We start from the raw sequence: 223,380 nt of genomic DNA, 5'->3' as shown, positions 1-223,380 counted from the left end.
TTTTTCTGATTCAAACTTACTAAAGGGATTAAGTCGACCCAGCAGTGTTTTTAGAATGGATTGTCCTTTGGAAAATGTCTACAGTGATTGGTAGATGTAAGGACTTAGGGGAGGTGACATAGGAGAAAAACCCCTATATAAGAAAAAGCAGAATCTCTTGAGAGGACAATCCTTTTGGAGAAAGGTCTTATGAGGATCGCTTGGGAAGAATCTCTTGAGAGAGGCTCTGGAGAAGGGAAGCTCTTGGAGGACAATCTCTAAGGAGGTCTCGCTGGAGCTCCTCTGAGGGGACTCTGTCCCTCTGGAGGCTCTGGAGAGAGGCCCTTTGAAACAGTCTCTGGCTGGATCTCTCTTTGAGGAGGACTCTGGCTGGAACTCTCTCTGGTAAAGTCAGCTGAGATGGAGCTGGCCTGGTGTCACTAGAATCCTTGCTTAGACAGACCTTGTGGTGAGTGATAAAAGACTGACTGACTGATCTCTCTCTCTTAAGACTCAGGTCTAGGCCATGTTGGCTTAAGGCCCTTCATACTTATTTCCTTTTTCTCTCTTTTCTTTAATTCCACATTTGTATTATTAATTAAATTCTCTATAAAACCCAGTTGACTTGGGTATATTCATAATTGGGAATATTTCCCTGGTGACCATCTTATATTTGATTTAAAACAAGACACTGTAGTGAAACATATTTTCTGCGGTCACAAATTTACTCACCCACTCTTATATCTATCACAATTTATATCTTCCACTATTTTACTCACTACAGTTTACAACCTCAACCATTTTAAATATAACAGTTTATGGCTACAACTATTTTAACTCTTACACTCAGCATGAGTTCACATTTGGCAATTTAGCATAACACTGACTCATATAAAGCTTGCAATCCACTAAAACCTAGAGGTCTTTGTCAAAAAGTGTTATTTATATCATCCCATCCTATACTTATATAATTGACATGATATTCTAAACCCAAGTGTAGGACTTTGCATTTATCTCCTTTATATATTAATCTTCTTTGAACCATATATATTTTATCTTTTCGTTAAATCTCATTAATCTAACACAAATGCACACACACACACACAGATCTTTGGGGAATCTGACTCTGTCATCCATTGTGTTATCTGTTATTCCCAGTTTTGTATATTCTGAAAGTGTAATAGATAAGTTAACAATGCCTTCATCAGGGTAACTAGGGGGGTTCAGGGGATAGAGAGTCAGGCTTAGAGACAGGAGATACTGGCTTCAAATCTGGTCTCAGACACTTCCTAGATGTGTGATCTTGGGGAAGTCACTTAACCCCACTTGCCTAGTCCTTACTACTCTTCTGCTTTGGAACCAATACTTAATCTGTAAGACAGAAGGTAAGAGTTGTTTTAAAAAGGAAATTGCCTTCATTCAAGTCACTGATAAAAAAATTCTACCTTAGCACAAGGCAGAGATTCCTGTAGCATTCCACTAGAGAGCATCCTCAAAATTGACACATGTATTAATAATTACATTTTGAGTCTAGTTATTCAACCAATTTCAGATTCTCCTAACTGTACTCTCATCTAGGCCATATCTCTTCATCTTTTCCATTAGAATAACATGAAAGATATTGTCCTTTTCTTCATTTTCATCTTCTTCATTGAAAAGGGTTGTCATTGCTATCTCAATTCTCTCTTTCAGATACTAATTTCCTCCCTTGACTTTAATGACATTGTTCTCTTTTAGTTTTCCTTCTACTTCTCTGACTACCCTTTATCAATCCTGTTTGCTGGCCTATTACCCATATTTTAATCAATACCCTATATTTTCATCTATTTTGAGTCAGAAGATCCTTCTCCTTGGTAAAGAAAACAGAATAAAAACAAGAGTTCAATAATTTTACCTTGGTGGCTTCATATCCCTCCAAGACTGACTTGCCCTATAGAATTTTTATCATGAGATTCTATCAACCTTTTCTCTGTTCACTTAAAAATCTGCTCTCTAAAAATGAAAAGTTTATGTGTTTTACTCTGCTACACTTTCTTTTTCTTCTGTATTATGAACTGAAGAGTAACTTCCTCACAAGGTTCCCGTCATATCAACTTCATCAACATGTTTGGGACCTATTTCTCAAATTCTTCATCTATTTCTTCCTTATTTCTCTGTGGTTTCTAGTATACTTCCATAAATATATTATTTCTGTTTCTTCCATCACTGACCTTCACCCAAATGTATTCATCATGCCGATACCCTCTGCACCCAAGAGCTCTTTATTTAAGTATGCCTTTAAAAAAAAAAATCACAACCTGAATTCAGTAGTTGATTATTGTTGTTGTTGTTTTAAATTTATTTTAATAACTAGATTTCAATAGAATTTATTTCCTTCATATTCTTATATTTTTTATTTTGTGAATTTAAAAACATAATTCCAACAAGGGGTCCATAAGGCTTCACCGGCATATCAAAAGAGTCCATGACATTAATAAGATTAAGATCTCTTGCTCAATGGGAAAGGTCACATGTTGATTACAGTTACAAATAGTCCATGGTGCTCCCTTTTCTTTCTCTTCTCTGTTTGGCCATTCTTCCATCCTGCCACCTTCCAGACCCAGATTTGGATTCCTCTCCACCTATCCAGATTGTTTTTCATTTTTTGTTTTCCCATTGAAGCACTTCTTCCATCATTTCAAGGAACTATTCATTCTCTCTGATAATCCAGAAAGACGCATTCCCCCAGGCCATTCACTTAGTAGAGAGAACCACCTGAACTTTAAACATATCTAGCTGTTATTTGCCCCTAGCCAAAACACAAAAATAGTACATTCTCTTTTAGGTCATTGCAAAATACAGTTTGCCCTCCATACTTGCCTGATGCAAGATTCTCTGTCCTCTTTCATTCATATTGGTGCTCTGGTGAGTAATCAACATGGCAAACTGTTGTGGCAAACTGCCTGTTAGCTTCATTTGTTCAGCCCACTGGGAGCCCAGTAGCTAATGGCTCTTGAGTAAAATCTCATTTATAGAAGACTTCCTGTCTTTTTAAAAAATATGATGCTGGCTTGCCCAACTACCTTTGATCATTAATAATCAGACTCCAATTAAGACCCTGATATAAACAGAAGCTGCCTTTAGGGGATGTCTGTAAAAAATGATACCCTTTTGAACCCAGTTGGGACATTAAAAATACACGGTTTTGCCCTTTAGGTTAGCTAACACACCTGCACCCTTTATTTTCTCTTAGCAACTGAACCTAACATGATCTAAGACTTCTGTGAACTTGTAAGATTCAGTCAGTCTTTCTCATTCCATCAACAAGTCAACAAGTATGGATTTAAGCATCTCCTGACTTGTACCGTGCCGGGTACCAGAGATACAAAGTCAAAAAATGAACCAATATCTGCCCTTCAGAAGCTTACATTCTATTGGGGGAGACAATAAGTACACAAGCAAGGGTGACCTGGAGGAATTGCTTGTCTGAGCTAGTAATGCCTGGAGCACTTACCTTTCTGTCTGTCCTTTCCCAGCCATGAAATTTAAACCAGGCTCAGTCTTGGGGAGTCCAGGCTCTCATGAGAGGAGTGGGGGGGGGAGTTCCCTTTTCCCAAACTCATTGGCTTGTAAAGTGCTCTACTCCAGAATCCTGGGGATTTTTTCAACTCTAGTAAATAAGATTATGGTTCACATAAGGGCTTCCCTCACAAGGAAGCAGTAAAAAGATACACTCAGGTTGAAAAAAGGTTAAGTATGAAACAGGGAATTTATTCTTACACACAAGGCTAACCATTAATAAAAAAAATACCTAATAAGAACATAGTAACAAAATAAAATTCAGGAATTTAACTTAGAACTACTAACTTATAACTAACTATATATATTTTTAAACCTTTATCTTCTGTCTTAGAATCAATACTGTTTGTTCATTCTAAGGTAGAAGAGCAATAAGGGCAGGCAATGGCGGTTAAGGAACTTGCCCAGAGTCACACAGCTAGGAAGAGTCTGAATGCAGATTTGAACCCAGGACTTCCTGTCTCAAGACCTGACTCTCAATCCACTGAGCCACCTACACATATACAGAGGTGTTAATATTTAAACCTAATGAATTTTTGTAAATGAAATTAAAATTTTGAAAAACTTCTAAGCATGCATTTTGCATTTTAATCAATCAGTTAATAAACTAGCATTTATTAAGTGAATAAGCATGTTCATTAAGCATTTTTATGTGCCACGTACTGTGTTCAGCAGTGGAACACTAATTTGAACCCTTTTATTTCTGCTCCTACAAACTGAGCCTTCTCCAACTTTTATGATTGGTGACTGTTCTAAAAAGTAATTTCAGACATTGTTGTCCCTGTATAAGATTTTGCTGTCACAATCACACAGCTCTGGAACTTTCAAACTCATCATGTCATCTTCTGGACACGCCCATCTCAAAGTTGCTGCTCAGTCATTTACTCTGTAAATGCAACATAAAAGAGATGGCCTGCAACTCAGGATGACCTAGGCAAGAGGTGTGTGCACGGCTGCATGTTGGCATGGTGAAACATATGAACAATCAATCATTCCTCCCCCCACCTAACTCTCAGGGAAACAGCCCTTACCCACTTGCAGACAGAAAAGTAGAAAATGATGATGTTCTAAACAGATCTTTTTTGTTTATCTATTGAGCTCAGTGGGGAAAGTGTTGGACTGGGAATGGGCAAGATGTGATTTCAAATTCTGAATGAGAAAATGATACCTGTGTGACCCAAGTTAAGTCATTTAACATCTCTCCGCCTTAGTTTTCTAATCCATAAAATGAGAATGATAATAATAACATATATCTCATTGGCTTATAGATAGATAGATAGATCGATAGATAGATAGACAGACAGACAGACAGACAGACAGACAGACAGACAGACAGACAGATAGATAGATAGATAGATAGATAGATAGATAGATAGATAGACAGATAGATGGATGGTTAGAGAGAGAGAGAGATAGATGGATAGATGAATGGATAGATAGATAGATAGATAGATAGATAGACAGACAGACAGACAGACAGACAGACAGACAGACAGATAGATAGATAGATAGATAGATAGATAGATAGATAGATAGATAGATAAAAAGAGAGCACATTGCAAAACAAAACAATCTATAAATACTATTATAATTATTAGCTCCTCGGTTTCAATAGTTGGAGATTTCTTCATCATTTCAGAGTGTGAACTTTGGAGCACTGAGTTATACCTGGCTAGAAGCCATCCCCAAAGGTCCCAGTTGACTAAGAACAGGAAGAATGACACTAAGCGTGTTTTAAGCAAGGTGGAAAGGGAGAACATGTCCTACTACATAAGGAAAAATAAAATATATTCAGCTATAATCACAACTATCCATTTGTGCTTTCAAGTTTACTCTGATTTTTTTTTTTACTGAATTTTTTTCCTCACTAAATTGGGGAATAGGGACCTACCAGTAATTTGGGGAAAAGAGATTTAGCATCTGGGATAATCAGGAAAGGTCAAATGGAGGAGGAATACTTAAGCTGATTTTCCAGGAAACTAAGGCTTTAAATTCCAAAGGAAGGAGTTTGTATTTGATCTTAGAGATAATAGGGAGCCACTAGAATTTAATAGGCAAAAAAGATAGCACTCCCAGGCTTTTCACCTTCTCTGGTTGGCTGCAGGTCAGTCTTTCTGTACAGGTATCTCTATAAGGTTCAGACCATAATGAAACAACCAAGGCTGGGTTTCTGATGAGAGTATCTTTTAAAATTCTACTCTATCACCCTTGGGCATATTTAAAAGCTCCATATATGCAGAAGTAGACTTTTATTTGGGAGCAATCATTTGTAGAGAGGGAATGATTGAAATGATTGAAACTGGTTTCAAGCTGCCAAGGGGAGAGTAGTGTCAAAAATAGAAAAAAGCCAAGGACTCAGCCTTAGAGGAGGCCCACATTTGGAATGGGGCAGAGAATGGAAAGATAAGGTCACAGTCATGAAGTCTAGGAAGGCATAAAAGGAGTGACTGAAGATTTAGGGGCATAAAAATAATTCACTGTTATGGAATCCCAAGAAGGAATGAGTCCCTAAAACAGAAGTGGTGGTAGACAATGTTGTTGTTCATATGTTGTGGGTGCATCAATGACTCTTCATGACCTCACTTGGAGTTTTCTTGGCAAAGATACTCAAATGGTTTGCCATTTCCTTTTCCAGATGATTTCATATGGAGGCAAAGAGGAATAAGCAATTTGCCCAAGGTCATACAGCTAGAAAGTGTCTGAGGCTGGATTCAAATAAAGGTCTTCCTGACTCTGGGCCTCATGTTCTATCCACTGTGCCACCAAGGGGCTCAGGTTGACCACATCAAACACTACAAAAAACATCAAGGAGAATTAAGTACTGAAAAAATTGCCATAGGGGGTTCAGTGTATTGAGTGCCAGGCTCAGAAACAGAAGGTCCTGGGTTCAAATATGGCCTCAGACTTCCTAGTTGTGTGACCCTGGGCAAGTCACCTAACCCCCATTGCCTAGCCCTTACTGCTCTTCTGCCTTAGAACCAGTACCCAGTATTGATTCTAAGATGGAAGGTAAGGGTTTAGAAAATAAAAAAATAAAAAAGGGCCAAAGATTTGGTCACAAGGAGACAGCAGCCCTTAAGGGTAGGACCACATCTAACCCACCACCAAGTCCTTGCTGAACCTACTTCCATGTTTCTTGTATTGGACCCATTTCCCTATTCACAGTGCCACTATTCTGTTTCAAACCTTCATTTCTCCTGTTTAGTTCGCATTGATATAGCCCCTTGAAGGTTTGCAAAACATTTTGTATATGTTAACTCATTGGATCCTCACAACACAGATAATAGTTTACTTAGTCACACAGGTAGGAAGTGTCCTGGGTAGGACTCCAAGATCCATGCTCTATCTTAGGTACCTACATGCCTTCTTTTTTCACCTTTTTTTCTTTTTAAACTCCTTTCTTCTGTCTTAGAATCAATACTAAGTATTAATTTCATGCCTCAAGAGTGGTAATGGGGTAGTCAATTGGAGTTAAGTGACTTCCCCAAGGTAACACAGCTAGAAAGTATGAGGCCAAATTTGATCCCAGGACCTCCCATCTCCAGGCCTTGATCTCTGTCCAATGAACCACCTAATTGACTTCCAAACTGATCTTTCTGCTTTTTAGACCCTTTACTCTCCAGTTCATCATTCACACAAGTGTAAAATGCATCTTCCCGATAACCAGGTCTGACCATGTCCCTCCAGTTGAATGAATGAATGAATGAATGAATGAATGAATGAATGAATGAAATGAACAAATGAAAGAATGATTTTAAAGTATTTATTAAGTGAAAAGTACATTATTATGTGCAAAGTATTGTGCTAGTCCCTTAGTGAAGTAGTTCTGGCTCTCAAGAAACTCACCTTCTAATAGGGAAGACAGCACACATTTATGGAGTTTCTCTGGTGCCCACTATCTAAAGGACATATCTATTATATCTGGTCACTTTGCCCATGGTTCTCTGGGATCCTGAGAAGGATTAGGGATGGAGTCCTCTCCTTTCTTCCATTGGCTAGAACCCCCACTGATGTGTTTTCCTCTCTTCTGATTTTTAAGAGGCACTATGATTAACAAACAAGTTCTACTTAATCATTTAACATCAGATTTACTTTTACAAAGTAATGTTTACTACAGTGTTATAACAGAAGGAAACATGCAAGCATTTACCCAAACACCTGAGGGGCATAATCCATACCCCACCCACTGGAGTGGGAAGAAGGAAAGGGGATTCGATTTGCAGCTTAATTCATTTCTTAAATAACATTTATCTCATAAAGTTCAAGTCCAAAGTCTCATTGAGCTGGTAGCCTGAGTCATTGATCTTCAAGACATTTCTGCTGGAGTCAGTACAACATTGGACCTATAATCCTAGCCTCCATGCTACTTATGGCATGAGATTCCAGGCTGAGAACTTCTTTCCTTCCTCCTAGAACTGGAAAGAGCAAATAAAAGAAACCAAGAGTCCAAGTCCATTTCCTAGGGATGGAAGGGTGTGTCAGATGGCCTATAGGGTGAAGCAAATGACTCTCAGACCCTTTTCTCTTATCATTTATATCACCTGCTATAAATGAATGAGTCCTTCACTCATAAATTCAAATAGCAAAAAAAAAAATGTGTAGTCAGTTTAAAGATACCTACAATTTTAAATTTGTAGAACGATGGAAAAGGTGTGCTCCCAATCACAAGGTAGGCCAACACAGTATAGGCACACATGTACCATTTCTGAAGTATCCTAGGAGCAAATTCCAAGCATTTTCTATGTGGGTAACACCATTTGACATGGCCTGGGCATGATCTCCCCACTGCATAGGTTTCAACTGCAAGAAGGAAGGGTTCCATGGTCCTTAAGCTATCTCCACAAAGCATACATCTTCTTTAATATAATTTCCATTGATAATCAAATCTGTTTCTGATGTAGAAACATTTGACAGTGCCAAGCACTTTGATAGTAAGAACTTTTCAGCTCTTAGTAGCTGTGGCTACTGAGGAGACAGGGGTTGCAGTACCACCTACAGAAGTAGATTCTAGGTCACATCTTCCCAAGGATTATTTCCTGAGATGATGATTGAGGGAGCTAGGCTAGAAGCAAGACTAGAGGTGTAAAAAATGCTATTTCCACTAGGTCCCTATTGTCATTAGGATAAAATAATAATTCCTTAGGTCAGCATTTTAGGTTCTTTACAATCTGATTCCAACTTACCCAGTTTCATACTAGCCTCTTACATTGGACAACAAGATAGTTAATAGCAGTAACAAGCATTTATTAAGTATCTACTATGTACCAGGTACTGTGCTAAGTCCTGGGTATGCAGAGAAAGGCTAAAACAATCCCTGTGCCCTCAAGGAGCTTACAATCTAATTCATTCTATATTTTAGCCAATCCCAAGTATTATTTGTAGGCTGTACTCTCTGGTACAATCTCCCAGAACCAGACCTATTCATCAGTGCCTTGGGGCTCTAAAACACTATGAGGGGTTGAAGGATTTTCTTTTCTCTATTGCTATCAGCTTTAGTTCCCACCGTTACTGTTAGGTGCTAGTAACTAATTTCTTGGTTCTATTTAATCACTTAACATCAATAAACTTTTACAAAGAGAAATACTGTTGATTTTTGATGATCTATTTTGTAGTCTGCAACTTTGCTGAAGCTATTGTCTCAATTAGTATCTTTAGTGATTACCTTGGATTTTCCAAGTATGAGATCATATAGTATCTGCACCTAGGAATAGTTTTATCTACTTTTTATCTATCTTTATGCCTTTACTTTCTTTCTCTTATTTTATTACTATTGCTAGTAATTACAGAACTATATCAAATAACAGAAAGTGGACAGCCCAAGAAGCAACAGTTGAAAGGGAAATTCCATCGAACATAATGACAAAATGCACAAAATATCTGAAACCAATCCCCAAAAGCTCACAGAAGATATTTAGATAGATGCAGTTACAAAGTATTCCTTAAAGAAATAAAGAATAATTTAAATACATGAGGAGGAATGTGTTGCTTATAAGTAGACTGTTAGGCTGTGCCAATATGATAAAAATGACAATATTATCAAAATCAATTTACACTTTTAATGCTAAACCAATCAAATTACTAAGAGGTTACTTTCTAGAACATGGTAAAGTAATAAATTCATTAATAAAAACAAAAGATTTAGAATGTCAATGGAAAAGAAATAGGGATGAATGGATACTAATATTTCTAAACTTTAAATTATATTATAAAGCAGAAGTCATTAAAACTACTTAACAATGGCTAAAAAATAGAGAGGTAGATCAATGAAAAAAACTATACAAGGGAGGACGGAAACACTAGACCTCAATAACCAAGTATTTGATGAATTGAAAAACATAAATTACCTTGTAAAATGTTCTTTATTTGGGGAAAACTACTTGGAAAATTGGAAAAATAGTCAAAGAAATTAGGCTTAAGACCCAACACCCTATACCATAATCCATAATTTATCCTCAATGAGTTTACAACTTTAATATCAATGACCACACTAAAAAAATGAGAAGAGAAACAGATCAAATACTTCTCACAAGTATGTGAAAAATATTTATTCTCAACTAGACAAGAGATAGAGGTAGTGACAAAAGACAAAATAGATAACTTTGATGCGTTGAAACTGAAAATTTGTTCACAGAAAATATTAATACATTTAGAATAATAAGAAAATGACCAAACAGGGGAAAAATCTCAATATCAAATTATTCTGATGAGGGTTTGGTATCCATAGCCATTTTCCAATAGATAAGTGATCAAAGAATATAAAGAAATAGTTCTTAAATAAAGAATTGTAAAATATTCACAGATACATGAAAAATAACCCAAATCAATAATAACAGAGAAATGCAAATCAAAACAGTCCTAAGCTTTTAACTCATACTCTTATAATTGACCAAAAAAAAAATAAGACTCCAAAAATGCCAATAGTCAATGCTGGAGAGGGAAAAATAGGCATGTTAATACATCGTTGGTGGAGCTGTGAAGTAGTATCAACATTTTGGAAAGTAACGAGATGAGGCAAAGGAAATAACTAAAAAGTCTGTATCCTTTGAAGCAGAGATATCATAACAGGGTTTATACCCCAAGGAAACCATAGCTAAGAAGAAAGTCCCCATATATATCAAAGTATTTCTAGCAGCACCTTTTGGGATTGTAAAGAATCAGAAACAAAGTATATCATCATTGACTGGGCAATGGCCAAACAAATTGTGATACATGGATGCAATGGAATATCACTGTGCTGTAAGAAATGATGGATGTGATAGATATCAAACAGCATGAAAAAATCTATATCAATTGATGCAGGGTGAAGTAAGCAGAGACAGAAAATAATATGTACAGTAACCACAACAATGTAAAGAATGAGTACACACCAAAAAAAGGGAAAAAGCGAACATAAATTTTTAAAGATCAAGCATTACTTGAATAAATTCCAATCCATTCCTTTGTAGAGGAGGAAAGTGCACAGCTATTACATATTGTATGTGTTTTTGTACTTTTTCAATGCTTTAATCATTCCTACTGATTTTTTTCCTCTTTAAAAACACTATTATATGGGATAGCTCTCTGGGAGGGGGAGAGGCAAAAATATTAGAAATCATTTTGATAGTGTTAAAAACAGAAAACATCAATCAAAAACATTTTTTAAGTTTACAACATTGATAGCCCTACATCATTCACTTTGGGTCTCTACTATGTGATCCAGATTAGAAACATCTGATTTTTGTTTGTTGGTTGCTTTCCTTCCTACTCAAAGAGGACTAAAATGCCATCACTGGCAATATCTTTTGACTTCTGTATAAATTGGATTTAAGTAAAGCAGAAATGCACAAAGTTATTGGCCTCATTCTCTCTTCCAGAGTCATCAAAGTCCAATGGCAAAACAATTCAAAATGACTGGTGATGGCTCAGGATACAATGGATGACCTTGGCATCTTTGCTCTAAAAAGCTCCACAGTACCCTCATGGCCATTGGTACGAATCATTTTCATCTGCCAATTCCATGAGGGGAAGTCTTCACATGACTGAGGTAGACACCCCACCCCAACTGAACAGCAGATTTAAGGCCTGTTAGTTATCCTCAACCTAGCTTAGTCCAAGGTCTGCCAAGATGGTTTACCAGAGTGTGGCCATTGCACATGCTACAGCTTCTCAAAGCCAAAAGTGAGATATGGGAGGCAGGTAGACACTAGAGGAGGGTGAGCAGACTTCAAAAGGGCTCAACAAGCTCTCACCCCAGAGGTATTAGTCTTTTCCGATCATCTCAGGAATAGCTATAGATATAGACATAATACTCAGCTCCTTATAGTGTTATATTAAAACTGAGAGTCTGGCATAGACAATAATTTTATTTAATCAGAAAGGAATAGAGGAGAAGGATTAAAGAGAGCCAGTGGAGGCAGATTACTTTGAGAAGTACCCTAATCTAGCCTCTCCATTACATTTGCTATTTTGTAGTAGTCACGTGGGGCTCCCAGTTAGCACCAACATGGAAGTCAAGAGACTAAAATCTGGTCTTTCCTCAGTTTATCAAACTTTTTCTCCACCCACTGACTCTCACATGTCATGCCTTGTGAGCCAGCTGTCACTCTTTCTCCCTTTGATTGGGCCACCCAGGGGACATCCAGCCTGCCTCCATTTCCTGCTGACAATGGAAGGCACCAGTTTTGATTCTATCCTTGGGATCAAAGTAAATAATTTCCTTCACACATATAGTCTACTGTAAGCCACTATCTATCTTCCTCACAGGAAAGAGAGGATTCTTATAAAGGGAATCTGCTACAATGAAGTATGCTATCTCTATAACTAGAGAAGAAATATCTTTTATCCCCTAGGGGACCCAGTATCATATGATCTTATTTACAGGGGGTGGTTCAAGTAACCCTAAAGATTTCCATTTGTCCCTACCCACAGGGATATGCCTAAAGTCTATTTAAATATGGAACCTATGTCACCCTTTCCCTACATGGTCTGCTCTCTGTAGCCTTTCCTGAGAGATCCAAATGGGGTAGGCTTGGGTAAAGCTAAAGGACAACTAGTACTCCAGTGTTTAATTTCTCTGCCCTGTTTAACTAAAATCCCTATGGGCTAGTCATTAATTGCTTTCTTTTCATCCCTAGGTGTCAGAAGCCATACCCAAATCTCCTTTTTAGGGATGGTGTCATCCTCCTCTGCCCCTCCTAGCAGAGCAGAGGCAGATACTGCTGAGCCCCACTTATCAGAAATCTTATGTGCATTGACAACAGTTTTGACCCATCACCACTCTTCTTACCTTCTGCTCAAATTTCATCAATTGATCAATCGTACCTGAATAGTGATATGGTTCTGCAGACCCAAAGCTAAGATCTAAAGCTATTCTGGTGGGGGTTGCACCTAGGAAGGGGCTCCATCCTGAAGTTGTAACCTAACTGTTCCCCAGACTGGCTAGACAGCCTGAGGTAAGCCTTGGAAGTGGAGGAGGAAAGGAATGCATAAATCCAATCTATCAAACCCATTTCCTTTCAAACTTTATTCTCTTTCTTTCATATCCTCTCTGTAAGCTGACTTCTAGAAGAATTCATCTTTACAAAGCAAAGAAGGAATAACTAACCTCCTATCTCAAAGGGACCTGCCTAAAAAGGGACAAGGAATATACCCCTTCTGGAGGATCTAACAAATTTAGATGGATCTGAAAAAGCTGGCCTTCAGAGAGTTCCTACAGACGAGGGAAATCCAAAGCAGAGAGCCTCTCAGCATAGGCTCTCTTGAACCAAACATTGGAAAACCTGCTCCAGAGAATCCTCTAGCTTCTGTTTGAAACTTCTACAATCACCTTAGCTCCTTGGTAGAGAGTGTCCACTCATAGACTACTCCCTCTAGGTAGGGAGTCAGAGTCCTCCTTCCACCAGTAAGCAGTGGTAGGATAAGGGCTTAACCCACAGCAGTAGGAGTACTCCAGTCTCTGTCCCTAGTCTATTTTCTTTCTCCAGTTCCATGACTCCATTCTCAGTAGGAATCAGAACCTCTGGGTCAAAGACCAGAGGGTGATCTTCTAGTTATGGTTCCTATCTTCATCTGCAACAGGAAAAATCACATGACTTACAAAGTCATCAGCTCCATCAGTTGTCCCTCTGCTTTCATTGTATGGTCCCTGAAAGCTGAAAGCTCTCTATCTAGCTGCTAACTGTGCTGGCCCAGATTACTTTCAGTCTGACTAGGATGGCAATCCAATTTATGTAGAACAACAGCTGAGGAATGTTGGCCTTTGTTCTCTATTTATCCTTTTGGGCAGCCTCCTCTAGCACCCACAGAGCTAATCCATCTGCCAGAGAGGGAGGCCAGTCCCTAAGAAAGGGCTCCCCATACAACATCAGGAAGGCACTGGCAACAGGGATGCAGGCAATGTCTCACCATGAGAGTGGGTTAACCTCCTCTTCTGTATTTGTAAGCCTTTTCCCCTAACTTAACCATGATGTGAGTCACAAGGTCATCTTGTCCCCAACTGCCCATTCTGCCAAATGTCGTAGGCATGGTTCGAACTGGCTGCCTTCAAGTTAGCTATTGGGACAAAATGAGGTGCTGGCAGGTCACTGAATATTTAATATTAAAAATGGAGGTTTATATTGCCCTTACAGAGCAAGAATATATACTTAGTTTCTCTGAGTGCCTCCATCTGGAAATACATCTGGTTAGTTAGCATTCAGAGTTTGGCAATTCTCCTGGTCAAGAGCATCCATAAGTCTGAGGGACACTGACAACATGGGACTGGGCTCTGTGTCAGAAAATCCCGAGTTCTATCACAAAAGGAATCTAAGAACCAGAGTAAAGCAGAACTGATAATATCTAAAAGGTCCGGACCAAGGTTGACAGGAATTTTGAATCTCTCTACAACCAATCAGAGAGTTTCCTCTTCATTACACAATTATCTGGCTGGAACCAGTTTATAGAACATATGCTTTCATAGATTCTCTAAAGCACTTACCTTATATATCATTATGACTCTTCGGGAAGTGGGCACCCACCCTCTTCATGGGGACAGCCTCTTCTGAAGCACTCTAAGCATGTGCTAAACCCCATTATATGTATAGTACCTTATCATGATTCTCCCACCTACACCTAGAGGGGTCATCCTCTTCTTGAAATATGGTACTTCTGCATCTCTACCTACTGAAAACTTCCTCTTCCTTCAGGGTCCTTTTCAAGTGGGATCTCTTCCATAAGGCCTTCCTTAATTGGGAAAGTGATTTCCCCCTCATCAAATTGGATTGCATCATCGTTTTTATCACATTCATACTTATTTATGTATACTCTGCTCTCCCCCCATCTGTTTGTTAGCTTCTTGAGGGAAGGGACTCTTATTTTTCATCCTTGCTGGAGACTTGAATAGTCCCTGAAAAATGGAATATTCTTAATGTTTGCTGAACGTTCGTTTTTTGGTGTCTCAGAGCAAGTATCGCTTGCCTCACATATAGAATACAGTTATAGTATTCTGGTGACATCTTCTTCTTGTTGAAATATAATGTGTGGAGCTTGATCCCAGTAGCTGACCACCTCCTTAGAAAAACAAAAATTATCTACATAAAACATTAGCAAATAATACAAGATAGTACATAATTTGAATCATGTAGTATAGATTCTAAGCTTCAGAGGCAGCCAGGTGGCACAGTGAAGAGAGTGCTGGGTCTAGAGTCAAGAAGACCTGAATTCAAATCTGGTCTGAGATACTTGCCAGCTATGTAACTCCAAGCAAGTCACTTAATTTCTGTCTGCCATCTGTAAAATGAGGGAATTATACTAAATGATGTTGAGGTTCCCCCAGATCTAAGATCATTTAACTATCAGTCAGACAACAACTCTGAGCCTCAGTTCCATTATTTGTAAAATTAGAACATTGCACCAGATGTTCATTAAGATTCCTTCCTGCTCTAAATCTATATTCCAATGGTAAATCTTAAAAAAAAAAACTGAGAAGGAATACAGAAGCCTAGGAGACAATTCTCCCTTATTTACATATAATACAATCATACTAATTCACAATAATTAAAATATAAATTAGTGAAAAGTTTGAATTAGAGAAAATCTTTCTTTTTATTTTTTTTTAAACCCTTACCTTCCATCTTGGAATCTATACTGTGTATTGGTTCCAAGGCAGAAGAGTGGTAAGGGCTAAGCAATGGGGGTTAAGTGACTTGCCCAGAGTTACACAGCTGGGAAGTGCCTGAGGTCAGATTTGAACCCAGGACCTCTTGTCTCTAGGCCTGGCTCTCAATCCACTGAGCTACCCAGCTACCCCCAAACTCTCTTTTTAAATGAAGATTTACTCTTCTAAATTAATAGAAAATAAAATGAATGTATTGCCAAGCAGAATTTCCTATTGGGCTTAACTTTTTAAAATAATTCAACAATCTGTGATTTCATGATAGGGGCATGCCTTCCACCAAGACAAATCATATCTTCTCTCTGTTTTGGTAGTTATTTCATGAATTACAAATAACCAAAAAATTTCACCACCAGGTGGCCACCATCCCTGCCGTCTAAACTTAGAGTAGCAACATGGTATAGAGTTTTGAAAAAGCATTTAGTGCTTTTTAGAGCATTTAGAGCATTGAAAAAGCATAGGTGGCTCTGTGGATAGAAAGCCAGGCATGGAGATGGATGGTCCTAGGTTCAAATCTAGCCTCAAATACTTTAGTTTTCTGATCCTAGAGAAGTTATTTAAGCTAAATTTCTTAGCCCTTACTGCTCTTCTGCCTTGGAACTGGTATTCAGTATCCTAAAATGAAAGGTAAGGATTTAAAAGAAGAAAAGAAAAGAAGCAGCATTGACCTTTGTTAGAAGAACTGAACGGCTCCTTTTTTTGAAGTCTCTGGCAATTCATTCACCTTCTCCAAGTCTTGGTTTCCTTATTGGGAAAACTGGGGCAATAGTACTTGTACTACTTACCTCTGAGTAGTTTTGTGAAGACTGTGCTTGATAAATCTTTAAAATCTATATGAAAGCTTTGCACAGTGGCAGTGTTGTAGCCAATGAGGTTTAACCAAGGTGTGATTATTGCTAATTAAAATGTATATGAATATGAGCTGTTATTATTATTAACCAGATTACAAGACCCATACTTAAAAACTTCCCAGTTTCCTTACCTGCCAGACCTAGTATTCTGTTGCCACCCCTTCAAGTACTCAGGTGAGCAAGACTTCAGTATAAAATGTAAGTACTATATGAATGGATGAAAAGGCATTTATTAAGTACTACTATTGCGGGGTTACTATTACTACTACTTACTAGAACTGGGCTATATGGATGTTCAGGGATGACTAGTATCTCTGTTGCAAGGGCTTGCTGAGCCCTTTTCAGAGATGCTTATCCTCCTTTGGTATCCATCTGCCACCCAATTTTCCCTAGTGGCTCCAAGAAACTATAGTATACATAGCAGCCACAAACTGATAAATCTTCCCAGTAGTCAGCCTAACCCAGGTTAGAGGTAACCAACTCAAACCTATTAGTGAGTAAGGGTGATGTCTACTCTGAGCATGTGAAGACTTCCACTGTCAGAATAGGCTGATGAGAATAGTTTGTTCTAAGGGCTAAGAAGGAGGTGGAAGCAGGCCTTATAGAGCACTTAGATCTTGGCTAGACATGGAAGGTGCCAAGGTCATCCACTGCATCCCGGGCCATCATCAGTTATCTTGATTTTTGTCTTGTGACAGGACTTTGATGACTCTGGAAGAGACAGTGAGGCTTTGTGTAAGTCGGCTTCACTTAAATACAATTTATGCACGAGTCAAAAGATATCATTTAGTGATGTCAATTGGGTCCCTTTCAAAAACAAATAACAATAATCAATTAGCCAAGGCATTTAATAAATGTTTATTATTATTAGAGATACTTTTTATTGATAGAGATAGAAGCAGGCAAGAAATTGTGGCTATGGGAGGAAAGGGGTTATTTTATAAGGGAAATGACATTATTTTCTATTTTATTAATTTTCTCAATAGAAAAGTGCTTGAGTCTAGAGCCATATTGGTGATCCTATGGTACTCCTGCTGGAAGGGGCTGCTCTCTTCTCCCCTCTATGCATACCTGAGGACATTTCTCACATCACTCACCCCTCTGCCCAGCAGCCCAATAGGAGCACTTCCTTCCTTCCTTCTGTCTGGGTTAAGGCGAGGGGATCACATAGGGCATGAGGGTGATAGTTTTGGTACTTGGTCTCTTAAAGGTTTGCCATCACTGGACTAGAGAATAGGTGAAGTTTGCTACATCCTAGGGATGGCCTGAGCAACTAGGTGGCACAGTTGATAGAGTATGGGGCCAGTATTCATTTAGACTCATTTTCCCATGTTTAAATCTGGTCTCAGACACTTAATAGCTATTTGATCCTGGACAAGTCACTTAACCCTGTTTGCCTCAGTTTCCTTAACTGTAAATGAACTGGAGAAGGAAATGGCAAATCATTCCAGACCACTTAATGTTATCTTTGCCAAGAAAACCCAAATGGGATCCCAAAGAGTCTGAAAGGATTGAGCGATAACAAAGGGTTGGCCTAACTGATTTTATCTCTTGATTTCTTCCATAAACATCCTCTTCAAATGTCTCATTGTGGCATAGAGGTCATCCCAAGGTATCAAAGGCTTGTTAGCTTTAAACTGGTCCTATGAAGCTGTAAAGATTTTTGGATATGAGCCTAATGGCTGACTGGCAGACATTTGAGGATGAGGCTAGGTAAGTTCATAGACATTAATGACCATATTGACCATAGTAGCTCCTATTAACAGGTTATGAGAGCTTACATTGGTGAAATGAGTCCCTCCATACTAGTGACATCAGAGATCCTTCATTTATTGAAGAAATGCTCTGTGTTTTGGCTTAGAGATCTGACTCTGCCTTCTCTTGTATGACTGGTTTTGTTCCCTGTTTGATATATCTACCTTATCTTGGTTTCATTGTTCCTATTTCAAGGCTAGAGACTAGTCCAGGATCATGGATTTCCTTTGCTTGATGATTGTGTTTAGTATTCTGAACCCTTGACTGCACCCAGATTCTGACTAATTCTATTTTCAGCCCAGCTGGAAAAACTTGAGTCTCTTCTCCTGACAGTCAGCATGCAAATGATGCCATTAATGTAAGGTATTATTACTGCCTTAATAATAATTTTTGATGATAATATTATAATGACCAAACTTTGACCTCTTATTAGACTAAGCATTTGAAAATAATTTGACCTTTCATTAAGTTAACTTTCCCTTTTGAAATCTTGTTTATAGTATTAATTTATTTAAATTTTTTTTCAAAATATATTAGCAAAATTCAGCCCACACTTTATCATCATCGATTCAATTGGTGGGAAACATCGCAAAAGTGGATAAGAAAATAGAAAACATTCAAAGTAAAGACAGAATAATTTCCAGGAAGATGATATCTATCAGCAACCAAGAATTCTAAAGTAGAAATGTCCTAGTTGTTCCACAGTCATGGTGTCCAGATTTCATCAAAACTTCCTCATGCTTAAGAAAAAAAATGCCCTGAGAACTATATTTTCAGTGATCTATATGTTTATTACTGTGGATTACATAGGCAAATGTTAATCAGAGGTGGTTTCCATTTTGCCCCCTAGGCAACTCCTGGTTACCTTCCAAGGGGGTTGGGGAAAATATGTCTGCACAGGATTTAGCAGCTCATTCCAACAATATTAATCTGCTGTCAAAAATTGTTATGTATGTCAAAGACAAAAAAAGGTGTTTGTATTATTTGCCTGTCTGGTGCCCTTCATTTTTTCCAAGTAATTAAGAATGCAATTCCAAGCTAAACCCTATTAATATTTTTTCTGCAACTTTTCATATTAGCAAGGAAAAAAATAAAAGCCTCCAGTCATTACTGATTATAATATAAGTAATTGCTCTGTTAATCATCTTTCCTGACTCCTAAAAGCTTTCCCAATAATCAAGGGAAAAAATAAACTTACACAATCTAAACTTTTCAAGGTCTTTCGTCAATAAATCAATCAAAAGAAATTTATTAAGCATCTGACATATGCACAAGCACTGGGCTGAACACTATATAGAAAAGAAAAAAGGCAAGAGGACAGTCCCTGTCCTCAAAGAACTCATATTGTTTACACTTCTTAATAACTTCTATAAAGAACCATAACTCTTTTTTTATTCACCAATATAAAAACTTGAAATGAACTTGGTGATGGATTCATCAAAGTCCATGTGACTAATCTAGGTGAACATGACATGGGTTTTCTTAGAAGGTTCTAAAAGTGTGACAGCCTGATAAGCATGACTCCTGTCTTTCCTCTGCTAATCATGTTTTTCCTCCTAAACAGAGATGACTAGTTAGGTGGTGGCTTTCACCTTAACCAACTGGATTGTATGTACAAAATATTCCCTATTTGCTGTTATTACATAAGCCTTTATTTTACTTGGGTTGTTAATATGACTTTTGCACAGTACTTCCTTAATCAGCACAATTACTTATTTATTCATGACTATGTTTATAATTCACAAATTCTGAAAAGTTCTATTTTAGTGTTTACATAATTTATGTTCATATATGATATATAAAACAAATGGTATTACAAAGATTGGTATGATGTTGTGCTAGAAAAGACCCTAGAGATAATTAAGCTGAGCCTTTTTATTTTATAAAAGAAATAACTGAAGCATGAAAGACCAAATAACCTCTCCAAGACACCACAGAAATTAGTAGCAAAGGTCAGTTGTCCTGTAAATTCTAATCCAACAGCCTTTGTACTATGTTGTATTAGTATTTGATGGGTAAAGTTCTGTTCTGTGTTAGGAAAAGATATTTGGAGGGACTTTTGTGTTTGAAATGCTAATTAATATGAATTGTTTTATAAATTACATATGAGGCAGTGTGACTTAGTGGCGAAAAGTGAACAGGGAGCATATCTTGGCACCACTACTAATTAGCTGTTACTTTGGCCTATGCATAACCCCTCTGGCATCATTTTCCTCTTCTGTAAAATGAGGGGGTTGGGCTGGATGATTTCTAAATTTCCTTCTAATGGTGAAATTTTTGGCTGTCTCCTGACCCTGGAACTCTCTCATTTCTGTCTCCTGGCTTCCTTCAAGTCTCAACTAAAATCCTGGCCTCTGCAAAAAGCCTTTCCCAATCTTCCTTAATGGTAGTACCTTCTCTTTATGTATAATTTCTCATGTCATATATATATATGTATATATATATAAAATAAAATAAAATATATATATATATAAATATATATATATATAAATTTTCAGAAAAGGGAAGGTACTTTATGTGTGTGTGCATATATATTATATATATATATATATATATACACATATAAATCTTGATTATACATGGTTGTTTGCAAGTTTTCTCCCCATCTCAACACCACCCCCCACTAAACTGTGAACTCCTTGAGGGCAAGGATTGTCTTTTGTCTCTTTTTGTATCCCAGGGCATGGTGCCTGGTACTTAGTAGACACAATGTTTATTCATTGACTGGTACATAGGAGGCTCTTAGTAAATGCTAATTGACTGACTAGGATTCTAGACTCTCTATTTCAAATTTTAAAATCTATTTTTAAAAGACACATTCTCACTCAGTGAATATCATCCTTTTGGTGGACCTAGGGCAATGATGGTGACATATGGCACAGGTGCCAAATATGGTAACACTCTCCTCCCCCTCACTACCATGCCTGCTGACATTTTTTTCACATCACCTACCCCTCTACCCAGCAGCCCAATGGGAGTGCTTTCTCCCTCCCCTATGTGGGGTAAAGGAGGGCAGGCAGGGCATGCCCAGCACTCATTTGAGGAGGCAGGGGCACAGTATGTTGCCTGGGGGGTGGGCACGGTACTTGGTCTAGGGGATGGGAGGGGCCTGGCACTGTTTCTAAAAAGCTCACCATCACTGGCCTAGGATTTGGAGAATATTTGGATTTGCCCTTCTTGGTGAGTTCTACAGAGTATGCCTAGATATTTTCTGATTTCAATCCATGCGGAACTTTGGGAGCCTGCCATAAATGCCTGAGGGATTAGAATGTGTGATGATGAAGTCTTCAAAGGAGGTACCTGGACAATTCCTTCTCCAGATAATCTTCTCTTTCATAGTAGTAAGTGAGGTAAAAACTTCTGTGTGCTGCTAAGATGGGTTTTGGACAACTGGTCTTGTTAACTTTGGAAGGTCCTAAGATCCATCAGAGGTCCTATGGGTAAGTTGAGTCTATAGCAGAGACCAGAGTACTGGTAGGAGCAATGGCTAACATCAGAAGCATCTGTTAGCCTCCAATTGCCATTGTGACTTCTGGTTTCTCAGATAGAACTTCAGGATCTTCTAACTTTACAAGTTTGCTGTTTCATCTGGGGATAATTATTCTAAGATCAAGAAAAACCAAACAAAAGAAAGAGGGGTTTTGTGCACTCACAGGCACATAGTGTATGGATGGGAGACAAGAGTAGCCAGCCTTTCCATCATCATGTAGCATACAGGCCAAAAAGAAGAGAAAAAGAGATGAGCAGGCCATCCCTTCTGTATAAAAATTCAATTCTAGCTAAGTACCTCATGAATCAATTAGAAGACTTCCTTATCATACTATACCAACTCCTCAGTCACTCATGACTAGAAACCAGCTCCAAAAGTTCACTTGTCAGATTGGATCCAGGGAGGGAATATTTATACATATGCTCTACAGATTGAGCCCTCATTAATGAGTCCCCCTTTAACAATAACATATTTGTACTTCAATTGAATGTAATGGACTTCTCTATGAGTAGCAATGCAATGCTGAAGGACTTATGAGAAAGAACACTCTCCACATTCAGAGAAGATCTGTGGGAGTAGAAACACAAAAGAAAAACAACTGCTTGATCACATGGGTCAATGGGGATCTGATTGGGGTTATAAACCCTAAATGATCACCCTAGTGCAAATATCAATAATATGGAAATAGGCCTTGATCAATGACACATGTAAAACCCAGTGGAATTGTGCATCGGCTATAGAAGGGGGTTGGGAGGAGGGTAGGAAAAGAACATGATTTTTGTAATTGTGGAAAAATACTCTAAATTAATCAATTATATACAATTAAAAATAAATAAATAAATAAATAAATAAAAATAATATATTTGTACTTGTACAACATTAAAGTGTCTCCACAAATTATTTCATTTGATCACCACAAAAAACTTATTTCTTGTCTATCTTTGTCAGTCATATAAGTCAGTTTATTCCTCTATGGCCTCAATTTCCTCTTCTATAAAATAGATTTGGTTTTCCAGGGGGGCTAAATGGTCTCACACTGTAAAACCTTTGATCCTATGAAAGCAAACCACCACCTTTATTTATTTATTTTTATTAAAACCCTTACCTTCCATCTTGGAATCAAGGCAGAAGAGTGGTAAGGGCTACACCATGGGGGGGTCAAGTGACTTGCCCAGGGTCACACAGCTGGGAAGTGCCTGAGGTCAAATTTGAACCCAGGACCTCCTGTCTCTAGGCCCCACTCTCAATCCACTGAGCCACTCAGCTGCCCCTAACTATCACTTTTAAATGTAAAAACATTAGGGCTTTTTTTTTTTTCCAAAAAGCTCTCAAATAGAAAACTGTTTACAATACAAAACTGTTTCTTTGCTATTTGACATTTCTGACATCTTTTTCCCCATAATTCAAAAATTAAAGGCAATCAATCAACAAGCATTTAAGTACTGTGTGCCAACAAAGACAAAAATGAAATGATTCCTGCTTTCAAAGACCTTCTATTCTATGATGGGAAGGCATGATGGAAATACTAGTATTTCTAGAGAGCTTTAAGTTTTGTGAAGCCTTTACGGATTAATTTATTTGGTACTCTCAAGAACCCTGTGAGGTAGGTGATGTTATTCTCTTTATTTTAGAAATGAGGTTGAGAGTAGTTAAAGGACTTGTTCAGAGATACACAACTAGTGTTTGAGTCAGAACTGGCACTCAGGCCAAGCACTCTACCCACAAGTCCACTCTACCCTCCAAGTCCAGCACTCTACCCACAGTGCCAAACACACACACACACAGATCCATTAGAGGTTTCTAAAAAGTCTTAATGTTTTAAACTGGACTAAGACTTTTGGAACACTATGCATAACACACATGTCATGTTTCATATATAAACAAGATTATATAGGCATATATGTATATCTATATAAAAAACACAAAATTAATAAAAAGTAATACTATGAAGATATACCATATATACAGACTGAACAAATATCCTATATATACATAAATTTAAACATATGTCCATAGAATACGAATAACGTGTTACATATGCCATGATTTATATAAACAAAATATTATATAGGTACATGTGTCTGCATAAAAACACAAAATGAATACAAATATCATATATATGATATGCACACATGCATTATATAGACAGTCAACAAACATCCTATATATACCATATATAATAAATACAAATACCCTGTCCCAAATGCCATGTTCCATATGTAAAAACAAGACATTGTAGTCAATAGTATATTCATATATAAAAACTATGTATGAAAACATAATAAACAAATACCACAAATACACTATACGGCGAAAAAACCACATATGTGTACATATGCACAACGAAGAGAGGAGATTCTCTGCTATATATGTCGGGTTTCATTGTCTTCCTTATTTAGTAGTTTTAGTTGTATACTAACTGATTCTTTGTGATCCCTATTTGGGGTTTTCTTGGCAGAGATGGTTTGCAGATGAGGAAACTGAGGCAAATGGGGTTAAGTAACTTGCTCAGGGTCACAGAGCTAGGAAGCGCCTGCTGTCAGATTTGAACTCGACAGGCTGGACCCAGAGCCCCACCCCGCTGCCCTAAACATAAAGTTACCAAGCATCCGTGTACGTGCTCGTATAGCTCAGAATACAAACACAAAGTGAATACAAAGTAACTTCCAGGAGGAGGCGGCAACAGCAGCAGGGCAGAGGAGAGGTGGCCGCCCATTGCTAGACGGTCCGGGCATCCAGACACGGAAGGAGTTCCGAAGTTTGCCTCCGGGCTGGTGGCCGGATCCTCCCGGAAAAATGGGCTCAAAACGCGGGCAGCCCTAGAGAGAGCACTTGAGAGAAGAGCTTCGAAGGCTTTATTAAAGCGCCACATAAACGCGGGGCCTCTCGGGAGAACCTGCGGTCAGGCATCCACTACCGTAGCTTTAGCTACCGAGCCGTTAAACACGGAGAAAAGGGGGCGTGTGCCGCTTCCTCCTCCTCCCGCCCGCTCCGGAAGCCCCGCCTGCTCCGTCCCACCCTAGTCGGCAGGGAGGCGTCGGACCCTCGGCCCCATCACGTGCCTTGGCAGCCGCCAAGCGAGGGCCCTTTTGCGACGCGCTGACAGCCAAATGGTGCGACTGGAGGAGCGGCAGCCGCGGCCGCAGAGCCCCGCACCTAAAGTCTTAACTCACCTCCTGCCTTCTCTCTGAGGAGGAGGAGGAGGAGGAGGAGGAGCAGCAGCAGCAGCAGCAGTCGCAGCCGCAGCCGCAACAGCAGCTGCAAGAGCGGCGGCGGCGGCGGCGGCGGGGCCGAGCCGAGCCCAGCTTCGGGCCGCGGCTGCCACCCCCGACCGACCCCTCCCCCTCGCCCCCCGGCACGCGCAGCCGCAGCTGCAGCCGCCGCCGGGGCCCGCCGCGGCCGGCCGGGGCTGCCCCTCCGATGAGGCGGGCGGAATAAGCGCCTCCAGTCGGGGCCGCCCTCCATGAAGCCTTCCTTGCCCTAGCTTGCCGGCCGCCTCTCCTCCCCTCCACCCTCCGCGAGCGGCGGCGGCGCCGCCCCGGCCCCGAGTCGAGCGCCATGGCGTCCAACACGGAGCGGGGGGAGATCCTGCTCACCGAGCTGCAGGTAAGCGAGGCCATACCCGCCCGCCCGGCAGTCCCGGCCTCGGGCGGCCTCCGCTCTGCCCGCTGCCGGGCACAAAGGGCGCCCCCGCCCGCGCAGTACCGCAGGGGGTCCGGGTCCGTTTGTTTCTGGCGCCGACCTCTGATCCCCCGGGCTCGGGCGATCACTGTCCGCCGCCCGCTCAGACGGACGAGCGGGAGACGTCCCCGAATAGCAGAAGCAGCAGCGGCAGGAGAAAGATTGTTTTCCCGGAGCAGTCCTTTCCCCACCCTCTTTTCCACTTTCCCCAGGTCCGATCCGGAAGCTCAGATGCTGAGGCCGCTCGGACTTTCATTTTCCCTCCCGTTTGTCCGCGCCCCAGGGAGACCGGGGGCCGCGCAGGACTTGTTTTATGAACGGGAATGGAGATCCAGATCACTGCAAAGGGGGCGAGTCAAAACAGGGGCTCGGCTCGGGAAGCCTTTCCCAGGTCCCCCAACTCTTCGTCCACTTCGCTTGTTCGTCGGTGGCCTTCCCCTGGAAAGCTCCTCGAGGGCAAGGACTGGCTTCAGCCTCTCTTTTCTTTGTATGCACCTGGGAGACGCTGTGTAAATGCTTATTGATTGAAAAAAGAAGTCAACTGGCATTTGCCCAGACCTTACCCAGGCGATCGGTCTGCCCAGCCTGGATTAAGCACTTACTGCGTCAATCAGCTGGCATTTGCGCCCCGGCCACTGTACTGCAAGAGCTTACTTGATTAAGCCCAGTGTTGTGTTCTTCCTTATTCCCAGCTAACTAGTTGATGAAAGTGTGACTTTTGTCTTTCAAACTTCATCCACAGGGATCTAAGCCTTTTTGGTGTTCTGGACCCCTTTGGCAGTCTGGTGAAGCCCGTGGGGACCCTTTCTCAGGATAATGCTTTTAAAAAATTCATTCGTATTTAACATTCATCTTATCATTTTGAATTACAAATTCTCTCTCCCTGTGGCTTTTCCCTCACCCACTAAGATGAGCAGTATGAAAAAATATATTTAAATGCATAAAATAAAACCTAAAGAATTTTTAAAAAGAAAGGAAATCCTTTGGCCCTCAAGTGAAGCCAATGAGACCCCTTCTCAGAATACTTAAAAAAATTTTTTAATTATTTAATTTCATAAAATCATTTTTTAAGTTGAGTTCCAAATTCCCTCCTTCTGGTTCCTCTCTCCCAGTGAGAACACAAGCAATATGATAGGATAATACTTTTAAATGCATTAGACAAAATATGGAGGATTATAATTATATTGGCAGTCTGGTAGAGTCAATGGAATTTTCTCGGGATAATTTCCTTAAATTTTCTTTATTTTTTTTTAACATTCATTAAAAAACTTTTTTGAATTCAACACTGTTCCTTCAGACTTTCCTCCTCCAAGAAAGCAAGCACTATGATAGGATATTTTTAAATACCTGAAATAAATAAAGATAATTATAAAGGAAAGTAGATCGTTTGGCAGTCAGGTGACACCAATAGGACTCCTTAGGATAACTTCTTTTAAAATTATTTACTTATTTTTAGTATTAATTAACAATTTTTTTTAATTCCAAATTCTCTTCCTCTATCCTCTTCCCCCTTCCCATTGAGATGAGCAATATGATAGGATGCACGAAATACAGATTGTTGTAAAGGAACAAAGGTTAGTGAAAATAAAGTTCCTATTTTCCCCCATCCAAGCTTATGACCCTCTGATATCTCTCAGTGGTAGACAAACCAAACTGCTAGGTTCACTTCTATAACTTTTCATTGCCTTTAACTTACTTGCATCTAGATTGAAAGTATGTTGCAGTTTTGTTATAAAGTGACTATATTCATTCCAGCCTCTTTTAGGTTAATCAGAGGATGGGGACAGGAAGGTAAAGGGGAGAAATTATGTATCACTAGTGCATACTGTTAAATTTTTATGTAGACTCAAGAACTGACTTGGGAAGCAAATATAAAATACTATTTTGAAGGCTTTAGGAATTCCATGTTTTTTAAATCAAGAACTACAAAAGTGGAGATAAAATCTTACTAAGCTTAAAGAAATGTACTCTTTGCCACATTTCCTAATGAAAACTTAAAAGACATTGACTTATTATTTGGATTCCCTTATTTTTCCTCTAAAAGAGGGAATACAACAAGGAAAAATTAAGGCAATATTATTCTTACTTTAGACTTTGTAACATTGATAATGTTTCTACATAGCAAATATCTTGTCTTTAAAAGCTCTAGCTAGAGGGCAGATAGGTGGTTGAGTGGATTGAGAGCCAGACCCAGAGACAGGAAGTCCTGAGTTCAAATTTGGCTTCAAACCCTTCATAGCTGTGTGACTCAGGGAAGTTACTTAACTCCCATTGCCTGCTTCTTTCTATTCTTCTGCCTTGGAAAACCAATACATAGTATTGATTCTAAGACAGAAGGAAAGAGGTGTTTTTTTGTTTTTTTTTTAAAGCAGCATATCTAATATACTTTGAGTATATTTGGCTACACTAACAGATAGACATTCTTTCATATGAAATACTCAAGAAATGGCAATATGCAATGAAATTTCAAAGGTAGAAGTGGAATGAAGAAAAATCAGTGAGGAAGATATGGAAGAAATGAGCTAATTTAGGTATGGAAGTTTAAAATTTTGAAACTTGAAAAATTTTATACTATTCAGTCTTGAAGGAAAAAAATGAAAATGTCAATTTGCAAATAAGAAAACTGTGAAGTGTTCTTATTTTATAATTAGGAAATGTCATGAATTTACATTCAGATAATACTACTAATTAGAAAGTTACTTTAAATATACATATGTAAAAGTAACAACTTGACATACTTTACCACGATCAACTTTGGCCAGTAAGAAGAAAATAAAATTATAAATAAAAAAACTTGAAAAATTAAATCTGCGAGAAAATCAGTACTTTGTTTTGAAGTAAGTTATGTTTGTTTCTTAAGTAGCATTGCATTTAATGTAATGTTTTTCTTTCAAATTAAATGATGTCTCCGAAAGACACAGGATTGATGAATGGTATTGTTATTTTCTTGGTTGTTTCTATGTGTATCTTGAATATTTTGCTTTAATATTGAATTACACTGGGGCAACTAGGAGGCTCAGTGGATAGAGTCAAACCTGGACTTGAGAAGACCTGGGTTCATATTCAACCCCAGACACTTCCTAGCTGTGGGGCCCTGGGCAAGTCACTCCAACTATCTAGCCTTTACCTCTCTTCTGCCTTGGAACTGATACTTAGTATTGATTCTTAGAAGGTAAAGGTTATTTTATATATAAATATAATTACATTGTACTAATCTTTATTAGCATGTGGGAACACTGATTCAGTGATTTGTCTAAATTTGGTAATTTAGTAAGTAAAGAAGTAATAGGATATCTTAATTTTTACCATGTTCCTCCATTTATATTTTTTCATCCACTCACAAATGATATTATGACCAGACATTGCTAAATTTTATTCTGCCAAGTTATTTTAATTGACTGGATTAAAAAAAAATTTTTTTGAGAACTCCAGATATAAAATACTAAAGGAGAGCTATGTGTTAGGTACCAGTGTGATAATGTGAAGTAACACTAAACAGGAGATGGGACTGGACCTGTAGTTTTATTGGTACAATATAGGGAGCTCCCAGATGAAGAAACTCACTCTACCAAGGCAGGTTAGCATCTTTTCTATATCTTAGAGAGCTGCCTGGAACACCAAGAGTTTCACTGACTTGTCCAGGGTCACATAGCCAGAAGGGATCCAAGACAGGACTTAAACCCAGTTCTTCCTGGCTCTAAGGTCAATCCTATTGTCCATTGTGCCAAGATGCTTCTCATCATAATAGTAGGTAATGTTTATAATCACACGTTTAAGAAATGCTTTGTGTACTGCTTGGATCAGAACAGCCTTGATTTAGGACCACTTGTGGTATTAGTTCTGTTTTACTGATATGGAAATTGAGGCACATAGAGGTTGCAGCTTTTCCATAGTCAGCTAGTAAATGTTGAAGACAGGATTGAATTCAGGTCCAACATTACAATTTCTTGATATTGCTATTATTTTGTTTCCATTTGGGATGTAGGTGGCAAGTTTAAAAAACACTTTTTAAAAGACAAGTTTTTTGTTATATAAGGAAGTGTGATTTACTGTTTGACATCTCAAGCATACTTAGGTTCATTTGTATGAAATATGAGATAGCAAATATTGCAAAGTGTTACCTCATTTCAAAGTTGACATATTTTGTATTTAGAAACATTGCAAGTTTTTGTTGTTAATTCCCTTCAAAATAAAAATTTTAAGTTTTTATTTTAACTATAGACAGCCTGCGCATGAATTGATTTTGTTAGAAAACATAAGGACATCTTGGCATTGGCTATGGAAAAACTTTAAGAGAATTTGTGATGCTAGTATTTCTTGAATTACTAGTTGCAGTCAAAGATATTATAATTGAATGCATTTAATATAGGAAATATACTCAACTAACCAGAAGCAGGAATAAAGAAACAGATCCATTGGTTAATTGTTCAGACTTTTAGTCGGAACCTTTACTTTATTTAAAAAGGTCATAATTAACCATGTTACTCTGTAAGATTAATTTCTAATTACTACGTTGCTCTCGTTTCTTTAAAGTATAGTCATGACACCTGTTTGTGAGATCAGTGACATCGAGTCGTTTCTAGAAATATTGGATTAGTAAAAGTTGATGAATCATTAAATTAAAGTGTTTGCTATTTGCAGTTTTGTAGGTAAGAGAACGAAATATTGAGGAGCAACATGCTAACAAAGTTACCAGTTTGGGTCATTGCATCCATGTGCCTAATGAACAGCCTTTGCCTTGTTGCTCAGTCATTCAGTTATGTCTGATTCTTTGTGATCCCATGGACTTGTTCATGGAGTTTTCTTGGCAAACATACAGCATGTCCCCATTTAATAAACGATGAACTGAGGCGAGTACGGGTTAGGCGATTTATATGGTGTCACACAGCTGTTTATTATTATTATTATTATTATTTGAAGCTGGATTTGAACTCATTTTTCAGACTCCAGGCCAGGTACTCTATCCACTGCACCACGTAGTTGTCCAAAACTTTTGCCTGTCCTTCATTCAATTTCCAGTCCAGTTTACCTTGGTCAAGGCTTCCTGCAAAATCACAGACTGAGGCTGAGGTAATTGCCTTGACAATTCAGTAATTTTGTTTTTCCTGAACAGAGATTATTCTTTAAGCTTCCCAAAATTCGTGGGCTGATAAATGATTTTTCAATTTAGGGTCTGTGTTTTACAGAATTTGTGAATATCTGTGTAAATAGCCTCAAATCAGATATTAATGCATGTTAAAATATATGTGATTCCTTTACAGAAAAGTTTACAAAAGTATTTTCATAAGAAATGTTTGTAATTCTAGATTGGTATCTATATTAACAGTGATTGTTGTTCTTTTTTAATGAACTTTTCTCAAGAGACTAATCTAATGCTTCTGATACCATCTAATTTTTCTTTAGACTCTGTCTATGTTGGAATTGTTCCCCCAAAATGAAAAATAAAGAACCACAATTCAGAAAGCACTCTTTACCAGCATATTCATTTAGAACTCCCATGTTTCTTTAAAAATCGTTTTGTAGATTAGTCTTCATGCAAAATAGAAAAACCCTTGTTAACACTATTAGAAACATCTTGGGTTTACTTAGTTTTGAAGAGCTGCAGTATTCTGTAGTTCCTTTTCAGGAAATAGGCTTCTTATAGCCTGTGTTGAAAATTAGGTTGGTTTCTGGGATATAATGATCATTTTACTTTATTTTAAACTTGTTTTAAAATTATATAAAGTACAAAAAAATCTCATGTATTTTTCTTATTCAACACTATCCTTAGTAATTTACTGGCTTACATTTCCAAATCTCCAGTGTCCCCTTTTTTCATACATTTCTAGAATTTGTGGTTGCTACAAAATAATCACTTTGTTGTTTTGATCATTTGACTGGAAATTGTTGGGGTGGCAAATAGATAGAATGTAATGGCAAGAAAGGAGTTTTGGCAGTTTAGAATTATGTGAAGCTAGTCTGCCTCTCTTTTTCTCTTTTTTTTCCCCTTCCAAAACAGTGAAATTCCTGGATCTTCAGGTAGTATTTGATACAGGGTCTATTTTAGAACTGTGGTGCCTAACTTAGATAGAAAGGAATCCTTCTGTCCAATGCATATTTATAATGACTTGGAAAAACCTTACATTATCAATGCTGTATTGCATTTTTATTTATTTTGTTAAACATTTCCCCAATTACAGTTTGTTTTTGGTTGCACTTGGGAATTTGGCTGTGAGCTTGCTTAGCTGTAGTGGGTAGGTAGTTTTGAGATTGCTTTTCTAGAATATTTGGCTATTCTATGTAGGGTTTGGATTATTTTTGTTTTCTTCTCATTTCTTTGGTTTGGGGATGGTAGTTTAAGGTCAGAAACCAAATGAGACTACAATACCTATAATTTTTAGTTAAACACATATATTGCTAGTAGTCAAGGCTTTCCACAGTCTCACTTCTCTATCCAACCTTTCTCATTTTACTGCTCTTTGTGATTTTATACCACAGCCAGACTGGACAACTTCTGGGCCCTCTCACCTCCATGTCCTTGATTGGCCTGTTCTTTATATCTTAAACATCCTTCTTCCCCATCTATCTTCCATTAAATTCAATTCAAGCTTAAAATGTCTCTTTTTAGGGCAAGGTGCACTGTCTTAGGCATTGTCCCTTTTGGAGCTTAAAACTCAATACCTGTTGCTCCAGGAGTCTTTCCCTGATTTTCCTGTTTGGGAAGATTTCCTTTTCCCCACAACTTTGTCTTATAATTTTTTCTAAGGCATAATATTACATACTGTTTGTATTGTTACCTTATCCTTCTCATAATGTAAATGCTTTTAATGTCAGAAGATCATGCCTTTATACCCTTTCCATTACCTAACAGTCTTCTGTATGCAGTAAGAATTTACTCTATGTTTGTGGATTGACTGACAGTAATGATTGCCAGCAGTGAGTCTGGTATATTCCTTCAGCTTTGAGTACTTGCTAGTAATGTTATTTCAGTTCAGTATTAAGATGGTTTATCAAATGTATTTTAGAAAACAAAAGTATATCAATAAGCACCAAATATTTGAGTGCCCGTGAATATATATTTTTAAAATTCTTACCTTCTGTCTTAGAATCAACAATAAGTAGCAATTCCAAGGCAGAAGAATGGTGAGAGCTAGGCAGTGGGGGTTAAGTGATTTGCCCAGGTTCACCCAGTTAGGAAGTATTTGAGGTCATGTTTGAACCCAGGTCCTCTGGTCTCTATAAATATGGCTCTTTTATCTAATGAACCACCTAGCTGCCCCTAATATATATGGTTGTTTTTTTTAAACCCTTACCTTCCATCTTAGAATCAATACTGTGTATTGGTTCCAAGGCAGAAGAGCAGTAAGGGCTAGGCAATGGGGGTTAAGTGACTTGCCCAGGGTCACACAGCTGGGAAGTGCCTGAGGTCAGATTTGAACCCAAGACTTTTTGTCTCTAGATCTGGCTCTAGGTCCACTGAGCTACCCAGCTGCCCCCTTCCGCTCCCCCCCCCCCCCAATATATGTTTTAACCTATTTTCTACGTCCTGGACTCATATGGTAGTTTAGTGAAGTCTACAGACCTGTGCTGAGAGTAATAGTCTTTGAATGAAAAAAACAAAAACAAAAACATAAGATTACAAAAAGAAATCAAAGCTTCATAAAAATGTAATTTCCTACCCATTCACCTCCTCCCCTCCAAAATCTATGGCCCAAGAGTCTGTAACCCAACTTTCCAAAAAGTTAAATAGAAATGGATTGATTTTTTTTCCCTCTAACATTGTATATGTTTCAATTCTACTCTAGCTGTTTCTCCCTTTTAGATGATATTATAAGTCCAGGGAGTAGGGCAGATAAGGAGGAGCTCCTGCGCATTGGCTGTCTGCTTCAGCAAGCCTTGGCATATGATTCCCTGAAAACTTGCCATCCCTGCTTTTCTAATTTTGTTATGGTGATTTTTTATTCAGTGTATTATATAAATTATATAGGCTATGCTCATTCTAAAGGTCAGTGGTATGTACATTACATTATTGCTGTAAGGTAGCATTTGTTTGTAGAAGATTAATGTGAGTCCTTTAGATGGACTAGTGAATTGAAAGCCAGGCCTAGAGACTGGGAGGTTCACTTCCCAGTAAAATGTGTTGTCTCAAACATTTGCCATATGTGGTCTTTTGAAAAAAATAAAAAATAAAACTTTAATTCATCTACTGTATAAAAGAACCATATGACACAACATAATTGATTTTCATTGCACAACAGAATCCAAACCTGGTGGCAAAATTAGAAAGCAGTAAATACAAGTCAGGTCCATTCTTTAAAAAAAATAGCTTAAAACTTTTTCAAATAATAAAAAGTTATGCTATTAAGAAAACCATGCTAATGCTATGAGATTATTAGTTTATCTTCACCTCAACTAAAACTGGAAGCTAATGAAACATTATTTGAAGTTACCTCAATTATCATGTTGTCTTTATAGTCCTCATAAAATAAATATAAGATTATATATTAAACTCTTCATAGTTTAATATCTTTAAAGAGAATAATAAACAAGGGCTTCTGAGAATGTATTTGTTGAATATGCCTTTGAGTTAAATGTTACCTTTTTTCCATTTTAATACTGAACTACAGTATAGGAAGTTCGTAGTAGACTCCAGTATTTGCATTTTTAAGAAAATGGCTTTAAATGTATCTTTAAAAGCTCAGGGTTTGGCATCTTCAAAGTCTTGTTTCTCTCTGAAACAATTTAATGGGATGAAATGTATTATTTTCAAATTTTGACATCATTCTTTTGAGAGAGCATAGCTCAAATAGCATTTTCTTCAGAAAACTTTTCTTGATTCCTCTAGCTGCTACCTTTTTGTCACTTTATATATTTGGGGAAAAAAATAATAAATTGTATTCTTGAAATGTTACCTCCTGGCCCAATTACCTGTGGAAAGAAAACTATTCAAAGGTCATTTCAGCAATGATCTAATTATTGGTGATCAGATTACCCCATTACTATTTTTCTGGACTTCATTGCAATATTTGACACCTGACATACTTTTTAATTAGAATCATGGATTTAGAGCTGTAAAGTACCTTAGAAGCTATCTAGCTACAAATAAGAAAATAGACCTGGGGAGATTTAAGATTCACTCAAGATCACAATGGTGACAAATGGAAAGGCAGAGATTTGGACACAGGTCGTTTAAGTAAACCCTTGTCTTCTGTGACGTTGTATTATGGTAAATTTCCTTAGTCTCCATTTGTTGTTGTTTTTTTGTTTGTGTTTGTTTGTTTTTTCTTCAATTCATTGCTAAGAATGGGCATTACTCAGATTTCCCCCCCTAAACCTTCTATCTGTTCAGAGTTTCACTTTGATATCATCTACTTTCACAACTTCTGTTCTTCTTCTATTAATATTCTTCTATTATTATTTCTTTGCATACTATCCTCAGATCCTTATTTCCAGCTCTAAATTTTATTCCAAGATCAGCTCTATATTTTCAGCTACGTGGTAGGTTTTTATTCTTTGAATGCCTTGCTTTAAATAACTTAAACCATTTCTAAAACCAAATTTAGTATGATTCCTTCCCAAAGGAAAAAGGATCCACTATTTCCCCTCTGAGTAACCTATTTCAGGTAATAAGATCACATTTTTTTAGTTATTCAGCCTCAAAATATCAGTGATCTTTGACTCTTCCTTTCCCAACCCCACCTCCAAACCCAAATACAGTCAGTTTCAAGATCTTGTTGCTTCTGCTCTCTCTTCTCTGTCCCCTCCCATTATATTTAATACTATCAAAAATATAGATTCATTACTTCTATATTCTTTTAAATTATTTGTTTTGTTTTATTCAGATGTTTTTTTGATGTCTTCAGTATCAGATTTTATATGCACACATACCAGTCTAAAATCCTCTCATGATAAAAAAGAATTACTCAAAAACATCCAATATAAAAACTTGTCCTGTGTATATGTATATTATTATATTTATCATATCATATCATATTGTCTATCCTGGTAACCCCTCTACCTCTTTCACGTTTCATTATTGTATCCAGAACGTTCATTCATTGATAATTCTATTAGAGTTCAACTTCCTTAGTTGTCTTTTAAGTTGTATTTTAAGAATTGCTTATGCTCTCCTGGCTTCTTGTTTTATTCAGCATACAGTTCATACAGATCTTCCTTTTTTTGGTATTCCTCATATTTTTATTAGCTGTACAATATGTTATTTCCTTTTCCAACTCGACAACAATATTCTGTTGTATTTATATATCATAACTTTTTCAGCCATTCTTCATCAATGAACATGTTCTTTAATACCACAAAGAATCCTAATATGAATATATTGGTATATTGGACCTTTGATTCTATAAGTTAATTCCATGAAGTATACTTAGTAGCAGGATTGTAAGGTCAGTGGGTAGTTTTTCCCCCCATAATTCCAAATTGAAATCCAGCAGTTGGACTACTTTGCGTCTTCACCAACAGTGTATCACTGTGTCAGTCTTCCCACAGCCCTTTTCATACCGACTATTCTTATTTATTTTTTAACCTTTCCACTTTGCATGGAATGGAATGAAAGCTGACTGAGGTTGGAGATGTTTTAATTGCATTTCTTAAATATTATTTGGATTCATAGTTAACATTTTATTTTAAAAGTTAATTCATATGCTTTGACCACTTAAGCACCAGAATGGCTTGCTATTGCATACTCATGTCAACTTCTAGTATATTTTTGTGAAGCTATATTGCAAATATTTTTCCCCATTCTACCATTCTCTAATTCTATCTTCGTTGATTTTATTTCTACAAAAGCTTTAAAAATTTTGTTTAAAAATTTCCTTAGCTTTTATAATCTCTTTCCCTTTTAAGGATTTCTCCCATACCTATAATTGTAAAGGATCCCTGATATTATTGTATTTTCATTTTTTAAATGATGTTATTTAGTTCATCCATTTTGAACTTGTTGGTATAAGATGCTGATTTAACCCTAACTTATGCCAGAATTCTCAACATTTTTTCTAGCAGATTTTGTCAGAAAAGGGTCTTTCCTCACTAATTTATGTTCTTGGGTTTGTCAAGCACTGTACTATTGCTTCTTGTTTCTCTAATTTGTTCTACTAGTTTGCTTTTTTTTTTTAACTCAATACCAAATAGTTTTCATGCCTACTGCTTTATACTATAGTTTGAGGTCTGGTAATACTTTCCAACCTTAACTCATATCTTATCTCATTATTTCTTTTGATATTCTAGATATTTTCTTCTTACAAATTGATTTTATCTTGTCATTCTTTTAAAAATATCCCTTGGTTAAGTAATTTGATGTAGACCCTAATTTCATAGATTAATTTAAGTAGTATTGTCATATTTATCATAACAATGTAGCAGATGAACAGTGAGTTTACATATATATGTGTATATCGTTAAGTATTATTTAAGTATCTGTTTCTATTGGGAGTGTTTCATAATTGGGTTTATATTAATCTTGTCTGTCTTGCTTAACACATAGATATCTTATAAAATTTTTAATAGATTGTTATATTTTTCCCTCATTTTTTGTTCTGTTATGGAAATGCTGATTTTGTGTGTGTGTATGTGTATTTGTTTTCAATCATGCAACTTTACTATTATCTTAGTTAACTTTTCACCAATTATCTGGGATTTTCTTTGTTCAGCATTATATTCTAAGTCTACTTCTCATGGAGTTAGGGATTTTTTTTTTTGTCTCTACTGATGTTTATACCTTTGATTTTGTTCTCATTTTAGGACTACAGCTAACATTTCTAGAACTATGCTAAAATAATAGAGGTGTGGGACATTCTTAACTTATTCTTTGCTTTAAATAGGACACAGCTTCTGGTCTTTCTCCATTACAAGGAATACTACTTTTTTTTTTTTTTTGTAATGCTTTTCAATATATTTTAAAAGGACCTTTCCATTGTTTGTGATATCTTTAAATATTTCTTTGATTCTTATAATAGATTCCTAACTGATCTTTCTGTTCATTCTTTTGGACAGCCACCAGTTAAATCATTCCAGTGTATGAACAGTGATGTCAAACTCAACTAGAAGGGGCCACTAAATTATACATTAGGATCCCTGTGGGACTACATATTGAGTTAGGGGACTTACATATTGTCTTACATATATTAGCATTATCTCTGTCCCATTATTGTATTTTTATTTGTTTTGTTAAATATTTCCTAGTTAATCTATTTGGACCTCAACCGGCTATTTGTCAGCTCCAATCTGGAATATGTCATTCCTATTAAAATTTTTTTTAATTGTTAAGGTTCACAGTCTGGCATTCTGGGCCCATAATTCTAACTAAGATAAGAATTATGACTCCTGAATTAGCCCATAAAACATTTAAATGTGGCAGAATGTTGTTGGAATTGTGGCCATCCAGTTTGGGTTTGTTGAGGAATTAGCTAAAATATCAGTTTCAAACAAACTCTTATTCTTTATAAATATCTGAAGCATAGCTAAGAGTCTACACTGGAAAAGTCTAGAAAAAAATCTAATAACTTTCTGTTATTAGGCTTTGCATATTTTCTTTCTGCCCCCTCCTTTCCTTGCTCCCTCCCTCTCTTCCTTCCTGCTCCTAAGAAGAGGAATGATAAGTGCTAAGCAGTGAGGATTAAGTGACTTGCCCAGGGTCACACAGGCATGTTTGCTGTAGGTCATATATTAATAACCTAATTTACATTTTCCCCCCAGTAACCTTTAAATTCCTTGGGGATAGAGACCCTGTGATTTTAAAATTTTAAATTCTAGCCTTGGTGAGTGACACATAGTGGGTATTTAATAATTGTTTGTTTGAATTGAATTATATGCACTATTTGTCATCTTCTTCCCCAGACACTGATAATGCTCAACCTGTATCTTTCGAATAATGATAGCACTTGTTAAAAATATTAACTTGCTAAAACTCATTAAAACTAAAAATATCCAATTTTAATTCAACCAGACCCAGAATCCAAGATCAATTTAAAATTATATATGTTCCAATTCAGCTGGAAACATTTTCTTATGTAGTGGCTGGCATTCACATGTTAGTGCAATTGGTCTTTTAATAATAATAATAATAATAATAATATACTAGTTTGCTTCAGATCACATGACCCTTGCAGTAATGAAGATACAACTTTAATATTTGGAATGAGTTACATTTTTCCTTTGTATGTCAAAGCATAGTTTACTGATTTATCAAATCCTAAGTTACTGGACTTGCACTATCATAGCAAAAAAGTATTGTGTACTGTTTAACATGTAATCAACAGTTAGAAAATTAAATCCTCATTAGCATAGTATGAAATAAGTTATAAAATATATACCTCTGAAAGTACCTAACTTTATACTTAGGGTAGTCATTGACCTTCATAGAGTGTTTATTAATGAAAAGGAAGGATCCTTAAAGTACTGAAATTCTTCTCCCACTCAGTAAACTTCAGTTGCTCTTGATCACCTCCAAGATCCAATATAAAATCAGTTCCCTTCATGACCTAACCCTTCCCCCCCATACAGACTTTTCTAACTACCTCTCCACCCTCATCAGGGTACTCTGATACTGGTCTTCTTATTGTTTCTTGGCTTCCTACTTTTCTCTGTTTCATTAAATATTTTAAGTACCAACTAAAACCCCGTCTTGTATAGGAATCCTTTGATGATCACTCTTTGTTTTAATGACTTCCCTCTGTTGATTGTAATTTATCTTCTATATTGCTTGTTTGTCTACAGTGTTTTTCATGTCTTTCCCGATATACTCTGAGCTCTTTGAGAACAGGGATTATCTTTTACAAAACTTTCTTTGCCTCTCTAACTTAGCACAGTGCCTAGCATGTGGGGGAGAGGAGGAAGAGGAAGAATTCTAGAAGCTGGAGGTGGAGTTCAAGGAAAAGCCTCCTGCAAACAGTGGTATTTGAACTAAAAGAAGCCATGGAAACCAAAAATGAGTGGTGCCTTATATGAAATCTTCAGGTTAGATTATTCCCTCCTATCTCTCAAACAATTGGTTACCACAATGTTCTGTTGTTTCCATCTTTGTATTATCTCACAAACATTTTCTTGTTCTAACTATTACCACCCTGCTATGGAACCTCATAGTCATCCATGAGACTCTTCTAAAGCTTTCTAACAGTTGCTTCTTTTTCTGCTGTCTACCCTCCAGTTTGTCTTCACATCACTACACTAATCTTAGAGCAAAGTCTTCTGATTCAGTGGCTACCGACTGCATAAAGATCGATCGCTTTTGTTTGATATTAGAGGGACTTCACAATGTAATACTATGCACAAGCATCAGTAAGGAGATTTTTTGGTTTGATTCCTAATTCAGACTAATCATTTGACCTCAACTTCCCCATCTATAAAATGGCATTGATGATGCTTACATGTCATGAGGAAAGAGATAGATAAATGAGTGTGTATCGTTGTCAAGTAGAGTAATAGGTTTATAAATAAGGCTCACATGACACTGTTACCAACCAGTTGCCAGGTTTTGGTTGATTTTAATTCAACATTTCTTGAATTCAGCCTTTTTTTCTTCAATCTCCCAGCCACTACCTTAGTTTCAGTATTTCATCATTCCTCTCCTAGCAACATACTCCGACTTGATGTCTCAGCTTCCATTCTAGTTTCTCTTTCCTCGGGCTGATTCTACACAGCTGCCAACTTGATATTCCTAATGACAGGTCTAACCATGTCATCTCCCTGCTCAGGAATCATCATTATAAACTAGTAATGGTAACAACTTGTCCACTCACCTTAATCCATTGAAGTTTTTAAAAATTCATAGTGTAGAGCTCCTTTTCTGTTTTTACTACTTGTCTTCTCATATTTATATTCATTTACCATTTTTAATAGGGAGGCTAAGTGGTACAGTGGATATAGCTTTGGGGTTAGAGTCAGGAAGACATGAATTCAAATTCGCCTTCTGATATTTTCTAGCTGTGCGACCCTGGACAAATCATTTGACCCCATTTACTTTAGTTTCCTCATCTGTAAAATGAACTGGAAAAGAAAATGGCAAACCACTTCATTATTTTTCCCAAGAAAATTCCAAATGGGGTAAGGAAGAGTTGGATACATCTGAAATGACTGAACAACAACAAAATCATTTTTAATGGCAAAGTCCTATTCTATTACATTGATAGTACAACTTTTCTCTAATTGTTGGGGGAGGGAGGGAGAACACTTGATTAAACTTAAGTAAAAAATATACCACCTGTTGTCTAGAAGTAAAATGGGATGCTACTTACAGATGCTTAACTGTCACTTAAGGTTTTCAAATAGAGAGTTTTTTATTATGATTATTACAGAAGAGATTTTCATTCAGGTATATGCTGATCCTCTTGACCTTGAGTTTTGTGAAAACAAAACAAAATGTATAAATGGATATTTTAAGTCCCTTCCAACTCTCTGTGATTTGGATTTTTATGTTCTTAATAATAGGTTACTTGGGTCAAAGGGTATGATTAGGCTTATCACTCTTGCCATATTACTCATGTAATATTTATTGGGAAAGGAAATAGGATTGGGGAAAATGGGATAAATGGGGAATAATGGGAGGTTTGTATAGGGGTAAGGAGGAGTTAAAGGGAGAAAGGGAATATTGCTTGGTGAGGCAAGGGAGGGAGATGCCCCCTGCTGAGAGGAAACAGCAGGGGTCCAATAAGGACGGTTTGTCTTTGAATGACTGAAACTGAAGTTCAGCTCCCTCTACGACCAGAAAAGATAGTCCACTTATCTGACTGCAAATTCAAATAACATAAAGTTTAATAACTAGTTGGGATTGGAGTTTTTCTCAGTTTCAGACCTGAGGCCAGGCCCCAGAGGCTGGCGGAGAGTTTGTCCCACTCCCGTCTACTCTCGTTGTTCTAATTCAGAATCTTAGCAGTACACAGAAAGCAAACAAGAACAATTCTAACCTTTAGAAGCCTGTGTCTTTGGGCTGAACCAAGAAGAGCATGCCACTCCAGACTGGGCTGAACAAGCTCCACTCTCCTCCAACCCCAGGGCGCAAGCCCTCTCCCTGCAGGAAGGAAGTGCTAGTCCCAAGACCGAACTGCCACTCCCAGTTGGCCCTCCCCCACACAAACTGTTAGTCTAGTTTCCTTTCCACACATCAAAATTATTTTTCCCAATCTAAAACTTATTTATAGGCCAAGGAATATGATTTTTAAAAATCTATTTATCCTTAGTGCCTAGGGCAGTCATTTGTGATAATTTGATGTGTATGAAATAAATTGCATTTATTCTTTTGCCAACTGTATAGCAATATACCTGTTTCTCTGAAACTGCCAATACTAAGTTTTGTCACCCTTCTTATTTTGGGTAGAGGATGTAAACCTCAAGATTTCTCAGACTTATGAATGTTAGGGGTTTCCCCCATTGGGGAATCTTCTACTTAAAAAAATTCCCTAGCAGATGGTGAGAACTCTACTTGAGTGTGGGGGCTCCTTGCCTTGGGAATATCCCTACTCCACCCTACTTAGGACTGCTTTAGGACAGAAAACAGCTTGCTAAACAATGAAAGTACTTTGATCCATGCTTATGGAAGGGACAGGAAGTTCTTTGAGTCATGACTGTTTTAGAATTGATACAATGGGATACTAAGTACCTATAAAGGTGGGGCAATTTGTAAACTACTTAAACCTAAAAGGGTGATAACTTATTCAGAGGTTTTTTTCTAATGAAATTTGTCGACACAGCAGCATTTTTTCCTGACTTACTAAAGAGATTAAAACTACTCAGCTGTGAATTCAAAATGGGCGGTCCTTTAGAAACATCTACAGTGATTGGTAGATGTAAGGACTTAGGGGAGGTGACAGAGGAGATTTTTGCCCTTAAAAATAAGAGCTCAGAGAAGAGAAAGAGGTTCACGATTTCTGACTCTCATTCTGAAGGAGAGCTCCTTGAGGAGCTCCTCTGAGGGGCTCTGTTCCTCTGGGGTAGGAGCTGTGGAGGCTCTTGAGAGATGCCCTTTGAAACAATCTCTGGCTGGAAGACTCTTTGAGGAAGGACGCTGGCCTGGTGTCATTAGAATCCTTATTTAGACAGATCTTATGGTGAATTATAAAAAACTGACTGATTTCTCTTTTAAGACTCAGGTCTAGGCCATATTGGTTTGAGGCCCTTCATACTTATTCCTTTCTTACTCTCTCTTTGATTACTCATTGTATTGTTAATTAAAATCTCTATAAAACCCATTTGACTTGGGTATTGGAATAATTGGGAATATTTCCCTGGCGACCACCCTATATTTGATTTTAAAACCCAAGACACTGTAGTGAAACATATTTCTGCGGTCAAATTTACTCACCCTCTCTTATATCTATCACAATTTATATCTTCCACTATTTTAATCACTACAGTTTAAGAACTCAACCATTTTAAATCTCACAAGGAGGAGAGGGGAGTATTGTCTCAGTATTTTATTTGCATATCTGATGACTAGAAAGGATGAACACTTTTTCAGTTGACTAAATTTGTGTTATTCTTTTGTAAATCATCTTATATATTTATCATAGATCCCCTTGGGAATGAAGTTTATTCTTATAAAATATTATGCTATATTATAAGCATAATATTATAATGCTATATTACAGATGTCAGATTTACTAACTTTAATCAGTCTTTTTAAATTATTTGAGAAGTTTTTTAACTATAAATTCTATGATTGATTCTACTTTTAGTAACTTTCACCTGTTTGATATTTATCCTTTTGCCTTTACTTCAATAAGCCCATACAGATCTGATCTCATCAGATTTTATTCTGTGACTTCTATAAAAGGATCTACCCAACATGTTTGAGGTTTTATATTACTTTTATTAAGCTAATTTCTCTCATCACTATTGAGATACCATATGTTTAACTTGTGTTACTTATACTTTATAATTAATTGAGTTCCAGTGGAAACTTAATGTGTAAAGCAGGCTGTTTTTTCTTCCACGCTGTTGTCCAATTTGCATATCCCTTCAGCTTGTCAAACATTTACTTGGTTCTGAGTCCAAATATAGGAGTTTTTTTTTTCCTTGATGGTGAGAGGAGTGTTATAAAAATCTTTACAGATATCTAGCATTTTTTTTTCTTTTTGTCCTTCAATATTCATCCTTAAATGCCTGAACAGAATGACTTTGCTTAGTTGGGTCTCCTTCTAAGTTTTCTTTAAATTGATTATATCCTCTCTGACTTATTGATCATTAATAATCTTCCACTGTTCTCTTATTATGCAAAAAAAATTTATGGTGTCAGCCTTTGGTTCTCTGCTTGGCAACATAAGTAAAACCTTTGCTAAGTAATGGACTTTGTTGTGACTACAATTCATGGAATATTAGAGTGTCTGAAGAGCTAAAACAGGTATCATTCAATGGTCAGTGGGAATAGGAGGAGCATGTGGCTATGGGCAGACTGTGACCTATTACAGAGATGAACAGGGGAGTAAAAGATATGATAAGCAAAAGAGATAAAAATGAATATACTAGTCAGTCAGTGTATACATTGTGAAAGCCAGGAATAATCAATGCTTCATGTGCTTCATTGGTATCCTTCTGGTATCAGAAGAAATCAAGGAAGACCCCCATTGTGTTGGGTAAATTTACAGAAAGACAAGAGCAGTCATGAATAGGCTGAAATCTATCTTGAGAGAGGACATCCACATCAGTAAGCATTTAAGTGCCTACTATGTGCAAGATAAGACACTGTGTTAAGGTAATATCACTGAAATCACTGCCTCTTGATGGTGAGAGGAGTGTTATAAAAATCTTTACAGATATCTAGATATGGACAGATATGTCCAATCCTTACATATTTTATTATTCTACCAAGTTTTGTGAAATAACCCATGACTCCTAGATTAATGCATAGAAATATTGGTATTTATCTTATATTGGCTCATTCAAGCTATATATAAAATTTACAGTTCTCCAGATATTGAGTTCCTCCTTTATTTTTGATTATCTTAAAAAAGGTTTCTACATGTGTGTAAGGGTAAATTAATAGTGGGTGAACATTTCCATGATTTTATTAACTAAGAATTGCAAATTCACCTATGTAGATTTTTTGAAAACCCGTTATCTTCTGTCTGAGAATTGATACTGTGTATTGGTTCAAAGGCAGAAGAGCAAGCAGTAAGGGCTAGGCAATTGGAGTTATAAGTGACTTGCCCAAGACCACACAGGTAGGAAGTGTCTGAGACTAGATTTGAATCTAGGACCTCCTATTTGTAGACCTGGTGTTCAATCCACTGAGCCACTGGCTGCCACAACCTATGTACATTTAAAATATATATATATATATATATATATATATATATATATATATATATATATATATATATATATATATAAATTAGGTTTTTCTTGTGGTGTTATCTGCAATGTGGTTCACTTTTGCTTAAAGGCCTTTGAGCTCCTTATAACCCAAATAGGGGTAACAAATGTGACTTGAAAAGGCAAAATTACCAGTACATTTCAGTGCTAGAGAAACAAGTTTATGATTACATACCTTTTGAAAATTAATAGGATCAAGCTTTTTTAAGCACTTACTATTATGCCAGGCCCTATTCTAAGTGCTAGGGGTACAGAAAGAAGAAAATAAGATGGTGCCTATTCTGAAAGAGCTACTTGGGGAAGATAACACATACAACTACTGGGGTAGGGAAGGGTAGGCAGGAAGTATCAAGAGTGGAACCATCTACAGAGGAAACTGGATGGTTAAAACATTACTGGTAAATTGTTTTACTCTTTGATGTAATGAAAATTACCTATTTTGTAGTGTTGAAAATCAGGAGAAAAATCATTTTACTATTCATTGTATACTATTTTGAAAATAAACTATTATTTTGTTGAAACCCTATACAAACTTTAGAACCAGTTTTTTATCTGCTGTGTCAAGACTATCTTGTACTTTGTAAGTTTGCATCTAAAAGTATGGATATATGTATATTTTGTATATGTATATGTACTTTTAGCTAGAAGATCTTTGGAGATATAAGATATGTTTAAATGATCCATTGGGAGACTAGTCTCCCAAAGGATTATAGGGGGATTGTGTCAAGGGAAGTTCATCCCCTCCCCCTCCTGGAGGATCAACCAGTTGATCAACATTCTTTACATACCGGAGTTTCATCCAGGAATGTCAATAAAAGAGAGTGGGCAGAGCCTGCCTGAGTCTTTTGCTCCAAAGCTGGGCTGGAGGAGACAAGTGAGGGAGAGAGGGGGAGATGTCTATAGGATAGGCCACACATGGTCAGGACTTAAGAGTAAGGAAGAGACTTTAACTCTATGCTTAAATACCTTTTCTGTTGCAAGTGATTATTAATAAACAATGGAAAATAATAACTGGTAGATAATCAGAATGCCCTCAACCACTATATATTGTATATAGTACAATATATTGGACTGTAAACATACTTCTAATCCGAAATCACTTTGAAAGGAGAAAACAAATAACCTGATAGTCTACACTTACATTTATTCCAGCTAGACTAAGGTGGGGGGAGGGAAGTATAGTTTATTTGGACTAATATGCACTTTTTATCTGTCTCTTGTATAGAGTGGCATAATTTGCTGCCATTAAGGAGGGGGCAAAACCACTACATACTTGTACATGGGGTTGTGCATAATTGACATCAAGAGTAAGATTGACCTCGAGTCCATCAGGTTTGGATATCATTAGTGTTTCACTCCAGTGGTAGATAATAGAGACAGGAGGATATCATGCATACACATATTTTATCTCTTTCAGTAGAATATAATTCTCAAGAGCTGAAACTGTTTTTTAGAATCTTAGATTTAAAGCCGGACAGAGCTTCAAAGGTCATTGTTCCTCCAGCCTTAATAACCCATCATTTTACAGATGAGTTTACAAGAAGCACAGAGAGGTTAAATCACTTGGCCTTTGTTGAGTAAAAGAAACAAAATTTGAACCCAGGTCATGTCACTCTTAAATCCAGCCTTTTGTGATGTCTATTTTATTTTTGTCTTTCTAGTCTCTGCATGTAGCACATGATAGGTTCTTGAATTGATTTACATTTGGAAGGGAATTTCAAGTAATCTAAGATAGTCCCTTCTGACAATCAGCAAACATTTATCGAGTGCCTGTTATCTATTCATCTTATGGTGCTGACTGCTGGAATACAAAGAAAAAGCCAGAAAAGCAATTTTCTGTCCTTTGGTAGCTTATATTTTGATTATGACACCACTTTGTTATTACTAGCCCAATGTACTACATGTGCTAAGGAGCTGACTTGGGATTTTAAATCAATCAACCACAATCACCTCTAGTTATATACTTACATAACAATAGATATTCAGAGGGTTTGGGAAGGATGCAAATGTATAAGGAGCTGATACTTTCCTAAAGTATTTTGTCTGGCTCTTCCTTTTATTCTGATTATGCCCTGTTGGTAGATGGCTAAAGAATTAAGCACTCATTTATGTGGTATAAAAAGCACAGGCAATACAAACAAGCAAGTTGATCCCTTTCTTCAAGGAACTTATGATCTAATGGATAAAACAAGCACTTGGGCAAGGTGAAGGGAAAGTTTGGGACAAGTGCCTGGTAAGGGACATGGTGAGAGAGGAAGTGCGGTGGAGGCCTGGCTCCAAACAAAATAGGGCAAAAGCTCACCTATCAGAGCCAGAAGAACTAGGGCTAGAGTCTAGAGTCCACTGGGATATGATGGCAAGATGAGTAGACAATCGAGGAAATGGCATGGGTCCTTATAGTCTTTTCATTGTACCAAGAGATTGCATTTTTAGTTTGCAATGTAAAGCTCAGGTCATTCAATTTTAGAGCTAGAAGAGACTTTTAAAATCTGACCTAGCTTCCAGATAAAGAAATAAAAACCTAGAAAGAGGGATTTGTTCAAGATCACAAAATTAGTTTCAGAATAGGAACTATGGTAATAATCAAGAGTCTTTCCATTTTACCTCATAGTAAATACAGTTTTCAGTTTCTGATGGGAAAATATTTTCTAGCATATCTATATTATGACTACTTATAACTTTGGCATAAATAGCAAGCCCTCTGAAAGTACCACTATGAAACAACTATCACAACTTGGAAACCTTGGAGATATCCTTGACTTCTCAAGTAGTAATGATAGCAGTATTATCTTCTGTTGCCATGCATTTACCATTTGAGTTACACTGGCCTGCTCTCTCTTCCCTGTAGATGAAATTCTATTCCCTCTCTTCCACACATGGGAATGCCATTTCTCACCTGGCATAAGCAGTTCACCCTTGTTTAAAATTGACTCCTCTCCACAATGTAGAATCCTAGGTTTCTTTTAAAGCCCAACTCAAATACCTCCATATGGAGGCCTTTCATCATTCTCCATTGTCCCCAGTTAATAGCATTTTCTTCTTAAAATTCTTTGTCTATATACACTTGGTATTTGTGTACATGATGTAATTCTCTTCCAGTTCCTCTAGCCTCCAAAATAATGTTAAGTTCTTGAGAGCCGGACATAGTAGGCCTTTACTGTTTAGGTTTATTGTTTATTATCAAAGTTGATGCTTAGGTAGCCATATGAAATTATTTTTGGCATAACTACTTTTCTTTGGAGGTAATTAATGCAAATTCCATTCAAGACTTGACTTTTTATTTTCTTGCCATCAAATCAGATGATTATCACTTAGAGGCCAAAATTAATTGGCCTAAAAATTATTCATTTGACGTCTTATGACTGCTTAAGCTTATGCAGTCTTTTATTTTGAATTTCCAAAGATATGTAAACTACATGAACTGTTTTATTTGTAATTGTTGATTTAAGGTGATATGATTAAAGGAAAAAATTAATTAAATTGACTTCTGAGTAAAAGGCTTATCTTTTTCAGGGTATAGTAACTCATTGTTCAGCGAATGTTTAAAAACATGACTTTTGTAGAAAAATACTTTGTATATTCTGTGTTTGTATATATTTAATATATATAAATCATGCATATAATGCATTTTAAAGCAGTATGCCATTCTTCAAGTAATTCTTTCCTTAATTCTCAAAAGATAAAGCATATTTTTGTGCTTTTTAAAATAACAAACACAGGAAGAGTAGCTGAACTGTACCAAGTATATGTAAAAGAAAACAAGGATGATGGAAAAATAAATTTTGAAAGCATTATAAGATTCGTCCTTTTTTTATTATCTTTGTTGTTTACTCTGAATTTAATGAACAATATATAAAATTAGCATTTCAATATATGTTGTTAAACATAAGGAAAGAATTATACATGAACTTATGAATCGAATGTATAGTTTGCTTTTCTTTTTAAGCATAATTCAAATCTATAACTTTAAGGGCTATCTTGTTTATCTGATTCCATATAGCCTTTTTGCATTTTGGTGGGGTAAGAGGAACCCTATTCCTAGCCTTCTTTCCTCCTACACCTCCCTCCCCCTGAAAAATAAATAAACAAATAAAAGGGACAGCTAGGTTGCACCATGGAGAGAAAGCTAGATCTAAAGTAGGGAGATTCCGGATCTTGACCTTAATCACTTCCTAACTGTGATACTTGACTCCAGTTACCTAGCCCTTACCATTCTTCTGCCTTGGAACTGATATTTAGTATTAATTCTAAGAAAGAAGGTTAGAGTTTTTAAAAGACAAATACAAGAAAAACAGAGCTCTCTTAACATAATGCAGTCAGGCAAAATAAAATCCCATATTGGCTATGTCCAAAAATGTATGTCTCATTCTGCACCTTGATTCAGTTGCTTTTGTCAGATGATAAGTAGCATTATTCATCTTTGGTCCTCTGGAATCATGTACAATCATTTCATTGATCAGAGTTAAAGGACTGATTCTTGAAATATCTAAAAGAGGGTGAAACAATATCTGGTTATAAAAATTAGCCAAAAACAAAAGGATATTGAGAACACAACTGTCAGCCTTCATTCCTACTTTCTCATCTCACTATTTATTAGAATGAGCTATACATGTATCCTTAATGAAACTATGAGAAGAAAAAGAGACAAACATTTCTGAATTATTTTCTACAATAGTCTTCATTTCATTCACAAAGTTGATTGAATGGTATAAAAAATACACTATCCATAGGTTTTATTGTTGTGGTGTTTTTAAGTGGACATTATCTATGCCTGTGGTAAACAACTTTGTTGAATGTACAAAGTGGTTTCTTGTAGCTTTTATCAGAAGAAATTCATGATTTTAACAAATGTATGTTTTAGTTGTCTACTGAGTTAAACCTCTTGCTATTCAAGATAACATCCCCGAACCCCATGTAGATTAATAGGGGAAATGTAGATAAAGGGGTTACATGGGGTTGGATATATATGGCTTTCAGTCTGTTGGTAGAAGTACCTACACATTGATGAAATCATGGACCGGTCTCATCTTATTATGGTTTTATTTAGCAGAACACACTAGTAAGACAGGGACACCTACTTTGTTATATGAATATTTTCTTTAAATTTGGATGGAAATTTTTTAAAAAAACTAACTTAAATGGATGGCTTGCTTTTCTTTAAGTATATAATGAAATTAACTAGTAATTTTTAAGGTTGTCCTGCATGTCTTGATTCCCTAACCTCAAAGTGATTAAAATCTATCCTATCTTCTGATTTTCTAATTACTTCACTGTAATAATGATTCCTATGTCTCCTGTATATTGGGGAAATATTTGATGATCATTGTCAAGTATGTTACTTTGTGTAAAGTTTAGAGACACTTTGTATGCCTTGGACACATTTTTGCTTGCCGAATCCATGATAAAGAAAGCCATTAGGACTGTTAAAGAAAAAAACAAAAAACAATAATCTTAAATCCCTTCTGCTCTTAACTACCAAACTCAAATACCATGGAATCATTCTGTAGTAGAAGGAACTTCAGAAGTCATCTACTTAACCCTTCTTGAATAAGAGTAACTTACTCTATGATACATCTTAAAAACAGATTGCCTTTGCTTAAGGAACTGAATAGATGGGGAATCCACCACCTCTTTGAGGCAACCCATTACGCTTTTGGAAAATTCACTAAATATTTAGGAGCTTTTCCTTGCATTAAGTCTAAACTACTTCCTTCTCTCTTAAAACTTCTGACAAATAATTCCTAGTTTTGTTCTCTGGAGTCAAGTACAAATCTAATATATGCCACAGCCACCACAAATCATTCTCTCTAAGCTTCCTCTTTCAGCCATGAAGGGTTGGTTATTGCAATCAATATGAAGCAACTGGGATGCAATCTATTTCACATCAAAGGACCTGCATTTCAATTCCACTACTAAACTCAGAAATGGTTGAAAACTCACCCAACCCCATAGTCTTTGTCTTAGCTTAGAAAGACTAATAATATGTATACTATTTACTTACAATGTTGTGAGTATCATATGAAAAGTATTTGGGGATGCTTTTTACTATTGTCTGTTAAAGTGTCAATATTATTTTGGATAAATGCTGTCATTTGTTATAGAACTTATTAGGTTTTTCAAGGTAAGAGCTGGCATTAAAAATGCACACTAAGTTATTTCTGTAGGTAGGATTTTTCAACTTCACATCAAGTTTATAATAGTTTAAAATGAATAAAATATGTAAAATAGATGTGAATGGCTGATATTTTTAATATTGGAGTTATTACTCATTTCAGAATTTTTCCAGCATTCAAAAGTTGGGTTTTAGTTATAGAGGGTGTTTTGCCATAGAAAATATTAATCTTATAACAAATATCTAAACTTCAAAACAATTTCTAATTTTTTCATTATGAAAACATTGGCTCCCAGATAACAAAATTTTCTGACCATAGCAATTCATTAAGACATTTATTTATCTAGGATGTGAAAATGTTTTGAGCTATATCTGTGCAAAGGAATTACCCACATTAGTTAATTGATTAGATCTTTTGAGGTATTAAAGTATTTTGATTATAAATACTTCTTGTACTCTTCATTAGAGGTGAGGTTGCAATTTTCATCATTTTTTTAATCCTTAACCTTCTGTCTTTGAATCAATATAGTGTATTGGTTCCAAGGCAGAAGAGCAGTAAGGGATAGGCAATGGGGGTTAAGTGACTTGCCCAGGATCACACAGCTAAGAAGTGTCTGAGGCCATATTTGAACCCAGAACCTCCCATCTCTGAGCCTGACTCTCAAACCATTGGACAACCCAGTTGTCCCCAGCCCTTTTCATCTTTGACACTGGTAATTTGGTTTTCTTCTTTCCTTTTTTTTAAATTAGATTAACCAGTACTTTTATCTTTTTTATTATTTTTTTCAAAATACCAGCTTCTAGTTTTATTTATTAATTCAATAATTCTTTCACTTTCACTTTTATTAATTTCTCCTTTAATTTTTAGGATTTCTAATTTAGTTTTTATCTGAGGATTTTAAATTTGTTCTCTTTCTAGTTTTTTAAATTTACATTGACCTTTGCTCTCCCTGATTTGTTAACATGCACTCAGGGATATAAATTTCCCCAACTACTGCTTTGCCTACATCCAGTAGATTTTGATATGATCTCATTGTCATTCTCTTCAACAAAATTACTAATTGTTTTTTATGATTTGTTCTTTAACCAACCAATTTTGGAGAATCATATTATTTAATTGCCAATTAATTTTTTTATTTGCCTCTCCATGTACCCTTACTAATTATGATTTTATTGCATTATGATTTGAAAAGGTTGAATTTATTATTTATGCTTTTTTGCATTTGTTTGCCATGTTTTTATGCCCTAGTACATGGTTAATCTTTGTGAACATACCATATGCTACTGAAAAGAAGGTGTATTCCTTTTTCCTATCTATTTTTCTCCATATATATCTATTAACTAATTTTTCTAAGATTTCATTTACATCTCTTACCTCTTATTTATTTTTTGGTTTGACTTGTGTAGATCTGATAGGAGATGGTTCAGGTTTCCCACTAGTATAGTTTTACTATCTATTTCCTCCTTAAACTCTGTTAGTTTCTCCTTTAAAAATCTGGATGCCATACCATTTGGTACATACATGTTGAGTACTGCTATTTCCTCTGTCTATATCGCCTTTTATCAGGATGTAATTACTTCCCTTGTCTCTTTAATCAGTTCTATTTTTACTTGACTTTGTCAGATATCATGATTGTGACTCCTGCCTTCTTTTACTCAGTTGATGCCCAATAAATTTTGCTCCAGCCTTTACCCCATCTATGCCTATCTGCCTCATGTGTGTTTCTTGTAGACAGCATATGGTAGGATTTTCATTTCTGATCCATTCTGCTTTTTGCTTCCATTTTATGGGTAAGTCCATCCCACTCATATTCAGAATTATGATTACCACCTGTGTGTTCCTATTCCCCATCATTGTGATTTCCTCTCCTAGTCCTACCCTTTCTTCTTTCACTATGTCCTTCTACACTGTTGTTTTGCTTTTAATCAATCCCCCTATTCCCTACCCTTATTTTACTCCCCTTTCCACTGCTTCCCTTCTTATTCCCCTTATTTTTCTCTAAGGTCTATTAAATTCCCTCCCCTTCTCTCCTCTCCCCCCTTTTTGTACTCCCTGCCCTTCTCCCCCACCCTGGTTTTTCCCTCTCAACTTTTGTGTAGGGTAAGATAGAATTCTATACCCCAATGGATCTAGATGCTTTTCCCTCTCCGAATCGATTCCACTGTGAGTAAGGTTAGCACTCCCTTCCTCTCCTTCTTACAATAGTATTCTTCCCCTCTCCCTCTTATGTGCCTCTTTATGTGGTATAATTTATCCTATTTTTCTTCTTCCTTCAAGTTTCTCTTGGTGCCATCTTCTATTTCCCCGTACCTTTTTTTTTACATATCATCTTAAACCACTTAGTACCGCAACCTCTACCTACGACGAATAATTATTCTAACTACTATGATAGTGAAAACATAGGAATATATATATTATTGATATATGATATATATAGGATATAGGATATAGGATATAGGATAATATATGATATAGGAATATAAGCAATTTGACCTTACTGAAGTCCTTAAAAAAATTTCCCCCCTCTTTCTTGTTGACCTTCTCATGTTTTTCTTGAATTTTGTATTTGGACACCAAATTTTCCATTTAGTTCTGGTCTTTTCTTCAGGAATACTTGGAAATCTTCAATTTTGTTAAATGCCCATACTTTTCCATGGAAGTATATAGTCAATTTTGATGGGTAGGTGATCCTTCATTGTAGGTCCAATGATCTTTTCTTTCTAAATATTATATTCCAAGCCTTGTTGTCCTTTAGTATAGAGGCTGCCAGGTTCTGTGTAATCCTGATTGGTACTCCTTTATATCTGAATTGACTTTTTCTGGCTTCTTGCAATATTTTCTCCTTGGCTTGGAACCTCTTGAGGTTCCTGAGGGTTGTCTTTTGAGGGGTTAATGTATAGGGTGATCTATGGACTCTCTCAATGTCTATTTTGCCCTCTTGTTCAAGAATATCAGGGCAGTTTTCTTGGATAATTTCTTGTAGTATAATGTCCAGGTTTCTGATTATTTCCAGGTTTTCAGGTAGGCCTATGATTCTCAAATTGTCTCTCCTGGACCTATTTTCCAAGTCAGTCATTTTCTCAATGAGATATTTCATATTTCCTCATATCTGTCATTCTTTTGACTTTGCTTTATTAATTCTTGCTGTCTTGTGAGATCATTAGATTCTACTTGCCCAATTCTAGTTTTTAAAGACTGGTTTTCAGCTATGATCTTTTGATTTTCCTTTTAATTTTGGTATATCCTACTTTTCGTGGCTTCTACCAAGTCAATTCTGGTTTTCAATTTGTTTATCATTTCATTTGATTTCTGGGCTTCTTTTTCCAAGTGGGAGATTTTTTTGTCTTTTAAAGTGTTATTTTTTTTTAACTATTTCCTACTTTTCTTGCCAAGTTTCTTCAATCTTTCTCACTTTGTTCATAATCTTAAATCTGATCTCCTCAACAGCTTGCGACCAATTTCCATTGGGGGGGGGGGGTGTATGTGTTTGCTTGTTTGTCGTCCTCTGCTGTCTCCTGTAGTCTGGAGTTTTCCTACATCGAAATTGTCCAGGGTCGATGTTTCTTTCTAATTTTTTTAAAGTAGTTGTTGATTGTAGTTCTTGGGTGTTGGTGGCCATTGCTGTGTTATATTTTTTCTTCCCTTCCCAGTCAGAAGTCTGAATAAGGGGTAGGCAGGTCTTTGTATTGAGCTACAGACTGGTTTTTGTCCTGAGGCTATTTTTTAATATCAACTGCATCTGCTGTGGGTAGCCCCTCTCTGCGCCCTATCTCTGTGCCCAATCTCTGTGTTCCTCAGCTTCCTGGGGTCCCAAGTTTCACTGCTGTCTAGGGTAAATCTGTGGTGTCCTCAGCCAGCCTGCTGGGAACCTAGGGATTGCCTTGTTCTGACTCTGGCATGCTCCCTCTTGACTTTGGTGCAGTAGGTGGAGTGGGGGAGGGGTTATCAGGTTGTGCTTTGGTAGGAGTAATTTTACCCCTTAATGGTGTGGAAATACCTAAAACCTGCCTACCTTCAATGCTGCACCCGGTGGAAGCACCCCTTCACTCGTCTGGTTTTGGTTTTTGTCCTTTTGAGATGCTTTATATCCATAGGTGGTGAGGAGAGGAAGACCCTTGCTTCTACTCTGCCGCCATTTTGGCCCAGAAGTCCAGATTAGATTTTAACAAGAGCTATAGAGAAGGTTTAATCAAGGGCCGGTAACAGAATAAATAGACAAGTTTGGCATGATCCTATAAAAATAACTTCTGAAACCCTAAAACAGAATGAACTGAGGCTGGCAAGGAATGGAAGGATATTAAAGAGAGCTCTGTTATATTGAGAGAAAGAGGAAGATCAAAGAAGAAATAATACCTTTGCCTGGGTTAGATGATACAATAACAGCTGACAACAGAACAGAACAGGTCAATTTGTTTGTTTTCCCTGGAAAGGAAAACAACCTTTACTCTGGAAGTGACAGAAAAAAATGAGACTAATAAGAAGCTTAATATCCAGGATTTATAAAGAGATAGCAAGAGAACTGGAGCTGCCCTTGAATTTATATCACTTGGATGAAAGGAATGACATCCTCTTGTCCTGAAAGAACTGGCAGATGGAATTGCTGTTCCATTGTCAGAGATATTTGAAAGATCAATGGAAATAGAGGAAGTACTACAAGTTTGAAAAAGTGTAAATTTCCTAATTTTCTCAAAAAAGGGGGGAGGAGAAGGTAGCAACTAACTATAGACCAATGAAAGGGACTTTAATGATCTCTTGTAGAATTTTCCTAGGAATTAGATTGTTGGTGAACATCTTGCATCCCAAACATAACCTCATTAATTTTTTTTGAGAGGATTACTAAGCTAATAAATGAGGAGAATGTTATGGATATAATTTGCTTAGATTTTAAGCAAAGGTTTTTTTAAAAAATAAAAGCCCTTACCTTTTGTCTTAGAATTAATACTAAGTTCCAAGACAGAAGAGTTGTAAGGGGTAGGCAGTTGGGGTTAAGTAACTTGTCCAGTTGCACAGATAGGAAGTGTCCAAGGCTATATTTGAACCCAGGACCTCCTGTTTCTAGGCCTGGTTCTTATTCACTCAACCACATAGCTGCCCCTAGAGCTTTTGATAAAGTATCTCCTATATTCTTGAGACGAAAATGGATATATGTGGACTAGATTAAAATTTAGATGGCATCAGAAATGGTTGGATGGCCAGCCTTAAAGATTTTTAATGGTTCATTATCAGCATTGCAGGTTTCCAGTCTGACTGGATCAAGAAATGCAAGAAAAGAAGTAGGGGACCACTGGGGCTGGAAAGACAGATTGGGACCAAAATGTGAAATGGCTTTAAAAGCTAAACAAAGAAGTTTCCAGAAGAAGCAAACCACAGTGGTAAAGGATCTCAAATCCATATCATATAATGATCATGGTAATGGGAATGTTTAGCCTAGAGAAAAGAAGACTACTGGCGGAGAGGGGGGAGTAGGTGTGGATATAGCTCTTCAGGTGTTCAGAGACCTGTCAGTTGGTTTTTGGTTGTTGTTTTTTTTAGATGGAGGAAATGGCTGGGTTTTGCATTAAGATTTATTCTATATCTTTAAAATCTTCATACTTGCCAGAGCAGTATTCTTTTGATGTATTATTTGGCTATGATAGAGCTTTATATATCTTATTTTCAGATTTGTGAGAAAAAATCGTTGTCATTTGTGTTACATCTGTAGCAACATTTGTCTTTTTTTTTTGGCAAGCATTGGTGGTGTTCTTGAACTCATTTTTTCTTCTATAGTTTAGCAACTTGAGAGCTACACTTTGATTCAGCCCTCCCAGTAAATTGACGTTATGGTTATCTTTTTCTTGTAACTGAATGCATTGCTTCTTTTTGTTTCAAATTTCTCAATTTATGATATTCTCAAGGCTGTCCGTGTTGTCATTTTCTTATACAGATAAGTTAATATTTTGTCTAATATTGCAGCTTTTAGAAAGTTTTAATAATATGTATCTTTTTTAAATAACGTGATATCTAGTAACAGATCATTGTTGTAACAGCATAGTAAAATTTGTGTTATTAGAAGATGCTTGAAATTAATTTTCAGAAAATAATTATATTATCAAGCATTTAGTTGAAAATTACACATAATAATAATAAAAATAGCTACCATTTTTATAATCCTTAAATTTTGTAAAACGCTTTACATATTTACCTCTTTTGATCCTTAGAGCAATCCTGTGAAGTCAGTACTGTTATTACTCATATTTTAGAAATTAAGAAACTGAAACCCTAGGAGGTTAAATGGGTTTCCCAGGGTACCACAGAGAGTAAGTGTATGAGGCAAGATTCATACTTGAATCTTCCTGACTCCAAGGTCAGTGCTATAACATGCTAGGCCACCAAGTTGTCTCAGTAATTTCACATTCTACTTAACTAGTTATTTTCACAGCTCAAGTTTTATTTTTTTCTGTTTAAAGAAGTTAATCAGGTAAGGATTTCTCTCCCCTCCCTATAAATTACTTGATAGTTGCATTTGGGGATACTATGGTCAGTTAGCAACCTTAGAAGAATTACATATCTACTTAAAATGTAGTCCTTTCAAAAAAAACCTTTTTTTTTTTTTAAATTATAACTAGGGAAGTGACTGGGTCAAAGGAACTTTCTTATAGGTATCTAGAAATGTTTGCCTTTTAATTGGCCAGTGATGTATTTGGAACATAAAGCAGTTACATGATAGTACTAGATGGTTTCTTTTTTTTTTTTTAAACACATACCTTTCGTCTTGGAATCAATACTGTGTATTGGTTCCAAGGCAGAAGAGTGGTAAAGGCTAGGTAATGGGGGTCAAGTGACTTGCCCAGGGTCACACAGCTAGGGAGTGTCTGAGGCCAGATTTGAACCTAGGACTTCCCATCTCTAGGCCTGGCTCTCAACCCACTGAGCTGCCCAGCTGCCCCTTAGATGGTTTCTTTAAGGAATGTGCTCAACAATTAGCACTGAGAATTTTGTTCTAATTTTCACAAGGCGTAATATCTTTGAATTTTGAAAATTTTGATATTTAGATAACTCAAAGGATGTGTTATTATAGGCATTTATAAATAAGTTTAATGCCAAAGTACTACAGGTATACTTCATTTTAAAATTGAAGGTTTGTGACAACCCTGTGTCAAGCAAGTCTTTTGGCCCCGTTTTCCAACAGCATGTGCTCATGTCATGTCTGTCATATTTTGGTAATTCTCAAAATATTTCAAACTTCTTTATTATTATTATATCTGTTATGGTGATCTGTGATGAATGGTCTTCAATGTTATTGTAATTGGGAATATCATGAATTTTACCTTTTAACTAATACTTAGTATTGATTCTAAAATAGAAGATAAAGGTTTTTAATAAAAGGAAAAACAATAACAACAAAAACTTTGTTCCTAAAAAATGCTAACTTATCATCTGAGCCTTCAGCAAGTTGCAATCTTTTTGCTGGTGGCAGTTTTTCAAAATAAGGCAACAATGAAGTTTCCCTTATCGTTTGACTCTTCCTTTCATTTAAATACTTTCAAATTATTGTAGGGTTATTAAATGGCCTAATTTCAATATTGTTGTGTCTCTGGGAATTAACAGTTGGTAGAGCAGTCAGAGCATAACCGTTATCAATTAAGTTAGCCATCATACATAGTGTAAAGATTAAAATTTAGGGAAACGGAGGCAGGTAGAAATTAGTTTCTCTCTGCAAGGAGTATTATATCTTTAGAGTTTTATTTAAGATAAGCAATTTAAGAATATGCAAGTAAGAGAAGCACCTGCTAGGTGGGCCGAGAGGCCCATTCAATTTTCACTCACATCATGAGACGTGTCTGCTTCGAAGCGGAAGTAGGAAAAAAGAGACCTCAGTAGGCGGAGAACTCCTTTAAATAATAATTTGTGATCTCGCCCAGGTGAGAATTCAGTGTGATTACAAAGCATTCTGGGAAGTGAGCAAGGACTTCTGGGGACTGGAGTCCTGGATTCAAGTCTCCGTTTTTACAATAGGCAAAATTCATGGTCCCCCAAAGATACCATGTCATTAAGGATAAAGTTGTGCTTTTGTCTTTCTTTGAATTGCCAGCTCTTAGCAGGATGCCAAGGACCTACTATTAACTAATTAATTAGCCATTACCTTCTGTCTTGGAATTAATATTAAGTATTAGTTCCAAGGCAGAAAAATAGTAAGGACTAGGCAATTAGGGTCAAGTGACTTGCCCAGGGTAACATAGCTATGAAGTGACTCACACAATTATTAAATGTCAGGTTTAAGATTTGAATCTGTCTTCCTGAAACATTCTCAGAACTCTTTCCACTAGCAATCTGCTTCTTGTTTGTAGTTCATATTACTGAGATATTCAGATATGCCAATCACTCCCAATTTAATTGACTGAGAATTTGGAAGCAAGTGTTAAGTCTCCCCTGACTCTTCTTGTTTGCCTAAATCCATTTATTGATATAAATTAAGAATCTTGAGAAATTCTAATAGCACCATTACAAAATGCTACCTTTATTTTTAAAGTTTTTTAAAAGTGTTTTTTTGATGATGCCTTTTGATTTTACAGAAATTATATCTGGATTCTCTCTTTCAGTGAGCAAAATTTACCTTCTCTCTTGCCTAATTCCTTTTTCAAAGTTAGAAAGAAGCAAACCCCCTGATAAAAACATATATAGTTGGGAGCAGATGAGTTGCTCAGTGGACAGAGACAGGTCCAGAGACAGGAGGTCCTGGGTTAATAATAACCTAAGGTACATCATAACTGTGTGACCCTGCCTCTCCCTTACCATTCTTCTGTGTTGGAACCAATATACAATATTGATTGTGAGAAAGAAGATAAGGGCTTGGGGTGGGGTGGTTTTTTAAAAATATGTATAGTGAAACAAAAGAATTCACCTATCAACAAAAAAGCCTTTTTTCCACTTAGAATTTTTTATCTTTCTGTCAGGTGATAGAAAGCATATTTCATCATTAGTCTTCTGTTATGGTTGGTAATTATACTGATCAGAGTTCCTAAGTCTTTCTAAGTTGTTTGACTAAATAGTATTGCATTCGTATAAATAATTCTCTTGGTTCTGCTCACTTCATTCTGCTTCAGCTCATAAAAGTTTTCTCTGAAACCACCATCATTATTTCATACAGCACAATAGTATTCCATCATGTTTCTCTACCAAAACTTGTTCAGCCATTCCTAATTGATGGGTACCCCCCTCACTTTTGAATTTATTATCACAGAAAGGGTTATAAGTATTTTTGTACATGAGTTTGTTTTGCTTAATATTAGTCCCTCCATGAAAATGCCCTTCTTTCATTAGTCAGTAGTAGTAGTCTCTCGGTAACCGAGGATGACGATTGTCTTTGTGCGTTTTCATCTATAGTGTATAGATGAATGTGCACAAAGACACTTGTACGTGAAAGAGATTTAAGTGGAAAAGTCGATGCACAGAGACAGTCCCACTCTCTCTGTGTTGGAAGCCTGGGTCCAGTGGCACGAAAGGTTGTTACACCTGGAGACTTCCTCAGCTGTATTGGCACTCCACAGTGCTTTGCTGCATCGCCATCTCAGCTGTTGAACCTTCTTATTGGTTTCTTCCATCTGTTCAGCTGAAGCAGTTTTCACATGCTGGGTGAGCAAAGCCCTGGTTCACCAGGGGTCGACGACCCGATGGCTACTCTCACAAGGTTTAGCTGGCCTGTTGAAGCCATTGCCCGGGGTGTGGCCGTTGCCGCATGCTAGCAGCTACTGGGAGCCACAAGTGAGAGCTGGGTATCAGGTGAGGGTCAGAGGCTGGAGAGCTGCCCTAAGAGGGCATGACAAGCCCTCCATACCAGAGATACTACCCCTCCCTGAGCACCCCATACACCCCATTAGTCAGTAAACATTTATTAAATGCTTATTATGTGCCAAGAACTGTGCTAAGCACTGGGGACACAGAGGTAAAAGATGGCCATTCTTCCAAAGCAGCTCATAGTTTAAAGGGGAATTGTGCAAACAGCTACGTATAAATAAGCTATATACATTATAAATTGGAAATAACAGAGGGAAGGCACTAGAATTAAGGTGTATTGTAGAAAGGATTCCAGATAAGGTAGAATTTTAGCTGGGGCTTGAAGGAAGTCAGAAACCAGAAGGTAAAGATGAGGAGAAAAAAATTTTCTGCTTATAGGTGACAGCCAGTGAAAATTCCAACAGTTGGGAGATGGAATGTCTTATTTGAGGAACAGCAAAGAAATAATGATCATGGATTGATGTAAAGTAAGTAAGATGTAAAAAGACATGAAAGGGGAGGGAGGAAGGTGAGGCGAGGGGGGGATTTAAACACTAAAGAAGATATGATGTCTAATCTTGTAGGAGATAGAGAGCCACTGGAGTTCAAGTAGAGGTAGTAGGTGAAAGAGTCAGATCTGCACTTTGATGAGATCACTTTGATAGCCAAGGATGCACTAGAGCAAGGAGACCAACCAGTAGCATGCAATAATTCAGATTAGAACTTAGACCAGGGTCAGAGTCGAGAGAAGAGCCATGTGCACCTATTACATGCCAGGCACCATGTTTTGCACTGGAGATACAAGTACAAATAAAAGGATTATCTTTGCCCTAAAGGAAATGATGAATGCTACAAAAGCAAAATTGACAGAACTTGGTTATAGCTCTCTTCCTGCTACTCCATCTCTTGGCTCTACCTCCATCTCTAGATACTCTGTTACTACCCCAATTGAGCCCTCCCTTTACAGAAAAATAATATAGTAGCTTTGTCTTGGAATCTATTTTGTAATGATATTGTTCTGTAACTTATTAAATATTCTTATGCCTAAGAGTTATTGTCCATGCATCTTATTTTTTATAAGGTTATGCAAATTCTTCAAGAATGGTTTTTGTTAATGATAGTTTTGTATTATTAATAGTATATATTTCATGACCTTCTACTAATCTGAGAGCCATCAGAGCAGGGATTAAAGTGTCTCTTTCCTTTACTGTACATACTTTATTAATGCTTATAATGTTTGAACAATTGTGGTAGAGTTTTCTACCATAAACTATATAGTCTTTTAATTCAAATGTATAGGTTTATTTTATGTTTTTTTTCCCCTAAAGGAAGAAGGCAAGAATTTTACTCCTTATATTCTTTCATTTGGATACTTGAATGGATTGGTAATAACACCTTCACTTTGCAATCTTTTCCCACCATACATTTCATATTTGTAAGATGATTAAGATGAGACCTTAGAACTCATCTTAACCACAAAGTAGAGGCTTAATTGAGGGCTCTGAACTCAAAAAACTAATATTTTTTCCTTTATACCTCCTAGTCTCTATTATACCTGCTATCATACATAGGAAGAAGGAATACAAAACAGAAAGGATGGTATGCACCAAGGGGACTTTAGAGAGTTCAACTAAGATACTGGAGTCCTTCTGGACTTTCTAATATCTTAGGAGTGATACTTTACCATTCCAGCTTTAAATCTCTTACCTCTTTTACTCATTTGGGAAAAACCTTATTATTTTAAACACCCACCACACACATATATAAAGCACGTAAGGAAATTTAAGAGGAGAATTAGGAAATAAGAAGTTCGGGTTTGGGGGGGGGGCTAAGGAAGAGGCAAAATCTAGGTGGCTCATTCTCATTTAAATTCTATTTCTTTATTCTTTTTCTAAGGATAATAGACTTAGACTTGGAAAGGGACCTTATAGATCCTCTAGTCCAACCAACTCTTCTATTTTGTAAGGCAATTGAGGCTTAGAGAAGTTATCTGATTTGCCATTGGTCACACAGTAAACCAGATAGTAATCCAGGTCCTTTGACTACAAATCCATCACTCTTTCCATTGTAGCATACTTCCTCTAAAGGATAACCTTTCATTCTTTCTTCACTGGCAAAGCTTTAAATCCTACCTCTTCATGGGATGCGCCACATCCATATCCCTTGCCACTTTATTTTATGTGCAATGATATTGTCTTGGAGGATCATCTATAGGCAGTTTGGAACCAGAATAGAAAACCTTGGGAAGAAGTACAGTTTCTTTAGCACTTGACTCCAGGAATTCCTTTACTCCTAGTCACACATAATGACAATTCTCTAGCCTAGCTTTCCTCTGTTTTGAAAACCAGTAAGGACACTGTTGTTAAGAAGATTGGAAAACCCAAGCTAAGGACAAAATTTGTAGGCTGAGATTTTATACATGTAAAATTTAACAGGGAAAATTTGACCCATATTTATTTAGATCAGTACAGATACAAAAAGAGATTAAAGTTGAAGGTAAGAGTTCTTCCAAGTGTATGTTGATACTGAAAAATTCCATAATGCTGAACAATAATTTGATAAAAGTGAATTTGAAGGAAATTGTTCTGACAACATAAATTAACTAGTGTGAATAGCACATACTAAGCATTTAGTTTAATGAAAAGTTACCTAGTCAGAATTTTAGGGTTCACTGTTGGTATCATATATAAGAACAAATTTTTTCTTTTCTGTGTAGCAGTGTGATCTGACCATAAATATAGAGAACCAGCATAAAAATTAGTGAACAAATAATTTATTAAGCACCTAATATGTGCTAGACCTAAACCAGACTCTGAAGCTTGCCAAATTCAGAAGGAAGGCAATAAGTCAGGTTTCAATCAAATTCAATTCATTTTGGACATGCACTAAAAGTTTGCAGATACCCATTTTGAGTTACTCTTGAGATCTTTGAAGATTTTAGTATTTAATTGTCTAGAGAAAGCACCAAGGACCCCAGATAATAAAGATCAGAATGAAACAAGATCCATTCTTCCTCTAGAGGAGCCTAGCCTAACATCAAGTTCTAATTCAGGTTGTATAGCTAGAAGGATGAATAAACAAATGAAAAATACTTGTGATAAAGACTATAGAACACAAGACACAAACCCAAAAGTAGGGGAAATGCTCTTCCACATCAATAAGAAAAGCCTCAAAGAGAATGACTTTCCCCAGAATTTCAACTAGAAATTTTGGGGAGAGATGAAGCAAGAATTTTATAAAGGTATTATTAGAGGCCAAGCATGGAGCTACAAACCTGTGATTTTTTATAATGGAAAGACTGAAATCGCAAAGAATTAAAGGAAGGTCCAGAACAAAATCTGTATGCTTAAAAGCAGAATCTCAGATAACAGAATTGTAATAATAAACTTGGTTAAGAGAATAGCAGGGAGATTACATTATGTTGAAAGATACAAAGTAGGTGGCAAAAGTACGACATAGGATAAATACACTAAGGATAAATAGGAAGTAATACACAAAGGGAAGGCACTAGAATTAAAAGGAGGTGGGGAAAGCTTCCAGTAAGAGATTTTATTTGGGATTTGAAGGTAGCCAGGGAGGTCAGTAGTTGGTTCCCATAAAGTAGGGAAGGGACAGAAAGTGATGTAGAAAAAGGACCATAAAAAGCCCAGAACTTCCTATCCAAGGGACTTCTCCTTTGGAGTCCTTGCTCCTTGTATCTTCTCTTTTGGACTTCTTCTTTGGAGGACTGCCCCTTGAGACTTTTTGACTTAAACTTTGACTTGGAGCTTTGTGCCTTTCGACTGGAGTTTTTAGCTTCAGGACTTTGACTTTTGGCTTTGGAGCTTCTTGGAGTCAGGGACTTTATTGTTGGGTTCACTGCTGCCTCCATGAACTTAGCTCACAAGGATTTTTCTGCATTGGGACCTTGGATCTTGCCCAGCTTGCTGGTGAGTGACTAGGATTCCCATGTGGAAATTGGAACCCTGTTGGGGAACAAGCTTCATTTCACCGATCAGCATTTAGGGTAGGCTAGGCAGTCTCCTTACTTCTTTCCCTTCCACATTTCCTTCTTTTTACTAATATTCCAATTAAACAAAATTGTTAAAAGCTGCTAACACTTTTCCTGACTTAAGGAATAATAAACAGTGACCACTTATTTTATAACTCTTATTTAGTCAAAATCCCAATTTAACCATTATAAAACAAAATCAGTGCAACTAAGATTAAAATGGAAAGAGTTAACTAGGGAAAATATTTGTAACTTATTTCTCTGACAAAGGTCTCATATCCACCTGACTGGTATATATGAGAACAAAAGCCATTCCCCAATAATTAAATGGTCCAAAGACATAACAGACTCTTTTCAGAGGAAGAAATTAAAACTATCCACAACTATGTGAAAAAAATATTCAGAATCACTAATGCCAGTTATTAAAGCAGTTCCAAGATTCTGTCTACCTCATGCAATTGGCTAAGTCTGACAAAAAAAGGAAAAGGAGCTATGAATTATGAATTGATTTGTGAAAAGAAATTTGAACTGCTCAAAATATCACTAAACTGTACATACCTATTGACACAGCACTTCTAAGCTTATACCCAAGAGAGATTAATGAAAGAGGGGAAAAAAGTTATATCAGTCAGTAAACATTAAACCCCTACTATGTGCCAGGAACCAACAAATGACAGTCACTAACCTGACTCCACAGAGCTCACAGTCCATTATGGGGAATATAATGTAAAAAGAAGCTGAAAAGTAGGAATGGGGAAAGCCTAATGAAATCTTGTAAACTGGTAGTAAATGATGAAATGGCTGTGTGGGCTCCTCTCCTTCAATAGAGGACCTGAGTGGAGCTCTCTGATGATAACCATTCACCCTCTCCAGTCAGAAGGGAGAAACCTCAGGGAAAAGGGATTCTGAGATATGAATTTCAGAGTTGCTGTGATTGATCTTGGTGGAAGAAGAATTTCTAGAGACAGTGATGAAGTCTTAGTGAACAGCCAGGTGGGAAATGATGATATATATTGTAATTGAATCAAAAATGTTCTAGTTAAAGGTAATCAGAGCTAAAATGAGATGGTTTCAACGCCACCCTTAAATGTACAAATATAGTCGTAATAGTTCTTTTTGTAGTGGCAAAAACTGGATATTGGAAATTAACAGAATGTCCACTAATTGGGGAATGACAACAAATATTCTATATTAATATAATAGAATATTCTTATATTGAAACAATGAAAGTAATGGTTTCAAAGTTCAAATGGGAAACTTACATGTACTGATGCCAAGAGAAATAAGTATAATAAGAATAGTTCATAGAATAACAATAATGTAAAGAAAAATGATTTTTAAAAAACTATATCTCTAATCAGTCACAAGATGAAACATACTGCCCTTTCCCCCACAGCAAAGAAATAGTGGACTTGAGATACAGAATGAGACAGACATTTGTGTACATGGCCATTGTGGAGGGTTTTTTCTCCTTAACAGTGGGGGGTAGATTTAAGTAGTAATTATTACATAGAAATTTGAAGTATAGGTGATATTAAGGAGAGAATTGGTATGTTGCACAAACTGAGATATTCTATTTTTCCCTTGAACTATACCAATTATTTCATCTGCACAGAGCTCTATGTGAAGAACTCCATGATAGACCATTGCTTTATTTGAGAATCTCTGAGAATGGCTTGGGGTCCCCAGAGGCCAGCTCTATCTATTATTCCTCTAGGACAAATTTCTGTCTGTCCTAAAACGCTTTCATAGATATCTGCAGACTGGCCTTGCAGTGAGGAAGACCTGGCTTCCCATTCTGCCTCTGATTCTTATTAGCTGTGGAATCTAATCTCTGCATCTCTCAGGCAATTCCCTAGAATTCAACCACTAACACTGAAATGGAATACAGGCCCTGACTAGGAGATTTTTTTTCCCCATTAGCATGGGGAAATTGGGCTTAATGGCACAACTTTGGGGCTATTTTATGAATTTCTCTGATTAGAATTGTTAATCAAAACATGTTTGAAAAATTGTGTATTTAAAATGTACAATGTAGAATCCAAATGAGATTATGGTGACCATATAACTGCTTTAACATTTGCTGCATGAAAAAGGGAAACAATAACATTATGACAAACAGGTAATTCTGACTTTGTACAGTTACTTAACTTTTTGTTATATCATATATTACTTTCTCTTCTATTAGGCCTAATTTGTCTTGGTTTTATTCAGTCTGTTATGGTATGATTTTTTAAAAGTGCCATCTATACTGATAAATTGATAATTCTGCTATGGCTTTCCAGTAAAATACTGTTATAATATAAAACTCTTAGAGCAGTTTTAAGCTAAGATTTAAAATTTTATATGTTAATTGTCTAGTTATAATGAAAGCCACTTTAGAATATTTTGTTCTTGTTCTTCTTAGTGCCCTGAACATAATATATGCTCTTGTTGAATAATTGAATCTTTTATTATTTAAAGAAATGTTTACTTTATTTATTAAAGCTTTCTTTTGGGGGAGAAATGTGGTAGGGAGTCTGAAAATCAGGATATTAGAGTTTGTAATAGAGAACCTTTAAGATCAATGGACCTTAATGTTCAGAGAAATTATTTTGAATACTTTTGTTTATAATAAAGAAAGTTTTCAGCGATTTAAACTGGCAGTATTTCAAACTTTTCTAGACCTTTTTGGCATACTGGTAGTCTTTTTTTTCCTCCCCAATTTATTTATTTATTTAGAATGTTTTGCCATGTTTACAAGATTCATGTTTTTTCTCTCCTCCTCCTGGAGCTGACAAGCAATTCCACTGGGTTATACATGTATCACTGTCCAAAATCTATTTCCAACATATTGGTAGTCTTAAAAGGATATGGAGCATCCAAATGTGGACCATTGAATACAATATATTTGTGTATATTAATGATAAACGTTGGCTACAATTCTATAACTATTGGCTCATTTCTTCAACTTTTTCCTCACCCATAAACTTCTGAAACTTTAAAAAGTTTTTTAATTAGTTCTACCTCTTAAGATCTAAGGGAAATGAATATTTATTCTTTTGTAAGAGAACCTTCAGATACTTAAAGACAGTTATTATACCTAAAAACAATTATCATAGCTTCACTTCTCCAGGTTAACACTCAGTTCCTTCAGTTGCCTTCCTCTGGACAATGTCCAATTTATCAGTCCTTCCTGAAATTAGGCTTTTAGAACTACATATGATACTTAGGATGTGGTAGTGTGAATTTTGTCACATAAGTCTGTAAGGTTATAAGTCATCTTTCTTCCATTATCAGTGTCATCCCGCCATATATCTAATCAGTTGCTAAATGCTGTTCAGCTCCACATCTTTGATCCATTCCTTTTCTCTCTTTGTCACGTTGTCACAATCTGCTTTTGGGTCTTTTATCTCCTTCCATATAGATTACCATAATAATTTGTTTGAGTTTTCCTTGTACATGCTTTCTGCAATCCATTCACCTTAGGTGCCACAGTAACCCTTAAGGCAGAAGTCATCTATGTCAGCTCCCATTTAGAAACTTTCATTAGTTAGATCAAGGGGCAGTAGAGTGTTGGAAGTAACATCACAGGACATTTGCCTGAATTTCTTCATTTTACAGATGCACAAACTGAGTCCCACAGAAATTAAGAAACTTGACTAAGATTACTCAAGTAGCCAATGGAAAAGTCAGAATTCAAACCCAGATTTAACTCCTTTCCACTTGCTACACTACCTCTAGGAAAAGAAAAGGGGGAAAAAAAAACCTTCACTTGACATTAAGGTCTTCCATAATCTTGCATCAATCTTATTTTACATTATTCTTCTTGGTACTCTACAACAACCAACTAGATGACTGTTTCCTGAATTTTTCATTCTTTTTTGTCTATAGTGCATTTTCACCTTTGCCTGTGAAGTACTTTGTCTTCACAATCCTTTGTTTTACTTACATATTTGGCTCTGATGCCCACTTCCACATTCTCCCCAGTTGCTAATGTTTTGTCTCCAAAAATTACCTTCTGTTACTCTGGTTTATATGTGTATTGTATTCTCCCATAAATTGTAGGCTATTTAAGGGCAGGGATGTTTCATTTTTTTAAAAAATCTTTTTAGCCCTATTATATTATCAAATCAAATAATATTTGTAAAGCACTCTGGACAATACCTGGCAAATAGTAGGTTTGTTCCATCTCCTAGGGCTTTTTATATGCTATAGGTGCTTATTGTTCATTTGTTTTCTTTTGTCTTTATTGGAATTAGAGAGTTTGGAGCAGTGAAAAAACTTTTTCTTACCTTGGGTTTCTGCAGGCATTGCTAAAAGATATTCCATCATGAATAACTTGATATTATTCAGTTGAATACTTTCATAATTGTTTTTCTTGTCCTCTTTTTGAAAAAAAGTAACTGTAGGAGATAAGAACAAAGCTAATTGTTTAATGTTCATTAGTTTCTTAGTATATGGGGAGTGTTTGCTATGTAGGGTTTTTTGGTTTATTTGTTTTTATGTAGAAACACTTTATTTTTTAGTATTTTATTGATACCTTTTGTTTCATAACAGTTAATTCTTGACATCATTCCCTTTTCCTCACCCACATAGAATTCTTACTTGGAGGTAAGACATTTGACTTCCTATGCAAAATTCCATACCCCGAGTTCTCAGGTTAGGCTTAATAGTATGACTAACTTTATTCCCTTAGCCCTGCAGATAGCATTAACGTTAATTTTTTTTTATGAATTGCTCCCCTCATAAAAGATATCTTCGTGATATTATATAGAATAGCAACTGCAAAATACATGCTATCCTCTAACTGGTTTAGTTGAGCCAGAAGAACCAGTAATTCCTGTTATGTGAATAGAATGAAGGTACCTAGTTATGGGTGTTAAATGATTCTTTGTGGGATTTTTTCTTAACTCTACCCTTCTTAGTGATATTTCATTTTATAAACTTCACTTTGTTCAGACTGTGCTACCTTAAGTTTTAGAATGCATTATTAAGGTTACTTTGGGATTTATTTATTTTACATTGGCTGAAGTTGATTTATTCTTTTGGTTTATTTATTTTATTTTATTTTTTTAATTTTTATTTGGTCATTTCCAAACATTATTCATTGGAAACAAAGATCATCTTCCTTTCTTCCCTCCCTCCCCTCCCACCACCTCTCCCACAGCCGACATCCAATTCCACTGGGTATCACATGTGCTCCCGATTCAAACCTATTTCCATGTTGCTGGCATCTGCACTAGAATGTTCATTCAGAGTCTCTCCTCAGTCATATCCCCTCCACCCCCGTAGCCAAGCAGTTGCCTTTCATCGGTATTTCCACTCCCACAGTTCATCCTCTGCCTGTGGACAGCGTTTTTTAGATCCCTGCAGATTGTTCAGTGACACAGCATTGCCACCAATGGATAAGTCCACCACCTTTGACCATATCACAATACATCAGTCTCTGTGCACAATGCCTTCCTGGCTCCGCTCCCCCCGCTCCGCATCACCTCCTGGAGGTTGTTCCAGTCTCCACCACTCCCTCCAGCACAACAGTATTTCATCACCAACACACACCACAATCCGTTCAGCCATTCCCCAACCGAAGGGCATCCTCTCATTTTCCAACCCCTGGCCACCTCAAAGAGTGCAGCCATGAACACTCCCGCACAAGTCCTCCTCCCCACTATCTCCCTGGGGTACAAGCCCAGCAGTGCCATGGCTGGATCAAAGGGCAGACAGTCCCTTATCGCCCTTGGGCATAGTTCCAAATTGTCCCCGAGAATGGCTGGATCAATTCACAACTCCACCAGCAATGAATTAGTGTCCCTACTTTGCCACATCCCTTTCAACATTCATTACTTTCCATAGCTGTTATGTTAGCCAATCTGCTAGGTGTGAGGCGATACCTCAGAGTTGTTTTGATTTGCATCTCTCTAGAACACTTTTTCATGTGCTTATTAATAGTTTTGATTTCTTTGGCTGAGAACTGCCTGTTCATGTCCCTTGCCTGTTTATCAATTAGAGAATGGCTTGATTTTTTGTACAATTGATTTAGCTCTTTGTAAATTTGAGTAATTAAACCTTTGTCAGAGGTTTTTATGAAGATTGTTTCCCAATTTGATGTTTTCCTTCTGATTTTAGTTACATTGGTTTTGTTTGTACAAAACCTTTTTAATTTGATGTAGTCAAAATTATCTATTTTACATTTTGTGACTCTTTCTAAGTCTTGCTTGGTTTTAAAATCTTTCCCTTCCCAAAGGTCTAACAGGTATACTATTCTGTATTCACCTAATTTACTTATAGTTTCCTTCTTTATGTTCAAGTCATTCACCCATTCTGAATTTATCTTGGTGTAGGGTGTGAGGTATTGATCCAAACCTAATCTCTCCCACACTGTCTTCCAATTTTCCCAGCAGTTTTTATCAAATAATGGATTTTTGTCCCAAAAGCTGGGGTCTTTGGGTTTGTCATAAACTGTCTTGCTGAGATCATTTACACCAAGTCTATTCCACTGATCCTCCTTTCTGTCTCTTAGCCAGTACCAAATTGTTTTGATAACCACTACTTTATAAATTTGGATGCTATGCCATTTGGTGCATACATGTTGAGTACAGATATTTCCTCACTGTCTATACTGCCTTTTATCAGGATGTAATTACTTTCCCTATCTCTTTTAACTAGATTTATTTTTACTTTGGCTTTGTCGGATATCATGATTGTGACTCCTGCCTTCTTTTTGTCAGTTGATGCCCAATAGATTTGGCTCCACCCTCTTACTTTCACCCTATGTGTATCTACCTTTCTCATATGTGTTTCCTGTAGACAGCATATGGTAGGGTTTTGAACTCTAATCTACTCTGCTATTCGCTTGCGTTTTATGGGTGAGTTCATTCCATTCACATTCAGAGTTATGATTACTAGCTGTGTATTTCCCAGCATTTTGATTTCTGCTCCTTTACCTGCCTTTTCTTCTTTCACTATTTCCTTCTACACCAATGTTTGCTTTTGAACAGTCCCCCTTGTTCCCACCCTTATTTTATTTCCCTTTCTACTCCCCTCCCTATTTATCCCCCCCTTATTTTCCCTGTAGTCTTTCTAACATTAACCCCCCCCCTCCCTCCCTCTGTTGTACTGCTTCCCTCCCCACCAGTCCATTTGTTACCCTTCTGCTCCCCTATAGGGTGCAAATCTATTCTCTGCCCCCAATGGATCGGATTGTTTTTCCCTCTTTGAGTCACTTTCAAAGCACGTAAAAGTTGAGTATTTCCTGTCTCCAACCTCTTTACCCTTCCAGTGTATTGATGTTCTTCCCCCCTCCCACCTTGAGCTTCTTTATGACATATAAATTTACTCCAATTTGTTTCTTTTCCCATTTCTTTTAATATTAACCTATTTTTAAGCTCTAGTTACATATATATGCATACTCATGTGTATGTATTTTTGCATGCATATATCTATATACCTATTTATGTCTTGTCCTTTCATCCTATACAGTTTGTTGCTGTTCCCTCTAAGTATACTTCTTTTTGCTTCCCAGCTAATAACAACAGTTTTTAAGAGTTACCAAAGACCTCTTTTCTTATAGGGATACATATCATTTTAACTTATTGAGTCTCTTAAAATTTTTTTTGTTTGTTTTTCTTTTTTCCCCTCTTTTTTAATTACCTTTTGATGATTCTCTTGAGTTCTGTGCTTGGACTTCAATTTTTCTGTTCAGGTCTGGTCTTTTCTTTACGAATTCTTGAAATTCTTCTATTTTGTTGAATGACCATACTTTCCCCTGTAAGAATATAGTCAGTTTTGCTGGGTAGTTGATTCTTGGTTGTAGACCTAGTTCCCTTGCTTTCCAGAATATCATATTCCATGCCTTTCTTTTTTTCAGTGTGGATGCAGCCAGATCCTGAGTTATCCTCACTGTGGTTCCTTGGTATCTGAATGACTTCTTCTTGGCAGCTTATAATATCTTTTCTTTGGTCTGATAGTTCTTGAATTTGGCTATAACATTCCTGGGTGTTGTCAGTTGGAGATTAAGTACAGGAGGTGATCTGTGGATTCTATCAATCTCCACTTTTCCCTCTTGTTCAAGGATTTCAGGGCAGTTTTCTTTAATAATTTCCTGTAATATAATGTCCAGGCTTTTTCTTTTGTCATGGTCTTCTGGTAGGCCAATAATTCTTAAATTATCTCTCCTTGAACGATTTTCTAAATCCTCTGTTTTGTGAATGAGATGCTTCATATTTTCCTCAATTTTTTCATTCTTTTGGTTTTGTTTTATAGTGTCTTGCTGCCTTGTGAGGTCGCTTGATTCAAGTTGTTGTATTCTGGTTCTTAAAGACTGGATTTCATCCTTAGTTTTTTGGTCGTCCTTTTCCTTTTTGGTCGGATTTTCTTTGGAGGTCATCTTTCATCTTCTTCACCTCATCTTTCATCTGCTTTGCCTCATCTTTCATCTCCTTTGCCTCATTTTCCAGCTGGTTGATTTTGGCTTTCAAGACACTATTTTCTGTTTCCAGATGACTTATCTTAGTTTTTAAGTTCTTTTCCCAATTGTCTTCAGCCTCTCTTAATTGTGTTTTGAATTGCATTTTGAGTTCTTCCAAAGCCTATATCCAATTCACTGGGATTTCTGATTTTTCCTTTGCTGGGTCCTCCCCCTCTGTTTCATTCCCTCTTTACTCATTATAATTTCTTTCTTCTTTTTCTGTTGTTTGCTCTAGTTTATCCCTTCTTTGCTCCCTGTATTTGGCTGTGCTCTTGCTCTCCCCTCTTGGAGCTTTGTCAGATCTCTTGGTACAGTCTCTAGGGGAGGAATGTTAGCTTCCCTGTCCTCTGGAGGCTTTTGATTAGATTGAGTTCAATTGGGTTGGGCTGTATGTGATATGAAGCACTGAGGCTCTGAAGACTCCTGGAAGGCTGGGCCGCCCAGGCTCTCTCCAGTTCTCTCCAGCTGCTTCTCTGCTGTCCGCAAGTTGTCTCCCTAAACTCTGAGGAGTTCTGATGGGATTAGTTCAAATGGATTGGTCTGGATGTGCCCGAGGCAAGGGTGAGACTGGAGACAGATGGAGGGACCGAGCCCGGCACCCCGCTGCTCACAAGGTAGACCCTGCAAACCAGCACCTTTGCCCGCTCAGAGGTTCCCGCTGCTGCTGGGGGCTCAGCCCTCTGGGTTGTGGGGGAGGAGTCCTGGGACCTTCGCTCTGCCTTCCCCTTAGCCCCTTAGTATTCTCAGATTCCGGCTTTTGGGGGGGCATACCTTTTGATTTGAGTCCAGAAGGAGGGTTCCCCACTTCTGTCGTGTTCTTCAGATTGAATTTCGGTGCCCTAGGAGCATTCAGTCTGTATTGGTAAGAAAGGGTCTTCCACGAGGTCTAAACTTTTGTTGCTTCTAAGCTGCCAACTTGACTCCGCCCCCCTATTCTTTTGGTTTAAATGAACTGATATGTTCTGGTAAAATGATCTTTTCTTATACCCTTATATAAATTTTTATTAATTATATTTTGCTATCACACCAATATTCTGTGGTATTATAGTATTTAATTCCTGGGGGATGAGGCTTTCCTTAGTCCATTCATTCTCCAAATAGTTGATGGGAATCTACCCTTTTAATTAATAACTTAAAAAAAAAAGTTTTAAAAATTGAATCCTTAATATCTATTGATGCTTCACTGCTTATATAATTTAACTTTTTCTCTTGATATTTCAGAACTATATTCAGATATTTAGGTCTCAAATGACCCACAAAGTAGTAAAAGCTAACATTTTCAGAGTGCTTGAAGGCTTACAAAGCACTTTCCATATATTCATTTGCTCTGTCCTCTGGATATTATTATGTAATATGTTTAGTATTTTATATATCTGACTTACCTCTGTGGCAAGATTTCACATTCACATCTCTAACATAGTTCATTATACAGAATAGTGTAATTCACTTACTTTAGAAATATAAAAATAGAATTTGTTGTGCCAGTTTCTAAATGATTAAATTTGACATTCCAGTACCCTAGCCTAGATCTGAAAAAAGCAATTCTGTAGTACTGATCATATGTAATGTAATGTCTTTCAATGTGGCATGTTATAAATTAACCTAAGTACTTGTTATTTGAGATGCTTAAGTTTTAGAAAAACTTGTCTGTGAAAAAGGGATGCAGAGAGCACCGATATATCATGATGTGTCAGGGCAGTTTTTTGAATTGTGAATTTACAGATTATAGTTTGAAAGTTCCAAACTGTTATTGGATAATTGCAACAAAATTCCTTTAAAAAAAAAAAACAACTTCTTCCCCAGTGGCTTTTTCCCAACTTTCCCCATTCCCTCTCTCTATTTTCTCTATAGTTTAGTAGTTGTTGAAGAAAATGACCCTTGAATATAGAGTACAATACTGCATTAAGTAATAGTGTAATAATATAAGAGAACAAAGAAGTGTACTTGATCTACATCAAGGAACTTTGAATCTAACTTCAGAGGACCAAAATTATACGTAGGTGGCAAATAGAAAATCATTTCAAAGGTATCTGCTAGAGGCAGCTGGGTGGGTCAGTGAATTGAGTCAGGCCTAGAGACAGGAGGTCCTAGGTTCATATGTGGTCTCAGATACTTCCCAGTTAGTTGTGTGACCCTGGGCAAGTCACTTGACCCCCATTGCCTAGCCCTTACCACTCTTCTGCCTTGGAAACAGTACACAGTAATGATTCTAAGATCAAAGGTAAGGTTTTTTGTTTGTTTTTGCTTGTTTTAAATGTATATAGCAATGATTGGAGTGCAAAGAGAGCTGGTGTTAGGCAGTTTTCAGGCCCTTATATTTTCATTATACAAGGCCTTTGATGTCTAACCTACTTAAATGTTCAACTGTTAATCTCCATTTTCTTCTCTCTAGTTTTGTTGGGCAGTTAAGTAGGACAGTAGATAGAATGCTGAGTCTGAAGACAGGAAGACTTATCTTCCTGAGTTCAAATCTGGCCTTAGACACTTACTAGCAATGTGACTAACAAATCACTTAACTCTGCCTCATGAGGTGTCTTGTCTTAAAATGAGCTGGGGAAGGAAATGGCAAACCTCCTCATTAATTTTGCCAAGAAAACCCCAAATGGGGCTATGAAGAATCCAACAAGACTGACAACAAATTGATAACACTAATTTTCTAGTTCTTCTCTCCAACCCATCCTTCTCAGTTGTCTTCACTTGTTCATCCATGATATATCCACCAACTATGGGTATTCCTCAAGGTTTTATCCTGGTCCCTATTCACTTTTTTTTCTATACTAAGTTGGGATTCTCATCAGTTTGCTTAGGTTTCATTAACTCTATGTAAATGATTCCCACCCACATCTATCTTTTCCTAATCTTTCCTGACTTCATCACATATTTAGTGCTTTTTGGACATTTTAAATTGGATATCCCTTAGTTATCTCAAAATCACTGTCCACGCTAGAACTCATCTTTCATTACAAACTCTCCCTTTAGAGAGCTCTTTGTAGGTCCCTCCAATTTTTAGGGATGGCACTTAGGGGGTTTCCCACTCAGAAACTTTGTAGACTTCACTAGCTCCAGAAATTCATAATTTTACAAGATGAATCAACTAAAAAACTCATACCTCTCAGTACCTCTTGCCCTTTGAGCTCTTCCCTCTGATTAGCTCTTTTAGCTGATTCTCATAGTTTATAGATTCATATCCCTTTACCACTCTTCTCAATGTGCTATATATATACATACAATTGTATGTGTGTGTGTGTATATATATATATATATATATACATACATATATATATCCCATTTGCTTGTAAAAACATTTTTAAAATTAATTTATTTAGTCAATTTAGAGCATTATTCCTTGGTTACAAGAATCACATTATTTCCCTCCCTCCCCTCCACCCACCCTTCTCGCAGCCGACGTGCAATTTCATTGGGTATTATTTGTGTCCTTGATCAGAACCTGTTTCCATGTTGTTGATGTTTGCATTAGGATGCTCATTTAGAGTCTACATCCCCAGCCATATCCCCTCAACCCATGTATTCAAGCAGTTGTTTTTCTTCTGTGTTTCTACTCCCACAGTTTTTCCTCTGAATGTGGATAATTTTTTTTCTCCTAGATATCTCCAAGTTGTTCAGGATCACTGCATTGCCACTAATGGAGAAGTCCATTACATTCAATTGTACCACAGTGTATCTGTCTCTGTGTATAATGTTCTCCTTGTTCTGTTCCTCTCACTCTGCATCATTTCCTCCACTTTATTATTCCTTTGAGCACAATAGTATTCCATCACCAACAGATACCACAATTTGTTCAGCCATTCCCCAATTGAAGGGCATCCCCTCGTTTTCTAAATTTTTGCCACCACAAAGAGCTCAACTATGAATATTCTTATACATGTCTTTTTCCTTATTATCTTTTTGGGGTACAAACCAGCAGTGCTATGGCTGGGTCAAAAGGCAGTCTTTTAGCGCCCTTTGGGCATAGTTCCAAATTGCCCTCCAGAATGTTTGGATCAGTTCACAACTCCACCAGCAATGCATTAATATCTCAACATTGCCACACCCCCTCCAGCATTCATTACTTTCCTTTGCTGTCATGTTAGCCAGCCTGCTAGGTGTGAGGTGATACCTCAGAGTTGTTTTGATTTGCATCTCTCTGATTATAAGAGATTTAGAGCACTTTTTTCATGTGCTTATTAATGGTTTTGATTTCTTTGACTGAAAATTGCCTATTCGTGTCCCTTGCCCATTTATCAATTGGAGAATGGCTTTTTTTTTTTAACTATTGACTATATTGTTTTAAAATGTTAACCTAATGCTTATACTAAGACTTAGTTTTCACTTGGGAATTAGATGATTGCTTCATAAAATAGAAATGGTAGTTTTATCACATACACATTAATTCATTGATATATTGAAGACATTTGACTGCCAGACAGTAGAATGTGTATTTTCATATCTTGCTGTAGAATTTTGCTTGGCTAAAAATTGTTTAGTTAAATAACAAAAATATTGTAATCTGCAGATGATATTTTAAAACTTTTACATTTCCTAATTTTCACTTTCAAAGTACAGAATTTAATAAACACCAACAATGTGGAAAAAGCACTAAAGATTCAAAGATTAAAAAGAAGAGATCCTACCCTTGAGGAATTTAGAAAACATTTTAGAATCTTATGTTGAGAAAATCAAGTACTACCATGGTTTACTGTTTTTTTTTTTGTTGTTTGTTTTAATCAGCCATTCACAGGTATGCTTGACATTAGTTATGACCTCAGTCTAAATGTATTGTGACTTGTACATTGTAGGAGCTCAATCATTTGAAAGAAAAATTGTAGCTTGCATTTTCAGTGAATAGTTTTGGAAAGTCAAATGATGTGTATGTAACTCTAGAGCAGGGGTTGTGTTTTTAATAATGTTTTTAAATACATATGACAAAATATGTAAGATTACAAAGGAAACTTTAACAGTTAGTGAAAATAAAAATGTAATTTTCCCCTAAACAAGTTAACTGACCTCTGGAACTCAGGAATTCTTGCTTTGAAGAAAATGGAGATTTGCATCCAATTTTCAAAACGTGAAAAAAAGGAAAATTTTAGTGGCTCAGTATAGGTCTAAAAAACTAAACTTTCCATTTGAACTTTTTTTAAAGTAATTTTTTAAAGCATTTTGTTCTTTTTTTAGTTTTTTCTTTTAGCCCACTGACTTTTCTCCTTTCACACCAAAGAAACTGTCTTTTAACAAATAAAATCTTGCAAAACAAACCAGCAAGTTAGTAATAGATAAATCATTCTACTCACTAATTTACCATTTCTCTGCAAAAATGGTAGCAAGCATGTTTCATTCTCCTTGTTCTGAAGTCACAATTCTCCACTGAAATTTCCCGTCACTCCAACTGAGTTATTTTTCCCAGTGGGACCACCATATCACTTTTGTCTTCCATGTTCTGTATCTTAGACTTAAAAAAAAAAAAAACTTTTCTCCCCCTTAATTTCTCATATCTATATATAGTCAATGCCTATGAATTTCACATCTTTAACATTTCTCTCTTCTTTGTTTCCAAAGACTCATAACTAGTATAGATCACACAAAAATCTAATGATGTGTGACTTTTATATATTTGTGGGCTTGGTTTTTATAAACATTAAAAACATTTACCATCTGTCTTATTTCCAAGACAATTACTTATCTGAGATCACACAGGGAGGGAGTATCTGAAGCCAAATTTAGAACTTCAAATCTTCAGACCTGGCTCTTTGATTACTGTGATACTTAGCTACTCCTATATAGCTCTTTAAAGTACGCAGTGCCCTTTGCATTAACATAACCTCTAAAAAGGTCTCTTCTCTTATATTCATCATTTTTTTAAATCAGCTATACTACTGCCAAAATAACTTCTTTTGTCTTTGGATCTGGTAATTGGTCACTCCTCAGAATCTTCTGTAATTTCCTTTTGATTGTATTAAATAAAGTTTAGACTCCTTTGCCTGATTTTCAGAACTCTCCACTATCTGGTGCTACCTTTCCTTTACTTCTATAATTTATATGTATTTTGTGCCCCAGCCAAACTGTACTAGTAGTTTGAAAACAGAGCCATGCCTTTGTTTACACTTTTCAAGTTTGAACAGTTTCCCTAGAAATTCATCTTCCTGCAAGATCTTATCAGCTCTGAAACTCTTACCTTCTCAGTCCATGCTGTTCATTGGACCCCTCCTTCCCTCTGATCAGAGATGGTAGAGGAAGAACATTGAGAGCTTCTCTTAGAACCTTCATTTAATGAGTCAATCTAGGGCAGCTACCTCTTCTTTTCCCACCTGACTGCATGCCTCCAAACTAGGTGCCCTTCCTCTCCCCCACCTCTTTTCCCCGCCTTTTTTTTCCCTATGTGAATCCCTACCAAGAGGAAGTGGATAAGCCCCTTTCTTTTTGTGCAATGTACAAAGAAGGAAGTTCCTTTCAAGTAAAAAGGATACAGAGGGCCATGGAAACCAGAGATAGATGGAAACTAGAGGAAAATGGAGATGCCACATTATATGTGGACATCGAAGGAGGCCTATATTGATCACTACTTTTCTAAAGCCCCTTACTGGCAAAAGTTTATGCTATATGGGGGCATTGAACTAGCAGAAAGATAATGGACAGCTGACCTTGAAAAAAACATATCAGGGTACTGAGGAACAAATGGCACAAAGCCACAGCATGAAAGACGAAATCCAGATGTTAACCGTCTCTAATACTATGAGCTATGAGAACTCTTAATAGGTCCAGGCCAAGGATAAAGTGGAGTCCATAAGTAGCAACATGAGAAAGGTCATCACTCTTAGAATACAAAATTTATAAATAATATTTTAAGGTAGAAGGACTGTGAGGATCTTATAGGGGTGGGCTTTTTTCCTTGACTAGCTGTAGACTGGACTCTAAATCCTTTCTATATTTAATGTTCATGTTCACCCGAATGTTTCCAGGACAACTGAAAAACCTTTGGGGGGAAGCAAAATGAGCTAGATAGTGAAGTTACTAGAGTTTCCTAAATGGGGATACAATAGGTACCCAGAAAACAAATCTCATGCCAGGAGGGTCTGATATTAGAACTATAGCCAGCAAGAGATGAAATGAGTAAGGAAACAAAAAGTTTGGTCTTCTAAGCATATTGATTTATTAAACAGTGCATGCCAATTGCTTAATAAATCAGGACCAAGCCCCTTCCTCAGTTTAGGGGTAGACCCTGAATACAGGGAGAGACAGACTTTTATATGTTAAAAAAGAATTCATCCAAAAAGCCCAATTAATTAAAAGGAAACAATACAACATCAGGTAATCTGGTGTTTAACTGGACAAAAGATTAGGGATTTTCCAAGTTGGGAAGGGGAGAGTAAACAGGCACAGTTCCCTGAATTCAGGAAAAGAAGTGTCCAATTCTTCCCCACCTATTGATAAAGAATCAAAAGAAAAGGGAAACAACTGATTGATCAGTATGGGGCCAGTTTTCAGATAAAGCCATATAGGTTGCTTGAAAACTCCTTCCATCAATCTCAGGATCTGACTTGATCTTTGTCAGCATCACCCTAGGTCCTTGTATAAAGATCTCTTAAACAGCAGATACAAGCGGTTGAGTTTACCAGCCACAAAGGACTAGGTTCAGACAACGCAATAAAGTTTTCAGCTAATTCACACAACTTAATAAAGTTTTCTCTTGAGAATATGGACCGGGCCCATAATTGCTTAGAAAGAGAACTAGGCTATCTCCGGAATTGAAATCACAAAATAGAATCAGTGTCATTCTCTCGATTCCACAAAAACTTGCTGCCCTAATCTCAATACCTTTTTAAAATCTTTTGAATTTCTATCTATGCCCTATCTATCCTATTCTGATCTATCAAATGTCATTTCTTTCATGAAACCTTCCCTGATTGGTTATGATTTAAATCTTTAGATTTCACTGTACTATTTTGCAGTTTACTAGTGAACTTAATATATAATGGATATTATAGTTCACTATATTAGTCTCATCTCTCTACTAGACCATAGATCATATGAAAAGAAACTGTATTAATCAAAATATTTTACCTTCCCCTATACCGAGTATTGTTGGGAATTGGCCTCTTTAATTTTTCTTCCCACATGACATTACATCTCTTAACTGATCATTTTAGAGTGCCTGCAACTCTTTCCCGATTTATCTTTGCCTCTTGTCTTGCTTGGCTTCCTTCAGGCCTCAGCTAATGCCCCACTTTCAGCAAAAAAATCTTTCCCAGTCCTCCTTAATCTTAGTACCTACCCTCTTAAGACTACCTCCAGTTTATTCTCTATATATCTGACTTAACTAGTTGTTTGCATGTTGTATTTCCCATTGGACTATGAGCTTCTTTAGGGCAGAAACTATCTTTGTATCCCAGTGCTTAACAATGCCTGGTGCAGAGTAATGTTTAGTAAATGTTAGTTGACTCACTTAATAAATATTTTAGGGTTGAGTGAATGCTACCTAGACTCCAGAAGTTCAACTTTTCAAATTCTTTCCTGAATTTCAGGTAAAATTCTACTACTAATCAAGAACTTTTTGGGTTGTCACTGTCATCAAGTTTGTCAAATATCTCTTCCATCTTTGTGTCATCTCCAAATTTTGGTAAATATACCATTTATAATTTTTGTCCAGATCACACTGACAGAAAATAGGGATAAAAATTGCCTAGCCCATAACACTCTTCTGCCTTGGAATGTTTCCAAGACAGAAGGTAAGGATTAAAAGAAAAAAAAATATTTTTAAAAAAAGGAAAATAGGGATAAATTGCCAGAGGCACTTCATTGGAGACATTCTTATAGGATGACCTTGAACCAGAATAACCTATATTTCTCCATTTTTCCATAAAGATACACATCAACACTTTTTTAAAAAGTTTTTTGAAATCTAAGTAAACAATACCTTTATTTCCCTTAGGTACTAGTTTAGTAACTGTGGGGGGGGGGGGGGAATAAAAATGAGATTAATCTGGCAAAACTTTGCTACTTCTTAACAATTATTTCCTTTTCTAAATATTCATTTTCCCAGCCTATTTCTTGACTTTGCACATTGTATAAAAGTTGGGCTCTGCTTACCTTGTGTTGAGGAGGCACTGTCTCAAGCTTTAAGTTATTTCATGCTTTTGTTTTCAGGGCTATTTCTGGGGAATCTTCAAGCTTTTAGTGTTTCCAAGGTGGTGTGATTCAGGGAGAGTGGTGACTGCTTTCCTAAATTTCAGTCTGGTCTTTACTCAGGAAGAATCCTTGCTCCCCTCTAGCACTTCTCTTGACCTAGAACTATGACCAGGTCCTCTGTTCTCCTGAAGTCAGAAGTGCTAGTGCTCCCTTCTATCTTGGAACTGTGACTGAGGACCCAGCTTCCTTGTGACTGATCACAAGTGCCCCTCTTCACCACAGAACTGAGACTCAGGATTGTATTTGGGCAGTAGTGTTGCCAATCAGTGTCAGAAAAGGGTCCCCTGCAATTTTTCTTCCTTCCTCTCTCCCTCCCAGTAAGGGCCAGGCAATGAGAATTAAGTGACTTGGGTCACACAGCGAGGAAAAGTGTCTAAGTTAGGGCTGATTTGAACCTGACCCTTCCCATCTCTAGACCTGATTCTCAGTTCTCTGAGCCACCGAGCTGCTCCTTACTGAAATCTTTCTGACTAGTTGTCTGACCTGCTTTGTCATCTCTGGTCTAAAAGCTCCCAAACTGCTGACACACTCTAGGCCAGCTCTCACCCCAGGGTCACAGACTTTTCCTGCCAGCTGCCTAAGTTGTCTTAAATGTCTTATTCTGACCTTCAGTTTGCTGTGCCATTTAAATTTTATTTGAGCCATTATTTTAAAGTTATTTGGAGCAGAAAGTTCAACTGGATTGCTGCCTGTACTACAACATGTTAACTTCACCCCTAATTAGGTCTTTCAGATTAAGTTGAATACCTGGTAATCACTGTGATTTGACTATTTTTCTCTGTTGTCTTTCAAATATCACTGATAGTAGCACAGCAATCTACAAGTGTGGGCTGAATTCAATAAAATGAAATCAGAATAAACATAATTTCTATACAGGTGTTTAAAAAAAAAACTCAATTACAGAATGAGGGAGATGTGACTTTTAAAAAGAGTTCCTTTATAAGAGATCAAGGGTGTTCACTGAACTACCTACAAACTATGAGTCAACAATGTGACATGGAAATCAAAAACAGTTAATACCATCCTTAAAACCATATGGGAAATACAGTGCTTAAAATGAAGGTAGAGATAGGTCTGTTCAGTTCTGAGTGCCATTCTTTAGAAAGGACATAAATAAGTTTGAGTTTGTCTAATGAGAAGTCTATACATAATGCTCTGAGATGATTGATCATTTGAATGAAATGGAAATGCTGATTAATATCCAGTATAAGAGGCATAGACTTAAGGGAGTACGATAAATATCTTCAAGTGTTTAGAGCACTGTCCTCTAGAAGAAGAATCAAATTAATAATTGACTCCCATGGACAGACTTCATAAACAGTAAGAAAATATTGCAGAGAAGCAAGCCACTTTTTCTTTAGAAAAACTAACAAAAATTTACAAAAGTAAGATGAATTGTCTCAGAGAGTGATAGGTTTTCCTTCACTAGAGATCTTCAAGCAAACATTGGATAATGACATTTTAGTGAAATTGTAGGATTTATGTTTTGGTCGGATGTGATTTCTAAGGATCCTTTCTACCTTTTGGATCTTTGATTTTTCTGAAATATTTTAATTAAGATTGCATTATGGAGTAATCCATTGGTTAGGCAATAAATGGGAATTTATGACTTAGTAAAAACATTGAAGCTATAATCCCTAATGTTTCCTGTGCCTAGAATAGTTTGCATTCAAATGTTAATAAAGATCTTAAAGAAAATTGTATTCTTCTATTTATACCAACAGATGTTATAATAGGATTTTTTAATTGTGAGCTTTTAAATCTAAATAAATTTAGAATGCATCTTTAAATAAGTAAAATTATTTCTAAAAAAGAATACATTGAATTTTAAACTATTTTTAAGTCATAAAGCATAGCTTTTTTTTTTTGGCTATGAAAAAGTTTAGTTATAGTAAATAGAGTAAGTGTAAGTTGACAAGTTTCTTATGGTCCACTTGTTTCATAGAAAATAAAAGCATTTTGAATAGGATTAACTAGTCAAAGTACACTACTAATACCTTTTATTTTATTGTTCAGTTGTTTCAGTCTTGTCTCATTTTTCATGACCCATTTTGGGTTTTCTTAGTGAAGATATTGAAATGGTTTGCCATTTCTTTCTGAGGCTAGATTTGAATTCTGGTTTTCCAGACTCCCGGCCTAGTGCTCTATCTACTATTCCACATAGCTCCCCAATATCCTTTATAAACAATATTTTAATGGAGGACATAAAAATCCATTTGGCAGAGAATGCCCTTGGATTATTTTCATTTTACAGATGAAAAACTAAGGTAGACAGAGGTTAAAACTTGCTCAGGATCTTACTAGATAGTAAGAGTCTGCACTGAAGTCATCCTCTCTCTCTCTGTCCAGTACTCTATCCAAAGGCAGTTTTATTTTATGCCACATATGAAATCATGAACCTAAACATGTCACCTCTATAATTTATAAGAGAAAAATTATGCAAAATTAATCTATTACAGACTTTTTCAAGAAATCAAGTTTTAAGGGCATTGATACGGTCGATAAACATTTGTGTCACATTATTCTATACTTCCATGATGTCAGTTATCATATCTATATAAATGAACTCTCAGACCTATATCTTAAAAGACTACTTTTCTTTGAGCTCCAGCCTTGAATTTTCAGTTTCCTAATGAGTACATCCATCTAAATTTTCTATTAATCTCTCAGTTTCAGAATGGCCTAACTACCCTTTTTCCTTAAGAAGCACTAAATGATGAGTCTGCCTGTACATCAAAAATGTTTTGTAGATTGTTTTTGTTAGAGTAGTGGAATTCTTTTGTGAAGAGGGCTATATAGTATCTTTTGGGTCCTTTAATTACCCTTTCCCCATAGTTAATGACTGTAAACAATCATTTGGGAAACTCATACAAAGTGAATATTTTAAAATTTCTCCTAAGTAAATTTATTCACATAAAATATAGTGCATTATAATTTGCTATATGATCCATTTTGTATTATGACTCAATTTAATTTATTTGTGGTTTCCTTTTTTTCTACATGATGACATATGTAAGTGTTTTTGCTTAACATTAGCCCCTTTTTTTTCTGTCATGAAGGAAGTAATCAAAGCAAATCAGAAATGATTTTAATTTTCTAAAAGGCTTTTGCTATAGTTTAGGATAATAGGAACTCATTAGGTCGGGAAAGAAGAGCATGCCAGAATCAGAATGCCTAGGTTATTTATTTAAATTTTTTTTTGTTTTGAACAAGGTAGAAATGAGAGGAAAAAAAATGTTAGCTGTTTTATTTATTTATATGTAGGTAAGCAGTAAATTTGAGTAGGAAAGGGAAAGAAATAAGCATTTATTAAGCACCTGTCATTCAGGCTTTATGCTAAGTGCTTTACAAATTTAATAGTAACAAATCTATGTAGCACTTAACTATGTGCTGGACACTGTGTTAGTGCTTTACAATTATTTTCTCATATCGTCACTGCTCCTCTGTGAGGTGTAGGTACTGTTGTTATCCCCATTTTACTGCCCAGGAAATGGGCAGATAGCAGTAAGATAGCTTGCTGAGGGTCCCACAGCTAGTAAGGTCTGACTTTGTATTCTATTCCCTATGCCACCTTGCTGAAAAGTCAACAAAATAGATAGGCTGAATTGTGCCTAGGGAAATGTTAAAAGTCTAGGAGAACCTTGCTCAGGAGGAGCATATAGTTTGTTAACAACATGAGACACAAATGTACTTAAAAATATGCATTAAAAAGCTGGAGCTATACATTTGAATTTGTTCTTATTTTGGATTTTGGTGTTTAGCAGCTTAAAAGCAGTTACACTTTTTGAAGCAGATAGTATTATCAGCAGGTTTATTTTACCCTGTTGCATGGATTTACTGCATGCAAGAAACTGAAAGAGATAGACTTACACACTGGGCTTGGGTATAAATACCTAAAATTCTGGGGAATCTGGTAAGTACTCTTAATAGTACTTTCATTATTCAATAGCAAACATTTATTAATCATTTAATAAGTTCTAGACACTAGGGATATAAAGAAAAACCTAGCTCTTCCCCATCAGATTTGGGAATTGGTAGTAGAGAAAATAAAGGTGTGTGTGTGTGTGTGTGTGTGGGTGTGTGTGTGTGTGTGTGTGTGTGTGTGTGTCTATAGAGTTCTACATAGATATATAATTATGATGGAAAAACTTGTCAGAGAAAATACACCTATTTAAAATATGTACAAAGCATTAAGATCTATGTAATTATTAACATGTAGAAATTTTGGCATGTAAATAGTCTATCAATTCTATTACTCTTTGCTTTATTGAGCTTCGTAGATAATTGTGTCAAATTTTTTGTTTGTTTTTTTAAGGTTTCTGGCAACATTGCACCAAGCAAGCCTATGTTCACATCATATCTCTGTGTCGCATTTTAGTAATTCTCACAATATTTCAAACTTTCATTATTATATATAGTATGATGATCTTTGATGTTATTATTATAATTGTTTTGGGGGGCCATATACTGTTCCCATTTACCACGGCTAACTTAATTGATAAGTGTTGCTTGCGTTTCCACTGCTCCACTACAGTCTTTTGCATTCCTTGAAACACATCAATATTGAAATCATGATGAACCTTCAATGGTCTTTTAAGTGAAGGGAAGTGTCTTAAGTGAAAAGAAAAGTCAAATGAGAGATAGACAGACACACCCTGGGATTGGTGTCATGGAATTTACAGCTGTGAAAAGGTCCCTGGCAATATCTTACATTTGAGCTGAACACAGAATGAAAGAAATTAGAGATTTTAAGTGGCAGAGGTGAGGAGGGAGTATATTTCTGGCATAGAGATATCCTATTCAAAGGGGATAGATGATTGGTGGTGAGAGGGTTTTGTGAGGCACAGCAAGAAGGCCATTTTGGCTGCATTGTAAAGTGATTGAGGGGAATGTTGTGTAAAACTAGAATTGTGAGTTGGAATTAGGTTGTGAAGTACTTTAAATTCCAAAAGAAAGAGTTTTACATTTTGTTTTTGAGGCAAGAAGAGACTCCCCGAGTAGGAGAATAACTGTCACATCTGTTCTTTAAGAATATCAGTTTGGTAATTTTTGAGGTAGATGCCTGAAGTTGAGAATCTAGGGTACTAGAAGAATGGTGATACCCTTATCAGAAATAGGGAAAGTAGTTAATTTTCTTATAGTTTCCTTCTTTATGTTCAAGTCAATCACACATTTTGAATTTATCTTGGTGTAGGGTGTGAGGTGTTGATCTAAACCTAATCTTTCCCACACTGTCCTCCAATTTTCCCGGCAGTTTTTATGAAATAGTGTATTTTTGTCCCAAAAGCTGGGTTCTCTGGGTTTGTCGTATACTGTCCTACTGAGGTCACTTACCCCGAGTCTATTCCACTGATCCTCCTTTCTGTCTCTTAGCCAGTACCAGTTTTGATGACTACTGCTTTATAATATAGTCTGAGATCTGGGACTGCAAGGCCCCCTTCCTTTGTATTTTTTTTTTCATTGTTTCCCTGGATATCCTTGATCCTTTGTTCTTCCAAATGAACTTTGTTATGGTTTTTTCTAAATCAGTAAAAAAAAATTTTGGAAGTTCAATGGGTATGACACTAAATAGATAAATGAGTTTGGGTAGGAAGAAACTTCATTTTCAAGTAATCAAAGTTATCTGTTTTATCTTTGGCAATTACTTCTTTTTCTTATTTGGTTAAGAATATATCTCCTGGGGGCAGTCTAGTAGCTATGTCGATTGTGAGCCTGGCAGAGAGAAGGGAGGTTCTGTATTCAAAGTTGACCTTTGACATGTCCTCACTCTGTGACCTTGGAAAAGTCAGTTAACCCCCATTTCCTAGCCCTTACCTCTTGGCTGTCCTGGAACCAATACACAGTATTGATAATAAGATGGAATGTAAGTAGTAATAAAAAGAGAATACATATCCTACCCATAATTTTGAGAGGTATACAGTGTTTCCTAAATTCTAGATTTTTAATGTTTGCTCTTTAATATTAAGGTTGCCTATCTGTTTAGAATATATTGTTGAAAATGATGCCATAGGTTCCCCATCACTGGTCTAATCCTACTTTCTTCTAGACTGCTTTCTAGTTTTCCCAGCAATTTTTTTTTCCCAAATGGGAAGTTTTTCCCTAGGTCCTTTATGTTTTCTACTTTATCAAACATTGGATTATTGAGTTCTATTAATTCTCAATCTCCCTTAGCTGATCTATTCAATTGATATCTCTCTCTGTTTTTTAACTAATACCAGATGGGGTTTTTTTAGTAGCTTTTTTTTTCCTTAAAATTTTTTAAATATAATTAGTTAATTTAGAATATTTTTCTATGGTTACATAATTCATGTTCTTTCTCTTCCCTCCACTCCAGTAGCCAGTGTGCAATTCCACTGTGTTTTATATGTGTCATTGATCAAGACCTATTTCCATATTATTAATATTTGCATTAGGGTGATCATTTAGAGTCCATATCCCCAATCATATCCCCATCAAACCAGGTGATCAAGCAGTTGTTTTTCTTCTGTGTTTCTACTCCCATAGTTCTTCCTCTGAATGTGGATAGCATTCTTTCTCATAAGTCCCTCAGAATTGTCCTGGATCACTGCATTGCTACCAGTAGAGAAGTTCATTACAATTGATTGTGTCACCGTGTATCTGTGTTTTTTTTTTGTCATTTTCCTGAAGCTGTTGCCTTCGTTATATCTTTTCTCATTGCCTAAGTTTTTTTTTTCCCAAATAAACCATCAAGCAAACCAAGGGAGCTTTATCTCTTTTTTCCCCCTATCTTTATTCTTTTAATTCCTTCCTCTTTGTTATATTGCTTATTTTATTCCTATTGCTAGTATTTCCAGAAATACATTAAATAATAGTTAGGAAAGTGGATATCCTTGCTTCACTCTCACATTTATTGGAAAAGATTCTAATGTATTCCTATCCCATATGATGCTTGATTGTAATAAATGATTTCTTGGATAAATTTTTGATAATCTGTGTGATAGGATTTTGTCCTAAATACTTTTTTAAAGCCCTTACCGTCTTGTCTTAGAATCAGGACTATGGGTTGGTTCTTCTTGGTTCTAAGGCAGAAGAATAGTAAAGTTTAGTTAGTTGGAGTTAAGTTGATTTCCCCAGGTCCTAAGTTTTCAAATCAGTGTGCATTAATGATATTGGTCTGTACTTTTCTTTCTATGTTTATTCCTTTCCTCAGATTTGGGTAGTAGGACTATACTTGTCTCATAAAAGGGTTCTGGTAGGTTGCTTCCTTTCTCAATGTCTTAGAATAATTTGTAAAGTATGGATACTAATTTTCCTTTAAAAACTTGATAGAATTCTCCTAAGAATTCATCAGGACAAAGAGTTTTTTTCTTTGTAATTCCTTTACAGCTAGATCTAGTTCCTTTTCTGCAAGATGTTCTTCTGCCACTGCCTTGTAGCTCTTGCCTTTCGGATTCTTTTTCTCTTGTACCTCACTCCCAGAACAATTTACCCTTTTATTAAAATCCTCATGCCTCATCATCTCTTTTTCTCCTTAAGAATATTCCTCTTAAGTAAAGGCTTCCTACCCTTCCTTTTTCTCCACTCTCTTACCTATTCCCCTGTGAGGTCAACTTCCCTTTATTGCTAGCCCTTGATTTTACCTCAGTGCATCCCACATTCCTGTCTTTGCTTTCTCTCCACCCTCCCCTTTTAATGCAGCCACCCATTTCGTAATGTACCTTAAAGAAAACATTGATTGACTTGTACATAGGTTGTCACCAGTTTCTGATCCTAATGCCTCATCTACCTCTTCACTTTTCCCTCTACCAGATTTCTACTTTTAACCCTGTCTTATGTATATTTAGAAAGAAATCCCTTACTGATTTATCTCTTGCCACTGTTGCTTTTTTGCCTGTTGAATTTATGAATTCCTTCTGCATTTATGTGTTTGGGGTATTTGAGAAAAAATTATCTCTGAAGTTTGGCTTTTTTTTTCTAAAAGTGTGTTTCATATTCACCTTTATTATTGAATGTCCTTCTTTTTCCAAACCAAGCTCAGATTTATAAGATGGGTTAACCAGGGTTGCAATCTGAGCTCCTTTGCTCTTTAGAATACGTAACTCCTCTTTTTCTGGTACAAAATAGTCTCACATTATTAATAAGTCTTTTCCTTTATATTTGAAATTCTTCATAATGGCTTGCAGAACTAATTGTGTCTGAATTGAATTGTTGAATTTAACCACTATCTGTCTTGGAATTTGCAGCCTTAGTTTGTTATTTTGTTTTTGTTTTTTCCTTGAGGTTATCTGTGAATTCCTCCAATTGGAGTTTCATTTTCTATGTTTTTTAGTCCTATTGAGTTCTCCTGGGAGACTTAATGATTTTTCAGCGCAATATGTTTTGCTTGCATAATGAGTATATTTTCTTATAATGTTACTGATTTTTACTTCTCTTCTTCTAGATTGTCCCTCACTTCTATGTATTTAATCGCGTTCATTGCGTTCTCTTTGTCTCTGTCTCTCCTCCCTTTTCTTTCCCTTTCCCCTTTTCTCTCATATACCTCCATGTCCTGCTTTTTCTTTTTCAGATTTTCCCAATCTGGAACCAGATTACCCCTAAAACTGAAAAGAGAGATGTAGGCAGGAATATTAGAGTGGGTTTTGTTGTAAGGCAGTTGTCCTTGGTTACTGTAGGAGGGAGGCAGAGTGAACTCAGTGTCAGTAAGCCTCCATTTGTGGGTTTGGAGTTGTTTTTTGTTTTTTTTTTTTGTTTGTTTGTTTTTTAACCTTCTTTTGGGTTTTGGGTAGCCTAGTCCATGAAGACAGCTGAATCTGCTTTATCTTTGGCACATAATTTCTAGTTTGGAGAGATTTAAGAGGTCATGGCGATTAAAGAAAATATCAGGTTCTCTATCTTGTTGCTTTCATGACCTAGAAGTCAACATTAACAATTTGAAAAGATCCTGACATGCTATGTATCACATTAGCCTGAATCAAAGATGAAATTGTAATATATGATAGTGTATGTAATTAGAAGCAATTTGAAAAAGTAGTGTGTGTGTATGTCTATAAGTCATACATTAAACATTGGAAGGAATCTTAAAGAACTTTTAGTATAACCTCTTTATTTTACAGATAAGGAATCTCAGAATAAAAGAATGATGTGACTTTACCATAAGTTGCAGGAATACTTAGAAGCTGGCAAAGCTGGGATTGGAATCCAGATGTCTTGTTTCCAAAACCAGTGCTCTGTCATTGCATCAAACTCCCTCTTAGTTCACAAAATGGAGTTTATTAGGTACCTTGCAATCTATTATATAATTTCCATTGGCAGCCAAATAATCCCTTTATTCCTCTTTAATTGATTTCCTATTTAATTTCTCACAAAAATAATACCAAAATTTTCCTTCCTAAGCCTCTCATAACTTCCTCCCTCACCAATTGCTCAGCCAAGGACCTTGCCTCTTGCCTTATTGACAAAATTAAAGCACCAACTAAGTTCCTCCTCTCTTCATCTTAAAACTCCTTGACATACTCCCTTTCTCTGCTGTTTCTTTCCTCCAGGGTCAGATAATGAGATGTCTCTTTGGTAAGGCCAACTCCTTTCTGTGTGCCTTTGATTCCATCTACTCCTTTTCCAGAAGATTGCCTCCTCAATCTTGACAAATAAAGATCAGTTGAAGGAACTAAGTATTTTTATCTTAGAGAAGAGATTAAGAGTGGGCATGATAGGTATTTCTAGGGACTCTGAGGTGGAAATTATAATAGAGTTGTTCTTAGCCTCCTGAGAGCAGAAGTAGAAATAGTTGGTAAATTTATCGGAGGGACAATTTAGATTTCAGGCAAAGAAAACCTTACCTAGAGTTGTTCAAAAGACATTTTGGCTTCCTAGAGTGGTAGTAGTTGATTCTTCCTTATGGGCATCTTCTTAAGCAAATAGCCTTTTCTAGTATGCTATAAGTGGGATTCCTGCTTTCATATAGATTAAAGTTGCCTAAGAAGTCCCTTCCTCCTTTGAAATTCTTTGAATCATGTCTCTAACTCTGGATTTGACTCTGAGCAAGTCGTTTATCTTAATTGTGTTAGAATTTCCTCATCTGTAAAATAAGAACAATACTTGTACTACTTGCCTCATAGGGTTCTTGACATAAATTTTAAAATATTAAATATATGTGAATCATTGTTAATAATAAATCAAAATCATCTTCAAGAATCTCACTGTGATTATTTAAATGAATAGCTGATTAATAATCAAAAGTGGTTCCTTGGAGTGATTATTTGATCGTTTCTCCAGGTTGGCTCGGAATGTGAATTTGACAGCCAGGTATTGGATGACATTAGAAAAGATTTTGTAAGGAAAAAGGAGGCAGTGTGACATTGATAGATTGCTAAATTTGTTATCAAAAAGGTCTGAGTTTTTGAATCCCAGCACAAACATTTTCTGTGAGAGAGAGCAGTTTTTAAAAGATGTGAGTTTAGAAGCAGCAGGCAACAGATTAACTTGACTAGAATAGAATGAATAAATTCAATATTAAGAAGATCTGAGGCTTGTGAATTTAAGTGTAGGATGGTCTTGAATATTATTAGTTTGGGGTTATAGAATCATAGATTTAGAGCTGGAAGGAATCTTAAAGGTCATCTAATGTAACTTTTATATTTTACAGAAGAGTAAACTAGGCCTGGAGAGGTTAAGTAACATCACACAGCTAATGACAGTCAGGAACCAAACTGAGATCATCTGATTCCAAATGCATTAATTATTCTCATTAACCTGGAGGTAATTCACTCTGGCAATGTGAATATCTTCTGCATGGTGTTTGGGTGTGGTGTTTAGGTACTCTCATTTTAGACTGGTGTCTGTGATATTGGAAGGAAAAGAGTGAAAGGATCATATAGATTCTGTATTTTGTAGTTAACTTAGTAAATGTTTAAAAGTTGACTACAGACTACAATTCTTTCCTTTGCCTAAAAGCCAATAAAAATAACAGTAGATGGAAGTTTTAAACTTAGAAATTAGTCAGTTACTATTTTCATTATAATAAAACATGCAGAGAAGTGCTTACTAAGTGTTATTTTGACTAATGCCCCTTCTTAGGGGAAAAATCGGAGAAAAATTATCTCCAATAATTTAACTAAACATTTAAATGAAAATGTCAATAATTTTCAGATTTATATTATTGATATTTTATTTTTACTTGTCACTTTTTTTAAATATAGACCCTACAGCTCCCAGTGAGCATCCCTCCTAAAGAAAAAAAAACAAAAAAAACAGTAAGCTGAAGCAACTGAAATAGCAACCACATCTGATAATGTTTGTAACATTTCTAACCTACCATACCTACCTCTTTATTGACCAAAGGGAGGTGGGTTTCATAATAACAGCATCTAGCATTTATATAGTTCTTTAATATTTATAAAAAATTTTACATATATGTTATCTCTCTTGATTCTTATAACCACTCTGCAAGGTAGTTGCTATTATTATTATTTTGATTTAATGCTCCTTTTACAAATGAAAAAACTGAGAGAGGAAAAATGTCTGAGGCAGGATTTGAGCATAATATCCTCTTGACTCCTGGTGCAGTCTTAAATATTTTTTCTGTAAATATTGTTCTCTATTCAACTATCCTTTGGTCGAGTTTCACCAGTTTTGTTTTTATAAAAACTTAAAAAAATTTGTATTATCAAAATTCTACTTTTTCTTTTACTTCTGTCCCGTGGTTTGAATAACTGTCCCGGCAGTAGTTGTAAAAAATATATCTTACTGTCTGCCTCTTATTTTTGTTTTTAACTCTTTCCTTCCATCTTAGAATCAATATTATGTATTAATTTTAAAGCAGAAGAGTGGTAAGGGTTAGGCAATGGGGATTTGGGTAACTAATCATTTTTAATCATGTTCATGGTTATACAACTGGGAAGTATCTGAGGTCACATTTGAACCCAGAATTTCCTGTTTCTGGCTCTATCCATTGAGCCACCTACCTGCTCCCATCTGCTTCTTTTTAAAAAATTATCTTTCATATATCCATTTGGAACTCACTATGGTATATAGTGAGATATATAGATAAGATACTAGCTTAAACCTGTCATTGTTGAATAGGGAATAATTCCCTTTTTAATTTATTCTTAGATTAATCAAACACTGGCCTATTGTGTTTGATTGTTTCTGGTGCTTGCTTATCCTGCACCACCAATACACTCTTACGCATTTTTAATGACTAAGAACTTACTATATGTGAAGAACTGTGCTAAGTGTTGAGGATGTGGCTATAAATAAAAACAAGCATGTCAATCCCTGGTCTAAGGGAACTTATATTCTTATGAGAGAATACAGCTGATAAAAGGGAGGTATTTATACAGTGTCACAAGCTTTGGAAATGTCCAGGAAGTGGTATGTAGCTTGGTTTTAGGCAAGATAAGTCAGAAGCTCACTTTTCAGAGACCAGATACAGATTCTGAGTTCCACGGCAAAGAGGATAAGGAGGAGTCGCTATAGGCCTAAGTTAGAAGGTCTAAGATGATGATGGCAAAACTTTTAGAGACCATGTGCTGTAATCCCCCATTCCTGCCAGTGCTGGGCATACCACACTGGGGAGGGAGAAAACACTTTCATTGGGCTACAGGGCAAGAGTAGTGGGTAATGTGAGAAATGTCCTCAGGCATAGTGCAGAGGGGAGAAGGGAGCAGTTTGGCCATGTCCCTCTGCCTTTCTAGTAGGGAGGTGAATAGCATACTCTTGTGTACCATCTTTGGCAAGTGTGCCATAGATTCTCTATCACTGGTCTAGGATGTAACCATTTAATCAGTTGATAGTTTTGATGACTTTTTAAAAATTATTATTAAAACCTTTCTGTGGATATGTTTAACTGATGTATTTTGTAAGTTCTTAAGAATTATGCATGAATTTTTGCATGAGATTTGTAATTGGAAAGCCCCCAAATCTACCTCCCCTAACATAATACATTTAATTCACTTATCTGAAAACATAATATTAGTGATATGATTGTCCCTAATTTTTTTAAACCCTTATTTTCTGTGTACTAACAACAGTAAGGCTGATAGGCAAGGGCTATGCAAACAAGGGTAAGCCCAGGGTCACAACAGCTAGGAAGAATGTTACTAATTTTTAAAACTCTTTATCAAGCATATTTTTTTCTTTGGTAAATAACATTTTTTATGAATCTTGGTTTTGTTTAAGTATAATATAGGCAGATAAATGTAAATACCTTATTATAATATGTTTAATTTAGGACAGTCTGGATAAAAAGCCTGACATTTATCATAGTCATGTCTATTATGCTAATTAATGAAATTAGCAATTAATTAATACTTCTGTTTTATTTTGTTTTTCCTGTAGGGGGATGCCCGAAGCCTTCTACTTCCTGAGAATGTGAGCACTGGCCAGAAGTTAGACTTTTCAGACACGATGGTGCAACAGAAATTGGATGACATCAAGGATCGTATCAAACGAGAAATAAGGAAAGAACTGAAAATAAAAGAAGGAGCTGAAAATCTCAGGAAGGTTACAACAGACAAAAAAAATTTGGCATATGTGGACAACATTTTGAAAAAATCAAATAAAAAATTAGAAGAACTACATCATAAGCTACAGGAATTAAATGCCCATATTGTTGTAACAGATCCAGAAGATCTTACAGGTATTGTGTGTAACTTGAAATATTTTCCAACTGTGTTAGATAAATTTTATTTTAGAAAATAATTGTTAATCTGTAATCTAAAGCTGCATGGTAATGAAGTTTTCATAGATAGATTTTGCTTTCAGAGTCTAGTCTTTTTATTTAACAGACATTCAGGGCTACTAGGTATTAGGAAGCGTTGCTATGTGCTGAAGCTACAAAAATGAAATGACACAAATAGTTACAATTTAATATTAATCTGATTTAGTTGTTTAAACCTGTTTTTAAAAATAGTGAGTTAATATGTGCAAGTTGTTTTTTTTCTGATATGTAACTGAGATTAGAGCTTTTGAGTAAATATATACTTTCTATTAAAATTACCTCCCACATCATTTGCACATTTTGAGGGGTCAGGTTTTTGTGAAACAATAAGGTAGTAAGAAATCTTTTCAATCTCTGTGAAATAAAATATGATCCTTAGAACAAACCTAATATACTTCAGAGATGCTTTTTTTGTAAGCTGTTTTAAAGCTACTGAAAAGCCTCTTCAATATTTAGTGTCCTTTTTAAAGTTTATTTTTAAGATGTTTTTGTATGAGTATAAAATTTGAATGTTATTTTTAGGATTGTACCTTGTAAGAATAACAGATTAAACCTCTATAGGACTTTTGAGATCACCTCATCTGTTTTCATTTTGTTGGTGAGGAGTCTGAGATTCAGAGAGGTTATGAGTTACCTGAGGTCAAACTACTCATTAGTGAATGGCAGACCTGGGACCAGTAGCAAAACCGTTTGTTTCCTAGTTCAGTATTCTTTCCACTCCATTTTCAGTAATTGACATTACAGATAGAAAGTTACATTGTAAAAATGATATTTTTAATAACATAAATTTAGAAAGTAGTCTAATCAGTTCACTTTTTCCCCCCCAGTGGGGTTGGGGTATAGCAATCACATTAAAAGTAGCATGGGAGTAGTAAATAAAAAACCATCTTTGAAGTCAAGGTGACCTAGATCCGAGATCCCTTCTGAATGAATGATTTCAGGCAAATCTTTTAATCTCTCAGTATCTCAGGCTACTAGAACTGTTGGGGAACCGTTACCAAAACTGAATGGAATAACTTCCCTAAGGCTGGTTTCTGACAGTCCAGTCCAGATGGTCATTGTTAGTAACAGGAAGAAGAGAAGCAGCACTTGGATAGATGACAAAATGGCAATTTGGGGAAGATGGCTAGAGGGGAGAGAAAGTGTTTATGATACTAAAGCCATGCATGACCTGCAACCCATGTTGACAGAAAAAAAACAAACACAGGCACAGAACAGTGAAGTGACTGCCCTAATTTTGTGGTAAAGCTATTATGTCCTTAGACCCTTCCCAGAGCATTTGAGTAAACCCACATGGAAGCTACAAAGATATCTTCGCCACAGATGACATCCACGATTTCTAAAGGGAATTAGTAGAGAAATATAAATCATGTGAACATTATTACCAAAGCACATCAGCTTAGAAAATGAGACTGAGAATGCAGTTCACATGTTCTGTCAATGTTGCCCTTATTCTAGAGATCAATATTAATTCGGGTCAAATTCATTTCTCATTCCGTCTGCTTTCCCAAACTCCACAATAATCTGAATCAATGTTAGACCCTTTAAATTAGATTCTGACAATAAAATCAAATATAACTGTGATTAGGAAGTTAATACCCAGTATAATCCTGTTTTACCTAAGTGTTCCTGCACTTAAGCTCCCTTCATTCTGCTTGTTTTTCCTTCATTACTTTTGAAAAATACTACTCTATAAAAGTGAAGTAGCAGTTAATGCCCTACAGTTGTTTCATTCATGATTATCTTAGAAGTATTAAAATACTTTTTTATATATAGTGTGAAATTTTGGTTTTAGATTTTTATCTCTTGTTCTTTGTGGTTTGTTACAAAGGTTTTATTTAGAAAGATTTGGAAATAATGTGCTATCTTTTTGGTTGAGAACTTAAAGAAGAAAGAATGTTTATTGTTTAAATTGGGTTGTATATTGAATTTTTCAATCTAACTATAAACAGGAGCTTTTCATGTTATTGGTACAGATAACCAGAATAGAGGAGATATGTCAGATCATTCAACAGTAGTATCTTGGAGAGAAATATGAAATAACTCACTTAATTTTTAGGGGAAAAATAAGATATGTAATAGAAGAAAGAAAAGAAAAAGGGATATTTCTGTTCTCTTTTGTGACTAAACCTAAGAAAATCATGTATAATCAGTGCCTTCATTTCCTCTCCATGTTCTTTTCTAAACCTTCCAAATTCTGGATTCTGACCTCATCATTTAATTGAAAATGCTTTTTAAAATCTAATTTCCTTTGCTAAGTCTTCATCCTTCTTAACTCCTCTGCACCCTTTAACTATCAGTAATTCTCTTCTCCTGGATACTCTCTCCTTTAGGTTTTTGTGACATTGCTCTCTTGGTTCACCTTCGACTTGTCTGACCAGTCCTCAGTTTCCTTTGCTGGATCTTAATTCAGTTCTCTCCTATTAACTGTGAGTGCCCTCCAAGGGTCTGTGTTTTGTGCTCTTTTCTTCTCCTCTACTGTTTTACTTGATGATCTCATCAGCTATCATCACTGTAGATGTTTCTAGATGTATTTATTTTTCATCCCTATGCTCTCTTCTGATCTCTTAACACGCATCTCCAACTATCTATGGAGTTTCTCAAACTGGATGTCTTTCAAACATCTTAAAATCGACGTTCTAAACTAAACTATTTTTTCTCCCCTAACTGTCTTCCAGATTTCTCAGTTACTATTGAGGGTACCATCATCCTCTCAGCTACCCAACATCACAACCTAGGTATCATCCTCAACTTACTCATACTCATCTCACATAGAAATCTAATGCTAAGGCCTGTTCGAACTTTGTAATATCTTCCATTATATCTCCTTTTCTATACTCACAGAACTACCTCCCAATGTAGGCCTTTGTCACCTGAAGCCTGGACTATTGCAATAGTTTTCTATTTGATTTCCCCATATCAAGTTTCTCCCTACTCCAGTACATCTTCCATTCAGCTGCCAAAATGATCTTAAAGTTCAGATCTAACCATACAATCTCTGTGCCCTCTCCCTTCCTCCCCACACCTCCCCCCCCCCCAAGTAGATTCTAGTGGTTCCCTTTACTTCCGGATCAAGTAAAAAAACAAATTTAAAGCTTTTCACAATCTGATATTTTCCTACCATGCCAGAATTTTTGTCATTTATTCATCTCCAAATACTCTAACTCTAACTGCAATAATATTGGCCTTACTCCTTCTATAGGAAATTTTACTTCCTACTTACATGCTTTTTCACTGACTGTCTCCCAGACCTAGAAAGCTTGTATTTATCTCTGCATCCTGGTTTGATTCAAGATTTAGCTTAAATCCCACCTGCAAGAAGCCCTTCCCAATTTATCCTACTGCTAGTAAATTCACTCTGAGATTTTCTTCTGTTTTACACTGTATGTCTTGTATGTTCCTAGTTGCTTGCATGTTGTCTTCTTCATGAAAAGATGAGTGCCTTGCGATCAGAAAATTTTGCCTTTGTATCACTACAATGTAGCACATTAAGAGCTTAATAGATGCGTACTGTTATGACAATCAATACAAGATATTATTAAGCTCTCGAATATGTATCTTCCTTCCTATGTATGGCAGCCTATTACCCCCCTTCCAAAAAGGTTATTTAACCAGCATACTTATCATTATAGAATTTTAAAGTAGAAGTTAAAGTGAAACCTAGGTAGATTATTCATTCAAAAAAAATGTTAATGAAACTATTGCCGAATATTTAACTGCTATGGCTTTAATGGAATAGCAAATGACAAAAGATGTCATTAGATTTTAAAGGATTGGATTTATATGAAAATCTGAAAGTGTTACAAATATAATTTTTAAAATTATTATTATTGAGGAGCATGCCTGAATAATTATAAATCTTCTAATGTAAATTAAATAACTGAAGAATTACCAGGATGGATACCAAGGTGACAAGTAGGCATTCAGTGTAGCCCAACAAACACCAGTAAAGTGCCAGGAACTGTGCTAGGTGCTTGGTACACAAAGACACAATTGGTTGTTATTATAAGCAACTCACTCATGTTCTACAAAAAGCCAGGGTAGAACATACAAACAAAGATATACAAAATGGAGGTTGGTGCCTCATGATAAACTTATGCGTAGAATCTAGCATTGAGTCTATTTGATCACTTCAAAATCTGAAGTCATCAGTAGGCAACTTTGCTAAGTGATCAGCACAGTGCTAAGCTAGCAGAGGCAGGTAGTGCTCTGGTATATTGGAAAGAACCAACAGCCTAGATATCAGACTTGGTAACTTTGGGCAGATCCCTGTCTCTGGGCTTTAGTTTCTTCATCAGTAAAACTGAGAATTTTGGAGGTAAATGACCTTCAAGGTGCAGTCAGGTATGTTGATATCCCAGCTCCTCCAATCATGCTCCATTTCTCAAGACTTAGGTTGACTGAGACAATAAATGGCTTTCTTTCTTTCTTTTTTTTTCCTTCCTTAGCTTGGGATTCAAAGAAAACCCTTAAGGCAGAAGTCATTCAGTAAGTCTACGATTTAAACCCAGTGAGAACAACAACCAAAAAAACGGGAATCAAGTTGTATCTAAGGAGGGAACAGAAGAACTAGAGAATCTGGTCTCTATTATTCCTTCATCCCCAAACAACATTTGATCTTGGAAGTTAATGTTTGACTGTAAGCTTTAAAAGACCAGAAATATGGTCAGCCTCTTTGGAGGTTTTGCTCCCAAAACTAGTTATATGATGTTGGGGGGGAAATCTTGATATATACATGGCTTGTATCAGCCTTTGAGGATATGAGATAATAGTACTTATTTTCTATAGAAAATTAACCAAATCATCATTGCTTCATTCTTTTTTTAAAAAAAAAATCTATTCCCAGTGAAAAGATGTTGGATCTTGTAAGAACTCTGCACTGTCACTCCCAAACATTCATTCTTGGTACTGGCAGTCTATGATTCCTAAAAACTAACCAGGACAATGGTATGTGAGAACTGAACAAGATACTGAAACTGTTCTTCATTCTCTTCACAATGGAGAGTGAGCTGCATTCTCATTAGGACTCACTTTGTCTCCAGGCATTCTAAATCTTTCCATAATATACCTTAGGTCAGTCTCATATGAGTGAAAAAAGTAATAAGCTATCTATGGTGGGCCCAAATCTCTTGGTTTAGGTGGAGGAATATGCTTGTATACACAAGACAGTCAAATTGACTCTGACATTGCTGAATGACTGGGAATAAGTCTTATTGGACTTTAGTGATTTTGGTACTTTTGAGGGATATATCCTGTTATAAATAGCAGCCATTAGTTTTACCAGCTTGTTTCATTTCATTGTGTTATCTATAGTGCTCACAGCTGACCACAATGAAACAAATTGGCTAGACATTATCTAGTGAAGAGTCTTGAGGATTGTGAGGTGCACCCACCCTGCAAATCAAGATACAGACAGCCAGCAGATACTGATGCTTGCTGCAAAGTGAGAGGTGTGACTGTAGGAGCCAAAATTTGCGGATCTTGGGCAGGCATTTGGTCTATCAACTACAAGAAGGGGTCAAAGGAATATGTCAGGTCTGGCATTGTAACAAGTGAAGCAGAGCTTCTCACTGGGTTGGGTAAACCAAGTGGTTGAATGCAAACAAATAGAAGCATGATTAGCCAACTAATTTATTATCAAATACCTGAAGAATGCCAGGGCAGGGCAGCACTGATACATTAGAAGTTATTTGCAAAAGGGTGGAATGTTTAAAAGAATCTTTCTTTGTACAGTTATTTAAGAGGATGTCTATGTGTTCATATTCTGAAACCATTCTGGAATGAATAATTTGCGTAGCCTTAAGGTACTTTATCTACTGAGAATATGCAGGCTTAATTTAACTAAGGTGGAATTGTAGCCTTCTTATTCCAAGTTAGTTAGCAGAGGAATGTCTTGAGTGTTAGGGCTCAGGAGTTAAGCATAATGCACACTGTCATTCCCATCCTCAAAATTCCCATTACAATAGGACCTTGTTTTACCAGACCAATACATTCCAAGACCCTTCACATAAGATGAAAATCACATATAATAGCAAACCCCATTATTAAATAGGTATTTCTTATACAGACATACATAGGCATTTTATGACTTTTCTTAGACTTATCAGAGCTTCTAGCATCACTACACTTATACTTTGGGGCCATTAATAATTAAATAGCATTAATGAAACAAAGAGAAGCACTGCTCTTATGTGGACATAACTTGTTACAAGTGATAACTCTAGGCAAAGACTGTTATTGGATCTAATATTTGGTAGAAAACTGTGCAATGACTCATGCTGACCCTTCTCTGATAGAGAATGAGAATTATTGGGCAAACTGCTGTGAGACTGCCACTTGGGGGAATGGCATGAATTTAGTGCAAGATTAAAATTTCTTATTTTACTTCTTTTTCTACCTTAGTTTTTTTTTCTATTGTCAGTCATGTATACCTGAATTCACATGTGTTGAGTTTGAGTGAAATGAGGTCCTGCTGTATTCAGTTTGTTTGACTCCCTAGTAATTGTATATGACATAACTCAATGGTTGTGGTGGTGATAGCTAATACTTTAAAACTTTGAAAGCAAACTACATTACACCACTGAAACTGTTGTAAGAAATCATAACTGGACATATTCCAGTCTATCATCTAAATGCTGGCAGGCATCATTCAAGCTACTTGACACGCTATTCACCTTTTAAAACCTACTATTCACAGGCCAGTATACAATGTTTGGAATACAAAAACTACTAATACTTTATTGAAAGGACCATACAAAAAAATTTCCCCTGCAAGTAACATTTCCATCTTAGCCTGGGATCCCTCATGTAACTTGGAGGTCTGTCTGTGTCTAGGTTTCATGTGTTCATTCATGCTAACATACCAACTTGAACCATCATTTAAAGAGGAGATTCTCTGGCTAGGATCAAAATCATGACCATGAACTTGGCTAAGCTGAAATGTGATATTAAAAGATCTCTTCATTAAATATTTATAGTTATATCTCATAGAGCATATTCATCCAGACTTCCCTGTTAATGTTCAAGCCTACCAATGGTCCTCCTTGACATACTAAAGCCAGAATTTCTCTTACTATGTGAGGCAAGAATAGGAAATTTATAACATCCACAATGCTTCAAATATGCATTTAATTGATGGTCTGTAGATCCTTTGAAAAGATTTTAAGGACTGTATTTAGCAGTAAAGGTATATTCTTTCCCCAGTTAAATTATTGGTATCTCTAAGTTCAGTTCACATGGTATGGCATAGTTAATAAGTTCTTAAATGCAGAGCAATGAAAGATCACTTCTGATTAGGGTGTTAAGAAAAAGTTTCACAAAGAAAATCATACTTTGGTTTTGAAAAGTAATTAGACTTTGGATCAGTATAACAAAAGAGGGCATTCTAGGTTAGTAGAATGATGTGGACACAAGAATGCAGACAGGAAAGTACAAAATGCATTCAGGTAGGAGGTCACACATAGATTGATTGGAACAAAGGGTCTATATAAGCAGCAGGTAAGTAGAGGTACGTTTCTGAAAGGGCCTTGAATGTCAAGCTAAGGAGATTTTTGTTCTGTATGGAATTAAGAGCCATTGATATTTTTTGACCTATGTAATAATACAGTTGAGGTGTGATAGTTTAAGAAAATTGGACTGTTGGTAGAGGTTCTGTGAATTTTTATTTTAAATTTCCCTTTAATTGATTTCTTTGGTAATTTTGTATTTTCTATTTCATCTCTTTAAAAAAGTAATCCTAGATTGACAGCCAGGCCTAGAGATGGAAGGTTCTGGTTTTAAATCTGACTCCAGACACTTTCCTTCCTCTGTGACCTTATGCAAATTACTTAATCCCATCACCTACCACTCTTCTTCCTTGGAACCAATATACAGTATTGATTCTAAACAAATGATAAAGATTTTTTCAAAAGAAGTAATCCTAAGAAGGAGTCAATATGTTTTTACCAAAACTGTGTAATAATTAAAATTAAATTATGAGGCTGCTAGTAGCTTTATAACTTTATTAAACCAAAGTAGTAATAGTAGAGCGAGGGAAAGGTAGGAAAGAAGTAGAGAAGCATTTGGCTTACTACCCTATTGGCTGCCATGATGGATTGAAACTCATCACCTACAAGAGTTGATGTAGGTTCCACACTCCAGCCAGAATACTTCAAATAACTGGTCTCCACTTATAAGCTGTTTTTTCCACCCACTAGCTCTTATATGTCACATGTCAGAAACCAACCATAGATTATTAATTTGCCTGGTACCACCCAGGGATGGGGACAGTGCCTGTAAAATCAGTTTCCTGTCTCTTGGTTCCTGGGTTCTCTAACTTCCTTTCTCTGCGGGCCTGTCTATACCTGCACATCTCAGTGGTCTTTGACCTCCAGGTCACTGAGGGGTGATGTTAAGCAAAGCGGCATAATGGAGAGAGAAATTCTCTTCCAACAAGTGGTAACTATGGTTCAAATATAAAAAAGAGAGAGAAGAACCTCTGTATTAGTGTTATGATGGTTAAACTATAAGGAGAAGAAACTGGAAATAAAAAGGCTAACTATGACACTAATATAATATTATTCAGATGTGTATATAGTATAGAGTTGAATAAGGGTTCCCAGGGCAAAGGCAGAATCAACAGGACTTGGCGATTGATTGGATGTCAGTAGTAAAGAAGTCAAAAATTGCCCTTTAATGACTAAAGAATTATGGGGTTATTGATAGATAGGGAAGTTAAGAAAATGTTTAGCTTTGGGGAGGAAAAAACTATTTGGAGTTAGACATTTTGAATTTGAAATGCTAGCAGCACATTCAGTAGGAAATAATACATTAAGAAGTTGAGTCAGCTCCAGGAGGGAGGAAGGTAAAAAGGAGGGAGACTATGGATCATATAATTTTGGAAAACTTACTTGGAAATTTATTATTAAAATAAAAATCCAAATTTAAAAAAAGGAAGTTGGAAATGTGACATTGGAAGTCATATAAGAAACTAGACTTGTTAGGTTAGTTTTTCTCCATTAATGTGAAAACTTGAATAATGTTAGTAGATGACATCTCCAGTAAAAAGTAAATGTGAAGAGAGAAAAAGGAGGAGAATGAGAGGAATATTTGCCATAATCATCTTCCTACAAAACAAACACATTCTATGAGATTATAGAAAAAACTTTTTAAACTGTGAAAAAAATAGTTGAAAACTAAACAGGCATATTAGGAGGTGTTTTGCAACACCTAGAAATGATGACTTCCAAATTTCATCCATCTGGGCACTCTGCATCCCATCCCTTAGTTAGTAGTGATTTCTGCTGTAATGCTTGTTTCAAAAATATGAATTTGTGGGGACAGCTGGGTAGCTCAGTGGTTGAGAGCCAGGCCTAGAGATGGGAGGTCTTGGTTCAAATCTGGCCTCAACTTCCCAATGTGACCCTGAGCAATTCACTTGACCCCCATTGCCTAGCCCTTACCGTTCTTCTGCCTTGGAGTCAGTACACTCTTAAGACAGAAGCTAAGGGTTTAAAAAATATGAATTTGTTCTAATATTATTGGTATATTAGAGAACATTTTTAAGAATAACTCCAGATTTGACTTGTGCATGATTTCTTCAGTAAGTATGCAGAAAACTGTACCACTTCACAGTAATCAATAGGCTCTAATTCTTCTGGTGCCTGCTTCCACAAGCAAACTGCAGGCCTTTTTAAAGGTAAAGTACCACATTTATTATATATCTTATGGTACAGTAGAAACTATGGACAGAGGAGGGCTGATCCAATCACTACCCTCTCCCTGATCTCTCCAATGATAGGAAATTTACATTTTCTCAGTGCAGTCCTTTAAAATGTTGGGACACCAGCATGGGACAACTAAGTAATTCTTTTATTGAACTGAAATCTGCTCCATTCAACTGTCCTTTTGTCTATTATAGCAACAAAAATAGAGTTAATAGCCCTTCCAGTAGTAATACCGGAGTCTCATTGTAGTGTTGCTTAATAAGTATATTTTGAAGGATCATATGTTATGGCTTTTGCAGACTGGCTTTGGAGTCTTGGTTACCATTATAGTATTTCCATGGGAAATTTTGTTCAGAATCCAAAATGGCTTACAGATTGACTTTTGGAAAATCATCCCTTCCATAAGTTGGAGATTGCCTTTATACATGCATGATCTTCAAAAACTTTCTGTTTTTGACATCCTCATGTATCACACTGACTAATAAACACCTCTAGTCTCATTACCCTTTCCTGCTAATTAGCAGGTTTCTGCTGCTGAGGCCAAACATGTTAGAAAAGACATAGCCAACAGTCTATATCCAGTTTTCTGCTTCAGTACCTTACCTTATAATAGTCTATTTGAAGTTGCATTTTACAAGAATTCATTATGTTTAAAATGTAGGCCACCTGTCTTTGAAAAGAAAAAGAATAATATTATATTAAAACATAAGAAAATAGGTACTTTACATTGGAGTCAGTATAATTTTTAATTCAAAGTTTTGTTTTGTTTTTTTCAGGCTGGAATTGTTAGTCATGAAACTTGTTTCAAGATTATACATTTTTTCCCATTGTTCTTACCTTCCATTATGAACTCTTGAAATATTTCAAACTTTAGGGAGAGTTCTTTATTAGCACCTCATAGTAAGATTATACAACAATTTTTTTTATATTTGAGAAAACACACAGTTTTACATTTAAACTATTTTCTATGGCATCAGAATTTAAAAATAATAGAATTATCCACTGTTATTGAAATGCCAGTTAAAATAACTAGAAATAAAATTTAAGTAATTAGAGCATGCTGTAGTGAGAATGATGTTGTATTGATTATTAAAGGAATTGGGTTGAAATCTTGACCTTAGGCTAGTTTAACTTAATTGGTTTTGGTTGTTTGTTGGTTGGTTTGTGTTTCCTGAATCTTGAGGGATTTGGATTAAATAACTTGAAGGTTCTTCTGCCTCTAAATCTGTGATCCTTCATGTTTTAATTGAAAATTACATATTTTTGTTTTCATATTTCATATTATACTTTATAAAATGAAATAAGATGTTTAGTTGCTATATTTTTAAGAAAGTACTTGTATCTTCTCTTAAGGCTTATTGAACTGAGGTATAGGTAGGAACAAAGAACTAAAGAAAAGCATTTTATGGTCCTATTTCTTATTAGAAATGGTATAGAATTAACTAAATAGAAATATACCATTTTAAATAAAATCAAAATCAATTTATTAAAGGGTGAGTAACTAAGGAGCATGCTAAGTATCATTTGGAAACCAAAATAAAGACTTAAGACCTTTTTTTTTTCCTGCTTAGGATTTCCCATATTCTACTAGACCTATTGAAAGACCTTTATATATTTATATACATATAAATATATATTTACATATTTAACTCCTGAAGATGCTCTCCTAAATAGTTATACCATGGTTTCAAAAGAACCCAAAACCTTTCTATAGTATTTTTTAAAGGAAATCTGTTGTTTCATTGGTATAGGGCAGTGATGGGGAACCTTTTAGAGATGAAGTTCCAGGCCCTGCCCCCATCCTACCCCCATCCCAAGTGCCCATGCCCCCTACCACCACATTCTGTGTCCCTGCCCCCACTGAGTGCTAGGCAAACTGCTCTTCCCCCACCCCCTCTATCCCAGGGGAGGTAGGAAGCTGAACTGCTGGGCAGGGGGGTAGGTGATGTAGCCAGACTTGGGGAGATGAAGAGGGAAGGCATTCAAGCATTCTGCTCCCTTCTAGTTATGTGAGCTGTGATCCTCTCAAACCTGGGGGGAGGTGGACAAAAAAGCCCCAGCTTATTGGAAAATATAACCCTCTGGTCAAATGACATCATCCTGACACATTCAGCCCATCACAGCCAAGCCTTCCTGAAGGGGGTATCCTCCAAATTAACCTTTTTAGCAAATGGTCATGGGTTGAAGTCAGGTTTTAATCTGGATGCAGGGCTTATTGGGAGATTGACAAGCCATTATTGTGTTTTCTAGAGCTTCTAGCCCACCTGTTTTCCCTCAGGCAGGCACCCTTTTGAATGTAAATTGAATAGACTAGAAAATGTAAGAATTAAATTTTAATGATTTGACTAAAATATATGAAAATTATAAATAATGGTGGTGGTTGCTAGTTCAAAGTATTATTGCTCAAAGTCACGATGACCTTTAATAGCTTTCATCTACAAAAGAGGTGGAAAGAGTGAAAGCAGAGAAATACAGAAGGATAGGGAAGGCATTAGCCTATCTAACTAAAACTAAATATTGCTCAATGTGTTTGATTCAGCCAGGACTTGTTGACCTTCAACTGGAATTAAATTCTCTCTAGAAGATAGGAAGGGAAAGCCAGCTATCCACTCATCCAAGTTCCCTCCAAGAGGCAGGTCAAGACAATGACTCCAGCTGAAGGTGACACCTGAGGCTGACTTTCTTCCTTATGCCAACCTCCTTCTTGAAGCCAACTTGCTTCCTGTAGTTGACTTCCCTAGCCCCAGAAATCGAGGGCCTTTTATAGTAGCTTCTTGTCCCTTCCCCTCTTCCTAAGGGCCAGTCACAGCTTCCAAATTGCCCAACACTGAGTATTTATGGGAACCACTTCTCATCTTTGGAGAGGTAAATATTCATCAAAAGTGTTCACAGATTCCTGGTTGACTGAGGTATGAATTCTCATTTTTCGGCTAATAGAATTGAAAGGGTATAGAGTTCCTCCACCTACTGCTAAGTAGGGTGTTCAAGCTTTTGTTGATTCAATTCAAAAGTAGACAAAGGAGAATTAATCCTGTTTTCACAATCTGGTGAGGTACTAAGTAGGGGTACTTAAGTTATGGCTAACCAAAGTGTTAACTCCAACTGGGCAAAGATAATAAAGGATTCCCTTTTCACAAGTGTAAACTCAGAATAGACAAAGAGAACCAAGAATTTCCTTTCACAGAAGAGAGTGGACTAAGAATGCCCCACAAGTTTGCTTGTGAAAGAAACGGGGGAAAGGAGATGAATAGGCTATTAATCAAGCCTCTGGTTCATAAAACTTATTTCTAAATCATTTAGACTACTGTTTTGAACATTTTTAAAGTAGACATTCAAAAGACATCCCCAAATCCCCAAAATACTTCGTATCATAAAGACACTGGTTGCTTCTGATAGTGGTAAATGGGAATTTTATTCCCTTTGTCTATTTTAAGTTAATCAGTCAAGAACTTAAAGTATCCCTACTTAACAGTAAATCACTAACAAGGAAATTTCACACCCTAAAAGACCACAAGCACTATGGCCCACCCCCACCCCCTAGGCAAATTGAAAGGCTGTGATTGACAAAGAGAGCTGATGAGTGGAGAAAACTATAAGCTGGAGCCTGAGAGAGATTTGGGGTCTTTGCTCTTCATTCTTGGTGAATTGTGAGCTCTGGAGGCTATTCTTGGCAGTCTTAGCCTCGTGTGCACTGAAGTTTCTCAGCGGTTTTTCAGCATCTTTGGCTCTTCAGATTTCACCTTCCTTATCCAGACTTTGGATTTTGGTGAGATTCACATTTGGATTCACACTTGAAGTCTGGAGGATCTAGGATTAGGACTTAAGAGTATTTTTAGCTAGGTGATATTTTCTACCTCCTTTCTTTTATTTCTCATTTTAATATCTCTACTTTACTGTAAATAAAGCTACTAACAGTCTACTGACTCATAGTTTAATTTTAACTTTTATAAACAGCAACAGCATTTCTTTTTTTTTTAACCATTATTATTTTGGTCAAACCAATTTTTTTTTTTTTAATTAAAATCCTTACCTTCCATCTTGGAGTCAATACTGTGTATTGGCTCCAAGGCAGAAGAACGGTAAGGGCTAGGCAATGGGGGTCAAGTGACTTGCCCAGGGTCACACAGCTGGGAAGTGTCTGAGGCCAGATTTGAACCTAGGACCTCCCATCTCTAGGCCTGGCTCTCAATTCACTGAGCTACCCAGCTGCCCCCTCAAACCAAATTTTTTATTATTACATAGTAAAGACATAAATTGTTTCTGTCTCACTCAAGCCAAAAGTAATTAAGAGGCCATTGTATTTTGAATGTGGTGTAGCATCTTGTCCTGCAAAGAATGCTGTCTTGAAGAGACCAGCTTACTGACTTCTACTGGGGAGAGGGGGTGAAGAGAAGCCCAGCTTTGTCTTCCTCTGACTTTCCTAACTCCAGAGTTAGGTACTCTGGAGAACTCTATGCTGCCAGAGACAGGCACAGTGGGTCCTTGGGCCACTGGGACCTTAGTATGAATGCCCTCAGAGAGGTCTCTGTGTATTGTCTCTGGCCCATGTGCCATGGCTTCACCATTATGGGTATAGGGACTCTTGGGGAGTTACTCTATTATCAATGCAGATCTTTTAAAAGTTATACAATTTATACTCTTTAAGAATTTGTTAGAAGCATTGAGCGGTAAAGTGATTTGCCCAGGTTGTATAGCCCATTTGTGTCAGAGAACCCAGATCCTTCTGATTGATACTATTTCTCTTCAGTGCTCCATACTGCTTTTCAGTTTCTTGTCCTTGTAACTGCTTTGGTTATTTTGGCAGTGTATCTCCACTAAAAAATAAACTTTTTATCCAACACATAAAATTATACACAGATGTCCTTATATTCATTTCGATTTACATTCTTTGTTAAGGGTGGGGTGGGGTAATAGAGTAAAGGCAAGGACTTAACTGGCATCTCCCAGATTCCCTCCAAAACAACTTTAAAATAATACCTCAAAATGAATTCTGGAGTGGCAGAACCAATAAAATGTTAGGGTGAAACAAGAAGGTTAGCAGAAAAGATCTGTCTCATTGGAGTGAGAGTAAAGCACAGATTATACCCCAACAAGGCACCAGTCATCCATGCACAATATAGGAATTAGACAACTGGTAAGAAGGAGACTTCAGGGCACTTTTACTAGAACTGGGTGCAGGTCTCATTGTCCATAGGTGGTTCCAGGTCACAATCCCAGGAATATCTCACTTTCCCATGTAGCCACAGAGGTACAGGGGCCCTAGTTATAACTTCAGGGCAGAGAAGAGTGCTTATGGTCATTCATACACCAAAACACAGGGCAGGAAAACAGTGACCACACCTCTTTTTAGATTATACCACTTTGGAAAGAACTGAAAACTTAAGAGGCCCACCTCCCTAACTAGATCTCAAAACAACACCATGAAAAACTTGAAACTTGGGGACAGAGCTCCCTCCAACCCCCAGAGGAGAAGCCAACTTTAACATAAAATTTTATCAGGAAATACTACATAGAACCTTGACAATTACTATGATCTACATGCAAAGGTACAAAGAAAAAGGTGAATTGGTCCCAGATCCCAAAAAAGTTCCTAGAAGAACACAACAGGTAATTTAAAAATTAAATAAAAATGGTAGAGGAAACATTTGGGAAACAAATGAGAGTGACACAAGAAATTATGAAGAGAGTCAACAGCTTGGTAAAGAAGGCATAAAAATCCACTAAGGAGAAAAGTAGAATTAGTCAAATGAAAAGGGAAGTACAAAAGCTCACTAAAGAAAATAATTACTTAAAAATTAGAATTGAGGAGGTAGAAACTAATGGCTCCATGAGACATCAGGAAACGATAAAACAAATGTAAAAGAAAAAAAAATCAGAAAAACAACCAGCTTGATAAATAGACCCAGAACAAGTCATTTAAGAATTATTGAATTTCCTTAAAGCCATGATCAAATACCATGGAGACAAAGTCAGGATAACATAAGATTTAGCAGCTTCTACATTAAAGGATCTGAGAGCATGGAATGCAGTATTAAAGGTAAAGGATCTAGAATTACAACCAAAAATTAACAACCCAGTGAAAGTAAATATAATACTTCAAAAGGAAAAATGGATATTCAATTAAATAGCACTCCTGATGAAAAAATTAGAACTGAATAGATTGAGGAGGGGGGAAAAAAAGGTAAGCCGGAAAGAGAAATTGTAAGGATTCAGTAAGGTTGATATGTTTACATTTCTACACAGGAAGTTGATTCTTGTAATTCCTAAGAACTTTGTCATTGTTAGAGCAATTAGAAAGAGTCTATATAGACAGGAAACATAATTGTGAGGCAACTATGACGGGATGCTATCTTTAAAAATTTAAGTTAAATAGGAAGAAGGATGACTGATAAGATATCTTTTAAAAAATTAAGAGGGAAAATACTAAGAGGGAAAGGAGAGGTAGAATGGGATAAATTATTTTACATAGAAGTGTCAAGAAAGAAAGCCTTTACAATGGATGGGAAGATGACAGGCAATACTTGAGCCTTACTTTCATCAGAATTGACTCAAAGAGGGACTAACATGCACACATGGTTGAGCATAGAAATCTAGTACTATATGGAAGAAGGAAGAGAAAGAGGGGGTGCTAATAGAAGGAAGGGTAGTTATGGGAAAGTAATAGTCAAAAGCAAAAAATTTGAGGAGGGAGAGGAGAAAGAAAGATAAATAGAAGAAATGCAATTGAAGGAAATACACAGTAATCATAACTGTGAATGTAAAAGGGATAAACTCAACCTTAAAATGGAAACAGATAGTCAAAGACCAGAATCCAACAAAATGTCATTTACAAGGAGACATATATACAAAGTAAAGGTAAGGGTCTATAGTAGGGTCTATTATGTGTTAGCAACTAAGTTAAAAAAAAAGGCAGGGTTCGAAATCATGATCTCAGATAGTAAAGTCAAAATTAAATTTAATTAAGTGATAAGCAGGAAAATTACATTTTGCTAAAAGGTACGTCGTATAGACAATGAAGTAATATCGATACTAATATGTGCCCCAAATGGTATAGCATCAAGATTCATAAAAGTATAATTAAATGACTTAAATGAGACTATAAATAGTGAAACTATACAAGAAGGGGACCTCAACTTTTCCCTCTCAGATCTAGATAAATTTAATGAAAAAAGCAACAAGAAAGAAGTTAATGAAATAAATAGAATTTTAGAAAAGTTAGATGTTAGAAAAAAATAGACTTCTGGAGAAAATTGAATGACAATAGGAAAGAACATACCATTATCAATGGTACATGACACATAACACAAAAATTAGGGCATAAAATCTCAACCAATTACAAGAAAACCAAAGATCCTTTTCAGTTTATAATTCAATAAAATTATATTCTTTTAAAAATATAAAAGTAATTTATTTTAAAAAAATTTTTAATTAAGTTAAAGAGTTTTTTAAATAAAGTTTTGATTTAAAAATTTTTTTAAATAATTTTTGATAATGAAATAACTTGACCCTAAAGAATGAGCACTTAAGAGGCTCAGTGGATTGAATGCTCAGTCTAAAGTCAGAAAAACACATCTTTCTGAGTTCACATAAAGCCTCCGACACTTCCTAGTTGTGTGACACCAGGCAAGTCATTTAACCCTAGTGTCCTTAGCTTTAAAATGAGCTGAACAAGAAAATGGCAAAATGCACTAGTATCTTTACCAAGAAAATCCCAAATGGAATCACAGAGTCAGAGACAATTGAAAAATGACTAAACAACAACAAAGAATTAGTGGGTAAAAGCACAACTAGAAACCATAATTTCATTAAAGAGAATGACAGCAATGAGACAACATAGCAAAGTTTATGAGACACAGGCTAGGCAGTTCATAGGGGGAAATTTATATCTCTAAATGCTTAAATCATTAAAAAATAGAAGAAATGCAAATCAGTGAACTGAGCATTGTAACTAAAAAGAAAAGTAAAAAAAAAAAGAAAAAATTAAATACCACATTGAGAATGCTGAAAATGAATGGAGAGATTAATAAACTATATGTATGAAAAGACATTGGACTAGTGGGGAAAAAAAGCTAGGAGCTGATGTTATGGCAAAGGGAGAAGCCAGTAAAATAAATTAAAGGCAAGTTAGCAACCAATCAAGTGGAATAAAGAAATTATTAGAAGAAGTTGAAAAGGCTGTCACTAAGCATACTAAGAAAAAAATCTTAGGACCAGATGGATTCACAAATAAATTCTATCAGACATTTAAAGAACATTTCCAATACTATGTAAAGTCTTTGGGTAAATAGGTGAAGACAAACTCCTACCAAAATCGTTTTACAATCCAAATATGGTGCTGATAGCTAAACCAGGAAGTTAGTGAAAACTAGACTAATCTCCTTAATGTGTATTGTTGCAAGAATTTTAAATAAAATACTGTTAAGGAGATTACAATAGTATTTCACAAAGATCATACACTCTGACCTGGTAGAATTTATACTAGGAATGCAGGACTGGTTCAATATTGGGAAAACTATCAGCATAATGTACCATATCAATGCCAATAGTAACAAAAATCATATTGTTATTTTAATATATGAAGAAAAAGCTTTTAACAAAATAGACTAGCCATTCCTATTATAAACACTAGAAAGCTCCAGAATAAATGAAGTCGTAATCCTCAAAACAATCTGGTACTGGCTAAGAAATAGAGTAGTATCTCAGTGGAATAGACTAGGTACAAAATACATATTACAAAATGACCGTAGTAATCTAGTGTTTGAAAAGCCTAAAGATCCAAAATTTGGGGACAAGAACTCAACATTTAACAAAAACTTCTGGAAGACCTGGATAACAACATGGCAGAAAATGAAGGTAGGCTCACACCAAATACCAAGATTAAAGTCAAAATGAGAAATGATTTTGACATAAAGGGTGATACCATAAATGAAGGGACCATGAATAGTTTACATGTTAGATGTATGGAAATGGGGAATTATGACTAAATGAGATAATATATAAAATTGATAGTTTTTATTATATTAAATGTAAAAAGTTTTTACAAACAAAGGCAATGCAGTCAAGATAAGAAATATGGGAGCTGTGTGACCCTGGGTAAGTCACTTAATCCCCATTTCCTGAGCTTTAACAGTCTTCTGCTTTGGAATCAATATGTAATATTGATTCTAAGATGGAAGGTGAGGATTTTTAAAGAAGAAGGAAAGCAAGAAACTGGGGAGAAAAAGGCATTTTATAGCACATTTCTCTGATAAAGTCCTCATTCTTAAATATATAGAGAAATGAGTCAGATTCATAAGATTACAAGTCATTCTCTTATTGAAAAATGGGCAAAAACAGGAAGTTTTCAGAAGAAATCAAAGCTATTTAGAGTTTTATGAAAAGATCCTCTTAATCATTGTTGTTTAGAGAAAAACAATTCTAAGGTACTACCTTATACCTATCAGATTGACTAATACAACAGAAAAGTAAAATTAAAATATTGGGATATGTGGGATGAATGGAACACTTTTGTTGGATTTGTGAACTAATTCAACCATTCTGGAGAGAAATTTAGAACTATGCCCAAAATACTATAGAACTGAGTTCTCTTTGACCTAGCAATAACATTATTAGGTCTATATCCCAAATAGGTTAAGAAGAAAGAGGGAAAGATAATGTATATGTATGAAAATATATCAGCTTTTTATGGTATGGTAGCAAAGAATTGGACATTCGAATGCCCATACAGTTGTGGAATGGATGAACAAATTTTAGTATACAATTGTGATAGAATATTTTTATGCTCATAAGATAGTGGGATGCTTTTAGAAAAACCTGGGAAGATTTACATGAATGGATACAAAGTGAACTGATAGACCCAGGAGAACATTATACACAGTAATAGCGATATTGTACCATGATCTACTGTGAATGATGTAGCTATTCTCAGCAATACAAAGATTCAAGAATATTCCAGAGGACTTAGGATATAAAATGCTATGCACCTCCAGAGAAAGAACCGTTGGAGCCTAAATGCAGGATGAAGCGTGTTTTTCCCCCTTTTTTTTATTTGTTTAGGAGGATTTTTTTGGTCTGTGGTTTCTTTTTCACCACATGACTAATATGGAAATGTGTTTTCTATAACTTCACATGTATAATCTATTTCAAATTATTTGCCTTTTCAAGGGGAGGGAGGGAGTGGTTTTGGAACTCAAATTTTATAAAATGAATGTTGAAAAATATTTTTACATACAATTGGAGAAGTAAAATATAAAATTTTTCACATTAGAAAAAATTTTAGTAGTAATCTTGTGCACACTTACCTCCTCTATTCAAGAAGTGAAAGACCCTAGTTTCCCCTATTTGTAATAGTAGTATTTTAATAGCATTTCCCTGGCAGAGCCCTTGTGAGGATAATATGAAATAATATTTTAAAGCACTTTGCAATTTGTAAAGCACTATATTAATGCCACTGATTTTTGTTAAAATATATCAATTTATTGGTAGCTTTCAGTCAATCTTTGTTATTCTAAGGTTTAATCATCTTACCTAGGTAATACCATTAGTTAAATTATGTAACAGAGTTGAAAAAACTAGAAAAGCTACTGGTCCCTGATTTCCTGACAAGTTCCTAATAATTATAGCAATGACTGATTATTGACCTAATGACTGTCAACAAAACTTTTCATTAACACACTGCCTAAGAATGGAGCTAAATAAGAATTTCATATCTAAGTATGCACCCATATATTTTCTCTAGGTTAAACTTGCTTAAGTCTAATAAGGGATATCAAGTTATTAGGTCTGAGACAAGGTAAATGCACAAAAGTTAAATAAACTTAAGGAATGGAACAGTGAATAAATTGTACTTGTTCAGAGGAGAGCTTTAATATACATCCTTCTTGGTGTTAAAATTTTCATGGGGGAACTTAATTCTTACCTAAGTCTTGAAGGATTTGGGAAGAAAATAAAAAAGGGGGAAATAGTGTTATAGATGTTTTAAGATGAATTTGATGGTCACGCATATAATGAATTAATCCTTCAGAAATATTGCATTCATCCTGTCATTCCTCTACCTAAAATATTGAATGGTCCTCATTACCTGCGAATCCAAACTCAACTTGATATTGAGGACCTCCACAATCTGATAATGATCTGTCTTTCCCACCTATTTCCCCGTTAGTCCAGTCTTCTCAGGCTATATCTCAATTATAGCTTTTATATTCTATTTCCCATTGTACTAAATTTCTTTTTTCACTATAGTCTCAGATGTTCATAAAATTTCTGGGACCCTTCTCAGATTGGTGAGTTTCTCCTAGGGCTTCCATTTTTGGAGAAGGGCATAAGCCACCAAGCGTCAGTCTACTTGTGACTTTCCATAAAACTTCATCTTCAGCCTTAGCTTCCTTCTCATCCTGTAACTTCCCTTAGTGCCTGGGACCCTCTGAACCAGGAATATTCCTTCACTTTGTGATTCTTCTTCCATTGAGTTCCTCCTGGGGTCTCCATTTAGGATGGTCTGGCTCACCATACTTCATTCCTCTCTTAGTTCTGCTTCTGACATTCTGGCCTTTACCACTTTACTCCTGAAGTGGTATCTTCCATCCTTCACCTCTTAAGATTTTCAGCCCCCTTTTGTTAGTTTTCTTCCCCCACTAGAATGTAAGCTTCTTGTCTTTTTGTTTGTGTTTGTATCCCTACCACTTAGTCATTGGCACATAATTTCTTTTGTTGTTGTTGTTAAATCCCATTCTTCATGACCCATTTGGGTATTTCTTGGCAAAGATATTGCAGTTGGTGGTTTGCCATCCCTCCAATTAATTTACAGACAGAGAAACTGAAGCAAACAGGGTTAAATGACTTACCCAGGGTCACACAGTTAGGTCAGGTTTGAACTCAAGAGGGTAACTCTTCCTGACTTCAGGCCAGGTACTCCATCCACTACCCCAGCTAGTTCCCCTATAGAAAACTCTTAATAAATGTTTAATAACAATAAGCTTTAAATAAGTGTTGCCTGCTTGCCCTGTAGACATTTTTCATGTTCTTAAGCTTTCTCCAAGTTGAACACAACAAGTTTCTTCAGTTTGCTCTTGAATGGCAATACTACTCTGGTTATCCTTCTGATTACTTTTTAGCATTTCAATGTGCTTCCTAAAATATAGTTCCCAGAGATGAATATAAAACTCTTAAGTAATGTTATGTGGCTGTTCTATTCTCCACTATCTTCCTTCCGTTGTCTCAGCCATCACTAGTAAAAACCCTCCATCTCATCAAATTACTTTTTTGTACTATAACTTTCATTCTTATTATAATTTAAATTCATGCTGGATACTATTATTCTCCATTACCTTCCTTTGTTTTTATTTTCTCTTAATGTCTTTTGTGGGTATGAATGTCTGCATCACTTTCTTTTAGGTAATACTTTTCTGTAGAGTTTTAGACATGTGAGATATAATCTACCATTTCCCTGAAACTTTTGAAATTCATTCTCTACAAATCTCAGGTTTTTCTATTCTTCTCTGTCACAAATTTTGAGACCCAGTCATTTCTCCCACAAGATTTCAAACAGTTCCTCCATCAACCATTTGCTACTTATTTGTGAAAATCAAATTCGGAAAACAAGTTGCCTCTCTTTCTTCCTACAGGAAGCTTTGAAGGAGACAATTATCATTGAAATAAAATACTATCTACAAAGAATTCAACCAACTATCCAAATAAGAGAAACCCTCCAACACTACTATATTATATTTGTATGCTGGTGAAGGAATGTGTCCCAAACTCTTTATCTTCCTCTTTTTGCTGTCTGTAATAGTAATAGTATCATTTGTTTATTTCTTCAAATACACTTCCCTTTTCCTCTCCTCTTTGTTCCTTGGATTTCTTCACTATCATATCTTCTTAATATATGGTACTCTACCACCTCGAATTTTCTCTTATTTTGTTCTTTTTGAATAAGACATACCCTTTCATTGCCATACTCCAGTTATGAGCTTCATCTTACTGAATGCCAGTAATACTTGTAGGATAAAATCTGCCGTCTTGTGTTAGAAATTCTAGTTCATCCTGCTTTTCTGCCCATACCTAGTGCACTTACTTATCAATATGATGGCCTATATTTTGTTACTCATTAGATTGTCTTATGTGAGCTTCTGTCTATCTCTGCACAAGTCCAACCTTGTAGCTATTCTTTTTGGTATCTACATTGGTGAATATCCATAAATATACCCATAAGTAGTCTCCCCCACCCCCACCCCACCCTTTTGTTTAGTTTATTATTATATTAGTATGATTCAGGAATTTTTTAGTCATCTCTTTTTAGACAATTTCCTCTAGAAATCATCATTTCTATATTTTAAATGTTAGTTCAGAAATCTAAAACCTATTCTCCAAAACCTGTTCTCTACTATATTTATTATCAGATGTGCACTTCCCAAATTGTTCGGTTATTTGTTTGTTTTTGTTTTTAGCTCCCACACTTTATTGGAATTGTGACTTAGGTGGGGCAGCTTCCAAGGGCCCTCTACTAATGAGGTCCATGATACATACAGCATGTAAGTTCACCATGATTGCTCAATAAATATAGACCAAAGAAGGGGTAGGTATAGTCTGAGATTCCATCCACTTGGGTGGGTGGGTAAAGTGGAATAGGGGTGAGTATATTGTAGAGTTTACCCGTAGATGAGGACAAAATCGGGATTTCCACTTTACAGATGGGGTAAGAGGAAGAGTGCAGTTCCATATTACATATGGGAGGGCCTGAGCAAAAGAACAAGTTACACTTTAAAGGTCTCAGAGCCTTTGCTTTTGAAGCAGTAGTAGTAGTAGTAGTCGTCGTCGTCGTCGTCGTCGTCGTCTCTTGGTAACCAACTATGACGATACACTTGTGCGTGAAGAAGATTTAAGTGGAAAAGTCGATGCACAGGGATAGTCCCACTCTCTCTGTGTTGGAAGCCTGGGTCCAGTGGCACGAAAGGTTGTTACACCTGGAGACTTCCTCAGCTGTATTGGAGGTCCGTGTTGTCCTTTGTGCTCCAACACACCTTAAGCACTCCACAGTGCTTTGCTGCGTCGCCATCTCAGCTGTTGAACCTTCTTATTGGTTTCTTCCATCTGTTCAGCTGAAGCAGTCTTCACATGCTGGGTGAGCAAAGCCCTGGTTCACCATGGGTCTATGACCCAATGGCTACCCTCACAAGGTTTAGCCGGCCTGTCGAAGCCGTTGCCCGGGGTGTGGCCGCTGCCACATGCTAGCAACTACTGGGAGCCACAAGTGAGAGTTGGGTATCAGGTGAGGATCAGAGGCTGGAGAGCTGCCCTAGAAGGGCACGACAAGCCCTCCATACCAGAGATACTACCCCTCCCTGATCACCCCATACACCCCATTTTGAAGCAGTAATGATGAAAATACTACCTGGATCCATATATTTAGTTTTTTTCCCCACAACTTCATTATCCATAGAAATGACTATGCTTTTCATTCAAGCAATATAATTTGTGCTCCTTTGCCATCAGGTTTGACAAATATTGGGTGGTTACAGAATCTTAAGTTGGAAGATAAATCAGTGGTACTCTTGTGGAGCCAATTCTTGAAAAGGAATCCAACCCACAGCATGACTAACAAGTAGTTTTCCTTTGCTTGAATTGAAGACCTTCATTGAATGGAAACCCCAGTACCTTCTGAGGCAGCCTATTCCACCTTGGAATAATTATATTTATTTAGGAGTTTTTCCTTCCTTTAGTTTGCCTCTTTGCAACTTCTACTCATTGTCCTTCCTTCTGCACTCTGAAACCAAACAAAACTCATAATCCTCTTTTTAATGGTAGATCTCCATATACTTGAAGGCTGCAACCATATCTTTTTCTTCTCCCAGCTAAACTGATTGCTATTAAATTTTATCTTGTTCTCTTAGCCCTACATTCTACCCTGTCAAAATCTTTTTGAAATAGATTTTTCCAGCATGTTAGCTATCTATTCTAGTTTGGTATCATGAAAATTTGACAAGTGTGGCATACATCTCTCTGTTCAAGGTTTTCATTAAAATATTAAAGAGCACGGGCACAAGCACAAGCACCAGTCCCTGGGCATTCTGTTCACGATCTCCTTCCAGATTGACATAAAATCACTAACGACTGCTGTTTGGTTCAGGTCATTTAGCCAATTCTAGACAACATCTTTGCTTCATTTCTACAAATACAGTATAAGAAACTATCAAATGCTTTCCTTCCTTCAAACCCTGCCTTTGTCCCAACTTTCTTTTGCAGTTAATTCACCCAGTCTTTCCACCTACATGTCATCCTTAACTCTCATTCACCCTTCACATCAAATCTGTTAAATCTTATCATTTCCACTTTACATTATTTTTTGTATTGTATGTCTCCTCTCCACTCACACACACCTCATCCTTTCTTATTTAGACTGTCACAGTAACTTGTTTCAAGAACTCTTAAAGTGGTTTCCATACCCAACACCCTCTCCTTGTTCTATTCCATTCACCTCTTAACTGCCTAAATACTTTTCTGAAAGTACAGATCTGTCTCTGGCTCACTCTATACATGTTATACATGGGTGTATGACTGGATGTGTATACATATTAATTTGTTTATTATATTTATACTAGTTAAATACAAGGCAGCTTTGGAAAGAGATTGTTAGCAATTGTGAGAGTGGAAAAAGGAAAGGCATGGTGATGATCTCTGAGCTGCATTGTAAAGAAAGAGACAAAATGTGAAGGCAAGGGTATAGATGAGCAGCCAGGTGGCACCATAGTACAGAATGTTATACCTAGAGTCAGGAAGATTCATCTTCCCGAGTTCAAATCTGGCCTCATATATGTACTAGCTATGTGACCCTAAGCAAGTCACTTAACTCAATGACCTCAGTTTCCTCATCTGTAAAATGAGCTGGAAAAGAAACTGGAAAGCCTGTCCTTGATCATTGCCAAGAAAACCCCAAATGGGATCACAAAGATTGAAATAGGACTAAAAGGACTGAACAACAATTTAGGGGATATAGGGCAGGTATTTATATATATAGCACATAGACACTGTTAGGTGCAGGGAATACAAATATAAAGAATAAAAATGCCTTCTCATAATGGACTTCATTCTAATGGGATAGACAACAAATTCATATAAAAATATTTTCATCATTATTACAGTATGTTAATATATACAGATATCTACTTATGCAATCATTAAATACACAGTGGCTTATATGTGTGCTCTATATGTGTGTATATACATTAGACTCATGCATGTATGTATATACATGCACATAAATGTATATACATATACATGTCCAGATATATGTTGGCCCCAAAGTCTTAGTACAGCTTTAATTAGAGAACCATGATACTTTTTTGCATTTATCCTCTCTTACTAGCCTTTCCTTCTACTTTTTGTACATATTATTTTAATTTCTAATTTGGTTGACAAAATCCCTATGTACCTACACTGGATGATACCTTTGATTTCACTGGTCTAGGGAATTCCTAGAGATTCCAGTGCAGACCAATACCTACCTTGTGGGAGAGTTGCCTGGGGTGCTGAGAAGCTAAGTATGCAGTATATGTTGTATATATCAGAAACGATTTGAGCTTGGGTCTTCCTGACTCAGATGTCACCTGTCTATAATACTGCTGTACTTTTGTTAAATCCAAGGACACAAAGACGGTTAGGTATCAGTCAGGGGCATGGTATGAGGGGTCTCTTTTGTCATGATTCCAGGACATGCACAGCACAAATAGGTCTTTGACCAAATCATCATAAGCAATAGATAGATCTGGATAGCTTCCAAACTTTGGGGATTCTGCTATACTTATGCTTGAGAGAAAAATGAGAGCTTAATGTCCTTCACAAATTCCACCATTCTGGGACAGGCAAACTCTAGTCATCCTCGAGTAAAAAAAAAATCATAGACAGTGGTAAGCCTAGTACTTACCAACCCAAAGAGGCTTGTAAAATTCTACTAGTAGTCAGTGATCAGGCTACACTCATGATTATTCAGTTGCTCTACCAGTTTCTGCCTTAAGCATTGTTCCACTTCCTTCTTTAAGAGTGAGTGGAGTAGGGTTTAGTTTTAACAGGCTTCTTCTTTATTTGAAACAAACCCCATAGTCTTGAGAACCAGTGAGGCAAAGGTTTTTACCAACAGGGAACATTCAAGTAGACTTCCTGGAAAAGATAAAATTTGAATCAGACTTTAAAGTCCTGATCTATAATTTTGGAAACATGTATTCCAAGGAGTGGGCAAGATGGTCCATTGGGATATGGGAATTAACAAAACTTAAATATATTTTTATCCAAAACAGAAGAAAAAATGAAGCTTTACTGATATTTCATCTATAGATTGACAGTTCTGTCCATATTTCAGACAATCTCGTGTCATAGTATAATAGTCAAGATATCTTGAGTGTAAATGGGTTAACCAAGTAGCACCTGCACTCATTCTTTGGTTTTCAGCATTGGTAGTATGTATAGCATGTCATATTAAGGTAAGCACTCAGAGAATTTTATTTTTAATTTTTTTCAAAGTCAAACATTTTCTCCAAAATAAAGGGCATTTTTATTTGTTAGACTAAAGGAACTAAAATGAAAAACTTTTAAAGTTAACAATTAAACTTTGCCTGACAAGTAGAAACTTTTAAAAATGAAACTCAATAGCAATTTTTTTAACTCTTACCTTCTGTCTTAGTATCAATTTTAAGACAGAAGAACAGTAAAGGCTAGGCAATGGGTGTTTAATGACTCGCCCTGAGGTCATACAATTAGGATGGATATGAATTCAGATTTGAACTCAGGACTTCAAGACTTCAGGCCCAGTGATCTATCTACTATGCTACCTAGCTGCCCTTGATTGACATTGACAACATGTTGTGGTTTGTGTGCTCAAATAAATAAATAAGTCCATAAATAGATTTATGGATTATATTATATAATTTTAACCAAATCTTCAAAAAGTGGACAAAAGGCTTAAAAAGATTACAGATACTTGAAATTGAAGATCTTCCTGCAGGAAGCACAAGACAGTAGGTCTTGCTGATACTTCTAGCTCTTCCATAGCCACCAAGGAGGCAAAAAGGATATTTCTCTAATCACATTTGTCCTGGAGTGGACTGAAAATGCAAAATCAAAAAAGATTTTTGAAATGTAGATGTGCAGCCATTCGGGTTAACAATAAATTTCATTCTAAATGTAAATTATGCCTTTAGTTGCTAGTTTAAGATAGCATGAAGCCAATATGATTAGCCTAATAATTTAAACTAAGTTTTTGTTGCCCCAAACAATGTAAATGTATTAACTAGAACTCTGAGATCCTGCATACTTAGAGTTGAAAACAAAATGTTCTAACCTTTATAGAAATCTACCAAATGCAGTATTTCTATAGATTTAGGACTTGTTTATGAAAAATACAAAATATAACAATTTCTTCCTAGTTTGCAAAAATAATAAACTAATTTTCAATAAAACTTTACATAATTGATAAATTGAATAATGGATGTAATCATTTACTAAGCTCAGTCAACAACACACCTTTCCCTTTTTGTACTCAAGTATCTTCATGAGATATTTTTCTTAAACCAAGTATCAAAGTAAATTGAACTTAGACCTAGACCTTTGGATACTTAATATCATAGAGTAAGATTTTCAAAAAATTTTCAAAAGTAAAGAAATGTACCTCAATCAAATTGCTTTTTAAAAATGCTAATATTTTAGTGAGCAAAGGTTTTGTACCATTGAAATAGAGAATAGTAAACTGAGGGGAACTGTTTCTTTTGCAATGACTGCTGTTCTCTGGCTGTGACTAGAGAGAGCTGCTAAGAAACCTGAAGCTGCTTGGTTGAAATGGAGGTAGGAATGAGAAATGCTGAGGGATGCTAGTACCCAGAGATGTTGGTACAGGGTGCTGCCACACAGGGGAACTGCTTTGGGGAATGCTCTGGGGTTTGCCTACTGATCCCTGCTGATGGCTGATGGATCAGTATATCTTTCTAACCTCCTCCCCCCTTCATTCCCTCCCTTCTCCAATCCTCTCCTCCCTTGCCTCACTCACCTCCCAATTCTTCTTGAAGCCTTTGGCTTCTTCCCTCCCCCCTGAGTGAACTATAAAGATATTCTTTTCTTTTCCTTTTCAAGTCAGGGGGTTTATTGGGATTGGAAACCGAGGTAAGAGGGATGAGGATGTCCCTAATTAAAAATGAGGATTATGAGGGCTTGGGAAGTCACAACTGTGACAGAGGGACAGTCAGAGATGGAGGACAACAGCTTTTTAAAATCTCCTTTCTTCTTCACAAAATCAGCAAAGTCTCTCAGCTTAATTTCTGAAGGCCCCCCTCCCCCAAGGGTCCTTCAGTCTGAGACAACTCCCCAAGAGAGAAAACAAAGTCCAAAGTCTCTCAGTTTAACCCAAGAGAGAAACAAAGTTCAAAGTCTCTCCTTCAGCCTGGCTTTCCTCCAACTCTTGATCAGTCAAATATCAGAAAGAACGGAGGTTTCCCCTTGATCAGAGAACCCCAAAACCAAGTCAGCCCCACAAGGGTCTTTCAGCCAGGTTCAACCTACAGAAGGAGTGATAGAGACAAAGTCAAGTTTTTCCTTCTCCTCTGTGCAAGCCAGAAAACCCCAACTGCCACTCCTGGTAACATTACGTTTGGAACCTTCCTCTTGATTGACCACACCATTAATAAATATTTTAATTTTGTTTTTCATCTTTTTCTCGTTTTTAATTTCTCTTTTTTTCTGATAATACACATGATGTTTGTGTGGTAGCACATGTCTATTATAGTGTGTATATATATTACATTTGTATGGTGTAGGATATATGTGTGCATACATTTATGCACATCCTGAAAACCTACTTAGTGGTCTCACACGTAACATCTCCCATCTCTGTGCCTTTGCATTGACTACCCCCAAAACTGGAATCTTCTTCCTAATTTCTGACTCAAAGAATCCCTAGTTTCCTTTAAAACTCAGTTCAAGCACCATCCTTTCCAGGAGGCCTTTATGGGTGTTCCTCACTGCTGGTCCTCCACAATTAATTTCTGTCAGTTCCACATCTATCTTGTATGTTCTGACTTATTTCAACCATATTAAAAGGTAAGCTCCAGAAGGGGACTACTTTTGCTTTTTCTTGGTATCCCCAGTCCTTCACATAGTAAGTGTTCACTAAATGCTTATTGATGAACAGAGATGTAATACCAAAAAAAAGTGGCAACCACTGCTTGGAAGGATAGGTAAGAGATTCAGTCAACATAAAGGAAAGGGGAAGTAAGAGACTGGTTTGAAAATGCACAGTTATAAAATGTGGATATCATAATGTATTGATTTAATGGTGGTCCAATATAACAAATAGATTTAAAACAAAGCAGAGAAGATAATATTGTCCTAGATTCATTTAAATCCAAGTTATATAAATTAAATACTAAAAGAAGTATAAAATTATTTAAGTAGAATGGAAATAGAAATGGGGTTAAATGATATGGTAAGAACAGCTGAATCTTTTAGACTTTTAAGTACTTATAGTTTTATATAGTTTTCTTTATAGGAGATGAGGTGTACTAGAGCAGGATCCCAATGAAATTAGAGGGCCACATGTATTTACAAAAGATCATATACCAAACTTTGTGCCTATATATTTTTAGTTTAAAATAATAAAATTTGTCATTATCCCTCAAAATGTACAGAGATTCCTGAAGTAACTGTAGATGAAAAGAGTTAGTAGAACCTTACCTCAGTTTTATTAGTGACCTTGCTAATTTGGTTTTAGTTGTATCTGGTTCTTTGTGATCCCTTTTAGGTGTTTTCTTGGCAAAGATACTGGATTAGTTTACCATTTCCTTCCTATCTCATTTTACAGATCAGGACTAAGACAAACAGATTTAAGTGACTTGCCCAAGGTCACATAGCTAGTAAGTGTCAGGTCAGATTTGAACTTGGGAAGAGAAATCTTTCTGACTAAAGTCCATCAAGCATTCTATTATGCCACCTCACTGCCAAAAACATACTATTGGACTATTCTGTTCTCATAAGATTTACATAGAACATTGGAAACCAGAAAGTGAATTGTATTGTCTCAGGGATATAATATGCAATATATATATATATATATATATATATATATATATATATATATATCTCCTGGACCAGAATTTAAGACCACTGGACAGGAGTTTTCATTTTCAGGATATAAGGGAGGGAAGAACTAGGCATTAAGTGCTACAGGAGTGGTATTTATTAGGAAGGAAGTCTTTATATTAATCTCTCATACTATGGACTGACAGAAATAATATTCTGAAGAAATTTCCTTAACTAGGATAAGGTTGGGCCAGACCAAGACAACCAGTGAGGGCTTTGAGCTTCTTGCTGAAGTTTTATAGGAATGGACACCTGGGCCCCTTCCATATAAGTAGGGCTGTGGGTTCATGTTTTTTGTTGAGGCATTTTTCAGTCATGTCTGACTCTTCATGACCCTACTGGGTTATTTCTTGGCAGAGGTACTGGGTGGTCCAAAACCTCTTGTCTAAATGTTTAATGTAGTTTGTTTTATTTCTGAAACCTGGCAATCTTCATATCAAATACCTAAAAGCAGAATAAAGCACTTGTAGTTAGGTGAAGAAATTGAATAACTATAGGAAGAGGCTGAAGAGTAGCATAGAGTCTGGACCTCTGATTTCACTGGTATAGTGTCCTTGAGTGAGAAAATTACCTCTGCTTGTGCAGGACTACACATTCTCTACATATTTTAGTCCTACAGAATTATCAGGCACATGGAGAGACTAAATGACTGCCTTGAGGCCAGTATGTGTCTTGGGCAGGGATATGGAACTCAGGGCTTCCTGATTCTAGGGCCATCTCTACCCTCCAGGTCCCACTGAAGGAGAAAGTCCAGATATCTGAAATTTATTACAGCTTATATACCCTGTCACCTCCTATAGGCATATGATAATAAATGAGTTCCTGAATAGTTGTGTATAAATCAAATTTGGGAATGTAATCCTATTTTAAATGTAGTCTGGAAACTTATTTTTTTATTTGTTTTCATATCACATTCATTTAAAGATAAATATATGACCACCATTTTCTATAATTTACTTTTGTATAGTGATGTTCCTTTGAATTAGAACTCAAGCACTAATCCATCTTGCTGAAGAGGAATGGTGAAAATAAACTGCATTATCCTGCTATTTTAGAAAAATGTATTCCAATGCTGTCCCTTAATGGAGAAATACTATTGATATTTCTGTTATTAGAAATGCATGAGCAGTATTTATTGAAAACTAATGTAAGTGCTCAGGAATTAAAAGACACACTTTGTATTTTTTAAGTCATTGCACTGCTGAAAGATGTCATGTGATTTTAAAAAATGGAATCGAAGTTTCAATAATAAATATTCAAAAAAATCTAAAAATGCATATCCCCTTTACCTACTTAGCATTCCATAACAGACAGAAATTTTTTTAAAAAGTCAGTCCAACCTATACAGCATTTCTGACAGTCCAGACAGTATTCCACAATCGTCATGCCCTTGCCTTTATAATAAAGAGATGGAGGTTTAATGTCTCTGAGGTTTAATTTTTCTCTGAGACCAAGCTTTAACCAGCTTTGTGTTACTGCTCTTTCTCTCTACCTTGTACTTAGAAACTAAGAGTATAGAGATTACTTATAAAGTAGTTATAAATAACTAATGAACCATATGAATTCTCTCACATTATCAAAATCTTGATGAGTATAGTTTATGATTGTGTCAAGGTCATCTTTGAAATTTTAACATAGGAATAGGCAAGGTTTCCTTAAGTGGGTCTCTTAAGTCCCATAATTGAATGAAAGTTATAGAATATGCATGATTGTATTATTTTTTAATTGATTTCTGCCCTCTCCCTCACCCCATCTCAAAAAAAAAGACATTTGCCAGAGAAGATCCAGATATAATCTTAAAGGCCCTCCCCTTAAGAAGATCTTTCTTGCCATCCTAGTTCAGGCTTTCATCATCCTTTCCATTTCTTCTCCCTTGCATCAGTTCTTTTATGGCTCTAATATATCTTCCACAATTTTCCTAAAATTTGAGTCTGTAACTCTCCTAACTCATTAAACTGATGATTCCCTATTGATTGTACAATTATAGGATAATCTTTATTTTTTCCTTTTATAACTCTTTTATGTTTTATAGCAATGTTGATATAGTTTAAAATATATTGATATGTATATTACTTGAAAATAGGTGTACCTGAAGATTTTCAAAGGACATTTTTAATAAATATTTATATTTATATAAATAAATAAATAAAATTTAATAAGATAACATAATTAAAAATAATAATTAAATTTTAATTTAAAGGCTCATTGCCTTTTATTCTCAAGCTAAATTCTGGCTACCAGGAAACTACTTCAGTAGCTCAGATCCTTAGAATTCCTAGCCAGTTAAATCTGGAGAATATTATTTTTTAAAAATATCTTTAAAGGCAGAACTAGTCCAACCTCACTGTGATGAACCTTTAAAATATTTTTAAAATTTAGATAAATGGTGTTTTGATACCGAATACAGATGGGGTTTGAGATTTTCCCCATAAATTTGTTCCAGAAGATAATACTCATCTACCAGTTATAAGTATTTCCTAGAAAAACATTTTAGCCCAAGATAAATATTTGTATATAATCTCTTCTTAACCTACATATTAAATATATGCATTCATATACATTGTGACTAAATTCTATTGCTATTTTTAAAAAACTTTTATCTTCAGAGCATGTTTTTTCAGAAATAACTAATATACAGCAAAAATTTTATTATGCCATCCTATTTTTAAAAAATATTATAATTTTATACAGATTTTTCACATTGACCAACATTGACTTAAAATGAAGCTTCTGTTCTTCAAGTTGTATAAGAGTCTAACTACTTATACTGGGATAGTGTTGAATAAGTATTGGGGTTTCAAGAAAATTTAGAACTGAAAAGGACCTTAGAAATCATTTAGTGGTAGAACCAGGATTTTAACTAGATTTTCCTTATTCTCAGACTAAATATTAGCCAAGAACAACAGTAATAGCCTTTCTTTATCATTTTAGGGTTTGCAAACCACATTATAAGTATCAGTATTATTTTACAAATACCTCAATGAGAAAATTAGTGCAAAGAAATTTTAAGTCATTTCCACACCCCCACACCCCCACCCCCAGGGAAACAAGAGCTTAAGAGTCTGAAGTTAGATTAAACTCAGTGGTCTCTGAGTATAGGTCCATATTCCTGACTATTATTAGTCCAGTTCTCTAACAACCACACCATTTGCTGTAAAATAAACAAGAATTGAAATGTAGTGGCCTTAAGTTTAAGTTAAGGCCGTCAGTTTTTCAACAAGCCACCAAGGAAGACATTAGGATTTTTATAAAAATAAGGGCTTTAGGTTGTGTCTAAAAATGGGCCCACTGACCAAAAAAAATTATTTTCAATATTGATATTGATCTATACAGCAGTAGCACCATTCACCCTGAAAGAAATTTTTTGTAGGGAGATTTTTCTATGATAGAAATTAATTAAATGGAAAAGCCTTTTGGGAGCTTAAAATATAAGTTCTACCCAAGTATTATATTTACATTCAGGTGACTTGTAGTTACAAAAGGACATTCACATTGGTTTATTTACTTCTGAACTTTATAGAATTAGATAAATACTTGCTATTGGTATAGTATCATTTAATAAAAATCTTAGCATTAATGATACTGTAAGGGCTGTCTAGCTTGTATTTTTATTTTTTGTCTAGCTTTTTTTAAATTTCAGAGCCTTGCAAATAGTAGGTGCCTATTAACATATATACTTATTGATTCACTCAATGCAAAAATACTTTCTGTAACATCATCCAGTAAACACTTCATCTACTTCAGACTATTTATTACAGAATTGTAGAAAGGTACAGAGATACATTTAAATAACAATGATTCTTTATCCTTTGAAATAGTATCTCCCCACCCCCTACCCCCTTGCCTAGCTTTACTGCTATTCTGCCTTGTAACCAATATTGATTGTAAGACAGAAGGTAAATGTTTTAAGAAATAAAGAAAATGATTTCTTACAACCTAAAAAGGTCATTACTTTCTGTATTTACATTTCATTTCATTTGCAGATTGCCCAAGGACCCCAGATACTCCAAATAGTGATCCTCGTTGTGCTACCAGCAATAAATTGATGGCCTTAAAAAAACAATTGGACATTGAGCTGAAGGTAAAGCAGGGAGCTGAGAATATGATACAGATGTATTCAAACGGCTCCTCTAAGGTAAGCTTATTAAACAGCATGAAGCATCCTAACAAAGAACTATTGTTTTAAGATATTTTACCTAAAGATATGCCATTTTATTTAGTAAACAATTGAATAAATGGGTAAATTATATATTTATAGAAGTTTTTTCTCTGTAATTGCTTGAAATTTATTTTAGCTTTTCAGTTCCATACTGAGATAGTACAATAATATTTTAAGACTAATGTATTTAAATCCAGAACATAAAGTATCTTTAATCATGCCTCATTCACTTTTGTTAAAACCCTTCCCTTCCATCTTGGAATCACTACTGTGTATTGGTTCTAAGACAGAAGAGCAGTAAGGTCCAGGCAGTGGGGGTTAAGTGACTTACCCAGGGTCACATAGCTATGAAGTGTCTGAGGTCAAATTTGAACCCAGGACCTCTCATCTCTAGTCCTGGTTCTCAATCCACTGAGCTACCCAACTGCCTCCTTCATTCACTTTATGAATTGTACTATTACATTCTTTAGCAGTAACAGCTAGTTCTTTCTAATGCCTTTATTTTGGATCTATTCCAATATATGAACAAGAATCACAGAGGAAAGTTGGGATAGAATAGTAGAACAGGATATCATCTGAACACATAAGGCCATCTATGTAAAAATAAGCACATACGGGGGGGAGGGGGGGAATTGGTCGGTCAAATACTTAATGCAGTTAAGACTATCTAATGGGGGCAGCTGGGTAGCTCCACTCCTCTGCCTTAGAACCAATATACAGTATTGATTTCAGGACTGAAGGTAAGAGTTAAAAAAAAAAAAGACTTATCTAATATTAGTGGGAATAATGGGTCAAAAGAAGTCTTCTATTACCAAGAGTGTTGGAGACCTTTACTGCATAAGCTTTAGAGGATGTTGCCATATCAGAAATTATGTACTTGAAAATTGTTTTTATTCTTCATTCCAAGGCATTAAATTAAATTACTGTTCACTTTTTTTTTTATTTCACATCACTCCTCTATTATAATGAACAAAAAAAGGGAGGAGAAATGGGGGGTGGGCAGGGTTAGTACTTATGCTAAAACTGATGAGGACCCTGGTGACAGGTCTGTGTGGCTGGAAGGCAATGGGATACAGAGACACATTTTGACAAGACTTAGGGACATTTCACTGCCACCAAAGAGATGGGACTATAAAATGTACAATGGGATGTACTCATCCACCCTTTGAAATCAAGAACTCCTCTGCCCTCTGGTGCAGCTTGAGTTCTCTGATGATTACCATGTGGAACAGTTTAATTAAAAAATCCACTAAAAGCAACCAGTCTAGAAAGATCTCTGTGAAAGTAAATACAACAAGTAAACATTAACACATAATCTCAACCTCCCAGATCCATTTTTCTTGGGTTAGGGAGGAAAATGATCAATATTTAGATTTTCATTATTTGTTAAACGATAGCTTACTGCAACAACCCCTGAGAGGGCTGCCCTACTGGCAGAACTGGCTCATAGGAATAACTGGAACAACCACTTCTTTCATCCCCCCACATTGTTTACTTCTTTCCATGTCTGCATCCCTAACTCCCAACCAGGTCCTTAGTGTGCCAAACCACCCAGCTGGCATTTTGACTAATGTGGTTGAGGGGAGGGTCCACAGAAGAGAAAGGAACTGGTCTGAAATAGTAAGGAAATGAGAGAAGGAATCATCAGTCCCCCACCTATGTTGATCCCTAAGGTGATGGTCAGTGTATGGAGCAGTCAGGGGAGAGATGTGGTGGGGACAGTGAAAAGGGAAGTCCTGGCTACTGTTAGATTTAAAATGGTTGAAGGCCTTAAACTGTAACAGTTAAAGGAGTGATGTTGTAAACTGTAGTTAGTTAAAATGGTGGAAGATATAATTGTAATAGATATAAGAGAGGGTGAGTAAATTTGACCACAGAAAATATGTTCCACTACAGTGTCTTGGTTTTTTAAATCAAATATAAGGTGGTCGCCAGGGAAATATTCCCAATTATTCAAATACCCAAGTCAACTGGGTTTTATAGAGATTTTAATTAATACAAATGTGGAATTAAAGAAAAGAGAGAAAAAGGAAATAAGTATGAAGGGCCTTAAGCCAACATGGCCTAGACCTGAGTCTTAAGAGAGAGAGATCATTCAGTCTTTTAACACTCACCACAAGGTCTGTCTAAGCAAGGATTCTAGTGACAGCAGGCCAGTTCCATCTCAGCTGACTTCACCAGAGAGAGTTCCAGCCAGAGTCCTCCTTAAAGAGCCTTCTAACTAGAGACTGTTCCAGAGGGCCTCTCTCCAGAGCCTCCAGAGGGACAGAGTCCCCTCAGAGGAGCTCCAGCGAGACCTCCTTAGAGATTGTCCTCCAAGAGCTTCCCTTCTCCAGAGCCTCTCTCAAGAGATTCTTCCCAAGCGATCCTCTTAAGACCTTTCTCCAAAAGGATTCTCCTCTCAAGAGATTCTGCTTTTTCTTATATAGGGGTTTTTCTCCTATGTCACCTCCCCTAAGTCCTTACATCTACCAATCACTGTAGATGTTTTCCAAAGGACTGGACTGCCCATCTGAATTCCTGCTAAGTCGACTAATCTCCTCAGTAAGTCTGAACCAGAAAAAATGCTGCTGTGTGGACTAATCTCCTCAATAATTCTGAACCAGTGAAAACACAGCTGAGTCAACTAATCTCATTAAGAGAAAACCTGCCCGACCCTTTTAGGTACCTAGCATCTCATTGTATTGTAATGGTGAAAATTTCACCTTTTTAAGATTGATGTAATATTGAACAATGGCCGCCAAGGAATTTACTTACGAAATTCCTAAAATGAAACACTCAAGTCAGAATGGAGTTTATGGAGGTTTAATCACAATGGGAGTAGGGAAAGGAGAGGGAGAGAAGGAGAGAGGAGAAAAAGGAAAGGGGCTACTCAACCTCTGACCAAGGCAGAGGGAGTTTTAGGCCCAAAGGGCCAAGGTGGAAAGAATCAGTCCTTAACTCACGTGACCAATCTGAAGGAAAGCTGTCTGCGGGCGTCCTCCCTGTCCAAGTTCCTAACACCAACTCCCGTCTCCCTCTCTTCACAGGAAGTGAGCGAATTTCAGAGGCTGTTCCCTACCTCACTTCCTGTGTCTCACAAGTGCCAATGGTTGGCTCTAGCTTGGCTTAGGACAGCCCAGGTGGGCAGTTAGTTATTTCTGATTTGTCATTGACTAGCACATGCCCGTGTAGTGTGGGTGTGCACAATTTTTGGGTGCTATGCCAAGATGGAGACTTTTAAAATTCACAGTATCAATTCTAAAAAACAGGCATGGCCCAAAGAACTCCTTGCCTTATTATAAGCATGGGTCCAAGTACTTTCATTGTTTAGCAAGGAGTTTTCTCCCCTAAAGCAGTCTTAAGTACGGGTGGAGTAGAGGTTCTCTCATTTCTGATCCTGGCGAGTTCTCACATCAAAATGGGGAATGTTTCCCAGTAAGGAATTTGTTCCAATGGAGGATTTCTCAATGTGGAAATTTTTAACATTCACAAGTCTGAGAAATTTCAAGATTTACACTAATGCTGGCATGTGCTGGTAGCCTGCTTTTCACTTCTTGGCTTTGCCTTGGGCTGCCACAGCCTCCATGGCTTTGCGCATGGTCTCTTCATCCCCAAGGATCTGCATGGCCTTGATGGGTTTCAGATTCTTGTCCAACTCATACACGATAGGAATGCCAGGGAGCAGGTTCAGCTCCATTATTGCTTCTTCAGACAGACCCTCAAGATGTTTCACAATCCCTTGAAGGCTATTGCCATGGGCTGCGATCAGAACACGCTTTTCCTTCCTTGATCTGGGGGACGATTTCCTCATTCCAGAAGAGTAGACCCCAGGCAATGGTGTCTTTCAGGCTCTCACAGGAGGGCAACTGATCCTCGGTAAGATCTGCATAGCACCGGTCCTTGTTGATTTTGCTGCAGAAGGGGTGGTTGATTTCCATTGGAGGTGGTGGGATATCATAGTATCATCACCAGATCTTGTCCTGGGCCTCACCATGCTTAGCAGCTATCTCTGCTTTGTTGAGGCCTGTCAGACTTCCACAATGCTGCTCATTGAGGCATCAGGTCCTCAAGACAGGCAACCACATTTGGTCAGTGGCATCTAGTACTGTCCAAAGAGTACGAATTGCTCTCTTCTGGACAGAGGTAGCAGATATCAAATTCATAGCCAGCATTTAGCAGTGCTTGGCCAACACGCTGGGCCTCTTGGTGCCCCATAGGGCTTAGATCTGCATCGTACCATCCACTAAAGTGGTTCTCCAGGTTCCAGGTGCTCTCTCCGTGGTGGATTAGCACAAGTTTGTAGGCAACCATGGCAGGCAGAGGTTGGGCACAGTGTGTTCAGAAGGCAGCAGGGATGGGACAGGTGCGCACTCTACTGTTCACTTTTGAAGAAGAGGAATATTCAAAAGTATTTGAGTGGCGTCAGAAAAGTGTATCCAGAAAGCTTTAATTAGAATGGTAAAGTCTGTAGAAAATTATTGTTGTGTACATGATTTTATAGAAATAATATGCTCCATTGAATAGAGAAATAAATTGGAAATCCATAAATGGATTCTTAATTTGCCTGTTATTTCATTTTGTGATCATAGGCAAGTTTTAACTTATTCTTGTCTTCATTGGAAAGATATTCTTCCATTTAGTAGATGAAATAATTTAATTAATCCTATTTCTAAATTCTGGAGCTGGGGTTCAATAACTTCTGATAATCACTCAATAGGAATTCTATCATAGCAGAATGTAGAAAGGCAATCTTTATTCTTGTAGTTCTATTTTAAAATATGAAGCATGCGTTCCAGCCAATTCTGCATTTATTAGAACCTACCTAGGCAATGTATTGATTTAGAATCTTGAACCCTAGAGAATACATTTCCCACAATCCCCTTTTCCCTTTTCCTGTCCTGTGGCATGGGTTAATTTGGTATTTAGTTTAGGTTTTGAGCACATTTGGGGCTCTGCTCACGCTCTCTGCTGGAAGCACTGGCTGGTGGTAGCAGTGTGGAGCTAGGCAGCTGGAGTTTAATTTTTCCTTTTTGCTCTAAGTAGATTTTTAATAAATAACATTAAAATAATTCTTGGAGTATTGAATATTAATTTTCATCTTTACGCCAAGTATGAAGAGGCTAGTCACCATAAGTTGGCCTGATGGTGATAAATTCATTGGATATAGCAAGCCATGAAACAAAGGAAAATACAAATTAGCTCCTCCAGTGCCAGTTCTTTAGGCAGAAGAATTAGAGTTCTATCTCATAATTACAGTTTTTAGATTGCTGATCAATTAACTTAACTGTTGGTTCTGATAATTTTGGCACTTGTTCAGTGGCCAAAAGTGAGAATACTATTTGAGGTACAGAGTCCTTTCCATCTTATTTTCCCTGTAAATAAAACCAGAAGAAATCAGGAAGTTTCAGTTAAATGGAAGGATTGTTCACAGGCAATATCTTTTCTCAGCAAGTAAAGGAATTGGTGGGCTGTGTTTGATTTTATGTTCAAATGCAAAAAAGAAATATAATTTAGCATGGCATTTAAAGTTTAAAATTAATATATAATGAATAAAATATTATATTAAAAGGATTTATTAAAGATCATGAGAACAAATTTTTTTAAAAACCATGTGCCCATGGCTAATCAGCCTTTTCAAAATCCCCGCTTACCTCCACCCCACTGCCTAATATCCCCTGTCTACAGGAAGTAGGTAATAACAAGAAGTCAGTGGGTTCCCAGGAAATGTAGTTTTTTAGGGTAGCAGATTTCAGTTATACATTCACCTCACTGCAGTACTCATAATAAATATTTGGAAAAATATTACAATAAAAGTAATTGTGGCTGTTGCACCATTAGTTGCAGAGCAGAAAGAGGTAGGAAAATTCTACAGATAACTCAATTCTATTACGAAAAAAAATTGAAATGTCCCTTCAAATTAAATTAACATATTTCCTTGAAAGATACAGATAGATTCTCATAAAAATTAGATTAGCCATGAAACAAGCATTATGCTTACAAAAGGTATTCATTGTTAGGGACTTTGATCTGGATTTCTTCCAAGTTAAAGAGGAATTCCCTATGAACTGCAGATCATATTGATGCTTCTCTTTGAAAAAATTAATGTCAATAATAAAAAAATGTTGTATTTAAGGGATTTGTTAATGATCATTAGAAATCAAGGAATAAGGAAGATACAAAATAAAGACCACATGCCCATGGCTGATTAGCCCATTTAAAATCCCCACACTTAGCTTAGCACTGCCACCATGCTGACTGCAAGCCCAAGAAAGAGGCCCAAGAGAACCGCCCACTTGCTAATATCCTCTGTCTACAGGAAGTTCGTAAGGCCAGGAAGTCAGTGGGCTCCCAGGAAATGTAGTTCTTTTTTAGGGTAACAGATTTTCAGTTATACATTTTCATATGACTTCATGCTTGTGGCTTCAATTTCCAGACATTGCAGAGCCTCCAGAGGAGATCCACATAGGGAAGACTAAGTAAAAGAAAAAGATCTCTAACCTCCTACTTAATACATGTGTCATTTGGGGCAACTCATTTGTTGCCTCTTATCTCTAATTCCTTCATAAGTAAAATGAAGGGTGAACATTCTGAACTGTTTTGTATCTGTGATCAGATGAAGGTCTTTTCTCCTTATCTCTTGCTTTGGTATCTTCTTTTTTTTAACTGTGGAATGATTTTATCTTATAAAAGAAACTTCCTAATTGATTTCTTTATTCCTAGAAGCAGCATGATCCAATGGAAAGTGTAGATTTCGATTTAAGGAGCTTAGTTTCAAATTCTACTCTACTACTTACTTCTTCTGTGATCTTGGATGCATTCATTAACTTCTCTGCATCTCACTTTCCTCTCTACAAATTGACAGGGTTGGGCAAGATGACTTCTAAATCCAATGTTTCTATTTTCCTGTCTCCCATTCCTCTTTCCAAAGAAAGTTGTCTTCCAAACTTATGAATGGTCTTATAGAATGCATCAATTTAGCCTCTTATGAAAAGTAGTGAAACATAGGCTTTCCTATATCAGCAGTTAGATTGAACAAAACATGAAAATGCAGAAAGATCAGGACAGCTAGGTAACTCAGTGGATTGAGAATCAGGCCCAGAGATGGGAGGTCCTGGGTTCAAATCTGGCCTCAGACACTTCCTAGCTGTGTGACCCTGAGCAAGTCACTTGACCCCCATTGCCCTGCCCTTACCACTCTTCTGCCTTGGAACCAATATACAGTATTGCTTCCAAGAGGAAAGGTAAGGGTTAAAAAAAAAAAGGCAGCAAGAATGATTAGATAATGTTCAAGGAGGGTTTTTTGGTGTTGTTTTGGTTTTATATTTCTGTAATAGCAAAATCATTCTATAGTAACAGGTCTGCTGCTTACTTTTTAATTTCACTCACTGAATTTCCTAATTTCTCCAAATGATAGTAGTGATTACCTTAGAATCTAAGAGTTGCAACTCCCAGATCTCTAATTACAACTTATTTGAGGCTTGAAGGAAAAGGGTAGAGATTTTAAAAAGGGAGAGGTAAGACAGAATTTATTCTAAATATGGAGGAAAGTATCCTGATTCATTTATCATGTCTATACTGATTATTTTCAAATCTTATCTAGCCCCTAACCTCTCTCTAAATATATCATCAGTCTCCCAACTCAAACTGCCTATTGGACATCTTGAATAGGAAGAAGGACACTGACAAATTTACTTTGGAGGTAGTAGCACCCAAACTATGCCTTGAAGGAAACAAGAGGATTCTCTGAAGATGGAAATGAGGAATGCTAGCATTTCAGCCATACGGGACAGTGTGTACAAAGCTTATTAATACAATGATACAGGAATAGGAGATAATGGAATGCCACATTTGAGCAAGAGCAAATAAGCCCATTGAGATGAAATGTAGTGAGTGTAAAAAGTAACATGAGATCAGTATGGACAGATAGGTTGAAGTCAGATGGGAAAGGCTTTAAATGCCAAACAAGCAGAGCATGTCTTTAATTCTAGAGATAATGGGAAGCATCGACTTCTTGTGGAGAAAAGTGTCAAATCTACACTTTAGGAATGGGAGCTATGGAGCTGTATGGATAGTGGATTGGACAAAGGAGATGGAAACAGGGCATGCCAATTAAGAGGCTATTCAATAATCATAGCAGGAGTCAGTGAAAAATATGCATAAGTGATAGAAGTAAAAATCTACTGCACTTGCCTTTGATATGAGATGTGAGAGAACAGATAACTTCTAGGCTTGTGAGCCTGAATGTCTGAAAGGATACGGGTGCCTTTCACAGAAATGGGGACAGGGCCGGATTATGAGGGAGGGGATGAGAGAGGGAGAAAAAAAAGAATGAGTTCTATTTTAGAAATGTTGTGTTAGATACCTTTGGGACATCTTCGTAGAAATGTCTAGCAACCAGGTGTGTGTGTGTGTGTGTGTGTGTGTGTGTGTGTGTGAGAGAGAGAGAGAGAGAGAGAGAGAGAGAGAGAGAGAGAGAGAGAGAGAGAGAGAGAGAGAGAGAGAGTGTTAGAAAAGGAAAGCCATCTGAGATCTCCTGCATGAGCTCCTCATAGCCAAGTGTCTTCAATCCAAGTCTAAGTGTCTGACTTCCAGTCTCTCTTCAAGTGTCTATCTTCACTTCTGTTCCGAGTGATTATGTTTCACTCCAACTCTGAGTGACTGATGATGAAGCCCTGTGTGTCTCTGTTTCCACTATTTAAAGGCCTTTTTCTCTTCAGTCAATAACAGCAGAAGCTTTTCTCCAGGACTGCCCACTCTTTCACATGTGGGTCACAGATCTCCCACTCAATGTATGAAATGGCTGTTTACACCTTTTGTGGTTAGTTCACACCTTTTTGTGGTTAGTTAATACCTTTCTGTGGTTGGTTCATACCTTTTTGAGGTTAAAATTGGTAGATCTACTTTAAATACTGGGTTTACACTTTGGGGATTAAAATCTAAAAATAGACAGGGGATTACAATTTAATCTTCACAATAAAGGAAGAGCTAAGTACCTACGTTGTTACCATCAGGGAAGAGCCAAATCAAATCTTCACAATTTTGCATCAGTTTATACAAGTCCTCCTAGATTTCTCTGATAGCATCCCCTTCATTATTTCTTACAGCTGAGTAGCATTCCATCACATACATTCATATATCATAACTTGTTCAACCATTCCTCAGTTTCCACTTTTAGCACCATAAAAAGAGAGAAGTACAAATATTTTTTGACATAGAGATACTTTTCCTATTTGTTTGATTTCTTAGGGAAATAAATCCTTAAAGTAGTAATATCACTGTCAAAGTGTATAGTTTTGGGGGCACAGTTCCAAATTTCTGAGCCTGTTCATAGCTGCACCAATAGCAAATTAATGTATCTGTTTTCTCCAGCCCTTCCAATATTTGTAGTATTCCTTTTTTGTCAACTTTGCCAATCTATTGGATGTGGTATGGATCCCGAGTTACTTCATTTTATATTCCTCTCATTAGTTATTTATAGCATCTTTTCATATGGATATTGATAGCTTGAATTTCTTCCTCTCATCATGTACTAATTGGAGAATGGTTCTTATTCTTACACATTTGAATCAGTTCCCCATATATCTTTAAAAAGAGGCCTTAATCAGAGAGCTTGCTGCAAAGATTTTTCCCCATTTACTTCAATAGAGATGATAATTAAGCCTGTAAAGAGTCTGTGATCACCAGGAAAGACCTAGAATAGAAGTAGAGTTCATTAATACAGTGGGCATTAACCTAGATTCAGTATTGAGTCATTACATTTTTTATCACACTTTTTTCCTTGGAAAGAAAAGGGATTATACTTTTTTAAATTGATTGTTGCATTTATAGGTTGGATTTGTTGTAAATGATAACAGTGATATTATCTAATGCTATTTCTAAAGAAAATATTCATTGAATTATTTACTCTTATATATTTTGAAAAGTAAGTTTATTGGATGCTATTATTTTCAAGGTGGCATCATTACTTTGAGGAAGTAATAGCAATGCCTAGAGAATGGACAGAGTCTGTGCTTTTTTTTAATTCTTATTCTAACTTGTTGCTTGGTTTTATTAGGCTTAATCCTGTAATTCCAATTATTCTTATCCTTCTAGACTTGGATATACCTCCATTATTATCAAGTACATACAGATAATAACTTTTCATTTTATCCTCTCGTTTGAAAAACTGTTATCTCAAGTGTTTCTTTTGCCTGCTGAAATCTCCATTTTGTTATAACTTTCTAAGTAGTCCTAATCATTTTCCTGAAGTGTGACAGTATAGAGTTTTTGCTTTTCAATGGCTCTCCCAATATTATGCCATCTAAATTCAAAATTTCTCAGGATAGTTTAAGACAGATCTTAAGGTTGTTGTATCATGCATAACTTAGTCTAGTCAGACAAGACTTATTTTATGGGCTTGTTTAATTTTAGGGAGATGGATAGTGATAGTCCTAGAGTTGGAAGACTATTCTTTCTGATGTCACATCTTGTAGTTGTCTTCCTTAGATTTAATAATGCGAAAGGAAATAAGTAGAAATGTTCAGACACTTTCAGCTGCATTCTGAATCACTCCTCAAATGTACTTCTTTAAAATTGGACTTAACAATAGTGTTGGAAGGTCTTTTGAAAGATAGGCATACTCTACTACATTTTTGGTGAAATTATTAATTATTCCAGTCTTCCCAGAATGTAATTTGGAATTGTGCAAAGTATTGAAAATGTCAATACCTTTATAATGGAAAGATTCCACTGGTAGACATAATAACAAAAAGAATGGCCCAATATATACCAAAACATTTCTAACAGCACTTTTTTAGTAGCAAAAAAGCCGTCCATCAATTGAATGAAAATAAAAGCAACTATATCAAAACATCACCAAACTAATGACCAACCTTGGCATCAAAGAAGGGATATTTGAAAATACCTCCCCTGATTTTGCAAAGGTAGAGAATTATAAATGTAGAATACTTCATTAATATCAGACTTTAAAATAATTTGGTTTTGTGGAACTTTTTTCTTCTTCTTTTATTCTTTATTATGAGACATAAGTAGAAAATATTGATAATATTTTTAGGATAGTAATTAAAATTCATTTTTAAAGTCAACCTAGAAGTGAGAGGAAACGACAACTTGTTTTTAAACTCAGAGCACTTTGGCACATGTTGCTTTTATTTGTGAGCATTTAACCTTTAAATTTCTGAGCCATTCTGATCACAGAAAAGAAAAAATATAGTACATTTTATACAAGCTAAGGAAAGGAGAAATAGCCTTAACTTTACATATTAGAAGACTTATCTTTAGAGTTTTTGAGATAAGGTATGTGATATTGAAGAGTGCACTTGGGTTCAAATACTAGTCCTTATTAGCTGTGTTTAACATTCAACAAGTAACCCATCCTCTCAGACTTTAAAGTTCCTCATCTTTAAAAGAGAAATTAAATAATACTTGTACTTCCTATGTCACACAGTTGTTGTGAATCAAATAGTTTGTAAAACTTAGCATTGTAGAGATTAGTTATTATTTGGGGCTTTTAAAAGAAAAACTCTTTATCTTTCATCTCAGACTCACTACTGTGTTTTGGTTCTGAGACAGAAGAGTGGTAATGGCTAGACAATTGAGATAAAGTGACTTTCCCAGGGTCACACAGGTATGATGTGTCTTGAGGTTAGATTTGAACCCAGAACCTCCCAACTCTAGGCCTGGCTTTCAAGCAAATGAGCTGCCCCTTTAAGTTTGGGCTTTAACAATAAAATTCACTTGACTCTCCTTACATGTTCATCATGCATTTTAATAAAAAGTAAAAGTGTTTCTTCTTCCCTCCCCACAATTTTGTTATTTCTTTTAAACTAAATCTGTCATATTATACAATTCTGATTATTACATTTTTAGTTCTGTGTTTTTTGCTACTGCTGTTTGAATTTAGCCTTTCTTTGTATTTTCACTGCTTAGCACAATGTCTGACTTATAGCCGGTGCTTATTGATGATGGTGATGATGCTCTTTTGTTGGCTTACATTTTGAAACTTCTTTTCAATAGGATCGAAAACTACTTGCCACAGCTCAACAGCTGCTTCAGGATAGCAAGACCAAAATAGAAGTCATAAGGATGCAGATTCTTCAGGCAGTCCAGACCAATGAATTGGCTTTTGATAACGGTGATGGAGCAGAGATGAACTATTAATTTTTGTTATAATGTCAATGACTTAGCTAGGAATATGCCAATATGGATATGGGGTGGTTTTTTTTGTTTGGTTGGGGTTTTTTTTGTTTGTTTGTTTGTTTGTTTGTTTTTATCTAAGAGATTAAGAGGTGGGAAGGAATTACATTTTTTTTTCCTCCGATGAACTTTATGGAGTTAGGTGTACTTACATATGAATATAATTTGACCCTTTCTATTTCAAGTAGATAAATAATTTCTATTATAAATTTAAATACTTTTTGGCTTTTAAAAACTTTTCATTTAAAATTGATTTAGAAATTAGATGTTCTGAGAGTACGTGTATTGTTTGCTATTTTTCATGCCAGAGGAAACTTTTCAACTAATTGCTAAAAGCATAGATGGAAACTATTGTGATCTAGGGATGTTAGACAATATATGTATATACTGGCCTATCCTTAGTTTTAAATTTTTTTTCATACTTATAGTTTAAACTAAGTGTACCATGCAGTTCATGTGAAAAGACGTACATTTCACCTTAGTATCCTTTAAGTATAATTATTACCACTTAAATAATGACCTTTTGATTAATCTTGGAATTCATTTGCTTTAAAAAATTTTAAGCTTTCTGACATAATCCAAATAGTTGGTTCTTTTAAGTTTACTTTAATGTTTTTTTTTTCTTCTAGCAAAACCTGTGATAAGTCCTCTTGAACTTCGGATGGAAGAATTACGGCATCATTTTAGGATAGAGTTTGCAGTAGCAGAAGGTGCAAAGAATGTGATGAAACTACTTGGATCGGGGAAAGTAGCTGACAGAAAAGCACTTTCAGAAGTAATTTTCAAATTAAATGTTTTACCATAATAAATAGAGTATTCAAAGAATGTAATTATTAAAATCAAAGTACCCTCTTTTCTATTCAAGGCCCAAGCAAGATTTAATGAATCCAGTCAAAAGTTGGATCTTTTAAAGTATTCATTAGAACAAAGATTGAGTGAACTTCCAAAAAATCATCCCAAAAGCAGTATTATTATTGAGGAGCTATCGCTTGTTGGATCACCAACACTAAGTCCACGGCAGAGTGTAATATCTACACAAAACCAATATAGTACACTATCCAAACCAGCAGCACTAACAGGTATGTGGTGGATTAGCTATGCTTTGGCATTCTTATACTTTTTAAAAGTCCATTTTCATTATATTTTAGTTATGAGTGTTTATTTATTTAGATTATCAAAATCAACCTCTTAGGATGTTACTTTATTTCTCTCTAAGGGAGTTGTAGTTATGTTGTTTGCAAATTTTCTTTTTTGCAAGTTTTATTTAATTTAGAATATTTTTCCATAGTTACAAGATTTATGTTCTTTTCCTGCCATCCCCAAATCCCCCTCCCATAGCCAATGCGCAATTCCTTTGGGTTTTACTTGTGTCACTGATCAAGACCCATTTCAATACCATTAATATTTGCACTAGGGTGATCATTTGGAGTCTGTATCCTCAATCATATCCCCATAAACCCTTATGATTCAGGAGTTGTTTTTCTTCTGTGTTTCTATTCCCACCATTCTTCCTATGGCTGTAGATAGCATTCTTTCTCATAAGTCCCTCCAAATTGTCCTTGATCATTGCATTGCTGCAAGTAGAGAAGTTTTATTACATTTGATTGTACCACAGTATATCAGTTTCTGTGTACATTGTTCTCCTGGTTCTGCTTCTTTCATTCTACATCAATTCCTAGAGGTTGTTCCAGTTCACATGGAATTCATCCAATTTATCATTCCTTTGAGCACAATAGTATTCCATCTCCAATGGATACCATAATTTGTTTAGCCATTCCCCCTTTGAAGGGCATCCCCTCATTTTCCAATTTTTTGCCACCACAAAGAGCACAGCTATGAATATTTTTGTAAGTGTCTTTTTCCTTATTATCTCTTTAGGGTACAAACCCAGCAGTGCTATGGCTGTATCAAAGGGTAGGCAGTCTTTTAAAGCCCTTTGGGCATAGTTTCAAATTGCCTTCCAGAATGGCTGGATCAATTCACAACTCCACCAGCAATTTATTAATAATCCAATTTTGCCACATCCCCTCCAACATTTATTACTCTTCTTTGCTGTCATGTCAGCCAATCTGCTAGGTGTGAGGTGATACCTCAGAGTTGTTTTGATTTGCATTTCTCTGATCATAAGAGATTTAGAACACTTTTTCATGTGTTTATTGATAGTTTTGATTTCTTTATCTGAAAATTTTCTGTTTATGTCCCTTGCCCATTTATCAATTGGAGAATGGCTTGGGGTGTGTGTGTGTTTTTTTGTTTTTTTTTTGTTTTGTTTTGTTTTGTTGTTGTTACAATTGGTTTAGCTCTTTATAAATTTGAGTAATTAGACCTTTGTCAGAGTTTTTTGTTATGAAGATTTTTTCCCCAATTTGTTGCTTCCCTTCTAATTTTGGTTGCATTGGTTTTGTTTGTACAAAAACTTTTTAATTTGATGTAATCAAAATTATTGATTTTACATTTTGTGCTGTTTTTTCTAGCTGTATACTATTCTGTGTTCACCTAATTTGCTTATAGTTTCCTTCTTTATATTCAAGTCATTCACCTATTCTGAGTTTATCTTGGTATAGGGTGTGAGATGTTGATCCAAACTTAATCTCTCCCATACTGTCTTCCAATTTTCTCAGCAGTTTTTATCAAATACTGGATTTTGGTCCCAAAAGCTGGGATCTTGGGGTTTATCATAGACCGTCTTGCTGAGATCACTTACTCCAAGTCTATTCCACTGATTTCCCTTTTGTCTCTTAGCCAGTACCATATTGTTTTGATGACCACTGCTTTATAATATAGTTTGAGATCTGGTACTGCTAGGCCAATTCCTTCACATTTTTTTTCATCATTTCCCTTGATATTCTTGATCTTTTGTTCTTCCAAATGAACTTTGTTATACAGTAAAAAAGTTTCTTGGTAGTTTGATGGGTTGTTTGTAAATTTTATAATCTTTCTGTCTATAATTCCATTTAAGCAGTGTTGAGAAAATTTGGACCAGGGGCAGATCCCTTGTGCTATCCTTTAGAGACTGCCTTTTAGGATGTCTCTAAGCCTTGTTATTTAACTAGATCTGAACTGGTCCAAATTCATTCATCTTTCATATTGTCTTTCCAGCTTATCCACCAGAATACTTTGAGAGACTGACACCATCCTGAAACCCAGATATAATATGTCTATTATATACTTTTCTTAATTGAGCAATGGTTACTTCATCCTTTTGTTTAATATGCTCTATAGAGTTTTTCTGGGAATGAAATGAAAGTATTTTTCATAAGTCCTTGAGGATTTTCTTGAATCACTGAATTGCCAAGAATAGCTAAGTCATTCACAATTTCTTATTATATAATTGTTGTTGCCATGTACAGTGTTCTTCTGTTTCTGTTCCCTTCACTTTGCATTAATTCATGTAGAACTTTCCAGGTTTTTCTATATTCATCCTGTTTTTCCTTTCTTATAGCATAGTAGTATTCCATTACAGTAATATACTATAACTTCCTCAGCCATTTGCTAATTGATGGACATCTTCTCAGTTTCTAATTCTTTGATACAACATAAAAGAGCTGCTTTAAATATTTTTGTACAAGCAGGTCCTTTCACCTACTCCATAACTCCTTAGCTATCTGGTTTTTCTTCTATATTTGACTTATTTTTTTTTACTCATTGTGACTGTTTTCTTTGATATATCCCTTTCATCCCATTCTATGTTTCTTTTACTTTTTCATACCTAGTTTTGACCCCATGGTTTGAGAACTTTAATACTTCCTTCCTTAGCTATACCATCATGCAATCCCTTGTTTCCCCTCATCTTCTGCCATATTCAACCTAGACATCGTAATTTCCACATAAATATTAGCATTTGGATTATTCCTATTCCAGGACTACTGAATATTAATGGATAAAAGTCACAAACAAATTTATTTCACACTCTAAAATTCATGTTAAGAGGCAGCAACACCCCCTCTGCTACTCAATTAATCCTACCCGCATTGATTCCTCATTTTTCACAGGGATTATTTACAAACTTTTTCTTACCTCTTGCCACTCTAACAGCAGACAACCTAGCTGATTATTTGGCTCGGCACATTTGAGTCATGGAAAGAGAATTCCCTTAATTGCCTTTCTTGATTCCATAAAACTTCACATCACCCTTTCCTTCTTTCTTCACTCAGGTCTCAAAAGAATTAGTAATCCCTCTCTTTGTGTTGTCAATTCCATTTTATGCTACCTCCAAGACCTTCCTTTCATAGTTCTTCTTTCACACATTTTTAAAATCTCCCTCCACCGGCTCCTTCCTAGTCCTAAAAAAAGTTTTCTCTTGACACTGTTAGATCATTGAACTACTGCCCTGTTTCTCTTCTCTACTATTAAACTTGAAATGTTGCCATTACTTTGAACCAATTTTTCACTAGCCTCTTTCTTTCTCTCATCCCTTTGTAATCCATCTTCTTGTGTAACTATTAAATTTGCTTTCTCTGGAAGCTTATTGATGACCATACTTACCAAATCCATTTATATTTTTTCCCTAATCCTCAACTTCTTTGATTTTCTTAAAGCTTTTAAAGCTGTTGACAGCCTTTACTCGATTATCCCTCTGATCTTACCTCAAGAAACACCATAACTCTCCATCTGATTTCTCATCTTCTTCTAAACTCCTTAATGTAATTCTTTCCCAGAATCTGCCCTAAGCTTTCTTTTATCTTCATATTCTCGCCACCTGTTGATGCTGAAACCTTTATTTCAAGTCTTGACCTCTATTCTGAGCTTCGAACCTGTGTTCCTAACTGCCTAAAGGACATCACTTGATTGACCATCAGCATGTTCAAAACCAAGCTAGTTATATCTCCTCCTAAATTTGTTCCTAGTCCTGACTTCATTATTTATGTCTTTGGCCTCACCTGATGGCCTTTATTGAGGTCTTTTTCTCATCCTTTTCTCTGTTCAGTTCTTGTGGATTCTATCTCAGCAACCTCTTTCCTATCATTTGCTTCATCTCTATGTATGTACATTGCTACCACTAGTACAGGCTCTTATTGCACAACTGGACTGTTACAGTATCTTCCACCTCTTTTGTACTCTCTCTCACTCTGTCTTTTATAATACTTCTTTCAGATGAATCATTCTGCTATGAGCTTATATTTGCCATTTTTCTGCTAAAACATAAACATTGGCTTCCTGTTGCTTTTCATGCAGAATTCAGACTCTTTTACCTGGCTCTCAAAGACCTCTAAAATAGGACCTGACTCTACTTGTCTAACTTTATTACTACCCTCCATATTTTCTATTTTCAGTGCTAAGTAGATATTCTGTCCTTTGATACGTCCCTGCCTTCACTTGAACTATTCTCAGTTCTTTCCCCATTAGCAGCTATTGAATTTCTTCCTGTTTCAAATGCTGTTCCTCTAAGTTATCTCCTAATTTTCCCCCTCCTCTTCTAAGTCAATAAGTCTTTCTTCATACAGAACTCCAGTGAATATAATATTGTGATGTTTTAATCACCTTTGTATCTTATCCCCCCAACTTATCCCATTGGTTCCTCTAGGTCAGTAGCTAACTGTCTTAGCTAAATTTTATGTTCCCCCTATTGTGCGGTAGAATATTCTGAACATAATAAATACTTAATAATTGTATTCGTAAGGGATTTATTCCCATGGTATTCAGACTATACTTTAATAATTGTTCATTTAAATTTCATAAATATTTGTTAGGTAACTCCTATGCAAAATACATTTACATACTAATAATTCAAAATTGAAATGAGGCATAGCTCCTGCTATCAGAGAGCTTATAATTTGATGGGAAAGGGGGATAAGACATGTATACATATAAATGAATAAAGACAACATGATAAGTAATAGCACTATGAGAAATTTGAGGCGACAGTGTTGTATAGTGTTGAAAGGAAATTGAAGTGGAGATGGTGAAATCAACGTGAGACATGAGGAAAGATTTTACACACTTGATCAGACACTTGGCAAACTGGGGCTCATATGTTATATGGTAACCAGATGGTGTGGTATCTTGGAATTGTGCCTTATCAGAAATAGTTGGTGAAATCCATGGTCTTTAAACCTAGAAAAGAGAAAACCCAGGGAGAGGAGGGGAAAGAAGATGATAGTATTGTATAGTAGATCAGACTTACTTGTGTGGCTTTAGAGATTAAATCTCAGATTCTTGAAAAGTGCTTTTACCACTGATTATTTGACTTTGAGCAAGTAATATTCTCTGGCCCTTAGTTTGCTCTTTTATAAAACAATGGAATTGTAATAAGTCTAAGGTTTCATCTAGTTCCAAAATTCTTTGCATCTATTATAATAAGCTAAGTTTTATACTGCTATAAAGAGAACAAGAGAGGAAATAAGCATTTATATAAGGCCTATTGTAAACCAGGCACTGCACTAAGTGTGGCCCCAGCCTCCACCCCCCCCCCCAAACAAATGTTAACTTATCTGATCCTCACAACAACCCTGAAATGTAGGTGCTACTATCTCCATTTTACAGTTGAGAAAACTGATGCAAAGAAAGTTTAATTGATTTGCCATGGGTGACACAGATAGGAAGTGTCTGAAGCTAAATTTGAATTCAGGACCTCCTAATTCCAGCCATAACACTTATCTACTGCATCACCAGCTACCTCTAGAAAAGAACTATTATTCATGAATCTGAGTCTTGTCAATGCTATCTACATTACATTTATCAATATATCTTCTCATAACTACTCCCATACTAGTCTAGGCTCTTATTGCCAGTCACCTAGACTATTGCAGTAGCCTCATGGAAAGTCTTTTCACTTCTATTCTCCTCTTCCAGTGTGCCTATATCCCTTCTGTGATAATCTTATAGAGCAATCTATGACAATCACTGTCATTCCATCTCACAAGTATTGAGAAGCTTCTTTTTGCTTTCCAAGTATAGTTCACTCTTTTGCACAGAATTAAAGGCTCTCCACAAACTATTATCACCCAGTCTTTCTAGCTCTTATCTCACATTACTATCTCTCATGTGCTTTGTATTTATGCCAATCTTGACTGGTCTTTATGCCTTGAACACAGAACATATCAGGTTCCCTCTCCCTTCTGTATCTGTCCTCCTACTTTTCTCACTCAAATATCTTCCCTTTTTACCTGTTGAATTCCTTCCTAACCACTCCTTAAAATGCAGTTCAGATGTCCTGATTTTGTAACTTTAGCACACTTATTATATGTATATTACTATAGCAATAATGGCAATTATATATAGTGCTTTAATGTTTGCAAAGCACTTTTATAAATGTTATATCATTTTTATCCTCAAAATAATCCTTAAAGCTAGGTATTATTAACTCCATTTTACATTTATGGAAACTAAGACAACAGAAGTCAGATGACTTGCTTATTTGAATTTGAAATGAATCAAGCCATTGAGAATAGTTTTGAATTCACATCTTTCTGACTCCAGGTCCAGCACTCTACTGTGCTACCTCCTCTTGATGAAATTTGAGACAAAGAAGTTATGTGTATTCACAAATTATGAATATTTTATGTGAAAGTGAAAAACTTTAGTCTTTGCCCTTTAAGTAGCTTATAGTCTGGTAGGAAGAAAAGACCTAAATACAAAAATCTATAATACAAATTTGAATGTGATAATTACATAGAAAGAGTCCAATTGAAAGGAATGAGAAATTCAAGAGGGATCATTCTTCCCAAAGGACATCAGGAAAGGCTTTATAGAGGAAGTGGCTCATGAATTGAGCCTGCAAGCAGAGAAGCAGCTTTGGCTCTCAAGTCCATCAAATCCCTCCTATTTATTTCCTCTGTGACATTGGGCACGTCCTTTGACTTCCTTTGCCTCTGTTTCTTCATTTGTAAAATGAGGGCTTTGGGACAAGAAGGCTTTTTTCTTCCAAGTAAGTCTGTGATCTTCTGAACCCATTCCAGAGATGGAGATGGAAAAGGACAGAATAGAATTCATAAGCCGCTGTCTTTTGATTTAACTAGGAGGACTACTTGCATGGAGTTGCAAGTGTTGTGATGAGGCTCATAGAAGAATGGAGCGACTTGTTCTACTTGGCTACATGAAGCCAAGCCAGGAGCAGAGGAGAGAATCAAAGTGGCTGAATTAGGTTGTTCTAAATAGAAACTGCCTAACAATTAGAGCTGTCAATGCAGATGAATCTGCCTCTCCTAGGTGACCCTTTTTGTGAGCATGTTAGATGGAGAATTCTTTTTCATGCATGGATTAGAATGGTTGGTTTCTAAGTCCCTTCCAGTTATAAAATTCTGTAAAATAAAGGTAGAAAGGTAGAAACATAAATCTGTCAGACTTTGGAGAACTCTATACCTTTTAAGCTCCAGTTATCAGAAAATAGCTGTTAAATATTCAAATCTAGAAATTCAAAATATTAGAAGCAAAGTAATAAAACCACATTTTAGATCTGAGAGATGGAGCTAAAAGAATTTTATTTTCCCCATTCTAGTTCTCCCCTTGACCTCAGAATTTTCTATGGTTACCTCTTTTCTTGACTAATTTGTTTGGGAGCACTTCTCAAATGAATACAAATCAAGTTGAAGGTATCTCTCATTTCTCCCCAGCTTCCATCCTCCAGTAGTATTGGTAGTGCAAGTATTGTCATCCCCTTTTAGGCAAGTCCCAAGTTCCCTATACCTATCTACCCATAAAGCAGGAGAAAGAATAGTTATAGTACTTACCTTACCTTTCAGGGGATTAGGATGAACAAATTAAATAATGTATATAATGTGTTTAATGAACCTTAAAGCGTTTAAAAAATATCAGTCATTTCCCCCTGTTTTACATAGGAGGAAACATAGACCCCAGAGTTTAAGTAAATTACTTAAAATAAAAACAAAGTTATCTAACTAGAAAATGGTGGTGGTAGGACTCCAATCAGTCTTCTTCATGCACAATTCTCTTTTTAGGCACCTAGTACAAAAGACTTCAGCAGAATAAAAGATATGACAGTAATGCAAAATTGACAAAAAAAGAAATAATTTATCTACAGTTTATGTAAACTGACTTGAGGGTTTGCATTGCCCATAATTTGTGGGTTTGTAGATTCTTCCTGCATTACTTTGTGGTTGTGAGCAAGTAGTATCAAAGTGTGAATAGTTGTTGCATTCAAACTTTATACAAAATTTCATTTCATTTCTTCCACAATAAGCAGTCTTCTTAGAAGCTGAAAAGGTTGTTACTCAACATATCAAGATGGTTAAAGGGTGGGAGGGGAGGGGAGAGTTTTAAGACCCACCAAACCTAGTAAAGAAAAAACAGCACAGCCATTTCCTTATACTAGTAGCTTTTCTAGCTGCTACTTATAAGCACTCACTTTTATTCCTAAGGTTTGTTTGTTTTTTAATTATTTTTAAATTGATATTGTCAGCTATAAAATTTGAGAGTGTAATACTCTTACTTATTGAAAAAGAATTTCAGAAGCTCTGGAATGTTCAATGAAGACCTTAAAGCCCCATAAAACATTTTTTTTTTAAATAAAAGCAGGTAGTGAACATTATCATGTTCTGTCTGATACATTGAAATTACTAAAATATTTAATAAGCTTTGAAGTAGTTGCCAGATGTTTTTTGTTTTCCTAGGATGACTTCTACATAATCAACTGTGTATTTGCAATGGAAATGAATTGAGTTTCTTAGTCTCCAAAAAACCAATACACTGGATGTTCATTTTCTTTTAAATTAAACCAATTTTATATTTTCAGTAAAACTGAATCAGAATTTTACTTAGGACTTGTCAGTAATTCTGATCCTCTACAGTAAAGTGAGAAGATTGAGCTGAATGCCATCTAAAATCCCTTCCAGCTCTAAGTCTATGATCCTACAACCAAAATTAAGCAGGAAGCTTAAGCTATTCTCTCAGTAATTAGGCTGTCAAAAACCATATTTGGCATTTCCTAAATAACTTCAAGAAACATAACTTCCCCAAATCTACTACAACTCAACAAATGCAGAAGCCATATAATATAACATAGTCATTTCTCAATGTAAATATCCACTTTATATCCACATTGTGAAAGTACTTTAAAAAAAATTCTCATTGTCCTAGAAAAACTTATCAAATTATGATGATAAATTACTTCAGATTTTGTAAACAAGTATACATTATATATCCAAATGATGAGGTGGTTTTAAAGGATCCAGACTTGGGTACTTTTACTTTAAGGAGGTTTCCTGGAAGTGTCTTGGTGTTACCATGTATAAATTTTTGGTAAGAAAAATCATGTTTCAACAAAATAAAATACATATAATAGTGTACATTTGGAAATACCAAGCCCATTTCTACTGTTTTTAGTTAATTAACTGAATATAACCAAGTTTTCATCTTCAAATTTTAATGTGGGTTTTATTTTTGTTCAGTCATTTTAGTCCTGTCCAATTAGTCATGGTCCCATTTGCAATTTTCTTGGCAGAAATACTGGAATGGTTTGCCATTTCCTTCAGCTCATTTTACAGATGAGGAAACAGAGGCAAACAGTTAAATGACTTGTCCGTGGTCACATAGCCAATAGGCATTTGAAGTTAGATTTGATCTCAAGTCAGATATTACTCACTCTTAAACTCATCCCTCCATCCTCTGTACCACCTGGCTGCCCTTTAACCTTGGTTACTTTTAAGCAGAATGTACTATTTCTTAAATGTTAATATTTTTTACACTGTGTTCTGTTACTTCTATTATCTTGTTCCTTCCAGTGCATTATATCATCTCCTATTGACCACAGCCTGGTGCCTTCAGATGCTCTGGCACATCTGAGAAGTAGTTTACTTGTGATATGTATGTTTATATAAAGTCTGGGCAATTACACAGCTCTTAACATACAGTCTCAGAGGGTCTTTATAATCTGGTGAAATATAAGTTAGCACACATGTTAACCCTGTCTGAAAGGCAAGGAAATTTTATCTTAGGTAGAGACTTACCCAAGCTCAAGCAGGAAGTGGAAAAACCACATCCTTTGTCCCAGGCCTGACTCAATCCCTTGTGTTGTTTCCATTGAAAAGACTGCCTTCTAGGAGTATTTGTATTTCAAAATCTTTTACACATCTTTTTATTTAGAGAAATCATGTTTTAAAAAATTATCTTTTATTCGGTTATAAATCAGATTCTATAATGAACATTATTGCATGTCTATAACCAAACCATGAATATAGGTTTGTTTCTGCAGAAGCCTTATACACTATTTCCTATGCTAACTACATGGCTTGGAAAACAGCTGTTAACTCACAAAAATTCTGATGCCCTAATTTACAGTTTAACATTTTTTCCTTATCTTCTAGAAGAAACACATTAGTAAGTATTACCACATATTTTAAGCACTTCAGTTCATGTGAACTTGCTTCTAATCGTTCAGGAAATTAGAAGTCAGAGTTTTTTCACCTTGGATCATTATCTATATCCTATCCCTATCCCTATCCCTGGACCTTTCCCAGAGCTCTGTATTGAGTCTTCCTTTCCCTTTTCTCCCTATACTCTTTTTTTAAATTTTCTTTTGGGGTTTTGTTTGTTTGTTTGTTTCACAAATTGAGACAAAGTTTGAGACAGAGTAAGTTACTTGCCCAGGGTCACACAGCTATCAAGTTTCTAACACAGTATTTGGACTCAGAGTCTTTCTAATTCCAAGGCTAGTATTCTATTCATCGTGCCACCTCTAGCTGCCTCTGTCTTCTCCATGCCATGATACCTAGACCTGTATCACTAGTCGTGGTTTCCTAGATCCCAGTCCCATATCATCAGTCTCCTATTGAACATTTATAAGATTTTCCGTTTCTCAGACTATATGATCCATGTTGTCTCTCTTCCTTCTTCCCTTCCCCCTCCCAGAGCTGACAAGCATTTCAGTCTAGGTTATATTATCATACACATATATTATCATGCAAAACATTTCCACATTATTTATTTTTGTAAGTGAAACATCTCATAAAACTAAAACCCCAAATCATATATCCAAATAAAAAGTGATAAATCATGTTTCCATCTGCATTTATACTCCAACGCTTTCTTTTTCACAAGTCCCTCAATTGTCTTGGATCAATGTATTGCTGTTAGTAGCAAATTCTATCACATTTGATCATTCCACAGTATTTCAGTTACTGTATATAATATTCTCCTGATTTTGCTTATTTCACTCTGCATCAATTCATGCAGGTCTTTCCAGCTCTTTCTGAAATTAATCTATTCATCATAATAGTATTATATAGCACAATAGTATTTGTTCAGCCATTCCCTAATTGAAGGACATCCTTTTAGTTACAATTCTTTGCCACTAAAAAAAAAGCAGCTATAAAATTTTTGTACAAACAGGTCCTTTCCCTTTTTTTTTGTCTCTTTGGAATATAGACCTAGTAGTAATATGACTAGATCAAAAGGTATGCATTTTTTATGGCCCTTTTGGCATAATTCCAAATTGCCCTCCAGAATGGCTGGATCAGTTCGCAACTCCACCAGCAACTCATTAGTGTCCCAATTTTGCCACATTCCCTCCAACATTTATCATTTTCCTTTACTATCATATTGGCCAATATGATAGGTGTAAGGTGGTACCTCAGAGTTGTTTTAATTTATATTTCTCTAATCAAGAGGGATTTAGGACATTTTTATATGATTATTGATAGCTTTGGTTTCTTCATCTGAAAACTGCCTATTCATATCCTTTAACCATTTATCAACAGGGAAGTGACTTGAATTTTTATAGTTTTGATTTACTTCTGTAGATACTTGAGAAAATGAGATCTTTATCAGAGAAATTTGTTATAAAAGTTGTTTTCCAACTGATCTTGGTTGCATTGGTTTTGTTTGCACAAAACCTTTTTAACTTAATGTAATAAAAATTATTCAACTTGTAATGTTCTCTATCCCTTGTTAGTCATAAATTCTTCCATTCTCCATAGATCTGATAGCCAAACCATTCTAAGTTCCCTCAATTTACTTATAATATCACTCTGTGTTTTAAATCATATACTCATTTTGACCATATCTTGATATAGAGTGTTAGATACTGATCTAAAACTAATTTTTGCCAAACTGTTTTCCAATTTTCCCAGCATTTGTTGTTAAATATTGATTTCTTATCCCAAATGCTAGGATCTTTGTTTTTATCAAACTCTAGATTGCTACGGTCATTTACACCTAATCAATTTGATTCACCCTTCTGTTTCTTAGCCAGTACCAGATTGTTTTGATGATTACTACTTTATAGAACTATTTTAAGATCTAGTACTGCCAAGCCACCATCCTTCACATTTTTTTTTCACTAGTTCCCTTGATATTCTTGACCTTTTGTTCTTGCGGGTGAATTTTATTTTTTTTTTGGTAGTTCTATAAAATCATTTTCTGATACTTTGATTGGTATGGCACTGGATAAGTAAATTAATTTAGGTAGGATTGTCATTTTTATCCTATTACCTCTGCCTATCCATGAGCAATTGATGTTTTTCCAAATGCTTAGATCTAAATTTTATTTGTGAAAAGTGTTTTGTAGTTGTGTGCATATAATTCCTGAGTTTGTCTTTGCAAATAGATTATCAATATTTTATATAATCTAGAATGATTTTAAATGGAGTTTCTCTTTTTAACTATTACTGTTGAGTTTTGTTGGAAGTATATAGAAATGCTGGTGATTAATGTGGGTTTATTTTGTATCCTGAAACTTTGCTCAAGTTATTTCAACTAGCTTTTTAGTTATTTTTCTAGGATTCTCTAAGTATACCATCCATCACATCATCTGCAAAGACTGATGGTTTTATTACCTACTTTAATTCCTTCAATTTCTTTTTGTTCTCTAATTGCTAAAACTAGGATTTCTAGTACAATATTAAATAATAGTGGTGGTAATGGGCATCCTTGTTTCACTCTACTAACTAGTCTTTTTGCTCTAATTCAGTTTTCCATTTCCATTTCTTTGCATAAGTTGTTCCTCATTCTTATAATGATATACACACTCCTCTTTTCTGCTTCTTAGTTTCCCTCACAGGTCAGTTCAAGCACCATGTTCTACATTAAATTCATCATCATTTTCCTTCAACTTCTATTTCTTTCCAAAAAATATTACTTTGTATTTTTTTTTCTACTACATAGTAACTCTTCCAACTAACATAAACTTCCTGAGAGAAGGGAGTTTTCCCTTTTTTGTCACTATTCCTAAAGTCTGGCACCAAGTAGATTATGGCCTTTGGTAGATTAGTGATGCACTCTTCAGGCAGGTGTTGATATATGTCTTTAATTTGTTTACATAAAACTATTAAATATCTACTGCATCCAGATTTTTCTTCTATGCACTGAGAATAAAAAGTGCTTATCCTGTAGGAGTTTTCAGGTTAATAAGGAAAATAATTCAAATAAAAATGCAGTAAGTACAAAGCAGACTAAGCAAAATGATGTGTGATTTTGAAAAAGGATAGAGAAAGAATATGGGAGGGCTTCATGAAGGGGTAGTACCTAAGAAGAATATTAACAAAGGCAAAGTTTTCAAGACAGTCTGTTCCATTTTGGGAAGAAACAATATGATCTAAGGTAAGGAGATGGAAAAGCAGGATAAACAACAGTTTTTCTGGGTCATAAAATGTGTGTAAACTACTACAGTGAGGAAGTAAATATAAATTTAAGACATGTTAGAGAGGCTTTGAATGTCAGAATAAAGTTTTAAACTTTATTCAGTATAAAATAAGGAACTACTGAACATTTTTGAAGGAATCATATGAAGTAGGAAGATTATACTGACACCAGTATAATGGCTGATATGGAGAGTGCCAAAACTAAAGGCAGAAAAGACTAATTAAAAGGTTATTACAATAGTCCAGGCAAGAGATAAAAGCCTTAAATAAAATGGTGACAATGAGAGACAAAGTATTATGGACTTTCAATACCAAAGGAAAGAATTTATGCATCTTGGCAGTTGATTGAATGGGAGGGATAAAGAAAGTCAAGCAAAGAGCAAAGTTTCAAGTTTCAGGCCTTGGTGATTACAATAGAAACAAAGTTAGAAGGAGGGAAAGTTTTAGGGAAAGGGCAAATCCTACATTGTAGGAGTTTAAAAAATGGTCACTTGTTTAAATAGATGTTACTTTGGGACTTGTCCAGTTTGAGATGTGGGTTATATGGGTAGAGATATGAATTCCATATCTCTATCCCATTCATTTCATTGAATTATAAGTGGCCTTCCCTTTAATAAAGTTATTATTAAACAGAAAGATGATAACTGATTCATAAAACTCCTTATTTTAATTGATGGCGTTTATATTATAATTTTTTTTCCCATTCCCACAGAATTAGTAAGAAGATTATAGTACAGAACTCATACTTTTAAAAATTACAAATTGAGGTTCTTATCTAACACATTTGTTCATATTAACAGGTACTTTGGAAGTTCGACTCATGGGCTGCCAAGATATCCTAGAGAACGTCCCTGGACGATCAAAAGCAACATCAGTTACACTACCTGGCTGGAGTCCAAGTGAAACAAGATCATCTTTCATGAGCAGAACAAGCAAAAGTAAAAGTGGGAGTAGTCGAAACCTACTAAAAACAGATGACTTGTCCAGTTCAGTAACTAATTTTCTTAATTTTCTAAAAATTAAATAGACATAAACAAGGGACTTACCTGAAAAAATAGAAAGAAATGGACAGATCCAAAGGTTCTGCGAGAGAAAAAAGTATAAAAATGATGTATTCTGATTATCAAAAAATGAAAATAATATTAAATCCTGCCTATTCAAAATCTGGCAACTAAATCTCAAACATTAATTTCCTATTGTGTTAGGACTACAAGAAGATGAATGATACATAACAAAGTTGAAGATTTCTTGGCAGGAACAATTGTCAAGAATGACTGCTACTGCACAAGAGGGAGGAAAAAGCAGGGAATAAGGAATTTGAAGTTGTATTGATTTCTTTACACACAAAACAGCACAAATAAATACAATTTTTACTTTTTAAAGTTGGCTTAATTTATATATATAAGATGTTCCTTTTTTTTAAACTACTTTGGAGATAAGAACCAAAAAGTATGATATGCTCACAAAACAATATTCCACACTTTTTCTGGATACTTCCTAGTGTACCCTGAGGATTATAATGCTAAATAGGATTATTCAATCACTTGAGGCATTGCTAAACAGTCCTATTTTCTCTTCATGAAGATCAGCCATTATCCTATGTAGTCAGCTTATACAGAACTTCCATGAATTACCCTATAAGTACAATGAGTGCTTAATTTTTTTTTTAGTGTTAACTTGTAATAAACCAATCTCCCTTGAAAAACAGAATGCATAACAGGTCTTCAAGTATAGAATTAAAAATAAAAAATTGCTTTTTCCAGTTGGTATAATGTATTTAGTAGGTGGAGAACATTTGAAGGCAATTGTTAAATTTAACTTTCATTTGAAAATTAATAGGGGGCAGTTAGGTGGCTCCAGTGGATCGAAAGCCAGACCTGGAAGACAGGACTCAGCAGGACTTGGGTTCAAATCTGCCCTCAGATACCTCTAGCTATGTAATCCTGGGCAAATCATTTAATCCCAATTGCCTAGCCCTTTCGACTCTTCTGTGTTGCAACTGATACTTAGTATTGATTCTAAGACAGAAGGTATGGAGTGGTGTTGTTTTTTGGTGGGAGGGAGAGACAGAGACAGAGAGAGTTAAAGAAAAATAACAGGAAGTATATAGGGATCTGAGGGAGGAAGTAGATGGCAAAGTCAAAATGATGAGATTGAAGAGAAAATGTTTTAAAGTGGAGAAAGACTGGAAATCTGGGAGACAAAAAGGTTCCAAACAATATTCTCAGAAGTTGGGCCACGTCCTTGGCAATGAGGATTTAGTAGAATGACCAGATTTCAACTGACATTTTTAGTTGAGAAGGAAAGACTATGAAAAGGGAAAGGATTAAATAACTAAATGAAACTGTTTTTCAGGTATAACTTTAGAACTGAATTTTTAACTTTTTTTGTGTGTCAAGGATGCCTCTGACAATCTGTTGAAACCTATGGGCCCCTTCTCTGAATAATGTATTTAAATGTGTAAATTAAAATACATATGACTCCTAAGGAAATCAATTATATTGAAGTACAGTTATCAGATTTTTTAAAACAAGTTCACAGACTCCAAATTAGGAATAACCACTTTAATATGTCAAATGTTGTACAAAATGAAATTGAATAGTCATATAAGCTACAATGAATTTATGTGGATATGACTCTTGAATAGTTTACTATAACCTCTAAGCTGTTCTTAATTTAGAATTGTAAGATAGGATCACTCATAAGGTTCTTCTATACAATCTATTTTTAAAACTTTTTAGCAGCAAGGAACATTGCTAGATTAACCTGAGTTTGAAGACTAAACAGTGCCCAGGACTGGGAGCTACTAAATAAAGTGATAGAAGATGGGCCAAATGAACTTTTTAAGGATATATTAAAACACAACTTAGTGTCAGACACCTCCTAGCTGTGTGACCCTGGGCAAATCACTTAATCCCCATTGCCTATATCCTCTTCTTCCATGGAACCAATACTACTCAATGTTGATTTTAAGATGGAAGGCAAGGGTTTTTTGATTATTTGTTTGTTTTAATAAAAAACACAACTCTAGCCATTTGAACTTAAGGAAAAATCCCATCAGAGAAATCCCATCATTGTCAATAGCCTTTAGGAGAAGGTTGTTTCTGGGTTTGAGATTGGAGAAGAAAGTCATTATCATTAGTTTCTCTTCTGGCAGATGTGACAATTTCTCATGTTAATAGCTGTAGTTAGAAATCAAAAGGTGCTTTTTACATTCATGTTTTAATTAAAAATATTTAGCCGCATCTCAGTTTTATGTTACATGAAAACAGTTCTGGTTAATGGATACAAAGGACAATTTTATGTTTTTTTGTATCCGCCTTTTTTCTCTCTGCACTCACCACCACTTTACCTTCATGGAAACATCTATTTCTTCAGTGATGCTCCCTCCCTTACTGCCCTCTTTCTTTTAGCTGATATAATGTTTTAATGTTAGCAAAACACTTTTCAGTCTCATTCCTCATGGCAACCCCAGGAGGTAGATGCAGTCAGTGATTATTCTCATTTTACAGATGAGGAAACTGACTGAAAGCATTTAGGCAACTTGCCCAGTGTCACATAGCTGGTGAATGTCAAAGGTAAGGTTCAAATCCAAGTTTGCCCCTCAGAGAATGTAAGCTCCTCGAGAGCAAAAACTGGTTTTGGTTTGTGTCCAGCACATAGCACAATAACTGACATCCAGTGAGTACTTAATAACTGAACAATGAATCTGTCCCTATGTCTACAGCCTTTCCTGGATTTTTTTTTTGTTCCCTAATTACTGTCATTCCCAAAAGTCCGGTACCCCTGCCCTCTTTTCTCTATATATATTTTTGCCAACCTCAGCTCCTCCCATGGTTCCAATTACTAATTGAGTTCCTTTACTGTCTCTAGCTCAAGTGTCTCTATTGAGCTCTAGGACTCATTTTCCAATTCTGTCTTGATTATATGCTTCCAGCATCTATTTGAAAATCAAAATGCCTCAAACTAAGCTCAGTGGCATTTCCCAAAGCCCCCTTATATCACTAACTCAACCAATTATATTGTCATTGCTATTATTCCTCCTTAGTTTTTAAAGAGGACCAGTGACATCACAGGTGATGTGTTAACTTATGCTCTTAATTGGATTTAAGTAAGACACAATTGCACAAAAGCATCAGCTTCACTCTCTCTTCCATAGTGATAAAAGTCTAGTGGCAAGACAAAATGCAGGATGACTGGTGATGGCCAGGGAGGCAATACATGACTGTGGCATCTTTAATGTCTACCCAAGCTTTAAGTGTTTGACAGTGTCTGCTTCTGCTGCCTTCATGACTATAGGAACAAATTGTTCTCATCCACCCACTCTGCTTCACATGTTTGGGGTAGACAATCCCTGTCTCATGAGTGTGAGGCTTGTTCTTTCCCTCATCCTGGTTTAGCCTGTCTGCAGAGATGGTTTTACCAGGAGAGGGCCATGTTGCATGCTATAACTTCCTGGAACTGACACCAAAGGTAGCTGTGCTCCCCAAACACCTCATACATACATACAACTTAACCCATTTCTTATATTAGCATTACTGTTTTATAGTCAATAATGCTAAAAACTTCTGGTGTGTCCTTTGTATATTGCCCACATAGGCTTTCACTCAATGTTATTTATATATATGTTATTCCAGCCTTTTTCTTACTTCCTGTATCACTTGTACTTCTGCAGTATTCCCTTCTCTCCATAATCAACCACCATTCTGTTTCAGACACTAATTATCTCTTTATATTAACCTAACTTGCCTCTAGTATCTCTGTGTATATGTGTGTATCCCTCCCTTCCTCTTTTCCTTCATGCTGCACATAGTTGCAAGATTAATCTTCCCCCCCAAAAACAAAACTCTAATTATGTCATCTCCTAACTTAAAAAAAAAAAAATCAATATTCCTGGAATGCTTTCTGTTTCACAAGCATGGGGCATGTTTTCCCACTTCAGTACCTTTGATCTTTGTTCGTGGAATGGTTCCTCCCCACCCTGAGTTCTCTCAAGATCCACTTGTTGAATTCCTGCCTCACCCATCAAGGTCCAGTTCAAATGCTATCTCTTCCTTGAAGCCTACCCAATAGACTCCCACACCTACCACCTATTTCTCTCCTAAAACCCTATGTAATTCTATCTCTTCATTGCTCTTTTAGAGCCTACATTTTAATTCACTTATAGCACTTACAATAAACTAAAGTTACTAAAGTGCTTTAAGGTTTACAAAGTTACTCAGTATTCTTATGACTTGGGTAATACAAGTATTATCCCCATTTTTAAAAGCTGGAAACTAAGACTTAGAAGGGTACAGGGCCTTTCTCATTGTTACAGTTATTAAATGTTATTACATCTCCCTCCATGAAGACAGACACTATTCTCATGTCTATAAAGTACCATGCACATGTATTATTCAGTACTTAAAGAAGTCTAAATTATTTGTTTTGCAACTTGCCTTGTTTCTTCTTCTGGTCCTGTCCTAACAAAACAATGGACTCTTTCCTTCAGATATTTGAAGAATAAAATCACTTTAACCCACAATCCTCTCTTCTCTAAGCTAAACATTCCAGATTCCTTCTACTGGTCCTCATATGACTTCTGCTCAAGGCCTTTCACCATCCTACTTGTTTTCCACTTGATCAGGATTCTTCTTCGGTTCTTTCAGCATTCCTGATGATGTGGGATTGGGGCAGGGTTCAATGGTCCTGTCACTTTCTGTTTCCTAGAAATTGTACCTCTCTGAGTGTCAGCCCAGATTACACTAACGTTTTTGAGTCCACATCACATCACTGACTCAACCTGAGTTCCTAATCCACCAAAAGCCCCAGCCAGAGAAGCAGCATAGCCTAGTAAGAGGAGCACCAACTGAGGTCTGGGCAGATGAATAAAATCCTGTCTCAAACATACAGGATCTTTTTGATTGTGGACAAGTCCTTTTCTCTCCCTGGGCCCTGGTTTCCTTATCTGTAAAAAAATCCGAAGTCAGACTGGATTGCTGCTTAGGTGCCTTCGAGTCCTAGGTCCCTGACTTTGTGATCTTCTTTCGAATTCTTAATATCTGTTCATGCCTCCCCCACAGTGTTCTTATAAAGCTGTTTTTGTTTTTTTTTTAAGCTGGTGTAAGCTCAGTAAAAACGCAGGCATTTGTCCCTTTTGAATTTCATCTTAGTAGATTCAACCTATGTCTCTGTCTTCACAAAACTTATAAGAAACTTTTCCAAGAGCTTCACTAAAATGTAGCGAAGTTGTAGATAGCACATTCTCCTTACCTAATGAGTGACCTTGTGAAAAACAAATTATTTTAGTCTGGCATGTTCAATGCTTGGTCATGCTTACTTTTCACAATCACTGCTTCCATTTCTAGATGCTTTCCCACTATTGCTTTAATGATCTGCTATAGAATTTTCCCAGGAATGAGAAGTCAGACTCACTGGCCTACCATTTGTAGGCTCTGTTCTCATCCTTTTTTTTTCCCAAACTTAGCACAGCATCTGCCTTTCTCCAGTCTGATGGTACCTCTCCTGTTTCCCATCATTTTTTTTAACCCTAACTTTTTCTCTTAGAATCAATACTAAGTATCAGTTCCAGGGAACAAGAATGGTATGGTCCAGGCAGTGAGGGTTAAATGACTTGCCAGGGTTGCACAGCTAGGAAGTGTCTGAGGATAGATTTGAACCCACAGCTTCCTGTCTCCAGGCCAGTTCTCAATTAATTGACTGAGCCATCTCACTGCCTCATCAATGAACACTTACTAACCCTTGACTAATGTCATAGAATCAATACAAGTATTATTTCCAAGGCAGAGGAGCAGTAAAAGCTAGACAACTGGGCTTAAATGACTTGTCCAAAGTTACACAGCTAGGAAATATGTGAGACCAGATTTGAACCCAGGACCATCGTTGTTCAGATTGCACTGAAATTATACTGATCACAATCCCCAGCTATCTGGGTTTGACTCCTGGCTATAAGCTTCCTCCATGTTTCAGCTCAAGAAAGTTCACTTCATCAACTCCCTGAACTGTTGTATTCTCATCTGTACAATAAAGTCAATGCACTAGCTAATCTTTAAAATTCCTTTTAGTTCTAAATACTATGATCCCAGAGTACAATTCACCAAATATTTTAAGTACCTGCTATATGGAAGACACTATTAGATCCTGAGGATACAAAGATGAAAAACATTGACTATATTCTTTAAGAAAACAGGTTGGTGAAACATATGCAAATAACTATAAAATTTTTTAGCTCAGTATATAAAATTCTAGTAAGATGATTAAAAACTTGAGGAAGGAAAAATTAATTCTAACAGCATCCAAGATGGTATCCCAGAAGAGATAGTAATATCTAAACTAAACTTTAGAGGAACAAGAATTCCTAAAGGTGTAGATATTTCATATTTATTCCTTGGAATGAATGAATATTTTAAAATATATTCTTTAAGGTTTGAAGTTCCAAATATCTTAACCTTATTCATAAAAAATGTTACTTTTAGAGAACTGTAATAACTTTATATGTTGAAAATAGTGTTTCTTTACTGTTGGAAGTCAATCATTTTATCTTGTTAAACTACATTTTTAAAATTTATTTACAGACGACATCTGTGCAGTTTTGAAGCTGGACAATACTGTGGTTGGTCAAACTAGCTGGAAACCTATTTCCAATCAATCTTGGGACCAGAAGTTTACACTGGAACTAGATAGGGTAAGATAGTAGGATCCATATTAACTATGATATCTTTATATTATTTTTTATATGTAGCTTTATATATAAGTTCTATTCCTAAGTCTTATACTTAAGCTTGAGAATTTTGGTTTTCACTGGGAGTCACATGAAGATAGTCTTCATTCACTTGAGTACCCCATAAAATTTACATTGGTAAAGTAGGCATAAGTCTTCCTTAAAATTTATGAGTTTACTAACTTAGTTGTTGCTGTGGCCTCAACAGCTCAACATTTTGCAGTAATAGAATTTGAAATGAATCAAGTGATTGCAAAGTGGCTTCAGATATTTAAATTAACAAAAAGGCCAACTATTCTAGCCAAAGAAAGTTGTTGGTGTTTTGTTTTTTTTCCTGTCATAAATTGTAAGCTTCTTCTTAACATTTCACATTTACATACACATTTTCTTCTTTCTTTTTTACTATTTAACATTCCTGTCATCTCCTAACATCTTCCCATTTCCTTTTTGTCCTCCTTCCCCATACACATGAGAAATGAAAGTTGTTAGGGTACTCTCTGAGCTTTTAAGTTTACCATTGCTGTCAGCAAAGATTTCTCCAAGCAGAACCATTTTGACCCTTGTAAAAGAGATGAAATTAAATTCAAAAGTAGCTAGCTTCTTGCCATTGACTGATGTACTAGAAGAAAACTCGGTATTAGGTGTCTTATAACAGTTAAAAACTTCCCGTCTCGTGTATCATGGATTAAGAATGTAGATCTAGGGAGGTGCCTCAGTGGATTGAAAGCCAGGCCTAGAGACAGGAGGTGCTAGGTTCTAATCTGACCTCAGACACTTCCCAGCTATGTGACCCTGGGCAAGTTATTTATTCCTTTTGCCTAGCCATTAATTTTCTTCTGCTTTGGAACCACTACACAGTATTGATTCTAAGACACAAGGGAAGGATCCAATCCAATCTCTGCCAAGAAAACTTCAAATGGGATCACAAAGAGTTGGACATGACTGAAACAATTGAAAGACAACAGATGTCAAGTCTTGTGAGAACCACAAAGGTATAGGTCCCAAACCTAAAATTTGGAGGCTATTTACCACTGTCCCCTTTACTACCTTTCTGTCATAATTCCAGCCTCACAGCATTTTCTCTAAGTCTAAGGGATTGCTTATGAGCAGAAGAAATATTAGAAGAGAAAAAGATTCCAATTAACTTTACCACTTACCTTTGATTGCTCTGTAATTCTGGGTGAGTCACCAATATTTTGTAAAAAAGCAATAAAAATCCCAAAGATTAATGAAGCTCTGAAAAATAGATCTAAGACCCAACTAATTCTGTTCTGTGATTGCACTCTCTCCACCCCACAACTCATGAAAACATTGTAAGGAAGTTGCATAAATAAATGTAACCCTGCTTTTTCAATGAATATCATCCTACTTTACAACCCTGAGTTTGTGAAGGCTGTTCCAGCAGATCACAAACTCTGGCAGATTTCTCCAAGTCTAGAAAACTTTTGAGGAAAGACTATCTCAGCAGCACAATGACAGCTTTCCAAGAATCAGTCTTAACTTAAGTCAGGAAGGCTCAGGAACAGTGAGTTGGCCATTAAGTAATGAATTCTTTGGCCTTGGCAAACCGTGAAAGAAAGAAAAATATAAAATGACCTTCAGTCATATACTCTTCTATTTTTCAATAAATTGTAGGGAAAAGGATATGACGAGAGCATGCTAAAGATCACATCATGTTTAAATAGATTCATTAGATTGATAGTTGATACAAGTTCCTTATCCAATGGACATAGTGCTGGACTAATTGACTTGCATTAATTATGATGTTTTCACTTTATACTTAAATTAGAAAACAAAAGGAAATTGCAGATAAATTAAATATAGCTCATAGCTAATCTTGTAGAGTCAGAGAAGTTTGTTTTTATTGTGCTTCCAAGGGCAACAGGAAGTATCATTTCATGAGACATTAGATCATCTCATAGTGCTCATGAAGATTGCTTGTAAAAAAGAGTACCATATAAATAATTATAGCTTATGTAGCAACATTTGCTGCAGAGGAAGACAAAGTAGAGAAACTCAACAAATAACTTGATAGGAGTCTACAAAACAAATCACACGTTATTGGAAAATTTGACTTCTTGAGTAAGGAATGAGAGAGGCCAAAGTCTTCGGATACAACACTTATGCATCATGAATACTTTCTTCAAGAAAAAGAATCAAAAAGTACTAGATAAGACAAGTATCAAATAATAGCACACAAATTGAATTTCATAATATTTCAGGACAGGAAATGGTTTGCTAAAATATAAAGCTAAAAATAATAAAAATGGGAGAAAAGATAATGTACAACTTAACTGCAGTCTAATATATTTAAACAAATTCTTGTATCTAAATCATGGGAAATTATAGACAAAGGAACATTGATACAATATACAGTTTCATATGGAAGTTCAATCCAGTTGATGAGAGCCTAAAAATTACTTCAACAAATATGTGTCCTACTTGTTCTGCTAGCTGACACAGTGGATGAGGTTGGGGTGGGGTCCAAAGCAAAGACTTGAGTTCAAATGCAGCTTGAGACACTTGAGTAATAGCACCTACCTCACAGGGTTGTTGTGAGGAACAAATAAGATAATACATGCAAAGTACTTAGCATTAGTGCCTGTCACATTTTAAGTGATATATCACCATTACTATTAAATTGTTTTTATTATTATTCCAAGAGAAGAGAGATGGTAACCTTAGTCTGAGATATGGATATAAAATTTTATAGAGAAAGATGATGGAAAAGTGAGCAAAATTGCCTTATAAAACCAGAAATAATGTTTGGGGGGAAAGTTTTAATGAAACTTCGTGAGAGATTCTGCTAAATCTATTCATCATATGGGCAGGACATCAAGGATATGAAACATGGAAAAAACTATGCCTTTGGAGGATTCAAAGAATTCTAGGAATCAAAAAATAGCATGATAGCAAAGATGAGAGTGTTCACTACAATCTATAAAAATAGATTTAATAATGGGGGTGGGAGTTGCTAAATTATGGAAGACCTTAAGATGCCCGGGTAAGATATTGAATTGAATGACTTTGAGCAGAGAAGTGAGCCAGATCATTGCATAAGAAAGATAATAATAATCAAGATATCTCATATTCATATTGTGCTATTTATTTTGATCCTCACAATAACCTTGAGAAGTAATTGTTGTCATTATCTCTATTTTATAGAAGAGGAAACAGAAGCAGAAATTAAATTACTTGCCCAGGGTCACCTAATAACTGTCTGAGAGTAGATTTAAACTCACTAGTTATTTATTCCAAGTTCAGGATACTACAAATACACCTAGCTGCCTGATAAATTCAGCCACAGTGTGAAAGATCATTTGGAAGGGGAGTACGTATGGGAAGATTTGTGGGAATATGATTAGGGTCTTAAACAAAAATAATTTGATGGCTTGACAGTATTTCTATGGGCTAAAGGTCAAAAAGAGGGAAGTCAAAGATGACTTCTAAGAAAATATATTATCACCAGTTTTAAGAAGCTGGTTTGTGAGGGGAAATGAGAGGGGGTTTAGATCTATTGAGTTGTTGATGTGGATTTGTCTTTTTAGTGGGAAAATCCTGAATTAGAAATCAGAAGACTTGATGAAGCCTTATGACGAGTTTTTTAATCTCTGTGAGCGAATTAAGTGAAGGGGCCAAACACCATGATCCTTGGGGTCCATTCTAGGTCTAGAGGGATATGATTCCATGGATATGATTTATAAGTATATATTTAAGGGATTTTTAGTTTTCAGTTTGAATTTTTTTTTTCAAAATGCTTTTGCAACTGAGCAGAATAATTGGAATAATGTTCCTCAGTGTTGTTCTATTGAATAATAGTAATTGAAAGAATCAAAACATCTTTTAATGGTCTAAATTGTTGTTTAACATTACCTTTTCTTATGCTATATTTCTGAAAAAAATTTTTCTTGGATATTCCATTAATTTGTTGTAGTATATTGCTGTCTATTGTTAAAGCATCAGAATCTGTCCCCTTTAGCATAGCCTTGAGAACTCCTTTAACCCCTCTGTTTTTCATACTTGTAATTGTAGTGATGTTTATTAGTGTGTTCAAGGACCTCCCACTATTCAATTGGGGAATTCCACTTTGGAATAATCATTAAGACTTTGTTGACACATGGTCATATAAAATGGCTTCCTTCCAAGGTTGTGAGGACCAAGTTAAATAACATGTAAAGATCATTGTAAAACTTCAAAGAAATATACATATATATAAAAATGTTATGTTATGGAATTGTGTTTTTTCTTTTTCTGTTTTAGCTAAGTGTTTTTTTTTCTTTTTTCTGTTTTGAGATCTTTTCATATTGATGTGTAATATTTGTGTGTGCCCCACATCCAGTTGTATGTCAAAATAGATTTTATATATTATAAGATGTGGATTTCCAAATCAGGGTTTGGGTATGGTATGCATAAGAATACATAGCTTCATAACTTGAAAATTACTATAAAGAGTAATTTATTACTTGCAAAAAGCCTAAGGGAGAAGGCATCTGTTTTTGTAGATGCTCTGGCAAAATTCTAAAAAGCAAAATAATTAAAAGAGCCTGGTAATTATAATTGATTTGTACATGTAGTACATTTTATTGTCAGATCCAGTATATACAAAATTCTCCTTTCAAGCATTTATTAAAGCAGTGTATAGTGTTGGTTTTTTAACATTTTTCAAAAACTCTTTTCTTGCAAACTTTGGTCTTTTGAATTAGAAGTATTTTAATTTCATGATGTTTAATTCAAGTGTGTACCAATGATGTATGTATGTTTTGTTTTTTGCTTTTTGTTTTGTTTTTTACTGTCCTAGTCACGTGAATTGGAAATTTCAGTTTATTGGCGTGATTGGCGATCTCTCTGTGCAGTAAAATTTCTAAGGTTAGAAGATTTTTTAGACAACCAGCGTCATGGCATGTGTCTCTATCTGGAACCCCAGGGTACTTTATTTGCAGAGGTAATAAACTTGATTGTTTCTTTTTAAAAACATAACCATAGATATAAAACATTTAAGAATTAAGATATGGTAGCAAAGAAGAAAGAATCTGGACCTCAACACTGCCTCCAGTGTCAAAAGATTTGTGTTCTAGTCCTACTGGTTCTCCCACCAACTTTGACCTTACTTTTCCTGTGCTTCCCTGGTCTCTGAAATGAGCACACTTCACTAAGGCATCTATAGGGCCCCATCCACCTTTCTAAATAGAGGAATCCTGTTGATTTCATAGAATGGAAGCTATGTAAACTCTTAAGTTTACTACATTTCCTTTACTACAGGTTACCTTTTTTAATCCTGTTATTGAAAGAAGACCAAAGCTTCAAAGACAAAAGAAAATCTTTTCAAAACAACAAGGTAATTATTTATTAAAAAAGAAATGTTTCTTTATGTCGAGATACTGAAGTGCTTAATAATCTAAATGTGATTCAAAAAGTAAGAGCTATCTGTATTCATTTTGAAACTATTTACAGTTGCTATAATGCAGCTGCGCCTGGTAATGGATAGTTTAAAACTGCTAAAAAGGTGGCAAATTCAATTGGTTCCTAAATTATGAAGAGTTGAATATGATTTTTTTAATTATGGCTTTCAGTAATATATAAAGAAATAACTTGTACTATCTTTTTATTCACAATATCCATAGGCAAAACATTTCTGAGAGCTCCTCAAATGAATATTAATATTGCTACTTGGGGAAGGCTGGTGAGAAGAGCAATTCCTACTGTAAATCATTCTGGCACCTTCAGCCCTCAGGCTCCTGGACCTACAACAGTGCCTGTGGTTGATGTGCGTATTCCGGAACTGTCACCACCAGCAAGGTATATTTGTCTTGGATTTTTAAACAGAGTTTACATAAAATAGTAATTAGGAAATTTTGGTGTATGTTGATCACAGAGAACTAGTTAAAATCTTATTCAGCATTCACTAAATGAATCCCAAGGAGGGGGGCAAGCTAGGTGGCTCAGTGAATAGAGAGCTAGGCCTAGAGATGGGAGGTCCTGGGTTCAAAATCTGGCCTTAGACACTGTGTCTGTATGACCATGGACAAATGACTTAAACCTCCTGGCCTAGCCCTTACTGCTCTTTTGTCTTAGAACCAATACACGATGTTAGTTAATTCTAAGACATAAGATAAGGGTTTTTAAAAAATATATTCCAAGCTGACATTTTTTTAAAAGGCTAAAGACCTCTTAAAATAGGCACCTTTGATTTACTACTTTTGATAATGATTTTCTCTTTTTCAAGTGATTCTACAGTAACTAAATTGGACTTTGAACTTGAACCAGAAGCACCTCCAGCCCCACCACGAACATCTTCATTTGGAGAAATACATGAACCTTCAGAATTAAGAGTTTTGGATGTATCAGGACAGGCAAGACATTTTTGAAATTATATAACCTATTTTTGCCAAGCAAGTTAAAATTACAAATGTTCAGAGAGAAATTTAGTGATATATTTCTAAACTGATGTAAACATTATTGTTTAAATATTATTTCTGCAAGCTTAGTATCTATTATATCTGCAGATTGTGTATATTTATGGTATATAAAATTATCCTAACTAAACTAGATATAGTAAATAAGAGCCAGCATCTTAAGCTTCAAGTTATTGAAATTAAGAGTTTGATTTTCAAGTGACTAATTGTAGATGCAAATTTTCCTTGAACTAAAAAGATGATAATTTCTGTGTCACCTTGTCTGAAACTCACAAATCATTTTACCATCTAACTAAACATTGTTTTTCTTTATAACATACCTTACAGTTATCTGTCTTATCCTACCCCTATTAGTCTGTAAACTCCATGAGTTCATTTCCACTGTCTCTTATACAAACTTTGTCTACTTTGCAGAATACTATATAACTCAGTTGGTACCTAATAAATGTTTATTGAATTGAACATATTCTATAGGCTACCAGGTAACTATTCAAAGGTGTTAGATTTGGTTAGATGGCATGTACAAGGTTGTATTTCAACCTCATTCACATTTTCTTTAGAAGTCTGTGTTTCCTTTAGAATTATTTAACTTAATCCTTGCCTAACTTCAGTGTATTCTTACACTTCTTTTTAAGGTTAATTGATTTTTTTTCCTTGCTATTTGATAGGATTCAGAAACAACTTTTAATTTTGAAAATGACAGAAATAGTATTGTTCCAAAAAACCAACCTGAATATGAGCCTCCTGTCCTTCAGTCAAGCCTAGAATATGGTGGTGTTCAAGAACCTGAGGAAAGAAGGTAATATCAATTTATTATAAATATGGAACTTCTTAAATAGATTCTTGCTTAAAATTTATGGTTCATTCTAACTTTTTATATTGCTAATTACTGTTTTTCAGATCACCACAAAGGTTTCAGTTTAGCCTTCAAGACTTTAGGTGTTGTGCTGTATTGGGGAGAGGGCATTTTGGAAAGGTATGCTTTTTAAACATTTTCTATACTACTTCTAAAAGTAAATTATGTTATTTTAACTTCGAGGCAGCTTCATCCTTTTTGAAAATAAGTGGAATGCAAAGTATAAGTAAACAACTTAAAAATACTTTTTTTGTATCTTATTGCAGGTGCTTTTGGCTGAATACAAAAACACAAATGAGATGTTTGCCATAAAAGCCTTAAAGAAAGGAGATATTGTTGCTCGGGATGAAGTAGACAGGTTAGTTTAAAGAAAGCAAATTAAAACTAATTATTTAATTTTAATTTTTTCTGGACTAGAAAATATTTTAAGAAGATATTTTATTAATGTATCAAAGTGTGAGTCTTTCTCCATACCTTCTGTTGTATTTTCTTTCTACAGTTCTTTTTCTTTTTAGAAGAATTTAAGTGGTTAATGAATTCAAGTACAACATAATGAAAAGCAGAAAATAATAGCTACAACTTTTTTTCTCTTGACATTTCAAAATGATACTATAAGGAGTAGGACAGTTCTGATTGTTGTGAGAAAAAGACAACTTACTTTGTGATATTTCCTTCTTATCACATGTTTGCTGAATGTCCACTAATTCATAATGGTACACATCAATATGGTAAATAAGAACCAGCATCCTTTAAAAAGAATAATCCTCACTTAATCCAATTATCCCCAATTAGCAATCATCCCTTATGAGAAAGCCACTCACACTCAGTGCCTCCATTTCTTCATCTCTCCTTTCTACGGTATCTATAATCTGACTTCCAACCTCATTTACCTAAAACTACTGAAGAAAAGTGATTTATTAATTGCCCAAACTAATGACATTTTCTCAGTCTTCATCCTTCTTGACTCTTTGTGGCCTTTAATGCTGTTACCCTTTGTATCTGGTTACTCTCTACTAGTTCTTCCCCTATCTACTTTGCTCCCTCTATTTCTACTTTGTAGAATATTCACTAAGGCCAGCCCCATTATCCATACTTTTTCCTCCATGACCCTGTTCTATCACCATTTTTCCCTCTATACTGTTTTGCTCAGTAATTTCATTAGTTCCTATGAGTTCATTTATCTCTGTACAAATGCTTTCCAGAGCTCTATATGTATTCCTACACTCTTGAAGTCCAGTTTGAGATTACTACTTCTTAGACATTTTTAACTGGATGTCCCATAGATATCTCAAAATCACATACATTATCTTCCCAAAGATAATAAAGTTAATTGCTTCCAGGCATCTTTGATTTTTTTTCCTTGTGGAGCCATTAGCCTTTTTTTAATCAGTTTGAAATTTTGCATAATTTTTTTTCTTGGGTGTACCTCTTATTCCAAGCTGTTAATTCTCTTTCCAAATCATTTTTCATCTCAGCTCCATTTCTTTTTCTATTTTTTTCTCTTATGTTTTCATTTGAATTTTTAAAATAAATTTTAGCCTTTTTTTTAAAAAAACAACTCTTTTTAAAAATTTAACATCTTATTTTTTCCCAATATACCTGTAAAAACAATTTTTAATATTTAGTGTTTTTTTAACTGATCTTATTAGAATAATTTCTTTCAGCCTGTCACTATTACTGATAATGCTTGCTGATGGTTTTAGATAAATATCAGTTATTTTAAGAAAAGCTTTATTTATTCCTTTGCTTTCTAGTCTTTTTTATGGTAATGAGTATTATATTTTATCAAAAGCTTTTTCTGTATATATTGAGATAATGGTATAATTGTTGTTGGTTTTATTATTGATGTGGCCAGTCATGCTGATAATTTTCCTTTCGCTGTTACTTTTGAGGACACACCATCCTCCTGGTCACTCAGGGCTTCTCATTTGGTGTCTTTCTCACATTATCCTGTGTCTGTCACCAAGTCACTCAACCAATCAAAAGTTATTAAGTACCTACCCAATGCCAAACACTGTCACATGCCCTAAGAATACAAAAAGAGGCAAAAGACAGCCCTTGCCCTCAAAGAGTATTAATCTAATGGGTCATCTAAGAGACCGAGTCTTGTTGCTACTCTCGCAACATCTTTTATGTACATCTGTTTCCTTGTATCCATCCAAGCTGTCCCCTTGATCACCATGCTTTCTTCACCCTCATGCTTGAGCTGTTGCAGATATCCTTCTAGCTTATCTCCTGCCTATTTCAGTCCATTGTATACCCAGCTGCTAAGATGATCTTCCTCAAGGGCAGGTCCTATCCCAGATCCCATGCTCAATAAACTTCAGAGACTCCCTCTAACCTCCACAGTCAAGGAGCACATCTTCTGGCATATAGAGCCCTTCTTTATATTTGCATCTCTTTACCTCACTTTCCCCTTCATCCTCTCAGTCCAGTAGCACTGACTTGCTGGAAGCTCTTCACATAGAACGTTCCCATTTCCTGACTCATCTTTTAATGGCTGTCCTGGCTTCCTGCAAGACTCGGCTCAAACTTCATGCTCTTTGAAAGACTCTTCCCCTTGCCCCCTGGGAAGGAGATTACCTTCCATGTACGTTCTCTATGTCTGGTTACATGTTGCTTCCCACATGAGGCAGGAGCCCTTTGCCTTTTTATACCTCAGGGTTTGGCCCCACACCAGGCTAATTAATCATTCAAGTATTTGTCAAGAGACATCCTGGTGTACCAGAAAAAGCCGTTAGACTCAATCAGAGATGCTTTTACTCTGACTTTCGTTAGCTGGTTGTTCCTGACAAGTCATTTTTTATATCTGAACCTCAGCCTCCTCATCTAAAAAAGGGGATTAACATTATTTGTATATACTAAAGTGAGGAGATTTTGTAAACCATAAAGTATGTAATAAATGTGAGCTGTTGCTACCATTCTTCATTCTAGATAAGAGTTCATGGAACATTAAAGACAAAATTACTTGGGGCCCTTAAAGGAATGATTTATTGAACATAAGAGTAGTGTCAGTGGGATTGTTGTTGATATCAGTTAATGTGATATGCTTTAATAAAAGCAGCAAGTGGTTAAATTCAGTGTGGTAGAGAGTGTGTCTTGTTTTACTCTTTATTCTTCCTACCTTAGAGAATTACGTTTTTGAATATAGGTGCATATCCATATTTCCACAAGCTTCCTTTCCTGTACTTCTGTTTTCTTGAATGTTTTAATTCTGTTTTATTGGCAAGCATTTTGGCTTCCAGAGCTTATTAAATATAAATCATTATAAATGCATTTTGATATGCTTACTCTAAATTGCATTGGCTGTACGGAGAAAGAGTAGAATTAGGATAGGCCACCTGATAGCCAGTTTGGTTTAGTGGATAGAAGGCTAGATTCAGACATGTACCAGTCTGGATTCAGTCCTACTTCTGACATCCCATGGCTCTGAGCCAAATCTCTTAACCTCTCACTCCCCAGGCAGCTGCCTAAGATTGTAAGTTAAAGATAAGTACTAGTCTATTGTGACAGATGAGGTTTCCCTTTACCAGTCAATTAGTTGATAAATAATTAGCTACTATGTGCCAGGCACTATGCTAAGTAAGAGATGCAAAAAGAGTCCAGAGATAGTCTCTCCCCTCAAGAAGCTTAAGTCTAATGAGGGAGACAACAGATATGTATAGGTTAGATAGGAAATACTTAACAGAGGGAAAGCACTAGAATTAAGAAGGGTTAGAAAAAGTTTCCTATAGAAAAAAGATGTTGAATTGAAACTTGAAGGAAGCCAAAGAGGTCAGTAATTGGAGTGAAGAAAGACATGGGGATGGAGGTGAAATGTCTTGTTTGTGAAACAACCAGGAAGTCATTATCACTATCAAAGAGATGTGGAGGGGAATAAGGTGTGACAAGACAAGAAAGGTAAGAGGAGGCTAGGTTATGGGACTTTGAATGCCAGAGAGCATTTTTTATATTTGATTCTGGAGACAATAGGAAACCACTGGGGTTTATTGAGTAGGGGGAACTGACTTGATTTTGCCTTGTAGGAACTAAAATCACTTTGGTAGCTGAATGAAGAATGGACAGGTGTGGCGAGAGACTTGAGGTCCGCAGACCCACCAGTAGTCATGACAGTCTGTACTAGGATTGGGCCAGAATCAGAAAAGGAAAGGGGATACGTTCAAGAGATATTACAAAGATGAAGTCAGCGTGCCTTGTCAACAGTTTGACTACTGAGAGTGAGGAAAGGGAGAAATCTAGGGGTAGCCTAAGGAACCTAGGAAGATGATATAGACTTCTGCTATAATACCAATGCAATCAAAGGTCCAACTCCCTAGAAAAGAGAGAATATACTGTGGTGTACACTGGGACGTAGTTCATTCCTTGTGTAAGAAGTAGCAGTTATCATGTCCTGTAAAGAATAAGAGGTCATAAAACCACCTTCCAATATTTGGAAGGAATATGTCTCATTAGAGAAACATCTATTAATGTTCATGGGAAGCTGTGTGATACAGTAGAAACTGAAGTCTTCTGGCTCCAAATTCTGTTCTTCTCTATTTATCACCTTTCTTTAAAATAGCAAATAGTACTTTTTTTTAGCCCTTATCTCACAAGGTTACCAAAAATAAGAGAATGTACAAAATACCATATCTTAAATAATGCTAATATTAATAGATTTCCAACATGCTTAGGAAGTAATAAGAGAAAGCAATTTAAGAAACTGGTTTATCAGTGCTGTGGTTCAAGTTGAATATGAACACTTACATTTTTTTGTTCATATTCATTTCTCTTTTTTTTTTCTGCTACCTGAAATCACACAGAAATTTTTGTGTATGTTTCCAGGATTCATGGGAGACCACCTTCTGTGCTTGGCAGCATTTGATAGGTCATTCAGTTAAATTTTCCTGTCACAGTGTTTGTCTCAGTATTTGTAATGTGGAGAGTCAGCCTGGTAGAGTGGACAGAGCAAGCCAAACTGGATTCCTGTCCCAGCATCTGTGTGGCCCTGGGCAAGCCACCTCTCAAAGCAGTGTTTCTAGCACCTCTCTAGTGGCAGTGGCAGAGGGTGTTTGTTCATTTGAGAGTTCTTAGTAGAAGAAAATACAGAAAAGAAATTGTAGTGGTGATCACTTGGAATGGTAGGAGCAGGTCTTGTGCTTGGAAGAATTTCACTTTACTCCAGAGGACAAAAGACCTATCTGTATAAAACCAATATTAAAGAAAACCAATGCTGACATCAGTTATCCTTGCATTTTTATTATTCATGTGCGTTATTCCAGCCATTTTTTGGTAGGATACCCTTTTTAATTAAGTCAAGATGGGGTTCATGATAAAAGGAAAATAGAAGAGGATGGACTTCAACACAGCTTAAGTTATTACTCCCCCTACTTTGATACATTTCAGAATCAGAAAATGTTGTTGATAATCATCTGTTTTTTAGTTTTATCTGTTTCCTTATGCCACTTAGTAGCATGACATTAATATAGATCATTATTATAAAATCATTACAGAAGGAATAGACAATTCAAATGCCTTCATTTTATTAAGATTTAAATGCTACTTTCACTTCTCTTGATCATGAATCTCCTTTTAACATTTCCTTTATAATTTTTTAGCATTAGGTTTCTATTGAAATTTTAAAGTGAATGCAAACATAAGCCTAAAGCTTTAAAAAAACAAAATGGCTTTCAGATTTTGTATTCATAATTAAAAACAGGTTATGTAATATGTAGGGGGTAGAAATTTTTCCATAGTGTGAAGCTATTAAATGGAGCCTAGACAATAATTCATAATAGCTACATTTACTGTCACTATTTAAAACTAAACAGGTGTCTTATATAATCTAAATGCCAACTGTATTAATATAGCATTAAAAATATCATGCTGCTTCTAACACAGCAGGTAGACTTTTAAACATTGTTATAATTATATTTAATTTTTTAAAAGCTATCAGCCTTAAGATGCAGTTCTTGTATAAATACTTATCTTTACAATTAATATCATTTTTCAAAATGAGTACATGTTAAAATTCTAAATACTTCAGAGGAAATTCATGATGATAGGCCTATATCTTGCTACATTGTGATCTATAGTTTTCAGGTCCTGAAGTGCTTTGAAACATCTAACCACAACTGTTTTCAGTATCAAATATTTTTTTGTTTTTTTTAACATACTTTGCTTCTTTTTACTAAGAACATATATGTTATTTTCTAGTGTTTAAATAAGAAAATGTTTATAAAATTTGCAGTTTGAGTAGATTCTAAAAGACCTATTTTGATCAGGGAATCCAAGTAATATATCATGGTTAGATTAGATTCAGAGAATATTTTTAACTGATTTTGTTCTGGTTTAGTAGAATTTGAAAATATATAGATTCAGCTCACCATTTAATATGTTCACCATTAAGTGCTTTATTTAAAATAAAATTTTGTCTGGTTAAAAAAATTAATTTGGAATACTGTTCAAATTCAATGAATTATAGTTTGCTTTAGTTTTTGGTTCAAACTTCAGTTCAAGTTCTTTATTTTATTATCTCTTTTAACTTAAAATAGTTTTACATTGGGTGTGTATCCTAGTTCACTGTGCTTCCCAATCCTAAGCATCTTAAATGTATATTGGTTGCCATAAATAAGAGTGTGGCTAAATCAAAACAGCTTTTACCTTGCTACTGGGAAAACCTACTCAAACATGTTAACACTACTGTCCAAAAATAAGTCCATGATATATCTAAATTATGATTTAAAGTTAATATCTTACAAGTTTCTTACGTTCTAAGAATATAGCTTTTATTTATAATTTGTGTATTTTATTTTTTGCTCACTAGAAAAAGTCAATGCTCCGGGTAATAAAGCATATAAAATATAAACAATTTTTATTCATACATACAAACACTAAATGTGAATCTCCATGGTGTTTGTTCTGATCAGATGTCTAGTGCCCTTTCCTAGTCTTTCCATACTCTGTAATAGTCATGTTTCTCATTTGGGTAAAGTATGAACATATTGTCACTACATTCTTCTGCAATATTAAGAAGATAGTGTCACTCTTATAGGACACAGGATCACAGATTTAGAGCTCCAGGGTATCCCCAAGGTCATTTATTCAACTTCATTCACAATGAGGAAACCAAAGTTCAAGGTCACATAGATATTTAAGAAGTAGAGCTAGAATTTGAACCCAAATACCTAGATTCATTATTCAGTGCCCTTTCCATTATACCCCCCATAGTATCCTTCAAAGATAATATTAAAATCTCAGGATTAGTACTTACTTTGAGGGCCAGTCTTCTAAACTTAAGACTTTTACAAAACACCATTTGTGGCTGATAGGTTATCAGTGCATAGGATGACTTCAGTTATAAACTTTATTGCAATGATTTCTCATTACTTCCTAGTACTAATCAGCAATCAATTTCCACCCTAATACTTTTTTATTATCTGTAACCAGAAGAAGAAGTAGTAGTAGAGGAATTCTATGAAGAATTTGACCAGATTATCCAGGGCAAGTCAGCATTTATATCTGGATACTGAGTGGCTTAAATGCAAAGGTGAGCACTAAGAAGAACAGCAGAAAATATAGTTTAGACTTAAGAAATGAAAAGCCAAAGACTTCCAGACTACTCAGATGCTTTACACCTTTATAGAATAATTCTCTTCAAGAAAAACATTTCAGAAATATGACAGGTACTGAACAACATCACAAAAAATGAAACTGACATTAAGCAGATAGTTATTTCTCTAGTAGTCATTTCCTATGTGCTAGTGGAAGTCACTAAGGATTATGTTAGTCTAACCAAGTAGAACAACAGTCAGAATTAATTAAAAGAAAGAATAAAAAGTAAAATACATTAGTTGAATTTCTTTAATGCAACCTGTATAAACTAGCTCTTGACTCTGAAAAATCATTAAAAAAAAAAGTCCACTCATTCTCACCATTTCATAGAGAAGTCTCACCAACATAAAATCACCATAAAGTCCAGAAGAACCCAGAAACTCCTTCATCGGGGGGCGGTGGGGGGGGGGGGGGGGACACATTATCTTTACCAAAGGAAGACACAAGTAGCCCAAGGGAGCAACACTAGACCAAACATGATAATCTCAAGATTTGATTGAGACTCTTATCTCAAGAGTTCTGCTTATCTCAAGAACATTTATAGAAAGAATAGCAAATAGATAATGGAGCCACCATATTTGTACTCATGTTAGTTATCTCATTACTTTGTGTCCTATGTAAGACCATGGAAGTTGCACTGAGGTCTAGGGATTAGTAGCTATATGTAGCCACACAGGGAATTCATGCTGGAGGTATGAAATGATGAATTAGTATTTACTAAGGGCTTATTTAGTGCAAAGCACTGTGCTAACTGCTGGAGATATAAACAGAAAGTTAAGATGGTCTCAGCTCACATTCTAATAGGAGAAACAGCACGTAGGGAAGGTCATTGGTTTTTAATTCTCTTGGGCATTAGTTTCTAAAATAGCTCAAAAAAGAGAGATATAAAAAGAATGGGATAAAATTAAGGACACTATTATAAGAAAAAGATACTAAGAAAACATTAATAGCCGTTTGCTTGATCTGACACCATACAGCACATCAGCCATTTCCCAATTGATGGATATTCTTCAATTTCCAGTTCTTTTCAAACACACACACACACACACACACACACACACACACACACACACACACACACACACACACAACCACACAACCACCTACTATAAATTTTTTACCTGTGGGTCCTTGTAACAACTTGGTTAGAAAGGTACTTACAGTTATTATATCGGTTTTATAGGTAAAAGAACTAGATTTTGAAAAGCTAACTGACTTACCTTATTCACATAGCTGATGAGTATTAAAGTCAAATTTGAGCATATGATGCAATACTATCATGCTGAAAGAAATGATGAATGGAAAAAGAAACCTATTAAGAGAAATCTATTTTTTCTATTTTATTTCTATTTTAGTCCTAGAAAGGACTATTTTTATGAACTTATACAGAGTGAAGTAAGAACCAAGAGAACAATATATACAATAATAACAGGATTGCAAAGACAACATTGTAAGACTTAAGAACTCTGCTCAATACAACAATAAACCATGATTCCTGAGAACTCAATTGTGTGTAGCGTGCTGCTCACCTCATGATTTAGAGTTGATAAACTGTGTGTGTGTGTGTGTGTGTGTGTGTACACATACACAACATACAAAAACACTCACTTGCAGAGGTACTTTGCTTAATTTCTCATATTTGTTCAAAGGGAGGGAAAGCTGTCATTCTTCTAGTTATCAAGTTCATAACCTCAGACTTTTCTCCTCCAAGCAGCCCTCCAAAATTTAATTAGCTGCTTAGTCACATCAAGTCTGCTTACACATCTCTTGCATCCAACTAATCTGTACTCATATAGCCACTACCTTGTTATAATCCTTATCACCTCTTACCCAGATTATTATAATAGCCTTATTGGTCCACTTAAAATTTCTCCCCTTTTCCAATACATCTGCCATATTAGATCAGAGATCTGACCATATTATTTCTCTACTCATAAATTTTAAATGGTTCTTTATTACCTCTAGGATAAAATAGAAATTCCTTAGCCTAGCATGTAAAGTCCACCATAATGTGACTCCGACATTGCTAGGTCCTATTGCCATTCTTAGAATTCTTTACCTCTTAGAATTCCTAGATTCCTTCAAGGCCCAATTCAAGTACTTCTTACTCAGATGCCCTTTTTGATCTCCCTAGTAGTTAAAGATGCTCGGTCCCTATTGAAAGACTTTTTATTTACCTATCTGGTCATGTGTCCTATTTCCCCAGTAAATTATTGGCTGCTTCAGGGCAGGACGTCTTCTGATTTTGTCTTGGTCTCTTTAGCACCAGTCTTCTGGATGATGGGTACTTAGATATGTGCTTGATCTAGAGGAGACCAGACAGGCTTACAGGTCTATCCCTGGAAGCAAGTTCAGAAGTCATTTATCCAAACCCTCAACTTAGACATACCATCACAGCAGACCAGAGCAAGTAGGGGGCAGTTCAAGGGTACGGCATCACACAGAGTAGAACTAGTTTTTAAATCCTCAAAGGTTGTCTCCACTTTATCCCAGCTGTATTTTGTTCATGCATGTGCCTGCACTGGATAATGTGTTCTTTGAAGGCAGGGGTTGGGCTTTTTGTCTTTCTTTGTATCCCCAGTGTTAGGTATAGCAACTGGCACATAGTAGGCACTTAATAAATATTTGTTGGCTTGATCTAGGATGTGTGACTCCAGAGCTATCACTCTTTCTACTATACCACAGTCACATGAGTGAATGAAAGGAATAGAAAATACAAGATTCTACTAGGTTTGTGATTTCATGATTACAGAGAAAGGATTTGATTTAGAACCTAATTCTTTACCTTCCACTGTGTACCTTTGGAGCAAAAAGGACACTGCCCTTTAGCCTTTCCACTACCCCATGGCTTTGGTTCTCAATAAGGGCCAACAGAAGGAATTTTGTTGAATAATCCTTTGATTATTTCTGATAAATGAGCTGTAGAACAAGAATATACAGAATGTCACTAAAACTTCTAGGACACCATGTATGTGTCTGTGTCTCTCTGTATGCACACATACATATATGCTTGTTATAAAGGTATTCATCATCAAAGATGCTTGTACTGAGTTTGGATGGAAGAAAGGATTAGAGTTGGGATTCTTAATATTTCATGTGTCAGGGACTGTTTCGACAGTGTGATATAGCCTATAGACCTCAGAATAATATTTTCTTTCAACTCATAACTGTAGGAAGTACAAGATTTCAGTTAGCAGTTAGTGAAAATTTTCCCATTCATATTAGCAGACCTCCTAAAATCTGTCCAGTTTAAGAATCCCTGGTAGAAATGTTTTAGACTGCTAGGTGCTGCTTTTTGAGGATGACGTGGTTCTGGCTGCTTCAAGATCAGAATACTGAAGATGATTTTACTCACTGAAATCCACAGCCACTCAGAGTCATCTGTGTAGTATACCCACAAGAAAAACTAGATTAATAAATAAGAGAGATTTCCTAGATGATGGCATCCAGTTAGGTAGAAATCCTATTCAGTTAATCTGTCAGAGTGTCTATTTGGGACTGGCACGGCAGATACACAATGATCTAGAGGAAGAAGATAGGCTGGTTTGCATTTAGGAGATTTCATAGTATTTTAGTGCCACCTTTGTGTCTCCTGACACATGTATTATATGGAGTTGAGAATCATAGGCACTACAAAACAGAGAGAATTAAAGGTGAAGAGGATCCAAAGGGCAAAGGAGAAAAGAATTATAGACCTAAGTAACTGAGTTGCATGTAAGTAATGTACAAGGAAATATATACTAGCCCAAAAAGGAATATGGGTAATCCACTATAAGTATATAAAGAACATATGATGAAGAAGTTCTTCATTGGTTATATTGAACTAAAATGTTACAAGACCTAGAAGTCCTCCTATTAAATGGACTATCTACAAAGGACTTATAAGGAGATGGAGAGAAGAACCCCACAAAATGATTAGGTACGAATTTATTGGAAAACCCTCCTTCATAATGGATTCAAATGCCAGGCCCTCTCAGGATGCTTCCTGTGGAACCTCCTCTTGCACTTTGACTTCACACAAAAGTGTCATCAGCAGTGAGAACCACAAGTACATCTGGCTTATCATCTAACTACCCCTCCTCATGTCAGAACCCCTTGATATCATCTCATATTTGCACCTTCTTGCCTCCAGTTTCTAATAACTAGGTGACCTGTACCAAGGTCAGCCGTTCTGTTTTTTTTCCAGCAGACTGCCCACCTACAGACCCTTCTCTCTAATATTTAGCCATGGTTCTTTCCGTTCTGTTGGTACCAATATATCCAAAGGCTCCTCCTTCCTTTGCCTTCATTATACCCTGCAATCCTCTCAATATGTTGTACTCAGCCAAACTCACTTAGCCTCATAATTCCTGTGATATGGAAATTCACATTCCCATGGGTTTAATTGCCATCTTTATTCAGATGACTCATATCTATATATCCAAATCCAGTGTATTTTTTCATCTTTAATTCCATATCATGATTTGGGTGATACCTGTTGGATATTTCAAACCAAATATCCCAGAGGCATCTCAAATACATCTTTCTTAGTGTCTTAATTGTCAAAACGTACCTTCTTCTAGACTCTCCTGTTTCTGCCCAAAACTTCCTCATTCTTCCAATCTCCAACTCTCCCAAGTTTATAACCTTGATATTATCCTCTCCTCATCCCACATATCCAATCAGTTGCCAGATGTTATTGTTTACACCTCCATAATATCTGTTGTATTTTGTCCCTTCTCTCTTCTCTCACAATCTTATGTCTACCACCTATCATATAACAGCTTCCCTCCCTAATATATCTGTCTCCTCTTAAACTCTTGGCTTCCTGTTTCTCTAGAATAAAATACAAATACTTTTTGTCCTTTGAAGCCCTTTATTATTTGCAGGCTCCCCCCCATTATTTTATCCTGCAGATAGCTTGTTTTTTACATAGTTTGCATGTCTCAATCACTGTAGAACTACTTGAAGTTAGGGTTTGTTTGGGGGGGGGGGTTGCCTTTCATGGTGTTCCCATCACTTTTTAATGAATGCCAATTTACTGACAGACTGCTATTTATCCATTATAACTTTTGAATGTTTGATTACTGAATTACCTTTTTAATGCTCTTTTGCAGCCTCATGTGTGAAAAGCGAATTTTTGAAACTGTGAATAGTGTAAGGCATCCCTTTTTGGTGAACCTTTTCGCTTGTTTCCAAACCAAAGAGCATGTTTGCTTTGTAATGGAATATGCTGCCGGTGGGGACCTAATGATGCACATTCATACTGATGTCTTTTCTGAACCAAGAGCTGTGTAAGTGCTTTTAGACCTCTCTCTGCTTTTTAGAAGTATTCCCCTCCCCCCCAAAAAAACATGTATATCAAACTGATTTCTTCCTTAAGAATAGCTCTATGTAGTTAATATTAAAACTCTCCAGATGTTCTTTTTATACTTTTACCTATGCTAATAATGCCTACATACTCTTTATTCATGGTAATAAGAAAGAATTACCCCAAATCACAAATGAAATTTTGACTGACTTTGCTTATTGATTGAAGTAGCTCAAACAAATCATACTTTTAGGATAAGTTAACAAAGAAATGATGGGAAGTTAAAACATCTTCAAACCCTACAGATTCATCTGACTTCTAGAGCTTCTTCTATTTTCTTGAACTTCTGCCAATTCATTTAAAGCTTTGCCAAGGAACTATATAAAATCTAGTCTGAATATAAAATGTATGTAAATATATTTTGAAATTTCTCCAGTGTATCTACCAATTATCTGCTCATCATTCAAAGCTAAAACATTTAGAGTCTTCAGAACAAAATGTTATAAATCAAACTCAAAATTCAATGAAATGCATTAAATCCCATTTTGCTTTAATTCTTTTAACAGGTTTTATGCTGCATGTGTAGTTCTTGGACTGCAATATTTACATGAACACAAAATAGTTTATAGGTAAGTAAATTTTATGCTTTCATGATGGGTTTGGACAAAAAAAATTGAAGCTAGTTAGACTGTTCATGTTCTTGATGTTATTTAGGTATAAGATTTATTTTTTTTAAGTATATAAGTTAGCCATTCCAAATAGTTAATACAGTACTTCAAAATACCTGATCTTTTTCCTTTTCCCTAATTAAAAGAGCTAAAGATAGTTGAACCCAGACTGTCACAAATGTAGAGCATGCTTAATTTTTTCCTTTCAAATGAAGTATTAAAGTAGATACTAATACTAGATACTAAAGTATTAGACCAAGGTAGGGAAAGACCAATCAAATTTATAGGATAGTTCATTGACATTTAAAATCTCACTACTTTCAAATAAATCCATAATTCATAAGTGCCAAGGAGGTATTCCTAAGTAAGAGAGTCTAGATATAGATAAAAATAATTTATGATTAGCATCAGTAAAATTACTTTGATAATATCCTTATAAAACATGTTCTCTTAAGTTGGTTAAATAAGCTCTCTACAACTTACTTCAGACTACTTATTAACTTGACAAATCCTATCTTTGTACATAATGCAAAGTTAAACTGCTCAGGTCAAACAGTCACAAATTCTAAATTAGTAGAGACAGAATTTGATGAGATTTTATGACATTGAAGGTCCTTCTTTTAACTACATTTTCTTACATGATAAAACACTCCTTCCTTGAGTATGCTCCTTTGTCCTTAACAGGAAAAACTGAATTCTCCTTTATCATATTTGCAAACAAAGCAGTAGTAAATATAGCCAAAAAAAGAGGTTAAAAAAAATCAAAGTCTTCAATAGAAGATTTGAATCCCTATTCAGAACTTGGAAAACCTGTTATTGGTAAAGAGAATATTTGGCCAGTTATTACTGAAGGAATTTTTTTTAACCGGATTATATGTTCATTTCATTACATTAATTTTAATTTCTTTTCCATTTCTTTTTTTCCCCACATAGAGATTTGAAGTTAGATAACTTGTTGCTAGATACAGAGGGCTTTGTGAAAATTGCTGATTTTGGTCTTTGCAAAGAAGGTAATTTACTTTTATTGAAGTTATTTTTCAAAGCCTCATTGTTCCTTTGTATTTTGGTAGCTACCACTTTTGCTTATAGAAAGGAAGGTACCTTTACAAGTACTTTATTTCTGTCTTGATTAAACATCCTCTGGGTTGTCCATACATATAAGTTATCCTATTTTTAGGAATTTCACAAAAGTTCCAAGTTGAAAGAGACTTTACGGATAATCTAATCCAACCCTCCACATTTGAATACTGGAAGATTTGGAAAGAGAGCGAATGACTTGCCCAATAAGGACAAAGCCATATTTGGAATACAGGTTTTTTTCTCCCACTTCAGTATTCCTTCAATTTCATAATGACTCCTCACTTCTCACATTGGCATTGTTGAATACCTGAGCTCTTGGCTGTGTCATCTCAAGAAACTAGCATTCTCCCTATAAAATTGCCTTCATAGAAAAACACTAGCACCCAATAGGCTGCTAATTTATCCTGTCCCTGTTGAGCATTGTACTAAATAAATTATGAAGGCCCAGTACCCCACTTTTTCTTCTTAAGATACATAAAAATTAGTTTCTTCTTCATTAATTCAGTGTGGGCTCTGTTTCCATCAATACAGTTGGCAATCTCTCCATGCCTTCTCATTCCTTCTTTGTGATTTTCGTTTGTGTTTTCCATAGATTTTTCTGCAGTGTCATACTAGTTAACATACTAGTTAACTAGTTTCTGCAGTTAACATACTAGAATTCTTCCTTTAAATCATTGTACACCTTATGCATACTAGCAGAAAATGGTAACTCTCCATCTGTTCTTTCTTATCCTTGGCATATGCCTAGTCTCACTCCTTTTCCTGTCATCCATTTACTAAGTGTTTCCTTTGTGCTTAGCTCTGGCAGAGAGCACTGAGGACACAAAGCAATCAAGCAAGACAGTCTCTGCCCTCAAGAAACTTCTAATTGAGGGAAGATTGCACATAATGAGGAACTGAGAAGGAGGGATTTAGGGATGAGGGAATGTTGTGGAGATGGCTAGGAAATGATGTGGAAGCCTGGTTCCAGATAAGATGAGTTAAAAGTTCATTTAACAAGAGTCTGATATCAAAGGAGATAATATGTATAGGATACTTTGCAAACTTTAAAGTTCTCTGTAGAAATGTAAACTGTTTGGTACCATGGAGTTTTTCAAATCTTATCTTGCCATTCACTTTTTCCTTTTTGGTGCTGGGAACTAGTCATTAGTCATCTGCAGTGTCTTTCCCACAAATTATACACATACACACACATATATGTATATTCATATGAGTGTTTGTGTGTTCATGTTCACTCAAGGGAATGATCTTCCAGCTATACATCATCATAGTCTAGAAAATAAGCATTTTTCATCCATTTATTTTTCCCTTTGCGGATTTTTAAAGCAGTCTCTTGAGTAGTCACAGATATCATTATGGCTCTGTCCTGATCTGGGTCTTGATGCAGTCAGCACAGTATCCTCAAATAGAAGCAGTGGAGCAATCTTACCATCACTAGGTAATAGTCTCTTATCCTTTTGGACCTTGCTTCTGTCCGTCATAATGGCAATTACCTTACCTTGTTTGATACCAATAAGCAGTTATTAAAATGTTCATATTAATAAGTAGATGTGTCTGTGTTGCATTTTTAAGGGTCTTCCATGATTTTAAAATAGCCATAAATGATGCTTTGCTTTTTTTTTTAAAAGCCATTAAGGCTTGATTTTATTACCTGCAGAAGATTCTGTTTTTGTGCTAGGAAAATAGTACAGGCCATCTAGGTGGCTCAGTGGATTGAGAACCAGGCTTAGAGATGGGAGACCAAATCTGGCCTCAGACACTTACTAGCTGTATGACCCTGGGCAAGTCACTTATGCCTAACCCATACCATTCTTCTGGTTTAAAACCAGAACACATAGTATTAGTATTGATTCTAAGATGAAAGGTTAGGGTTGAAAGGAAGGAAGGAGAGGAGAGCAGAGGAGTCTTAAATTCTCTATACTTTTTCAGCCAACTGTGACTATAAAGATGTGGCCTGGTAGTAAGAAATCATTTATGACAGTCTTGCTATCCCATTTCCTGTTTTCTTCAGTGATAGCTATGTTGTTTAAATTATTCTCATAAAGATGAGAAAGTATCTCTGTGAACTCTAGTTAATGACTATAGTTAGTGAAGGTTTCTCATTTCCCTTTTTTCAATAATAACATGACCTGCAATCTTCATGTCCTTCTAGATTCTTGCCTCTCCTGTGAGGGTGTTTTCAGGGTTGTATCAGTACCAAGCATGGATCTCCTCACTTGGAAATTGTTTTGATCCTTCTTTCTGCCATCCTTAGATAGAAAGCTGACAATCCCAGGAAGGTCCTCTATTTTACACTGCCAGTTCTATTTGATGAGGCTCACTTGAATCTCATTCCAAATTAATCTAGTTTGCATTCACAGACTTTCACCATCTTCCTTGATAGTATTTTTACATGAGTGTTTTCTGAAAACCTCAGGCTCCTGGATTTAGGCATAGAAGGGATCTTAGAAGCCATCAAGCCCAAGCTCGTCCTTTTACAGAGGAAGAGACTGATCTTGGAGAATTGAACACAGTCAGAAAGTGATGGGTTTCACACCCAGCTCTTCTGGAGCAGAATCTAGTTCTTATTCCTCTGTCATGCTGTTTTCTAGCAAAGGCATTTTCTAGAATTTCCAGAAAGCCTTTCTATGCTGACTGCTTTATATGAAGCTTTTGCAAAAAATGATAATAATCCAAATCAATAGGTTCGCCTTTTTTCTTTCTTCTTTTTTTTTAATACTTCTGGCTCGTTTTATAGGTCAAGATGAAGCTGTTACATTTATTTGATGTCTTATCATTTGCCTCCTAAATTGATTTTTATCTACCCTCTAAATTAGTGGTCCAAATGTACAGAGCTAAATACAATGACTCCCACATTAGTAGCCAGTTTCCTTTGTTTCTATTGTTAAACTTACATTTTATTTTATTTTATTTTTTACTTCTTGATACTTGTCATATCCAGTATTGACTGACTCGTCTACCTATGTAAGAATGGAACAAGTCAGCCCCTTGGGGCCCCATGCAATACTCTAGGTTTATAAATTACTGAATAGTATATGACTGGGAAGTAATCTGCAATCCTTAGCCACAATTTCAAATATACTTGTCACCACCTTCACAACGAAGGCACTGAATTTCATAATTGTCAACTTATAGGGAAGAATTAGCCAAATTCTTCTCATAGAATTTTTCTGTCTTTTCATCTTGTTCAGCAGATGCTGGAGTCACAGTTATCTTGATGATGGTCTTTTTTTGCTTATTAATGCTATAAGAGACAAATATCAAAAAGTCTATAAAATGACATCTCCATGTTTTTGACTATTTCATGGAAACCATTGTACCAGGTTTCAGTTTGCCTCTTAATTGTGAACCACTTCTCCTTTTTGCTTCATATTCCTTTATTTCTGTTTTTATTTTTGTGTTTAATTGCAAAAAGATGAATCGTGATTTGATTCCAATAATTTCAGTTCATTGGCCATCTCACCAGAGATCTCTCATTTAGAGTGCTCCAATTTAAATTATTATTAAGAAGACTGTGTCATAGCTATTTCTTCATTAATTCAGGCTTCTTCTTCCTCTGCTATGCTATTTTCAAAGAGGAAAAGAGCTGTTTAGCCCCGCTGTCCTTTCTTCCTTTTGTTTTACTTTGAGATTTGAATTTCTTTGAGCTCAATCTAAGGCTTCATAGATGTTTATAAAGGAAACCCTTCTACAAGTGAAAGGTGGCAACTTTTAGGCTGCATAGAGCCTAGATTGCTTGCTTGAGGCCACTGAGTCAATCAGGACATGTCAGAGACAGAAGTTGAACTTAGGTCTTCATATTCTCGTGGGCCTAATGATTTTGTTTAATGACAGGAACTAGCATTTATATAACACCTTAAGGTCTGCAAAGCACTTCATAGATATCATCTCTGTGGTGTCACAGTATCCATCACTGATACACTTACTAGTTGTAAAGATCTAAAAAAAAATCTTTTTAAAATAGGAAAAATATCAAAGATGAGGTTTTTTATTTAATACAATTGAGGTCAGAAATCCAATTTGAATGTAATCAATGGAAATAATGGCTACTGGGTACAGAGACATCAAATATTTTTTCTTACCAATGGCCTTTTTAGGTACCCCACAGATAATTAAAAATACTTGCCACTTAAGTGAGCTCTCTTTCAGCTTCCTTTAGGTGAATAGATTACAATAATTGACATTATATATATATATATTTATGTGTGTGTGTGTGTGTGTGTGTGTGTGTGTGTGTGTGTGTGTGTCCATATATATGGACAACATACAAAAGGAAAGTTAACTAATGGCATAATGGGTTCAGAGCCAGCCTAAGAGGAAGATACAGGTTCAAACTCGGACACACACTGTCTCTGGACCCTTGGGTCTCGCAGGCAGCTTTTGAAGAATTGGAAGTGGAGACAGATGTTGACATGCACTGGTAGAAGGTATTTCCTCAATGGGAGTACATTATTCTGATGAAAATACAGGTTCGTGTTCTTTCCACTTCCTCTTCCCCTTTACCCCTCCCAGAAAAATACAATATATAAAAATATAAGCATAGAATTTACTGTTGATAAAACAGTCAAGCCAGAAGAATTCCTTATTATACCCTTAAAGTGACATATATAAATGTGTTGTGGTACAGAACAAGACACCAGAATAAGAGGCAAGAAACTGAATCTTTTTACTTTTTCTATTAAATTACTAACTTCCTGATTTTTAGCAAGTCACTTGAAGTATCAAATACTTATGGAGAGTTTATTTGTAAAATGCAGATATTCTCCTGTACCCTCCTATTTAATGGATTCGTGAAATTTTGTTTAAGTTCTTTTTAGTAATAATGTAAAAGGTTTTCTTTCAGCCTTTTGGAAATATCTTTTATAATAAATGCTTATTGTTGACAATAGCATATTAGCAGCTTGTACCATGTATATTTGATGGTTACACGTGTAAATTATAGGAATAGGCACATTGAAAATAAATTGAACTAAATGTTATTCTTTTTTTTTTAACCCTTATCTTCTGTCTTGGAGCCAATACTGTGTATTGGCTCCAAGGCAGAAGAGTGGTAAGGGCTAGGCAATGGGGGTCAAGTGACTTGCCCAGGGTCACTCAGCTGGGAAGTGTCTGAGGCCAGATTTGAACCTAGGACCTCCCGTCTCTAGGTCTGGTTCTCAATCCATTGAGCTACCCAGCTGCCCCCTTAAATGTTATTCTTACATTGTGTGACAAATGTATCTATGTAACCATGGTTAACATTTGATTTTCCAGAATTTGTTTAGATTTTAGATTTTTACTCTTATTATTTAATAGGAATTCATTCCATCTAGTTTGCTGTTCATATTATATGTGTTGTGATATCTTCACTAAAACGAAGAAATTAGTATAAAGGAATACTGAGAACAGAAAATAATTTTAATGACAAATTATTTTGAATTAAATTTATTTTATCCTCAATTATTCAGATTGGGTTGACTATTACACATTTACCTATTATCACCACTGTGGGCATTTCACAACTCTCCAGAAAATGATGAGGCAGGGGTGTTCTGCGAGAAGTCTCAGTGACACAAGTTTTATATCTCCCCATGTATTTTTTATTCAGGAAGATGCCAACTATTTTTCATATTAGTTCTAGAGAAGGGGAAAGAGCATATGAGGTATCTAAGAAGTGATTTGTTTTTTCTGTTTTTCAGGTATGGGCTTTGGGGACAGAACAAGCACATTTTGTGGCACTCCAGAATTTCTGGCTCCAGAAGTATTGACTGAAACATCTTATACAAGAGCCGTAGACTGGTGGGGGCTTGGTGTACTCATATACGAAATGCTGGTTGGAGAGGTAAGCAGTGGTCAGTGACATATCCTAGGTAGAAAAGAAGACTTGCAACATCTCATATGCTTAACACCATCTTACTCTGGATATCTGCAGCCCAGGAAAAGGGGAAAACTTGGTTCTTGGCTTCATATTTATTCATAGTTTACCACAGCTGCCTCTAGAATGCTTCTGATGCCTGCTACTGTCTTTGCATGGGACACCAGAGTAAAGCAAGACCCAGCATATGCTAGAGCATATCAGTGTGCAAAAGCCTTCATCAGAAATCAAGTCCAAAATTAACACTAGCTATCCCCAAATTAAAAAGGCAACATTTAAAACAAAAAACTCCAAAAGTGTTCTTTTCTGTCTTTTGCAAATTGTATTTCTTAACATTTCAAGTGAACTTTGTGGAGAGAACAAATCTATACCTAGAAATTCTTGTCACTTTTAAGAGTAAGGTGTCCTAAATATGGAAAATTATAGAATCCTAATACCCTATCATGTCATAACTTGTATATTCTAACGTTGGGTAGATGAACTTTGCGTTTTGGGTTTCTTGGGAGTTCTTCAAGAATTAACCAAGTAATACCTTTATGCTGCGCTTCTCCCCTACACAGAGCAGTAACTGAGGTTATACTGGATTCCATGTGCCCATCACTTGGCATCAGTCACCAAAATCAAGTGGAAAAGCTTTCACTGTATAGAAACTTAGTGTGGGCCTGGATTACTGTTCTTTAAAAACCACCTAACTTTGTGTTAATCCTCCCAGACCTTGAAGAGCATGTTGGCTCCTAGATCTACTAGAGTTGCTTTCTAGAATCTGCCTTAAAGATCTAGTCATAAGTGTTGCTCATGGCTAGATTCTGATGGGCTCCTTTTTTTTTTTTTAAACTCTTACCTTCTGTCTTAGAATCAACACTAAGTTGATTCCAAAGCAGAAGAGGGATGAGAGCTAGGCAATTGAGGTTAAATGACTTGTCCAGGGTCACACAGCCAGGAAGTGTCAGGTTGCATTTGAACCCAGAACCTCCTATTTCTAGGCCTAGTTCTCCATTCACTGAGCCTCCAATGGACTTTAAATTTTTTTGAAATGCTATTGTGTTAAGTTGATATTTAACATAATTTTCTTAGATACTTTATTTGGTCTGTAATCTTATCAATGTGGATTCCCTTCAGCATTGTAGAGCCAGCTTGTTATGCTTTCTCAGTCTATACAGTTTCTTGGCAATGATCTCCCATAACTTCCACAGATAGTTTACTCAGCATGTGAGACTTATCTCCTATTTCTCCTCACATTGTGTGTATTCCAGTAGAGTGTGCTGGCTGTCCTGCAGTTATCCCTTACTATCACTACATGACTCATGCCCTTCCTTTTCTGGGCTTAAATATCTTTAATTGCATCTTTTATACCAAAGGTGTCAAACCTGCAGCCCTCAGGCCTCATTGTGGCCTGCAACATTCCTGAGTACAGCCAGAACCAGATTCAAATGTAATTGGGAAATATTTGGCCAAATAAAAATGCAATAAAGTATAAATAATGTTAATATGTGGTTTTCTAAATTAATCTATGACCAGCAGGGATCCTTATATACAAATTTGGGACCCCATTTCTATTTTGAGTTTGACACCACTGCTTCCTACCTCTCCTACTCTTCCATTTTCCTTTGAGTAACTCACATCTTTAATTCTTTGGAAATGATATTAGTTCGTGACCATATAGGTCATCAGTAAATATATCAGTATTAAAGGAAGGGGGTCTTTGTTTCAGGGAAAAGATTGAAATGATTTCAAAATTTGATGAATTTTTGGAAATGACCAAATAAAATAATGTTTTAAAAAATTTGATGAATTTCTGAAATGCAGTCCATACTTTCCCTTCCTAATCAATCATTTCTCCATTCTTATGTACTAATAAATAGACCATTAAATACTAGGGCTGTCCAGCCTATTACTTTTTATCCAGGCAGTAGTCATTCTTCATTTTCTTGGGAGTGGGTATGAGTAGTCAATCAGTTAATATTTACTAATTGCCCCCTATGTGGTAGGCACTGCACTAAGTCCTAGGGACTCTGGAAAAGGAAGAAGATAGCCCTTGCTCTCAAGGCACTCCTCATCTAATGGGAGGGTTAGGGAAAACTGTAAAAGAAGGGCTTGAAGGAAGAATTTAAAGGTAGTCAAGGTGGGGTCACTGGTGGGAATAGAGGAGGAAGAACATTCCCGATCAGGGAGGGTGGTGAGTGAGAGAGCAAGGAGTCGGGGTGACTCACAAGACTGAGGGCCTGGGAGAAGGACAATGCCTGGTGTGGTAATAGGAAGAGGTGTCTGTGCAGAATTTCTGAAAGGTAGTTGGAGAAGGGAGGTTGGAGGTCAGCAGAGGTCAGGACAGGGAAGGTAGAAGCAAGAATTGCCAGCATAGAACTCTTGAGTGATTATAGTCTCTGTTCGCATTCCAGGGCTTACTTTAGATCAGTAAACATTTATTATCTACAGTGTGCAAGGTCAGAAAATCTAAATTTCCTGCCCTCGAGTTTCCATTCTATCAAGGAGATATGTTTACACAAGTAAATACTGTACAATTCCTTTGATAAGCAAATATAGTACAAATCATATAGAAGATCATTTTTAGAAGGAGAGGGTGCCAGTAACTGGGGCAGGTAGAGGGGCAGGAAGAAATGAGGAAAAGCCTTTTGTAGGAAGTGGCACTTATGTGCTTTGAAAGAAGGTAGGGAGTGTGCAAGGGGGAACTGGGAAGTGAATTAAAGGCAGCAGGCCCAGAGGGGAGATTGGAAGGTCTTCTCTGGAGAATAGCTAGAGTCATGTGTCAGTTCAGAGAGAGTGGAAAATGTGTGGAGGGAAGTAATAAGAAATAATGAGGGACACGTAAATGGGACCCAGATTGTGGAGAGTTTTAAATTTACCAGGCTGAGAAGTCTATATTTCATCCTAAAGGCCATTGCGGATGGGTGACAGGGTCAGAACTATAAGAATATCAGTTTGAAATTTAAGTCCAGGAGAGGAGAGGCCTCATTTCTTAGCATAGTGCCTGGCATATGGTAACTACTTCATAAATGCTTCTTGACTGACTCCTTAATTGAGAATGTAGAGGCCCTGCATCCCCTACTCCAAACTCTTCATCCTCCATTCTCTTTTCTTTTTGTTCCTGTCTCAGCAAAAAAGCCTTTTCCTTTTTAAGTTTAACCCTTCCAAGTATACTCTTCCAAATTGGGAAGGAGCACACTCAAAAGCCAGCTGCAGCTTTGTGGCTCTAACCTCAGCAGGATAGCCCAAGATCAGAGGAGTGGATAGAGTGCTGAGCCTGAAGTCAGGAAATTTTAAAGTTTAAACCTGGCCTCAGATACTATCCATGTGGCACTGGGCAAGTCACTTATCCTGTTTGCTTCAGTTTTTAGAACTGCAAAATGGGGATAACATTAGCACCCACCTCCCAAGAATGTTTTAAGGATCTAACAAGATAATATTTTCAAAAGGCATAGCACATAGTAGGCATTTACTAGGTCTTGTTAAACAAACCTGTTACAAATATGTATTCAAGCAAAACAAAATTTTATTAGCCATATCTCCCACCCAATCCCCCACCCCCACCCAAATGCTTCTGTTCTATTCCGAATCCATAATTATCTTGAAGTAAATCGCATAGCATGAGGTCCTCTGGAATTAGGGTTTGGGTTGACCAGAGTTTCTAAGTCTTTCAAAAGTTGTTTATATCTTCAAAGTAGTATTTACAGTTATATTTACTTTATGTATGTCTTATAAACTATTCTCCTGATTCTGCTCATTTCACTCTGCATTAGTTAATATGAGTCTACCCAGGTTTGTTTGTTTTTTTTTAAGCCTTCCCCTTCATCATTTCCTTTAAAACAATAGCATTCCAACATATACCTTCATTGGTTTCAGCCATTCTACACTTGATAGGCATCCTCTCAGTTTCCAATTCTTTGACACCAAGAAAAGAGTTTTTTGTTTTCATTTTGAGATTTCTTTGAGAAAGTGACTAGTGGATTCTTTCCACTTTGTCCTCCAGTTCTAAGAGAATCTGAGCAGTTTTCTTTTAAGAGTTTTTGAAAAAAGATATCTTAAGTTCTTTCTTTTGGTCATAGTTGTTCAGATAATCCAGTGATTCTTAAAAATTTCCCCCCCTTTGGATTCCAGGTCAGTGGTTTCTGTTATGAGATAGCGTATGTTTTCGTTTTTTCAGTCTTTTGATTTTATTTTAATATTTTTTGTTATTTTATAGAGATAGTCATTAGTTTCTGTTTGGTCCATTTTAGTTTTCAGGGCATTTGTTTCTTAAGTAAGGTATACTTCTTTTACCAAGCTATTCCCCTTCTCATGCTTTCACAGCTCTCATTTCTTTTTCAAATTTTTTCCTTTAGCATTCCAACTTATAAAAAATCTTTTTAACTTTTTTTTAACTCTTCATCTCTTTCAGAAATTCTAATTGAACTTGTACCCATACTGTGTTTCCTGTGAGGCTTTCCTTATAGATTATTTTAAATCCTTCCAGGTTTGTGTCTCAAGGGTCACTGTCTCCTTTTTATGATGGGATTCTTTTAGTGTTTATTCATTAATCTTCCAGCTCTCTTTCTGGTGTTAAATTTTATATAAGGTCCAGGCTCTACACAATTCTCAAGTGAATGTCTGGGCTGGTCCTGATGTTGATTTCTTATAGTATTGATTATTATTTATTATTCTTATATCTCAGAGACAGCCCAGGCTGGGAATCTGTAAGTTTTCCCAAAGTGATCTGGTCCAGGGCAAAATCTGATCTCTGACCAACACACCTGTAGGTTTCCTGTGGTTGGAGTTCTGATGGGCTGCAGCCATATCCAACCCCTATCAGTCAGCTACCTGGGTCCAAAGGGACAGAAGTTCAAGCTTTCTTTTTTCTTTCTTGGGCTATCCTGCTGAGGTCAGAGCCACAAAGCTGCAGCTGACTTTTGAGTGTACTCCTTCCTTACCTGTAACCACTGCTCATCCTGGATCACAGCCCCAGATACAAGGTCCCTTTTTAGTTTGCCATGGATCCATGTCCCAGAGCTTCTGCCTGCACCTCTTCCTGCACCTTGTATGAAATCAGTCTTCTCTGGGGTCTAGAATCTCCTTGTCCTTTAATCCTTATATACTATTCTTGTGCTATAATACTTCACAAGGCTGTTCCTGGATAGACCCCATCCCCAGTGTCCACAGACCTCTCTGTCTGTCTTCCTTTGAAAGTCTAGACTAGAAAAATATCTCATTTTGATTTTTCCCCTTCCAGCTGAAGATTCAATTTGGTATGTTTTCTAGATCTCTTTGGAAGTTGGTGGAAGAGAATAGAAAAAGCTCAACTATACTTCTAGCCATTCTGTCTCCTTGCCTCTATCTCCTGTTTTGTTCTGTTTTGTTTTTTTTACAAATTAGAGTATCCTTCAAGACCCTCAAAATTGTCATTTCTAACAGAAGTGTCTTTTATCTTGGGTCCAGTCCATTTGCTTTCCCCAACTTTGTTTTCTTCATGCAATATATGAGGAATTATGGTGTTAGAAGCCAAATTTAATTGTTCAACTACCAGTGATGGAAAAAAGTTTTGTTATGAAAGGATCCTTTCCTTTTTGCAACTGTCTATTGTCCTCAATTGTAAAATGGAAACAATATTAACACCTACCTCAAGGTTGTTGTGAGGATCAAACTAGGTAACATCTGTAAAAATTGCTTAACACTGCCTCTGGATCAGAAAGCAGACACTTAAAAATTACTATTCCATTCCTTTCCTTCTCCAGGTTTTGATGCCCTCAGAATGATTTGGCTCATGTGGGCCTTATTCAACAATCTTTTTATAAACCTGAATATTGTTTTTTCTAACTCTTCTAATCTTTTATAAATAATATTTCTCATTGCCCTTCTTTTTGACCTTTAATTAGTCTCTGCAAAGTTTTAGAAACTTAAAACCAATTGGGGGAATTGCCAATAATTTTTTTATCACATTTTGTTCAATTTTCATTCATCTGTCTAGAGGTAATTAACAAATATGGTCTCCTCTGAGATACTGCGGGAGAAGCTATGGTCATTTGATTCTTTCTCCCTTGCTGTTTCAGAGTGACTCTAGGGTCTCATAGTGGTCAGGCTAGGAAGTTACTACTGGAAGGAAATGCCTCTAAATCATGAGTTACACATCTAGCTCTTAATCACCTGTGAACTGATATTTGCTATTCACTTTCACACTATCTTTTTTTTTCCATTTTGTTACTCATTAACACTTCTAGAAGAAGGTAGTTAAGGAAAAGTATCTGAAATTATTTCATAGTGGTCATTAAAAAAATCAGTCACATTTTTGTAGCTCTGATGAAAAATGAAGGTTAAAACTATTTGCTAAAAATGAATTTCCAACATTCAGTTTATTTATGCTTTCCTTATACACATACACACTATTTCAAATACTATCCAACCAATTTAGCATATACATATTTTGTCTAGGCTTCCTTACAATAGATGGAAAGATGTGCCATATCTCTTTCTTTTCCCCAAGTCAAATGGGAATGAAGGTGCCAGACTTGGAGTTTTGTCTGATTAAACTAAGCAACTTGCCCCAAATCTTGGAATCTTAAGAGTTGGAAAGGACTTTGACAGCTATCTAGTTTACCCATACCTGAAAGAGATTCAGCAAGTAGATATCTGGATTCCACTTGAAGGCCTGAGGCAGGAGATGCCTCTGCCTCTTCTTGAGGCATCTCATTCCACTTTTGAACCTTCCTTACTATTAGGAAGTTTTTCCTCTCATCAAGCCTAAACTTCTGTCCTGAAACTAAGAGGAAAAGTCTTAATTCTTCTCCCACATGATTCTCCCACAGCTCTTTACTTGAAGACAGCTCTCATCTGAGGCTTGTCTTCTCTAGTCTACATATCCCCAATCTCTTAGCCAACCCTTAATGTGAAATGGTTGGAAGAAAGCGTGGTAGAGGAGAGTTATTAGTCTGCAGACCAAAATGAGAATCTACAGAGCTGAGCTGTTGTGCTGACCTCATTGTTGGATGCCTGTGAGACTTGAACAGTCCACTAGTGCCATGCCAGAAAATAGAACCACTTCCATTTGAATTGTCCTAAGAAGATTCTGAAGCTTGCTGGGCAAGGTGAAGTACTGGCTATCAAGGTCTCTTCTCAAGCTATACTGCCAGGCATTCCATCTCTGCTTCAGAGAGCAATTCCAATGGGCTAGCCATGTTGTTCAAATGTCAAACACACGTTTACTGAAAAGATTGTTTTATGGAAAACTTGGCACAAGGCCTTCTGAGGGCAGGAGTTGTACAAGGACATTATCAAGGTCTCTCTGAAGAACTTTGATCTTGATTGTGAGATGTGGCCAGTGCTGGGCTAGGACCCTCTGTTGTGGCTTGAGAGAAACACAAGATGCACAAAGGTAGAGGCATCTGCCCCAGATATTTGTGTCCAGCTTGTGCTGGCACCTTCCAGGCTGCAACTGAACACCCTGTACCCTGACCCCAGCATTGTTGTGTCTTTGTGCTTTTCAGGTATGAGGGACAAATGGCCCATGAAATGGACTCTCTGGGCATTATCTGGTTTATCATTGTCCTTCCTAAGCTGGAGTGCCCAGAGAGGAAGACAAGCACTAGATCAGGACAGCAAGTGGAGACACACTGCCAGTATTCCCATCTTTTTCCTTGATGTTATCTCATCCTGGAACTTATCTCAGCCCCCAGGGCCTCCTCACCTTGTAGCCAGCCTCCCCTGAGGCCTTCTCAACATGGCATGTGACATTTTGTGAGGCCTCCCCTCTCCTCAGAAGGAGTTACTGAGATGGGCCTTACTCCTGACCCTGTTCTGAGCTTCTGGACTTCAGACTGTGTTGTCTGGAATCCTTAAGGATAGCTGTGAATTGCTTAGTTCTTATCTTTCTGAGCACTAAAAGTTTTTAAATTAACCCTCTTAGAAGAATATCTTTCTAAAATAAATGGCATAGTTCTCCACTCTTTTGGAGGGTGAATGTGTAAACAGAACAAACCTGTTAGTCCATGAGCACAGGGAATTCCTAATGTGAGAACTCTACCAAGGCAGACTGGCATGTGCTCTCCTAATGTCGAGTCTCAGTGCTCTCTCGCTCTCTCTGTCTCTCTGTCTCTCTCGCTCTCTCTCTCTCCCTCTCTCTCTCTCTCTCTCTCTCTCTCTCTCTCTCTCTCTCTCTCTCTCTCTCTCTCTCCCTCCCTCTCTCTCTCTCTCTCTCTCTCTCTCTCTCTCTCTCTCTCTCTCCCTCCCTCTCTCTCTCTCTGTCTCTCTCTCTCTCTCTGTCTCTCTCTCTCTCTCTCTGTCCTGAGCTTCTCTGCCCACCACACTGTGGGGCTCTCCCTGAATTCTTAAAAAGAACATCCCATCCTGGACCAAAGCAGCCTTTCTGAAACTGCGAATCTTTGTTCTTGTGCCTCCGTCTGATCCGGTAAAGAGCTGCGACTTCTCTGACTGATGTTTCGTGGCCCTGCCTGGCATCTCTTTTTTGTCATGTGGCTGCAGCAGCTGCCCCCAAATCTGCTCTCTTGAAACTACGTAAACTTAGAAAGCAGGTAGCCAAGTTTGTTAGAATCATGTATAAAATAAGATTAAATGGGCTTTGAGTGTCTACACATTAGTAGCTCTATGTCATGTCTTCTGGCAGCAGAGAAGCCTTTTTCTTACCTCAGTGTGTCCCCAGCACACGTGGCAGCAAGGAAGACAAGCTTAGGAAATGGCAGAACTTAAAGTACTTTAATTCATTTTAACTTGCCTAAAGTTCCTTTTTTTTTCTCCCTTTTTTCTCCCAGTCTCCCTTTCCTGGTGATGATGAAGAAGAGGTTTTCGACAGTATTGTAAATGATGAAGTAAGGTATCCACGATTCTTATCTACAGAAGCCATTTCCATAATGAGAAGGGTAAGAACTAAACAGTATTCATTAAGTCTCTTAAAACTAATTTGGTCTGAAGAAAACTCCTGCAGCATTTAATTTATTTACACTCTCCTATCCCCACACACACCCATCATTACAAATAATAGCTGACCAAATTTAGGATATGCCTATTTCATCTATACTCTCACCGGTCTTTGGGATTAACAGAACTCTAACAGTGATTAAAAGGCACCAGAAACCTTTTCTCCATGCCAAATGAGGGTGAAGGGACCAAACTTGGAATCCTGTCCAGATTAAACTAAGCAACTTGCCCTAAATCACCAACTCTGGGGGTTGGAAGGATCCTCGCAGCCCTTCGGTCTAAGCTCCAAGTGCTGTCATAACAGTACCCTGCCAGGCACGACCGGCACCTCTTTGTAGGTTAGGAGGATGCTGTTTTCTGACTCAAATAAAGTAAGCCAAAGTATTGTTTATGCATTTCTGACTTAGAGACAGGGACGAGGCTGTCAGCTGCCCATCTGTGGCAGAAAGACAGTCTGGTGTCTTCCTCTCGGACCCGTAACCCTGACGACAGCCCTGTGGATGGCTGTCACTTAGCCAGATCTGAAGAAAGGTCCTGCAGTCAGAATTGTCAGACAAGACCCTGGAGAAGGGAGCAGAGCTAAAGGCAGCTTTGGGGAATCTCATCAGGGACGGCGGAGGCAGGTTTTAATTTTACAACCTTGTTTTTGTGATATTAGCTGCTGAGAAGAAATCCAGAACGGCGCCTGGGAGCCGGTGAGAAAGATGCAGAGGATGTCAAAAAACACCCATTTTTCCGGGTAAGTAGGACCCAAAGGGGACTATGAATGTCATTTAGCAACTCGCCAGAGAAACTCACCCGTCTGTGTCCTTTGCTCTGTGCCTCAGCTCATCGACTGGAACGCTCTGCTGGCCAAGAAAGTCAAGCCGCCGTTCGTTCCGACCATCCGAGGACGAGAGGATGTGAGTAATTTTGACGATGAATTTACCTCAGAAGCGCCTATTCTGACCCCACCTCGAGAACCCAGGATACTTTCCGAAGAGGAGCAAGAAATGTTCCGAGACTTCGACTACATCGCCGATTGGTGTTAAGCACGAGACACTGTGAAACTAGCCGAGGGACTCGCTCACGAGAAGACCGGCCGCTGCCGCCGAGCAGCCGCCCTCCGCTTGCTCTCTGGGCCGCTGGTAGCTTCTGGTTTTTTAAAATCACACGAAGATTTGTTTTAAAGTACTATTCTGATACCTTTCTTGAAGAGTGGCCTCTTGCAATGTATTTCCATTTTTATTCTGTGCACTGGAAACAGTTTTATGGGGTTTAAGCTGAATACAGGCCATATAAACATCCTTCACAGGTGGACACACTTGGATCCATGTTGTCTTTTTTTCCTTCCTCTTCTACAGCGGATACCTTTGTCGTGTGCTTGCCTTAAGTGGAAGGAAGAGCAGCTTGTGATCTAGCGAGGATAACCAGTTTACTTCATTCCACTGTGTTGTAAGAATAAAAGCTTGGGATGATAGTGAGATTCAACCTTAACAAGATACTCTCTGAATAAGGCAAAGGCTGTTATTTTTTTTTTAAGGAATTACTGTAATATTATCCAAAAGTGTAGTTTGCAGCTTGTGCACATTTTGGTGTTAAGTTTGAAAATAACGGAATGAATTGATGCCTTCTTTTGTAAATTTTCTATATTTATTAGGAGAAAATGTTTTTAATGCCTTATCTTTACCAACCATGTAAGTGCTTCCATAATCCTATGGACAAGTTCTCAAAGCTACTTGCCAAACAGTTCTTTGTTTGTTAAGCTTTGCTGAAACAAACAGAACGTCCGCATTTATTTAGCAAGGAGTGCTTGTGGTCAGTCTGAATTGAGATACTGTATTTACTGTACGCATTCCCAAAGCCTAGACGCCGCGGATTTCAGGCCCGACTCCAAAATCAGTGCACAGATGAGCTGGCTAGCAGCTGCCCACCCTGCGTCCAGCGGCCTCCCCTCGTGTCTGCTGTATTCGGGCAGCCGTCGGCGTGGACCTGCCCCGCACACGTCTGCGTGCACGGCGTAATCTGTTCGGCGTCTAGGCTTGGCATGTAATTGGACCACTTCGTGACTCGGCCGCGGTGGCCAGCAGACACCTCCGACTCCAGCATTTACCGGAAGTGCATTTGTATACATTTTAGGCCACAGAACCCAGATTTTATATTGGCAGTTACTGAGGGTAAAAAGCAATATGTTGTAACAGAATGTATAAATATTTTTGATAAAACAGTGTATGTATATTTTATAAACCTATTATAACACTAAAAACTGTACCTCAAAAGTCTCAAAAAATAATTTGATCAAATATGCTTATAACACTTTGGAGGGCCTGTTTGGGGTTATCTGAGTGTTCCTCCAGGAGAGTCACTTTGCCAGCCAAGAGTTGCTCCCTGCCTAGAGCCTTTTTCCTTGTCTGTGACTGATCTTTTTTTCCCTCAATTAGGATATATAATAAAAATATATCTCATAATCCTGGCTCCACCACGTGCCACGTAGGATCATCCTACCTCAGCAACAGCAAGCTGTCGGCTGACCCCGACTGCATTAGCCACACGATCGCTATAAGCAAACTCCCCTCTGACATAGAGTGCGTGCTCAGAGCCCTGAGCGACAAAGAACTGAGCTAACAATGCTGCTGAGCGTGTCCAGACCCCGGCAGCTCCCCCCCTCCCCCCCCCGCAGCGCAGTAAGCCCCGGGATCGCCGGCGCGCTCACACATGCCCTTTGACCCTGACAAATTGATGATGATATAAAGCTTGCAATGCCGTGCAAAGAAGAGAGCCAACAAAGAAAGCAGGCACGGCGTGCTGGGTCGTTCCTCCGCATGCCAAACGCTCCCTCACTAAAGAGGTGCCAGTCGGCATCCTTGGCAGGGAGCCGAGGAGAAGGGGCTTAGCCGGGTGCTCTAGATCTCATCGAAACAGCGTTCCGCAACTAGGAGGCAAAATACTTTTGAGGTACAGTCCGCTTCCCCCGTCTGGTTCTCACATCGGCCCGGAGAGCCGTGTCGGAAAAGGCTTTTAGCATTAAACACTGAAGTAGCCTTTTGTAACTACACATTGTACAGAAATCTTTTTATAATTGAAGTCAATCACTAAAAAAAATTAGAGGGCAGGGTATGTTCACACAATTAAGCTGAAGAAAGCACTAATTTTCTCTGTAGTTTTTTAAAGTATATTTTTAGTCAGATTTAAAATTTTAAACTCTAGATTGTAAATATATTTTGCTATACTGTATCTGTAAGTGGCTGCTCAGAGCACTTTGTAAGGAAATTAGGATATTTTAGAATGGTACACTATGCATTCATTAAAGTGAGACGTGCCTTTAACAATGTCATTCTAAAAAAACTCGAGTGTTTTGCAGTCATTAATTATCACAAATGCACAAATTAAAGTTTAAATAGATTGTACTTTGTAACTTTGTTTTTAAGTATGATTTTCTTTTAAAGATCTCCTGTGGCTCAGAACAGGGCCCCGAGGACAGTGTGCAAAATGAGCCTGTTCTGTCTTTAGGTCTCACGGCTCTGAACGAAGCACGACACGCGCGCTGTCCGGTCGCACGGCGAGCGCTCTTGGTCTCAAGGGGATGAGGGGGGGGGAGAGGAGGGGGCGAGGACACGGCCCCCGCGGGAGAGGGCGGCAGGGGCGGGAGCCGGGCTGTACGTAGTCCTCATAGGGGTCTCCTTACTGTGGAGGTCAAAGTGCTTCGTGGTAAGAAAGAAGCGTAGCCTTGGATAGGCAGGCGGGACAAAACGTTCCTTGAGATTTCCGTGTTCGTCTCAGAAACTGAAGCAGTTATTTTCCTTTTCTCCTCTATATGCGTAGATCGATTCTCCCACTTCCTGGGGTTCCTAAGGTAGTGAATCCACTAAAAAGAGAGCCTTTTTCAGGACAAAAAGCAAACAAATTGGAGATGCCAAAATCGGTTAGAATGGAGTCGATGGAGGGAATCCTGTGAAGGCAAATCTTAGGTCTCCTCCAAGAAAGAATCATGATTATTTTTAGAGTCCCGTGAGGCGCGAGACCCCGGAGACCCCGGAGACCCCGGCAATCCGAAAACACGTCCCGATTTAAGACTAGAGAATAGAGAAGTTGGGGGCCACGAGGTGGCGTTCCAGGCCAGGGCAAGGCAGCTTCCGTGATCAGGAGCCGAGAGATGCCCCCCTCCCCCGAAAGCCAAGGAACAGTCCTCCGTGCTGGCATTTCTAGAGCGCTTTAAGGTTTGCAAAGCACCTCGCAGCTGCTTATCCTCACGCCCGCCCGAGTCACCCAGACAGGAAGAAGCGTCCGAGGCTGGCTTTGAACTTGGGTCTTCCAGCTGCTCCCACCCAGGACCGCCGGGCTCCAGGCCTGCCTTGCTGTCTCCTAACTCCTCTTTCCACCAAATGTGATGATGAGATAAAAAGACAAAATTTTAAAATCAGCGAGCGGGCCGAGAGCCAGGACTGGCGTTGGGAGGGCCCGGAGTCTAGCCTCGCCTCAGACGCTTCCTCCCCAGATGACTGGCCCAGTCACTTCCCCCCAATTTCCGAGGCCTCCCGCTCTTGTGCCTTGGAACTAACACGTGCTATTGATCCTGAGAGGAAGGGACAGTGTTTAAACCAAAAAGCTTGCCTAGGAATACATTCCCCCCAAGAACTGCTGCTGAGGAACAGATCCATGTTGGCTTAAATGAGATTCTGGGGTGACCCCCAGCTTCATTACCCAGCCTACTCCGTGGCTCACTTCCTACCTTCCAACCCTCTGTCTGAGGCCATTCCGAGAGTCCTCCCGCTCGTCCTGGGATCGGCCCACGGCTTTGGAACGGTCCGAGACCTCCAGACAAGCACGCGCTTCCTCTTCGGAGCCTCTCGGGCTGGAAGCGGCTGCCGCTGGGGGAGGTTGTCTATAGGGCGACCGGGCCGAGAGTGGGATTTGAGAATGAAAATAATGGAAAGATTCCTCATCAAAGAAAGGTTCCGTGATCCAAACGGCCCGACTTGCTCTAAAAAGCACCCCAGAACCTTTCGGGAGCCAAAGCACAACGTGGGGTCCAAGTCTCGAACTTTAAAGCGGCCCTCGAGAAGGTTTCGGGGTCCGTCTTCTCGGATAGACGCCGGAAGCCGCTTTGAGGAGAGATCGGAAGGTGTCGAACATTCCGCAGGCTTCCCGGCTACCTCGCCGCATTTTGCTCCGGTCGCCTACGGATCATGGAGGAAGGCTGTTCCTGATTGCCAAAAAATGGTTGCGTTCCCTTCCCTCAGTCGCGAGCCTGGCTGAAATAAAAACGAGGGCGCACCCACCCAACAGAGCCTTCCGGGGGCTCCTAACGAGGTAAGCTGTAAAATCCTTTTGTGATCCAATTCACAAAGACGCTCCGTCCACCAAGGAAGCAGTTTGTAGCAGAACTCCTTCCTCGGTTATCCACGTAGAAAATCACTTGGGGAACGCAGGGGACAATAGTTAGACCATCGTTGGGTCGTGGCGAAGAAAGTTGCCGGGAAAATTGGAGAACGTTCACGAAGTCCCTCTAATCTCCCCCCCTTTCACAGAAGAGGTGCTGTTCTTGCCAAGGCAACTCCTTGCCCATGAGCAAGTGGCCCCTTTCCATCCCATCTTCTCCGCTGCGTTGCCCCGTCCGTCTCGGCTGCTTCGTCTCTTCAATCTCTCCCTGTCTATGGCTCCTTCCCCGCTCCCTGCGCGCCCTCACTGCTGCCTTCCTCATCCTCCATTCTCTCTTCGGGAGCTAAACCCCTTCAGGAGGCTGTCTACAATGGGTGCCTCCAATCTCTTCCTCAATCGAAACGTTTCCAAGGCGAACGATGTCTTTGAGACACCAGATCTTCTCCTCTTGATAGATTCCTCCTTGGGTTTGGCAATATGCTTGCTCGTTCCCAGCCGTCTTACTTCTTGATGGCGCCTCCGTCTCCTTCGTGGAATGACTCTTCATTCAGCTCCTGCCTGTCTGGGTATCCTTCAAAGCCCTCTTATTCTGCCTCTAAGCCAGGGGTCAACTAGCTCCATCCATGTGATTCCCCGCCCTGACGTCCATTCTCACGTCTGCAGCTTCCTATCAAACTTCTCCAACTGGATAACCTATAAATAGCTTAAATGTATCATTTCTAAAATGAAATTCCTCTCCATCATAGCAGGGAAAAGGGACATTTTTATTGTTAGACGTTTCCCACCACGTTTCACCCTTGGCTTGCAAGTTGGATCACCGCTTCGTTGCCCGCTTGCAATCCAGTTTCTGACCCCTCTTCACTCCCCAAATGGTGCCCTTTCCAAAGGCTCTTGGCACATAGGAGAGGTATCTGTCCTTCTTCCCGATTTTCCTGTTACTGTTGAGGATGCCTAGGCACAGGCTCCCAGTCTAGGCCTGCCAGATTCTCTCTGTTATCAAGTTCTACCCATTCCAACCTTGTAATTCCTCTATACTCCCTTCTCTGACTGCCACCAATATGGTACAGACCTCATCACCTCGTCCCTGGACCATTATAATAGCTTGTTGGCTGACCTCGTTGCCTCTCCTCCAGGCCATCCCTCACTTGTCTGTCACAGGGACCTTCCTAGATCTCAGGTCTGACCATGGCGGCTCCCTCCCACCTCCAGGACCAACTGTGGTTGCTTTATTTCTTGATTCCAAGGGCAGCTCTTCCTCCACTTCACTATACTCCTACGGCCCCTCTCCTAGCATTGAGAGCAGACGCTCTTCTCCCTCTGTTTCCCGGGTGCTTAGCATGGTGGTTGGCCCAGTTACCACTGATAAATACATGTTGACTGACAAGGAGGGTCTCGGACTTCAGATGAAAAGGCCAAGAGCCATCGGAAAGATAAAGTCGTGGGAAGCCGGTGGTCAAAGGCGGGAGAAGAGAGATTATGGAGGAGACCACGGGGACAATCACCAATGATGAAGACTGGGAGGGAAGCCGGAAGCCATTGGGTTTGACCACTGGCCATTGGCCAAGCCATTAGCAAGCATCTACTGTGTGCCAAGAGGCCTTGAAGAGAGTGCAGCTTGGGTAGAGTATTGGAGGCAGAAACTGGATTGTAAATGGTAAAGAAGAGGCAGTGAGGACGCGGAGGCAATGAGCTAGAGGACCTGGGTCCAACTTGCAATCCGAGAGCCAAACCATTGGGAAATGTTTAGCAAAATGAAAATATACACATTCATTTGTAGTTTTCTGATTCACTAGGTGGCCTTTGGAGAACTTTCTATTTGAGTTGGACAACATTGACGAGTATTTGCTAGAGGTCTAGCAACGAGAAAGGAGAAGAAAAGGGAATATGTAGTCTTGGGGAATAGCAGGGTCAAGGAAAGTGTTTTTGGTTGTGGATTCAACATTTTTGTAAGCAGTGAGGAAGGATTCAGTGGAAAGAGAGGGGCTGAAGATAGAAGGCCAGGCATGGCAATCAATAAAATAAACTGGAGGAAGGAAGGTAAAGGAAATAGTTTTAAGAATCTACCACGTGGGAGCAACTAGGTAGCATAATGGATAGAGCACCAAGTCTGGAATCAGGAGGACCTGGGTTCAAGCCTGGCCTCGGACATTTCCCAGCTGTGTGACCCTGGGCAAGTCATCACCCAAATTGCCTAGCCCTTGCCACTCTTCTGCCTTTGAATTGATACGTAGTATGGATTTTAAGACAGGATGTAAAAGGGTTTGTTTTTTTGTTTTGTGCCACTTTGTGCCAGTCATCTGTGCTAAGCGCCTTAAAATTATCTCATTTGGTCCTCACGACAATCTTTGGAAGAAGGTATTATTTTTATCCCCATTTAACTGAAGAGAAAACAGAGGTTAAGTGATTTGCCCAAAGTCACATAGCTAGGAAGTATCTGAGGCTGAATTTGAATGTGTCTTCCTGACTCTAGACTCAGTGGCAGAACAGACTTGAAAGAGCAAGACAACCCTCTTTTATTTCCCCCCTTATCTTCTGTCTTGGAATCAATACTGGGTAATGGTTCTAAGACAGAAGAGTGATATGGGCTAGGCAATGGAGGGGAAGTGACTTGCCCAGGGTCACATAGCTAGGAAATGTCAAAAGCCAGATTTAAACTGCCCCATTTTCTGTGATTGGAACCATGGAGGAAGAAGGAGATACAGAAAAGGAGTATAATGCCCCAGTCAAAAAAAAAAATAGCATGACTTTGTAGTTCATTTAGTGAGAAACTTAGCTTCCAGGATAACAGAAGTGCTTCACCCTTGCCAAATTTCATCAGGAGTTCTTGTTCAGCTGCAGGCATCGTTGTTTTAAGAAAGACGGCCATCTGGAGTGTCCAGAGAAGGGAAACACCAGGATGGCGAAGGACCTGGAATCCATGTTAATTGAGAAGGAACTGAGTATATTTAGCCCAGAGAAGAGTTGAGGACATGATAGCCATGCTTAATTTAAGTATTTAAAGGACTCATGAGGAAGACTCAGAATTGTTTCATTTAGCTCTAGAAGGCAGAGCCAGGAGTAATGGATTTAAGTTGCAAAATGGAAGATTTACTCAGGAAAATCTTCCAGCCAAAGAGAGCTGACCAAGAGTGGAATGGGCAACCCAAGAAGGCATTCCCTGTCCTTGAAGGTATTTGAGCAGAGGAAGGAGAACCACTTGTCCATTATGCCACATTGGGGATTCCTTTTGCACATGGGTTGGCTAGATGGCATTGGGGTCTTCTCCAACTCAAAGTATATGGTTTGATCCTCATGACCATGCTACGAGAGATGTTGGAAAGGTATTATTATCTGCACTTTGAAGAGGAAACTGAGGCTTGGGGAGGTTCAGATACACAACTATGAAATGTAAGGGCTGGGAAGGAACCCAATGGTCCTTTGACTCTACCCTACTCAATGCTGCTTCCAAACAGCCCAGTGAGGCAGGCAGGAGTCATTCAAAGAAGACCTTCATCGAGAGACAGTCAATTGCACTAAGGTCAAAGCATTGGAGCTGGGATTTGGAGCTGCTCTTCCAATTTCAAGTCCAGTTTCCTTTGGGGCGCCATGTTGGACTTGGTTGTCAAATGGTTTTCCACCCTATTTTGCTTGTTTACTCTCTGAATTTCCATAGCTGTAAAATGGTGGTGATGGTAATAAGCCCTACTTCACAAGACGCTCCGATGAGAAGGTAGGGGAGGTGATTTGCAAACTTTAAAGTTTTATAAATGTCCGTTCTTATTTCCAGTATAACAGCTTAACACGGGAAAGAGTGAGAGAAGACTTTGTTGAACTCTGAAGAGAAACAATCACTCATGCCACAGCTGGGGCCCCGTATCCACCCCTCACCTTGACCTACCACAAAATTGAAGACCCCCAATTTCAGCTTGAAGTGCTGTGGGGCCAGAGCGTCGATTTGCCATAGAATTGTAGTAATCAGGATGGCGACACCGTTGGATCCGGCAGGCTTTAACTATGTGGAGCCCAGCAAGCCCAACACAATTGAGTAGAGCTCTGATGCTGAGGAGAAAGGGAAGGGCGTGTGTCTGGTTGTCTGTTTGTCCATCTGGCTTTCTGCCCTTAGAGGCCAGGGAATCGGAGGGGCGACGTTTTGGTGGTTCCACAATTGGCAGAGGAGATGAAAACTCCAGCAGCAGGGAAAGCCAGAGCCATGGACGACGATTCAGGATATTGGCACTGGGCATGGCAGCCTCTGCGCTGGATTAGGACCAGATGGGTGGTAGGCTGGCCCCTCTCCGCTGTCGGTTGGGATAATTAAAGTAAATCTTGCACCTGTGATAGGAGCCGAGCTCAGAAACCCAAGGAGAGCTCCGGCAAAGTGCACAGGCTGAGTAGAACACAATTGTTTGCTGTTGAGGCGATCCTTTTGATGGAAGGACCGGAGAATGACTTCTGGCTTTTAATTCATTGTTCCCTTGGCACATTGCAAAGCAGATGTGCCTTAAGAAAAGCCATGGAAAGGACTAGGCTCAGTCTCCTTGGGTACATTTAACGGATTGGGACTGCCACATCTAAGCAAAGGGCAAGAAATTCACTTTAATGGCACTGCCAGCCTCACAAATCATTTCAAAAGGAAGGATCTGAGAGGAGCCGGGAGCCCCACCTCCCCTGACCTTGCGCAGACGTTCCAGGTTCACAGGTGTGGATGGAACACGGCATAGATTTTCAGATGTTTCACTATGTTGATCTTTTTTTAATTGTTTTTTTTCCTCCTATTTCTTTTTGTTTGTTTAAACCATATTCAGTTAAACAGGATGGCCCTCTGGAAAGACAAGAAGATGGAGGACATATATTCAGTCATATAAAAACAAAAGATATTGATAAATGTTTTAAAAAGCAAGAACTCAGATTCCAAATTTCACTGCCAAAAATTGGTTTTGTGACTTTGGGCAAGACATCTTCACCATTCTGTGCTTCAAGGATCCTCCTCTGTAGATCAAGCTCAGCAATCAAGAGAGCCATTTTGGGGGTAATACGATTGAAATGTGAATTATTGAATAGTTATAATGTCCCCAGACAACATTCTCAGACTATAATTTGCAGCTTAGTTGACTATCTAAATTGGTAGAGAAATTCCCTCAGATTGGAAATTCCCTGCGGAAAAGAACAGGCATTTATTTGGTACCTACTATGTGCTCGGCACTGTACTAAGTACCTTTCAAATATTATTTCTTTGCTTCTTACAACAACCCTGGGAGATAAGTGCAGCAATGAATCCCCATTTTACTATTAAGGACCCTGATCCAGAGGTGCTAGAATGATTCCCCCAGTCCCATATAACCCCCTTCCCTAGCCCTTGATGCTCTTCTGCCCTGGGACCAATTCCAGGATGAAAAGTAAGGTTTTGTTTTGTTTTTTAAAAAGGATGGCATGGGAGCCAGCTAAAGAGTGTGTAGTCGCTAGGGGATTGGGGTCCAGAAGACAGAAGTGTGAATTCTCCCTCAAACCCACCTGGACTCACCCAGGGAAATTATTTCAACTCTTATCTTGAGTTTCCTAATTTGTAAAATGGAACAAATAATAGCATATACCTCTGAGTGACAGAGGATACTTGGGTGATTCTCAGGTCAAACATTTTGGCTTATATCCCCCTAAATGAAAGCTCTGGTTGGGCATCCCTAAGAAACCTGTTTAAATCTCGAAAGTCCTTTTGTTGACCATTTGCCTAAGGGCTCCTGGACAGGGAAAAGGAAGCAGAGCCAAAGACCCCCAATTCAAGGACAATAAACACTTTTGTTACATCTTCATCTCTTAAAGGCTGTTAAAGGAATGTTCAATGTAACTGTCCCTTTGTGTACTTTGGTATCTTTTTAGAATGAAAATTGGGGTTCCCTAATGGTGGGCTGTACCCCAAAGCACCCAAAATAAAATAAAGGAGGTGGTGATAAAATGCAAAACATAGACAGTTTTATTAAACCTTGGCACAAGAGTTGGGACACTCCCAAGTTAAATGCTCAAGACAATGCCCAGAACACACCGAAAAAAAATAAAAACCCAATTTATAAAGAAAATGCAATTTTGTGTTTCATTCATTTTCTCTTATCTTGTCATTCTGCCACTCTGGTGGATTCCGGCATCCCCTGGAACCATGAAACTGGCTTTCAAAGTGATAGTTTTAGGGACAGTCTAAAGGTTGGGGTCAGATGTGCTTTTACAAAATATACAACTGAGAACAATTTCTGATACTCTTGGTGCTAGGGAGGATGAACAGGAAGGGGGAGTTACATTAAGTTTCTAATTCTCAATGAAAAGTAGGTCATAAACCCTTTCTCTGCTTATACAAGCTGCTTTTGTTCTTCCTCACAGCCTTATCCAAGGATCACCATCATCTGGGTCTTTCAGCACCTTTGGAATACAATTTTGGAGGGGCTGCAGGGCTGTGAGAGATGTGTTATGGAGGAAAGTGTTAGCTGTCTCACCCAGAATTTTAAAAGGAGCCTTTAAAATAGTGGTTGATTTATGAGAGAAACTGGGGTGGGGTTGGGGGAGCCATAAGAAGGATACCATCTACTCCCTTCTAAATCACTAGTCTACAATTTTAAAAGAATCCACTTTAAAAATGCCACTAAACATTTCTTAAGAGTAAACGATTTCTCTGTAGGAGCAGGATTGAGGGGATTAATTTACTAACTTTTACTAGGGTCTTAAGGATATTAACTTAAAGATCTTAATATTGCTAGCTAAATTCTACCTTGAGAAAAAAAACACATTAATTTCATTGTATACAGTATCTCACCATTCTTTGAAGGATTCTGACTTAGAGACATTTGAAAAAGAATTACAGAAAAGAGAGTGAAGTAAGAGAGGAATTTCCCCCAGGAGGAAAGGAGGAAACAGCCATTTCAAAAAGCCCCAGGGATCATGTAACCATGGGAAAATATTCTAAATTAATTAATTAAATAAACTTTTTCAATTAAAAAAAAAGCCCCAGGGAACAAGACACATACCCCTTGCTTGTTATAGCTGTGGGGAAGTGGGACACTTGAAAAGAGATTGTCCAGAGAGGAAGGAAGAGCAGGTTTCCTCCTTGGGGGGGGATGAAGGACTGAGGGGGTCAGGGGCTTTTTGAAGACCCCCACCCAGAGCCCTTGATAACATTGAAGGTGGGGATCAGGAAGTAGAGGTTACCTTCCTGATCAACACTGGGGCTGCTAGATCAATTCTACCTAATTGTACTTGCCCCAGGAGCTAAGCTTAGTAACAGACTTATTGTGGTGGGAGTGAAAGGGGAGAATTTCCCTGACCTCACCAATGATTGTAGAATATCTGTAAAAAGAAATGAATGATTTTTTCTTTTTCCTTTTCCTCTTCCTCTTCCTCTTCCTCTTCCTCTTCTTCTTCTTCTTCTTCTTCTTTCTTTCTTTTTTTTTTTTTGCTGTACCACCAAATGGTCATTATTACTTAAAAAACAAAAACAAGCCCTGTCTCTTCTTCCACTGATCTGAGAGTGAGAGGAAAAACAAAGTTTATTTAACTATTTGTTGTGTGTTGTCCACACAAGTGGGAGGTTGGGGAAAAGCCTGATGTTGAATTAACTCTGTCCTACATTCTTGAATATGGGGGAGGTTTGGAAAACAAGAGAGAGTTAGGAGGTTAAAAAAAAAAGGAAACATGTGTGAGTTTCTTAAACTCTAGGGTAGTTTAACAAAGTGAAAATGGATTATTCATTAGGTTTTACCTTCTGTTTTAGGAAAGACAGAAGCAGGTTAAAAGATCTGTTCTATACCTTCCACCTTTCTTCTCTGCTGGCTACAAAGAGGGAAGGTGAGAAGGACTGGAAGAGATGTTTGATCTCTCCATTGGATTTCCTAAACAGTGTTTATTTCAAAGTTAGAATATGTATATATGTGGTTTTGAAAAATAACATCCTAATTCTGAAATGTGCTTGTTGAACTGAGCTAAATAAATATAAAGGTCCGGATTCAGCATTATTACAAATTGTCTATTAGGTTTATAAGATTACAGAAGGTTTTTTAAAGCATTGTTATTTTGTACCAATCTAGTAGTGGGAAAACATGCTGTTTTCATTGAGATTTAAAATGAATAAAATGGTTAAATGATTTCAACTTTTAAACATATTGAGAATAGGTTTTCATCTTATTAAAATTGAGGTAGCCAGCCTTCTTGTCAGAAAGAGCTTGCTTTAAGATCAAGAAGCAGCTAAATAGTAAACAGATGAGGACCAAACTCATAATAATTGCTGGCTGTTTAATGAAGTGCAATGATTCAATAACTTATATTCAATAACTTATAAATATCAAAATTTAGTACCACCTTAATAGAAAAAAGAGGTGATTAAGCACTAAGATTTTGCACAATCTAGGAAAGTGCTCACAAGTGAAAATGCTACAAACATTGGGAAAGAAAAGTTTCAAATCTGTAAATTTGAAATGGAACATGTATAAGAGTTGAGATGCTTTATGAAATATGACTAATTTATATGGATTGCCACTAAAGTATATGCTTTTAGGATAAGAATGATTTCATTGTTCAAATGTAATTTTTGCCTAATCATAAATGATTTATGAATTTATACTGTGGACTAAATTAATGTCTAAGGTGAATTAGATAAAACAATTTGCTAAGTAAGATATAGTGTTTAGATGATGCAATCTTTAAAAAGAATAATAATCTGGATTCTTTGGCTATTAGTTAGCAGGTAAAAAAAAATACCTGATGGAGTGAACTTTATGATGGTGAATAATGATGGTGAAAAGAAAGTGAAGGAAAAAAGAGGAATATTGTATTAGACTATGAAAGAAATAGATTGTTAAGGGACTTTTATTAGAATATGGGGCTTTTAAGTAAAGTCTGTTGGGAGGAATATATTTAAGTTTCAGTTATGTGGATATGTAAGGAGAAAAAGGCAAAAAAGAAAGTTCTGTTCTGCTTTGAGCAGAGGAGTGGGGGAGTGAATGTTTTGAGACTAGAAAGTTTAAGCAATTCTATAATAATTCCATAATTGTTTTCATTGAAATTCAAGAATTATCTCAATATATCACTTCAAGAAGGAGGAGAACCTGAAAGCCTAGCCCTCTCAAGGAAGTAAATAAATTGTAATAGGTGGGGATAAAATCTTCTCAGATCGATCCATTATGGGAGTCTATGAGGACTAAAATGGTTGGAGAAGGAATAAAGAAAATACAGAATTGGCATTACTGTATGGGAGAAATAAAGAGAAAAACATTTTTATCTGTAAACTTGTAGGACTTCAAGAAGTCATTAAAGTGAGAAGCAGGCAGCTCTGTAAAATAGAAATCTTGTTTGGGTTTTGGAATTTCAGGAAAATGGAATTAGATTACCAAGGAGGTAAACTTCTCTTAGCTGCAATTGGTGAGATTTGCCATTTAAGGTAAAAGACTCTTGGGATCTCCAATTACATTATTATGAATTTAGAATTCAGGTGTAACTGTCTGATGATTGATTCATCATTCAAGAGAACTACAAGGCACTTAGAGGACAAGTGAAAGTCCTTATAGAAATCGAAAAGGCAATTTTAGCTTATGCTGGGATGAGATCCTTCTAACTTGTTAAAGCCCCCCGGATTCTGATGATCACTGAGTGAAATAGCTATGACATGAGCCAATGACAACTCTGGCCTATATGCAATATAGTTGTAAAGTCACCCTGTGTCCTCTTAAGGAATAGACCTAAAGGAACCACTGAGGACAGTTGTAATTTTTTTTCCTGTTTTTCATTCCTTTGATCATAATTATAAAATGAAAGTGTGAATATTCCATTTCCCTAGCAACCAAGCAAATCAGTTGAAGGTTAGAATTTATAAAATGATAGCTAAGTGGAGTTTTGTTAATCAATAATCTGCATTCACTGTCAGGGTCCTGTAAGAACAATTATAAAAGGGGACCTCCAGTTTTAATTGACCATCATTGGAGCTTGAACCTTAGGCTCAGGATTATAGCCAACAGAATCTGGGGGGGAGAAATCTATCTGCAAAAGTATTGTTACTTCTGTGTTGAGATCTGTCATACCAAAGATTCTAGCAGGAACATCTCAAGGATTTCTACAAGCAACTTGGAACAAAGAAAGCAAATTTCCTGAGAAGACTGTCAGAGGGTGATTTCTAAGGATGGCGTTTATTGGCTATGGGGATATTAGACAAGTGTGAAGAAGTCTAACGTTTGATCAGTGTTATTATTTATTGTACTGATCTCCTCTGTTTCTATCAGGGACTTTGCTAATAATTCCCTGCTTAAATACTCTAGAATTTATTCAGTGAATAGTTGGGAATGTATAGATTATTTACATACAAATAGATGATAACGGAAAGTGATAAAGGAGGTTGCCAAACGTATTTGTAAAATAGCTCATGTTTTACAGGATGGATTTAGAAGTGGTTTTCCCTTCTTTGTGGGGTATTAGCTATTTTGGCTGAATGGAAGTTGGTTAAAACACCTTGGATTTTTTTTATGATTTGTGCATTAGGCAGCCTTTTAATTATTCCCTGCCTAATTTCTTGCCTCATGGGGCTATTGGAAATCTGCAATGGGCTGTTACACAACAATGGGATTCAGAAAGGGGGGAGGTTCTAACAGCCCAGGATATCTAGATTTAGAGAGGGAAACTGAGGCAAATGAGAATAAAACATCTCTGAAAATGAAAAAGGGGGGATTGAGTAAGTTAGGATATGTGTGTGATTCTCAGGATAAGCATTTTGGCTTATATCTCAATATCCCCTAAGAGAAAGCTCAAGTTGGGCACCCCCAATGAACCCCAAAGAGGAGCCAGGTTTAAATCTCAAAGAGCTTTTGTTGACCTTTTGCCTAAAGGCTCCAGGACAAGGAACCAATAAGACTCAAAGGCCCCTAGTTCAAGGACAATAAACTATTCAGTTACTTTTTATCTCTTAAAGGAATGTTAAATGCAACTCTTCCTTTGTGTATTTTTGTACCTCACCATTCTTTGAACCTTTCAGAGTTAGAGCCCAGACCAGAGCTAGACTGGACAAAGGAGGGGGAAGGAGGGTTATTACAATTAGGTTTATCTGTGCCTAGCCAATTTGCACCCCAGAGCACAAAGCCAGAGTGCCTCCTTTCATGAAAGGAATAAAGCTCAGCTTTTCTTCACTCTTATCTCTGACTCCAGTTTTGTTATTTAAATAAATGGGACATTCAGGCTCCTTTTTTATTCTGTACACCTCCAAGGGTTGCTGTAGGGATCAAATGAGATAACAGTATTAAGTGCTTTGCAAACCTTCACATACTATATAAATGCCAGCTATTAACCAAAAATAATGGGGTAAACCAAATGATGACATAATTATACAATTGGAAGAGTCATCAGGAGCCATTTAGTCCAATTCATAGCAGAACAAGAATTCCCCCTACAATATACCCAGGTGGCCATTTAGCCTTTGATTATTCCACTTGAGGACTGTTCCATTTGGGGAAAAGTTTTCCCTTATATATCAAGCCTAAATTTGCTTCTTTACAACTTCTCTCTATGCTCCTTCGTTCTGCCCTCCAGGCCTAAACAGGAAATTATCTAAACCCACTTCCATGTGGGAGGCCTTAAAATAGAGATGACCACCATATTTCCATTCTCTTCCCTATTCTTCGCCTTCCCTTCCTGCCCTTTCCTAATCATTCTCTTCTCTATCCTTTCTTTCCTTTCCCTACCCTTGTTTCCCCTATCCTTCCTTTCCCTTCATCATCCTGGTTGCTTCCATTCCAACATATTCTCCTGTCTTTTCCACCACTAGCTGACTCTCCTCCTCTTTGATGTTTTTTTCTTCAGCTATTAGAATATATAAGCTCCTTGAGAGCAGGCTCAATCTTGTTTTCTTGTCTTACATACCTTTGGACACTCTCCTATTTATTCATATTCTTCCTAAAGTGGGGTGCCCAGAATGGAATAAGTCTTTACAAGAGCTTTCAGGTCCCTTACCCTAGGTCTGATGCCCCTCTCAAGCCAAGGATTGATCACACTGGTTTTTTTGGCCGCCATATTTATTCTGTTGATTCAAGCTAAGCTTATAGGCCTCTACAACACCCCACTCTTATTCCAAACTAAGTGCCTTAGAGTTGATTTTTAAAAATAATTCACTTGTAAGATATCTAATTCTCACACAATTTTTTTCTTTTTAGACTTAATTCAACATTCGCACACATCAAAATCTTTTTGGATCATGTTATATACACTATAAGGCATTGTGGGATCATGGAAAAATCCTGGGTTCAAATTTAGTTCTGTTGCCTACTTGCCACTTCCAGCAAGTGACTGAACCTCTCTGGGTTCTGCGTACCTTCATCTCTAAAAGGAAAGAGTACAGATTGTATAGATGACCTTTAAGGTCTCTTCTAGTCCAACATCTATAATCTTATGATCCAATATGCTAGCCATCCCTTCTAGCTTTGTGCCATCTGCAAGTCTGAAAAGTGCTTTATCCAAGTTCCCAATTGCAATGAGGCCTCAGAATCCATGGTTGACTCTCCAATCAGGGCTGGAGGCATCAGACTGAATACCGCATCCCCAGGGCTTCATTCAGATAGCAGATCTGACCCAGGGCTGAGAGAATACTGTGTGTGGTTTCTCTTCTTGGTGTCCCACATCTACCCACCATTATGGTATGTAAAAAATGATCTGGTACCATGTAAACTAAGTCTAGTTCCCAGGAACCCAAACCTTCAGCCAGAATCCTGGATCTCCATCTCCTTGTTGTTTAGATTGTGAACCCCCCCCCCCCCCATCAAGCTATATTATATATTCCTTGAGTGCAGTCTTTTGCTCTTTGTATTTTCATCACTTAGCATGATGGTTGGCACATAGTAGGCAATTCATATATGCTAGTCGACTCTGACTATGACTGTCATCCCATAGCCCTAAATAGATTCCCAGAAAACTACTACTTTCCCAATCCCATGGCTAACAAATTCTCCCCTAATCCCAGTAATTCCTACTCTCTCCTGGCGTGAAAATCTTCCTTGATATTCTACTTCTCATCCTCCTCTAGTTAATTCCTGCCATCTTCTCCCTAGTTTTTCAGGAACTGCTTTGCCATCTTTGTCTTGCCTTGTACTTAGAAGCTGCTAAAGACTATGGAAGGAAGTCACATCACCCTGCCAACTGGGTAGGCTACATATCTCATCTGTCCTTACTACTACAGGGCAGACCTTTCGTTTATTTTTGTTTATCTCACTCCTCTCATTGGAAGTCTCTTTGAATGCTCAGTGCCTTCCCAGCCCCTGTCCCACAGCAGAATCCTTACTTTAATGAGAAAGCCAAGATAACCCATTGAAACCCCTTTCTCTTCTATACATATCAAAATTTCTGAACTTTCCCATCCATCCCTTTCCTGTCTCTAAGGTGCCCTTTCTAAAACCAACCCAAAGTCTTTTGTTTGTTTGTTGTTTTTTATTCATTTAAATAATTAAGAATATTTTTCCATGTTTCCATGATTCATGTTCTTTCCTTCCCCCTCCTATAGCCAACGAACAATTCTACTGGGTTTTACACGTATCATTGATCAAGACCTATTTCCATGTTATTAATATTTGTAATAGTGATCATTTAGAGTCTACATCACCAATCAATCATATCCCCATTGACCCATGTGTTCAAACAAATCCAACCCAAAGTCTTGATTCCATCTTCTCCAAAAATTTGCTCCATTAATTATTCTCCTTCCCATCTATTAACTTTTCCCAAAACTATCACATGTAAAGGTCCATTCCATCCTTAAATAAAAAACCCTTCCTCTATCTTGCCGCTCCTTCAAGTTCTTTAACTGTTCTCTCTGCCAAACATCTAGAATCGTCTCTGGGCCGGTAATTCCTCGCTGACTTGTCTATTACTTCTTACCTCACTATTCTCTTGAAACTACTCTTTCCAAGGACCCCAACAATCATAACAGTTAAATCCAGTGCCTGTTTCTCAATCCCCATGATTCTTGACTTTGAGGATAAAGGTATATTTCATTTTCGACATGTTTAGTTTGAATTGCTTATTCAGACATTGAAAGAGAAATGCCTTGTTGGTCTAGAGCTAAACAAGGAATCAAGACAAGGAAGAGATTTGGGAATCCTCTGCTGCACAGTCAAAAAGCTACAGTCAATATCCCTTTTTCCTCTCATCTTAGATTCTCCTACCTTGGCTTCCATGCCACTGTGGTTTCCTGATTCTCCACCTAACTGACTCAGTCAGTCTCTGCCGGATAATTCATCCTCTGCCTCTTTAATGTGGAGGCTCCTTAGGCTCTGTCCTCTGCCCTTTTCTGCTTTCTCTATATTTTCTCCCTTAGTAATTGCCTGAAGAGGCTCATCTATCTCTACATAGAAGATGCCAACCAACACATTTTCAATTCCTTATAAGGCATGAGTTTAGATCTTGTCAGATTATTTGCTTATTTCTGGCTCCTCTTCAATTTATTGAAGTCCTTCTTAAGCACTGGCACTGAGAATTGAACACAAGAGTCTAGACGTAGTCTGCAAAGGCATAATAGTCACCCCCTTATTCCTAGAAGCAGTGCTTTTTAATGCAACCCAAGCTCATATTTCTTGTTTTTTGCTGCCATAGCACACTGTTGACTCAGAGTATTGAGCTTACAGTCCATTAAATACTTCAAAATTATATTCAGTCCAACTGCTTTCTAACTATATTCCTCTATTTTTGTATTAGTGATGGAGGGATATTGGAATAGAGCAAGGAGGCTTTTTCTCTCCTCACTGCATTATACATATATTATCACTCAAACCCTATCTCCATAATATTCATTTTTATAATACAGTAATCTCATAAAACCAAACCCCAAATCTTATAACCATATATATGTGATAAAATGTATGTTTTTCTTCTGTGTTTCTACTCCCACAGTACATTCTTCAGATGCAGATAGCTTTCTTTCTCCTAAATCCCTCAGCATTTCTCCTGGATCATTGCAATGCTTTTAGCAGCAAAGTCAATCACATTTGATTGTCCCACAATGTCTCCATTTCTGTGTGTTTTCCTGGTTCTGCCCATTTCACTCCACATCAGTTCATTGAGGTCTTTCCATTTCTTATAGAAATCAAGCAGCTCATCATTCCTTTTATTTTTTCTTTAAACCCTTACCTTCTATCTTGGTATCAATACTATGTATTGATTCCAAGGCAGAAGAGTGGTAAGGGCTAGGCAATGGGAGTTGAGTGATTTGCCCAGGGTCACACAGCTAGGAAGTATTCATCATTCCTTTTAGCACAATAGTACTCCATCACCATCATGTACCACAATTTGTTCAGCCATTCCCCAATCGAGGAAAACCCCCTCATTTTCCAATTTTTTGCCACCACAAAAAGTGCAGCTCTAAATATTTCTTTACAAACATCCCTTCCCACTTTTTTTTTTAATCTTTTTGGGATACAAACCTAGTAGTGGTATTGTTGGATCTAAGGGCAGGCATTCTTTAAAGCCCTTTGGGTATAGTTCCAAATTGCGGGGAGGCTTTTCATTTAGCATATTTAATGGTAACAAATTTATATTTGTTAAATTTCATCTTACTAGATTTAACCTAATAATTCAACTTGTCAAGATCCCAGGTACCTACAACTCTATAAATTCTGTGATTCTGTACTACATAGAATCTGAAAATTAAAGGGAAGAGAGATCGATTTTGATTCCTGGGAAAATTCTAGAATAGCTACAAGAAATGGAATTGGTCAAGAGCCATCATGGTTTCAACAAGAACAGATAATGTCAAACTAATCTTTTTTTCCCCTCAGTTACTCACTTGGCTGATGTGGGGAATGTTGCAGATTTATCTTCCCTAGATTTGAAGCAAGTGCTCAATAAGACCTTTTGTGTGGGGAGGGGTAGCAAATCAAAATGGCAGAGAAGGCATATAAATCTACGTGTTCTCTACCAAAAAATTATGATAAAATACCTCAAAACAAATTTTGGATAGAATTACCCACAAAAAGAAATGGAAAATAATATTTTAGCCCAAAACAAGTCAGGAGGATGGCATGAAAAATCTACTGCACCATGGTAGAAGTGAAGCTCAAAGCAAT

At 36.7% G+C, this 223,380-nt stretch overlaps 1 protein-coding gene, 1 non-coding gene and 1 pseudogene across 3 annotated transcripts; 2 read left to right on the top strand and 1 right to left on the bottom strand.

Annotated features, from left to right (window-relative positions):
* The first annotated feature begins 16,506 nt into the window (after window positions 1–16,506).
* LOC130457633 (U4 spliceosomal RNA) lies at window positions 16,507–16,642 on the top strand. Its single transcript, XR_008916929.1, has one exon. It is a non-coding gene; the product is annotated as a U4 spliceosomal RNA (small nuclear RNA).
* Window positions 16,643–23,373: 6,731 nt separating this feature from the next.
* PKN2 (protein kinase N2) lies at window positions 23,374–205,376 on the top strand. Of its 2 annotated transcripts, none has more exons than XM_007480369.3 (22): window positions 23,374–25,369; window positions 95,526–95,826; window positions 130,709–130,860; window positions 142,882–142,999; window positions 143,691–143,836; window positions 143,927–144,140; window positions 158,396–158,581; window positions 165,170–165,279; window positions 170,114–170,257; window positions 170,575–170,650; window positions 170,937–171,111; window positions 171,539–171,665; window positions 172,397–172,527; window positions 172,629–172,704; window positions 172,851–172,942; window positions 185,271–185,447; window positions 186,031–186,093; window positions 187,066–187,142; window positions 192,891–193,033; window positions 201,817–201,924; window positions 202,641–202,721; window positions 202,810–205,376. In XM_007480369.3, the coding sequence occupies exons 1-22, from the start codon at window positions 25,322–25,324 to the stop codon at window positions 203,011–203,013; spliced, it is 2,949 nt and encodes a 982-aa protein (XP_007480431.1). In that variant the 5' UTR covers window positions 23,374–25,321; the 3' UTR covers window positions 203,014–205,376. The 2 variants fall into 2 exon arrangements, with proteins under 2 accessions (XP_007480431.1, XP_056671361.1); XM_056815383.1 differs by lacking the exon at window positions 23,374–25,369 and adding an exon at window positions 98,241–98,336 and having other exon boundaries at window positions 95,693–95,826.
* LOC103101074 (phosphoglycerate mutase 1-like) lies at window positions 134,161–135,177 on the bottom strand (annotated as a pseudogene).
* Window positions 205,377–223,380: the final 18,004 nt, after the last annotated feature.

The sequence above is a fragment of the Monodelphis domestica genome, chromosome 2, assembly GCF_027887165.1.
Source record: "Monodelphis domestica isolate mMonDom1 chromosome 2, mMonDom1.pri, whole genome shotgun sequence".
NCBI classification, from domain to species: Eukaryota; Metazoa; Chordata; class Mammalia; order Didelphimorphia; family Didelphidae; genus Monodelphis; species Monodelphis domestica.
The sequence above is the reverse complement of the archived record's forward strand: the minus strand, read 5'-3'. Positions and strand labels throughout refer to the sequence as shown.

Excerpts from the sequence above, each read along its gene's own strand:
- PKN2 (XM_007480369.3), top strand. The coding sequence starts at position 25,322 with ATGGCGTCCAACACGGAGCGGGGGGAGATCCTGCTCACCGAGCTGCAG. Across the intron at positions 95,827-130,708 it reads AGATCCAGAAGATCTTACAG|ATTGCCCAAGGACCCCAGAT; the intron begins GTATTGTGTGTA and ends TTTCATTTGCAG. Across the intron at positions 170,258-170,574 it reads AGGGTACTTTATTTGCAGAG|GTTACCTTTTTTAATCCTGT; the intron begins GTAATAAACTTG and ends CCTTTACTACAG.